The 213,784-nt window shown below is 46.1% G+C and overlaps 3 protein-coding genes across 4 annotated transcripts in view; 1 reads left to right on the forward strand and 2 right to left on the reverse strand.

The window, feature by feature from the left end:
- myo1eb (myosin IEb) overlaps positions 1–30,859 on the reverse strand; it is a 124,975-nt gene extending 94,116 nt beyond the window's left edge. The window contains exons 1-2 of the mRNA XM_063041707.1: positions 30,631–30,859; positions 9,064–9,201 (exon numbers count right to left, since the gene is read on the reverse strand). Coding sequence (XP_062897777.1) covers positions 9,064–9,201; positions 30,631–30,633 — 141 coding nt within the window. The 5' untranslated portion in view covers positions 30,634–30,859. The remainder of the gene's footprint in view (positions 1–9,063; positions 9,202–30,630) is intronic.
- Positions 30,860–52,206: 21,347 nt separating this feature from the next.
- On the reverse strand, positions 52,207–183,701 carry pi4kb (phosphatidylinositol 4-kinase, catalytic, beta). 2 transcript variants are annotated; one of them, XM_063041710.1, is made up of 12 exons: positions 183,608–183,701; positions 149,447–150,346; positions 111,377–111,421; positions 88,783–89,013; positions 80,176–80,409; positions 75,352–75,461; positions 71,850–71,954; positions 70,484–70,607; positions 69,599–69,864; positions 66,999–67,131; positions 60,905–61,025; positions 52,207–56,233 (listed from the first exon to the last, which is right to left on the reverse strand). In XM_063041710.1, exons 2-12 carry the CDS (start codon positions 150,326–150,328, stop codon positions 56,052–56,054), a joined length of 2,433 nt encoding a protein of 810 aa, XP_062897780.1. In that variant the 5' UTR covers positions 150,329–150,346; positions 183,608–183,701; the 3' UTR covers positions 52,207–56,051. The 2 variants fall into 2 exon arrangements, with proteins under 2 accessions (XP_062897780.1, XP_062897781.1); XM_063041711.1 differs by lacking the exon at positions 111,377–111,421.
- Positions 109,325–111,328, forward strand: LOC134342964 (uncharacterized). The gene is made up of 2 exons (XM_063041712.1): positions 109,325–109,357; positions 109,428–111,328. Exon 2 carries the CDS (start codon positions 109,557–109,559, stop codon positions 110,496–110,498), a length of 942 nt encoding a protein of 313 aa, XP_062897782.1. The 5' UTR covers positions 109,325–109,357; positions 109,428–109,556; the 3' UTR covers positions 110,499–111,328.
- Positions 183,702–213,784: the final 30,083 nt, after the last annotated feature.

The following is a 213,784-nucleotide window of genomic DNA, read 5'->3' on the forward strand; positions in this document are numbered from 1 at the left end:
GTCAGACCCTTCCCCACCGGTACCGTACTCCAGTGTTATACATTGTCAGACCCTTCCCCACCGGTACCGTACTCCAGTGTTATACATTGTCAGACCCTTCCCCACCGGTACCGTACCCCAGTGTTATACATTGTCAGACCCTTCCCCACCGGTACCGTACCCCAGTGTTATACATTGTCAGACCCTTCCCCACCGGTACCGTACTCCAGTGTTATACATTGTCAGACCCTTCCCCACCGGTACCGTACCCCAGTGTTATACATTGTCAGACCCTTCCCCACCGGTACCGTACTCCAGTGTTATACATTGTCAGACCCTTCCCCACCGGTACCGTACTCCAGTGTTATACATTGTCAGACCCTTCCCCACCGGTACCGTACCCCAGTGTTATACATTGTCAGACCCTTCCCCACCGGTACCGTACCCCAGTGTTATACATTGTCAGACCCTTCCCCACCGGTACCGTACCCCAGTGTTATACATTGTCAGACCCTTCCCCACCGGTACCGTACCCCAGTGTTATACATTGTCAGACCCTTCCCCACCGGTACCGTACCCCAGTGTTATACATTGTCAGACCCTTCCCCACCGGTACCGTACTCCAGTGTTATACATTGTCAGACCCTTCCCCACCGGTACTCTACCCCAGTGTTATACATTGTCAGACCCTTCCCCACCGGTACCGTACTCCAGTGTTATACATTGTCAGACCCTTCCCCACCGGTACCGTACTCCAGTGTTATACATTGTCAGACCCTTCCCCACCGGTACCGTACTCCAGTGTTATACATTGTCAGACCCTTCCCCACCGGTACCGTACTCCAGTGTTATACAGTGACAGACCCTTCCCCACCGGTACCGTACTCCAGTGTTATACAGTGACAGACCCTTCCCCACCGGTACCGTACCCCAGTGTTATACATTGTCAGACCCTTCCCCACCGGTACTCTACCCCAGTGTTATACATTGTCAGACCCTTCCCCACCGGTACCGTACTCCAGTGTTATACATTGTCAGACCCTTCCCCACCGGTACCGTACTCCAGTGTTATACATTGTCAGACCCTTCCCCACCGGTACCGTACCCCAGTGTTATACATTGTCAGACCCTTCCCCACCGGTACCGTACTCCAGTGTTATACATTGTCAGACCCTTCCCCACCGGTACCGTACCCCGGTGTTATACATTGTCAGACCCTTCCCCACCGGTACCGTACTCCAGTGTTATACATTGTCAGACAATTCCCCACCGGTACCGTACTCCAGTGTTATACATTGTCAGACCCTTCCCCACTGGTACCGTACCCCGGTGTTATACAGTGACAGACCCTTCCCCACCGGTACCGTACTCCAGTGTTATACAGTGACAGACCTGTCCTCACTGATACTGTACCCCGGTGTTATACATTGAGAGAAACATCCCCACCAGTACCGTACTCCAGTGTTATACATTGTCAGACCCTTCCCCACCGGTACCGTACTCCAGTGTTATACATTGTCAGATCCTTCCCCACCGGTACCATACCCCAGTGTTATACATTGTCAGACCCTTCCCCACCGGTACCGTACTCCAGTGTTATACATTGTCAGACCCTTCCCCACCGGTACCATACCCCAGTGTTATACATTGTCAGATCCTTCCCCACCGGTACCATACCCCAGTGTTATACATTGTCAGACCCTTCCCCACCGGTACCGTACTCCAGTGTTATACATTGTCAGACCCTTCCCCACCGGTACCGTACTCCAGTGTTATACATTGTCAGACCCTTCCCCACCGGTACCGTACCCCAGTGTTATACATTGTCAGACCCTTCCCCACCGGTACCGTACCCCAGTGTTATACAGTGACAGGCCTGTCCTCACTGATACTGTACCCCGGTGTTATACATTGAGAGAAACATCCTCACCAGTACCGTACTCCAGTGTTATACATTGTCAGATCCTTCCCCACCGGTACCGTACTCCAGTGTTATACATTGTCAGACCCTTCCCCACCGGTACCATACCCCAGTGTTATACATTGTCAGACCCTTCCCCACCGGTACCGTACTCCAGTGTTATACATTGTCAGACCCTTCCCCACCGGTACCGTACTCCAGTGTTATACATTGTCAGACCCTTCCCCACCGGTACCGTACTCCAGTGTTATACATTGTCAGACCCTTCCCCACCGGTACCGTACCCCAGTGTTATACATTGTCAGACCCTTCCCCACCGGTACCGTACCCCAGTGTTATACAGTGACAGGCCTGTCCTCACTGATACTGTACCCCGGTGTTATACATTGAGAGAAACATCCCCACCAGTACCGTACTCCAGTGTTATACATTGTCAGATCCTTCCCCACCGGTACCGTACTCCAGTGTTATACATTGTCAGACCCTTCCCCACCGGTACCGTACCCCAGTGTTATACATTGTCAGACCCTTCCCCACCGGTACCGTACTCCAGTGTTATACATTGTCAGACCCTTCCCCACCGGTACCGTACTCCAGTGTTATACATTGTCAGACCCTTCCCCACCGGTACCGTACTCCAGTGTTATACATTGTCAGACCCTTCCCCACCGGTACCGTACCCCAGTGTTATACATTGTCAGACCCTTCCCCACCGGTACCGTACCCCAGTGTTATACATTGTCAGACCCTTCCCCACCGGTACCGTACCCCAGTGTTATACATTGTCAGACCCTTCCCCACCGGTACCGTACCCCAGTGTTATACATTGTCAGACCCTTCCCCACCGGTACCGTACTCCAGTGTTATACATTGTCAGACCCTTCCCCACCGGTACCGTACCCCAGTGTTATACATTGTCAGACCCTTCCCCACCGGTACCGTACCCCAGTGTTATACATTGTCAGACCCTTCCCCACCGGTACCGTACTCCAGTGTTATACATTGTCAGACCCTTCCCCACCGGTACCGTACTCCAGTGTTATACATTGTCAGACCCTTCCCCACCGGTACCGTACCCCAGTGTTATACATTGTCAGACCCTTCCCCACCGGTACCGTACCCCAGTGTTATACATTGTCAGACCCTTCCCCACCGGTACCGTACCCCAGTGTTATACATTGTCAGACCCTTCCCCACCGGTACCGTACTCCAGTGTTATACATTGTCAGACCCTTCCCCACCGGTACCGTACCCCAGTGTTATACATTGTCAGACCCTTCCCCACCGGTACCGTACTCCAGTGTTATACATTGTCAGACCCTTCCCCACCGGTACCGTACCCCAGTGTTATACATTGTCAGACCCTTCCCCACCGGTACCGTACTCCAGTGTTATACATTGTCAGACCCTTCCCCACTGGTACCGTACCCCGGTGTTATACAGTGACAGGCCTGTCCTCACTGGTACTGTACCCCAGTGTTATACAGTGACAGGCCTGTCCTCACTGATACTGTACCCCGGTGTTATACATTGAGAGAAACATCCCCACCAGTACCGTACTCCAGTGTTATACATTGTCAGATCCTTCCCCACCGGTACCGTACTCCAGTGTTATACATTGTCAGACCCTTCCCCACCGGTACCGTACCCCAGTGTTATACAGCGACAGACCTGTCCCCACTGGTACTGTACCCCGGTGTTATACATTGAGAGAAACATCCCCACCAGTACCATACTCCAGTGTTATACATTGTCAGACCCTTCCCCACCGGTACCGTACCCCAGTGTTATACATTGTCAGACCCTTCCCCACCGGTACCATACCCCAGTGTTATACATTGTCAGACCCTTCCCCACCGGTACCGTACTCCAGTGTTATACATTGTCAGACCCTTCCCCACCGGTACCGTACCCCAGTGTTATACATTGTCAGACCCTTCCCCACCGGTACCGTACTCCAGTGTTATACATTGTCAGACCCTTCCCCACCGGTACCGTACTCCAGTGTTATACATTGTCAGACCCTTCCCCACCGGTACCGTACCCCAGTGTTATACATTGTCAGACCCTTCCCCACCGGTACCGTACTCCAGTGTTATACATTGTCAGACCCTTCCCCACCGGTACCGTACTCCAGTGTTATACATTGTCAGACCCTTCCCCACCGGTACCGTACCCCAGTGTTATACATTGTCAGACCCTTCCCCACCGGTACCGTACTCCAGTGTTATACATTGTCAGACCCTTCCCCACCGGTACCGTACTCCAGTGTTATACATTGTCAGACCCTTCCCCACCGGTACCGTACCCCGGTGTTATACATTGTCAGACCCTTCCCCACCGGTACCGTACCCCGGTGTTATACATTGTCAGACCCTTCCCCACCGGTACCGTACCCCGGTGTTATACATTGTCAGACCCTTCCCCACCGGTACCGTACTCCGGTGTTATACATTGTCAGACCCTTCCCCACCGGTACCGTACCCCGGTGTTATACATTGTCAGACCCTTCCCCACCGGTACCGTACCCCGGTGTTATACATTGTCAGACCCTTCCCCACCGGTACCGTACCCCGGTGTTATACATTGTCAGACCCTTCCCCACCGGTACCGTACCCCGGTGTTATACATTGTCAGACCCTTCCCCACCGGTACCGTACCCCAGTGTTATACATTGTCAGACCCTTCCCCACCGGTACCGTACTCCAGTGTTATACATTGTCAGACCCTTCCCCACCGGTACCGTACCCCAGTGTTATACATTGTCAGACCCTTCCCCACCGGTACCGTACCCCAGTGTTATACATTGTCAGACCCTTCCCCACCGGTACCGTACCCCAGTGTTATACATTGTCAGACCCTTCCCCACCGGTACCGTACTCCAGTGTTATACATTGTCAGACCCTTCCCCACCGGTACCGTACCCCAGTGTTATACATTGTCAGACCCTTCCCCACCGGTACCGTACTCCAGTGTTATACATTGTCAGACCCTTCCCCACCGGTACCGTACCCCAGTGTTATACATTGTCAGACCCTTCCCCACCGGTACCGTACTCCAGTGTTATACATTGTCAGACCCTTCCCCACCGGTACCGTACCCCAGTGTTATACATTGTCAGACCCTTCCCCACCGGTACCGTACTCCAGTGTTATACATTGTCAGACCCTTCCCCACTGGTACCGTACCCCGGTGTTATACAGTGACAGGCCTGTCCTCACTGGTACTGTACCCCAGTGTTATACAGTGACAGGCCTGTCCTCACTGATACTGTACCCCGGTGTTATACATTGAGAGAAACATCCCCACCAGTACCGTACTCCAGTGTTATACATTGTCAGATCCTTCCCCACCGGTACCGTACTCCAGTGTTATACATTGTCAGACCCTTCCCCACCGGTACCGTACCCCAGTGTTATACATTGTCAGACCCTTCCCCACCGGTACCGTACTCCAGTGTTATACATTGTCAGACCCTTCCCCACTGGTACCGTACCCCGGTGTTATACAGTGACAGGCCTGTCCTCACTGGTACTGTACCCCAGTGTTATACAGTGACAGGCCTGTCCTCACTGATACTGTACCCCGGTGTTATACATTGAGAGAAACATCCCCACCAGTACCGTACTCCAGTGTTATACATTGTCAGATCCTTCCCCACCGGTACCGTACTCCAGTGTTATACATTGTCAGACCCTTCCCCACCGGTACCGTACCCCAGTGTTATACAGCGACAGACCTGTCCCCACTGGTACTGTACCCCGGTGTTATACATTGAGAGAAACATCCCCACCAGTACCATACTCCAGTGTTATACATTGTCAGACCCTTCCCCATTGGTACCATACCCCAGTGTTATACATTGTCAGACCCTTCCCCACCGGTACCATACCCCGGTGTTATACAGTGACAGGCCTGTCCTCATTGGTACCATACCCCAGTGTTATACATTGAGAGAAACATCCCCACCAGTACCATACCCCAGTGTTATACATTGTCAGACCCTTCCCCACTGGTACCATACCCCGGTGTTATACAGTGACAGGCCTGTCCTCACTGGTACCATACCCCAGTGTTATACAGTGACAGACCCTTCCCCACTGGTACTGTACCCCAGTGTTATACAGTGACAGACCCGTCCCCACCAGTACTGTACCCTAGTGTTAATAGTGACAGACCCGTCCCCACCGGTACTGTACCCTGGTGTTATACAGTGACAGACCTGTCCCCACTGGTACTGTACCCCAGTGTTATACAGTGACAGACCCATCCCCACTGGTACTGTGCCCCAGTGTTATACGGTAACAGACCCATCCCCACCGGTACTGTGGGATGAGGGGGTACCAGAGGGAGCCCGTCTAACAAAGTGATGGGTGCTTTTGGGAGCCTATCATCACAACACACATTCAGTAATGCACCATTATGGGGTCGAGGGGCTGAGGCATCAGGTTCAGGTACCCTTCTGTCTTTGAATCAGAAACGGCAAGTATCAGCAGGAGCAGTATCCTGGGGTGACTGCGTCTTTGCCATATGGTGCTGTGCCGGTGGGATCCCCCTGGACACTGAATGGCACCTACTGGATTGCCAGCACCGAGGTTTAACCTTGGCTCCCCATAGAGTGGTGCAGCAGTTTCTGTTTAACAGTGGCACGCAGTGCTGGTTGGGATGGGTCTGTCACGGTGGTGCTGTACGTATACCACCCCAGTGCCCCGGTGAATCAAAATCAGATTCATTATCACCGGCATGTGTCGTGAAAGTTGTTAACTTAGCAGTAGTTCAATGCAGTTCGTGATACAGAAGAGAAAAAAAAAGTATTGAATAGATTTTAACATTTTGCAAAAAACAGAAATAATATATTTTAAAAAAGTGAGGTAGTGTTCGTGGATTCAATGTCCATTTAGGAATCGGATGGCAGAGGGGAAGAAGCTGTTCCTGAATCGCTGAGTGTGTGCCTTCAGGCTTCTGTACTTCCTACCTGATGGTAACAGTGAGAAAAGGGCATGCCCTGGGCGCTGGAGGTCCTTAATAATGGACGCTGCCTTTCTGAGACACTGTTCCTTGAAGATGTCCTGGGTACTTTGTAGGCTAATACCCAAGATGGAGCCAACTAAATTTACAACCCTCTGCAGCTTCTTTCGGTCCTGTGCAGTAGCCCCCTCATACCAGGCAGAGATGCAGCCTGTCAGAATGCTCTCCACGGTACGTAGAAACATAGAAAACCTACAGCACAATACAGGCCTTTGGCCCTCAAAGCTGTGCCGAACATGCCCTTACCTTAGAAATTACCTAGGGTTACCCATAGCCCTCTAATTTTTCTAAGCTCCATGTACCTCTCCAGGAGTCTCTAAAAAAACCCGATCATATCCACTTCCACCACCATCGCTGGCAGCCCATTCCACGCAGTCACCACTCTCTGTGTAAAAAACTTACCCCTGACATTCCCTCTGTACCTACTCCCAAGCACCTTAAAACTGTGCCCTCTCCTGTTAGCCATCTATAGAAGTTGGTTGAGTGTATTTGTTGAAGTGCCAAATCTCTTCAAACTCCTAATCAAGTATAGTCACTCTCTTGCCTTCTCTATAACTGCATCGATATGTTGGGAGACATTTACCCACGCTGATCAGCACAGTAACGGGGCTGTTACAGAGGAAGGAAGCTTTTGGACGGTGACCTCTCCCGGTGTGGTATGGCCGGACTGTCCTGGGAACTGATATCAATGGCCTGAGGTTACCCGCTCGCTAAGAAAGGTGGCACTTGTGCTGCTATTGGTCAAGAACGCTGAGCTTACATTCCTGACAAGTCGGGGGACATCACTCGCCTGGCAGGTTACATCTGAGAGTCGGTGTCCAAGATTAAATGGGGGACTAACACCCTGCCTATGACACTCTGGGGGAGAGCTGGTTGATGACGGTGGGGGGGTGGGGTGATTATTGAGTATACAGTACTGATTATTGTACATCTGTGTTTAACTGTACTTCAGTGTTCATCTGTACTTTAGTGGGGTGTTCACAAGGGTCACACTGGTCTGTGGGTCAAATTGTCACCATGTCATGTCTTTCGAGAGGCGAAATGCCATGGAGGGGTCGGGTTACTTGTTGGTCGAAAGCTGCCAGCCATCGATTTGTCCATTTGAAGTACACCACAGCTCTTTCCCATTGGTTGCCTGGTGCACCAGGGCCCCAGAGTCTGGTTGCAGACACCCCAGGGGTATAAAAAGAGCACATGCAGGAGGCTTGGACACTCCTGCCTTTTGACTGCAGGGGCCCTTTTGCAGACTGTAGTCACGCCCAGTGCTGAAAAACCATTGGAAAGATTGCTTCAGACTCTTTATTCACATAGTATCAGTTTGTAGAGTATTTGGTTTTGTAGTTTGTGTAACTTGGAGGGACTTAGACACCTGATGGAATCTTTTCCTGTTTATAACTAAAGGAATAATATGCTAATTCACAGTCAGTGCCTTCTGTCTCGCTCATCAATCCTGTGAACCTGCATCCACACGACACCCACTGGTACTGTACCCCAGTGTTATACAGTGACAGACCCATCCCCACCGGTACTGTATCCCAGTGTTATACAGTGACAGACCCATCCCCACCGGTACCGAACCACAGGGTTATACAGTGACAGACCCATCCCCACCAGTACTGTACCCTAGTGTTATACAGTGACAGACCCGTCCTCACCAGTACTGTACCCTAGTGTTATACAGTGACAGACCCGTCCCCACCAGTACCGAACCACAGGGTTATACAGTGACAGACCCGTCCCCACCAGTACTGTACCCTAGTGTTAATAGTGACAGACCCGTCCCCACCGGTACTGTACCCTGGTGTTATACAGTGACAGACCTGTCCCCACTGGTACTGTACCCCAGTGTTATACAGTGACAGACCCATCCCCACCGGTACTGTACCCCGGTGTTATACAGTGACAGACCCATCCCCACCGGTTCTGTACCCCGGTGTTATACAGTGACAGACCCGTCCCCACCAGTATTGTACCCCAGTGTTAATAGTGACAGACCCGTCCCCACCGGTACTGTACCCCAGTGTTATACACTGTCAGACCCACCCCTCCGGTACCGTACCCCTGTTATACGGTGACAGACCCGTCCTCACCAATGCTGTATCCTGGTGTTACCTTTGCTGCTGGGTAAAGGATACGAAGATGTAATCGTCCATGTAGCGTTTCTTGAGGTTGGCCACGATGGCGTCATCTGTGACCTTGGAGAGCAGTACCATGTCATCCACCCCAGAGTGCTTGACGTTCTGCGCCTGCCAATGGTATCGCTCCTTGCTGCCCTGTGTGTGCACAAAGATGTCCCATCACCAGCCATTAGCTCGAGGGTCATAACTTCATTCCCTGGCACCTAGGCCGCTGCCCTCCCTAGTCTGCAATGAAGCATGGTAAAAGACCATTCAGCCCTCATTCTTGCCGCTCACCCAGCAGATAAACCACACCATCACTCCATCCACAGACTCCCTATGCACTTCTCCCTGCCTCGGAAAAATCCCACCCACCTCGGATTTTCTCTCTGCTCCCCTTTCCCATTGTTGAAGTTACAGAAGCCTGAAAGCACGTAATACCAGGCTCAAGGACAGCTTCCATCCCAGTGTTATCAGACTCTTCAACGGACCACTTTGTATGATAGGATGGACTGTTGACCTCACAATCTACTTCATTAGAGTTGGCTTGAGTTGTTCTCCAATCTTGGCAATCGTTCCATCCCCTTACGAGCATACATCATCAGCGCCCTGTTCATTTGCGGCGTGTCCTCCGAATGCTTGGCCTTTGTATACGTATCAATCAGCTGATTGGTCGTCAATACGGAAACATAGAGAGGGGGTCTCGTCGCTGATTGGTTGTGTGGTGAACTCTGTGCGTTGTCTGGAATTTTGCCCGCATTGGCTTATAAGTGGGATCGAGGTCTATACGTCTGCTTACAGAATTGTTTGAGGAAAACTACGCTTCTAGGAATTCTCTTGCGTACCGCGTGTTTCCTTGCGCCGTGACTCTCACTGATGCCCAGTCGAATTTGTGCCCCTCTCGATCTCCGTGGGTGGAGACTCGGGGGAGTTGGTCATGTAGCTTTACAGCCAGTTGATGTTCATGGATCCTTGTCGATAGTTTTCTCCCAGCTTGGCCAGTGTAACATTTGCTGTAATCCCCATGTTGGATTTCGTTGACCACGTTGCTCTTGTCCAATAGTTTGGTTCGTTGGTCTGTAGAGTACTCTCCTCAACGTTGCTGTTGGCTTATGTGCGACCGAAATTCCATGTTCTTGGAGTAGTTGGGCCATCATTTCTGAGATAACCCTAAAGGCTGATTTATACTTGTGCGTACGGGCTGCGCCATAGGCCTGATTTATACTTTTGCGTAGCCCTACGCAGTAGCGAGCATGCGTAGCTGTGTCTGTGTCACTCTGCAATTCACCGCCAAAACGCTAGTTGGCGATGGGGTTTCCATGCCACTGTGTTGAGTTTCCTTGTGAGAGACATGGACGGGGAAATGCATTTCAAACATTTTCGGATGTTGGCAGGTAGATTTGACAATTTGGTTCATCGTCTCCAACCATTTATTTCGGCTCAGTGTACAGACATGGCGGAGGAAAGCAACTGGAAATGTGTAGGAGGAAATACGATGCTACCAAGCGGACCAATCACAGTTGTGGCGGTCTGCGTCCCCGCAATGCGTGAGTTACATTTTTGGGGAGGTGCACGTCACCCTATGGTGTAGGGAATGCGGTACCTACGGTGTACATTTGATGCACGAGTATAAATCAGCCTTAACCCTAACCCCACACCACAATTGAGTTTCCGTATTGATGACCAGTCAGCTGATTGATACGTATACAAAGGCCAAGCATTTGGAGGACACAACACAAATGAACAGGGCACTGATGATGTTTCCTTGTATGGTGATGAAACATTTGCAAATGGATTGCCAGGATCAGAGAAAAACTCAACCCAACCGTCAACCACCCGAGCTCCACATTTTCCGAATTATTTCCAACTACTTCATTATGATTTTCTGCTTACTGTTTACCTGCAATATAACTTCTCTGCAGCTGCTACACTTTGTTCCGATTCTGATGATCATTTCACCTTCTTCTAGACACATAAGACCGTAAGACAGGAGCAGTATTACACCATTTAGCTCATTGAGTCTGCTCTGCCATTCTATTGGGCTGATTTATTGTCCCTATTAACTTCATTCTCCTGCCTTCTACCTCTCACCCCTAATGCCCTGGCTAATCAAGAACCTATCAACCTTTGTTTTAAATATACTCAATGACGGCCTCCACAGCTGTCTGTAGCAATGAATTCCACCGATTCACCATCTTCTGGCTAAAGAAATTCCTCCTTCTCTCTGTTTTAAAGGGACAACTTTCTATTCTGAGGGTGTGCCTGCTAGTCCAAGACTCCTCCCCACTACAGGAAACATCCTCTCCACATCGACTCTAAACAGGCCTTTCGATATTCAATAGGTTGCAATGAGATCCCCTCTCAAAGCACCGCGTAATTATTCCAAAGTATGAACAGCAGACTGTTTGACTGTATCTTGCTAAGTTTGACAAGGATAAGCTCATTACAATCAGCCCCCTTCATTGATCTATGAGGCCAATGTGCCAAAAGTTCTCTTTACTCGCTTTTATCTGGCTGTGACGTCACTTTCAAGGAATTATGCATCAGTATTCCCAGATCCCTTTGTTCAGCCGCACTCCTCGGGGCCCTGCCATTCATTCTGGCCGGAGAATCCAAGGAAAGGCATTAGCGGGGGACCAATCAATTCAGGGAGAGGGAGGGAGGAGAGGGGGGGAGAGGGGGAGAATAGGTGGGGAGAGAGGGGGGAGGGGGAGAGAGGGGGAGGGGGGAGAGAGGGGAGAGAGGGAGGGGGGAGAGAGGGCGGAGGGGAGGGGGAGGGGGAGGGGGAGAGAGGGGAGAGAGGGAGGGGGGAGAGAGGGGGGAGAGAGGGCGGAGGGGAGGGGGAGGGGGAGGGAGAGTGGGGAGGGGAAGCAAAAAGGTGGTAACCTCTGGATTACTAGCAGAGCCATGTGCAAATTGGCATAGGGTCAAGAAGATTAGAGAGTTAAGTGCGTGGCTCAAAGATTGGTGCAGGAGAAGTGGGTTTGAATTCATGGGAAATTGGCACCAGAATTGGGAAAGGAGGGAGCTGTTCCAATGGGACAGGCTTCAGCTGAACTGTGATGGGACCTGGATCCTGGTGAAACACATAACTAGGGCTGTGGATAGGGATTTAAACTAAATAGTACAGGGTGAGTTCAAGAGATTGGAGAAGTATGGATAAAGGAAAAGAGAAAAGTATGGATAAAGATAAAGTAAAAGCAAAAGATTAAAAGGAGAAAAGTACGAGTGGGGTGAAGAAAAGTCAAGTGTGTAAGAGACAAAGGTTACAAGATTTTAAAAGCACAATGAGTGTAAGGGCACTATTTGAATGCCCGTAGTATTCAAAACAAGGTCAGTGAACTTGTGGCACAAATCAGTACAAATGGGTATGATTTAGTGGCCATGACAGAGATGTGGTTGCAGGGTGGAGAGGATTGGGAATTAAACATCCAGGGATATCAGGTAATACAGAAGGATAGGCAGGTATATATCCAAAGAACTTTACTGTTAGTTCAAAACAGTCAATTTTAATTGACTTTGGAGTCCTGCAGGCCAGGAGGATGATAGCTTTATCTTGGAGAAAAATGGATATACCTTCGATACATGTATGGGTGGAGGAGATGGCATCTTGTATTGTATTGGCGAGACTGACTTACATGACCAGAGGAAGGGCAGGAGAATTTGAAAATGTGCGGAGACCTTTAGTGGAGTTTCTTGGATGTCAAGGTGCAGTCATTTTGAAATAACTGTGTGTTGTTGAGCGCTTCTACGGGTTTTTTTCTGATGTGTTTTTATTTTATTTCTTTGTTAAATATGTGAAGTGTATGAAATGTTATATTTCTTTTCCTTTGGTGATTGTGAAAAACACGAGGACATGTTTCACTATTCAGTTTAATTATTATTATTGTTTATTTGTATATGTGAAATATATGTAAAATTCAATTAAAATATTGCTTTAAAAAGGGATAGGCAGGAAGGTAAAGGAGGTGAGGTAGCGCTCTTAGTAAAGATGAGATCAGGGTGATAGTGAGAGACGATATAAGATCTAAGGAGCAGAATGTTGACTCCATCTGGGTAGAGATTAGGAATAATAAAGGGAAAAAAATCACTGGTGGGAGTTGTCTACAGCCCACCGATTATTAACATTACAGTGGCACAGGCAATAAACACAGAAATATCTGAGGCATGTAAGAATGGAGCAGCAGTTATCATGGGGGACTTTAACTTGCACATAGATTGGGTAAATCTAGTTGGTTGAGGCCGTCTTGAGAAGGACTTCATAGAATACATCTGTGATGGCTTTCTTGAAAAGCATGTTACTGAACCTACAAGCAAATGTGCTTTTTTAGATCTGGTCCTGTGCAATGAGATGGGTAAAATTAGTGATCTTGTAGTGAGGGATCCTGTTGGAAAGAGTGATCACAGCATGATTGAATTTCTCATACAAATGGAGGGTGCAATAGTTCAATCTAAAAGCAGTGTTTTATGCCTAAACAATGGAGACTACAATGGGATGAGGGCGGATTTGGCTAGTGCAGACTGCGACACAGGCTGTACAGTTGAGGAACAGTGGAAGGCTTTCAAAGGGATTTTTCACGGTGCTCAAAAGTATATTCCAGTAAAAAGCAAGTACAGTAGGGGTGGGGAGGGCCAGCCTTAGATGACTAAGGAAATAAAATTAGGCATCGAACTAAAAGCCGGTGCATACAAAGTCACCAAGAGTAGAAGGAAACTGGAAGATTGGGAAATCTTTAAAAAGTAACAAAGAACCACTGAGTGAAATGAAGATAGATTATGAAAATAAACTAGCACAAAATATAAAAACGGATCGTAAAAATTTTGTAATTATATAAAGTGGAAAAGGGTGGTTAAAGTGAACGTAGGGCCCTTGGAGGACGAGAGGGGGGAATTGATATTGGGTAATGAGGAAGCGGCCGAGGCTTTGAATGACTATTTTGTGTTGGTCTTCACAGTGGAGAACGTGTCTAACATGCCAAAGAGAGATGTTATGGATGCGATGGGAGGTGGAAACCTCAATGCAATAGCTATCATTAAAGAGGTAGTGCTGAGCAACTTGTGGGCCTGAAGATAGACGGGTCCCTGGTCCTGATGGAATGCACTCCAGGGTACTGAAAGAAATGGCAGAGGTTATAGTAGAAGCTTTGGTGATAATTTAACAAAATTCTCTGGATTCTGGGCAGATTCCAGTGGATTGGAAGACAGCGATTGTCACACCGCTGTTCAAAAAAGGATGTAGGCAAAAGGCAGGTAACTATTGGCTGGTTAGTTTAACATCTGTAGTTGGGAAAATGCTTGAAGCTATCATTAAAAAATAGCGAGGCATCTGTAAAGAAATGGATCCATCAGGCAGGCACAGCATGGATTCAGCAAAGGCAGGTCTGTTTGACAAACTTTCCGAAGTTCTCTTGAGGATATAATGAGCGCAGTGGATAGAGGGGAACAGATGGACGTTATTTACTTGGATTTCCAGAAGGTGTTTGATAAGGTGCCACATAAAAGACTTATCCATAAGGTAAGGATGCATGGAGTTGGGGGTGATGTACTTGCATGGATAGGGGATTGGTTAACCAATAGAAAGCAGAGAGTTGGAATCCATGGGTACTACTCTGGTTGGCAATCAGTGGTGAGCGGTGTGCCACAGGGGTCGGTGCTGGGCCCTCAACTGTTCACGATATACGGTAACAACCAGGAAGAGGGAACCAACTGTACTGGATCGAAGTTTGTGGGTGACACGAAATTGAGTGGAAAAGCAAATTGAGTCGAAGATAGATAGAGTCTGCAGAAAGATATAGATAGGTTAAGTGAATAGACAAGGGTCTGCCAGTTGGAGTACAATGTCGGTAAATGCGAGGTCACCCACTGGAAGGAAAAATAGAAGAGCAAATTATTATTCAAATGGTAAAAAAATAATGCAGCATGATGCTGTGCAGAGGGACTTGGGAGTGTTTGTGTATGAATCACAAAAGGTTGGTTTGCAGGTGCAGCAGGTTATCAGGAAGGCAAATGGAATGTTGGCCTTCATTGCTAGAGGGATTGAGTTTAAGAGCAGGGAGGTTATGCTGCAACTGTACAGGGTAATGGTGGGGCTGTATCTGGAGTACTGTGTGCTGTTCTCGTCTCGTTACTTGAAGGAGGATATACTGGCTTTGGAGGTGGTGCAGAGGAGGTTCACCAGGTTGATTCCAAACATGAGGGTGTGAGACTATGAGGGGAGATTGAGTCGCCTGGGACTATACTTGCTGGAATTCAGAAGAATGAGAGGAGATCTTATGGAAACCTATAAAATTATGAAAGGGATAGATAAGATCGAGGCAGGAAAGTTGTTTCCACTGGTAGGTGAGACTAGAACTAGGGGACATAGCCTCAAGATTCGGGGGAGTAGATTTAAGGTGGAGATGAGGAGGAGAGAGTGGTGAATCTGTGGAATTCTCTGCCCAATGAAGCAGTGGAGGATACCTCAGTAAATATATTTAAGACAAGGTTGGATAGATTTTTGCATGGTAGGGGGAATTAAGGGTTATGGGGAAAAGGCAGGTAGGTGGAGATGAGTCCATGGCCAGATCAGCCATGATCTTTCTGAATGGCGGAACGGGCTTGACGGGCCAGATGGCCGACTCCTGCTCCTATTTCTTATGTCCTTATGAAAGTTAAAGGGAGCGTAGGTGACAGTGGTGCAGCGGCGTTGGCATTGGACTCGAGGCCGATGCTCCTGAGTTCAACCAGACCGGGGCCCAACCTGGGCAACAGCAATATATGCGTGGAAGAACGGCCCGGCAATCTAGTGGAGAGAGACTGAAACTGAGGATTCATCACTGGGAAAGCAGTGAAGTCGTCCTTAGACTGATAGGGTTCATCACTGGAAACTCAATGAAAAGAGACTGAGGATTCATCACTGGCAAATCAGTGAAGAGGGACTGAGACTGAGGATTCATCACTGGGAAAGCAGTGAAGTCGTCCTTAGACTGATAGGGTTCATCACTGGAAACTCAATGAAGAGAGACTGAGGATTCATCACTGGCAAATCAGTGAAGAGGGACTGAGACTGATAGGATTCATCACTGAGAAATCAGTGAAGAGGGAGTGAGACTGAGGATTCATCACTGGGAAAGCAGTGAAGTCGTCCTTAGACTGATAGGGTTCATCACTGGAAACTCAATGAAGAGAGACTGAGGATTCATCACTGGGAAATTGGTGAAGAGGGAGTGAGACCGAGAGCTCATCACTGGGAAATCGATGAAGAGGGACTGAGACTGATAGAGTCCATCACTGGAAGCATGTATGGACCCCGTGGGTCAGCACACAAGCGCCATTTCAAACGAGTCACAGCAGTGTCTCTGCTTTCTAGAAGTTTGCGCAGATTCAGCAAGTCACCTGAAACTTTTACAAACTTCTGTCGATGCACATTGGAGAGTACCCGACTGCTTGCAACACTGCCTGGTACGGAAACCCCCACGCCCAAGAACGGAAAATCCTACAAAAAGTAGCGGACACTTCCCAGTCCTTCACAGGCCAAGCCCTGCTCACCACTGAGCCCATCTGCAAGGGGCACAGTCAGAAGAAAGCAGCATCCTTCATCGAGGATACCCACCACCCCGGCCACGCTCCCTTCTCCCTTCTCCCTTCTCGCTGCTGCTGTCAGGAAGGAGGTACAGGAGCCTCAGGTCCCACAATACCAGGTTCAGGAACAGTTATTATCAATCATCAGGTTCCTGAACCACTGTGGATAACTTCACTCATCACTGCAACGAACTCATTCTACGACCTGTAGACTCACTTCCATGGATTCTGCAATCATGGTCTCCTTATCATTTATTTATTATTACTATCTGTTTAATTTTGTACTTACACAGTTTACCTTCTTTTGTAAATTGTCAGCTTATCCTTGTCTGTAGTTTTCCATGGATTCTGTTGTATTTCTTTGCTCTGCTATGAATGCCTGCAGGGCACCACTGCTCAATACAAGAGGACATGGCTTTAAGGTAAGGGGTGGGAAGTTCAAGGGGGATATTAGAGGAAGGTTTTTTACTCAGAGAGTGGTTGGTACGTGGAATGCACTGCCTGAGTCAGTGGTGGAGGCAGATACACTCATGAAGTTTAAGAGACTACTAGACAGGTATATGGAGGAATTTAAGATGGGGGCTTATATGGGAGGCAGGGTTTGAGGGTCGGCACAACAATGTGGGCCGAAGGGCCTGTACTATTCTATGTAAATTGAATCTCACTGTAGTATACTGTGACATATGCACTCAGTCGTCACTGTGGGGAAGTTTGTTTAGAGATGCTCTTCTGCACACCACTGTTGTAACTCATGGTTATTTCAGTTACTGTTGCCTTGCTGTCAGCTCGAACCAGTCTGGCCATTCTCCTCCGACCTCTCTCTCATTAACAAGGCACTTTTGCCCACATAACTACTTCTCACCAGATCTCTGTGAACTCGAGAGACCGTTGTGCATGAAAACCCCCCAGAGATCAGCAGATTCTGAAATACTCAAACCTCCCATGGTTTCTGATCATCTTTGATCACAAACTTGGATCACATTTCCTCTCCATTCTGATGTTTGGTCTGAACAACAAACGGACCTCTTGACCATGTCTGCATGCTTTTCATGCATTGAGTTGCTGCCACATGATCGGTGCTGAGATTTTTGTATAAACGAGGTGTATCTAATAAAGTGGCCACCGACTGTACCTGGAATTCTTCAAATTCGGGTGATTGAAAGTTTTGGCCCCATATCTAGGAAAGGACGTGCTGGTATTGGAGGGTCCAGACGGGGCTTACGACAATGATCCCAGAAACAGGAGAGTTCAGAGTCAAAACCAGGTTTGTTACCACTGACGCCTGTCATGAATTTTGCTTTGTGACAGCAGAATAGTACAATACGTAAAAGTTACTACAAATCACAAAAATAATATATAAAATAAATAATGTAAGATGAGAGGGATCTGGGAATACAGCTACAAAATTCCCTAAAAGTAGCATCACAGGTAGATAGGGTCGTAAAGAGAGCTTTTGGTACATTGGACTTTATTAATCAAAGTATTGAGTATAAGAGCTGGAATGTTATGATGAGGTTGTATAAGGCATTGGTAAGGCCGAATCTGGAGTATTGTGTTCAGTTTTGGTCACCAAATTACAGGAAGGATATAAATAAGGTTGAAAGAGTGCAGAGAAAGTTTACAAGGATGTTTCTGGGACTTGAGAAACTCAGTTACAGAGAAAGGTTGAATAGGTTAGGACTTTATTCCCTGGAGCGTAGAAGAATGAGGGGAGATTTGATAGAAGTATATAAAATTATGATGGGTATAGATAGAGTGAATACAAGCAGGCTTTTTCCACTGAGGCAAGGGGAGAAAAAAACCAGAGGATATGGGTTAAGGGTGAGAGGGGAAAAGTTTAAAGGGAACATTAGGGGGGGCTTCTTCACACAGAGAGTGGTGGGAGTATGGAATGAGCTGCCAGACGAGGTGGTAAATGCGGGTTCTTTTTTAACATTTAAGAATAACTTGGACAGACACATGGATGGGAGGTGTATGGAGGGATATGGTCCGTGTGCAGGTCAGTGGGACTAGGCAGAAAATGGTTCGGCACAGCCAAGAAGGGCCAAAAGGCCTGTTTCTGTGCTGTAGTTTCTATGGTTTCTATGGAGAGCTAAATTGTGAGGTGGAGTTCATGGGTTGATGGACCGTTCAGAAACCTGGTGGCAGGGAGGAAGAAGCATCTCCTAAGATGTTGAGTGTGTGTCTGCAGGCTCCTGTCCCTCCTCCGTGATGGTAGGAATGAGGTGAGAACATGTCCTGGATGGTGAGGGTCCTTAATGATGGATGCCTCTTTCCTGAGTCACTGCCTTTTCAAGTTGTCCTCGCTGCTATGGAGGTTATGACGGAACCAGCTGAGTTTACAACTTTCTGCAGCTTTTTCAGATCCTGTGTATTGATGTCTACGTAACAGACGCTGTGAGGCATTGGTTAACATATCAGGAGCTCCTGATTGATCTAGGCCAGTACTCACTGAAGTAAAAAAAAACGAGGCTCAGATAGAGAGGATGTGGAGAGAATATTTCCTGTAGTGCTTGCGTCTAGAACCAGAGGACACAGCTTCAGAATGGAGGTACGTCCCTTTAGAACAGAGATGAGGAGGGATTTATTTAGCCAGAGGGAGGTGAACCTGTGGAATTCATTGCCACAGACGGCTGTGGAGGCCAGGTTATTGGGTACATTCAAAGCAGAGTCTGATAGTAGACATCCCACCTCTCCCGGAGGTTCCGGGAGTCTCCTGCATTTTAATAGTGGCTCCCTGATGCCCGCAAATTATATACAATATCACGGAAATCAATTTTTTTTGAGAGTGAGCGAGAGAAAGCAAGAGAGAGTGTGAGAGCGACCACGAGAGGGAGCGAGAGCAAGCAAGCGAGCGAGAGAGCGAATGAGACAGAGCGAATGAGACAGAGCGAGCGAGAATGAGCGAGAGTGAGCAAGAAAGAGAGAGAGAGAGAAAGTGAGAGAGAGAGAGCACAAGAGTGAGAGCGCGCCATGGCAGTGTGTTCCAAAAAAATATATAAAACGTACGTCACCCCAGATTACACTAAAGTGTACCCCTGCCTAATAGGGGTCAAAATAATGACAGTGTTGCTCGCTGCACTGTTTGCAACAGTGACTTTTCTATTGTCCATGGTGGGTTAAGACTGTAAAAGACATGTTGAGGTGAGTTTAACAGGTGTCATTCATTCATTAGCATAGTTAACGTTATTTAAACTAGCTGGCTAGCTGCTAAGGAGCTACTCTATTCCAGACATGCCACCTCTCCCGGAAGTCTCCCGCAAATTGATGGCGCTACCTCCCTGAAATGAGTTTTTGCAGGGTGGGATGTCTGTGATAGGTTCTTGATTAGCCAGGGCGTCAGTGGTGATGGGGAAGGCAGGAGAATGGGGTTAAGAGGGACAATAAATCAGACATGATACAGGGGGTGGAACAGTCTCAATGGGCTTGCTGCTGTGGTGGATGGTCTGACCGTGACGTGAATGTGGGTGCACTGGTGATGCAGACAGCCTAGGCTGAACGGCCTACAGTTGTGACGTGGGGAAGATGGAGGCGAGCATAGCCTGACTCGATGGGCCAAATGTCCTGTCTGATGGTCTGAAGCTTCTATCGCTGGTGCAGAATCAAGGGAGGGGTTGAAGGGAGGGAAAGTGGAGGAACAGCAATAATGAGCTATCAGGTCCCAGAATACCGAATGGCCTCTCAGCAGACCTTGCAGTCATTTGTAGAATCTCTTGTGTCTGTTACTCATCGGTCATCGGTGGGAAGGAGGCCAGCTCAATCACTGTCTGTGGGAAGAGGTTCTACAAATGACTGCAAGGTCTGCTGAGAGGATCATCGGGTGTCTCTCCCACCCATCCCAGATATCTATCAGGAGTGCTGCATCCGTAATGATCCCTCCCATCTATCCAGCAATCTCTTTGACCCCCTACCATCAGGCAGGAGGTACTGTAGAACCAGAACAGGAACAGTTAGGATGGGAAACAGGTCCTTCCCCCAGGCCATGAGACACTGAACTCCCCGTCACCACCCAGCTCCCATCATGTATGAAGTGCCAGTAGTGTTATCTGTTCACTGTTTACTTTGTGACTTGCGTCGTAAATGCACCTTATTATTTGTGGTAGCATTACTTTATGTGTTATGTGCACCTTGGTCCAGAGGAACGTTGTTTCATTTGCTGGTGTACGTGTGTATGGTTGAATGACAATACACTTGAACTTGAGAGATTTGAAATCTTGAGCAACAGACACAAAACGCCGGAGGAGCTCGGCAGGTCAGGCATCTGTGGAGGAGGAAAGGCAGCTGACGCTTTGGGCCGAGACCTTTCATCGTTTGTGGCCAGGCCTGTTCTGACTGGAGTTTAGAAGACCGAGGGGTGGGGGTTCCTTCCCCAGCATTTTGTCTGTGTTGCTCAGGATTTCCAGCATCCACAGAACCTTGTGTTCACCTGCTCTTGCCTGTTTGCAGACTGTCTGCGTGCACGAAGTTTCAGGCTCTGTCTGAGCCCACAGCCCCCCACAGCGGAATACCCGCCACTCGGCGTGTCGTAACCACCAGGCCTGAGCAGTTGGACAGCCGCCAAGGAGGACGTGCCTGCAGTTCTCCCATCTGTGGGCAGGCACACGGTGGCTGTGAGGAAGGGCAGGTACGTTCTTGTGTGTGTAGGAGTCTCCCAATGTGCAGGTCGGGGCACGCGCAACCCCGCAAGGTAAACAGGAGGTGGTGAAGGCACGTAATGGGGCAGACAACTGTGAGAGAGTGGGGGGGGTGAGAGAGAGAGGGGGAGGGGAGGGGGTAGAGAGAGAGGGGGAGGGAGAGAGAGGGGGAGGGAGAGAGAGGGGGAGGGAGAGAGAGGGGGAGAGAGAGGGGGGAGAGAGAGGGGGAGAGAGAGGGGGAGAGAGAGGGGGAGAGAGGGGGAGAGGGGGGGGGAGAGAGGGGGGAGAGAGAGGGGGAGAGAGAGGGGGGAGAGAGAGGGGGAGGGAGAGAGAGGGGAGGGAGAGAGAGGGGGAGGGAGAGAGAGGGGAGGGAGAGAGAGGGGGGTGAGAGAGGGGGAGGGAGAGAAAGGGGGAGGGAGAGAAAGGGGGAGGGGGAGAGAAAGGGGGAGGGGGAGAGAAAGGGGGAGGGGGAGAAAGGGGTAGGGGGAGAGAGGGGGGAGAGAGAGAGGGGGGAGAGAGGGGAAGGGGAGAGAGGGGAAGGGGAGAGAGGGGAAGGGGAGAGGGGGAAGGGGAGAGAGGGGAAGGGGAGAGAGGGGAAGGGGAGAGAGGGGAAGGGGAGAGAGAGGGGGAAGGAGAGGGGGAAGGAGAGGGGGGAGAGAGGGGGGAGAGAGGGGGGAGAGAGGGGGAGAGGAGAGAGGGGGAGGGAGAGAGAGGGGGAGAGAGAGGGGGGAGAGAGAGAGGGGAGGGGGGAGAGAGGGGAGGGGGAGAGAGGGGAGGGGGAGAGGGGAGGGGGGAGAGGGGGAGAGCAGGGGAGAGAGGGGGAGGGGGGGGAAGGGAGGGAGTGGAAGTGAGAGAGGGAAAGTGAGAGAGGGAAAGTGAGAGAGGGAAAGTGAGAGAGGGAAAGTGAGGGAGAGAAAGTGAGAGAGGGAAAGTGAGAGAGGGAAAGTCAGGGAGAGAAAGGGGAGAGAGAGGGAGAAAAGGTGTGGGTTGAGAAAGGGGGAGCGAGCGAGGGGTGGGAGAGTGGAGGGGGGAAGGGGGGGAGAGAGAGGGGGGAGGGAGGGAGTGTGAGAGGGAGATTGATTTCCATGTCAGCCAGTGCATTTGCCCGTATCCCAATAATCCTTTCCTATCCCAGTGAAACTTATGTTATTCTTGTACCCACTCAACCACTTCTCAGTCCAACGTACCAACCAGCCTCTGAGTGAAAAAGTTCCTCCTCAGGTTCCTATTAAATTTCCCGCCCTCTCACGTTAAACCTTTGCCCTCTGGTTCTTCGTTCCCAACGCTGGGGAAGACTGTACACGTTTACCCTATTGCTGCCCCTCACACTCTATTAGATCACCCCTCAGTCAAATGTACAGCAAGGAAGATGTCCCAGCCTGCCCAGGTCCCCTCCTTCCCCTTGTAGTGCCTGAATGCACTGTCGTAGTGAAATGATCCGGATAGATGGCATGCAGAACAAAGTTTCGAAAACTCCGTTCCTCAGCTGTTGTTCATCGGCCTTGTGGCAGTCATGGACAAGGAGTCTCGGGGGGCGGCGGTGGGGAATATCTGTCACTCAATCTGCACCTCACCCTTCATTTTTATTGCCCTCACTCACCTAATTCTGTCTGGCTTTCACTCCTGGTCCTCCCTCAAGAGGTTCCTTCCCCCTATCATCCCTCCCTTATCCACTGATCACCGTCTTCTCTCACCACGTTCCTGCGTCTCCAGCCTCTCGTGTCTCCATTTAACACTTTCCACCCCTCCCCTACCTCGCTCCTCTCTCACCTGGCAAATGTGGTCTTCAGGAGCAACTTCGGCTCAATTCATAAGTTACTTATTCACCTAGTGGCCACTTTAACCAGTACCTAATACAGGTGCCACTGACTGTATGTTAGGTTTAAGCGGAGTGGCCATTGTGTGAGTGGGCCAGTGCTGGAGCGGGAAGTTGAGGCTTTGGCTCATCGAGGTGAGGCGTCGACTGTAGGTAGATTTCTTTTTTTTTCCTTTATTCTTCCTTATTACACATTTAGAGGGGTGGGGTTGCCAGGCAGGATAGTGGGATGTGGGAAGGCAGGGAGACTCCCAGTGTCCCTCATAATTACACCTGCAAGAAATGTATCCATCTACAGCTTCTAACAGACAGTAGCAGGAGTTAGAGCTGGAAATGGATGAACTCCAGATCGTTTGGGAGTCTGAGGGATTGATGGACAGGACATGCAGGGAGATAGTTATACCCAAGGTGCAGGACACAGGTAACTGGGTGACCATCAGGAGCAGGAAAGGAGATAGGCAGCCAGTGCAGAGTACTCCATGGCCGTCCCGCTCAACAACAGGTATATCACTTTGAACGGGGGTCCCCAGCCTTTCTCGCTCTGCAGACCGGCTGATGGGGGGGGGGTGGGCAGGGGGGTTCAAGTAGGGTTAAACTCACCCCAACATGTCTTTTACAATTAGGGTTGCCAACTTTCTCACTCCCAAATAAGGGACAAAAGTAGCAGTCAAATCCCGGGATACTTCACCCCAGGAAAGACTACCATGACCGTGAAGCCTTGCGCGGGCACCTGTGTGGGCATGCGTGACGTGCGCATGTGATGTGGGCAAGCGCGTACGTGCCGATTTTTCTTTCCCCCACAAATACGTTTTGCCTTCATCTTCCCAACTATACTGTACATACATTATTTCTACTTTATATAGGCTGTGTATTTATCATATCATTCCTGCTTTTACTGTACGTTAGTGTTATTTATTTTCCATTTTATGTGTTATTTGGTATGATTTGTTAGGTTATTTTTTGGGTCTGGGAACGCTCAAAAATTTTTCCCATATAAATTAATGGTAATTGCTTCTTCACTTTACGCCATTTCAGCACGAAAGGTTTCATAGGAATGCTCTACCTTAGCGGGGGAAATACGGGACAAACCAATTTAGCCCAATATACGGGATGTCCTGACAAATACGGGACAGTTGGCAACCCTGTGTTCAAGTTCAACGGTGCATGGCAGGGAATGAGGAAAGGTGCAGCTGACTCATATCGTTTCCTCGCGGCCCGGTAGCACATGCTCTGTGGCCCCGTACCGGTCCGCGGCCCGGTGGTTGGGGAACGGTGACTTTGAATACTGTTGGGGAAATGACCCAGCAGAGGAAACCCACTGTGGACCTGTGACCCAGGATGGGTGACGAGGTCCTGCAAAGTGAGTTCAGGGAGCTACGGGCTAAGATAAAGGACAGGACATCCAGGATAGTGATCTCAGAATTGCTACCTGGGCCACACGCCAGTGAGGCCAGAAAGAGAAAGATCATACAGTTTAATACGTGGCGAAGGAGATGGTGCAGGACGGAGGGCTTCACATTTCTGGATCATTTGGCTCTCTTCTGGGGAAGGTGGGACCCGCACAACAGAGACAGTTTGCACCTGAACTGGAAGAGGACTAATGTCCTAGCAGGAAAGTTTGCTAGTGTTGCACATTGGGGTTTAAACTAGATTGGACCAGAGTGACAGACACTGGAGTAATTGTAAAGAAAAGTGTTCACGTACAAAGTCAGGAATCAAAAGGTCAAGAGTGGTGGGACAAATGCTTTAAACTGCGTACATTTCAATCCAAGGTGTATCGTAGGAAAGGCGGATGAGCCTAGTGCATGGATTAGCAGGTGGAACTGAGAGACATTGGGGCTCTGGTTAAGAAAAGGAAGGAGGGTACATAGCGGGTACGAATGAAGTACTTGAGGAATATTAGAAATGCAAGAGAGCACTTAAGGAGGAAATTAAGAGGGCTATGAGAAGGCTGACAAAGCAAAGGAGAGTCCTGTGGGCTTCTACAGATATATTAAGAGAAAAAAAAAGATAGCATGGGACAAAGTTGGACCTCTGGAAGATCAGAATGGTAATCTTAGCCAAAAGAGACAGGGGAGAAAGGGGAGAATGTTAATGGATTTTTTGTATCTGTATTTACCTGGGAGCAGGACACAGAGTGAAGCAAAACAGTTGAGAGATCATGGACCCTGTACAGATTACAGAGGAGGAGTTGTTTGCAAAATAGAGTGGATAAAACTCCAGAACCTGACAAGGTGTTCACTTGGACCTGGTGGGAGGCTAATTCAGAAACTGCAGGGGCGTTAGCAGAGATACTTAAAACATCTTTAGCTACGGGTCAGGTGCCAGAGGACTGGAGAATAGCTAATCTTGCTCCATTTGCTTAAGACAGGCTCTGCGAATAAGCCAGGAAATTACAAACTGTGAGCCTGACATCAATAGTGGGAAAGTTATTGGAAAGTATTTTAAAGGATCGGATATATGAGTATCTGGAATAGGGATCAATTAGGGACAGTCATCATGGCTTTGTGCATGGTGGGTCATGTCTGAACAATCTTCTAAAGGCTTTCAAGGAAGTCAGAAGGAAAGTTGACGAAGGCAAGGCAGAGGGTGTTGACTACATGGACTTTATCAAGATCTTTGATAAGGTCCCACATGGTCAAAAAGGTTCAGTCGCTCGGCATTCAGGAAGAGGTTTAGACATTGGATTAGACATTGGCTTTGCAGGAGAAGTGGTAGTAGAGGATTGCTTCCTTTTGACTGAGGCCTGTGACTAGTGGAGTGCCACAAGGATTGGTGCTGGGTCAGTTGTTGCTTATCATCTATATCAATGATCCGGATGAATATGTGGTAAACTGGATCAGCAAATTTGCAGATGAAACCAGGATTGGGGGAGTAGCGGAGAGCGAGGAAGACATCAAAGCTTGCTGTGGGATCTGGACCAGCGGGAAAAATGGGCTGAAAAATGGCGGATGAAATTTAATGCAGACAATGTGAGGTGTTGCACTCTGGAAAGGCCAGCCAGGGTAGGACTTACACAGTGACCAGCAGGGCTTTGAGGAGTGGGGTAAAGCAAAGGGATCTGGGAACGCAGATTCATAATTCCTTGAGAGTGGTGTCACAGGTAGATAAGGTTGTAAAGAAAGCTGTGGTATGCTGGCCTTTATAAATCAATTCTTTGAGAGCAGGAATTGGGATGTTATATTAAGATGCTGGTGAGTCCTTATTTGGAGTACTGTGTGCAGTTTTGGTCACCTACCTACAGGATAAGATTGAAAAAGTGCAGAGAAAATTTACAAGGGTGCTGCTGGAACTTGAGGACCTGAGTTATAAGGAGAGGTTTGATAGCGGTATACAAAAATTTGAGGGGTATAGATGGGGTAAATGCAATCAAGTTTTTTTTTCCACTGAGGTTGGGTGATACACCAAGGATGGGTAAAGGGTGAAAGGTGAAAGGGTAAAGGGGAACAAGAGGGGCAATGAGTTTGGAATGGTGAGGGTGTGGAATGAGCTACATCACAAGTGATGGACATGGGTTCAAAGTGAACATTTAAGAGAAATTTGGATAGGTATATAGATGAGAGAGGGTCAGAGGGCCACAGTCCAGGTGCAGGTCGAGGGGACTAAGCAGATTAATGGTTTTGCATGGACTAGATGGGCCAAAGGGTCTGTTTTGGGGTGCTGTAATGTTCTATGACTCTATGAGATGAGCAGTTTTCGAGATACTCCAACCAACCCATCTGGCACCAACAATTATCCGACTGTTAAAGTCACTTCAGTCACATGACTTCCCCATTCTGATGTTTGGTCTGAACAACTGAACCTCTCGAGCATGTGGGCATGTTGTTATGCATTGAGTTGCTGCCACATGATTGGCTGATTAGATGTTAGCATTAATGAGCAGGTGTGCAGCTGTACCTCATAAAGTGGTCACTGAGTGTGGACTTCCTTTGGTCAACTGGTTAATTATTATCACATATACTGTGGAACAGTGACAATCTTTGCTTTGCATGCCACCCATGCAGATCACTTCATTACAACAGTCCACTGAGGCAGTGCAAGGGGAAGAGCAGTAACAGAATGTTACACTTACAGAGAAAGTGCAGTGCAGGCAGAAAATAAGGTACAAGGGTTGCAATGAGGTCGATTGTAAGGTCAAGTACCCATCTCACGTACTGTTCCAATTCGTCTTGCATACCATTCATACAGATCTGAATACGCAGTGCAGTGAGCTAGAACAAGGTAAAACAATAACAATGCCGAATAAAGGCTACCGAGAAAGTACAGTGCGGGTAAACAATGAATTGAAAATTCATAACGAGGTGGACTGTGAGGCCAAGAGTCCATTTTATCACGTGAGAGGTTCATTCAAGAGTCTGAGAACTGTGGGATGGGAATTGTCCTTCAGCCTGGTGGTATGTGCTTTCAGGCCTTTGTATTTTATACCCAATGGGAAGGAGGAGATAAGAGAATATCCTAGGTAGATGGGGACTTTGATATGCTGGCTACTTTACTGGTAGCCTCTCCGCCATCAAGGACATCTTCAAAAGGTGATGCCTTTTGCTCTACGGTTCTGAGGCTCAACGACAGGTAGCCAGAACTGCCCAGTGCATCACTGGCCCCAGCAGCCCCACCATCAAGGACAGACACACTCCACAGAAAGGTGCCAGGAAAAGGTCAGTAACCCACCCGCCCTGTTCATGGACTGTTCGTCCCACTCCCACCAGGGATGGGGGCTACGTAACATTCACACCAGGACCAGCAGACTCAAAAATATTTACTTCCCCCAAGCTGTACGACTGAGCAACACCTCCACCCACTAACCCACCCTTCCACACCCCCCACCACCACTACTTGATCATTTCCTGTCAGTCACCTTGTGTACAGACACTCCTGTGCCTAATGTCACGTTATGTACAATCAATGTATACAAATTATAATAACGTGTTTATATTTATTATGTTCTTTATCTGATAGTGAATTGTTTTGTGCTGCATCGGATCTGGAGTAACAATTATTTTGTTCTCCCTGTGTACTGATTAAACAATCTTAAATCTTTAATCTCAAGAAGGCAGCATCCATCACTGAGGACCCTCACTAACTGGTTCGTGCCCTCGTCTCACTACCATCAGGGAGGAGGTACAGACGCCTGAAGACACTCACTCTAACTTTTAGGGACAGCTGCTTTCCCTCCGCCATCAGATTTCCGAATGGCCCATGAACTCTACCTCCGTTGCACTATTTAGTCATTTATTTTACACATGCACGAGAAACGTCGTGCATATGTCAGTGAAGTGTTGGTGCGTGGCCAAGTGGTTAAGGCTTTCGCCTAATGATTTGAAGGTCGCTAGTTCAAGCCTTGGCTGAGGCAGTGTGTTGTGTCCTTGAGCAAGGCACTTAATCACACATTGCTCTGCGACGACACTGGTGCCAAGCTGTATGGGTCCTAATGTCCTTCCCTTGGACAACATCGGTAGCGTGGAGAGGGGAGACTTGCAGCATGGGCAACTGCTGGTCTTCCATACAAGCTTGCCCAGGCCTGCGCCCTGGAGACCTTCCAAGGTGCAAATCCATGGTCTCATGAGACTAATGGATGCCTATTATTATGTCAGTGAAAATAAACCCGATTCTGACTCTGACCACATTGGTTTCTCCATCTGCTCCAGTTTCCTCCTACGTCCCAGCCACTTGTGGAGTCTGTTACAGACTTGTCCAGCCCATCTTGGGCACAACCCTGCATGCTACCAAGGGCATCTTCCAGGGCCATTGCCTCACGAGGTCGACATTCATCACCCAAGGGCTGTCACCACCCGGGACCTGCCCTCGTCTCATTACCACCGTTGGGGAGTTGGGTACAGGAGCATGAAGACACACACTTCACTGCACTATATTCCATCTGCCACTCCTTTGCCCATTCTCCCAATCTGTCCAAGTCCTTCTGCCTCCTCATTGCAATCTTCCCCTCCACCTATCCACCTGGGGCGTTACAGGAAACGTACTGCTATGGATAGAGGGATGGCTGACAGGCAGGAGGCAGCGAGTGGGAACAAAGGGGGCCTTTTCTGGTTGGCTACCAGTGACTAGTGGTGTACCTCAGGGTCGGTATTGGGACCACTACTTCGCATATTGTTTGTCAATGATTTGGATAATGGAAGTGATGGCTTTGTGGCAAAGTTTGTGGATGATACGAAGATAGGTGGAGGAGTAGGTAGTGCTGAGGAAGCAATGTGATTTCAGCAGGACATAGACAGATTGGAAGTATGGGCAGAAAAGTGGCAGATGGGATACAGTGTTGGGAAATGTATGATAACGCATTTTGGTAAAAGGAACAATAGTGCGGACTATTATCTAAATGGGGAGAAGGTTCGAACATCAGAGGGGCAGAGGGACTTAGGAGTCCTCGTGTTAGACTCCCGGAGGGTTAATTTACAGGTTGAGTCTGTGGTAAAGAAGGCAAATGCAATGCTTGCATTTATTTCAAGTGTAATAGGATATAAAAGGAGATAATGCTGGGACTGGATTAGACACTAGTCAGGCTGCACTACGAGCACTGTCAACAGTTTTGGGCCCCATATTTCAGAAAAGATGTGTTGTCATGGGAGAGAGTCCAGAAGAGCACAAGGATGATTCCAGGAATGAAGGGGTTAACGTGAGGAGCGTTGGGCAGCTTTGGGCCTGTACTCACTGGAATTTAGAAGAGTGTGGGGGCGGGGGATCTAATTGAAACCTATGGAATATTGCAAGAAGTAGATAGGGTGGATGTGGAGAGAATGTTTCCTGTGGCAGAGGTATCCAGAACTAGTGACCTTTTAGAACAGAGTTAAGGGGGAAATATTTTGAGCCAGAAAGTGCTAAATCTGTGGAATGCTCTGGTAATGTGGCAGGGGCCAACTCTATGGGTATATTTAGGGCAGAAGTTAATCGTTTCCTGATTGGTCAGGGCACTAAAGGATATGGTGAGAAGGAAGATGTGGGTTTGAGTGGGATTGGGGACCAGCCATGATGGAATAGCAGAGCAGACTCGATGGGCTGAATGGCTTCATTCTTCTCCTATGTCTTATGGCCTCTTGGCCTGACAATTCTCCTCGCTATGATCTTTTAGTGATTACCTGCACTTATTTTTTCTCAGCATGATTCTGCATTGTTACTGGTTTACCTGGTCCTGCCTCAGTGCATCGGATCTGTACGAACAGTGAACTTTTTCACCGTACTTTGGCATAAGTGACAATAATAAAGACAATTCCAGCTTTCATTCTCTCCTTCGTTCTCACACACACAGGCAATCTGCAAAGCCGGCGGCACAATCGATCAACCAAACCCTCTTCCCTGGAGACACAAGCAGAAGCAACGAAAAAATAGTGAACTCCCGGCTAACTCAGTAACCTCGCCTGCGCGGAAGAATTGACCATGAACTAACAGTCACACTTTAAAAAAAATAAAACACACGCACATACACTTCGCCAGAGAAGTCGTCTCCCAAAGCAATAACTTTCCGACCGAAGTTGTAAAGAAACTTTTGTTTAAAAGATTTCTCTCTCGGCCGCTCCCAAAACCCTGCAGCAAAGATCGGAAGTTTAGAATCGGTTCGCAACTTACCATCTTGTAGCAACTCGGGAAACTGAGTCGACCTTCACCTTCCTGGGTTTCGCCCAATGGCCCTTTGGCAAGAGAAAGGTCCTAAAGCACCGCCGGTGTCTTCTCCCCGCCTCGGGCCATGGATCACCTGTTCGATCGCCGGTCAGAAGCAGAGAAACCCTTCGCAGTGGGAGCGGGGCGGGATCCTCGCTCTGCCGCGCTCTCGGCTGCGATGCCTCAGGAACTGGTTGCGGCGGACTCAGGTACGGGCAGGTAGGCGCACGGCGAACTCAGTCAAGAATTCTGGGTATGTCGAGGTGTGTCCGACGGGGCGGGAGCTGCCGCACCATCTGCGGGGACAGCGGCTCCACTCCGCTCCGGGCGCCCGAATCATCCCCGCAGTTCGGACCCATTACTGCCGTATCAGCCAGAGTGGATACGGAGGGGGTACGGAGGGGGTACGGAGGGGGTGAGGGGGGGAGGGGGTACGGAGGGGGTGAGGGGGGGAGGGGGTACGGAGGGGGTGAGGGGGGGAGGGGGTACGGAGGGGGGAGGGGGTACGGAGGGGGGGAGGGGGGGAGGGGGTACGGAGGGGGGGAGGGGGTACGGAGGGGGGAGGGGGGAGTGGGGGACGGGGGAGGGGGGAGTGGGGGACGGGGGAGTGGGGAGGGGGGAGTGGGAGACAGGGGAGGGGGAGTGGGGGACAGGGGAGGGGGAGTGGGGGACAGGGGAGGGGGGAGTAGGGAGGGGGAGTGGGGGACAGGGGAGGGGGGAGTGGGGGACAGGGGAGGGGGGAGTAGGGAGGTGGGAGGGGGGAGGGGGGAGTGGGGGACAGGGGGGGAGTAGGGAGGGGGGAGTGGGGAGTGGGGAGGGGGAGGGGGAGGGGGGAGTGGGGAGTGAGGGACAGGGGAGGGGGGAATGGGGACGGGGAGGGGGGAGTGGGGAAGGGGGAGTGGGGAAGGAGGAGTGGGGGACAGGGGAGGGAGGAGTGGGGGACAGGGGAGGGGGGAGTGGGGGACGGGGGAGTGGGGGACGGGGGAGGGGGGAGGGGGGACGGGGGAGTGGGGGACAGGGGAGGGGGGACAGGGGAGGGGGGAGTGGGCGACAGGGGAGGGGGGAAGTACGGAGGGGGGAGTGGGGGACAGGGGACGGGGAGGGGGGAGTGGGGGAGGGGGGAGTGGGGGAGAGGGGAGGGGGGAGTGGGGGACAGGGGAGGGGGAGGGGGGAGTGGGGGACAGGGGAGGGGGAGGGGGGACAGGGGAGGGGGGAGTAGGGAGGGGGGAGTGGGGGACAGGGGAGGGGGGAGTAGGGAGGTGGGAGTGGGGAGTGGGGAGGGGGGAGGGGGGAGTGGGGGACAGGGGGGGAGTAGGGAGGGGGGAGTGGGGAGGGGGGAGTGGGGAGGGGGGAGGGGGGAGTGGGGAGTGAGGGACAGGGGAGGGGGAATGGGGACAGGGGAGGGGGAATGGGGACAGGGGAGGGGGGAGTGGGGAAGGGGGAGTGGGGAAGGAGGAGTGGGGGACAGGGGAGGGGGAGTGGGGAAGGAGGAGTGGGGGACAGGGGAGGGGGGAGGGGGGAGTGGGGGAGGGGGAGTGGGGGACGGGGGAGTGGGGGACAGGGGAGGGGGGAGTGGGCGACAGGGGAGGGGGGAAGTACGGAGGGGGGAGTGGGGGACAGGGGACGGGGGAGGGGGGAGTGGGGGACAGGGGAGAGGGAGAGTAGGCGGAGAGGGGGAGGGGTGGGAGAGGGGGAGGGGGTGGGGGAGGGGGAGGGGGAGGGAGAGGGGGAGGGGGAGGGGGTGGGAGAGGGGGAGGGGGAGGGGTGGGGGACGGGGGGAGGGGGAGGGGGTGGGGGACGGGGAGAGGGGGAGGGGGAGAGGGGGATGGGGAGAGATGGGGAGGGGAGTGAGGAGAGACTGGGTAGGGAAGGGGGAGTGGGGGGAGAGAGGAAGGGGAGGGGGCGGGGGATGGAAGAGAGAGGAGGGGGAGAGAGAGATTAGGGGAGAGGATGGGGAGGGGGAGAGTGAGGGGGAAGGGAAGAGTAGAGTGGGAGAGTGTGAGGGGGAGAGGGGAGCGTGGGGAGAGGGGGAGTGAGGGGAGAATGTAGGGTAGGGGGAGTGTGGAGATGGGGAGAAGGGAGGTGGAGGGGAGAGAGGGAGGGGAGGGGTGGAGGTGGGGATGGAGGGGGAGAGGAGGAAGGGGAGAAGGAGAGTGGGAGAGAGAGGGGGTGAGAGGAGGAAAAGACAGGGATGGAGGGGGTGGGGAGAAGGGGGTTGGGGAGGGGAGAGTGAGGGGTGGGAGGGGTGACAGTGGGGGGGCGAGGGGATGGAGAGGGTGATTGGAGGAAAAGAGGGGGAGGGGAAGATGGCAAGGCAGTGAGTTGGAGCAGTGGAGGGTGGGGCGAGGGGGGAGAGGGGAAGGGTGGGGGGGAGAGGGGAAGGGTGGGGGGAGAGGGGAAAGGTGGGGGGAGGGGAGAAACCCGAGTGCAGAGAAGGTTTACAAGGATGTTGCCGGGATTTGAGAAACTCAGTTACAGAGAAAGGTTGAATAGATTAGGACTTTATTCCCTGGAGCGTAGAAGAATGAGGGGAGATTTGATAGAGGTATATAAAATTATGATAGGTATAGATAGAGTGAATGCCAGCAGGCTTTTTCCGCTGAGGCAAGGGGAGAAAAAAAACCCAGAGGACATGGGTTAAGGGTGAGGGGGGAAAAGTTTAAAGGGAACATTAGGGGGGGCTTCTTCACACAGAGAGTGGTGGGAGTATGGAATGAGCTGCCAGACGAGGTGGTAAATGCAGGTTCTTTTTTAACATTTAAGAATAACTTGGACAGATACATGGATGGGAGGTGTATGGAGGGATATGGTCCGTGTGCAGGTCAGTGGGACTAGGCAGAAAATGGTTCGGCACAGCCAAGAAGGGCCAAAGGGCCTGTTTCTGTGCTGTAGTTTCTATGGGTGAGTTGGAGCAGGAGAGGGGAGGGGCATAGGGTGAGGGGCGGGGGAGGGGAGGCGTGGGGGAAGAGAAGGAAGAGAAGGAAGGGGGAGGGGGAAGGAGAGGGGAGGGGGAGGGAGATGGATGTGGAGGAGGAATTGGAAATCAGGAGAAGGAAGTTGGAAGGGATGAGTGATGAGGGCTGGAGGGAGTGAGGGGGAGTGAACAAGATATGGGATTGGAAGGGAGTGAGTGATGAGGGGAAGAGATGAAGATTGGAGGGCATGAGGGTCAAGGTGGGAATGAGTGACAAGGGGGTGTGAGTGTTGAGGGATGAGTGGGGAGTGAGGGACGAGGGTCTAGGATATGAGAGTATAGGACATGTAAGGGTCTGAGTGATCAGGGTTGGACGGACTGAGGGATGAGTGGTGGATGGAGTGAAGGACAGGGGAGGAAGTGAGGAATGAGGGGAATGAGAATGGAGGAATTGAGGAACACCAGCTCCTTCCCAGACTCTCCATTTACTGCCCCTGACTCTCCATGTCCCTGTCCCTAAACCCTAAACTAACCTGCAGAACCCCTGAAGCCATCGCTACATCTCTGGTCTCAGTGAGGAAGTAACCATGCTTGTTTTACAACCCCTTCTGCTCTGAGGAGTTGGGGACCGTTGATACGACCAAGGGTGCTGGACATCTGGGACATGCTGCAGTAACAGAGGCTGTTGCACTACAGATGCTTTAGAGATTCTCGTGAATGTACAGAGAATGGAGGGATATGGCTGATTTATTATCCCTTTCAAGCCTTCTCCTTTGACGTCCTTACTAATCAAGACCCTACAAGCCTCCGCTCTAAATGACCTGGCCTCCACAGCCGTCTGTGGCAACAAATTCTACAGGTGCACTACCCTCTGGCTGAAGAAATCCCTCATCTCCAAAGGGATGTCCCTCTGTTCTCAGGCCGTGCCCTCTGGTCCAAGAATCCCCCACTACTGGAAACATCCTCTCCACATCCACTCTGTCCAGAGCTTTCAAGATGGAAAGGATTAGTTTAGTTAATAATAACAATAAACTTACTTTATCATCTGTATGAAAAGTGCTCTAAAATTAGGCGTGTTTAATTATTTGGTGGTCTATAAATACTTTACACCCACAGCACCATTTTCTCTTCTTGCCTGTTTCAATATCTAGTTCACTTCCATTGTGTGCCCTCGCATTCAACTGCAGGACGACTCCAGATGTAGAACCAGGCATTGCACCTGTACGCCTTGGGATCAGTTTTATAGGTGATGGTTTGAAGATCTGACTTCTCATCTCCTTTGATTCACACCTTGGTGCCAACATTCTCCATAGCTTCCTGCTGCCTCATAGTCATAGTAGGAAAACAGATTATTATCTGAATGGTGGCCAATTAGGAAAAGGGGAGGTGCAACGAGACCTGGGTGTCATTATCCACCAGTCATTGAAAGTGGGCATGCAGGTACAGCAGACGGTGAAAAAGGCGAATGGTATGCTGGCATTTATAGCAAGAGGATTCGAGTACAGGAGCAGGGAGGTACTACTGCAGTTGTACAAGGCCTTGGTGAGACCACACCTGGAGTATTGTGTGCAGTTTTGGTCCCCTAATCTGAGGAAAGACATCCTTGCCATAGAGGGAGTACAAAGAAGGTTCACCAGATTGATTCCTGGGATGGCAGGACTTTCATATGAAGAAAGACTGGATGAACTGGGCTTGTACTCGTTGGAATTTAGAAGATTGAGGGGGGATCTGATTGAAATGTATAAAATCCTAAAGGGATTGGACAGGCTAAATGCAGGAAGATTGTTCCCGATGTTGGGGAAGTCCAGAACAAGGGGTCACAGTTTGAGGATAAAGGGGAAGCCTTTTAGGACCGAGATTAGGAAAAACTTCTTCACACAGAGAGTGGTGAATCTGTGGAATTCTCTGCCACAGGAAACAGTTGAGGCCAGTTCATTGGCTATATTTAAGAGGGAGTTAGATATGGCCCTTGTGGCTACGGGGATCAGGGGGTATGGAGGAAGGCTGGTGCAGGGTTCTGAGTTGGATGATCAGCCATGATCATAATAAATGGCGGTGCAGGCTCGAAGGGCCGAATGGCCTACTCCTGCACCTATTTTCTATGTTTCTATGTTTCTATAGTCATACTTTATTGATCCTGGGGGAAATTGTCTTTTGTTACAGTTGCACCATAAATAATTAAATCGTAATAAAACCATAAATAGTTAAATAGTAATATGTAAATTATGCCAGGAAATAAGTCCAGGACCAGCCTATTGGCTCGGGGTGTCTGACCCTCCAAGGGAGGAGTTGTAAAGTTTGATGGCCACAGGCAGGAATGACTTCCTATGACGCTCTGTGTTGCATCTCGGTGGAATGAGTCTCTGGCTGAATGTACTCCTGTGCCCACCCAGTACATTACGTAGTGGATGGGAGATATTGTCCAAGATGGCATGCAACTTGGACAGCATCCTCTTTTCAGACACCACCATCAGAGAGTCCAGTTCCATCCCCACAACATCACTGGCCTTACGAATGAGTTTGTTGATTCTGTTGGTGTCTGCTACCCTCAGCCTGCTGCCCCAGCACACAACAGCAAACATGATAGCACTGGCCACCACACTCCTTATGTTGCCAGACCTTAAGCCCAACAGGAGCAAGATAGATTGGCTGGTTGTGCGGTGTTGCAACTCAACGTTAGGAAGAGCAAGGAATTGATTCTGGAATTCAGGAAGGGGAAGTTGAGGGAACACATGCCTGTCTTCATCGAGGGGTCAGAGGTGAGTAGGGTGAGCAGTTTCAAGTACCGGGTGTCAATATCCCTGAAGACCGTCCAGGGTCCTACACATTGATGCAGTTACGATAAAGGCGTGGCAGCAGCTATGCCTGATTAGGAACTTGAGGGGATCTGGTATGTCACTGAATTTCTATAGATGTACCACGGAGGGCATTCTGAATGGTGTGGAAGGGGCCACTGCACAGGATCAGAAGCAGCAGCAGAGGATTGTAGGCTCGGCCATCTTCATCATGGACACTAGCTCGGACATCTTCACAAGGTGATGCCTCAGGAAGGCAGCATCCATCATTAAGGACCAAGACCACCATCAGGGAGGAGATACAGGAGCCTGAAGACTCACACTCAATGTCTCAGGAGCAGCTTCTTTCCCTCCCCCATCAGATTTCTGAACAGTCCATGAACACGACCTCACTGTTTTCCCCTCATTTTGTGATAGTTCTTTATTTTTTATATTTCATATTGTAACACCTGGTAATTTTTTTTGTATTACATTGTACTGCTGCTACAAAACAACTAGTTTCACAACATATGCCAGTGATAATAACCCTGATTCTGATATTCCAGATAACGACTACCCTCTGTAAAAAAAAAATCCAACCGTCAGGTCTCCTTTAAATTTCTTCCCTCTCCCCTTACACACATCCTGTCTGATTTCAGACTCTCCACCCTTGGAAAAAGACTGACTCTCTACGCCCCTCATTTGATAAACCTCTTTATGTTCCTTCCTCAGCTTCTCATGTTCCAGTGAAAATAAGCCCATTTTATCCAACCTCTCCTATGACTACAATTGTGAATCTCTTCTACACTCTCTCACTTGCTACCACATCCTTCCTGGCCGTAACTGCAGTCGGACCAATGTTTCGAACATCTACAACTCATGTTCCAATTTAATAAATGAACAGTCAACATTTGGGGCTGAGACCCTTCTTCAGGGCTGGAAAGGAAAGGGGAAGATGCCAGAACGGGGAGGTGGAGAGAGGAGGACGAGGACAAGTTGGAAGGTGATAGGTGAAGCCAGGTGGGTGGGGAAAGGGGGATGAAGTGAGAAGCTGGAGGTGATAGGTGGTAAAGGTAAAGGGCTAGAGAAGGAGGAATTGGACAGGAGTATGGACCCTGGGAGAAAGGGAAGGAGGAGAGGCATGACTTTCTGTATCCTGTCCACTTGTGTTGCCACTGTCGGAGCCTGTGATTTGCAGTTTGGAGATTGTTTGGGTGTCCCAGTGCTCTGCAGTCTCCGGGAGGTACAGGCAGTGCAAATGAACCTTGTGGTGAGAAGACTGCGGTTGCAGCGGGGGAGGGCGTGAGGCAATGTTCGACTTCATTTTGCCGATTAAAGTGACAAGGGAGATTGAAACAACAAGGCAAATGAGGAAGGTGAAAAGTGACTTTTGATCACTGGTGGGATTGCTCTGTTGATGGAGAGGGGAGACTGCCTTTTGATCGCTGGTGGGATTTCTCTGTTACCGGAGAGGGGAAAGGCAGTTGCTGTGACCAGATATTGTTATCCATGTTTTCTGCGTTTTGGATATGGACTTGTACGATGGGCTTTTTTCAGTTTTATAGAATTATATATTCTGTGTTTTTCGCTGATCTTTCTCCTTTTTTTTTGTTTGTGTGTGTGTGTGGGGGGGGGAATTGGGGGGGGCAATGTGCCTGTTTCATTTTTTGTTTGTTTTTGTGCAGGGAGGGGGGATTTGGAGGTTGATGACCGTTCTCTTCTTTCTCAGTTTCGTGGCTATCTTGAGAAGAAGAATTTCAGAGTTGAATACTTTGCTAATGAATGAACCTTCGAACCTTGCGCCGCAAAGTCTCTCTGTCCACCAATGCTCCCTTCTCCACTCCGCCTGACCATCTGGAATCTGACCTCTCAAAGTGCATTACTTCACACCTTGTCGGGATTAAATTCCATCAGTCTCCGCTCCACCCGATTTTTCCAGCTGAACTCTGACCCGCTGTATCTTTAAACAACCTTCCTCATTATCTACAACAATCAGTTTTTGCGTCACTTGCCAAATTTACATTCTCAGAGTCATAAGCACATACATGTTCATACAGAAACAGCCCTTTAACCCAGCTAGTCCACACCGAACTGTTTCTCTGGCTGTCCTGTCGCACTTGCACCTGGGCTATATACCTCCGTACTCCTCCTATCTACATACTTATCCAGAGTAACACACTCAAAATGCTGGAGGAACTCAGCAGGACAGACAGACAGCATCTATGGAAATGAATAAACAGTCGATACTTCAGGACTGGAAAGGAAGGGGGAGGATGCCAGAATAAAAGGTGGGGGGAGGGGAGGGGAGGGTGATAAGTGATACTTAGAAGGTGATAAGTGAAGCCAGGCGGGAGGGAAAGGGACTGGAGAGGAAAGAATCTGATGGGATACGAGACAGGAGAAAGGGAAGGAGGAAGGAGGTGATAGGCAGGTGAGAAGTGGTAAGAGGCCAGAGTGAGGAACAGAAGAAGAAGCAAGGGGGCGGGTAAAACTTTTTAATCAGAAGGAGAGATCGATGTTCATGCTATCAGGTTGGAAGCTACCCAGACGCAATGTAAGGTGTTGTTCCTCCACCATGAAGGTTGCCTCATTGTGGAACAAGATGAGGCCATGGACTGGCATGTTGGAATGGGAATGAGAACTGGAATTAAAATCCCCTCAGTAATGTGCGTATCTACAGTTATTTTAGAAGCTGCAGATTAAACCTGCATCCACCTCTTCTGCTGGCAGCTCTTTCCAACTTGCATGACTCTCTGAGTGAAGAAGATCCCCTTCAGGTTCCCCTTTCACCCTAAACGTGGAGTTCAAGTCTCATCCAACTTCAGTGGAAAATGACTGCTCACATTTACCCTCTCTATACCCCTTCGCATACCTCTGTCAAACCTCCCCTCATTCCTCTGCGCTCCAGGGGATCGAATCCCGGCAACATCCTTGTAAATTTGCTCTGCACCCTTTCAATCTTATTGATATCTTTCCTGCATGTAGGTGACCAGAACTGCACACAATACTGCAAATGCAGTTGGACCAACATCAGGGTTAGGGTTAGTAACTGTGGGCATGCCACGTAGGCACTGGAAGCCAAGGGATTCCCAAAAGGTTCACTTGCAGGTTGAGTCGGTGGTAAGGAAGTTAAGTGCAATGTTAGCATTCATTTTGAGAGGAGTTGACTATAAGAGCAAAGATGTAATGCTGAGGCAGGCCACACTTGGAGCTTTGTGGGCAGTTTTGGGGCCTTATCTAATAAGAGATGTGCTGGCATTGGAGAGGTTCCAGAGGAGCTTCATGAGAATTATTCCAGGAATGAAAGGGTTAATGAATGGGGAGTGCTTGATGGCTCTGGGTCTGGAGTTTAGGTGAGTGGGGGCGGGGGGGGGATCTCATTGAAACCCATCAAATATTAAAAAGCTTAGAAAGAATGGATGCGGTGAAGGAGGAATCTAGGACCAGAGACCACGGCCTCAAAATAGAGGGATGTCCATTCAGAAAAGAGATGAGAAGGAATTTCTTTAGCCAGAGGATAGTGAACCTGTATAATTCACTGCCACGGATGACTGTGGAGACCAAGTCATTGGGTATATTTAAAGCGGAGGTTGATAGTCAGGACATCAAAGGTTACGAGGAGAAGGCAGGAGAACGGGGTTGGGAGGGATAATGAATCAGCCACAGTGGGATGGCAGAGTAGACTCAATGGGCCTTGGCTTAATTCTGCTCCTACGTCTTAAGGGATAAGGTGAAATATTTCAGGAGAATATGGAGTTGCTCACTTACTAACAGGTACACATTTACTCAGAGTGTGGAACAAGCTGCCAGCAGAAGTGGAGGATGTGGGTTTGACATTTAAGAGAAGGCTGGATGAGTACACGGATGGGAGGGGTACGGAGGAGGGAGTGGTCCAGGTGTGGGTTGTTGGGACAGCTCGGCGGTAGTGCTCTCCCACTCTCACACCTCCTACCTCCTCAACGTTCCCCGGTGAGTTGACTGCTGTTCCAGTTGATCCATATGGTGCGAGAGGGGATGTGGCCAGACACCCTTACTGCAGACAGTCATTAGAGACATATTTGTCCATCAATATTCTACACACATACACTTCAGCAGTACCTCATGGGGGCATCACTCCTCAGCCTCGGTTCTATCTACCGGAGGCACTGCCTCGCAAAGCAACATCCATTGTCAGGGTTCCCTGCACACAGCTGCCTGAGGTCCCACTCCACCAGGTTCAGGAACAGTACTTTCCCTTTAACCATCTGGGTTCTAGACCAACTGCAAAACTCTAATCATTACCTCAGTCAGTGACACAGAGACCACTTTGCACTTAAATGCAATGCTTTTTTTTTAAAAAAAAATTCTATTTGTATTTTCTTGTAACAATTGTGTATATTTTAGGTTTTTTCCCCCAGTGAATGTTGTATATCTGAAACTATGTGCCCATGATATTGCTGCAGACAAGTTTCTCATTACACCTGTGTGTATGTCGACTTGTGCATCTGACAATAAACTCACCATTGGCATTCATCAAACTGAGGGTTTGTTAAACAACTTGCATCATTTAATGCCTTTTGCTCCTTTATTACCTCCAGACCTGACAACTCCAATGTACTGCTGTCCCGAACCTCTCATTAGCATCTTTATCAACCTCACGCTGTTCCGGACTCTGGTGTCTAAGTTGTCAGTGGACACTCCATGTGACCACAAACCACCATAGTTCACAAACCTTATGGTGTCTCCTGGCTAACACGTGCCTGAAATGTGAAATTCTCCATCGTTCTTTTCAAAATTTCCAATCCCCACTTTTCCTCATCTCTATAACCTCCTCTGACCCACTTCCTCTTTTCCATGACCTCCTCTGACCCCTTTTCCCATCTCCATGACCTGCTCTGCCCCCTTTGCCCCATCTCCAGGACCTTTTCTGCCCCCTTCACCATCTCCAGGACCTCCTTCCCCATCCCCAGGACCTCCCTCTTCCCCTTCCCCCCATAACATTTCTCTAGCCTCTGTTACCTTTGCAACCATGCCCCAGTTCTGATGGCTCTCCTGCCTCGACTCCCTGCCATCTCTGAACCCCTTTCGGCCTCGACACCCCTCCGGTCCAACACTCCTTATATGTAACCCCTTTCTGGCTCCTATACCCCTTCCCAACTCTGTAACCTTTTCGGTCCACTACTCTGTGACCCCTTCCGGTCGCTGCACCCCTCACCGTCACTCTGACTCCTCCCTCCCCTGCACATCTGCCTGTTTCTATGGCCCTCTTGGCCCCTGCACCACCCCTGTCTCTGTGGCCCCTTACAGCACCTGCACCCCAACTTGTCTCTTGGCCCTGCACCCCGTCTCTGTGACCCCCTCTGGCTCTACAGTCCTTAGCATCTCTGTAATCTGAGACCTACAACTGTCCTGTTTCTGTGGCCCTTTCCGGCCCCCTGTACCCCTCCCCATCTCTATAAGCCATTCAGCACTTGCCACCCCCCACCCCTCCTTCTGTTCCCACCTCCAGCATCCTGATCTCCGACTCTTGGTGGTGCCTGTGACAATCTGTGACAGCTTTTAGGTTGAATGAAAGACACTCAGCCCATTGTACCTGTGTGTGCTCTCGGGAGGAGCCACCCATCACCTGCTCTTATCCTGCTGCCAATTTTCTAGGAATTCACCCAACTCTCATGTAAGTTTATTAACCAGTCTGCATCTGACATCCAATCAGGCATCACGTTCTGAGTCAAAATAAACTAGTAGGTGAAAAAGCTGCCCATCTCCGCTACGATTTTGTACGGATGTACCGTGGAGAGCATTCTGACTGGTTACATCTCGTCTGCTATGGAGGAGCCAACGCACAGGATCGGGTGAAAAGCTGGAGAGGGTTGTAGACACAACCAGGCTCTATCATAAGCATCTTGACTGTCTGCATCACTGCCTGGTATGGGAACGGTACCTCCCTCAATCGCAGGACTCCGCAGAGAGTGGTGCGGACAGCCCAGCGCATCTGTAGTTGTGAACTTCACATGATTCAGGACATTTACAAGGACAGGTGTGTAAAAAGGGCCCGTAGGATCATTGGGGACCCAAGCCATCCCAACGTCAATCTATTCCAGCTGCTACCATCCGGGAAGTGGTACCACAGCATAAAAGCCAGGACCAACAGGCTCCGGGACAGCTTCTTCCACCAGGCCATCAGACTGATTTGAGTGTACTCTATATTACATTGACTGTTCTATATTATAAATTACTATGATTGCACATTTAGATGGAGACGTAACATAAAGATTTTTACTCCTCATATATATGAAGGATGCAAGAAATAAGGACAATTCAAATTCAAACCCTCCCCACCATCGAGGACACCTTCAAGAGATGGTGGCTCAAGAAGGCAGCATCTGTCTCCAAGGACCCTCACCATCTGGGGCATGCCATCTTCTTGTTGGTACAGTCAGGGAGGAGGTACAGGAGCTTGAAGACCCACACTCAACAATTTAAGAACAGCTTCTTCTCCGCCATCAGATTGCTGAGCGGTACATGGACGGTCTTCGTTATTCTGCTTTATTTCTTCTTGCAGATTAAACTTCTGTCTTGCACTGTACTGCTGCTGCAAAACAAATTCTATAACATATACCAGTGAAGATAAACCTGGTTTTGATTATCTTGTCAGCACCCTCTCTATGTCATGCATGTCCTGTCCAAAATAGATTTCAACACGACCTTTCACTGTGCGGACATGTGTTATTATAAAAGTGTGAAGGGGCGGTTTGACAGTCAGCTTCTATTCAGTGGGTTGATAGGTCTGTTGCGGCTCTAGGACGATGCCCTAACCATTGAGACTGAAACAAAAACAACAGGAATTCTGCAGATGCTGGAAATTCAAGCAACATACATCAAAGTTGCTGGTGAACGCAGCAGGCCAGGCAGCATCTATAGGAAGAGGTGCAGTCGATGTTTCAGGCCGAGACCCTTCGTCAGGACTAACTGAAGGAAGAGTGAGTAAGGGATTTGAAAGCTGGAGGGGGAGGGGGAGATCCAAAATGATAGGAGAAGACAGGAGGGGGAGGGATAGAGCCGAGAGCTGGACAGGTGATTGGCAAAAGGGATACGAGAGGATCATGGGACAGGAGGTCCGGGAAGAAAGACAAGGGGGGGGGTGACCCAGAGGATGGGCAAGAGGTATATTCAGAGGGACAGAGGGAGAAAAAGGAGAGTGAGAGAAAGAATGTGTGCATAAAAATGAGTAACAGATGGGGTACGGGGGGGAGGTGGGGCCTAGCGGAAGTTAGAGAAGTCGATGTTCATGCCATCAGGTTGGAGGCTACCCAGACGGAATATAAGGTGTTGTTCCTCCAACCTGAGTGTGGCTTCATCTTTACAGTAGAGGAGGCCGTGGATAGACATGTCAGAATGGGAATGGGATGTGGAATTAAAATGTGTGGCCACTGGGAGATCCTGCTTTCTCTGGCGGACAGAGCGTAGATGTTCAGCAAAGCGGTCTCCCAGTCTGCGTCGGGTCTCACCAATATATAAAAGGCCACATCGGGAGCACCGGACACAGTACATCACCCCAGTCGGACTCACAGGTGAAGTGATGCCTCACCTGGAAGGACTGTTTGGGGCCCTGAATGGTGCTAAGGGAGGAAGTGTAAGGGCATGTGTAGCACTTGTTCCGCTTACACGGATAACATTGAGACTGAACTTTGCTCTCATACAGAATTGATAGGCTGGTGGATTCTCCACAAGAGGGCAGCAGATACGCAGAGTTCAGAGATGCGAGATTTCTGCAAATGCTGGAAATGTTAACGAGCCAGTGCGGGGTACCCCTGTGGTCATCCCCCTCAACATTACTTTGGATATTGTCGGGGGGTCCTAACAGAGGTAAATCACAGTGGTCGGGTCTCTGGCACTGTCTGCCTCTGTGACTCAGAGAAGGGGGGGGGAAGAGGCACGCTGTGGTGATAAGGGATTAGTTAAGGGATTAACTAACTGTGGTTAGTTAAGGAAACGAACAGGAGGTTCTGTGGGCGAGAACGAGATCCCTGGATGGTGTGTTGCTTTCCGGGTGCTAGGATCCGGGATATCTCGGATGGAGTCCTCATCATTCTTAAGTGGGAGAGTGAACAGCCAGAAGCCGTACTCCAAGTAGGTACCAATGACATGGGTAGGACGAGTGACGAGGTTCTGCATAGGAAGTTCAGTGAGTTAGGCGCTAAGTTAAACGGCAGGACCTCCACGGTTGTGATTTCAGGATTGCTACCCGTGCCACCTGCTAGTGTGGCCAGGACTAGGAAGATTGCACGGTTTAATACATAGCTAAGGAGTTGGTGCAGGAGGGAGGGCATTCAATTTTTGGATCGTTGCACTCTCTTCCAGGGAAGATTGGACCTGTACAGAACGGACAGTTTGCATCTGAACTGGGGGGGGGGGGGGGGGAGAATTAATATCATAGTGAGAAGGTTTCTGGACTAGTTCCTGAGGATTGCAGGGTGGCTAATGTAACCCCACTTTTTAAAAAAGGAGGGAGAGAAAAACCGGGGAATTATAGACCGGTTAGCCTAACGTCGGTAGTGGGGAAACTGCTGGAGTCAGTTATCAAGGATGTGATAACAGCACATTTGGTAAGCGGTGAAATCATCGGACAAAGTCAGCATGGATTTGTGATAGGAAAATCATGTCTGACGAATCTCATAGAATTTTTTGAGGATGTAACTAGTAGAGTGGATAGGGGAGAACCAGTGGATGTGGTATATTTGGATTTTCAAAAGACTTTTGACAAGGTCCCACACAGGAGATTAGTGTGCAAACTTAAAACACACGGTATTGGGGGTAAGATATTGATGTGGATAGAGAATTGGTTAGCAGACAGGAAGCAAAGAGTGGGAATAAACGGGACCTTTTCAGAATGGCAGGCGGTGACTAGTGGGGTACCGCAAGGCTCAGTGCTGGGACCCCAGTTGTTTACAATATATATTAATGACTTGGATGAGGGAATTAAATGCAGCATCTCCAAGTTTGTGGATGACACGAAGCTGGGTGGCAGTGTTAGCTGTGAGGAGGATGCTAAGAGGATGCAGAGTGACTTGGATAGGTTGGGTGAGTGGGCAAATTCATGGCAGATGCAATTTAATGTGGATAAATGTGAAGTTATCCACTTTGGTGGCAAAAATAGGAAAACAGATTATTATCTGAATGGTGGCCGATTAGGAAAAGGGGAGGTGCAACGAGACCTGGGTGTCATTATACACCAGTCATTGAAAGTGGGCATGCAGGTACAGCAGGCGGTGAAAAAGGCGAATGGTATGCTGGCATTTATAGCGAGAGGATTCGAGTACAGGAGCAGGGAGGTACTACTGCAGTTGTACAAGGCCTTGGTGAGACCACACCTGGAGTATCGTGTGCAGTTTTGGTCCCCTAATCTGAGGAAAGACATCCTTGCCATAGAGGGAGTACAAAGAGGGTTCACCAGATTGATTCCTGGGATGGCAGGACTTTCATATGAAGAAAGACTGGATTAACTGGGCTTGTATTTGTTGGAATTTAAAAGATTGAGGGGGGATCTGACTGAAACGTATAAAATCCTAAAGGGATTGGACAGGCTAGATGCAGGAAGATTGTTCCCGATGTTGGGGAAGTCCAGAACAAGGGGTCACAGTTTGAGGATAAAGGGGAAGCCTTTTAGGACCAAGATTAGGAAAAACTTCTTCACACAGAGAGTGGTGAATCTGTGGAATTCTCTGCCACAGGAAACAGTTGAGGCCGGTTCATTGGCTATATTTAAGAGGGAGTTAGATATGGCCCTTGTGGCTACAGGGATCAGGGGGTATGGAGGGAAGGCTGGTGCAGGGTTCTGAGTTGGATGATCAGCCATGATCATAATAAATGGCGGTGCAGGCTCGAAGGGCCGAATGGCCTACTCCTGTACCTATTTTCTATGTTTCTATGTTTGTTAATGCTGCACGATGGGGTTTAAACTAGAGTTACAGGGGGATGGGAACCAGAGTGCCAAAACAGTTAGTGTGGAGGCAGATGTTGATAAAACCTCAGACAAGGTTAGGAATCAAAATTTTGAGCATGGTGCGACTGGTGTCCTGAGCTGCATAAGTTTAAATGCAAGCAGTATCGTGGGAAAGGCATATAATGGTGCTGAAGATGAGGTAGCTGGTTTTCAAATAGAGGCAATGTGAAGTGAAGAGAGGCTGTGATAGGGCAAAATTGCAGTCAACAGGATGAGTTGCAATGTAAAAGGCAAACAAAATTGAAAAGGGTGAATACCGGACTGTTGTATCCGACTACGCGCTGTATACAGAATAGATGAACTTACAGCACAGCTACAGACTGGCAGGTATGATATTGTAGACAGCTCCGAGTCATGGCTAAGTTATATCTGGGAGCTTAATGTTCAAGAACACACATTGTATCGAAAGGATGGGCAGGAAGGCAGAGGGGGGCAGCTTTGCTCCGTTGGTAAAAAATGAAACCAAATCATTAGAATGAGGTGACATAGGGGTTGGAAGGTGTTGAATCACAGGGATAGAGCTATGGAACCGCAAGGGTAAAAAGACCCTGATAGGAGTTGTTTATAGACCCACAAACAGTTGTAAGGATATGGCCTGAAAACTACAACGGGAGATAGAAAATGCATGCCAAAAAGGCAATGTTTCAATGGTCATGGGGGACTTCAATATGCAGGTAGATTGGGAAAAAACAGGTTGGTGCAGGATTCCAGGAGGGGGAATTTCTAGGGTGGCTACGAGATGGCTTTTTAGAGCAGCTTGTCATCGTGCCCACTAGGGGATCCGCTATCCTGGACTGGGTGTTGTGCAATGAACCAGGATTGATTAGAGAGCTTAGGGTAAAAGAACCCTTAAGGGATTTTCAAAACTTGCAGAGAGATTTAGGACAGTTAGAAGAGTGGGCTGAAAGATGGCAGATGGAGTTTAATGCTGAAAAATGAGAGGTGCTACAATTTTGTAGAACTAATCAAAATAGGACATACATGGTAATTGGTAGGGCATTAAAGAATGCTTTAGAACAGAGGGATCTAGGAATAATGGTACATAGTTCCCTGAAGATGGAATCTCATGTGGATAAGGTGGTGAAGAAAGCTTTTGGTTTGCTGGCCTTTATTAATCAGAGTATTGAGTATAGGAGTTGGGATGTAATGTTGAATTTGTATAAGGCATTGGTAAGGCCAAATTTGGAGTATTGTGTACAGTTCTGGTCACCGAGTTATAGGAAAGATGTCAATAAAATTGAGAGAGTACAGAGGAGGTTTACTAAAATGTTGCCTGGGCTTCATCTCCTAAGTTACAGAGAAAGGTTGAACAAGTTAGGTCTTTATTCTTTGGACCATAGAAGGTTGAGAGGGGACTTGATAGAGGTGTTTAAAATTATGAGGGGGATTGATAGAGTTGACGTGGTTAGATTTTTTCCATTGAGAGTGGGGAAGATTCAGACAAGAGGAGATGGGTTGAGAATTAGAGGACAAAAGTTTAGGGGTAACATGAGGGGGAACTTCTTTACTCAGAGAGTGGTAGCTGTGTGGAATGAGCTTCCAGCAGAAGTGGTTGAGACAGGTTCTATGTTGTCATTTAAAGTTAAGTTGGATAGATATATGGACAGGAAAGCAATGGAGGGTTATGGATCAAGTGCAGGTTGGTGGGACTAGGTGAGAGTAGGAGTTCGGCACGGACTAGAAGGGCCGAGATGGCCTGTTATATGGTTATATGGAAAGTGATCATTATGTGTTGGGACCGATTCTTTTTACATTATATGTCAATCATTTGGATGATGGCATTCATAGCTTAGTTGCAAAGTTTCCAGACAATACGAAGATAGGTGGAGGGGCAGGTAGTTTTGAACAAGTACAGAGACTACAGGAGTACTTCAACAGATTTGGAGAATTAGCAAAGATTCATGAAGAAGAAATGAAAGGGTTGACTATTTTCTAAATGGAGAGAAAATACAAAAAAACTGAGGTGGAAAGGGACTTGGGAGTCCTTGTGCAGGATTCCCTAAAAATTAATTTGCGGGTTGAGTCAGTGGTGAAAAAGGCAAATGTAGTGTTAGCATTCATTTCTAAATGACTAGAATACAAAAGCAAGGATGTAATGTTGAAAGCAACACACTTCAAAGTTGCTGGTGAACGCAGCAGGCCAGGCAGCATCTCTAGGAAGAGGTACAGTCAACATTTCGGGCTGAGACCCTTCATCAGGACTAACTGAAAGAAGAGCTAGTAGGAGATATGAAAGTGGGAGGTGGAGAGGGGAGAAACTTTATAAGCACTGGTGAGGTCCCGCTAGGAGTATTGTGAACAGTTTTGGGTCCCTTATCTTAGAAAGGATGTGCTGAAACTGGAGAGGATTCAAAGGAGATTAACGAAAATGACTCCAGGATTGAATGACTTGTCATATTAAGAGTGTTTGTATTCACTAGAATTCAGTGGTGAAGTTGTGCAATTCTTCACCACAGGTGACTATGAAGGCCAAGTCTTTATGAGGTCACCCCTCGTTTAAGGCAGAGGTTGATAGATTCTTGATGGTCAGGGCATGAAGGGATATGGGGAGAAAGTAGGAGATTGGGGCTGAGAGGAAAATTAAATCAGCCATGATGAAATGGTGGAGGAGACTCAATGAGCCAAATGGCCCAATTCTGCTCCTACATCTTAAAAACTCAGCAGATCAGGTAGCATCTATAGAGAGGAATAAACAGTCGACATTTTAGGCTGAGACCCTTCATCAGGACTGGAACAGAGATTAAGGGAGCTAGGGCTTTACTCTTTGGAGAGGAGGAGGATGAGAGGAGACATGATAGAGGTGCACAAGATATTAAGAGGAATAGATAGAGTGGATAGCCAGCGCCTCTCCCCCAGGGCACCACTGCTCAATACGAGAGGACATAGCTTTAAGGTAAGGGGTGGGAGGTTCAAGGAAGAAGAAGGTTAGAGGAAGGTTTTTCACTCAGAGAGTGGTTGGTGCGTGGAATGCACTGCCTGAGTCAGTGGTGGAGGCAGATACACTAGTGAAATTTAAGAGGCTACTAGACAGGTATATGGAGGAATTTAAGGTGGAGGGTTATATGGGAGGCAGGGTTTGAGGGTCAGCACAACATTGTGGGTCGAAGGGCCTGTAATGTGCTGTACTGTTCTATGTTCTAAAATGCTGGAGGAACTCAGCAGGTCAGGCACCGTCTGTGAAGAGAAAACAGGCACTCAATGTTTCTGTGCAAGTCCCTTTATCAGGACTAAAAGGAGAGATTGCTGGTATAGAAAGGTGGGGGGTGTGGGGTAGAAAGGGCTGATGGGTCATGGGTGGATTCAGGTAATAGGGGTAAATGCAGGTGAGGGAGAGTGGGGTGGACAGTTTTTTCACACTTCAGAGCCTCCCAGCACAAACCTCCAAGAGTTTCTCCAGCATTTTGTGTGTGTTGCTCTGGATTTCACGCATCTGCAGAATCTCTTGTGTTTACATTCCTCCAAAGCCATGGGCACTTAGTACTGTAACACCTTCTTTCATGTCTTTTAGCACGTTCCAATGCACTTCACTGAATTTAAGTGTGTCACTGTAGGGAGACCAGTTGTATGTTTGTGTACTGCAAGCTCTCACACGCAGCAAAGACCAACAGCTCTTCCGGTGAGTGAAAATCAACAGCAGCTTGTCCTGGTCCAATGACGTGGATGTCATGGCCAAGAAACCTCACCGAACTCTCTACTTCCTCAGGGGCAAGAAATTTCGCGTGATCCTGCCAATTCTTATCATTGCACCATAGAAAGCATTCTGTCTGGATTGCATCACAGCTTGGTACAGCAACTGCTTTGCCCGTGGCCACAAGGAACTGCAGAGAGCTGTGGATACAACTCAGCACATCACAGGAACCAGCCCCCTCCCTACAGACTCTGTCTCTTCTTCTCACTGCCTCGGTAAAGCAGCCAACAAAATCAAAGACCCTAACCACCACAGATATTCTCTCTTCTCCCCTCTCCCATTGGGCAGGAGATACAAAGGCCTGAAAGCAAGTTCTACTAAGTTCAAACTTCTGTCTCACTGTGAGAAGACTATTAAATGGTTCCCTAATACTTAAAGATGGACTCTTGCCCTCACAATCTACCTCATTATGATCTTGCACTTTATCGTTTACCTGCACTGCACTTTTTTTGGAAGCTTTTATACTTTCTTCTGCATTGTTACTGTTCTACCTCAATGCACTGTGTAATTTGGTCTGTATGAACAGTACAGAAGACAAGTTTTTCACTGTACACGTGACAATAATAAACCAATTCTGGTGCTTTTGCTGCCGAACCACAGACAAGAGGATATGCGAAGAGCAGAGAAGGGGAGCCATGAAACATGCACTGCACCCAGAGTGATCCAGTGTGGCAAGTATACACGGTACTGGTGAGGCCACACCTAGAGTACAGTCTGCATTCTCATCTCCTTACTCGAGGAGAGGCATACTAACTTTGGAGGTGGTGCAGAGGAGGTTCACCAGTTTGATTCCAGATATAGGTTGGGGGGGTGGGGAAGCCGATGAGAAGAGATTGAGTGACCTGGGACAACACTCTCTGGAATTCAGAATGAGAAGTGATCTTATAGAAACATGTACAATTATGAAAGGTGTAATTGATAGATGAGATAGGCGTGTCCAGGTGTCAGATAGCACCTCTGGTGAAGGGGCTTAACACGTCCATTCTGGGGCATCTCACTCTTCCTTGGTCCCCACCGGACACCCAGTCCTCACCTGTGGCTCCAAGTAGCTGTTTGCATACGACGGTGGCCAAACCCAGGTACACCGCTTCGACAGGTGGTTAAACCAGGTGAGAGTAGCCGGCAGTCCTCACACACCTGTCTGATAGGGACGTGTCTGTCCTAGCATGTGAAGTCGGCTCCGGCGGACTGGGTGGATGAGACCCACAGTGAGATCCAATGATGGGGAAGGTGGTTCTGAACGCTCCATGGAGAGCGAAGAGTCATGGTCATCCACGGCAGCCAATGAAAACCCCAGCTGTGATGACTATTCGTACCACTGGAACTGGACTTCTGAGGTCGAAGGATTGGAACTGCCCCAGTGCAACGGCCTTTCCACTCTCCCACACAGGTTTCACCGTCACTGTCAGATACAGCAGACAACCAATCAGATAAGATAGAGGCAGAGAACTTGAGGTGGGCGAGACTAGAACTAGGGGACAAAACCTTGAGATTTGGGGTAATAGATTTAGGATGGAGATGAGGAGAGACTGCTTTTCCCAGAGAGCAGTGAATCTCTGGAATTCTCTGCCCAGGGAAGCAGTAGAGACTACTTCATTAAATATATTTAAGACACATTTAGATGGCAGGGGAATTAAGGATTATAAGGAAAGGGCAGGTAGATGGAACTCTGTCCACGGCCAGATCACGACATTATTGAATAGTGGAGCAGGCTCGACAGGCTAGGTGGCTGACTCCTGATCCTGTTTCCCTGACTGTGGGAGGGAAAGAGAACCTTCCAATTTTCACAGGTAATACAGATTCTGCAGATGATGGAAATTTGCATTAACACACACAAAACATTGGAGGAACTCTAAGGGTCAGAACGTAAGACATAGGAGCAGAATTAGGCCATTCGGCCCATCAAATTCCTCTGCCATCCCATCACGGCTGATTTATTACCCTCTTAACCCCATTCTCTTGCCTTCTCCCCGTAACTTTTGACGCCCTTACTAATCAAGAACTCCACTTTAAATATACCCAATGAATTTGTCTCCATAGCTGTCTGTGGCAATGAACTCCACAGATAAAACAGCATCTATGAAAGAAAGCCAACAGTCGATATTTTGGCCTGAGACCCTTCGTTAAGACTCACAACCGCTTCTGTGATACGGAATTAAAAGTCCAACTCGATTCGATTTCACTGGAGGTGTTTTAATGAGTCACAAGACAACATATACAAAACATGATGGGGCCAAAATAAAGAGTTGGGAGGGGCAGTGTGTGTGTGGAATGGGTAAACAAAGAAAACGGCGGACAGAGAAAACTGTTATTACGACAGCAGCGAAACCTGTACAGCAATAAAATCTGTGCAGCTGTGGAGAAGGAGCACTGGACACAGCAAAAATGCTGCTTTAAATCCCATCTTCACATTGTCTGCTCATCTTGAGAGAATTTAGTATCAGATTTACAACAGAAAACTAAATTTCAAATCGTGCATTGCTTATATATATATATATGTATATGTATATATAAAAGAGCAATTTAAATACAGTTTTATAATATGTACAACACTCCCTCTCATGTCTCCTTCACTTAAGTAAACAGACAAATCTACAAGCCAATCTTTAATGGCTGGCTCTTTACTCTCATCTGTGTAACTGGGTGGTGGTAGTGGTAGTGGTGGCAGAGAGCACTTTTCCTGACCACAGACTCACCTCCCCTCCCTCCGCACTGTCCCATCACACACTCCTGGGGTCAGACACAGAGTGAAGCTCCCTCCACACCATCCCATCACTCTCATGGAACAGAGAACTCTCCCTATACTGTCCCAAAGACACCCAGAACAAATTACATCACTCCTGTTTGAAATACACCTAGAAAATAGTCCTTCCTTGCGTAAGTGGGAGGGAGAATGTGCAAATCAAAGGGACAGTATATCCATTCTCTGCTGATGTTAATTTATGGGAAGAAGTTGATCCGGGACCAGGGGAGAACTTGCTACCGGCAGTTTGCACCTTACATGTAATTCCTCAACACCATTCACAAATATGGCAAACAAACAGCCTGACCAGCGAGATCCAATCCATTCTAAAGACAAAATTCCCACGCCCTAACTCTGCAATCGGAGCAGATGGAAGGGTTAACTTGCATCTTGGTTGTGACTTTACCCACTTTGGCAGATTACACTCGAGCCCAATTCTCAACGCATAGAGGCAAGGGGGTTACATCACAACACTATCTGCTTCCCTTTACCAGGTTGAGTGGTGGTGGGGAATGAAGCCTCACAAAACTACAATGTCCTGAAAAGATTGTGTGCATGCTTGTCAACAGTTGACATATGGACACGCTTTAGACAGCGTGTGTACGATCTGCCATGCATGTAAATATGTACTGTGGATCGGTGTCAACTTGTGTCTCCAAGCCTTGTCTCGTCACAGTGTGAGTATGTGCCAGTCACCGTGTACATGGACTGCACGTCTCGATGCATGTGTCCACTGTCATGTATGTACAGAGCTTGGTGAACATGTACAAGAGCCATGTATGATTCGTGACTGATGTTAAACAGATTGTGAGTGTTTATCAAACACTGGCTGTGCCTGTGTTTACCCCTCTTGATGCTGGGACATGACAGGCAGGACCTATGGCAAGCTACTGAAGAGTGATGTGCGGAGGCGAGTGATGAGGGTTTTACAGACGATTGGCAGAGGCGAGTGATGAGAGTTTGGGTATTTCTATCAGCGGTAAACAGGATCGGCCATTAACAGACGATCAACAGAATGTCAACAAAAGCAGAGAGTGGTTTGATTTCACGGAGCTCGTTTTAACTGGGCCATATTTGGGGCCAGGCTGAACAAAAATAGTCATGGAACCCCTCACTTTTCTGCAGGAAGCAACTGCTCCTCCAGTTACTGTTTGTCCAAGGAGGGAGGTGACTGACTGGGAGAGGAGGAAGAATGGGAGAGAAAGGACCTATGATTTACCTCATTATTCCAATGAAGAGAACAAAAAATAACAAACACGGCACACTGCCCTGAGGCTGGTAGCATTCCCCTGCAGCAGAAGAAGAGAGATGGGTAAATCTTGTCTCCCTATTATCTGCCCTCCCCAAAAGAAAGGGTGTATTGCATTGTGTGGACAGGGAGGGGGAACGTGAGAACAGAAATAAATTATATGATTCACTCTAACCCATCCCAATTTAGTGAGACACTAAGTCCATTGTGACTTAACCTTCATGAGAACCTCAAACCCTTCTTGGAAGATTTCCACCTCTTGACGGACTCAGAATTGATCCACTCCTATCCCGCCTCATAAGGGTCTCTACCTCAGAGATCCTCATCCTCATCACAGCAAGCAAGGAAACTGCTCTGCCATGGGAGGGAAGATGGGATGTGGAAAGGTTCTAACTGGAGGACAGTGTCAGTAACTGAACTGTAGTTGGGGTGGTAGGAAGAAAAGTGGGGTGGAAACTCAGAAACAGCTGATCAAGACCATCAGCCGGTTAATTTCTCTGCCCTTTACCCTTGAAATGTCAAGCCTAACCAAAACCTAATCTACAGACAGACAAGGCCATCAAAGGTGAACCAACTCCCAGGATGACAGTCAGCAGAGGACATACCTAACATCATGTTTTCTCACTGAACCAAGTCGAGGGCATGGGTTTTATAGCAGAAGGCCGTCAACACCGCTCCAGTTCCACCACGGACACGGGTAAATAGAACAGAACCAGTTACTGTGCGTGAACACCAAAATCACAGCTGCAGAGGGAGCAAACCTCGTTGAATGAAGGCGTAAAAACTGAAAGGGAAATACACTCCCAAGCCAGTACCTCTGAATGGACTTGTATCTCTCCATCAAAGAAGAAAGACCTGCATTTCAATACTAATCTTTCATGATGCCCGAAAGTGCTTCACAGCCAACCGAATAGTCACAGTTGTTATAACAGTACAAAATGGACAAACATAACAAGGAAATTCCTACACACCTGACTTTGCAAATGTCCGGTTTACCAATGAGGAAGGAAAAACTAAGTTAAAAAAAATCACTGACTCACGCAAATACAGATATAAACAAAAAAAAACACTTGGGGAGAAGGGGATAAAGTCTAAGCTGTGTCACGATGTTTGCTTTGAGGTGTGGAAAGGAGACTGTGCTTGGTTAGAATCAGCACGAGGTGAGGAAAGGAGGTGGTGAGGGTTTTGTTGTCTGAAAAGTTGGTCTGTGGTGACACACATCTCCATGCTGGAGGGTCAATGAGTTAATTTGTTTCTCATCAGGAGTGGTGCTTTCTTGGAGTAGTGGCGGGTGACCATGCGTGGTAAAGGACCCTTTTGGGGATCTGAATCAAGGTTTCCCACTGTCCCAAAACACTGCAGCCAAATCAAATATCCGTTTTGAAATGCTAGAAAAGGTGCAGCCAATTTGTGCAGAGCAAGGTCCCAAACTTTGGTAATGACCTGGACAGATTAGACCATGTTTAGCTATATATTATATATATATTATCCAGAATATAGATATAATATATAAATAAACATGGTTGAGGAATGAACATTCTGCAGAAACACCAGGATAGGATGTTGGCCGCCAAGAACTCTCCTCGCCCTCTTCTGGAAGTTGCAGCAGGATTTTCTGCTCTCCCTTCCTTGTTCGGGTCAGCCCTAGATTTGATACAAAAGGCTTTCTTCAAAACGTAGGAGGCTTCCCAACACAAAGGTGGGTGGCAGGGAAGGGGTATTGGGTGCTCGGAATGGATCCTTTCATCGAGGAGGTGAGGTTGAGCAAAATTAGGACACAATCCAATTCTCTCCGGCACTGGGAATTAGGAGGTGGGAATGAAGTCCAGGCTAAGGTATTTGACACTCCTGAATCCCACAGAGAAACAGCATCTAAATGTCCTTGGATACTGATGCTTCCCTTGACAACCTGTGTTGGGGTTTGGAGTCCTCAGGTGTGGAAGCAGCAAACTTGCTCTCGATCGAGAGATTGCAGTCTCTCTCTCCATCCCCATCCCTCCTCCTTGCCCTGGAGGTGAGTGGGTGGGGGCTAAAGGGATCACATGATTCCATTGGTGAGGTACTGGAAGCCATCATAGAGTTTCGTGGTCAGCGATCGCATGCTGCCATCTACCATCTGCTCAATCAGTCCCTGAAGCTGCTCCTCAGTCAAGTTCATGTGGAAACGCTCCTTGAGATGCCGAATTGTTCCCGAACCGTGGAAACATGGGAGCTGGGAGCCTGCAGGAGTGAAATAAAAGCATACCATTATAAGGACTGGGAAGGTAAAGACCCTCACAGAGACACCCTTTCTTTTATGCTGCTGATCGGATGTGGTTTCAAAGAGTTGTGACCTACAGAGTGAGTGCTGGGACTGGGTTTTGACAACATGCACGAGCAAGACAGGCCAAATGGCCTCCTTTTGTGTACCTTTACAGTTCCTGACACAGGTAGGCGGAGTGATAAAGGAGACATGTGGCACACTTGGGGCATCACGCTACAGATGCAGGTGAGACTGCAGATGGATTACTGACTGCAGCCTGTTCAATACAACCATACAACAAAGGAGCAGTTTAGGCCACTTCGTCCAATAAATCTGCTCTGCCATTCCATCATGGCTGATTTATTTTTCTCTCAACCTCATTCTCCAGTCTTCTCCCTGCAACTTTTTTTTTGGCGTATGCCTGTATGTGTGCGAGTCTGTGCGTGTGTGTCTGTGCATGCCCGTGTGTGCGTCCGTGATGATGTCTTTTTCATGGCTTTTACAAGGCGCAGAGCGAGAGAGAAACTGTGTGGAGCATGTCCTCACACAGACATTTTCACAGTATTTTCCCTTTGTTTCACGAGGTCGAGTTGCCGTCTCGACACTCAACCCGGCACGGATGGAAAGCGTACTTGGGGGCGGACCTGACCAGTTTCAAACCCGGGAACCTCCGCTCCTGGGTCCGGCGCCGATGTCGTTACACCACCTGCCAGCCCCCTCTCTGCAACTTTTAACGTCCTAACTAATCAAGAACCTATCAAACAACACACATCAAAGTTGCTGGTGAATGCAGCAGGCCAGGCAGCATCTGTAGGAAGAGGTGCAGTCGACGTTTCAGGCCGAGACCCTTCGTCAGGACTAACCGAAGGAAGAGTGAGTAAGGGATTTGAAAGTTGGAGGGGGAGGGGGAGATCCAAAAAACTCTCTTTAACTATACTCAATGATTTAGCCTCCACAGCCAGATCTGGCAAAGAATTCCACAGATTCACCATCTTCAGGCTAAAGAAATTCCTCTTCATCCCTGATGAAATGTTACCGCTCGTGGGTGTGTTCCTATGAGTGTGGGTCATTAGACATTCGCAGAATTAGACCATCTGGCCCAACAAGACTCTCCACCATTCAATGATGACTGATTTATTTTCCCTCTCAACCCCATTCTCCTGTTTTTTCCCTGTATCTTCTGACATCCTCAGTAATCAAGAACCTATCAATATCTTTTTTTAAATCAGGGTCGCCATGTTAGCGTAGTAGATTGCATGACGCTGTTACAGCTCAGGTATCAGAGTTTAGATTTCAATTCTGGTGTCTGTAAGGAATTTGTATGTTCTCGCCATAACTGCGTGGGTTTCCTCCAGGTGCTCCAGTTTCCGCCCACAGTCCAAAGATGTGCTGATTAGTAGGTTAATTAGTTATTGTAAACTGTCCTGCTAGGGCTAATATAGATGGGTTGCTGGGCAGCATGGCTTATAACCATATAACAACAATTACAGCACGGAAACAGGCCATCTCGGCCCTTCTAGTCCGTGCCGAACTCTTACTCTCACCTAGTCCCACCGATCTGCACTCAGCCCATAACCCTCCATTCCTTTCCTGTCTATATAGCTATCAAATAGCTATATGTGCAGGATATATCAAATCCTTATAGCTTATTGAACTGGAAGGGCCTGTATCTCTAAATAAAATAAAAATATTTGGACGCCCTACTGTTAGTCACACGTCATCAAACTGGAGAGGGTGAAGGAAAGATTCAGAAGGATATTTCCAGGACTGGAGGGCTTGAGTTAGGGCCCAGGACTAGATAGCCCAGGACTGTTTTCCCTGGAGCGAAAGAGACCTGATAGAGGTTTATAAGATCATGGGGGAGCTTTGCTAAAGTAAAAAGGAGAGTGGAGTGAAAAGCTAAGAGGGGATTTCATTTAAAGTAAGAGAAGAACAATTTAAATGATATCTGAGGGGTAACCTCTTCACACAGACAGTGAGTATGTGGAACAAGCTGCTAGAGAAAGTAGTGTAGGCAAATACAATGACAATGTTTGGACAGATATATGAAGAGTTGAGGGACATGGGCCAAATGCAGGAAAATATGTATAGGTACTGATTTATTATTGTTTCATGTAGCAGGACAGAGTGAAATGTTTACTTGCGTTCTGTTCAGATTCAGATTCATTTATTTATTACATGTACATTGAAACCCACAGTGAAATGTGTCGTTTGTGTGAACAACCAACACAACCTCATACACTTCACCTTGAGATGAGGTAGAACAAGGTAAAACCATAACAATACAAAAGAAAGTGGAACAGCTACAGAGAAAAGGATTTGATGCTATTGTCAGTGTTTTTTTCTGAGGCGGGGATTGGGGATTTGATGCTATTGTCACTTTTTTTCTGAGGAGGAGGGATTTGGGGATTTGATGCTATCGTCACTGTTTTTTTCTGAGGAAGGGATTGGGGATTTAATGTTATTGTTACTGTTTTTTCTCTGCGAGGGAGGGTTTTTCCCCCAAGGTTTGCAAGATTTGTTTCTCTCATTTTTTTCGTGCTGGGAGTGGGGGGAGTTGATGTCTTTCCTTCCAACATCCAAGGTTGGCTAGCTGGAGAAGACGAATATCAGAGTTGTATTGTAACTACATATTTCAACAATAAAATGAACCCTTGAAGGTACATTTCTAGTAAACAATAAAGTGCAAGAATAAACCAACGTCTTAGGACTACAGCATCAGTTCTCAATTGCTATGAAGGCCAGGGTTAAATCAGGGATTGCTGGGCCAGGAGGGTCTATTCCATGCTGTATCTCAATAAACCCAGCTTGACCACTTCCTCTGACAGCTCATTCCAGGTCCTCACTAAAGAAGCTACCTCTCAGGCCTCTTTTAAATCTCTCCCCTTGAACCTTGGGTCTGTGCTCTTCAGTTTTGGACCCCCTAACCCAGCTACCTATAGCTATTCATCTTACACCCCTTATGATATTATAATCTTCTATGAACTGAAGTCACCCCTCATTCTCACACTCGTAGGAGTAAAGATCCAGCAAAGGGCCTGTTTCTGTTCTGTATGACCCTTTGCCACAGACAGCTGCCCCCAGCACAACCTTAGGTCTGGAAACACAAGAGATTCTGCAGATGCTGGAAATCCAGTGTAACACACACAAAATGTGGAGGAACTCAGCAGGTCAGGCAGCATCTGTTCGAGTGGAATAAACAGCTGCCGTTTTGGGCCAAGATCCTTCATCAGAACCAGAAAAGGAGGAGGGAGAAGTGAGAATACGAAGGTGGGGGAGGGGAAGGAGAACTAATTAGAAGGTGGTAGGTGAAGACAGGTGAGTCGGAAAGGTAAGGGGCTGGAGAAGAAGGAATCTGAGAGGAGAGTGGACCATAGGAGAAAGGAAGAGGTTATAGGCACATGAGGAGAAGAGGTATGAGGCCAAACTGGGGAACAGAAGAAGAGGAAAATTCTTTTTAGCCGGAAGGAGTAGCCATCACATTGGAGGCTACCCAGACGGAATATGAGGTGTTTCTCCCCCACCCTGAGAATGGCATCAATGTGGAAAAAGAGGAGGCCATGGACTGACATGTTGGAATGGCAACAGGGATAGGAATTAAAATACTTGACCACTGGGAAATTCTGCTTTTGACAAATGGAGTGGAGGTGCTTGACAAAGTATCTTAGGTCTGTGTTGGTTGTTGAAGCAAATGGCACATTTCTCTGTGTGTTTCAATGCACATGTGACAAATAAAGCTCATCTTTAATCTTTCAAAGATTGGATGATCTACATCAGGGGTCCCCAACCTTTTTGGCACTGCGCACCGGATTAATATTGACAATATTCTTGCGGACCGGCCGACTGGGGGGGTGGGGGGTGTTCAAGTAGGGTTAAACTCACCTCAACATGTATTTTACAGTTAGGGTTGCCAACTTTCTCACTCCCAAATAAGGGACAAAAGTAGCAGTCAAATCCTGACGAAGGGACCCGGCCCGAAACGTCGACTGTACCTATAGATGCTGCCTGGCCTGCTGCGTTCAGCGGCATTTTTTGTTAACGGGTGTGTGTTAACGGGACACTTGTGTTTACCCTGAGAAAGACTACCATGACCATGAAGCCTTGCGCAGGGCACCTGTGTGCGTACATGTGTGACGTGCGCATGCGCATATGTGCCAATTTTTTTACCCACTAATCGGTTTTGGCTTAATCTTCCCGACTACACTGTACATACATTATTTCTACTTTATATAGGCTGTGTATTTATCATATCATTAATGTTTTTACTATATGTTAGAGTTATTTTAGGTTTTATGTGTTATTTGGTATGATTTGGTAGGTTATTTTTTGGGTCTGGGAATGCTCAAAAATTTTTCCCATATAAATTAATGGTAATTGCTTCTTCACTTTACGCCATTTCGGCATGAAAGGTTTCATAGGAATGCTCTACCCTAGCGGGGGAAATACGGGACAAGGGCAGTCCCGACAAATATGGGACAGTTGGCAACCCTATGTTCAAGTTCAACAGTGCGTGACAGGGAATGAAGAAAGGTGCAGCTGACTCATATCGTTTCCTCACGGCCCGGTAGCACATACTTTGGTTGGGGACTGCTGATCTACATGGAGAATAAAATGGCTCTAACCAACAATATGCACGTTGTCCCACTCACCTTGTTGCATAATCTCCACGATTTGAGCCACTTTGTCCATGTGCTTCCTTGCTGCGATCAATCCCTGCAACATCAGCATCTTGTAGTAGTTGAACATGTCCCCATCTGGGCCCCCCATGACCTGCAGACAGAAACCACCCCCTCAGTTAGTCAAACACTGTCTGTCTCTCTGTATCTTGTTTTACGGTGGTTGGCATCCAGCTTAATGGTTCATTACCACCACCCTCTGCTCCGGAATGTGCACTAGACATACATTCTAAATCCCTTCACCCAATCGCGCGCGCGCACGCGCGCACACACACACACACACACACACATACACACACACACATACACACATATATATATATACAAACCTACACTTCACCCTCCCATCTTTGACCATCCTAGTATCCTATTCCTGTTTATTCGTCATATTCTATAAAAAACCCCTGTACCCCTTAAAAACGCTAAAAATACCCGGACTTGTGCTCTCTCACCTATGCCCAGCAACCCTTTTAATGTGAATTCCTGCATCCCCAACTCCCTTAATTTATTTCTCATCATCTCTCTCTGTATCCCATACTTCCTGCAACACAAAACTACATGTTCTACTGACTCCTCTTCCCGACATTCCTCACACAATCCTGTCTGGTGTCTCCCTATCATTTTCAATGTTTTGTTTAATGCACAATGCCCCAGCCTTAACCTAGTCCACACAATTTCCTCTCTTCTGTTTCCATTACCTACCCTAGTAACTGCAACACTCTTTTGTATTTGATATAAATGCCTCCCTTTCCCCTCCCTGTCCCATCTTTCTTGTCACATTCAGTTGACTTTTTCCCAGATTACACACTTAACCTCTGCTTTACTGATACCAATGTGCATTTCCACATTTTCTTTCTTTAACGCCCTCTTTGCCAACTCATCCACCCTCTCATTCCCCTTCACCCCTACATGTGCTGGAACCCATAGAAATTTTACCTGACCTCCCTGATTTGCAATTCTTGTAACTAACTGAAGGACTTCATAAAGTACATCTTGCCGACTGTTTGTGTGAAAAGACCTTAAACTTGCTAGAACTGAGGATGAATCTGAACATATCAATGCTTTGGATGGTCTGGCTTTCTGCACCCATTGCAACGCAACCAACACTGCCAGCATCTCCACTGTAAACACCCCTAACTTATTAGATGTTCTTCTGCTGATTCCAATTTCTTTTGCTGGTATTACCACCCCAAACCCTGTCACTCCTGTTTCAGGTTCCTTCGCACCATCCATATAAATGTGAGTATAATCACTATACTTTTCCATCACATGACAGTTAAATGCATTTGCCAAATCTGTTTTATATCTTTCTTTCCTTTTTACCTCTAACAAATGCCAGTCTATGTCAGGCCATACAAGCTTCCATGGAGCTTCAACCGGATAAACTACTGAAGGACTTATCCTCAGATCAAACACTCCACATTCTTTCGCGATATCATTCCCTACCCGACTAAAGGTATCCCTCTGAAACCTCCCATTTTCCCAGCACTCCTGCAACACTCCTTTAGTAGGGTGAGAATCATTGTGCCCCTGCAAGTTAGCCCAGTAGTTTGCCATCAGTTGCATCCTTCTTAGTTCCAAAGGCATTATTCCCATTTCTACCTGTAGGGCTGACACTGGTGACGTTTTAAAAGCCCCACTGCACACTCTCAAGGCCTGAGCCTGAATCACATCCAGTTTCCTTATAAGAGACCTAGCTGCTGATCCATATGCTATATTTCCATAGTCCAACACAGATCTCACTAAAACCACATACATTCTCTTCAAAGCTGAACAACTTGCTCCCCATTCCCTACCAGTCAAACATCTCATCACATTTATTACTTTTTTACATTTCTCCTCAACTTTCCTGATATGGTCTGCACATGTTAATCGTGAATCAAATATAACTTCCAGAAATTTAAATGATGCAACCCTTTCTAATTCAACCCCATACATCCTTAACTTCTTCCCTACCTCAACCCTTTTCCTGGTAAAAAAATACAGTTTGAGTTTTATCTACTGAAAATCTACATCCCCAATCATAACCCCACTCCACCACATCACCAATTGCTTCTTGTAGTTTCCTGATTATATAGTCCATGTTCCTGCCTCTTTTCCACAAGGCCCCATCATCCGCAAACAGTGACCTACCGATATCCACTGGTACCTTTGTGAAGACATCATTGATCATAATGATGAAAAGTAACGGGCTAATCACACTACCTTGAGGTGTGCCATTTTCCACTATGTACTGTTTTGATAATTCTGATCCAATCCGAACTTGAATTTTTCTACCAAACAAAAAATCTTTAATCCAATTAAAACCTCTCCCACCAACCCCCATCTTGTGCAGTTTAATTAATAATCCTTCCTTCCACATCATATCATAGGCTTTTTCAATATCAAAGAACACTGCCACTACTGACTCTCTATTTGCCTGGGCCTTCCTTATTTCAGTCTCTAACATAATCAGAGTCCATGGAATTCCTTCCCTTTCTAAAACCACTCTGATAACTTGCCAGCGTTCCCCTTTTCTCAAGCTCATATGATAACCTTTCTGTTATCATCCTTTCCATTATCTTACATATACTTGATGTTAATGCAATTGGTCTGTAGCTAGTGGGTTTTGACAGATCCTTGCCAGGCTTCCTTATTAGAATTACTACTGCTTCTTTCCATGCACTTGGTAATCTTCCCTCCTCCCACACTCTGTTATAAAAATGCAGCAACTTCAAGAGCGCTCCTTCTCCTAGATTTTTTAGCATCACAGAGCATATCAGATCTTTCCCTGGGGAGGTTGGTCTCGATCTCTTTATTGCTCTCACCATTTCTGCTAATGTAAATGGATCATCAATTATATCATCTGTTCCTTCCCTCCTGCTTAACACACCTGGGTGCTCATTATTCTTTCCCTTCTTCTTCTCCCTTCTTCAGACAAATTTTCTGAACTGTGTATCAGTACAAATGACTTGGCCATGATCTCAGCCTTATCCCTACTGGAGACTGCAGTTTCCTCCTCAGATATCATTACTGGATATTCCCATTCCCTTCTATCTCCTCCCATCCTCTTAATCATTCCCCATATCTCTCCCACAGGTGTTGTTCTTCCTACCTTGTCGCGAAAACTCCTCCAACTTGCCCTTTTAGCTTGACGTATAGTTCTTCTCACCACTGCCTGTGCTTTCTTATATTGAACCAAATGCTGCATATTATGGGTTCTTTTAACTAGCCTGAATGCTCTATTTCTGTTTTTTACAGCCTGACAACATTCCTCTGTCCACCATGGTACCAGTTTTCTATTCATCCTATTTTTACTCCTAGGTATAGATCCTTCTGCTGCCATGATAATTGCTGAAGTCACCTGACTGTTTAATTCATCTACGTTTCCAGAAATATCAATCTTTATCAACCCTTCTTCACTCAATTTCTGGAACTTACCCCAATCTGCTTTTTCAAACACCCACTTTGGGGTTCCGCCACCTGGTCTTACTTCAACTCTTTCATCCACTGAACACAAAACTGGGTAGTGATCACTGCCTACTGTTGAAGCAGTCCAAACTCCCCAGTTACTAATGCCAGCCAAGGTATTAGACACTAACGTAATATCTAACACTGACTCAGTTCCTGTTGTTATATCTATCCTTGTGCCGCTACCATCATTCATACACACCAAATCCCTTTCTTCCATCAAATCTTCAATTACTTTTCCATTTGGATCTGTAATCTGATCCCCCCCATATTGTGCTATGAGCATTGAAATCTGCACACCACACTACTTTATGTCTGTTTTAGTCAAACATTAACCACTGCCATCAATATAGCACATCAATTGGAAAGACCATTAGACATAGGAGCAGAATCAGGCCATTTGGCCCATCGAGTCTGCTCTGCCATTTGACTGTGGTTGACTAATTTTCACTCACAACCCATTCTCCTGGTTTCTTCCTGTAACCTTTGACCTCATGACTAACCAAGAACCTATCCACCTCTGCTTTAAATATACCCAATGTCTTGGCCGCCACAGTCATCTGTGGCAATGAGTTCCACAGATTCACCACCCTCTAGATAGAGAAATTCTTCATCTCTGTTTGTAAGAATTGATAAGCTGAATGGGCTACTTTGCTCCTATGTCTAAGTCTTATGGATATCCTTCTATTCTGAGGTTGTGCCCTCTGGTGTTCCACGACTGAGAACATCCTCTGCATGCCCACTCTATTAGGCCATTCAATATTAGGTAGGTTTCACTGAGACACCTCTAAACTTCAGCGGGTACAGGCCCAGAGCCATCAAACATTCCTCACAATCTAGCTCTTTCATACCTGGGATCTTTCTCGTGAACCTCATCCAGACCCTCACCAGTGCCAGCATATTCCTCCTCATATATAGGACCCAAAACTGCTCACTATACTCCATGTGCAGCCTGACCAACGCCTAATAAAGCCTCAGCATTATACCTTTGCTTTTGTATTCCAGCCCTGTTGAAATGAATGCTAACATTGCATTTGCCTTCCCTACCACTGAGTAAACATGCAAGAGGCAGTCTTTTGAAATTAGAAAAGGTGGGTGGGGGGGCAGAATGATGCATCACCTCCAAATCTGCACTGCAAGGTTCCGGTGGGCACAGGCACGCACACACACGCATGACTTGAAAAGATGTATAGGGTTGGCAGAAAGACCAAACTTGCAGGGAACAAAAACCTAGCAGACTAACGGGATCAAATTTTCATTCTGCCAGCACAGAAGGAGATAGGCTGAATGACATCTGACTGTGTTCAGTATTATTTCCAGTAGCTGGCGATCCGCAATTTAACAGAGTTTGCAATTCCCAGTTCAGATGGGAGGCGCGGCGATGATTAATTGTTCGAATCCTCCACTCACTAACTATTCCTCCACTCTCCCAACCACCACTACTTTATCATTTCCTGTCAGTCCTCTTATGTACAGACACTCCTGTACCTAGAGACACTTATGTTCATACAATCAATCTACATATATAAATATTTTATGTATTTAGATTTATTGTGCTTTTTAAAATTTATTGTGCTCTTTATCTCATGTGTTTTTTTGTGTATTGTATTCGGAGTAACAATTTTTTTTCCCCCCTTTACACTTGTGTACTGGAAATGACATTAAACAATCTTGAATCTTAAAATGTGATCACACTGATTTAATGCACATTTATTCTCAACTAACCCGCACTCCCTGTATTTTTCCTGCAAATATTATCCTGCTCTAATCAACAGGTGTTGCTGTAGTTTCTGCATTATTTTAATTTGTTGCTTACAACTGGCTCTGCCTGATGTAACATTGTCTGCTTAACAACAAAGTAAGACACACAAAATCCTGGAGGAACTCAGCAAGACAGGCAACACCTATGGAGGTGAATAACAAATGGGAGTTTCAGGTTGAGACCTTTCATAAGCACTGAAAAGGTAGGTAGGCGGGGTAATGAAGTGAGAAGCTGGGAGATGACAAGTGGAAAAGGTAAAGGACAGAGAGTGATCCATGGAAGATAGGGAAGGAGGATGGGTAGGCTGAAGGAGCAACACCTCATATTCCGTCTGGGTAGCCTCCAACATTATGGCATGAACATCAATTTTGCTAATGTTCAGTCATTTCTCCCCCCTCCTCTCTTTTTTCATTCCCCATTCTGGCTCTCTCTTCTCTCACCTCCCCATCATTTCCATTTGGTGCTCCCCCCACCCTTTCATCTATGGCCCTTTTCTATCCGATTTCTTCTTCAGCCTTTTACCTCTTCTGCCCATCACGTCCCAGCTCCTTGCTACAACCCCTCTCCCCACTCTCACCTGGTCTCACCTATTACCTGTCAGCTTGCACTCCCTATTCTGGCTTCTGCCCGTTCCTTTCCAGTCCTGATAAAGGGTCTCAGCTCAAAACGTTGTCTGTTTATTCCTCTCCATGGATACTGCCTGACTTGCTGAGTTCCTCCAGCATTTTGTGTGTGTTGCTCTGGATTTCCAGCACCTGCAGAATCCCTTGTGTTCAGGGTTTTCTGCTGAACAACACACTGCTTCAGTCCTGGATGACAATAGGACAGGAGTGACACACAGGCAGGCTGACTTACATCAACAAACTCGTTGGTGAGTTTGAATGCAGACGTCTCGAAGCCCAGATTTCGGGGCGAGCTGGAGAGGATGAAGCCGAAGTCGATATGAATAATGTGCCCCTCTGAATCCAGCAGAATGTTGCCATTATGTCTGTGAAAAATGACAAGTCAAAAGTACATTTATTATGATATAGATGAAGTTCAGACCACATTTTATGAGTAATTAATGCAGAAAACTAGATACCTGCAAACTTTTTCTTGCAACTGTGTGTTATCACATATATTAAAGTAACATAATTATTCCCATATGCCATAAGATTAATTTTAATTTATATTCAGAAATACTGCACAGTAACAGGCCCTTCTGGACCACAAGCCCTCACTGCCCAATTGCCCCCATCAAACCAGGAGGGGAGGGGAGGGGAGGGAACATCGACTCTGACCATGAGAGGCCTGCGTTGGGTATTTTCATGCCTTACAAGGCGCAGATTGGAAGTCTGTGTGGGGCGCCACTCCTCATACAGACACTAGAGCAAGTGCCTTGCTCAAGGACACAAACGCGCTGCCACAGCTGAGGCTCGAACTAGCGACCTTCAGATCACTAGACGAACGCCTTAACCACTTGGCCATGTGCCCATCAAACCAATTAGTCTACTAACACGTTGGAATGTGGGAGGAAACTAGAACACTCGGAGGAATCCCAAGAAGTGGAAGGGAGAAAGTACAAACTTCTTACAGACAGTGGTGGGAATTTAACCCGGGTCAGTGGCACTGTAAAGCACTACACGAGCCACGATTGTCTAGCAAGCATTTACAATAATAAATACAATAGTCTTATGAAAACCAAACAAAGACAACAAACAACTAATATGCAAAAGATGACAAACTATGCAAACAAAAATAATACTTCAAATGAGTTGTAAGGAGTCCTTGAGAGTGAGTCTGTAGGTTGTGGAATTAGTTCAGAGTTGTGGTGAATGAAGTTATCCACGCAGGTTTGAGAGCCCAATGGTAGCACTGTTCCTGAACTTGGTGATGTGGTGTCTGTGGCTTATCGACCTCCTACCCAATGGAAACAGTGAGAAGAGGGCATGGTCTGGATGGTGGGGGTCTTTGATGATGGAAGCTGCTTTCTTGTGGCAGCGCTCTCTGTAACTATGCTCACAAGTGAGGGAGGGTTTTACTGATGATGGACTGGGCTGTATCCACAACTTTCTGTTTTTTCTGTTTCTGGCCATTGGTGTTTCTATACTATGCTGTGATGCAACCAGTCAATATACTCTCCACTGGGCATCCATACATGTTTGTCAAAGACTGATGTGTTTGATTACACAACAGCTAACGGAATTTTGTACACTGAACGGATTGAGAAGTATTTTGAAGCAAATGGAACAGCCAATGAAAAACAAGTACCAATTTTCCTGAATGCATTGGATGACACTGTTTGGTGAAATGCCAAATCTATGCTAACTCCTAAGAAAACAGAGGTGCTGCTGTGCCTTATTTATGTTGCCAGCCCAAGGACAGATCCTCTGAAATGTTAATACCAAAGGGTCAGAGCAGAGACAGGCTGTTCACAATCAGAGGGCATCCCAAAGTCCTCCAACTGTAGCAGCCAACACACACAGAGCAAGCTGTCACAGACAACAATGACTGGATAAATAGATGGAGACCATGTTGGGAGACGCTGGTGGTAATATAGTCATTGCAAATATCAGGATTTGATCCTGATTTTTAAAATTAATTTGTATTAAATCCTTGTGGACATGGGCAGACAGAATTTGATTGATTTGCAAAAATTAAGCTAGTTTATATACATTGATTGATTGTGTGTCCATAAAATAATGCCAGGTTGTACATAAGGCAACTGACAGGAAATAATAAAGTAGTTGTGGAGTTGTTGAGTGGAGGTGTTGATCAGCCTTCCTGCTTGGGGAAAGTCTTTGAGTCTGGTGGTCTCGGTGCAGATGCTATGTGGCCTCCTGCCTGATGGGAGTGGGACAAACACTCCATGAGCAAGGTGGATGGGATCCTTCATGATGTTACTGGCCCTTTTCTGACACTTTTTATGTATATATGGCCCTGATGGTGGGGGAGGCTAGTGCCAGTGACGTGTTGGGCAGTTCTGACAATCGTTGTAGAGGCTTCCTGTCCGCTCTAGTGTAGACTTCGTACCCAGTAGAGCGCAGCCTGTCAAGATGCTCTCTACTGCGCATATGCAGAACGACTTGAGTATGGATGTGAAAAGTCCAGCTCTCTTCAGCCTCCTCAGAAAGTAGAGGCATTGAGGAGCTTTCATGACTGTGTAGGATGTGTTCTGGGACCTGAAAGGCTGTGTGAGATGTGCACTCCCACTAGTTTGAAACGCTTGCAGCTTCCACTGCTGTGCTGCCGATGTAAAGAAGGGCATGAATGGTGCGAGTTCTTCTGAAGTCAATAATCTCTTCTGTCTTGTTGACAGTAAGGAAGAGGTTATTTGCCTGGCACCATAAAAATAGGCCATTCAGCCCAACCAGCCTGTGCCAACCATGGTGCCCATCCAGCGAATCCCAATTTCCCGTCTGCTTTTGGCCCGTGAACGGATGTTCAAAAAGATAAGCATCACAGAGGGTCCTCACCTGTCCTTGACCTGGAGAAGGTAGCAGACCAAACAGTAGCCGGCGCAGCTCTGGACGAAGTTGCGTTGGGCAGACAGGAATTCCTCAGTGGTGTAGTTCCCATGTTCCTGCAGGAAGTAGTCCAGGAGGGAGAGCTGGGACTGCTTCTTGATCTGGTGGAGCGACACCGCGTTCACCACTGGCTCGATCATCCCACTGTCCGCAGAGATCACCAGAATCTTGTAGGGCTTGATCCAGAGTGGCACTCGCTCCAACTCCCAGATAGCCTGCAGGAAGACAGATGGGGAACGGGGATTAACTTAAACTCAGATGGATAAGTGCAATGTGCACAGGGCTAGGACGGAAGAGAAGGCATTGTAATGTAGTGTTTAGTGTAACGCTATTACTGTGCCATTGACCCAATGCCATCCGTAAGGCAGGATTTCACAGTCGCCTCCCATTTCAATTTGACTTTTTATTCCCATCCCAACATGTTTATCTGTGGCCTCCTCTACTGCCATGATGAAGCCAAATTCAGGCTGTAGGAGCAACACCTCATATTCCGTCAGAGAAGCCTCCAACCTGATGGCATGAATATTGATTTCTCCAACTTCTGCTAATTTCTTTGCCCTCCCTCCTTCTCTCTTTTTCAATTCTTCATTCCCCTCTCAATCGTTCTCTTCTCCTTATCTGCCTATCACCTCCTTCAGGTTTCCTTCCTCCTCCCCTTTCTCTCATGGTCAACTCTCCTCTCCTATCCCACTTATCCCCTCACAGCTTCTCATTTCATCTTCCCTCCCGCACACACCCACCTCCCTGCAGCCTGACTTGCTGAGTTTCTCCAGCATTTTTTTGTGCGTTACACTGGATTTTCAGCACCTGCAGAATCTCGTGTTTGTGACATACCTGCAGTTGCTTTAGGACCTGGTAAGCTAGGAGCTCCTGGCGAAGGTCATCACCGCACTTGACTATGACTGAGAGCAGCCGCCAGTTCGGGAAGTGGCCGTAGGGAGAATTCTCTCGGATTCGCCTGCACGTGGGAAAAGGGGGAATTGAAAGCGATGTTAGAAACCAGGCCAGAACACGGGTTTATAGGCAATGCCTGGCTACGTGACCCAAAACCGATGGCATCCAATCACATGCACTGAAGTTGGTGACAGAAGTGTTACAAGTACTGGGACTCGAGTAAGATTCATGAAAATGATCCCCAGAATGAAAGAGTATGAAGAGCACTTGATGGCTGTGGGCCTGTAGTCACTAGAGTTTAGAAAAAAGGAGAGAGGATCTCATTGAAACCTATCAAGTATTGAATGGCCTAGATAGAATGGAGTGGAGAGGAGAGGATGTTCCCACTAGGGGGAAGAGTCTAAGACCAGAGGGCCCAGCCTCAGTGTACAAGGACGTCCCTTCAGAACAGAGGTGAGGAATTTCTTTAGCCCAGGGGTTCCCAGCCAGGAATCCACAGACCCCTTGCTTAACGGTATTGGTCTATGGCATTAAAAAGGAGGGAACCCCTGCTTTAGCCAGAGGGTAGTGAATCATTGCCACAGATGACTGTGGAGGCTAAGTCACTAGGCATATTTAAAGCCGAGGTTGATAGGTTATTAATCAGTAAGGGCGTCAAAGGTTACGGGGAGAAGGCAGGAGAATGGGGTCGAGCGGGATAATAAATCAGTCATGATGGAATAGCGGAGCGGACTTGGGGCGTTAGAGTTCAGAGTTCAATTCCAACATCATCTGCAAGGAATCTGTATGTCCTCTTTGTGGAACTTGTGGGTTTCCTCCGGGTGCTCCGGTTTCCTCACACAGTCCAAAGGTGCTCTGGTTAGTAGGTTAACTAGTCATTGTAAATTGTTCTGTGATTAGACTAGGATTATATTGGGGGTTTCTGGGCGGTGCAGCACGGCTCAAAGAGCTGGAAGGGCCTGTTGTGCGCTGTATCTCAATCAATCAATAAATAAATAGATAGAGTATGTACTCCAGAGACGGCCTGAAGAGCTGGTTAATGGGGGTGGGGGGGGCAGGGGAGCTGTGGAGGCAAGTGAGTAGACTTGGTTAAAGGGAAATGAGATTACACTGGGATTTGAAGGGCTGAATGACCTCCTTATATGTCCCAAAGATACTTATGTAACATGAATGTCCCCGTGACACTGGCAACAACTGAAATGATCTTTGGGCCTCTCTGCAAAAGCAAAGCTTTGTGGTCCCCAAGATAAACGTTAAAAAAAATGCACGTGACAGCTGTGGTGGGCTTCACACCCTCCGTTCTTACCCGACTTTCTCCTGCCACGGTTCCTTCAGGGCCACAGCAGAGGGGTCCTCGGGGTCCCGTTTAAACGTAGTGGGTGCGTGGGCCAGCTGCTCTGAGAGACGTCGCCTGCAGTATGAAAAGCCGTCTCGTTACTTCTGTTTTTTTTTACATACAGTGGATTCCGGTTAATTGAGCCAGTATTTAATCAGGGCAACAGCTTATTTGGGCAACTATTAAAAAACAAAAACTAATTGAGAAAATAGCTAGAATTTCCTTCGTTTATTTGGGATACTATGCCCCTTAATTTGGACAAGAGACTGTTGTCAACTAGCTTCAGTCCCATGCACTTCATGCGGGAAGGCAATGAAGTCAGTCCATTATCTGCACCAGGTGTCCGCACTGATTTTGCTCATTTACAGTCAATCAAGAAAACACAGTAGCATAAATTGGATGAATTCCTCCATCGGTAAGTATTAGGAACTAATACACAGTTTTATGGTACTGTAGTAGTAGTGATAGTGTTCTAACTTATTCTGTATTTCACTTAAATACATTGTTACTCAGTTAAATGGTCATTTATGTCTTTTTATTCTTTTTAACTATTTCCATGAAACTTCAGCTAATTGGGGCAACTGCTTAATTGGATCAAAAGGTACTGGTCCCAATGAATGGGAACCCACTGTATTTCTTACATCCTTCACAGACACAAGGAGCAAAAATCTTTACGTTATGTCTCTGTCTAAATGTGCAATGTGCAATTTATAATAATTTGTAATAAATAGCATGTACAAAACAGGACAGTCAATAACAGAATTACAACTGCATCAGCATGAATTAATCAGTCTGATGGCCTGGTGGGAGAAGCTGTCCTGCAGCCTGTTGGTCCTGGCTTTTAAGCTGCAGTACCATTTTAGCAGCTGGAACAGTTTGTGGTTGGGGTGACTCGGGTCCCCAATGATCCTTTTCTCACACCTGTCTTTGTAATTGTCCTGAATCATGGGAAGTTCACAACTACAGATGTGCTGGGCTGTCTGCACCACTCTCTGCAGAGTCCTGCGATTGAGGGAAGTACAGTTCCCGTACCAGGCAGTGATACAGCCAGTCAGGATGCTCTCAATTGTGCCCCTGTGCAAAGTTCTTAGAATTTGGAGGCCCATACCAAACTTCCTCAACCGTCTGAGGTGAAAGAGGCATTATTGTTCCTTTTTCTCCTCAGTGATGTGTATGCCGAGGAACTTAAAGCTGTTCACCCCCTCAACCTCAGATCCATTGATGTCAATGGAGGTTAGCCTGTCTCCATTCCTCCTGTAGTCCACAACCAGCTCCTTTGTTTTTGCGACATTGAGGGAAAGGTTGTTTTCTTGACACCACTGTGTCAGGGTGATGACTTCTTCTCTGTAGGCTGCTTTGTTATTATTTCAGATAAGGCCAATCAATGCAGTGTCATCTGCAAATGTAATTTGCAGATTGGAGCTGTGGGTGGCAACATAGTCATGGGTATACAGAGAGTAAAGGAGGCGGCTTAGGACACAGCCCTGAGGGGCTCCTGTGTCGAGGGTCAGAGGTCAAATTCTATTCAAAACTTCCACATTCACGACCTTTACATTCAGTAGTGTTAACTTATTTTTTTAAGTCATAAACCATTGCCACTCGTGGCCCCCAAGAGTAATCCACCATTTCAATGGTGAGGGCTTCGCTCCCTCTGTTCCTACCTGTGTTCTCCTGCACATATTGAGTTCCAGACTCTGTGGGCCCTTCTCACTGAGATTCTGTTTTGTCTGCACCGAGCCTCGGAACATCCCTCAGCACGTCACCCTGCATTCTCAGCACATCTTACTGTGCTGGAAGAACAGCCGGACAAGCCAAAGGGCGTCCTTCACTAAGTAGATGATCTTCCAACAGCACTTGATGTCTGTCTCCATATGTATCCCCAGGAACAGGCCGTAGATCACAGAGTCCTCTGTTAGGCAGCTGCTGGGGATGAACTGGGACAGGGAGGGACCCTTGCTTCCAACTCCACAACTTTACAAATCCACACTCTGTAAAGAGGTGGGTGACATCCTCTCCATCACACACCCATCCTGAGGGCAGGCATGCAGTGGGGATGATGTGTCATCTGTACAAGAAGGATCTGACATGGGAGGACCCCTCTTGCGACCCGGCAAGTGAGGTCTTGGTGTCTGTAACTGAGTTCTGGCGATGAGGTAATCTGCCAGATTATATAGTCAGAGAGTCACAGAGCCCTATAGCAGAGAAACAGGCCCTTTGCCCCATTTGGTCTGTGCAGAATCATTATTCTGCCTAGTCCCATCGACCTGCAACTGGACCATAACTCTCCCATCCATGTACCTATCCAAATTTAAGTTAAATGTTGAAATCAAACCACTTGTGCTGGCAGCTTGTTCCACACTCTCACCACTGTCTGAGTGAAGAAGTTCCTCTTCATATTTCCCTTAAACATTTCACCTTTCACCCTTAATCCATGACGTCTGATTGTAGTTTCACCCAACCTCAGTGAAAAAAGCCTTTTTGCGTTTACCCTATCTATACCCCTCATAATTCTGTATACCTCTATCAAATCTCTCCTCAGTCTACTACGCTCTACGGAATAAAGTCCTAACCTATTCAACCTTTTCCCAATAACTTAGGCCCTCAAATCCTGGCAACATTCTTGTAAATTTTTTCTGCACTCTTTTCAACCATATTTACATCTTTCCTGTAGGTAGGTGAACAAAACTGGACACGATACTCCAGGTTAGGCCTCACCAACATCTTATACAATTTCAACATAGCATCCCAATTCAATACATTGATTTATGAAGGCCAATGTACCAAAAGCTTTCATTACAACCCTACCTACGTACCTGTGACACCACTTACAAGAAATTCTGGATCCGTATTCCCAGATCTGTCTGTTGTACCGCACTCCTCAGTGCCCTACCACTCATCGTGTAAGATCTACCCTGGTTGGTCCTCCCACAGTGCAACACCTCACAGTGTCACTATTATCTGGATAGGTTGCTCAAGGAACCACCCCACCATTCCTGGCACATGCTGAACTGAAACACCAAACACCCCAGTCAAATGGCGGCACACTTTAAGTGCCAGCAATTAGGGCTCACTTCCCACTGCCCTCTATAAGGAGTTTATGCGATCTCTTCATGACTGCATGGGTTTCCTCTCACCTTCCAAAGACATACGGAATGAGGAGAGGCCATGTTCTGGATGCTTCTGTTGCCAACATAACATGTCCTCTCCTCATTACTACCATTAGGGAAGAGGTACAGGAGCCTGAAGAATCACACAATGTTTTAGAGGTAACTTCTTGCCCTCCACCATCAGATTTTTGAATGGCTCATAACCCATAAATACTACCTCACTATTTTGATCTTTTTTTATACTACTTATTTTTTATGTAGATCTCATTATAACTTATAGTAATTTTTAATGTATTGCATTGTACTGCTACTACAAAACAACATATTTCATGATGTATGTCAATGATAAGCCTGATTCCACTTACCTGATATCACCGGCAGCTATAAACACTGGCTCCTTGCTCTCCTGACTCGTGATGCTATCCACAGAAAACTGGGAGATGTTATCGCTGCTGTTGGTGTGCACTTCAGGTAGCTGTGGGCAGGGAGCAGGATTAATAGCGATCAGAACTTAGCCTCATTTAATTTGACAGCTGCAGACACAATCAAGGACTCTCTACCGACATGTTTCATGGAACAGAGCTCATTGAAACCTCAGCGTGGACGTGAAGAGAATGTTACCAATGGAAGAGCCTCCGGTTCCCCAGCACTGCCTCAGAACAAAGGGATGCTCCCTCAGAACTGAGGTGAGCAGACGCTTCTTCAGCCAAGGGAGGTAAACCTGTGGAATTCATCGTGGGCAGGGTGGAGAGGGGTGTGGGTGCTGTAGATCTCATGTCATTGGCTGTACTTACAGCAGAGGTTGGTCGGTTCTTGATTAACCATTACAGGAAGAAGGCAGGAAATGAATTTGAGAAAATAAAAACATAACCAGCCATGGTAAATCAGACCCAATGAGCTGATGGAGATGATTATTGACTTCAGGAGGAGGAAGCTAGAGGTCCATGAGTCAGTCCTCATCGGGAGATCAGAGGTGGAGAGGGTCAGCAACTTTTAAGTTCCTCGGTATTATTATTTTGGAGGATCTATCTTGGGTCTAGCATAAATGCTCTTTCTGCTAGGTCAGCACGAACAGATGAAGCCTCTACTTTGTTAAAAGATTGTGAAGATTCAGTGTGTCATTTAAAACTCTGAATAAGTTCTATAGGTGGAGAGTATATTGACATACTGACTGGTGGCATCACAGCCTGGTATGGAAACACCAATACCTTTGAACGGAAAAGCCTACAAAAAGTAGTGGATACGGCCAACTCCATCACAGGTAAAGCCCTCCCCACCATTGACCTCAACAATACAGAGCGCGGTTGCAGGATAGCAGCATCCATCACCCAGGGCATCCTCTCAACTCACTGCTGCCATCAGGAAGAAGGTACAGGAGCCTCATGACTCACATCACCAGGTTCAGGAACAGTTATTACCCCTCAACCATCAGGTTCTTGAAACAAAGGGGATAACATCACTAAATTTCACTTGTCCCATCACTGAACTGTTCCCACTTTCAAGGGTTCTTCATCTCATGTTCTCGATATTTCTTGTTTATTTATTATCATGCTTTTCTTTTTCTATTTGCAGAGTTTGTTTTTTTGCAGACTGGTTGCTGTCTGTCCTATTGGATGTGGTCTTTCATTGGTTCTATTATGTTCCTTGTAAAACTGTGATTGCCTGCAAGAAGATGAATCTCAAGGTTGTTTATGGTGACGTATACAGTATTGTGCAAAAGTCTTTGGCCCATATATTTCACTAGGGTGCCTAAGACCAGTACATAATAATGTAGTAATTTTATGTACTGCTGCCGCAAAAAAAGTCATTGCATGTGAGTGATGGTAAACCTATCCTGATATGGGTCTCTACTGTGGACTGAGAGTGGGAAGAGGGCAGATAGGGAAATCATGGTTGGGAAAAGGGAAAGGGAGAGAATATTGAGTGGGAAACACCAGAGAGACATTCTGTAATGATCAATAAACCAAATGTTCGGAATCAAATGACCAGACCTTTTGTCTCATGGCTGGGTGTGTCTGCACCCACGCTGTCCTCCACCCCAGCCCTCCTTCCTTGCCACTCGTCCCACACCACTCCTACACTGCTCTACTCTCACCATTCCCAACATCCTTCTCCACCCGTCCCACACCACTCCTACACCGCTCCACTCTCACCCGTCCCACACCACTCCCACACCGCTCCACTCTCACCCGTCCCACACCACTCCCACACCGCTCTACTCTCACCCGTCCCACACCACTCCCACACCGCTCTACTCTCACCCGTCCCACACCACTCCTACACCGCTCCACTCTCACCCGTCCCACACCACTCCCACACCGCTCCACTCTCACCCGTCCCACACCACTCCCACACCGCTCCACTCTCACCCGTCCCACACCACTCCCACCGCTCTACTCTCACCCGTCCCACACCGCTCCACTCTCACCCGTCCCACACCACTCCTACACCACTCCACTCTCACCCGTCCCACACCACTCCCACACCGCTCCACTCTCACCTGTCCCACACCACTCCTACACTGCTCCACTCTCACCCGTCCCACACCACTCCTACACTGCTCCACTCTCACCCGTCCCACACCACTCCTACACTGCTCCACTCTCACCCGTCCCACACCACTCCCACACCACTCCACTCTCACCCGTCCCACACCACTCCCATCCGTCCCACACCACTCCCACACCACTCCACTCTCATCCGTCCCACACCACTCCTACACCGCTCCACTCTCACCCGTCCCACACCCGTCCCACACCACTCCACTCTCACCCGTCCCACACCACTCCCACCCGTCCCACACCACTCCACTCTCACCCGTCCCAACATCCTTTGCTCTCTCCAGATTTACAAACTCACTCTCTGCTCCACATTGACAAACTCAGTATTGAGCAAGAGTCTTAGTCACTATAGCTATAAATATACTGCCAGTTATGACACTGGTCTTTAGAGCAGCAGTGAAGGTCCTCCATCTCTGGTGGTGTTCAGGGTTTCCTCATCATGTCAGTAACTTCCTCTGGATTTCCACCACTGCCAGTCATGCAAGTCTCAGGTGTAGACCATTGCACCGAGGTGTACCAGGATTTTTCATTGCAGTTTCTGTAATTTTGCTTTACCAGTCAGGGTTGTTAGCCTTGAGCTGAACTCCCAAACCTGGAGGGTCTGACCCCTTTGCATGTGACCCTATCAAGAGCCAAAGCATAAAGCCCCGACTCCAGCCGACATAGCTCTCGGGGTCACTGAGGGATGTAAGCCTCCAAACCACGACAAGGTTGTGGCCTTCTTGGATCAGCTATATGTGTGCCTAAGACTTTTGCACAGTACTGTAAATACTTAAATAATAAGTTTACTTTGAACCTTGAACTGGCCAAATCCTACCCCTAAATCTTGTTGTATTCTTTGAGGTGATGGAAGTTCTATGCCAAGTCCTGTCTGAGAGATGCTGTGTTTTATCTCTTCAGGGAAAAGGTCAATTCTTCTTTGTGGTTTCTCCTGAGTCATCCCACTTTAAGAACGTCAGTGCACAATCTCTATCCTGCAATCCCAGCCTTGTACAGTCAAAGGTTTTGTCTTTAGGATGAATTAAGAAATCTAGCTGTCTCTCAAGGGAAGGAAGCCCAAGCCATTATTGGCTGTGCTGAGGTCGACCAATATTACCAATGCCAATGTGTCTGTTGCACCTTATTGTCTCCTGCACGGCACTTCCTACGGAACCGTAACACTCTGTTGTGGATTCTGTTCTTCCTTTCACTACCTCGATGTAGCTATATATGGTATGATCAGTTTGGATGACACACAAACAAAAGCTTTAGACTGTACCTCGGTACATGAGCCAATAATTAACCAATTCCACTTCTGGTCACTTTCATAATGCTGGTTATGGAAGTTTCATGTAGAGACACAGCATTACAGCAAGCTCTTTCAGCTCAATGATCCTGCGCACCCATGTCATCAATCAACCTATTTCAAGTTTACATACTGCCAAGCAAAATAACATTCCCCCAGACCAAGGTGCACAAAACAGTACGTATAACTCATACACACAACTCGTAAAGTAATATTAACACAAATAAATTAACAAATAATAAAATATATTCTAGAAGATTGACATTTAGCTTAAGGTGTATTTATGACGCAAATCAAAAGTAAACAGTATAATGTTAAAGGCACTTAATAAGTGATGAGACCTGGGCGGTGACAAGGGGTTCAGTAGTCTCTCAGCCTGGGGAAAGAAGCTGTTTCCCATCCTAACAGTCCTTGTCCTAATGCCACAGTACCTCCTGCCTGATGGTAGGTGGTCAAAGAAATTGTTGGACAGATGGGAGGGATCACTAACAATGCTAAGGACCTTGAGTATGCAATGCTCCTGCTAAGTATCTCAAATGGATGGAAGAGACTCTGATAATCTTCTCAGCAGTCCTTGGAATCCTTTGTAGGGTCTTGCAGTAAGATGCCTTGCAACTTCACTACCAGGCTGTGATGCAGCCAGTCAGGCCACCTTTGATGGTGCTCCTCTGAAAACTGGAGTTGAGAAGAGAGAAAGTGCAGGATGGGAGGGTTCTTCAATTATGTTGGCAGCTTAACTGAAGCAGTGAGTTGAGTAAACAGAGTCCACGGAGGGGGATTGGTTTATTACTGTCACACATACCCAGGTACAGTGCATATAGCTTGTCTTCCATACTGCTCATGCAAATCAAATCATTACACTGAGGTAGGAAGAGGTTAAACGATAGCAGAATGCAGAATGAAGTGCAGCAGGTACAGAGGAAGTGCAGTGCAGAGCAAGCTCACAATGAGGTGGATTGCGAGGTCAAGAATCATCTTGTCATACTACAGCAACCATTCAACAGTGGGAGAGAACCTGCCCTTGAGTCTGATGACACGTACTTTCAGGCTTTTGAATCTTCTGTCCAGTCTGGGGGTGGGGGGGGAAGAAGAGACAATGTCCAGGGTGGGTGGGGTTTTTGATTAAAGACTAAAGATTAGCTGTGTCACATGTACATCGAAACATACATTGAAATGTGTTGCTCACAGACTGAATAAGTGCTGGGGGCAGCCTGTAAGTATTCCCATGCTCCCGGCACATAACATACTAACCTGTACATCTTTGCCACAAGGTGGGGCCTGATCACAAGGTATCCTGTCAGAACACCTAACTCGCTCCCACCCCCACCCCACAGACCACTCACCTCCACCTGCAGCTCACCGATGTCGTCCACGGACCAGGCCTCATCGTCGTTGTCGTAGTTGGTCACGGTGGTGAAGGTGGGGGCTCGCTGCTCGTGGCCAGAGCCGGAGCCACAGCCGGGCAGGTTCTCCACCGAGCGCGTGCTGCGGATCCGGTTCTCCGGGATGCGGGTAGGGACGGGCGAAGCCTCCAGGTTATCACACTCCAGCACCTCTACGTAGATCAGGTAGGGCGCCTGAGGGGGCAATGTGGGGTGGGGGGAAAGCAAAGGGACAGACACATTAGGCAAGTCAGTTCATTATTGTCACAAGTTCACAGAAATACTTTTGTTTTGCTTGCCGACTATGTTGTGCCGATCTTTAAACCAACTCCAACATCTCTTGACCGTCCCCCTAACAGTCTCCCCCATCTCCGTCCTCTCCATCTCACAGAACATAGAACAGTACAGCATAGGACAATGTTCTGCAGACCTTTTGACCTTCTCTAAGATTAATATAACCCCTCCCTCTTATATAGCCCTTTTTCTATCATCCATGTGCTTAACAGTCTTGTAGATGTTCCTGCCTCTACCACCACCCTGGAAGGGTGTTCCATGTACCCACCACTCTGTGTAAAACCTACTGCTCACATCCCTCCCATGCTTTCCTCCAATCACCTTAAAATTTTACCCCTAGTAGTCGTGAATTCCATCCCGGGAAAACGTCTCTAGCAGTCCACTCAATCTATGCCTCTTATAATTTTGTACACCTCTATCAGGCAATATCCTGGTAACGCTCCTCTGCATCCCCTCTCTAAAGCTTCCACAACCTTCCTGGAATGAGACGACCAGAACCAAACACAATATTCCACTCTGTAAATCAATCTGTTGGGGAAACTCAGCGGGTTGAAGAATGTCTGTGAATTTGGGGAGAGGGATTGTCAATGTTTCGGGTTAAGACACTGTGTAACCTCTGCCTCCTCCTGTGTTGGGGTGAATCAGGTGGTTACGAATTCACTGACGTTCATCACACGTGTCTCCTACCCCCAACCCTCCAAGGTGATGCGTCTTGGGTGCAGCAGCCAACACGTCACCCCTGGACAATGGCAGCACAAAGGATGAATTCTCCAGGAAGGCAGTGCAAGAAGATGTTCGTGGAGCCCACCTAGGAGTGGAGAGTGTTCCGGGGAGACATGGTGACCTTGGGGGGGGCAGTATCTCCAAGTCTGCCTCTCTGAACCGGAGCTGGCAGGATTGTTCACTTCCCGGGCGTGGAAGCACAGGAAGGAGCCAGCACTTCGCAGTGCCTCGCACTTGGTGATGGGTCACAAAACAGGGACACGGCAGAAGATACTGCACAAATCAGGTGGACATAACAAAGCAGGGAGATGCAGAGAAGGTGTGGGTTGGCATGGACTTTGCACTATGAATGTAGCTAATGGTGAAATTTAGAAGAAATGGTGATTTACTTATTTTATTTCTTTACTTAGAGATGTAGCACGGTAACAGGCCCTTCTGGTGCAATGAGTCTGCACCGTCCAATTACACCCGTATGACCAATTAACCCAACCGTCCATCAGACTGTGGGAGGAAACTGGAGCACCCGGAGGAAACCCATGCAGAATGTACAGACAGTGGTAGGAATTGAGCCCGGGTTGCTGTAATAGCATTGTGCTAACCACTACGCTATGTACTAAAATCCTTTTGTTTTCACGAAGTTGTTGCCAGGACTAGAGAGCCTGAGTTACAGGATGTAGGAGAATGAGGGGCAACCTTCCAGATGTGTTTAAAATGGTGAGAGATGCAAATAGGGTGGATCATACAGTCTTTTCCCCAGGGTAGGGGATTCCAAAATGGGGTGGGGGTTGGTATAGATTTTGGGTGTGGGGGAAAACTAAAAGGGACTCGAAGGGTAACAGCTATGAAGAAGTGGTGAGTTTGAGCAAGCTGCCAGAGGAAGTGACTGAGACAGGTAATACAGTATAACCCAAGAAGCACTTGGATAGGTACATGGAGGGATGAACACAGGTAACGGGACTGGCATGAGACCGTGTTGCTCTATGACTCCGAGTTCAAAAATCCATCAGGAATCTAGTGCATTTGGCGCTGCTGGGACAAGTTAAGTATCATATTAGGGATAAACATAATATCCCCTAAAGGTTAACTTCCAGGTGGAGTCGGTAGTAAGGAAGGGAAATGCAATGTTAGCATTCAATTTGAGAGGACTAGCATATAAGAGCAAGGCTATAACGCTGAGGCTTTATAAGCCATTGGAGTATTGTAAACAATAGGAATTCTGCAGATGCTGGAAATTCAAGCAACATACATCAAAGTTGCTGGTGAACGCAGCAGGCCAAGCAGCATCTATAGGAAGAGGCGCAGTCGACGTTTCAGGCCGAGACCCTTCGTCAGGACTAACTGAAGGAAGAGTAAGTAAGGGATTTGAAAGCTGGAGAGGGTCCAGAGGAGTTTCACAAGAATCATCCCCAGAGCGAAAGGATTAACCTATGAGGAGTGTTCAATGGTTCTGGACCTCTTCTTGCTGGAGCTTAGGGATCCCCTGCAGTTATCATTCCACGTAAAAAAAAACTTACCTCTGATGTCTCCCCTGTACTTTCCTCTAAACCACCTTAAAATGATGTCCTCTCATATTAGCCATTGCTGCCCTGGGAAAAAGGTGGGGGATGTCCACTCCATCTGTGCCTCTTATCACCTCTATCAAGTCACCAATCATCCTCCTTTGCTTCAAAGAAAGTAAAGCCTTAGCTCGCCCAACCTTTCTTCATAAGACTCTCAAAAGCAGAGATCAACCACCACCTGAATTGTGCTAGTGGAGCCGATGCAAGATTAAGGAAAAATGTAGACTGTGACCTACAGGTTGAACAAAACGTTTGGTCTGTTGAGCAGCTGTTCTTCCAACATTATTGTATGAAGCTGAATCATGAACCACCTGCAGCAGGCACCTGAGAGACTTGGAACAACGCCACCAAAGATCCTTATCAAAGATTTGAGGATCATCTGGAAAGTCAGACACACTAACACTAGCGTACTGGAGGAGGCCAACATGAACAGCATCTCCAACACAAACTCCGATGGATAGGTCATGTCAGCCGGGTGCCTAACTCATGTCTCCCCAGACAGATCCTTTACTTCCAGTTGAAGGAAGATCTGCGAACCCCTAGTAGGCAAAGGAAATGTTTCAAAGATAACATCACAATCAACCTAAAGAAATTCATCATTACAAATAAAAGCTGGGAAGACACTGCACAGAAGACAGGCACACAGAGGAAATCCATTCAAGAGGAAGCCGTACATGAGAGCGGACTCTGTTGTGCCACAAAGACAAGTGGTAGCTGCAAAAGAAGAATGAGCAACCAAAAGACCCAACTGCTAACCACAGTCATCATTGCAGCAAAATATGTAGATCCCAGGTTGGCCTCGACAGCCACCTGAGGACCCACCAGTAGACAACCTCTTAGGAGAACACATTACTTGACTCATGTCATATATAAGTCCACCCTGTTGAGCAGGTCCTCAAAGATAACCTGGCCATTCTAGAGATCAGTCTCAACCTTCATTGTTAGATCAAAATCCTGCACGTCCACAACAGACTACCAAGACGTCCAGAAGGTGATTCCTCATTTTTCCATCCAGCAGCAATGTTGTGTGTTGTAAAAGGAGGTTGGACAAACCTGGTTTGTTTTCTCTGGAACAGTGAGGAGGAGGCTATGCAGCACCCACGTCAGGGCCACCAGACTCAAAAAGAATTACTTTCCCCATGCAGTAACGCAAATCAATACCTCCACCCATTAACCCACCCCTCCACAATGCCACCACCACTACCTTGTCACTTCCTATCAGTCATTTTATGTACAGACAGTCCTGTGCCTAGTGTCACTTTATGGACATACAGTCAATCTATGTATATAAACTATCTTATATGGTAATAGTTTTTTTTTATTATGTACTTTATCTTATTGTGTTTTTTTGTGCTGCATTAAATCTGGAGTGACAATTATTTCATCTTCCCCCTTCCTTCACAGTCCTGAAGAAGGGTCTCAGACCGAAATATTGACTATTTACTCTTTTCCATAGATGCTGCCAAACCTGCTGAGTTCCTCCAGTATTGTGTGTGTGTTGCTTTGAACTTCCAGCATCTGCAGACTCTCTCGTGTTTGTGAATTATTTCATTCGCCTTTACACTTGTGTACTGGAAATGACATTAAATATTCTTGAATCTTGAACAGTGGAGACTGAGGGGAGATCTGATTGAGGTTTATATGATTACAAGAGGCAAGATAGATAGCATCGTTTTCCCAGGGTTAAAATGTCTAATACAAGCTGCCCATTTTAATTCCACTTCCCATTGCCATTCCGATATGCCACTCCATGGCCTCTTCGACTGTCGTGATGAGGCCACACCCAGGTTGGAGGAACAACACCTTATATTCTGTCTAGGTAGCCTCCAATCTGATGGCATGAACATTGATTTCTTGAACTCCCAGTAATGTCCCCCCTTCTTCTTCATGTCCCATCCCCTTTTCCCTTTCTCACCTTATCTCCTTGCCTGCCCGTCACCTCCCTCTCATGATCGTTCCTCTTTTTCTTTCTTCCATGGCCTTCCGTCCTCTCCTATCAGACTCCCCCTTCTCCAGCCCTTCATCTCTTTCACCAACTTCCCAGCTCTTTACTTCATCCCTCCCCCAGATTTTACCCATCATCTTGTGTTTCTCTCTCCCCTCCCCTACCTTTCAAATCTACTCCTCATCTTTTTTTCTCCAGAACTGCCAAAGGGTCTCGGCCTGAAACATCGATTGTACTCTTCTCCACAGATGCTGCCTGGCCTGCTGAGTTCCTCCAGCATTTTTTGGATTTCCAGCGTCTGTAGATTTTCTCTTGTTTGTAATACGCGAGGGAATGTATTTAAGGTGATAGGGGCAAGTTTGTGGTTTTTCCCCCCACACAGAGAGTGGCAGGTGCCTGGAATGCGCTGCTTGGAATGGTGATGGAGGCAAACACAATACTTCAAGAGGCACATACAGGAAGTGGAAGGACATGGACAGTGCGTACCTTAGGGATTAGTTTAGTGAGGCATTTAATTGTTAGTTTAATTAGTTCGGCACAGCACCGTGCTGGACATTGTGCCAAAAGACCGGTTCCTGTCCTGTCCTCTAAGTATAACACGATACATTAAGGGGTAGAACAGTAATGTAGCAGTCAGCATTACACTATTAACGCTACTGCCTTTAAGGGGTTTGTACGTTCTCCCCATGACTGTGTAGGTTTCGTCCGGGTGCTCCAGTTTCCTCCAACATCCCAAAAATGTACAGGTTAGAGTCAGTGAGTTGTGGGCATGCTGAGTTGGTGCCAGAAACATCGATGACACTTGTGGGCTGCCTCAACCACAATCCTTGTGGATTTGATTTGATGCAAAAGCAACAAATTTCACTGCATGTTTCAACATATATATGGCAAATGAATTTAATCTCTCTCTCTCTTTGTCATTCTGTTTCTCTCTCTCTATGACCACATTGTGAACAGCAATGTGGTACACGAGAATGAAAAGAAGACTCTTGTGATTCTATATGGGAACAGAGTATTTAGACACAGTCCAAGCCATTCAGACCAAATACTGGCCTGTTGCCACACTGCTGGTTTGACATAACTGCTGGGTCATGTTGCAGCACAGAGTTTTGCAATCTGTGCATTTTATACCCAAGTAGCTGCAGTAATATGGATTCCACTGCACCAGTTCCACTCTGCACCCCTAGCAGTGGGCACCCCATGAGTAATTTAACACCTTGTGGTGCAGTGGGACATCCCAAGAAGCAAAGGCTGCCCCAGTCAAGCAGTTCAGCTGCTGCAAGGGGTAAGGAGGGGGGGGTGGTGGGGGAATCAACATCATAAACAAGAATCACATCATTCAAGGCAGACTGTGAAAATGAATAGAGAGAAGTAGAAAGCCTTGCGAAATGGACTGCCCAAAGTGCAATAAAAGTAGAGCTGGTTCAGGGCCTGGAATTCTGCAAAGGGTGTCTACTACAGCTGGGGATCAGTGGCTCCCATGTCTGTTTTGTGCTGTTCTGCTGAACAATGTGGGTATGCTATGTTAAAGCCGGAATGTGTGGCGATGCCCACAGGCTGCCCCAGCACAATCCTCATACTGTGTTGGTTGTTGACACAAATGGTGTATTTCACTGTATGTTTCAATATACATCTGACAATACACTAAGTGGCTATTTTATTCGGCACCTCCAGTACCTAATAAAGTGGCTACTGAGTGTATGTTTGTGGTCATCGACTACTGTAGTCCATCTGCTTCAAGGTTTGATGTGTTGTGCATTCAGAGATGCCTTCTGATAGGAAGGCATTATAAATCAATAAATAAATAATAAATCAATCTGGCCATTCCTCTCTGACCTCTCTCATTAACAAGGCGTTTTCACCCAAAGACCTGCTTTTTTTTTGCATGATTCTCTGTAAACACGAGAAACTGTTGTGCGTGAAAATCCCCAGGAGATCAGCATTTTCTGAGATACTCAAACCACCCTGCCTGGCACCAATAATCATTCCACGGCCAAAGTCACGTAGATCACATTTCTTTCTCATTTTGCTGTTTGGTCTGAAAAACAACTGAATGTCTTGATATGCCTGCATGCTTTTATGCATCGAGCTGCTGCCACATGATTAGATGACTAGATATTTGCATTAACGAGCAGGTATACAGGCGTACCTAATGAAGTGGCTACTGTGTGCAGCTAATCTTTTAAAAAGAATCTGTTCAAACATATCAAACAATTCTTTACATAGTGCACTGAGGTAAAACAACAATGCCAAGTAAGGTATAATAGCTGCAAAGAAAATGCAATGCAAGTAGACAATGAAGCTGTTCCAAACTTTTAAATCTCCTTTCTAATTGTGTTTATCTTGGGGGAGGTGGAGAGAAGAAAAGTTGTTGCAAATTAAGTTTCACAACACGTGGCAGACTGCAACAAAACCAGCGGCTTCGCTTCCTGTCCGCCCGCACTGCACTGCAAAGGGTGAAGATGTCCTGGCCATGGCAACTAAACAAACGAAAAATATCTAATGCCAAAACCAACGGCTTGTGAAAATATCCAATGCCAAGACCGTAGGCTTAGGAAAATAATCCCTTAATACAAAAGAACAATCCTGTTTTTCCTAGTCAGTGATTGATGGAGTATTTGACCCACTCCATCAGGAGATGAAAGGCAGGTCAGTTTTGGAATTACACCTGACGTGGGATATTGGAATTGGTTTATGATTCCCAAGATCCTCTTTGTTCCTCCGCACTGCTAAGAATCCTGCCATTAACTCTGTATTCTGCTTTCAAATTCAACCTTTCACGGGCATTCTGCTATGCCGTGAGAATCATAAGAGTGAGACACAAGAGACTGCAGGCGCTGAAATCTGGAGCAACATATGAAGTGCTGGAGGAACTCAGTGGGCCAGGCAGCATCTGTCAAATTGACGCTCTGGGTTGAGACCCTTTATGTGCAACAGTAGAATACCTCAACACTTCGGAAGGAAAAACAATTAGTATTTCTTAGCCAAGATGAAACACTGACTATTTCCCTCCACAGATCTTTGTACGTGCTGGAGATTTAAAGAATGAGGGGGGATGTTATGGAAATCTACTGAATATTGAATTGAATTAAAATGACTTTATTTCTTACATCCTTCACATATGTGAGGAGTAAAAATCTTTACATTACGTCTCTGTCTGAATGTGTAAATTATAGTAATTTGTAATAAATAGTACATACAGTAAGAACTACAACAGAACAGTCAGTATAGCTTAGAAATACAATTGTATCAGCGTGAATTAATCAGACTGGTGGCCTGGTGGAAGAAGCTGTCCTGGAGCCCGTTGGTCCTGGCTTTTATGCTGCAGTAACATTTCCCAGATGGTAGCAGCTGGAACAGTTTGTGGTTGGGGTGACTCGGGTCCCCAGTGATCCTTCGGGCCTGTTTTACGCACCTGTCGCTGTAAATGTCCGGAATAGTGGGAAGTTCACATCCACAGATGCGTAGGGTTGTCCGCACAACTCTCTGCAGAGCCCTGCGATTGAGGGAAGTACAGCTCCCATACCGGGCAATGATACAGCCAGCCAAGATGCTCTCAATTGTGCCCCTGTAGGAAGTCCTTTAGGATTCAGGGACTCATACCGAACTTCTTCAACCATCTGAGGTGAAAGAGGTGTTGTTGTGCATTTCTCACCACACAGCCGGTATGTACTAAAGGCCTAGATAGAGTAGACATAGAGAGGATAGGGGGACAGTCTCAGAATAGAAGGACATCCCTTTAGAACAGATGAGGAGGAATTTCTTTAGCCAGATGGTGAATCTCTGGAATTCCACGCCATCACTGGCTGTAGAGGCCAAGTCATTGGGTATATTTAAAGTGGAGGTTGATAGGTTCTTGATTAGTCGGGGTGTCAAAGGTTACGGGAAGAAGGCAGGAGAATGGGGTTAACAGGGACAATAAATCAGCCATGATGGAATGGTGGAGCAGAGTCAATGGGCTGAATAGGCTAATTCTGCTCCTATGTTGTACGTTTGTATGTATGTAGTAAGTGAGAGTGAATCTGATGAGGGGTGGCTATTACTAACCTTGTCCTTGGAGTTGAGGACGACGGCCTGGTTGTGAGGAACTCGCACCACGTGGTGATCAAAGCCAGACGTCGGGAGCCAGACCCGGGCCGGAAGCTTGTGATTCAGCAGTGACAGCTCGGAGATGAGCCTCTGCGTCTTCTGTTCCTTGGTGTGCAGGGTGACCAGCCGTTTGCCGATCCCCATGAGTGACTTGATAAACTCCCTCTCGGGTGCCAGCCTGGCAGGTTGCTGCAGGAGACAATGGGCGGAAGGTCAAGGTCAAGGTCAAGGTACAATGGATACAGCACACTGCTCTCACACACCTTCTCTATCTCAGAACCCCACAAAAGTATGGGGTTATCCCCAGCTTACAAGAGCTTGAATTACATGCACCCGTACAGCGCAGGAGCAGAATCACACCATTCAGCCCAACATGGCTCATTCATTGTCTCTCTCAACCCTGTTCTACCTTATTTCCATAACTTTTGATGCCCTAATCAAGAACTTATTAACCTGTGCTTTAAAAATATACCCATTGACTTAGCCTCCACAGACGGTAATGAATTCCGCAGAGTCACCATCCTCTGGCTGAAGTCGCTCTTCCTCATCTCTGTAACTGGATCTTGGACTTCTTGACGGAAAGGCCACAGCCAGCCCGTGTTGGCAGAAACACCTCCAGCTCCATCATGTTGAGCACTATCGCTCCCCAGGGCTATGTGCTCAGCCACTGCTGTTCGAGCTGAATCGTGAAGTTTGCTGATGTGGCTGGCCTCATCAACAATGACTACGACTAGGCGGTGTACGGAGAGCAGGTAAAGCAGCTGGTAGAATGGTGCAAGCACACCACCTTGAGTCCCGATATGGACCAGACCAAAGGGATAACTGAAGACTTCAGGATGGTGCAGGCTGGCCACTCCTCACTGCAATATAATGGATGATCTCACCGGGTCCCTCAACACCACCTCTTTGGTCAAGAAAGCACAGCTATGTCTCCACTTCCTATGGAGATTGAGTCGAACAAGCACCCCCGCCCCTACCCCACAAGTCTAACCAATTTTTATAGGAGCTTCTGTTCTGACCAACTGCATCATCAGCGTCTAGTATGGGAATTGCAAAGCACCTGACAGCAACTCGCAAAGGATTGCGAGGACTTCTGAGAGGATCATCAGGGTCTCTCTTTCACCTATCTGAGATATTTACCAGCAGCACTTGCATTCACAGGGCCCTTAGCATTGTCAATGATCCCTCCCATCGATCCAACTATCTCTAAGACCCCACTAGGAGGTACCGCAGCATCTAGACAAGAATTGTTAGAATGGGAAACAGCTTCTGCCCCCCCGGCTGTGAGACGACAGAACTCCCTGCCACCACTGAGATCTCATCACACACGAATTACAGTTAGCGTTATACTGTTTACTTTTTAACTTCTGTCATAAATGCATCTTATTATTTGTTAATTTACTTGTTGTGTGAGTTATATGTACTGTGTTGTGTACCTTGGTCTGGAGGAATGTCCCCACATTTGGCAATATACATGTGTACAGTTGAATGACAACTGATCCCACTCCTAAATAAGATCATAAGATATAGGAGCAGAAGTAGGCCATTCGGCCCATTGAGTCTGCTCCACTATTCAATCATGGGCTGATCCAATTCTTCCAGTCATCTCCACTTCCCTGCCCTCTCCCCATACCCTTGATGCCCTGGCTAATCAAGAACCTTTCTATCTCTGCCTTAAATGCACCCAATGACTTTCTTCTATTCTGAGACTGTGCCCTCTGGTCCTAGACTCCCCCACTCTCCTCAACAATACACCATGTCCATTCTATCTAGGTCTTTCAACATTTGATACGTTTCAATGAGATACCTCCTCATTCTTCTAAGCTCAAATAAGTACAGGCCCAGAGCCATTCAAATACTCCTCATATGCTAACCATTTCATTCCCGGGATTATTTTCGTAAACATTCCCTGGACCCTCTCTAATGCCTCTCTGAACTTGCCTGCACAGCCCCTTTTCCCAATATGCTCTTTCCAAACTACCGCAATCTTACTCCACAGAGATAAAATCTGAGCCTAGACAGTAGGAATACCAATTAAACAGGGTCTTGATACTAGGGCAATCTGTTATTCACAGTGAAAGTTTTAAATCAGTGACCTGCTCCTGTTCATCATTGCTATAATCCATTTATTAATCCCTCTGCCTGGTGACACTTTCCAGGGCTGGTGGTTACAACCAAGTTAATTCTAAACAAGTGCTGGTTACTCAAACTACTTTCTGAATTTCAGGGTTAAATGGTCATTCTTAAACTGAGAGAAGCCAGTTCTATGAACAACAATTTACATTTATTTAGCACCTTCAGCATTCACTGTGCCTCAGTATATGTTACAATCATAAACTCATTAACCACAATGTATTGGTTCATTATTGTGATCACGAAGAACCCTCACCACACAAGACATGCCCTCTTCTCATTGCTACCATCAGGGAGCAGGTACAGGAGCCTGAAGACACACACTCAACATTTCAGGAACAGCTTCTTCCCCTCCATCATCATATTTCTGAACAGACAATGAACCCACAAACACTACTTCACTATTTTTGCTCTCTTTTTGCAGGATTATTTTACATAAGGACTGGAGGCCCAGAGTAGGCCTGTGTATTTTATTTTATTTAGTGGTACAGCACAGAACAGGCCCTTCTGTCCCTTCAAGCTACAATGCCTAGCAACCCCACAACCCCAATTAACTCTAACCTACGGATTTAGACAGATTAATGGAATGGACAAGAAAGCGGCAAATGAAATACAATGTTGGTAGTAGAAATAAATGTGCAGACTATTTTCTAAATGGGGAGAAAATCCAAAAAATCTGAGCTGCAAAGGGACTTGGGATTCCTTGTGCAGAACACCCAAAAGGTTAACTTGCAGGTTTGAGTTGGTGGTGAGGAAGGCTGTCGCATTCATTTCAAGAGGTTAAGTTATTCTAGGGATATGATGCTGAGGCTTTATAAGACACTGGTGAGGCCTCACTTGAATATTGTGAACAGTTTTGAGCTTCTCATTTAGAAAAAGATGTGCTGGTTTCTCATTTAAGAGGTTCACAAGGATGATGATTCCAGGAATGAAGGGGTTATCGTACGAGGACCGTTTGATGGCTCTGGGTCTGTATCCACTGGAATTTAGAAAGATTGCGGGGGGGGGGGCGGAGGATCTCATTGAAACCTTTCGAATGTTGAATGGCCTAGACCAGGGGTCGGCAACATAGATCACGTATTAATTGTTTATTATTTATTGTAGTGCCTGCACTGTTTTGTGCACTTTATGCAGTCCTGGATAGGTCTGTAGTCTAGTGTAGTTTTTCTGTTTTTATTATGTAGTTCAGTGCAGTTTTTGTATTGTTTCATGTAGCACCATGGTCCTGGAAAACGTTGTCTCATTTTAACTATGTTCTGTACCAGCAGTTATGGTTGAAATGACAATAAAAAGTGACTTGACTTAATGAGCGGACGGTGGGCCAAATAAATGCCATAAAAAACTTGAAGTATGGGAATTATCCATTTAAATACATCTAGTTATGTTTTGCCTCAAATTAATGAATAACGCATGCTAGAAAATCATTTGGGTTTAACCAAGGATGCCAATTAGTAATTAAAGAACTCAATTAAGGCATCTTTTGAATCTATTAAAAGGACACAAAGAATCTTTAAACATAAAACGTATGAACATGATGCATTGAATGGTGGTAAATTGAGTATAATAAAAAAGAAAATTTTAATGCCAGCAGTCGATAAATCAATGTGAAACTTGATGCTGTTAGTTGCTTGAAAGCTTCTCAATATTGGGTGTCAGACTTGTTGATGCCAAGAGCAAGACATTATCCAGATGGGCATCAGTCAATCTTGTTCTCAAATGGTTCTTGGTGTGCTACATTTTTGAAAATAATTGCTCACACAGGTAAGTGCTGCCAAACAACGATGCCATCACATGCAAATATCTGGATATTTAACATGAATTTCTTGTTAAGACACAGTGACGCTCTTTCTGTTTACAAGTTTGAACGATCCCATCTGAAAACCTGCACATACACAGAGAGTATCTAATACATATTAATAAGGTAGTCTGCCTTCCCATCATTCGTATACACTGGTGTTTGGTTTGGAACAAAACGGAACCTGAGGCCAGTGTAACAAGACGCCATGCACGTCCATCAGTGTGGTCGCGTGAAACACTCAGAATAAGGAAAAATTGCTCGCGGGCCGGATAAGCATAGTATCTCAGTATTTGCTCGCGGGCCAGTCAAAGTACCTTCGTGGGCCGGATCTGGCCCGCAGGCCATAGGTTACCTACCCCTGGCCTAGACAGAGTAGATGTGGAAAGGATCTTTCCCATGGTGGGAGAGTCTAGGACAAGAGGGCACAGCTTCAAGATAGAGAGGCAGCCATTTAAAACAGAGATGCCAAGAAAATTTTGTTCGCCGGGGTGGTGAATTTGTGGAATTTGTTACCACAGGCATCTGTGGAAGCCAGGTCGTTGAGTGTATTTAAGACCATAAGACATAGGAGCAGAATTAGGCCATTCAGCCCCTCAAGCCCACTCTGCCATTTCATCATGGCTGATCCCGGATCCCAGTCAACCCCACACATCTGCCCTCTCACCATATCCCTTGATGCTCTGACCAATCAAGAATCTATTCACATCCGTTATAAATATACCCATGGACTTAGCCACCACCAGTCTGTGGCAGAGCATTCCACAGATTCAACGCTCCTTGGCTAAAAAAAATCCTCCTTACTTCTGTTCTAAAAGGTCACCCCTTAATTTTGAGGCTGTGCCATCTAGTTGTGGATACCCCCACTAGAGGGAACATGCTCTGCACATCCACCTTACCTAGTCCTTTCAACATTCAAGCAACACACATCAAAGTTGCTGGTGAACGCAGCAGGCCAGGCAGCACCTCTAGGAAGAGGTACAGTCGATACTTTGGGCCGAGACCCTTCGTCAGGACTAACTGAAGGAAGAGCTAGTATCTCTTACCAGCTCTTCCTTCAGTTAGTCCTGACGAAGGGTCTTAGCCCGAAACGTCGACTGTACCTCTTCCTAGAGATGCTGCCTGGCCTGCTGCATTCACCAGCAACTTTGATGTGTGTTGCTTGAATTTCCAGCATCTGCAGAATTCCTCGTGTTTGCCTTTCAACATTTGGTAGGTTTCAATGAGATCCCCCCCCATTTTTCTAAATTCCAGTGAGTACAGGCCTAAAGCTGCCAACGCTCCTCATATGTTAACCTCTTCATTCCCCGAATCATCCTCATGAACCTCCTCTGGACTCTCTCCAATGACAATACTGTACATCCTTTCAGAGATAAGGGACCCAAAACTGTTGACAATACTCCAACTGCAGCCTGACTAGTGTCTAATAAATCTTTAGCATTATCTTGTTGTTTTTATATTCTATTCCTCTTGAAATAAATGCCAACATTGCATTTGCCTTCTTTACCACAGACTCAACCTGTAAATTAACTTTCTGGGAGTCTTGCACAAGGACTCCCAAGTCGCTCTCCAATTCTGATGTTTGAACTTCTCCTGATTTAGATAATAGTCCGCACTATTGTTCCTTTTACCTAAATGCATTATCGTACATTTCTCAACACTGTATTCCATCTGCCACTTTTTTGCCCATTCTTCTAACTTGTCTAAGTCCTGACGCAATCATATTGCTTCCTCAGCTCTACCTACCCCCACATCTATCTTCGTATCATTCGCAAACTTTGCCACAAAGCCATCAATTCCACTATCTAAATCTTTGACAAACAAGCTGACCCTGAGGAACAGCACTTTGTAATAGCAATGGCACTCACTCCTGCTCCCTGACACTCATGGACCTCTGGCACACTGCTAGTGCCTTCCACAGTAAAGACTTCGAGTAAACAACAGGAATTCTGCAGATGCTGGAAATTCAAGCAACACACATCAAAGTTGCTGGTGAACGCAGCAGGCCAAGCAGCATCTGTAGGAAGAGGTGCAGTCGACGTTTCAGGCCGAGACCCTTCGTCAGGACTAACTGAAGGAAGAGTGAGTAAGGGATTTGAAAGCTGGAGGGGGAGGGGGAGATGCAAAATGATAGGAGAAGCCAGGAGGGGGAGGGATAGAGCCGAGAGCTGGACAGGTGATAGGCAAAAGGGGATACGAGAGGATCATGGGACAGGAGGTCCGGGAAGAAAGACGGGGGGGGGTGACCCAGAGGATGGGCAAGAGGTATATTCAGAGGGACAGAGGGAGAAAAAGGAGAGTGAGAGAAAGAATGTGTGCATAAAATGAGTAACAGATGGGGTACGAGGGGGAGGTGGGGCCTAGCGGAAGTTAGAGAAGTCAATGTTCATGCCATCAGGTTGGAGGCTACCCAGACGGAATATAAGGTGTTGTTCCTCCAACCTGAGTGTGGCTTCATCTTTACAGTAGAGGAGGCCGTGGATAGACATGTCAGAATGGGAATGGGATGTGGAATTAAAATGTGTGGCCACTGGGAGATCCTGATTTCTCTGGCGGACAGAGCGTAGATGTTCAGCAAAGCGGTCTCCCAGTCTGCGTCGGGTCTCACCAATATATAAAAGGCCACATCGGGAGCACCGGACGCAGTATATCATCCCAGTCGACTCACAGGTGAAGTGATGCCTCACCTGGAAGGACTGTTTGGGGCCCTGAACGGTGGTAAGGGAGGAAGTGTAAGGGCATGTGTAGCACTTGTTCCGCTTACACGGATAAGTGCCAGAAGGGAGATCAGTGGGGAGGGATGGGGGGGACAAATGGACAAGGGAGTTGTGTAGGGAGCGATCGCTGCGGAATGCAGAGAGAAGGGGGGAGGGAAAGATGTGCTTAGTGGTGGGATCCCGTTGGAGGTGGCGGAAGTTACGGAGAATAATATGTTGGACCCGGAGGCTGGTGGGGTGGTAGGTGAGGACCAGGGGAACCCTATTCCTAGTGGGGTGATGGGAGGATGGAGTGAGAGCAGATGTATGTGAAATGGGGGAGATGCGTTTAAGAGCAGAGTTGATAGTGGAGGAAGGGAAGCCCCTTTCTTTAAAAAAGGAAGACATCTCCCTCATCCTAGAATGAAAAGCCTCATCCTGAGAGCAGATGCGGCAGAGACAGAGGAATTGCGAGAAGGGGATGGCGTTTTTGCAAGAGACAGGGTGAGAAGAGGAACAGTCCAGATAGCTGTGAGAGTCAGTAGGCTTATAGTAGACATCAGTGGATAAGCTGTCTCCAGAGACAGAGACAGAAAGATCTAGAAAGGGGAGGGAGGTGTCGGAAATGGACCAGGTAAACTTGAGGGCAGGGTGAAAGTTGGAGGCAAAGTTAATAAAGTCAACGAGTTCTGCATGCGTGCAGGAAGCAGCGCCAATGCAGTCGTCGATGTAGCGAAGGAAAAGTGGGGGACAGATACCAGAATAGGCACGGAACATAGATTGTTCCACAAACCCAACAAAAAGGCAGGCATAGCTAGGACCCATATGGGTGCCCATAGCTACACCTTTAGTTTGGAGGAAATGGGAGGAGCAAAAGGAGAAATTATTAAGAGTAAGGACTAATTCCGCTAGACGGAGCAGAGTGGTGGTAGAGGGGAACTGATTAGGTCTGGAATCCAAAAAGAAGCGTAGAGCTTTGAGACCTTCCTGATGGGGGATGGAAGTATATAAGGACTGGACATCCATGGTGAAAATAAAGCGGTGGGGGCCAGGGAACTTAAAATCATCAAAAAGTTTAAGTTCTCTGCCATTTCTTTGTTCTCCTATTACTACCTCACCAGCATCATTTTCTAGCGGTCGAATATCAACTCTCACCTCCCTTCTACTCTTTATATAACTGAAAAAACTTATAGTATCCTGCTTTATATTATCAGCTAGTTTGCTTTCATATTCCATGTTTTCCCTTCTTTTAGCTTTTTTAGTTAGCCCTGGTTGGATTTTAAAAGCTTGCCAACCAGCCAACTTCCCACTCACTTTTGCTAGCTCATATGCCCTTTCCTTGACTTTTATGCAGTCCTTAACATCCCTTGTCAGCCACAGTTGCCTAGCCTTGCCATTTGAGAACAACTTCTGTGGGACATACCTATCATGCGCATTGTGAACTATTCCTAGAAACTTCAGCCACCTCTGTTCTGCCACCATCCCTGCAAGTATTCCTCTCCAATCCACCTGGGCAAGCTCCTCTCTCATGCCTCTGTAATTCCCTTTATTCCACTGCGATATTGATACATGTGACTTGTGCTTCTCACTCTCAAATTGCAGTATGAATTCAGTCATATTATGATCATTGCTTCCTAAGAATTCCTTTTATGTTCAGATGACTAATAAAATCGGGGTAATTATGCAACACCTAATCTAAGGTAGCCTTTCCCCTAGATGACTCGAGGACAAGCTACTCTAAAAAGTCATCTCATAGGCATTCAACAAGTTCCCTCTCCTGCGTTTTGACACCAACCTGATTTCCCAATCCCCTTGCATATTGAAGTCACCATTACAATTGTGACATAACCCTTACTACATGCCCTTTCCAGCTCCCATAATTGAAGGCAGAGATTGATGGGTTCCTGAGAGGGCACGGCATCAAAGGTTGCGGAGAGAAGACCAGGCAGTGGGACTGAGAAGGGAAGAAAGGATCAGCTATGATTGAATGGTGGAAAAGAATTGATGGGTCAAATACCCTAAATCTGCTATGTCTTATAGTATAACCACGGGACATTTAACAATGACCAATTAACCTACCCAAAATGTCTTTGGACAGCGGAAGGAAACTGGAGCACCTGGGGAAAAGCAATGCATTCCACAGAGACTCCTTATAGAATGACGCCGGAATTGAACTCCAAACTCCGGAACGCCCTGAGCTGTTGTGGTAGTGTAACCGTTACACTACCGTGTGAGTGGATGGATGGATGGAAAGGATGGGAAACGGGCTTGCTTTGTTTTTGCTGTGTTGTTTTGATTTGTTGTCGTTGTTCTGTGCTGCTCTGCCAAGCATTGGGATTAATAAATACATCTAACAGAAAGTGCAGAGCAGATAAATGATAAAGTGCACAATAATAACAAAGTAGATTGTTGAGGCCTGGAGTCAGCAGATCCTGAGTGCCCGGGATGGGATGTGACAGGAGTCCTGCTGTCTTGTCTGTCTCCTGGTGATCTGATTCGAGTTATCAGGCGTGTTGAGGCGATATACACCTCTGGGGGTTGGGGGAGCGACAAACATAGAACAATACAGTGCTTCGGCCAGACTGCGTTACAGAGAGAGAGAGAGAGAGAGAGAGAGAGAGAGTGGTCGGTGTGTGGAACACACTGCCAGGGCTAGTGGTAGAGGCAGATACATTAGGGACATTTAATAGACTCTTATGCACATGGCAGAATGAAAAATGGAGGGCTATGTGGGAGGGAAGAGTTAGATTGATCTTAAAGTAGGTTAAAAGGTCAGCACAAGATTATGAGCCAAACAACCTGTACTGTTCTATAGTGGTGCTAGAAAGTTTGTGAACCCTTTGGAATTTTCTCTATTTCTGTATTTAGTTTTGAGAAAAATGTTCCAATATTACATGTATTTGTTGGAAAAAGTATGTGGACCTCTAGGATTATCAGTTCATTTCAAGGGGAAATTAGAGTCAGGCGTTTCAATCAATGGGATGACAATCAGGTGAGAGTGTGGGAGGCCCTGCCCTATTTAAAGAAGATAAACCTGAGTCTTCACTATCAAAGTCTAATCTTCACCATGGAGTTTTTTTTTGGAGTGTGCCATGTCTTAATCAAAGGAGATTTCGGAGGCCCTCAGAAAAAAAAGTTGTTGATGCTCACCAGGCTGGAAAAGGATACAAAAGCATTTCTAAAGAGTTTGGGTTCCACCAATCTACAGACAGGGAGATGGTGTACAAATAGAGGAAATTCAACACCACTATTACTCTCCCCAGGTATGGTCGACCAACAAAATCACTCCAAGTAATATTCCAGGAGGTCACAAAGAAACCCCAGGATAACATCTAAGGAGCTACAGGCTGCTTGCATTGGCTAATGTTAACAATGGTGTGCATGGCAAGATTGCAAGGAGAACATTGCTGCCTGTCTAAGGTTTGCTAAACACCATTTGGATAAGCCAAAGGCTATTGGAAGAATGTTCTGTGGATGGATGAGCCTAAAATAAAACTTTTTTGGCTTAAATGAGAAATGTTATGTTTGGTAAAAACAAACACTGTATTCCAGCACAAGAACCTCATTCCGGCTGTGAAACATGGTGGTGGCAGTGTCATGGCTTGGGCCTGCTTTGCTGTCTTGGTTCCAGGACAGCTTGTCATCATTAATGGACCTATGAATTCTGAATTGTACCAGCAAATTCTACAGGAAAATGACAGGGTATCTGTCCATGAACTGAAGCTCAAGAGAAAGTGGGTCATGCAGCAAGACGACGACCCTAAACACAGGTCAGTCTACTAAAGGAACGTTAAAGCAGAAGAAAATTCATGTTTTGGAATGGCCAAGTCAAAGTCCTGACTGCAATCCTATAGAAATGTTGTGGAAGGCCCTAAAGCAAGCAGTTCATGCAAGGAAGCCCACCAATGTCCCAGAGTTGAAGCAGTTTTGTAGGGAGGAATGGCTTAAAATTCCTCCAAGCCGATGTGCAGGACTGATCAACAGTTACCGGAAATGTTTGGTTGAAGTTATTGCTGTATAAAGGGGTCACATCAGTTACTGAAAGCAAAGGTTCACATACTGGGTCATTTTTCTCAATTATTAAATGAACAAGTAAAATGTTTTTTGTGTTATTTGTTTAATTGGGTTCTCTTCACTTAGCTTTAGGACCTATATACAGATCTGATCACATTTTAGGTCATATTTATGCAGAAATAGAGACAATTTACACAAACTTTCTCTAGCACCACTGTATGTTCTAGACTGTTCCTAAAGCAGGACAACCAAGACTGTGGCAATAGGCCCAAACAGCTGCCGCTTGTGGTTTCAAGGCTTCAGGCAAGGACTGAAGTGAAACTTGATGGCTCCACTCTTAGCCACAACAGTGTTAAAGCATCTGATCTCTGACAACAGCCCACTTGGCTTCAGGCTCTGAGCCAACTCACGGCAACCATGACCATGAGAGAGGCTCACTCCTGCTAAGCACTACCAAGGCTGGGCTGTTAATAGACATCCTAGCCCACAAGAACATCCTGGGAACACTTGGACCATGTGTGCTGGCCAGTCTGCTAACCAGCACACATTTGGAAGCAATTATAAAGACATTTAAATAATAAACTGAAATAGATAACCCCTCATGGTCTTGAACTGCTGTATCTGACCAACAGATTTTAAACAACAGGGGTCTTTTTTTAAAAATTCAGATCCATCCCTCATTTGTAATTGAGAGTAAACCACATGAAGTACGGATACCCATGGACTAAAGCAAGAACGTTAATGACTGTGGACCCCTCTTACCCCTTCTCCCCACTCCGGTGCCATTCCTCCTTCCTATCCACCCATGGCCCATTTTCTTCTCCTATCAGATTCCTCCTCCTTCAGTCCTTTATCTCTTCAACCTATCCCATCTTACATCACCCCTCCACAACCCACTTTCTCCCTCACCTGTCTTTACCTATCACCTTCCAACTTGCACTGCTTTCCCTTCCCGCCTTCTTATTCCCGTTTATCCCCCCTTCCCTTTCACTCTTGATGAAGAGACTCGGCCCTAAACGTTGACTCTTTATTCCCCTCCACAGATGAGGCCTGACCTGCTGAGTTCCTCCAGTATTTTGTGTGTTTTTCAAAAAACTCACACTCGTTTCTTCATCACACTTTATTTACTTGTGCACAAGGATAACAACCCGGACCATCACCAAACTTCTGAAGCTTGGACAAAGAAATGCCATTTTTGTACAGAAATTAACTCGATGGTTACCGTTATTGACAACCTGGTAACCATTGTAGATGTTCAAATTCCTCATCTGTATGTCATCAATCACAATAATACAGTCATTAATAGCCAATAAGATCTCCATGTTAAAGGCCAATAATACTTCAGAATTAGTAAACTTACTGACCCATAGAAAGTGTCACTTGAGAATCCTTGTTTACATTCTTATCTTGTCTCAGTATGCAAATGGATCTGGAATCCCACTGTACAAAGGGAAGCTATGCTCTTCAACAACCTTTCTTCTCTGGGTTGACTACGCACTGATTGACTACCCTTGCCTGCACACCGTTAACCCTTTTCTTGCTGCAACTTCCACAACTGAGTTGGGGTTGATGACCTATTGAGGCCCTCTGCTGGTTGGGGTCGACCATGAATGTTGCATCCCAGACATATAGGACATACACAATCAAGCCAGGCCAGTTCAATATGGAGAGCAAGCTGTTGCTTATGTAACAGGCTCTGCCTCTCCACGCTGCTGTTAAATCCAAAGGAATGGCAGAGACCAGTTTGGCACCAGAGGTGTTGCAGGAGTTGCCAGACAGCGTTGAACTCAATGAAGGACAGCCTTAAGGACTCCAGCTCCAGCGTTTTCCTCAGGGTTTACTCCTGAAGTCTTCCCTATGAGTGGGTATACTCAAAAGGTGGAGAATTGCGATCGGAGTTTTCCTTCTCCTAGATGAACTGCCAACTACAGCTGACAAGCCTCATCTACCCAAAGCGACTGGTTTTCAGGTGCCAGTAACCTGCTTTTGTCTCTTCTCCTGTCAGTAGAAAACCGTTCCACCGGACTTAGTAGCTAAGCTACACATGAAGGTCAGGACTTGGACTTGGTTGTCAAACACTATTTGCCATTGGGAGCATTTAATAGGTGGTAGCCACTACCACCCAGCCTGGTTGTGACAGCCTTAAGAACCAATTTATTAATTCCATGTTACAGTCAGTGCACCATAAAATGACTGTAAATGAATGATTACACCCAGGCAAAATGGACAAGATGGTTTCCAGTAATGCTAGAGTCCAGACATGTCATTGGAATATTCATAAACACAAGAGATTCTGCAGATGCTGGAATTCCAGAGCAACATGCATAACATGCTGGAGGAACTAAGCCACTCAGGCAGCATCTATGAAAATGAATAAACAGTCGACGTTTTAGGCCTCATTAACTTGATGAAGGGTCTCGGCTCGAAACATCGACTGTTTACTCATTTCCACTGGAATGTTCATCTAGGAATATGCACTTGTACACTGGAACAACAGAATGTCCACTTCTAGAAGGTGTAAATTAGAAGTAAGATCTGAAGAATCTACACTTGGGGGTAGCAGTAACCATTACAAAAACAAAAGAACCATGAGAGGTATGGCACAAGATCACACGATCACGATCTCGTAACTCAACTCCAGTCAGCTGCCTGAATTACTATGTACTCACCAGCTGAAAATATGAATCTAATAGAAAAAAAGGACCAAGCATTCAAAACATTCTAAAGGATAACAGCCATGAGGAAAGGATTCCTCCCAATCTGTCCCGAACATACAACTACCAATATCCAAACTTCTCTTAAGTGCTCTATTTGCTTTATTCTTAGGACAGGTCCAATGCCATATTTAACTTTGCTGATGACAACAACTGACACCAACTGATAATGAATTAGCATACAGGAGGGATCGGATACAGCAGCTTTTCCAGGTCCAACCAAGGGTGTGATTGTTCATCCTTCACATCTTTTCCACAATTGCAAGGCTCTGCTGGTTATCGAGAACATCGAGTACAGCAGGTCTACCTCGGTAGCAAGTGGCTGAACAGTGGTCGAGCTGGACTTGTTGCGCACCGTGTTGCAGCCTGCCACTCAGAGAAGAAGGCATTAGTGACAGTGTGTGGATAACATCCACTGACTCTCCTTTGTTTATCCTACCTGTTATTTCCTCAAATAAGTCAAACAGATTTGTCAAGCAAGATTTCTCCGTAAGGAAACCATGCTGACTTTGGCCTACTTTATCATGCGCCTCTAAGTACCTCGAAACCTCGTCCTTAATAATGAACTCCAACATCTTCCCAACCACTGGTGAGGCTAATAACTACCTTTCTTCTGCCTCCCTCCCATCTTTGAAGAGTGGAGTGACATTTGCAATTTTCCAATCCTCTGGAAGCATTCCAGAATCTAGTGATTTCTGAAAGATCATTACTAATGCCTCTACAATTTCTTTGGCTACCTCTTTCAGAATCCTGGGGTGTAATCCATCTGGTCCAGGTGACTTATCCACCTTCAGATCTTTCAGCTTCCCAAGCACCTTCTCCTTAGTAATTGCAATTACACTCACTTCTACCCCCGACACTCTCAAATTTCTGGCATAATGCTAGTGTGTTCCACAGTAAAGACTGACACAAAATACTTAATCAGTTCGCCCGCCATTTCCTTGTTCCCCAGTACTACCTTTCCAGCATTGTTTTCCATCATTCAGATATCCACTCTTGCCTCTCTTTTACTCTCTATATATCTGAAAAAACTTTTGGTATCCTTTTTGATATTATGGGCTAGTTTACCTTCATATTTCATCTTTTCTCTTCTTTTTGTTACCTTTGATTAGTGTTTAATCCTCTGACTTCTCTCTAATTTTTGCTCTATTATATGCTCTCCCTCTTGCCTTTATGCTATCTTTGACTTCCCTTTTCAGTCATAGTTACCTCATTCTTCCTTTAGAATACTACTTCATCTTTGTATGTACCTATCCTGCACCATCTGAATTGCCCCCAGAAACTCCAGCCATTGCTGTTCTGTCATCATCCCTGCTAGTGCCCCCTTCCAACCAACTTTTGCCAGCTCCCTTCTCATGCATCTATAGCTCCCTTTACTCCACTGATTCATCTGACTTTAATTTCTCCCCCTGAAACTGCATGGTGAATTCTATCATATCATGATCACTCCCTCCCAAGGGTTCCTTTACCTTAAGCTCCATAGTCAAATCTGGTTCATTACACAACCCCCAATCCAGAATTGCCTTTCCACTAGTGGGCTCCATCACTAACTGTTCTAAAAAACCATCTTGAGGGCATTCTACGAATTCTCTCTCTTGGGATCCAGCACCAACCTGATTTTCTCAATCTACCTGCTTACTGAAATCCCCCACGACTATCAGAACATTGCCCTTATTACAGGCCTTTTCTATTTTCCAATGAAATTTACACCCCATATCCTGGTTACTATTTGGTGGCCTGTATGCAACTCCCATTAGGGTTTTTGTACCCTTAACTCTACCCACAGGGATTCTACACCTTCTGATCCTATGTCACCTCTTTCTTAAGACTTGAACTCAGTTTTTACCAAGAGCCACCCCATCCCCTCTACCTACCTGCCTTTCCTTTGATACAAGGTGTACTTAACAACTATATTCTTCTTTCAACCACGACTCAGTGATGCCCATGTCATACTTGCCAAATCATAAATGCGCAACAAGACCATCCACCTTATTCCGTATTCAAATATATGTGCATTCAAATACAACACCTTTGGTCCTGATTTATCACCCTTTTAGATTTTTGCCCCCAATTTACATTTCAACTCATCCCATTTTGCCCAATCATCTGCCTGTCCTTCCTCAGTTTCACGACATGCTGCATTGACTTGTATACCAAATGCCCCACCCTCAACACTATCATTTCAGTTGCCATACCCCTGTCAAATTAGTTTAAACCCTCCCCAACAGCTATAGCAGACCTGTTCATATGTTTCTCCCCCCACCCCCGCCCTTGGGTTCAGGTGTAACCTCTCCTTTTATACAGGTCATACCTTCCCCAGAAGAGATACCAATGATGGAGAAATCTGAAATTGCACCTTGCATCACTTCACCTTTACTATCATCCTATCCTGCCCTGAGTGGCACATGGTACTGGGAGTAATCCAGATATTACTACCTTGGAGGCCCTGCTCTTTAGCCTCTTCCCTAAATCTCTATACTCAGTGCGCAAGATATATTCCCTCTTTCCACTTATATTATTGGCGCCAATGTACACCATGACCTCGCTGCTCACCCTCCCTCTTGAGAATCTTCTGCAGCCACTTTGAGACATGAGACATCCTGGACTCTAGCAACTGAGATGTAACACACCGTCCTGGCTTCCCTGGCACAGCTGTTGGATCTGCTGTCTGTCCCCTCACTATTGAGCCTCCTGTCACCATCACTCTGCGGGACCTTACCCTTCCCTGCTGAACTTCAGAGCTGGCCTGGCTGCTGCTGCTGCTGTGTCCCGATAGGTCATCCTCCCAACAGTATCCAAAGTGGTATACTTGTTGCTGAGGGGTATGGCACTATATTGACTGCTTACTCCCCTTACTTCTCCTGGTGGTCACACATCTACTGGGTGTGACCACCTCAGTAAAAGCCTCATAAATGAGGACTTTCCGCCTCCCAGATAGTCCCAAGTACATCCAGCTCCATTTCCTTGACCTGGGTGCACTTCCTACAGATGTAATAATTAGGGAAACTGTTAGGTACCCTGAAATCCCACACCTCACAGCAGAAACATTCCACTGCCTGAACTATCATACTACCTACACTTATCTTACCTCTAACTTCTCAAACTCTGTTCTTGTAGAAATGTGACTCCAGGATCACATCCGTGCCCCATCAATCTGCAGGCCATGACACTCAGGAACTTAGTTATTAAAAAAAAAAGTAATATGGCCTTTGTCTTCTGCTATATGTGCTGTGTTCTGTGTTTGACTGTTGATTCTGGGTTTCACACCTTGATCCCAGAGAAACAGTTTCATTTGTGTACTCATGTGTATGATTGGATGACAATTAAACTTGAACATGAACGTCTGGCTGAATGGTGCCACAACAACAAATTCTCACTCAACATCTTCCTTTGCTTAATCAGCTTCCTCTGAATTGCGTCTTGATTTGCCTCAACTACACTTCGGCCCGAAAAGTCACGAGTTTATTCTCCTCCATAGAAGCTGCCTGACTTACTCAGTTCCTCAAGCATTTTGTATATGTTGCTCTAGATTCCCAGCATCTGCAGAATCTCTTGTGGTTACACCGTGTGAGATTGTAACATACAAAACAGCTCATTCAAACTGCTTCAATATGATCACGATGGCACAAGGACGGTAGAATCTAAAGCAAGTGATGAGGAGGCATCACAGTCAGTGAGTCACTATCTCACAGAACAGTGACTTGACTCCAATCACAACCTCTGGCACTGTGCAAGTACGTGTGTGTATTTTGCGTGTTCTCCGCATAATGGCATGAGATTCCACCCTCTACCCACCTTTCCAGATCAATTGGCTACTGCACCCTCTATTGTGAACCCTCGGGAGCAGGGGGCAGAAGTTGATAGCGATATGAGGAGAATAAAATGGGTCAAGGTAGTAGGATTGGGGTGAAAATTGGCACCAGGATGACACCATCCTGATGGGCCTGCTTCTGTGCTGTATCTGTGACTCGAAGGTCATGGCTAATCTTGAACCTCAGCTTCAATTTCCTGCTTATATCCCTTGATTTCCTTAAAATCCAACAACTTATCAGGGAATAGGTTCAGGAGCATGAAGACCCACACTCAACGATTTAGGAACAGCTTCTTCCCCTCTGCCATCAGATTTCTGTACGGTCCATGAATCTACGAACGATTTTGCTCTCTTTTGGTACTGCTTATATATTTTTAAACTATTTCCCATTGTAACTTCGAGTATTTTTTTAAGTACTGCGCGATACTGCTGCTGCAAAACAATGAATTTCATGACCTACAGGTGTGTCAGTGATATTAAACAGAACAGATTTTGCAGATGCTGAAAATCTTGAGCAACACAGAAAGAATGCTGGAGGAACTCAGCAGGTCAGGCAGCATCCACGGAGGAGAATAAACAGTCGACGCTTCAGGCCGAGACCCTTCATCAGGACTCTCCAGCTGCCTGGGCCTGGAACTGCGGAATTCTCTCTCTCTCTCCCTCACATATATATATATTTTTTCTTCTTTTTCTCTCTCTCCCTCACTCTCCCCTTTAGCCCATGTTTAGCTAAGTTTGTGATCATCTACACTGATGAGGGTCCTGAACTGATGAAGGGTCCCGGCATGAAATATCAACTGTTTATCCCCCGCCACAGATGCTGCCTGACTTGCTGAGTTCCTCCAGCATTTTGTACATAAGGCTCAGTGATAATAAGCCTAATTCTGGACCTCCTTGCAAAAGAGATCAACATACCACCTGCTTTCCCAATTGCCTCTTGTACCTACCAGTAGGTGGCTGCTCATTCCCAAGGTAAAGCAATCTTTTTCCCAAACTCCTCATTGAATTGGAGCACTGTTCTCATTTCCAATTTACCTTCTACAGTCAGGTGAAAACAGGAAGATAGTCTTGGTGCCCATGCTATCAGATATTTCATAGTCTCAACAGCCTCATCCCCATGCGTTGCTACATTGACCTAATGATGGAATCCGAAGGTGGTATCTTCTGCGTTCATGCTCTTCTAGCCCTGTAGTGCCAGGACAATAATACAACTGCATGGTGAACAGTACAATCAATTGCCCACAGAGAATCACGTCACACATGGACTCCACTGGTTGCCAGCGACCCGATTCTTCCGTAAATTTTCCAAGATAGTCCTGCTTCAATGCATTCACTAATGACAGGACACAGTACATATTCCATTTGTTTAGTTATATATACACACACATACATATACATACACACACATATATACACACACACACACACAAATAACAAGCCCACCCACCTTGACCCTTATGACCAATTTAACTACTCACCCATATGAATTTGGGAAGTGGGAGTAAAATGGAGATCCCAGACGAAATCCACACGGTCAAGGGGAAAATGTACAGAAAGCAGCTGGAATTGACCCAGGGTGTCATTAGCCCTGTAATAGTTTATGCTAACTACCCACCCCTTTCCTTTACCATTAGCCCATATAAAGGGGTGACTTAAAGTCAATTAACCTACCAGCACTTCTTCAGTATACATAGTAAAACCCACACAGTCACAAAGAAAACATGCAAGCACCCGTGATGGCTTCCAATCCCGGCTCCCAAAGCACGCGCGATGGCTACTAAATCCAGCTCCCAAAGCACCCACGATGGCCACCGAACTCAGCGCTTGGTGCTGAGAGGCAACAATACTAACCGCTGTTCCTCAGTGCAGAGCCCAACAGCAAATCTTACTTTGGCCCCTTGTCCAGCAGTCCTGTTCCTCTCCTCTCTCCTCACAGTTGTTCAAATTACCGCCCTCGAGTAGTTACCCCATTCTATGTAACATTGGGATTTCCAGCGTCCTACCCACACAACCAACTGGTCTTCCCAATACAGTTGGCATATACTAATCTGCATTTGCATCCAGCAGGGGAGCATAGTGGTTAACGTAACGCTATAATGGCACTAAAAAGCCAGGTTCAATTCCCACCACTGTCTGTAAGGAGTCTGTATGTTTTCCCCATAACTGTGGGGGTTTTCTCTGGGTGCTCCGGTTTCTTCCCACATTCCAAAGACGTATGGATTGGGGGCTATCGTGTCAGTGCCAGAATGTGTAGCGACACTTGCAGGCTTCTCCCAGCAGATCCTTAGAATGCGCTGGTTGTAGGTGTCAGCAACACACTTCTCAATATGTCTTGATGTAAACGTGACAAATAAACTAACTTTTCTATAAGCATACATCCAGGACACTTCCCAATTTACTCCAGCCTTTGGGAGTTCCAACCGGCCACCACTCCACCTCCCACTCCAGATTAAAGGGTTCCAGTAATTCCTCACAAAGGCTTGGAAACCAGGACCTTCTTTTTCAGGATGTAGTTCACGATCAAACCTTTTTCAGGATGTAGTTCACGATCAAACCATGCTGGCTATTGTCTAATCACTGAACAACAGCAGCCAAGGTTAGGGAGGAAGCAAGAGGATGGCAAGGAATGAAAAAAAAATCTATGTTCCAGACCACAGCACTCTGTCCTTTCCCCACAACTAGTATGGGGGAAGGAAGGGTGGGGAGATGGAGAGGACAGAACAGCTGAAAAGATAGAAAAATCAAATACAGCAATAGGGGTGAGATGGTAATAAACATAATCCCATTAATCAACAGAGAGGCAGAATGAAGGAACCAACAGTTCTCGCAGAAACAGTATTTTCTCAGGCCAGTGTTTCTTTCATTTTGATGGGCATCAGCTTTAATCTCAGTCAGCAATCAATTGTTTTTTTTTTGCTGATTATTTTTTGTTTCTAAGATAAACATTGCGCTAGAGGGGGCCATGGGCCAGTAAGCTGTTGGTCACGATCCTTGACCCAGTCAGGGGAAGAGGCAGGGGTGGATACGGAGGGGCAGATTTCACATACAAAGGGTGGCAGGTATACGAATGAGCTGCCAAAGGAAGAGGTAAAAGTGGGTACAGGGAGAAGGTTTCATACACAGACAGTGGCGGGTATATGAGCTGCCAATACAAGGTGTCGAGGTGGGAAAAGGGGACAAGGTTTCATACATGATAGTGGTGGGTATACGAACTGCCAGTACAAGGTATTAAAGGTGGGTACAGAGGAGGTTTCATACACAGACTGTGGCGGATATATGGAATGAGCTGCCAGTGCAAGGTGCAGAGGTGGGTACAGGGGAGAAAGTTTCATACACAGACAGTGGTGGGTATACAAGATGCCAGTGCAAGGTGCAGAGGTGGGTACAGGGGAGAAAGTTTCATACACAGACAGGGTGGGTATACAAGATGCCAGTGCAAGGTGCAGAGGTGGGTACAGGGGAGAAAGTTTCATACACAGACAGTGGTGGGTATACAAGATGCCAGTGCAAGGTGCAGAGGTGGGTACAGGGGAGAAAGTTTCATACACAGACAGTGGTGGGTATACAAGATGCCAGTGCAAGGTGCAGAGGTGGGTACAGGGGAGAAAGTTTCATACACAGACAGTGGTGGGTATACAAGATGCCAGTGCAAGGTGCAGAGGTGGGTACAGGGGAGAAAGTTTCATACACAGACAGTGGTGGGTATACAAGATGCCAGTGCAAGGTGCAGAGGTGGGTACAGGGGAGAAAGTTTCATACACAGACAGTGGTGGGTATACAAGATGCCAGTGCAAGGTGCAGAGGTGGGTACAGGGGAGAAAGTTTCATACACAGACAGTGGTGGGTATACAAGATGCCAGTGCAAGGTGCAGAGGTGGGTACAGGGGAGAAAGTTTCATACACAGACAGTGGTGGGTATACAAGATGCCAGTGCAAGGTGCAGAGGTGGGTACAGGGGAGAAAGTTTCATACACAGACAGTGGTGGGTATACAAGATGCCAGTGCAAGGTGCAGAGGTGGGTACAGGGGAGAAAGTTTCATACACAGACAGTGGTGGGTATACAAGATGCCAGTGCAAGGTGCAGAGGTGGGTACAGGGGAGAAAGTTTCATACACAGACAGTGGTGGGTATACAAGATGCCAGTGCAAGGTGCAGAGGTGGGTACAGGGGAGAAAGTTTCATACACAGACAGTGGTGGGTATACAAGATGCCAGTGCAAGGTGCAGAGGTGGGTACAGGGGAGAAAGTTTCATACACAGACAGTGGTGGGTATACAAGATGCCAGTGCAAGGTGCAGAGGTGGGTACAGGGGAGAAAGTTTCATACACAGACAGTGGTGGGTATACAAGATGCCAGTGCAAGGTGCAGAGGTGGGTACAGGGGAGAAAGTTTCATACACAGACAGTGGTGGGTATACAAGATGCCAGTGCAAGGTGCAGAGGTGGGTACAGGGGAGAAAGTTTCATACACAGACAGTGGTGGGTATACAAGATGCCAGTGCAAGGTGTAGAGGTGGGTACAGGGAAGGTTTCATATGCAGACAGTGGCGGGTATACAAGCTGCCAGTCCAAGAGGTGGGAAAAGGGGAGGTTTCAGACACAGACAATGGCGGGTATATGAAACAAGCTGCCAGAAGAAAGGGTAGAGGTGGGTACTGAGGAGAAGGTTTCACACACAGAGGATGGCAAGTACATGGAACGAGTTGCCAAAGGAAGAGGTAGAGCGAGGTAGAGCCCATCTAGTCCATGCTGAACTATTACTCTGTCATGTCAAGGCGGCTTGACATTTTCCCATGCATCCATTTTGGTCTGGCTCTGCCCTTGGGGGTTTTGATGGGAGACCGGGGATGGAGCATTAAGGCTGCAGCCAATCTGTCCAGCACACCTTTAGTGGGATGGCCTCAAAGGAGTGTTGCCCTGATGGGAGCCAGTGCCCCCTTGCCACTGGATAATCAACATGAGGGTATTCCCTCATGCCTACAGGGTGGTATAGAAGGAAACTTTAGGGGGTGCTATGCTAGCCTACAGGCCAAATCATTGGGTATATTTAAAGTGGAGGTTGATAGGCATGTAATTAGCAAGGGGAGAAGGCAGGAGGATGGGGATTTTGAAACTCTGCTCAGCCAATCAACATGTTTAATTGGACGGCTTCAAGGGAGTTTTACCTTGGCGGGAACCTACACTACAGTCTCTGCAGATAACTGGGTCTACAGGGGTCAAGGAGGAAATTTGGGGCGGGGGGGGGTGGTATGCCAGCCTATGTATTTTGAACTGCTCAGCCAATCAAAATGTTTTTCAGGTCTATTGCCCTGAGTAGCACTCGGAGGAAATACTGTTTAGAAGGAAGCAGCCAGCAACCCAGCCACCACAACAAGAACTGGACACTTACAGTGCGGTCATCTCTACCAATACTCTCATTACTGGACGAAAGCGCCTGGGAAACAGGGGGAAGGAAAGGTTGTGTTATTATTTCTTTCAATCTTTGCACAAGAAACTCTCTCGCGTAGCGGTTAACATGACACTATTACAGCTCGGGGGGGGGGCGTCGGATTTCGGAGATCAATTCCAGCGTCCTCCATAACAAAGTTTGTACTTTCTTCCCGTGTGCATGTGGGCTTCCTCCGGTTTCCTCCCACAATTCAAAGACGTACCAGTGAGTTGGTTAAACTAGTCATTGCAAATTGTCCTGTGATTGGGCTAGGAATATATAAGTGGGCTGTTGGACAAAACAGGCCATTGGGCGGTAACGATTTGTATCTCTAAGTGAAGTAAATAAGTAAGCAAACATTGTATGCTCCACTAATCTTTACAATCACCAGCACCCGAGACTGGCAAATAATTCATGTTTGTTTTATCAATATTCTTAAAATTACTTTAAAATGTCATATGAAATTAATTTTGCTAATCACTGGCGTTATAAGAAACCTTACTGACTGACCTGCTGAGTTTCTCCAGCATTTTGTGTGTAACAAACGTGGATTGATACATCATCTAGAGTTCTCCCTCCACAGATGCTGTCTGAACTGCTGAGTATTGCCAAACTGTTGTGTTTTTATCTCAGCGTTGTAGCGGCTGCAGTATTGAAATCCAAGCAAAACACCAAGTGCGGTAGGCACTCAGCAGGTCAGATGGCATCTGGAAATGGACAGTCAGCGTTTCAAGGTGCAAAACACCAACTGCCCATTTCCCTCCACGGATGCTGCCTGTCCTGCTGATTTCCTCCAGCTGTTTGTTTCCTTTGCTCCAGATTCCAGTATCAGCAGTCTCTTGCATGTACACTGAAATGAGTCATTTACTTAGAGACGGAGCATGTAACAGGCCCTTCCAGCCCAACAAGCCCACGCTGCCCAATTAACTAACCAATCCATACTTCCTCGGGAGGTGGGAAGGGAATCGGAACACTTGGAGAAAACCCAAGCTTCACTGTTCAGCCATTGAGTGTGTCACTAAACAGCTTCATAACAATTGGAGAACTTTGAGGAAAGAAATGACATTTCTTCTTCTATAGCGTGACAAGGCATTTCAGCACAAGCTTTAGCCAGTTAGTGGGATGGATCCCATTAATAGCTTTTGGGCAGGGATTTAGGCTCCCAACGCAAGCCCCAGGTGCAGATTCTCCCTAAGCTCATTTAAGTGGAGTTGTCCGCTTGCTTATCAAGGTGCTTGGACAATAGCAGGTGCATGGACAAGAAATATTTAGTCTTGCCCATGTTCAACATTCATAACCTGTCCTGGTAACCAAGCCCTGACAGCTGAGTCAAAGGCAGGATGGGCTCTGGACTGTGGTACTAACACAGATCCTGTTTGTCACTGGGCCTGGTGATTGCCTGTCTTAATTGCACAGTGCCCTCCTGATACCACTTCCAACATCACACTCTGCCAATGTCCAATGGTTCTCCAGGCCACTTGTTTGGCTCCCATTACTGACAGAAACACCGCTGATTAAATTAGCTTCACTTGTCACATGTACGTCAAAACATGAAGTCAAATGCATCGATTGCATCAATGACCAACACAGTCTAAGGCTGTGCTGGGGGCAGGCCACTAGTGCCAACACGTTTCCAGCACCAACAAAGCATGCCCATAACTTCCTAACCTTAACCCATCCATCTTTGGAATATGGGAGGAAACCAGAGCATCTGGAGGAAACCATCACAGGAAACTCCTTATAGAGAGCAGCAGAAACTAATCACAAATCACTAGCACTGCAAAGCACTAAGCTAACCGGCAGGTTTGGAATTCCCTTCCTTAATTATTTCAACAGGAAAGGACACTTGGCCCACTGAGTCCATGTTGGCACCAAGCAGAGCAATCCTATCAGCCCTATATGGTGCAGCACAGTGGCACAGTGCTTACTGTGATGCTTTACTGTACCAATGACTGGGGTTCAACTCCTACGGCTGACTGGAAGCAGCTTGTACGTTCTCTCTGTGACTGCGTGGGTTTCCTTCAGATGCTCCAGTTTCCTCCCGCGTAGAAACACAGAAAACCTACAGGCCCTTCAGCCCACAATGCTGTGCTGAACGTGTACTTACTTTAGAAATTACCTAGGGTTACCCATAGCCCTCTATTTTTCTAAGCTCCATGTACCTACCCAGGAGTCTCTTAAAAGACCCTATCGTATCTGCCTCCACCACCATCGCTGGCAGCTCATTCCACGCACTCACCTCTCTGCGTAAAAAACTTAACCACAGAGTCAACCTGCGCAGCAGCTTTGAGTGTCCTGTGGATTTGGACCCAAGATCCCTCTGATCCTCCACACTACCAAGAGTCTTACCATTAACACTTATATTCCACATTGGAGACAGTCCACAGGACGTTCACAAGAATGATCCCAGGAACGAAAGGGTTCTCGTACGAGGAGCATTTTATGGCTCGGGGCCTGACTCACTGGAGTTTAGAATAGCAACCGGGGAAGTGGATGTGGAGAGGGTGTTTCCTATAGTGGAGTGTCAAGGCCCAGAGAGCACTGCCTCAAAATAAAAGTCGTCCCTTTAGAACAGAGATGAGGGGGAGTTTATTTACCCAGACAGCGGTGAATCTCTGGAATTCACTGCCATAGATGATTGTGGAGGCCAAGTCACTGGATATATTTAAAGCAGAGGTTCTTGATTAGTGAGGGTGTCAGAGGTTACAGGGAGAAGGCAGGAGAATGGGGTTGAAAGGGATAATGAATCAGACAGGATTGTATGGCGGAGCAGACTCGATGGGTCGAATGGTCAAATTCTGTTCCCATGTGTTACTGTACTTCACTGTTACCACAGCTTAAAAGAGGACCCTTAACAAGAATGTTATAAATCTAAATCTGATACCAGGTCACACACAAGAAGATAAGCAGACTTATCAGTTGCAAAGGGAGGCTGGAAGCTGAATGGGAAAGATGGATACAAAGAAAACATCTCCAAATCTTGGGTGTCCAGGCAGCTGCAGCAAGGGTGGACAACGGAAATTAGGCATGATCGCAGGGCTCACATACCTTGGGGGGGGGGCAGAAGTAGAAAGGGATGAAAAGGATGGAGGTATATGAAGGAAATAAAGCAGAAATTCACCGTTCCTTCTTCCAATGTAAACATGCCTGGGTTAATTTAGTCTCAAGTCAGTGACTGCTGGCTGCGTTTAAAGAAATGTCCTTGCAAAGGAAGACTGCTGCAACCGAACTTCCTTCTCATTTCCTCTGCTGCTCTCTTACATAATACCACAAATTCAGCAGGAAAATCAGTAACACGAGTTACTCAGTCGGGCTAGGTATCATTCAGTTCAGGGCAGGGTGGAAGGGGGTAGAGGAAGAGGGGTGAGAGAAGGTGGGGTGGAGGGGAAGAGAGGCAGAGGAAGAAGGAACCAGCAGTGTATGGGGTGGGCGAGGGGTGTACCAGAGATAAAAGGTCGTGAACATGGGCAAGAGAAGGAGGCAGCAGGTGAGAGAATGACGGGGGAGGTGTGATTGAGTGGGAGCAGGTGAGGGAATGGGAGGGGAGTGAGAGAGGGCAAGAGAATGGGGGAAGGAACAGCAGGTTAGAGAAGGGGACAATGGGTGGAGGGAGAGAACAGACGGTGGGGAGGGGGAAGAAGGGCCCAGAGGTGAGGATGGGATGAATCAAAGTGAAGGAGGAGTGAGTGTGGCCAAAAGAAGAGTGGAGTGGGTGAGAGAATGAAGGGAGAAGGAAGGAAAGGGGAGAGAGCATCTGAATGTGGGGGGAATGGGGAGGAGCAATGCGATGAATCTTAAGTACGAGAGGTGGAGAGAGCACATGAGGAGAAAAGTGTTGGGGGAGAGTGCATGACGTAAAAAGGGAGGGAAAGAACATGTGCAATTTTATGGTGGTGATGGAGCTGGAGAAAGGGGCCAAACAGACATCTGTTTCTTCCATTCAAATGGACAGAATGCACTTAGCTACAGTTCCCAGTAAAGGCATCAGTGTGCCAGCCACACTCGGCTACTTTTTAAAAAAGAACATTTGTGCTCTTTGCGTTTTCATCTGCTTCAACAGGTATCTTTCTACCGATTGCCAACTGAAAGTATCAGTCAAGTTTACAAGTTGCCTGGCGAGATTTGAGATCACAGTCTCAGCCCTGGCAGGTAAAATCTACCAACAATCCTGTCCGCTATATGCTTATGCGTACAGGTAATTAATAATTCTAAATCTAAGATCTGCTGATGCAGAACCAATGAGCTCAGGCTCTGCTGTGCACACACCGGGTTGAGGGGGAAAAGGGATTTGTTGCAATCAGGGCTATGAGAGGCCAAAGCTCATTCAGTGCCTCAGCAATAGAAAAGAGGATGAGGGAAAGATAAGTCAAAAGCTGATTGTGCTGCACCCTGTCCAATCCACATTCCTGATATGCAATATTGCTTGCACTTAAGTGTTCTGCTTCCTCATTATTCCCTGAGTAAAGCTCCTACCAACTTTCATGTGGCATTTACTGGCCATGACATCATACTCATAAGATTGACATGACAACGATAAGGAAATCAGGAGACAATAGAATGTGGCTGTAATCATAACTGACATGTGTTTGCCAATCAAATGAATCAAAGCCTCAGATATGCTAAAGCACATTCTCACTAACTGACTAAATTATGCTGAGGGACTGCTCTAAATTAATCCACCTACCAACTCTAACACTCCAACATTTGTGGCTAGAAGGGAAAAAACAACTTTTCTATGATTCTTTACATTATGGGTAAAAGCCCTCCCCACCATTGAGCAAAATATACATGGAACGCTGTTGCAGGAGAGCATCATCCATCATTAAGAAACCCCACAATCCAGGCCATGCTTTCCTCTTGTTGCTGCCATCCTCAGGACCCACACCACCAGGTTCAGAAACAGTTATTACCCCTCAACCATCAGGATCTGTAACCAAAGGAGTTAACTTCACTCTCCCCAAAACTAAGCTGCTTCCACAAACTATGGACTCGCTTTCAAGGACTCTTCATCTCATGTTCTCAATACATATTGCTTGCTTGCTTGCTTATTTATTTATTAATTATTATTGTTTTTTCTTTCTTATTGTATTTGCAGTTTGTTGGGGTTTTTTTGGCACGCTGGTTAATTGTTGCTCCTGTTGGGTGCAGTCTTTCATTGATTCTATTGTGTTTGTTTGGATTTACTGTAAATGAATCTCAGGGTTGTATATGTCGACATACATGTAGTTTGATATAAATTTACTTTGAACTTTGATGTAGTAGTTTTTGAAGTTAATCACTATAATGCTGACAACTCGTCAGACTATTAGCCACTAACAGCTTCAGGTTCCTAGGTGTCAACACCTCAGAGGATCTATTCTGAGCCCAACACACCTATACAACTATGAAGAAGGCAGACCAACAGCTCTACATCATGAGGCGTTTGAGGTGGTGTTGACCTGGATGCTGTTCTCTAGCCTCCAAAGTCACACACTGAAAGCATTGACCTTCAGTCTCCCAACCTGAAACAGCAGTATAAAGCAGTCAATTCCCCATTTTGGTTACCTTCTCAGCCTTCTCTTCTCCTCACTGGCCCAGCCCTTACCTGTGGTGCCCCTCCTCTTTTCATTTCTCCAATGGGCCACCTTCCTCTGCTATCAAATTCCTTTCTCTTCAGCCTTTTTCCTCCACCATCCCCTCCCAGCTTCTCACTTCATCCCTCCTCCCCCACCCACACCTGGTCTCACCTATTACCTCCCAGCTTGTACTCCTCCCCCTTCCCCAACCTTCTCGTTCCTGGGGCACCACGGAGCTGTAGCAGTTCGGGGCCGCTATTACAGTTCCCGGTGTCGGAGTTTGAACTTCCATTCTAACATCATCTGCAAGGAGTCTCTGTGGAATGTGCTCCAGTTTTCTCCCACTCTCTAAAGACATACTGGTCAGAAGCTTAATTGGTCACTGTAGATTGTCCCATGATTAGGCTAGGGTGGGTTGTGGGCGGCAGGGCTCAAAGGGCCGTAATGGTCTGCTCGTGCTGCATCTCGAAATAAAATAAATGAATTCTAGCTTCTGCTCCCTTCCCTTTGAATCCCGATGAAGGGTCTTGGACTGAAATATTGACTGTTTTTCCTCTCTATAGATGTTGCCTGACCTGCTGAGTTCCTCCAGCATTTTGTGTGTGCTGCTCTGGATTCCCAGCATCTGCAGAATTTGGTGCTGATGAATTAAGCCGGGGACACCTTTTCTTTCCAATTGCAGACTGCCTGCACAGGATTTGCAATAAGGATTTACTGTGACCATGCATCAAAAGAGTGAGACAAAAGTTCTGCATTTGCCTAAGTGTCAGAGAGCAAACCAAACAACTGCTCAGTAGAGTTATAAGATACAATTACTGAGAACAAGTGCCTGTTCAATTCATTGCCTGTCAGTTTAGCCGAGTTTATGGTTATAGCATAATCCACTAAACCAGATTCTTAATAAGATTACTGCATGCACAAGCCTTCTGTGTGGGCGGTATAGTAGCATAGCGGTTAGTGTAATGCACTGTAGGACAGGGGGTCAATTCCTGCCGCTGTCTATAAGGAGTTTGTACGTGCACATCGTACAAGAACACATCGGGTTTTCTCTGGGTGCTCCAGTTTCCCACTACATTCCAAAAGACAAGCTGGTTAGAGTTAGCAAGTTGTGGGCATGTTACGTTGGCACCCAAAGTATGACGACACTTGTGGGCGACCCTTAACACATTCTCGGACTGTGTTAGTCACTGACACAAATGGCGTATTTCACTGTATGTTTCGCTGTACCTGTGACAAATAAAGCTAATAATTTTATCTTTAGAAAGACACAGCATTCACCCTACCTATGTCCCTCGTGTCCAGCATTAATAAGGCATTTCCCTCAACTCAATAGCCACCGACTTCCTCTAGAATGGCAGCACGATAGCACAGCAGTTGATATAACACTTTACACACCGTGATCACTGATTGGAGCTTAATCCCTGCCGTTTTCTATAAGGAGCTTATACGTTCTTCCTGTGACTGCGTGAGTTTCCTCCAAGTGCTCCGGTTTCCTCCCAACGTTCCAAAGATGTGCAGGTTAGGGTTAGTAAGTTGTGGGCATGCTATTTTGGCACCAGAAACATGGCAACACTTGTGGTCTGCCCCATCACATACTCGGTTGGTCATTGACACAAAGACCACATTTCACTGTAGATTTGACAAATTAAAGCTAATCTTCCTTTCTTTTCTAAAGTTACATCTATAAAGAACTTTACTAGGTACAGGAGTGGAACCCAGTCTGGTCATCTGCTGCTGTAGCCCATCCACTTCAAGGTTCAATGCGTTGTGCATTCAGAGACGCTCTTCTGCACATCACTGTTGTAACACGCGGTTATTTTAGTTACTGGTGCCTTCCTGTCAGTTTGAACCAGTCTGACCATTCTCTTCTGAACCAATCTTGCAATCGCTAAATGATGGACTCTTGACCTTTCATCGTGGCCCTCACACCCTATTGTCCACATGCACTGCACTTTCTCTTTAACTGTAGCAGTACTCTCAGTAGCCACTTTATTAAGTACAGGAGGCATCCAATAAAGCAGCCACTGAGTATATGTTCATGGTCACCTGCTGCTGTAGCCTATCCCCTTCAAGGTTCAACACGTTGTGCATTCAGAGATGTTCTTTTGTGATGTGTGGTTATCTGAGATTCTGTCGTCTGCCTGTCGCGTGAACCAATCTGGCCATTCTCTTCTGACCTCTCTCATTAACAAAACGTTTTCACCCAGAATACTGTCGCTCACTAGTTGTTTTTTGTTTTTCGCACAATTCTCTATAAACTCTAGAAACTATTGTATATAAAAATCCCAGGAGATTAGCAGTTTCTGAGATACTCAAACCACCCCATCTGGCACCAAACATTTCAAGGTCAAATGACTTAGAACACACATTTCTTTCCCATTCTGATCAACAACTCCTGATCATTACTGCATGCTTCTATGCACTGAGTTGCTGCCACATGATTGGCTGATTAGATATCTGCATAAAAGAGGATATATACAGGTGTACCTAATAAAGTGGCAACTGAGTGTTGACCTTATGTCTGACACAAAGCACTACACTCGGATAGAGTGTGACAAACTGCAGTCTGCACAGGGCATGTTCTCTGACAAATGGAAAGAGAAATGCTGGATGAGGTCAGCCAGTCCGACAGGAAATAAGCACACAAGAAGGCTGCATGCATTTTGGCTCAGGGACGCTGCCTTCGCAAGCTGGGAAGAGTGGAGGGGTCTCACAATCAAAAGAAAGTCTACACATATTGGAAACCCAGAGCAACACACACAAAACACTGGAGAAACTCAGCAAGTCCTAGGTCTTTGTCTGCTCCTATGTCCTATGGTCTTTAGTCAGGCAGTGTCTACGGAGGGAATAAACAAGAAGTATAAAAACAGGGGTTTCAATTGGACATCACCTCCAAGCTGGGTATAGTGGGGTGAGGAAGGGAAATAAGAGATCTCTGGGTAGAGAAAAGCAGGAAAGTGAGATTAAGGGTGAAGACTAAGTGAAAGAGAAACTTACCTGTATGAAGGCTCACAAAGGGGACTTTGCCTCTAATGACAGATTAATGACGTAGATTCATTTTGCAAGAGAGTGGGATGGGCAGCGGAAGGTTAGCAGAATGTAGGGGAAAAGGAAAGCAGAGGCAAATTCAGCTGAATTCTGAAACCCTAATACATTCACTGTCACCCTACTGCAAACAGATATAAACTAGACACTACTTCCTCCTTCCACCAGGGGCTGTGAGGGATAATAAATCAGCCATGATGAAATGATGTCATTGACTCGATGGGATGATTGGCCTAATTCTGTTCCTATGTCTTAGTGTCAAACCACCTTCTAACAGCATCATTGACAGAAATAGACCCTTTTGCCCACGGAACATACCAGCATCAATCACACATTTACACATGCACTAATCCCATCTCTTTAATTCTTAGCCTCACACACTAAAGGCAATTTCCATTGGTCAATTACATGTTGTTGAGACATGGGAGGACACCAGAACTCCTGCTAGAAACCCATGTGCTCACAGGGCAACCGCATGACATAGAAGCTGAATTAGGCCATTCAGCCCATTGAGTGGTCTGCTATTTGATCATGGCTGATTTATTATCCCTCTCAACCCCATTCTCTTGCCTTCTCCCTGTAACCTTTGACACCCTCCTGAATTAAGAACCTATCAAGTTCCACTTCAAATATACCCAATAACTTGGCCTCTATGGCCAGGGACAACATGCAAACTCCACACAGACAGAACCTAAGATCACGGTTGAACCCAGTTCTACAGCAATGCAAGAAAGCAGCTTCACCACCACACCTCAGAAAATCCATCAAAATCACATGCAGGTTTTCAACAATCCTTGCCAGCACTGCATTTCTCACCAGCAACAGCAATGCCAGCTGCACACCAACAAGACTCAATACCCTCATCATAAGTGTAACTGCCTTACACCAGATACGGTTTAATTCCTGGGATGTCCTTTGGAATAGGTACAGCTGGATGGGATCTCATTTAAAACAATTGTGGTATTGTTTGCTGGAGAGATAAGTGACTGATTCTCAGGCTGCAGGAACCAGATTTGGGGACCCAGAATCCCAATCCAAGAGGTCAACCATTTAGGATTAATAAAATAAAGATCTCAATAATCTTTGGCATTGAAGAGGTGAGAGAAGGTAGTGGTCTCAGTCAGCTCTATCACGAGTTACGTTCTCCTCGGCATCAAGGACATCTACAAGAGATGACATCTCAGGAAGATAACATGCAGGGAAGCCACCATCTGGGCCGTGCTGCCTCCTCATTGCCGCTATCAGGCCGGAGGTACAAGAGCCTGAAAACCTACACTTCAATGTTCCACAACAACTTATTTCCAGGTTCTTGAACCAACTGACATAACCCTTAACACTACCTTGGATGAGAATTTTCCCCCTCTGTTGCACTGACATTGTTATGTCTATTTTGTCCTGTAAGCTATCGTATAACCTATGTTAATTGAATTTTAGGTTAAATTATGTTTGCAATGCAATCTGCTGCTGCAGCAGGAAGCTAATTTAAGATCTAATTACTGACCACAGGAGGAAGAAGCTGGAGGTCCACCAGCAAGTCCTCACGGAGGGAGCAGAGGTAAAGAGGATAGGTAACTTTAAATTCCTTGGTGGTAACGTATCAGAAGATCTGTCCTGGGACACAGATGGCACACCATCACAAAGAAAGCATGACAGTGCCTCTACTTTTGTAGAAGTTTGTGTAGATTCGCATGTCACCAATAGCTTCCATAAATGCACAATGGAGAGTGTCCCAGCTGGTTGCATTATAGCCTGGTATGGAATTACTGATGCCCAGGAGCGGGAAGTCTACAGAAGATGGTGGCTACAGCCCAGTCCGTCACAGGTGTTCCAGTTTCCTCCCACACTGCATTTGTACAGATTGGAAGGTTAATTGGTCACATGGGTACACACTGGGCAGTGCAGGTTGGAAGGGTCCGTTACTGAGCTGTATCTCTAAATAAAAATAAACTACCTCAAATTACATCTCTTTTCTCTCTCTCTCTCAACTTGCATAGTGTTGCTATGTTTACTCTGTGCTCTAAGTTACAGTGGTGCTAGAAAGTTCGTGAACCCTGTAGAATTTTTCTTTATTTCTGCATAAATATGATGTAAAATATGATCAGATTTTCAATTAAGATAAAGAGAACCCAATTAAATAAATAACACAAAAACCATTATACTTAAAACGATCCAGGATATAGGATCTTTCCTATAGTGGGCGAGTCATGGGCAAGAGGACACAGCTTCATAATAGAAGAATGTCCACTTAGAACATAGATGAGAAGGAATTTCTTTAGCCAGAGGGTGGTGAATCTGTGGAATTCATTGCCACAAATGGCTGTGGAGGCCAAATCATTGAGTATACTTAAAACTGATTGATTCTTGAGCATAAAGGTGTCAAAGGTTACGGAGAGATGGAAGGAGAACGGGGCTGAGAGGGATAATAAATCAGGCATGATGGAATGGCAGAGGAGACCCAATGGGCCAATTGGCCTAATTCTCTCCTATGTCTTATGGTCATAAACCTATTTTACAAATCATCAACCAGTGGTCTGCTGGAAGGGTAGACCTCCAGTAACATGTCTAGGAGGTACCGTTATTACAGTGCCAGCAACTTGGGTACAATTCCCGCCAATGTTTGCATGGATTTCCTCCAGGTGCTCTGGTTTCCTCCCACATCCCAAAGATGTACGGGTTAGTAGGCTAAGTAGTCATTGTGGAATGCTCTGTGATTAAGCTACGGTTGGTGGGTTGCTGGGTGGCGCGGCTCGTCGGACTGGAAAGGCCTGTTCTGCACTGTATCTCTAAAGAAAATAAGTAATAAAACAGCCAAAAATGAAAGGAAAGCATTTAAAATTGCAGTCCATCACAATCTCAGGATGCATAACACCAGATGGGCAGGTTAACTGGTCATTGTAAATTATCCCATGATTAGGATAGGATTGAATAAATGAGTTGCTGGCGGAGCAGCTTGAAATGTCGTAAGGGCCTCTTTCACACTGTGTCTCTAAATAAATAATAATTTTCAAGAAGAGCTCCCTGTTGCATTCTGAGAAATACTGCAGCAGTGTTCAAGTTCAAGTTTAATTGTCATTCAACCCTACGTGAATACCATGAACAGAGCCAAATGAAACTGCATTCCTCTAGAGATACAGACAGAGAGAGATAGAGATAGAGAGAGATAGAGAGAGAGATAGAGAGAGATAGAGAGAGAGATAGAGAGAGAGATAGAGAGAGAGATAGAGAGATAGAGATAGAGAGATGGAGAGAGAGATGGAGAGAGAGATGGAGAGAGAGAGCACAAAAAGGGGGAGATAGAGGGAAAACAAGGTAGGAAGGAGAGAAAAGGAGAAATACCAGAGTGAGATGGACGCAAAATATGCAGAGGATATTTGGAGAAACAATGAAGGTGGAGGGACAGGAAGTTAGACAGTGAGGCAAGGACACAGGTTAGAGCAACAGCCAGCAGGTCCAAGTGACAGAAAGACACAACTGGATGCATATGGATGTAGGTACAAAATGATGTGTAGCAAGACCAACACCCACCCCCTCACCCAAGTAATTCCAATGTCCCACTGAATTGTATTTTATTTAATACAGAACAGTAATAGGCCCTTTCAGCTCAACGAGAACACACCACCCAATTACACCCATGTGCCAATTACCTATGAACCCCAATGTACCTGGAATGTGGGAGAAAACCTGAGCAGCCTGAGGAAACCCACATGGTCACAGGAAGAATGTACAAACTACTTACGGACAGCTTTGGGAAGTGAATCCGGCCACTGGTGCTACGCTACGCCACTGTGCCGCCCAAAATCACGCTACGAAACTATTGAGTTCAGTGGTATATCCCGTCTCAGTAAATATTAAAAGGCTTGCGTATGGCAACACTCAACAACAGGTTTCTGGGTAAAATTAAGCATCAGTATTTTTGTTTGACATTCAATATTTGATCTAGTAATGGAGAAGACCATCAATAATTGATCATTTACCACAGGAGAGCTGATGCAACAGAATGCGGCTGTCAGGATGATCAGTTTCAATAGAGAGCTGCAATGAATGCAACGGTCTGAGGGAGAAACATCCTTTCCACATCCACTCTATCTAGGCCTTTCAATATTTGATAAGTTTCAATGAGATCCTCCTTCCTTTTTCTAAACTCCAGTGAGTACAGGCCCAGCGCCTTCAAGTGCTCCTCATACGTTAACTCTTTCATTCCAGGAATCATTCTCAAGAACCTTCCTTAAGTCCCAGTACTTGTAATGCTTCTGTCGCTAACTCAGTGCATGTGATTGGATGCCGTCAGTGTTGGGTCACGTAGCCAGGCATTGTTTATAAATCCGTATGCTGGACTGGGTTCTAACATCACTTCCATTTCCACCTTTTCCCACATGCAGGCGAATCTACGGCCACTTCCCGAACTAGCCGCTACTCTCAGTCATAGTCAAGTGCCGGGACAATCTTCACCAGAAGCTCCTGACTTATCAGGTTCTAAAGGAACTACAGGTACATCACAAACACAAGAGATTCTGCAGATGCTGGAAATCCAATGTAACACACACAAAATGCTGGAGGAACTCAGCAAGTCACGAGGCATCGATGGAGGGGAATAAACAGTCAATGTTTCATCAGGGCTGGAAAGGAAAGGCACAGAAGCCAAAACAAGAAGGTGTGGGGAGGGGTGATAGGTGAAACCAGGGGAGGGGGAAGGTGGTGGGGGAGTGTGGGCTGAAGTGAAAAGCTGGGAATAATAGGTGGAAATGGGAAAGGCTGCAGAAGGAATCTGACAGGAGAGGAGAGTGGACCATGGGAGAAAGGGGAGGCGGCGGAAATCTGCATTGCACTGTCTCTGTAGCTGTTATGCTTTATTCTACATTGCTATTTTGACCTTGTTCTATCTCAATACCCTGTGTTATGATTTAATCTGCATCAAAGTTCAAATTGAATTTATTACCAAAGTATGTACTTGTTAACTTTTCTACTTTGAGATTCGGTTTCTTACAGGCATTTACAAGAAAAAATTATACAATAGAATTCACAAAAAAAGTACATAAACACAGAAACAAAAACAAAGAGTATGCAAGACAAGCTTTTCACTATCATTTTGTATGCGACAATAATTAATCAATACCAAGCGACAATAAACTCCTTTTTGGCTACGACTGGTCTAATCACTTCATCTATCACAACGACAGCTCAAAACATCACCTCTGACTCCAAATCAAGCTAGATGTTTAGGCAATAGCAGAAGTCACAAAGTTGAACAAAAACACTGCCAAGGTAATGATGCTGCCTTGGAACTAACTACAGGATCTTAGCTTAAAAAGCAAGCTTTAAGTGGCTGGGAGACAGGCAGGCTGTACAGGCCCCTGGATCGACTGTGACTGGCTTCGTGACTGTGAACTCACTTCCCTGAATTTCAGCTCTGAATGTTATTTGCTTACTTTTACTGTTTGCACGATTTGTTTTTTTCTCTGCAGATTGGCTGTTTGATGGTCTTTTTTTAAAGTGGGTTCTGTTGAGTTTCTTTGTTTTGTGGCTGCCTGTGAGGAGAAGAATCTTAAGGTTGTATATAGCGTACATACTTTGATAATAAATGTACTTTGAACTCTGAGATTCAATCCTTTCTTCTCAGCAATGCTCCTGAAAAAAAAAACTGTGCAGTTTCAAAAAGTCCCACAAGCTGTTAAATGGGAAGAAATTAATTTGATAATCATGTTCAAATTATATGGAGTTCCTGGCTTCAATAGAGAAACTATTTATTCCTCTCTAACTTAATTTATCAAGGTTAAGGGAAATTATATATGGAGAAAAATTGTCTTACTGATTTTGTTGTATGACCACAAAATATGAGAGCAGAATTAGGCCATTTGGCCCATTGAGTGCTCCACCATTTCATCACGGCTGATCCATTTTTCCTCTCAGCACCAATCTCCTACCTCGGTCCCACCCCCTGGTATCCCTTCATTCTCTGACCAATCAAGGATCTATCAACCCCAGTCTTAAATATACATAAATATTTAGCTTCCACAGTTTCCTGTGGTAAAGAATTCCACAGATTCACCACTCTGGCTAAAGAAATTCCTTCTCATCATTCTAAAAAAATGCCCCTCTATTCGAAGGCTGTGTCCTCTGGTCCTCAACCCTCCCATCATAGGAAACATCCTCTCCATCAAGGCTGTTCACCATTCGATAGGTTTCAATTAGGTCACCCCTCACTCTTCTGAATTCTACTTAATATTGGCCCAGAGCCATCAAACACTCCTCATATGACAAGTCGTTTAATCCTGCAATGGAACGAGCTGCCAGAGGAGATGGTTAATGACATTTAAAAGGTATTTGGGCAAGTACATGGATAGGAAAGATTTAGAGGTATAAAGCTGGGCATATGAGATGAGAACCTTGACTGGCATGGACTAGTTGGGCCAAAGGGTTTGTTTTCAGGCTGTAAAACTGTGCTTGAAGTGTCTCAGTCCAAAACATTGACAGTGATTCCCCTTCATTGATGCTGGCTGACCTGCTGAGTTCCTCCAGCATTTTTGTGTGTGTTGCTCCGGATTTCCAGCATCCCCAGAACCTCTTGAATCTATGTGTCTGACAACCAACTCAAGTTACCTTCCTCCTTTTGCCTCCTGTGTTACAACTCCTGACCTGAATTATTAACATCATAAGGTATAGGAACAGAATTAGTTCATCTAGACCATTGAGTCTGCTCTGCTATCCCATCATGGCTGATTATCACCCTTAATACCATTCTCCTGCCCTCTCCTTGTAAACTTTGATGCTCTTACTAATCAAAAATCTATCAGGATCAGATTGAATATACTGCGTATGTCAGGAAATTTGTTGCTTTGCAGCAGCAGTACATTGAAATTCATAATAATAATAAACTAAAATTACAACAAGTATATACAAAAAAGAAAATTAAACTAAATAAGTAGGGCAAAGAGAGAGGGGAAAAATGTTCATGGGTTTATCGTTCACTCAGAAATCTGATGGTGGAGGGGAAGAAGCTGTTCCTGAAATGTTGAGTGTGCACCTTCAGGTTCCTGAAGCTCCTGCTTCATGGTAGCAATGAAAAGAAACAAGGAGGGGGCATGTCTTGGGTGATGGGTGTCCGTAATGATGGACACTGGCTTTTTGAGGCATTGCCTTTTGAAGGGGTCCTCAATGCTGCGAAGCAATCTCTGCTTTAAATAACTTGGCTTCCACAACTGGTTGTGGCAATAAATTCCACAGATTCACCATCCTCTGACTAAAGAAATTCCTTCTTATCTCTATTCTAAAGGGATTTCCTTCTATTCTGAGGCTGTGCCTTCTGGTCCTAGACCCCCCACTACTGGAAACATTCTCTCCGCGTCCATCGACATATCTAGACCTTTCAAAATTGATCTCACTCCTTTCTCACTTCCCACCCAACAGGCACTGTCCACAGTGTCGGCCAGTTAGTGAACATAAGGGCAATGTTATCCAAGTTATCTCAGGTCTCACTTGATGTCCATGCCCTCCTGGTTCAAGACCAAGACAGCGAACAAGTAAAACCTGAGACGCAGCAAGCAAGATCAAGGTGTGGTTTCACAAACAGCACAAAGCATTCCACTGATATTTGAAGAGCATTCATCAAACAATGCCAACACGACAGTCACTTTAGACCAGACTATTTAGTCATCATTTTTGACAGTTGGATCCAACTGTTAAATTCTCAGATTAGGCTGTTTCTTTGCAGTTTAACAATTAACCATCTATTAAACTTGTATTTTATGCAAGTTTAATATATCTCTAGTGGCTATACAAAGTATAATTCTGGAAAGCTCTGGAAGCTTCTTTCTTCTGCATTAAGTGAGTAAGTGTTTTATTATTGGTTAACTTGGTACTGCAGTATTCGAATGAGTATTTTCTAATTGGTTTGCGTTACACACCGGGGTGCTCTCTTCAGTTAACTGATGAGGTAACCGTAGATTTTGGCTGGGAGCAGATGTCATCAGATGGTGCCCAATCTTCCAGAGTGTTTTGACCCTTAACCACTACGCTCTCCAGTTGGCAGGTCAGCAAGTATACTTATCTATAGATTTGAATTAAATTGTCCTTATCTCTGGGTTTAAAATAGCTAAACACAAAGCAGTGCTATCTTTAATCTTAGTTTTCTCTATCCCTGCCTGTTCAGTTTTCTGTTGTTGTATTAACTTGAAATAAAACGATTGTGAAGTTTCTTTCCTGACTTCTGAAAGAACCTTGGATTAAAACCATCAGGATCTAACATGACATTCTTCTTTCTTCTTCTTAAGCCCATCGCCCCTCCTGGGAGATAGGCCACTGATAGCAGCTCATCAGAGTCCTCTGTCCTGGACCAAAGGCGGCTGACTGGGCCTGTGACTTCCATCACATGACTTCATACTTCTTCTAGATGAAGGTCCTTCCTCTTCCAGGATGAGGTCTTTGGAGCTTCTGTTGGCATTTCTGTAGCTCTAGATTATTACAGGATGGGGTTGATAGCCCAATGCCCAACCCTCCTCCTTTCGCAGCCCGGCTTGTGACTGTCCATGCGGGGTTATTTTTAGTGTAAGTTGAAGGATAAAGCTTGGTCAGGTATCTTTTTACTCTGCTCTGAAAGTTGGACTTCCTCCTGACACACTCAGGGTTTAATACGCCATCTAAAAGGCAGCCCCTGTCCCTGTTCTGCCAGCCTGGATTATTAGCATTGGACGAGAACTTCAGAGCGACACGGTTGGCAGTAAAAATTGCCAAGAGGATCACTGGGGCCCCATCCCCCTATTTGTGACAGTTACCAGGAGCACTGGATACAAAGGACCTGAAGTACTGTTGAGGATCCCTACCACCCCATCCCACAACCTCTTTGACCCACTTTTAAGGAAGGACATACAGAAGTATGAGGACTAGGACTGCCAGACAAGATAACGGCTTCTTCCCCCTGGCTTTGAACCTAATGAATACCCTACCACCACCAAGGAATCGTTACCAGGACAGCGAGCTGCTCACTGTATAGTGTACTGCTTACACTAAATGCATTTTGAATTACATCTTATTAACTTATTTGTGGTAATATTTTGATTTACGTGCTGTGTGAGTGCATCATGGTCCAGAGGAACATAGTTTCACCTGGTTGTATAGATGTACTTGAACGTGAGTGCAACTGTATTAGAGCACCAGGTCCAGGTTCAATTCTCACTGTTGACTGGAAGGAGTCTGTATGCTCTCCAGATGTTCTGGTTTCCCTCTCACATTCCAAAGATGTATGGATTAGCAGGTTAATTGGTCAGGAGGATATAATTGGATGGTGTAGAAGGATCTGCTACATGAATGAGTATCCCCAGAAATCGGAACAGGTGATTTGACAGCATGTGCATGCTGAGGATTTTCATCTAATTGTCTATTTAATTAATTTAGTGTACCAGAAATTAAAAGGCTGATGTCAATACTGCAAAGCTTGAAGGATGTCCAAAATGCACTAATGTCCTCAGGAAGGAAGTCTATTGCCCAAGTCTGTAACAACAGACCATAGCAGGAAGATCAGAAGAAACAGGAGATGCAAACTACATGCCCCCTGAAGCTGCTCTACCAGTCAACAGCATCATGATCCATCTCAGTTTAAACCTGCCTGCTTTTCTGCCCTTTTCCAATAATTCCTTTGGACCACATCCCAACGAAGTCCTAATGAAGATACTCAGCCTGAAACTCCCCTCCATAGATGCTGCCTGATCTGCTGAGTTCCTTCAGCAATTTCTGTGTGTTACGCTAGATCAGGGGTAGGCAACCTTAAGCACAAATGATTTTCTTGTATGCGTCATTCATTAATTTGAGGCAAAACATAACTAGATGTATTTAAATGGATAATCCCCTAACGAAGGGTCTCGGCCTGAAACGTCGACTGTACCTCTTCCTAGAGATGCTACCTGGCCTGCTGCGTTCACCAGCAACTTTGATGTGTGTTGCTTGAATTTCCAGCATCTGCAGAATTCATCTTGCTTGTGTTTTTAAATTCCCATATTTCAAGTTTTTTATGGCATTTATCTGGCTCACCGTCCACTCATTAATACGCGATGCGGCCCACAGAGGCAAAAAGGTTGCCGACCCCTGCTGATTTCCAGCATCTACAGAATCTCGTGTCCTGATCCTGATTGGACTCAGTGCCTCTACTTCTACAGCAGATAGCAGATAGTTCCAAAGATTTACAAGCCTCAAAAGAAATTTCTTCTCTCCATCTCAAACAGGAGTCAGTGCAGACTCTGCACATAGCTCCAGAATTCCTCTTGGCACCTACCCCGTCAAATATGTTTGGTTTAATGAGATCACCTCTCTTCTAAGTTCCAAACTACTTGGGCTGCGTCTTCAAATCCTTCACTCCAGGGATCAACCAAGTGAACCTTCTCTAATCTGACTCCAATAGAAGCATTCCCCTCTTTCAATGAGGGATAAAAATTAGATTGTCTCACCAATGCCATTTGTTCTCCTTTACACTTGTGTACTGGAAATTATATTAAACAATCTTGAATCCTGAAGAAAGACTTATCTAACTGGACTTTCAAAATCACCTGCAACAAAGCCCATTTCGTTTAGGGTCATAGAACGCACAATACAGAAGTAGGCCCTTCAACCCATCTAGTTCACGCCAAACCATTAATCTGCCTAATCTCATCAACCTGCACCTAGACCATAGCCCTTCATACCCCTCCCATCCATGTACCTATCCTAACTTCTCTTAAATGTTAAAATCGATCCTGCATCCACCATTTACACTGGTAGCTTGTTCCACACTTACACCACCCTCTGAGTAAATAAGCTCCTCTTCATATTTCCCTTAAACATTTCACTTTTCACCCTTAACCCAAGATCTCTAATTGTAGTCTCACCCAACCTTAGTGCAAAAGACCTGCTTGCATTTACCCTATCTATACCCCTCATAATTTTGTATACCTTTATTTGTATATCACCTCGATCTTCCAGGGAACAATTTACCTCCTGGATTACTGGCTACACATCCATACTAGCTTGTATGGGGAATTCCAAGACCTTTCTTAGCACTCTGCTCCTTGAGCAAATGAAACAACATTATACCTTTCAATTCATCTTACCCAAGAGAAGAACCTCACGTTTCCCAACACTGTATTCAAATAAAGCAAATTATTGCCCAATAACTTAACTTCCCTTTTACATCTTGCACTCCAACTCTTCTTTGCATCAGAAGCAAAACTGCAAACAGTTGAGGCTTCAGCACTGAAGAGTGGGAAAATTTACACAGATATTGCCGGGACTTGAGGACCTGAATTACAGGGAAAGGACTTTATTCCCTGGAGCACAGGAGAATGAGGGGAGATTTGATGGAGGTACACAATATTAATAAGGGTACTGATAGGGTAAATGCTTGCAGGTTTTTTATCCTGAAGCTGGGTGAGATCAGAACTAGGTTTAGGGTGAAATATACAAGGGGAACATCTTCATGCAGAGGGTGGTGAGAATGCAGAAGGAGCTGCCAGCGGAAGTGGGGGATGTGGGTTCGATTTCAACATTTAAGAGAAGTTTGGATAGGTGGGGTATGGAGGGTTATGGTCCAGGTGTGGTGTCCAGTCACTTCTCTCGGCAGCAACAGGCTGGAGAAACTCAGCAGGTTGGGCAGCATCTGTGGAAATGAACAGTCAATGTTTCGGGCCAAGACCCTTCATCAGGACTCAGGACTTCCCCCAGCGTGTTGTGCGGGTTGCTTTCACCCCAGCATCTCCAGGAAATTTTATGTTTACGATTTCACTCGGCAGCCCACAAGTAACATCTGAAATGATCCATCATTCCTTCCTACTTTCATTTTATTTACTTAGAGATACAGTGCACAGCAGGGTCTTCGGGCCCACTGAGCCGCACTGCCCAGCAACACACCGATTTAACCCAAGCCCAATCACAGGGCAATTTACGACGGCCATTTAACCTACCGACCCGTACATCTTTCGACTGTGGGAGGAAACCGGAGTGCCAGGTGGAAGCCCACACAGTTCACAGGGAGGATGTGCAAACTTCTTACAGACAGTGCCAGGATTGAACTCCAGAGCCGTAACAGTGTTATGCTAACCACTACACTATGTGGCACCCAATGGGTAAGGTTTTCCATAGGATAACCCTGAACTTCTCTCCAAAAGAGCACTGGAATATGGATAATAAGCAAGAATAATCTGCTCCCACTCCTAGAGCCAACAGGTGAACACTGAAGTCCAAGAATTAGTTTCTATATTCCTTAAACAGAAGAGATCCTACAGATGCTGGCAACCGAGAGCAACACACAGACAAAATCATGGAGCAATTCAACAGGTCAGACAGCATCTATGAAAATGAATATATGGTCGACATTTTGGGTTGAGACCCTTCTTCAGGACTGAAAAGTAAGGGGAAGATGCCAGGATGAAAAAGTGGGAGGAGGGGAAGGAGGACAAAGTGAAAACCAGGTGGATGGAAAAGGTAAAGGACTGGAGAAGGAGAGGAGACGGACCATGGGAAAAAGGGAAGAAAGGGGGCCACCAGGGAGTTATTTCTTTACGGCATGGAAGGAAATTCAGCCCACTCAATCAATGTTATCTCATTCCCTCGCTGACCATCACCTAATCCTTCCAACAACCCCAGATTCTATCCATCACCAACACACCAGTGATAAGCGCCGATTCTCTCTATCCATCCCATAGGATGATGATGGTTCCTTTCAGTCAGTTAGTGTAGTGGTACCCCACTCCTCAGAAAGGAACAGTGTGTGCGTGAGTGGATTTTAGGTGAGTAGGGGGTTGCACAAGTCCAGACCCATCCTCTCGACATCCCCTCCCAGATCCAGCGGCATGGTGGGGTCCAAGACAGCTGGGGTAAGTTCTGTTGCAGTGAATGGCCAGACCAAGCTTCGATGCAAGGGATGCCCTTTCCACGCTTCACGGCACGTGTTTGCTAGATGACCGTTGACTCTACCAGCGGGTTCATCCGCCCTTTGACAGGTCTTGTTTTTCATCCAGCAGGGTGTCTAGCCACCCTCCTCACCAGGCAAACCTGGTGGGGGAGCCGGTTTAGTCGCTGACCACCCGAACATGCAACAGGTACCAGTAGCACTCCGATGAGTGACCTGACAGGCGTCAATTAATCTACCGACTAGCATGTCCTTGGGAGTTGAGAGGAAACTGAAACACGGGTGTGGGGGGGAGGGAGAGTAGAGAAGAGCCCTTGTGATCGCAGAAAAGATGTGTCAACTCCAGGTCAGGATGCAATCGAGGTCACAGGAGCTGAGAGACGTCAGCTCTACCTGCTGTGGCACCCTGAATAATTGAAGGGAACCTGACCAGTCTGAGCAGTTCGATTGCTGCCTCAGTTCTGTATCACCTTCCACGTTGACAAGTCCATGCTATTCCATAAATGGAGTAGTTTTGGCCTTCACACATGGAGAACAATCTGCTTGCCTTGGAATCAGTTCAGTGCAGAATCACAATAGGAATCCAGATGGGTGACAGGTTGCACCACGGTAGCCTAGCGGTTACCGCAACACTACCACACCTCGGGGGCTCGGAGTTCAACTCTGGTGTCCTCTGTAAGAAACTTTGTACATTCTTCCCGTATGTGTATGTTTCCTCCCACAGTCTAAGGACATACCAGTTAGTAGGCTAATTGGTCACTGTAAATAGTTCTGTGATTATGCCAGGGTTAAATCTGTGGGTTGCCAGCTGATGCGGCTCGTTGGGCCAGAAGGTCCTATTCCGCACTGTATCTCTAAATAAATAAACAAACACAAGAGATTCTGCACATGCCAGAAATCCAGAGCAATACGTACAAAACTGTGGAGAAACTCAGCAGCCAGGCAGCATTAATGGGGGGAATAAGCATTTCAGGCTGAGACCCTTCATCAAGACTGGAAAGGAAGGAGTAAGGCAGCACTTCGTCCGCCTAAACCACCCATCCACCTTCCCCCTCACCGGTCTCACCTATCACCTTCCCTTCCTTTCCTCCCATCTTCTTACTATGGCCTCATCCCCCTCATCCCGAAACGACGACTGTTTATTCCTCTCCATATATTTGCGCTGTTAGCATGTCAAGGGAATGAAGACCAGGCAGGAAGATGAGAGTTGAGGATCACCTGTGACATTAGGTACAAGAAGCTGTCTGATTTGGTTTCGTTTCTAGCTCTGATAACATCAGAATCAGGTTTAATATCACTGGCATATGTTATGAAATTTGGTGTTTTGCAGCAACAATACTTAGCAATACATAATCATAAAAAACTATAAATAATAAGAAACATTTTTAAATTATTAAGTAGTGTAAAAAGTGAGGGAAAAATAGTGAGGTAGTGTACTTGGATTCACTGTCCATTCAGACATCTGATGGCAGAGGGGAAGGAGCTGTTGCTGAAATGTTGAGCGCGTGCCTTCAGGCTCCCTGATGGTAGCAATGAGAAGAAGGCCTGTTTTGGGTGACGCCTTTTAAAATGTCCTGGAAACTCTCATCATTCTGTGAGGCAGCACACCATTAAATTGCTTACTTGCATAGACACATCTGTGCGTAACCTCAAAAACATGCATTCAAGGGACAGAGCACAATAAACACAGTCCCACAAACTCTAAGTGTGAGCCAGAAGTTGCTTGGCAACTAAATACCAGAATGAAGACTCACGCTGAAAGAATGCATAACTCAGCAGGGAGAAGTAACAGAGTGTGTAAAGGTAGGACTTGCAGATCAGGTACAATGGGCAAACATTACCCCAAGACCCAGGAACAACAATGAGCAGCCAACGCCCCACTAACGTTAATCAACAGCAATACAGGGTTCAAGTGTTTGAGTGAAATCCAAACAGTCCACTAACATGCTCACAGGTCTAGTGGTTCACATTCAGCATTTTGACTGGAACCATTAGTTTTATTTGTCAGATGTACATCAAATCATAGAGTAAATGTGCTATTTGTGACATGAATGTGCTAGGCGCAGCCCTCAAGTGTCACCATGCTTCTAGTGCCAACAGAGCGTGCCCATAACTTACTAAAGATTAAAGATCAGGTTTATTTGTCACATATACATCAAAACATACCATGAAATGTGCTCTTATCCAACACAATCCAAGAATGTGCTGGGGACAGCCTGCAAGAGTCGCCATGTTTCTAGCAGAAACATAGCATGCCCACAACTCTCTAACCCTAACCCTTTGGAATGGTCTTTGGAATGTGGGAGGAAACGCACATGGCACGGGGAGAAGATATGGTGGCAGAATTGAACCAGTTCACGGGCACCGCAACAGCTTTACGCTAACTGCTACCATGCCACCCACCACTATGCCACCTGTCTCTCTGGTGATACACACGAGAGCACTGGAGGATGATATGTGGAACTCAAGGAAGGCAAGGTTATGGATCAGAGAGGAGAGCAAAGCAAGAGAATGCACAATGAGTGTGGAGCAACAGGGGGGCCTTGGAGTGTGCGTCTAGTAATCCTTTATGGTTGCAAGGCAATATGTACTGTAGGTAAGAGCTGAGACTAAAGAAATGCTCGCCATCAGATTAAAGACCAGCTTTATTTCTCACACTTAAACATGTAGTGAAATGTGTCGGTTGTGTCAATGAACAGCACAGTCTGAGGATGTGCTGAGGGTAGCCCACAAAATGCCGCCACGCTTCTGGCACCAATGTAGCATGTCTTCAATTCTCTAACCCTAAACTGTGTAGCTTTGGAAAGTGGGAGGAAAGCAGAGCACCTGGAGGAAACCCATGTGGTCCAGGGGAGAACGTACAAACTCCTTACTGACAGTGGCAGGAATTGAACCCAGGTCACTGACTGCTGTAAAGTGTCATACTAACTGCTATGCTACCGTGCCACCTTTTACACCAGCAATCCTCCCATGGATGTTGCTTTACCCACTGAGTTCTTTGAGCAGATTTGCTCTTGTCTTCATCCGTCCTCATAACTGTGATGCTCTCATTCGTTTCTCAGAACACGAGGACCAAAACAACACAACCAAAATGCAAGAGGATCTCAGCAGGTCAGGCAACATCTATGGAAGTAAATAGTCAAAGTTTCAGACAAACACTTCTTCAGGACTGAGAAGGAAGGGGAAAGATGCCAGAATAAAAAGGTGGAGGAGCAGAAGGAGACTAGCTGGAAGATGACAGGAGAAGTCAGGTACATAGAAAAGGTCATGGGCTGGAGAGTGGGTCATAGGAGAAAGAGAAGCAGAAGGGGACCCAGGGGAAGTAATAGGCAGGTGAGATGAGGTAAAAGGTCAGAGTGGGGAATAGAGGAATGGAGAGTTTAAATTTGTTTACTGGAAGGAGAAATTGATATTCATGCCATCAAGTTGGAGGTTACCCAGATGGAATATAAAGTGTTGTTCCTCTGCACTGAGGGTAGCCCCATCCTGACACAGGAGGAGGCCATGGACTGACATATCAGAATGGGAATGGCAATCAGAATTAAAATGTTTGGCCACTGGGAATTCCTCCTCGTGGCAAATGGTGTGGAGGACCAATATGCTTCTTTCCTACCGTCTGGAGGCAGGGCACAATAGCTGCTGCCACCTTGCCACCTCCCAAGGCTGTTGGGGAGGTAAGATGCAAAAACTCCAGTCAGCAACAGCAAAGGAACGGCTGGTACAGCTCATAGTCAGGATGGGAAATTGGTTTATTATTGCACATGAACCAATGCGCAGTGAAATACATATCTTTGAATGTTATCGATGCAGATCTATCTCATCGGTGCACTGAGTTTGTACAAGGCAGAAACAATAAGAGAATTTAGAATGAAGTGTTACAGAGAGAGTGCAGTGCAGGTAGACAATAAGGTGCAAGGTCATAGAGGAGTAAACTACGTGGTCACGAGTCCATTCAATAGTTTGATAACATCGGGGACAGAAGCCTCATGGTACATGCTTTCAGGGTTTTGTATCTTCTGCCTGTGGGGAGGGGAAAGGCAGAGAATCGGTGGGTGGGGTTTTTGATTACATTGTTTGTTTTCCTGAGGCAGTGAGAAATCTGTTAACTAGTGGGAGACATAGGATCAGAAATAGGCCATTTGGCCCATTGAGTCTGCCCCGCCATTCCATCATGGTTGTTTAAACTCTCATCTTTGTTGGCAGTACAGGTTGGGGAGATGCCTTCAGAGTATCCTGGATGATTTTCCACAGCAGATTCCAGCGTCTGTAGTGGTACCCATGCCTTCAGTTGCCTAGCCTCAGGCTTTCAGGCTCTCTACTTCCATGGCATCGCTAATGGGCACCTGCTCCATCACTTCCTCTCACATCTCAAAGCAAAGTGCTTGATGTTCATGTTCAAGTTATTGGGACAGTTGGTTAAACACGATTCAAGAAGGTAGGTTTTGAGGAGTACGAGGCAGAGAAATTGAGGGAGGGAAATGTTAGTTCCCATGGCCTAGGTTGAAGACATCAGCAAATTATGGTCAAATAAAGAGGAATGTACTGATCCTCAGTGTGAAGTGAACAGATTGGTGAAGGAAGGAACAGGACTGAGGACAAGATGATTCCATGAAGGGGTTGAAAACTGAAAACAACTTTTTAAATTTACATTGTTCGTACAAGGAGTTAATTTATATGATCAAGGAAGAGATGCAAAGATCGAAGAGTACTTGGTACAAGTGAAGCCCTCCCCAACAGTGAGTGTATTTAAATAGAGCACTGCCACAAGAAAGCAGCATCCATTATCAAGGACTCCCATCTCTCCTTGCTGCTACCATCGGTCAGGAGGTACAGGAACCTTGGGTCCCATACCAGCAGGTTCAGGAACAGTTATTACCATACAACCATCAAACTCCTGAAGCAACACACACAAAATGCTGGAGGAATTCAGCAGGTCAGGCAGCAACCATGGAAATAAATAAAATAAATGAACAGTCGATGTTTCAGGCCGGGACTCTTCTTCAGTATTGGAAAAGAAGGGTGAAGAGACCGGAACCCAGAATAAAAAGATGGTGGGTAGGGAAGGAGGATAGCTAGAAGATGATAGGTGAAACCAGGTTGATAGGAAAGGTGAAGGGCTGGAGAGGAAGGAATCTGATAGGAGAGGACAATGGACTATGTGAGAAAGGGCACCAGAGAGAGGTAACAGGTAAGCGAGAAGAGGTAAGAAACCAGAGTGGGGAATAGAAGAAGGAAGGTGAAGGGAAATAAAATATTACCAGAAAGAGAATTCAACGTCCATGCCATCAGACTGAAGGCTTCCCGGACAGAATATGAGGTGTTGCTCCCGCACCGCAGTGAGTGACACAATGAGGCCACATGAAGGCAGCCATAGACCGACTGCCATTTCAGGATGGCAATAGGGATAGGAATTAAAATGATTGACCACTGGAAAATCTGCTTTTGACAGATGGTGTGGAGGTATTCAACAAAGTGATCGTGGATAACCTAACTTCAATCACTACTTCTCTGAACTGATGTTACATCCTCCAAAATTTTTTTTGAGCACTGGCATGACTTCACAAATGGAAAATTCTACAAGGTGCTGGGAGGATTCCCAGGCAATGGTCAGGTCTCTGCGCACCACAGACAGTCATGAAAGTGTCCTCACATATGTAATGAACAGAAGTTAATGCAAAATAGAACACTGCACAAAGTGAAAAATGAAGATGGTATATTGAAAGAATGGATTTGTCATCGCCAGAATGAACATATGCTGCTAACAGTATGCTAATCCTGAAAGAAGCAAAGATCTATCAGAATGGACTGAAAATTGAAGGTAGTTGTGAATACTCAGCAGGCTGGTTGCAGAAATTTAAGAACTTTTTAAAGCATTGTGATGATAAAGTGTCTGCTGATCACGAAGCAGCAGAGAAATTAATTGATGAGTTTGCATAGATCATCACTGATAGAAATAAAACATTCTGAACAATTACATCATTACATACAGTATGTGTGATGAACAAGTGTAAGACAAAGTCATATATATTCAGAGTCAGAAATTACGGTGATTCCAAGCTATATCATTATATATTCCAAAATCAAAATAAAACAAAATCTGAAACACTTCTGGCCCCAAGCAGTTTGGATAAGGGGTATCCACCCTCCCTCTCTGATTTGAGCCTGATTATGACTCAAGTCCTGAACATCAGCTGTTGACCCTTCAACATTTCTATTATGGTCCAGTGGACTAATTGTTTGGGGCAAACCTCCAGCACGCATTCAAGAAGACAGCTCTCTTGTCACCTCACAGGAATGACTCAAGGTGGGTATCAAGTGAGACTTTTATGAATGGTGTCTGCATATCAAGAAAGATATTCTCAATACAGTCAGATTGTAGCTACAATTCACTATTATGAGCCATGCATTTAGTTTTGTCCTTATTGTCCACTGCATAACCCTTGTCTCCTTTACACTTCACTGGGCGTGTTACGTTTTATTTTCACTCACAACACGCTGGAGGAACTCAGCAGGTCGGGCAGCATCCGTGGAAACGATGAGTCGATGTTTCCTGGTGAAAAACCAGTAAGGGGAAAGATAAAGGGGTGGGGGAGGGAAGGCAGGGAGGTGATAGGCAGGAAAGGTGAAGAAGGAATAGGGGAAAACATAATGGGTAGTAGGAGGAGCCGGAACCATGAGGGAGGTGGTAGGCAGCTGGGGGAGGGGGCAGAGTGACATAGGGATAGAGGAAGGGAGGGGGAGGGAATTACTGGAAGTTGGAGAATTCTATGTTCATACCAAGGGGCTGGAGACTACCTAGACGGTATATGAGGTGTTGCTCCTCCAAGCTGAGTTTAGCCTCATCATGGCAGTAGAGGAGGCCATGTATGGACATATCTGAATGAGAGTGGGAAACAGAGTTGAAGTGGGTGGCTACTGGGAGATCCTGTCTGTTTTGGCAGACGGAGCGGAGGTGCTCGACGAAGCAGTCCCCCAATCTGCATCGGGTTTCACCGATGTAGAGGAGGCCGCACCGGGAGCACCAGATGCAATAGATGACCCCAACAGACTCACAAGTGAAGTGTTGCCTCACTTGGAAGTACTATTTGGGGCCCTGAATGGTAGCAAGAGAGGAGGTGTAGGGACAGGCGTAGCACTTGCGCTTACAGAGATAAGTGCCAGGTGGGAGATCCGTGGGGAGAGACGTGTGGACCAGGGAGTCGCAGAGGGACCGATCCCTGCGGAAGGTGGAGAGGGGTGGAGAGGAAAAGATGTGCTTAGTGGTGGGGTCCTGTTGAAGGTGGCGGAAGTTGCGGAGGATAATGTGTTGGATCCGGAGACTAGTGGGGTGGTAGGTGAGGACAAGGGGAACTCTGTCCCTGTTGTTGTGGCGGGAGGATGGGGTGAGAGCCGAAGTGCGGGAAATGGAGGAGTTGCGGGTGAGGGCAGCTTTGATGACAGCAGAAGGGAAACCACGATCCTTAAAGAAAGAGGACATTTGAGATGTCCTGGAACAGAAAACCTCATCCTTGGAGCAGATGTGGCGGAGACGGAGGAACTGGGAATAGGGAATGGCATTTTTGCATGTGGTGGGGTGGGAAGAGGTATAGTTGAGGTAGTTATGAGAGTCAGTGGGCTTGTAGAAGATGTCAGTGGACAGTCTGTCTCCAGAGATGGAGACCAAGAGATTGAGAAAGGGGAGAGAAGTGTCCGAGATAGACCAAGTGAATTTGAGGGCTGGGTGGAAGTTAGAAGTAAAGTCGATGAAATTGACGAGCTCAGCATGGGTGCAGGAAGCAGCACCAATGTAGTCGTCAATGTACCGAAGGAAAATTGGGGAGCAGTACCAGAATAGGTTTGGAGCACGGACTGTTCCACATAACCAACAAAGAGGCAGGCATAGCTAGGGCCCATGCGAGTTCCCATTGCTACACCCTTGGTCTGATGAAAGTTGGAAGAGCCAAAAGAGAAGTTATTGAGTGTGAGAACCAGTTCCGCCAACCAGAGAAGGGTAGTGGTGGTGGGGAACTGGTGAAGTCTATTATCCAGAAAGTAGCGGAGGGCTTTGAGGCCTTCTTCATGGGGAATGGAGGTATATAGGGATTGGACAGCCATAGTGAAAATGAAGCGGTTGGGACCGGGGAACTGGAAGTAATTGAAGAGGTGGAGGGCATGGGATGTATCCCAGATGTAGGTGGAGAGAGACTGAACTATAGGTGACAAAATGGAGTCCAGGTAGGCAGATACAAGTTCGGTGGGACAGGAGCAGGCAGAAATTATGGGTCTGCCGGGACAGTCAGGCTTGTGGATCTTGGGGAGGAGGTAAAACCGAGCGGTATGGGGTGTGGGAATTATGAGTTTAGTGGCTGAGGATGGAAGGTCCCCGGAGTTGATAAGGGCAGTGATGGTATGGGAGATAATGGTTTGATGTTTTTTGGTGGGGTCCTGTTCCAGGGGTAAGAGGAGGTGTCAGAGAGCTGCCGTTTGGCCTCAGTGAGGTAGAGGTCCATCCGCATATACCGTCTGGGTAGTCTCCAGCCCCTTGGTATGAACATAGAATTCTCCAACTTCCAGTAATTCCCTCCCCCTCCCTTCCCCTATCCCTATGTCACTCTGCCCCCTCCCCCAGCTGCCTACCACCTCCCTCATGGTCCCGCCTTCTTCTACTATCCATTGTATTTTCTCCTATTCTTTCTTCACCTTTCCTGCCTATCACCTCCCTGCCTCCCTTCCCCCACCCCTTTATCTTTCCCCTTACTGGTTTTCACCTGGAACTTACCAGCCTTCTCCTTCCCACCCTCCCCCCACCTTCTTTATAGGGCCTCTGCCCCTTCCCCCTACAGTCCTGATGAAGGGGTCCGGCCCAAAACATCGACTCATCGTTTCCACGGATACTGCCCGACCTGCTGAGTTCCTCCAGCGTGTTGTGAGTGTTGCTTTGACCCCAGCATCTGCAGATTATTTTGTGTTTATGTTTTATTTTGGTGCAAAACTTCCAAATGTTATATGCAGAATCTATGGAGAAATGTACTAAGGCCTCTCAGCCCCCTGGGTCTGTGCTAACCAGCAAACATCCACTTACAGGTCACCCGGTTATGAAAGCCTAATTTTCAAAATCTTAAGACATAGGAGCAGAAACAGGCCTTTCAGCCCCCATCAAGTCTGCTCCACTATTCAATCATGGCTGATTTATTCTCCCTCTCAATCCTATTTTACTAAAAGCAGTGGGTACAGCCCAGTCAATCACGGGTAAAGCCCTTCCTAACATTGAGCACGTGTACAAGTAGCGCTATCGCAAGAAAGCAGCATCCAACATCGAGGACCCCAGCACCCAGGCCATGCTCTCTTCTCACTGCTTCCATCAGGAAGATGGTACAGGAGCCCCGTAATCCACACCACCAGGCTCTTCAGTCAGTTTCACTTACCCCATCTCTGAACTGTTCCCACAACCCACGGACTTGCTTTCAAGGACTCTTCATCTCATGCTCTCGATATTTATTGCTTGCTTGTTTGTTTGTTTGTTTATTTATTTATTTTCTCTTTCTTTTTGTATTTGTATAATTCTTTTTTTTCGTACATTGGTTGTTGTCCATTCTGTTGGGTGCGGTCTTTCATTGGTTCTATTGTACTTTATGGATTTACTCTGATTGCCCGCAATAAAATGAATATCACAGTTGTATATGGTGACATACATGTACTTTGATAATAAACTTCTCCCCATAACCTTTGATGCCATCAAGAACCTAGTTTTTTGAATCTTTGAATCTTGAATCTTAAATATACCCAATGACTTGCCCTTCACAGCCGTCCATGGCAATGAATACCACAGATTCACCACCCTCTGGTGAAAAAAATTCCTCCTCACCTCTGTTCTAAATGGATGTCCTATTCTGAGGCTGTGCCCTCTGATCCTAGACTCCCCCACTATAGGAAACATCTTCTCCACATCTGCTCTGTCCAGGTAATTCTGTAGGTTTCAAGCTCCAGCGATTACAGAGCCATCAAACACTCCTCATACATTAACCCTTTCACTTTTGGGATAAATCTCCTCTGGACTCTCTCCAATGCCAGAACATGCTTTCTTAGATACGGGGCCCCTGTACATAAAAGAGGCATTTAGGGATACTGGAATGGATGGGGTTGAATTTTTTGGATGGTGTTGGGTTACAACCATCTTCAGCTGGGTGGGAATGGGACAGATTGTTTGTCATCTATTTCCCACTGCTTCCACCTGCCATGGATCCATAAATAGTTGAGGGATGAGTCGAGTCGAGCAGAGCTGGGAGCGTCGAGTAGAATTGCTCACTCACTGAGTCAGTGAGGCTGGCTGCCATCTGCCCTTCCCACACCTGCTTGCTCTCCCGTCACACATTATTCCTACTTACTTCCAACTCAGTAACCATCTGAGTTACAAATAGTACTTTGCACAGCACCCTGTCAGAACCTAGGAACTGCCTATGTATTTATCCCATGTAATTCTCCTCTAATTTCCCACACCCTCCCTCCAGATTATGACCAAAGTTCAAACTACATTTATTGTCAAAGTACACATATGTCACAGGAAGATAAAGAAATACAATATAATTTACAAACAAACTATACATAAATAAAGACTGACAAACGACCAATGTGCAAAAGACAAATTTTGCAAATGAAAAATATAAATAATACTGAGAATATGAGTTGTAGAATCCTTGAAAGTGAGTCAAGGTTGTGGGATCAGTTCAGAGTTGAGGTGAGTGAAGTTGTCACCTCATGAGCCTGATGGTTGAGGAGTTATAACTGTTCCTGAACTTGGTGGTGTGGTACCAAAGGCTTCTGTACCCTTCTGCTCGATGATATTAGCAAGAAAGCATGGCCTAGATGCTGGGTGTCCTTGATGACAGATGCTGCTTTCTCGTGGGAGCGCTCCATGTAAATGTGTTCAATGGCGGGGAGGGCTTTGCCTGTGATGAACTGGGCTGTATCCATCACCTTCTGTAGCCATTGCATGATGTATCCAGCTGGATGAACCAGCTAGGTGTTTAAAAATGTCAACCAACCAGCTTCAGGGTGAAAAATCACACCAGACATCTCAAACATTTCACTCCCTGTCCCAGCAACTGTAATTAGAGTGGTTTTAGCTTTCTCTGTCCTGTACACACTGCAACACAATGAAATTCATTACTTGCATCAACAACAAACGCAGTCTGAGGACTGTATTGGGGGCAGCCCACAAGCGTCTCCATTACATAGCATGCCCACAACTTACTCACCCTAACCCATATGTGGAAGGAAACCACAGCACCCAAAGAAAGCTCATGTAGTCAGGGGAGAATGTACAAACTCCTTACTGACAGTGGCAGGCACTGTACCCTGAATGCCAGCACTGTAAAGTGTTATGCTACCGTATAGGATATTAACATCAATAATTCCACATCACTAACTTTGCCTACAGCAACTAGCCAACATTTTCACCGGACAAGCTGCCTCCCGCACCACCTCTCGTTTCCCTGAAGCAGCTGGCTTGGGACAACTTGCTCTCTGAGGGAAACTAAATCATTGCAAACCACAAAGGCTTCTCATGGTGGGCTCCAACAGCAGCTGCAATCGAAAAGGCTGCTCCCATTGCTAAAGCATTCCGCATGTGCTTTGGGGAAATTACCACAGATGAACAACCTCAGCAGGTTTGATCCAGCCTGCTCCATCTTACACGTCAGCTGCAGATCACTTGCTTGCCCTGTGGCTGTGACTCAGCGAGGAATATAGTGGTTTGAAATCTTTTGCACAGATCACTTCAACACAAGAGATTCTGCAGAGGCTAGAAACCTTGAGCAGCACCCACCAACCCTGCCCCTCTCTAGGTCTTTCTGCTCGTATTCTTCCCTTTTCCCCTGAACTTCTTATTTTGCCCCCTTCCTTTCCAGTCCTGAGAATGTCAAATGTTTATTCCACAGACACTGCCCGACTTACTGAGTTCCTCTAACATTTTGTGTGTGCTGCATAGATATCTTGCTGTATCTCAAAGTGCAGTAAGAACTTAGACCCTCATCTACCCAAAAAACTGAAAATTTAAAAATCCCATTACACCACTCTGAGGCTCTGAAGCTTCTACTTAACACCTATGCCTCAGTCAGCATCTTAAGGCATATATTATTTGGAGACAAAATAAAAATGCAGATATTGAAATCTGCAGCAATAAAGTCGAGGAACTCAGTAGGTCAGGTAGCAGCTATGGAGGGAAATGGACAGTCAACATTTCAGATTGAAACATTTCAAATGGGCTGAAAAATAGAGGAAAGGTAAAGAGGTGAAGGGAAGTGGTGGAATGAAGGTGACATGGTAGTGTAGTGATCAGCGAAACTCTATTACATCATCAGCGACCTGGGTAGAATCCTGCTGCTTTCTGTAAGGAGTTTGTACATTTTTTTTCCCTTGACGTGGCAAAGAGCAAATAAGCAGCACCTGGACTTGATGTTTTTAGTCTCGATGGTTGAGGAGTTAATACTGAGCCTATGTGTGGAAGCTGTGGCAAGGGTTAAGAGGATGCGCAGGCAAAGGCTGTTTACAGACAGAGCAGCATGGTAGCATAACGGTTAGTGTAACTCAGTGACCCAGGTTCAATCCCCATCGCTGTCTTTAAGGAGTTTGTACGTTCTCCCCGTGACCACAGCGGTTTTCTCCGGGTGCTCCAGTTTCCTCCCTCAGTACAGAGGCATATGGATTAACAGGGCACATGGTGAAATTGGGCGACGCGGTCTCATTGAGTAGAAGGGCCTGTGACTATGCTGTGTATCTAAATAAAGGGCTGGCAAGTGATAATCTGGGTGAGGAAGTCTGACAGGCAGACGGAAGAATGCAAATAGCAGCGGCTGGGAGGTGAAAGCTGGAGGCAGATGATGGAATCTGATAGAAGAGGAAGGAGGAGCATGGAAACAAATAAGAGAGGTGGGAGGGAAGACAGGAACAAGAGGGGGAGGGGGTGAAGGGGACCCAGTGGAAGGGGTGTGTGGATGATGGGCAGATGGAGTGGGTGCAGGAAGGGACAGAAACAGGGTGATGAGTAGTTGGGGGTGGTGGGCTAAATGCAGGAAGAACTGGGCATATGAGGAGGATAGAGGAGGAGGTGTTTACCTAATTATTTGTTGACGATGCTCGCCCACAGGCTGACATGTTCCCTAAACTTTTAAATTTCCATCAACATAGGGAGAGATCATTAGGCCCATCTTTCCATGACAGCTCATGATCCCATTACCTCATTACATTTCCCTGGAACCTATCCTTCCGTATTCATATCAATATTGCCTACCCCCCAGATCGGGGCAAATTACAGTGGCCTACTAACCTCCCAAACCACTCATCTCTGTGATGTGGGATGTGGGGTGAAAGCAGAGCACAGAGAAACCAGGGGAATCTTATGTGGTCACAGCGCAGATAGTGACTATTGTAGATTTTACACTTAGTGGTTACATTTTCAAAGTACTTCTCTCTGTTTTGGAGCATTAGAACTTAGAACAGTACATCGTAGTACAGACCCTTCAGCCCACAATGTTGTGCCAGCCCTTTAACCTACTCTAACATCAATCTACCCCTTTCCTCCTACATAGCCCACCATTTTTCTTTCATCCATGTGTCTATAAAGTTTTCTGATATGCCCACATAATTTGCCTGTACACCACCCCTGGCAGGATGTTCTACGCATCCACCACTCTCTGTAAGAAAAAACCTCTGACATCCCCCTATACTTTACTCCAATCATTTTAAAATTATGCCCCCTTGTATTAGCCATTTCCATCCTGGGAAAGCCTCAGAGCACTCACTCAATCTATACCTGTTATCTTGTACACCTCTCTCTCAAGTCATCTCTCATCCTTCTTCAGTCCCAAGAGAACAGCCCTAGCTTTCTCAACCTATCCTCATAAGCTACGTTCTTTAATCCAGGCAGCATCCCCCTGCACTCCCTAAAGCTTCCACATCCTTCCTGTAGTGAGGGGTCCAGAACAGAACACAAAATGCCAAGTGTGGATTAATCAGGGTTTTATAGAGCTGAAACATTCAGAACTGCATTTCTGAAAAGCAGTATTTAAGATGAAAGGTTTTTCTCCCCCGCCAATGTAGATAAACCCCACCCAGACCAGCATCTATCCTGGGGTATGAGCCATCACCCATCCTTGTTAAGCCATTCAATGTCGAACACCCAGTTTACCGAGCCCCTCCTGTAGAATACGGTACCCAAAATTGAAGAATGCTTGAGACCACAAACCGGCATTTGAAACCCTTCAAATCTCTTCCACACTAGCTTTTACATATTCCGCCACAATAAACCGCTCATTGCTTCAACCCTGTCGGCTCCAAGACCACAATTTTCCCCCACCCCAGCTCTATCCTTTAGAGCTCAAGGTTCTTGCATCAAGCTTTCAGCTACCACCCCTCAGACAGCTTCATGCAAAACATAGGAGAATTAGGCCATTCAGCCCATCAAGTCTGCAGAAGTAAACATGCAAGCTGTCATTAAGAGAATGACACCAACAGTCCTCCAGAACGTTTCAACTGGGTAAATCACCGAACAAGTGCCGCTGTGAAGATATCGTACTCTACACTAGATCTCAAAAAGACAGCAGAGTGGAGTTCAGCAAGCTTCCACTCACCTACCCTCAACAGAGAGCTCTGCCCACACGCACTCTTATGCCACCCATCCCAACAATATTCAGTTAACTCAGCATGGACTTGTGATTCAACTTGGGCTATTCTTTATTTGCACAGCTCAGCACCACACCAGGCAGTATTGACCAGTTGGACAATTATGGTTCTTCGAATTCCTTGAAAGTGGAGTCATTGAGGATGGTGAGACCAAAACTAGATGTCATGGGTTAAGGATGAAAGGTAAAATATTTTAGGGAAACTTCTTTACTCAGAATATGGTGAGAGTGTGGAACGAGTGTTGGATGTGGATTCAACTGCAACATTTAAGAGAAATTTGGATAAGTATGTGGATGGGAGGAGCTCGGAAGGCTGTGGTCCAGGTGCTGGTCAAAGGGACTAGACAGAATAGTAATTCAAAGTTCAAAGTAAATTTATTATCTAAGTATATAAATGCCACCATATACAACCGTGAGATTCACTTCCTTGCTCATTCAGCATGAAGATGGTCAGAAGGGCCTGTTTCTGTGCTGTAGGGCTATAGACTCTATGACTGAAAACACAAGGGAATACACCTTCCATGTACAATTCTGAATCCAACAGGCAGTGACACATTGCAACTACAGCGTACCAGTGCGGAGAGAGAATGCGAGTTTGAGATTGCCAATAAAACATTGGATGGATGGATGTGTGGGCAAGATTTCTTTAGCAGGTTTCTTTATAGAGTACTCTCCCTTTACACTAGGGAACTGGGGTGGAGACAGCTGCATAGAGCAGTTACCGTGAAACAGATTCTCAAGTTGGTCCATACGCTCCCAACCACCTGTCATTTCTGTGGCCAGAAGAGGACCGTCTACAATGTGTACGTAGATTGCAAGAGATTGTAGCCTCTATCTGAACATCTGATGGGGCTGCTCCTCAAGTTCTGGCTGAACTTCAGCCCCAGATTCCTAATCTACAGTCTCCCAGTGCAGCGGTGGGAAAGGGAGGCGGCATTTGGAAGATCTCCTGGCTTGCTACTGAACCTGGCCAAAGTGACCATTCACAGGTCCAGGAGGAGGGGCAGTCGAAAGCTAACTGCCTGCTTCTTTTCCAGGGTTATGAAGGAGCACATGATGTCTCTTTGGAGCGAAGGAGAATGAGAAGTTTGATAGAGGTGCACAAGAATACAAGGGGCATTGATCAAGTGGCAGAAATGGTTAATATAAGAGGGCATAATTTTAAGATGATTGGAAAAAGCACAGGGGGAAAGTCAGAGGTAGTTTCTCCCCCTCCAAAAGGGAGTGGTGGGCGTGTGGAACGCCTTACCAGTGGTGATGGTAGAGACACATACATTTGGGATATTTAAAAGAGGTAGGCACATGGATCAAAGAAAAATGGAGGGAAGGGTTAGATTGATCTTGGTGTAGGTTTAAAAAGTCACTACAACATCAAAGGTCGAAGGGGTTTTGTACTGTGCTGTGCTGTTCTATGTTATATGGATGGGGAAGAGACACAGGCTGAGGAGAGTTGAGGGGAAGGTAGGTGGCAGAGCTGGAAGTGGGGAGGCAGGGGGAGGGATTTGAACCTAGGCACCAGCATTTTATTGTTGGAGGAGATTAAAACGTTGGCACAATAACGTGGGCTGAGGGTCCATGGGTTCAGTGGGGAATTTCTGGGACCAGTGGGCACTTCAGAGAGGTTGAGTGTGTTTTAGACAGTGATAACCATATTCGAATTTGACATTGTACATACTGTGTTTTATGAAATCCTGTATGTTGCATATTGTATGGCTAAAATACTGTAATCAATTGAGTATTTATATGTATAAAAAAGGCTTCTTTCACAGTTTTGCAAAATCCAAGGACTGCACATCATGAATTATATCTTCCCAACTACACTTAAACTGGCTTTGCGTCAAAATCCTGGCCCAAAGCAGAGCGAGCGGGCAGCCAAGGGAGCGCCCGTGAGCCGACACCACCTCACCTCCTCCTGCTGCCTCTCCACCTTTGGGTTGCTTGCCGTTCTCTTCAGGTTGCTGCCCAGGCTAATACTGGCCGTAGCGTCTGACTTGGATCTCTGGTGGGTCCGCTTGGAGGGCGACTGTGCCATGTCGCCAGCGGGGCTGACCGGCGGCACCTCTTTGCGCCGGTGGGCTGGCTTCAGTTCGTCGGAGAGGATGAGCTTGCGCAGCTTGGTGCCGCGGGAGTGGCGCTGGGCGGAGATGTGCATGTCTGAGGAGTAGGCGCCCAGAAGCCAGGCGCACTGGAGGGAGAAGTTGATGCTCTGGCGGCAGCGGTGCACCACATAGGGCTTGATAGCATCGCCAACGTCCTCGTCCATATGTATGTACATGTTGAGCAGCTGGGGCAAGTAGAAGTCCACCTCCTCATGGCGGAAGCTGAAGAGTCTGTTGCCGATGTATGCCTGCACACCTGGCTCCTTAGAGTTGTAGAGGTACGAGATGGCCATGGAGATGTCGAAGAGCTTGGACTCGAAGAGCCGGAGCAGCCACGACTGCTTGGCTGAGTTGTACCGCTGCCGCCTCCGGGCATTCTTAACTGTGTTGCCCACTGCCGCTGTCCCATCCTCCTCCACTACCCGGACTTTGGCCTGCTCGCCATCGCTGGCGACACCGTTGGGCACACCGCTGCGGCCCTCTGCCTCCTCCACCGTCTCCGTCGAGGCGCCCCGCAGGAGCTTGACTTTCTCCAGCACCTCCTGGCAGGCCCGCTTGGCCACCTCGGAGTCAATAAGGGCCTCCCCCACGCCTTCCTTGATGACGCCCAGGGCTCCGCCGCCTGTCGGAGGTTCGCTCTCGCCCGGGCACTGGTCTGCCTGGTCGGCCTCCCCTTCTGTTTCCTCCATGCCAAACACTTCTCAGGCCTGCAACAGTAAGATCAGGAGACCACCCATCAGCTTTTGCAAGGAAGACTTTCTTTTACAGCACAGAATACCCCAAAGCCCTCCCCGAAAAACAAAACACCTTTTGTAGTTGCAATTACAAACTACTGCAGTTATTTTGACAACAAAACACCCAGCTATAGGAAGAATGTCATTAAGCTGGAGAGTGTACAAAATAAATTAATGCATGAGAATATTCATTTATGTCTGTCCTTTAATCAAAATTCAAAGTAAGTTTATTATAAAAGTCATCCTGAGAGTCATTATCTTGTGGGCAATCACAGTAAATACGAAGACATAGAATAAAAAAACAATTTTTTTTTGTGTGAGTGCTTTACTGCTTTCTGACATGTGCTTGCTCTCTTATACGTGCTGTGTGCTTTGTGGTGTGTATGACTGTTGGTACTGTGGTTTGCACCTTGGTCCTAGGTTTTATGTACTTCTGTTGAATGACAATTAAACTTGAATTTGAATGAAAAACTGCACACAAAGTCGGACAAACAACCAACGTGCAAAAGACAACAAATTGTGCACATAGAAAAAAAGAAAAAATAGTAATAAGTAACTTCATTAGCCTTTTATTGATATATATAATTCTTTATAATTTTGCATGTTGCAAACTGACCAACACACCACAGCAAACTCGTAATACATGTAAATGTTTATGGCGAACAAAGTTGATCCTTGAAAGTTTTCACGAGGATGTTAGTGGGACTGGAGGACTGGATAGGCTGGGGCTTTCCACCCCCTGGAGTGAGGAGCGACCTCGTGGAGGTGCTAAAATCATGAAGGGTCTTGACCCCAAACGGCAACTGCACATTCCCCTCTGTAGATGCTTCCTGACCTGCTGAGTTCCTCCAGCGCTTTGTGCACATTGCTCAAGAATTAGAAGATGAACGTTCATAGACTCGTTCCCACAGTCTATAGGGGTGTCTAAAACTAGGGGGCATGGAATTAAAGTGAGAAAGAAAAGATCTACAGGGAAGTTGAGGGGCAACTCTTTATCCCCAAAACAGAGGGTGGTGGATATGTGTTAAGAGCTGCCAGAGGAAGTGGTAGAGGCGGGTACAGTTACAATGTTTGAAAGGCATTGGAAGGGCTACATGGATAGCAAGGGTTTAGAGTGAAACAAGGAAACAGGATGAGCTCATGTAGGCAACTTGATTGGCATGGACATAGGGCTGAAGAGCCTGTTTCCATCCTGCAGAGCTCAGTGAATCTTTGTACCCTTTCTGTCCGCTCAGGACATCAGGACACTGACAGGGCATGGCTTTAACATCTTTTACCTATGACAGCATTTCTAACTGTGCCAGATTGCACCTTCTGACCATTGGGAGTGTGTGGGTTAACAGTAACCCAGGAATACCAGGGTGAAAGTGGCACAAGATCTCATTAATCACTCTACTTTTTAAGCCCAAGGGGTCCAGCAACAATTGATAACACACACAAAATGTTGATGTAACTCAGCAGGTCAGGCAGCATCTGAGGAGGAGAATAAACATAGAAACATAGAGCACAATACAGGCCCTTCGGCCCACAAAGCTGTGCTGAACATGTCCATACCTTAGAACTACCTAGGCTTTACCCATAGCCCTCTACTTTTCTAAGCTCTATGTAGCCATCCAGGAGTCTCTTAAAAGACCCTATCATTTCCACCTCCGCCGCCGGCAGCCACTCACTCACCACTCTCTGCGTTAAAAAAGTACCCCTGCAAGAAGTATATTGCAAAACTAGAAAAAAAATCAGATGTCCCACTGTGAAGGAATGGATTGAGGAAATGATTAAGATTTCATCATATGAACACATGTTGGGAAGAATTAACAGTGAGGGAAAAGTGCAAGTCAATGCCTCTCATCATTTTATACACCTCTATCAGGTCACGTTATCCTCCATCACTCCAAGGAGAAAAGGCCGAGTTCACTCAACCTATTCTCATACAGCATGCTCCCCAATCCAGGCAACATCATTGTAAATTTCCTCTGCACCCTTTCTATGGTTTCCATGTCCTCCCTATCGTGAGGCGACCAGAATGGAGCAAAGTCGACATTTTAGGCTGAGACGCTTTATCAGGACTTGGCCCAAAGCAATGTCTGACTGTTTATTCCTCTCCATAGATGCTGCCTGACCATTTTGTGTGGGTTGCTCTGGATTTTCAGCATCTGCAGAAACTCGTGTTTATGATCAGCAGCAACTGGTGACACATGTTACTTCAAACAGAGAAAAACCTCAGGGTAACACAGGAAACACAGCTTATAGGAGGCCACACTCACCAAGGCAAAATTAATATCTGACTTTATATCAGATAGAAATGTTGATGCATACTTTAATCACTCCTTCCCTTGCTGGAGATAAAAACACAAGCAAAGAAACAACAAATGGGTTACACTGCTTGCTTGCCTGGAGCTCTGTAACTGTGGAAGCCAGTGTCATGTCTGTGTATTTGGAAAGATAAACATTTCTACAGTCAACATGGTTGCACTTTGACTGAATCTGGAGGATTATGCATCTACTGAGAGTGACATATTCTTCAGATTCAAGATTGTTTAACGTCACGTCTAGGACTCAAGTGTAAAGGAGAATGAAATAATTAACACTGGATCTGATGCAGCACGAAAAAAACTACAATAAGACAAAGAACACAGTAAATATAAATATGTAGACAACTTATCTACGTAGATTGACTGTATGTCCATAAGGTAACACTAGACACAGGAGTGTCTGTACACAAGGTGACTCTGACAGAAAATGATAAAGTAGTGGTGGTTGGGGGTGGGTTAGTGGTTGGAGGTGTTGATCAGCCTTACTGCTTGGAGAAAGTATTTGAGTCTGGTGGTTCTGGTGTGGATGCTACGCAGCCTCCTCCCCGATGGGAGTGGGTCAAACAGTCCATGAACAGGGTGGGTGGGATCCTTCATGATGCTACTGGCTCTTTTCCGGCACCTTTCTGTATACGTGTCCTTCTTGGCAGGTAGGCTGGTGCCAATGATGCGTTGGGCAGTTTTGACAGAGGTAGACGGAGTTTTGTGGACCAGATTTCTGGAAGTAGTTGATTGCATTATTTGTCAAATGCACATCAAAACATGCAGTGAAATGTGCCATTTGCATTAGCAGTCTGAGGATGTGCTGGAGGCAGCCCGCAAGCATTGCTACACATTCTGGCATCAACACAGAATGGCCATACTGTTCAGCAGAACAACCCAAGCAACAATAATCACATCAAAACAAGCCCCTTTCCCACCCCCACTCCACATTTAAAACCCACCCCCTCAGACACAGATAATCCTCCAACCCCAGGACAGGGAGGGGAGGGAGACAGTAGTGAAGTTTATAGGAGGGAAATTCAAAATCTAGCTGAGTGGTGACACAACAACCATTCAATGTCAGCAAAACCAAGGAGATGTTCATCGACTAGAGGAGGTGGAAACCAGAGTCCTCATCAGGAGATCCGAGCAACTTTCAATTCCTCGGTGTTATCATTTCAGAGGATCTATTCTAGGTTCAGCACGTAGGTGTAATTACGAAGAAAGCACAGTTGCACCTCTACACCAACGGTGTTCGATGTACATGTGACAAATCTGAATCTGAGTTTGCACGTGAATCGATGAGTGAAACTCTTTTATTGAGGGACAGTTATGAACTGGATTCTGTCTGCCTGTGCTAGCCTGGAGACTGGGGAATGCAGTGAAATCATTCAGTAGTTCAGTCTTTTACAGAGAACTGGCAGATACAGCCAGTCCGTTGCAAGCAAAGCCCTCTCTACCACTGAGCACATTTACAAGGAGCGCTGTCACAAGAAAGCAGCATCCACTATCAAAGGCCCTCAGCATCCAGGCCATAGTCTCTTCTCACTGCTGCCATTGGGAAGGAGCTACAGGAGCCTCAGGACTCACATTATTTGTTCAGGAACAGTTATGACCATTCGAACATCAAGCTTCTGAACCAGAGGGCATCGCTTCACTCACTGCAACACTGAACTGTTCCCACAACCTACAGGCTCACTTTCGAGGACTCTACAACTCATCTTCTCAATATTCATTACTGTTTCATTGTATTTGCACAATTTGTTGTCTTTTGTACATTGGTTGTTTGCCATCTTGTTGTGTGCGATGTTTCACCGTTCTAAACACAAGAGATTCTGCAGATGCAGGAAATCCATTGCAACACACACATAGTGCTGGCGGAACTCAGCAGGTCAGGCAGCATCTACGGAAATGAATAAACAGTCAACGTTTTGAGCTGAGACCCTTCGTTAGGACTGGAGAGGAAGCGGGAAGACACCAGAATAAAAAGGTGGGCAGAGGGGAAGCAGAACAAGCTGGAAGATGACAGGTAAAGCCAGACGGATGGGAGAGGTAAAGGGCTGGAGAAGAAGAAATCTGACAGGAGAGGAGAATGGACCATGGAAGAAAGGGAAGAAGCAGCACCAGGGACAGGTGATAGACACGCAAGGTGTTTCTTTGCACTCACTGTGAACGCCTACACGAAAATGAAGTACACGGTGACACACATGTACTTTGATAATACATTTACTTTGAACTGACAGAGGGAGACGGAGATACAGATCTTTTGGCCCATGATGTTGTACTGACCTGATGAGTAATGTTAAAGGGGAATTTAGGGCACACAAACATGAGGGGAAGTGCAGGGATGTGGATCCCACATGCAGGCTGATGGGATCAGTCACACTTGGTTCAAAGGTTTACCATAAATTTATTATCAAAGTACATATGTCACCATTTGCAATCCTGAGATTCTTTTTTGCGCAGGTAAGTACAAAGAAACACAATAGAATCAATGAAAGACAACAGAATCAATGAAAGACCAAACCCTACAGGATGGACAAACAACCAATTGCAAAAGACAACAAACTGTGCAAATACAAAAGAACATTAAATAATAATAATAAAGATGAAGAGTCCTTGAAAGTGAGTCCATAGGTTGTGTGAAGTTATCCCCACTGGTTGAGCGTGACATTCCTGAACCTGGTGGTGTGGGTCCTGGGGCTCCTGTACCTCCTTCCTAATGGCAGCAGCGAGAACAGAGCAGGTCCTGGGTAGTGGGGGCCTCTGATGGTGGATGCTCCTTTCCTTTCGTAACTGTGCTCAGTGGTGGGTTGGGCTTTAGCCGCGATGGACTGGGCCATATTCACTAAGGTAGGGTGTTTTCCTACCAGGCCGTGATGCCACCAGACAATATACTAGCCACTGGACATCATTAGAAGTTTGTCGAAGTTGTAGATGTCATGCCAAATCTACTCCTGGTATCATGGTTGGCAGAGTGCCTATTCCTCTTGCGACTCTGATCCCAACAGATTTAATTTGCAAATCATTAAATCCATGACCTGCTCCTGTTCATTATTGCTATAATCCCTCTACTTGGTGACACTGTCCAGGGCTGGTGGTTACAACCAAGTTAATTCTGAACAGATGCCAGTTACTCAAACTGTTCTCTGAATTTCAGGGTTAAATGCTCATTCTTAAACTGAGAGTACCCAGTTGTAGGAACAACAATTTCACCATTGTAATTTAAATCTTTTGCTGTGAATAGCAGACTGACCCAGTATAGTATCAATACTTTGTTTAATTAATATCGCTACCATATCGATTCAGATTTTAACTTGGTGAAGTAACCTTTCAGTGGTCTGGAAAGAACTCTGTGGGAAAATAGGTTCCGCAGGTGTGTTCGGAAGGATGTGCTGGCATTGCAGAGGGTTCAGTGGTTTGCAAGTATAATTCCAAGAATGGTGAGGAGTGTTTGAGGTCTCTGGGCCCCTACTCACTGAAGTTCAGAAGAATGAGTAGGGACCTCATTGAAATCTATTGAACATTGAACGGCCCAGAAAGAGTGGACATGGAGAGGAAGTTTCCTTATAGTGAGGAGGTCTACGACCAGAGAGCACAGCCTCAGAATAGAACATTCCTTTAGAACAGAGATGAGAAGGAATTTATTTTACCAGAGGATGGTGAATCTATGGAATTCATTGCTACAGATGGCAATGTAGGCCAAATCATTGGGTATAGTTAAAGTGAATATTGATAGGTTCTTGGTTAGTCAGGCACCACAGGGTAGGGAGCGAAGACAGGAGAATGGGGTAGAGGGGGATAATAAATCAGCCATGATCAAATGGCCTAATTCTGTTTCTATGTCTTATGGTCCTGATTAGTAAAAGACATCAAAGGTTCAGAAAGGTGGAGAAATGGCTGAGTGGAATAGTAAATGAACAAATGGATGGAATGGCCTAATTCTGCTCCTACACCTTATGGCCTTAAAATGGACTTCTGGCAAATGCATTGCAAGCTTACACGACAGTGTTCTGGTTAAAAGAAAACTTTGATTCACCCTTGCAAACACACCCCATTGCATGAATAACCAGTGCCAGATGTAGACTCATCAGTACCACGTTAGTTGAGTACAGTGAGGTAGCAGAATGCAAACTATAGCGTGGCAGTTACAAAGGAAGTACATGCAGGTCAAGGGCCACTATGAAGCAGGTAGGAGGTTCAGTACTTTGCTCGAGAGAGGTACCCACCAACACTCCAGCAGCATGAAACAGAGACAAACCTGTACACATTGTAATAACACTGCATTAGCGCCAGAGCTAATGACAGACACACTTTGAGCAATACCACACTGCTATCTGTACCCACCACTACACTGCCAGTTATACATATCTGTATTGTGCCTAAGGAGTACACAACAGCATCCATACCAGCCACTAGTATACAGTGACAACACACACAAAATGCCAGAGAAACCCAGCTGGTCAGGTAGAATTTTATTTTATTTTTTAATTTTTATTCAGAGGCACGGCGCGGAAAAGGCCCTTCCAGCCCAGTGAGTGTATTGCCCAGCAACCCACCTATTTAACCCCAGCCTAATCACAGCACAATTCACAATGACCAATTAACCTACTAACCGGTACATCTTTGCACTGTGGGAAGAAACCACAGCACCCGGAGGAAATCCACGTGCACACAGGAAGAAATGCACAAACTTGCTTACAGAGGATGCTGGAATACTTTCTCTACAAATCGTTTTTGGCAATTCTGTTCGGGGGCGGTGGGGGGGTTGTTAATCACGACTGGAATATAGGTGATAAGTGGCTAATACACTCAATTTCATTTCTAAAAGGGTTTATCTAACGAATTTAATATTAAACACACAGCGCATATTTTCCTCGCATGAATATAGTGATAAATCAATTATCAGGGGAGGACAGGGGAGCTTGAAGTAAGTGCTGAATGAACTTCCAGTAGAAGTGGTAGAGGCAGGTTCGATATTATCATTTAAAGTTAAATTGCATAGATATATGGACAGGAAAGGAATGGAGGGTTGTGGGCTGAGTGCAGGTCGGTGGGACTAGGTGCGAGTAGCGTTCGGCACGGACTAGAAGGACCAAGATGGTCTGTTTCTGTGCTGTAATTGTTATATGATTATACATATATGGAATTGAACTCCGACTCCCCAAGCTATCACAGTGCTGCACTAACTGCTATGTTACTGTGGCACCCACAGCATAACTGCAGAGGAATAAACCGTCAACGTTTCTAAAAGAGTTTCTCAGCCCAAATCATCAATTGTTTATCTCCATCCATACATGGCACAGTTGCTTCAACCGCTACACCATCACTTTACAGTGCCAGCAATCCCCGATTGGGGTAATATTCCTGCCGCTGTCTGTAAAGAGTCTGTACGTTTTCCCCGTGACTGCACGAGTTTCCTTCACGTGCTTTAGGCTCATCCCACATTCCAGAGATGTTAGGGAGTTGTGGGCATGTCACGTCGACGCTGGAAGCATGGCAACACTTGCAGGCTGCACCCAGCACCTCCTTGGGCAGTGTTGGACGCATTTCACTGGGACAAATAGAGGTAACCTTATCCATTTTTAGATGTTGTCTGACCTGCTAAGTTCCTCCAGCATCTTGATTGTATTGCTGAAGATTTCCAGCATCTGCAAAATCTTTTGTGTTTAATATTCAATGACACGGGGTGGCGGGTGGAGATATGTCTCTACCAAGGTGTAAGGCGATCCTTCCCTCCGCTAGCCTGTGGGTCATCCTTGGGCAAGATGTAGCACCTGCTTACTCCCCTGATCAGGGTCACGTGAAGCCATGAGAGCAGGGGGTGGATGGTTGTTCAAGCAGATGGCGCATATCACATGTCTTGGTTATGTGACCACTGACGCCAGACAGACAATCTCTGGAGAGTATTGATAATGTCAGGGTCACTCATCTTGTAAAGACACTGCCCAGCCCAGAAGAAAGTAATGGAAAACCACTTCCGTATAAAAATTTGCCAAAAACAATTATGGTCATGGAAAGACCATGATTGCCCACATCATATGACACCACACATAACAAACAAACGATACAACGACACACCACAACCAATGGCTCCCTGGCCATACAGTGACAGCAGTATTATACCTCAATGTCAAACATTTTAATCAGCTCCCACCAATACACCATCTGCCTGTTATGAAGTTTAAAATGACCCTTCCAATCCCGGTCAGGGAGGCTATAACCTCCACTCATCCTGTTGATTAGTCTGCAGAGCTGAAGTGAAAAGGATATAAATTACACTCTAAATCGCAACAACATCAGCCCAGAGTGCCTTTCTGAGAGACTCTTTCATAACACCAGAATTTAATGGTCCATTAATACCAGATAACTGCAGCACTGTGCAATCCAGCGAAGTCGGTTATACCCACTATAATCCAATTACAGCAACGTCAAATAAATTGTGAAACATACTATATGCAAGAGTTACTTATCAAAAAAGATCATTGTGTTGGCAATGTACAATCCATACCCCCATTTCAAAGACTTTTACGTAAGCACAGGATGTAAGAAAATGGAGGGCCACATGGGAGGGAACTTCGCCACGGACGGTCCCAATCCCAGTTGTGCAAGGAGGAGGGCTGGACATAGGGCTAGCAGCCCCATCCAAAGGCCTCATCCCTGGGAGAGGAAGGACCTTCACCTAGAAGACATATAGTGAAAGCAGAAGCCACAGGACTAATCAACCTTTTATTATCCAGAATCACCACCAGACTGACCATCTGGTCCGTCAAACCTGCTTCAACATTTAATAAGATCATGGCTAATCTGACCACGGACTCATCTCCACCTACCTGCCTTTTCCCCATAACCCTTAATTCCCCTACCATGCAAAAATCTATCCAACCTTGTCTTAAATATATTTACTGAGGTAGCCTCCACTGCCTCACTGGGCAGAGAATTCCACAGATTCACCACTCTCTAGGAAAAGCAGTTCCTCCTTACCAACATCCTAAATCTGATAAAGTTTAAGGGAAAGGGGGGTTCTCAAGATTCCTGTAAACAATGGATTCAGTACTGACTATGTCTGTGACTGCAGTGTGTTTGAATCAACACTCACAACACGCTGGATGAACTCAGCAGGTCGGGCAGCATCCGTGGAAAAGATCGGTCGACGTTTCAGGCCAGAACCCTTTGTCAGGACGAAGTGTTGTGGGTGTTGCTTTGACCCCAGCATCTGCAGATTATTATAGTGTGTTTGAATAATGTCTCACAGCTGTCTTCTTTGGAGCAAGATAATTAGGGTTTGCCCAGATCCACGTCAGATGTCTCTGGGCTTTTCACACCTTTTGATTTTGACAAAAGGCAGTGCCTAATGGAAATTGGACAGAACATTCCTTTCCTAATTAAAGCATAAATTTGACCGATGTTCTTATCTTTGTAATTAAGTTGTGGCTCCAGCAAACCAGGTAGGACATTCTTTTCTTTAATTAAGGTGGCTGGAGTGTCTAACAAATTGATTGTACTTTTGTATCAATAGTCCATTGACTTGACCAGAATAGTTATCAAACTGATTGTTCTCTGTAACAATAGTCCATTGACTTGACCGGAATGGTTATCAAACTGATTGTTCTTTTGTATCGGTGGCCTTATAACTTCTGACAATTCTGACATCGGGCAGTGAACTTGCAGAACCGCTGGGGAGATGAGACAGGGTCTCTCCCTGATGTCGGATCCAAGTACACTCGCCGGCTGAGCTCGAAGAAATAAACGGGTGAAAAGATAGTAACGAACTTTTTATGCAGTCGTTATTTGATCTAGCAAAGTTACGTTTACAAACCTATTCCCCCAAATCTTGAGGCTATGTCCCCTAGTTCTAGTTTCACCTACCAGTGGAAACTGCCTCTATCTACCCCTTTCATAATTACGTGTTTCTACAAGATCCCCTCTCATCCTTCTGAATTGTCAGGTGACAATCTCTCCTCATCTCTGGAATCAACCTAGTGAACATTCTCTACACAGCCTCCACAGCCAGTATATCCTTCCTCCAGTAAGCAGACTAGAACTGCTTGCAGTACTCCCGGTACAGTTCCCGGCTCTTAAATTAAATCCCTTTAGCAATGAAGGCGAACATTCCAATTGCCTTGATAGCCAGCTGCACCCCCAAACCAACCTTCTGCGATTCATGCACAAGCACTTTCAAGACGTTCTGCACAGCAGCGTGCTGCAATCTTTTACCATTTAAATAATCTGATCTTCAATCTTTCCTTCCAAAATGGGTGACCTCGCATTTACCAACATTGTACTCCATCTTGCCCACTCATTTAAACCTATCTATATCTCTCTGCAGACTCTCCGTATCCTCTGCACAATTTCCTTTTCCACTCAATGTAGTGTCATCAGCAAACTTAAGATACACTACACTCGGTCCCCCCTTCCAGATTGTTAATGTATATCGTGAACAGTTGCAGACCCAGCACCGACCCCTGCGGCACACTGATCACCAAACAGAGAAACACCCATGTATCCCAACTCTCTGCTTTCTATTAGTTAACCAATTCTCTGTTCATGCTAATACATCACCCCAAACTCTATGCATCCTTATCTGATGGATAAGTCTTTTATGTGGCAGCTTATTGAACGTCTTCTAGAAATCCAAGTAAATAACGTCGATCTCTTCCCCTCTAACCACTGCACTTGTTATCTCTTCAAACAACTCCAGTAAGTTTGTCAAACAGGACCTGCCTTTGCTGAATCCATGCCACCTCTGCCTGATGGATCCATTTCTTTCCAGATGCCCCCCTAGTTCTTCTTTAATGATAGCTTCAAGCATTTTCCCAACTACAGATGTTGTATTAACTGGCCTACAGTTACCTGCCTTTTGCCTACATCCTCTTCTGAACAGTGGCACGACATTTACCTTATTCCAACCTGCCAGGACCTGCCCAGAGTCCAGAGAATTTTGGTAAATTATCACCAAAGCCTCAAAGATAACCTCTGCCATTTTTTTCAGTCCCCTGGGATGCATTCCATCAGAACCAAGGGACATGTCTACCTTTAGGTCCACAAGTTTGCTCAGAACTACCCCTTTAGTGATACTATTGTATGGAGGTCCTCACCTCCCATTGCATCCATATCATCTCTCTTCGGCATGTTAGACGTGTCCTCCACCATGAAAACCGACACAAAATAGTCATTCAAAGCCTTGGTCATTACCTCATTACCCAATATCAATTCCCCCTTCTCGTCCTCCAAAGGACCTGTGTTTACTTTGGCCACCCTTTTCTGCTTTATATAATCATAAAAACTTTTACTATCCGTATTATATTTTGTGCTGGTTTATTTTGATAATCTATCTTCCCCTTCTTTATTGCTCACTTAGTGACTCTTTGGTGTTCTTTAAACTTTTCCCAATCTTCCAGTTTCCCATGACTCTTGGCAACTTTGTACACACGAGCTTTTACTTTGATGTCTTCCTTTATTTCCCACACTTACTATCCTTGCTTTTAACCATCCCACCATATAGCCTGTGTTCCCAGTCTACCCTATCCAACTCCTCCCTCATCCTATTGTAGTCTCACTAGTTTAGGCATAATACACTGGTCTTACATCAAACTATTGCACCCTCCATTTGTATCAGAAACTCAGTTATACTGTGATCACTCTTTCCAATAGGATCCCAACTACAAGATCACTAATTTTACCTGTCTCATTGCAAAGGACCAGATACAAGATAGCATGTTCCCTTGCAGGTTCAGTAACATGCTGTTCAAGAAAGCTATAACATATGCATTCTATTAAGTCCTTTTCAAGACGGCCTCAACCAACTAGATTTACCCAATCTATGTGTAAGTTAAAGTCCCCCATGATAACTGCTGCTCCATTCTTACATGCCTCAGATATTTCTGTGTTTATTGCCTGTGCCACTGTAATGTTAATAATCGGTGGGCTGTAGACAACTCCCACCAGTGATTTTTTTTCCCTTTATTATTCCTAATCTCTACCCAGATGGATTCAACATTCTGCTTCTTAGATCTTATATCGTCTCTCACTACCGTCCTGATCTCATCCTTACTAAGAGTGCTACCCCACCTCCCTTACCTTCCTGCCTATCCTTCTGTATTACCTGATATCCCTGGATGTTTAATTCTGGGTCCTCTCCAGGACAGGACAGAGGACTCTGCAAGCTGCTGTCAGCAGTCTATGCTCCTGTACGGGTGACAAGTGGGAGGAAAGGATAAGATAGACCTCGGAGTAGGTTAAAAGGTCAGCAGAACACCATGGGTTAATGGACTATACTGTTCTGGGTTCCATCATCTAGGGGTGGTGGTACAGGCAGATACATTAGGGACATGGATGACAGAAAAGTGGTCAGCTATATGGGAGGGAAGGGTCAGTTTGAACTTGGAGTAGGCACAACATTGTGGGCCGCAGGGCCTGTACTGTTCTATGTCTATGTTTGTGTTCAGCTGCAGAAAACCTCTCTCGCTGACCGAGTTGCACATGAGCTCGCCATACACTTTTGCTTTTAACACCCAACTCAAGATTGCACTCGGTGCTGAGCGACAGGCTTTGGGACACGACCGCAATTTTAGCACACTGATGAATGGGAGCTTGGTGACCAGCACTCAAACAAGCGGCTGCAAATCACAGGCCCACGAAACGCAGGCTGCTGCGGAAGGCAGTACCAGAACAGTGTTACAAAACCAAGCAAGCTGCTTTTCAAACTGACAGCTGAGTGACAACTGACCACCTTCAGATTTTCTGAAATACAAAAGATTCTGCAGATGCTGGAGCACACACGAAATACATGAGGAACTCAGCAAGTCAGGAATCATCTACAGAAGGGAATAAAGTGTCGATGTTCGGTCAGAGACCCTTCAGCAGGACTGGAAAAAAAAGGGCTGGAAGCCAAAATAAGAAGGCAGCAGGAGGGGAAGGAGGAAAAGACGGTAGGTGACAGGTGAGGGGGAGGGGGGACTGCAGGAAGAAGCTGGGAGGGGTTAGGTGAAAGAGGTAAAGGACTGGAGAAGAAATCTGATAGGAGATGACAGTGGAACCAGAATGGGGAATGGAAAAAAGAGAGAAAGAAGTGGATGGGGCAGCGAAATTACTGGAAGTTAGAGAGATCGATGTGAATGCTATCAGGTTGGAGGCTACTCAGACAGATATAAGGTATTACATTTTCCTACAACATTTGAGAAAGGCCATTTATCCCTTTGTTGATGCTGGCTCTCAGCATTTCCCAGCTACTTCCCTGGAATATATTCTGCCCGCTGACTCATCCCAATTCTCCTGCCATCTACCTGTATGCCAAAAGCCTGTATGTTAAAAGTAAATTTATTATTGAAGCATGTACAGCATATGTCACCATAAAGACTCATTTTCTTGTGGGCATTCACAGTAGGGCAAAGAAATACGAAACAACCAATGATAAACTAGACAAAGACTGACAAACAACCAATGAGCAAAAAGATTAAGATTAAAGTCTGTCACGAGCCTTGTGGCCCATCAGGCCAGTGCTTATGCCGGTTTCCGTGGCGTGAAGCGGCTGAGAGAAGGAGACTCCCCCCCACCCCCCCCCACCGGATAGGACGCCAGTCTATCGCGCGGTTAACCCCCAGCATTTTTGCCAGTACCCATTCTCAGCTGGGTAGACTGCAGCATTGTGTGGTTAAGAGCCTTGCTCAAGGACACAAATGCTGCCTCAGCCGAGGCTTGAACCCACGACCTTCAGATCGCTAGTCCAACGCCCTAACCACTTGGCCACGCACCACACACAATGAGCAAAATGATAGACAGATAGATAATAAAAACTGAGAACATGAATTGTGGAGTCCTTGAAAGTGAGACTGTAGGTTGTGAAATCAGTTCAGTGTTGAGTTCAGAAAACAATCTGTTAGAGGAAGAGGAACACAGCAAATCAATCTATGGAGGTAAAGGAATTGCTGACATTTCAGCTCAAAACCCTACGTTACATCGATCTTGAAATAGGTAAAAGTGAAAGCACAACATCATGGGTCGGAGGACCTGTATTTTGCTATATTGTTCTATCAGAAGCGAGAGGGGAGAGATGAGATGGCCAGTACAAAGAGGAAAAGGAGACTGATGAGATGGGATCCCTTACTGAAGAGGGGAAGGAGTGAAAGATGATGGACATGTCAAGCCAGGTAGCCTAAGGGGACAAAATGAAATGGGAGACAGACAATATTCTATATGGTTGTTGTTTTACCTTGTACTGCCTCAATGTGCTGTTTAATGATTTGATCTGTATGAACTGTATGCAAGAAAACCTTTTCACTGTACATGTGATAATAATAAACCAATAACAATGTCAAAAAACATTATAGAACGAAGTATAAAAGCTACCGAAAAAGCACAGTGCAGGTAAACAATGAAGTGCAAGATGTTAACATGGTAGAATGCGAGGCCAAGATTGTATCTAATCTAATCTTATCATACAACAGGTCTATTCAAGAGTCTGGTAACAGTGGGGTAGAAGATGACCCTGAGCCTGGTGGTCCATATTTTCAGGCTTTTGTACCTTCTTTCCGATGGGAGTGGGGAAGAGAGAGAATGTCAGGGATGGGTGGTGTCTGTGTGCTTTACAGAGGCAGCAGGAAGTGCAGTAGAAGTTCATGGAGGGGAGTCTGGTTGCTGTGATGTGCCGAGCTGTGTCCACGACTCTGCAGGTTCTTACAATCACATGTAGAACATACCAAGCAGTGATGCATCCAAAGTGCATTGATAAAACTGGTAAGAGCCAATGGGGAACTCAACAGGTCAAGTCTCACCTGAGAGGATTTCTTTAGCCTCCTGAGTAGAGGCATCGAGTGAGTTGACTTGACTGTGGTGTGCACCTGGTTGGAGCAGGAAAGGCTATTGATGATGTTCTAAGCTCAAAGTACATTTATTATCAAAGTATGCATACATTATACAACATTGAGATTTCATCTCCTAACCCTGGGAACTTGAAGCTCTCAACCCTCTCGCCCATTGATGCAGACAGGAATATTTACACCAGCCCCTCTTTCTGACCAGCTTACCTGACCCGCATGCCCTACCCTCGTGATGTGGGAGGAAAGCAGAGCACTGAAGGAAAACCAAAGTGGTCACAGGGAGAACATAAAGATGCCACAGGGATAACAGCTTCTTCTCCCAGGCCTTGAGACTACCAAGCTCTCTGCCACCACCCAGGTGGCCACTGGGAGATCACTAGTTTTCTGGCGGACGGAGCGTTGGTGCTCGGTAAAGCGGTCTCCCAATCTACATCGGGTCTCACCGATACACAGGAGGCCACAATCATCATGAACTGATTCTAGCCACTGTAAATTGGCCTCAGTGTGTAGTGAGGGCAGAATGCAGGGTGGGAGTTGAGGAATACATGGAGAGAATAAAAAGTGAGATTGACATTGGATTAGTCTACACAGGTGGCACGGCAGGGCAGTGGTTAGCACAACACTTTACCGCGCCCGCTGCAAGATCCGATTCAGGTCCTGTATGTTCTCCCCGTGACTGAGTGCTCTGGTTTCCTCCCACATTCCAAAGAATTACGGGTTAGAGTAATGAGTTGTAGACTTGCTATCCTGGTGCCAGAAGCATGGCAACACTTGAGGGCTTTCCCAGCACATCCCCAACACATTTCACTGATGTTTCAATGTACAAGTGAAAAATAAAGCTGATCTTTTAAATCTGCAGATGCTGGAAATTCAAGCAACACACACACAAAAAATGCTGGTGCAACGCAGCAGGCCAGGCAGCATCTATAGGAAGAGGTACAGTCGATGTTTCGGGCCAGGACCCTTCAGTGTCCTGACGAAGGATCCCGGCCCAAAACGTCGACTGTACCTCTTCCTGTAGATGCTGCCTGGCCTGCTGCGTTCCACCAGCATTTTTTTGTGTGTGTGTTGCTTGAATTTCCAGCATCTGCAGAATCTCTTAAGGTTTTTAGTTGATGTGGATTTGAAGGGCCTGTATCTCCATAACTTCACTAGTTACAAAACACTTGAGGAGGTATCTGAAGAGGCAGTCAGATTAACTGGTTGAGGGCACTTGCTAGAACTAAATGCAGACATCCGACCTCTCCCGGAAGTTCCGGGAGTCTCCCGCATATTAATAGTGGCTCCCTGATGCCCGCAAATTATATACAATATCACGGAAATCCATTTTTTTGAGAGTGAGCGAGAGAAAGCAAGAGAGAGCGAGAGAGAGAGCGCAAGCGAGAGCGCGCCATGGCAGAGTGTTCCAAAAAAATATAAAACGTACGTCACCCCAGACTACACTAAAGTGTACCCCTGCCTAATAGGGGTCAAAAATAATGACAGTGTTGCTCGCTGCACTGTTTGCAACAGTGACTTTTCTATTGCCCATGGTGGGTTAAGACTGTAAAAGACATGTTGAGGTGAGTTGGTGTCATTCGTTCATTAGCATAGCTAACGTTATTTAAACTAGCTGGCTAGCTGCTAAGGAGCTACTCTATTGCAGACATCTCACCTCTCCCGGAAGTCTCCTGCAAATTGATGGTGCTACCTCCCTGAAATGAGTTTTTGCAGGGTGGGATGTCTGTAAATGCCACCTTCTATTTCAAAATGTTCGCAAAGTCTTTATGGGCAGAGGTGGAGATTACTAAAGGAACAAAGAAGTGCGGGGGTGGGGGGGGGGAGGTGAACTGTTTCACTCTCTTTCCAGGATGAGCAGCCACTCCAGTACTGTCGCTATCCCAGCTTCCATTGTCCATAAAGTTGCTTGAAATTCTAGCATCTGCAGCTTTCCTCGTGATTCCATTGTCCATGCTGGAACTGATGTAAGCAATGTGTTGAGCTGCTATGTGCGGAGCTTATGCAGAGGACAAAGACAGCAACAACGAGGATGTAAATAATTGAGGACTGCAACATTGCAAGCTGAGAATGCTAGAGCTGGCTAAATACAAACCACCACCGGCTGTCTGGTGCTTAGAGAGACGGCCTCCACTACTACCACTGGGCAGGAGGTTCAGGACTGTTAGGTCCCACAGAAACTGTTCAGAAACTCTGAACTCTCATGGGTTCTTTACAACTCCTGTTCTCAGTATTGATTTAATTTGTACAGTTTGCTTTCTTTTGCACACTGGTTGGTTCCTGTCTTAGTTGATGTATAGTTTTTGTAAAATCTATTGTATTTCTTTTTATCCTCTAAATGACTGCAAGAAAATTATTCTCATGGTAATATATACACTCCGATGATAAATTTACTTTAAAATTCAAGAGGAATGGTAAAATGGAGGATAAAAACTTAAAAATTTATTATTTAAGTATGCTTTGAGTTTCATGTTTTTGCAGACATGCACAGAATAAAATCTGCAAGAAAATGAATCTCAAGGTAGTATATAGTAATACTTTAATAATAAATTTACTTTGAACGGAAAAATATTCTACAGGAAGGTAACGATAATACAGTGAAGTGCTGTCCAGTTCAGGAAACTCACTGCTCTTTCTTTCTCTACAAAGGAGATCAATCAACCCCACAGAGGGAAATGAAAGGTAGATGTTCCTTCCCCACAAAAGGAAATATCAACATAACTATATCATTAAAATCTCCTGATGAACCAGTTACCAGCACAATCAGATGCTATGAATGTAGAAGCACTTGTGCCACAATAGGCTTCAAGACACGACATCCACTGCCACAAATTTCTACAAATGCATCGCGAAGACCATTCTAACTACTCGCATCACCATCAGGCATGGAGGAGCCGATGCATAGGATCAGAAAAAGCTGCAGAAAGTTGCAAATTCAGCCAGCTCCATCATGGGCACCAGCCTCCCTAGCACAGAGGACATCTTCAAAAGGTGATGCCTCAAAAAGGATATCCATCATGAAGGACCCTCACTATCTGCAACATGCCCTCTTCTCATTGCTACTGTCAAGGAGGTGGTACAGGAGCCTGAAGACACACTCTCAACAATTCAGAAATATCTTCTTCCCCTCTTCCATCAGATTTCTGAATGTACAAGCCCATGAACACTACCTCACGATTTTCCCTCTTTTTTTGCAGTGTTTATTAAATTTATTTTTATATATCCTTATTGTAATTTAGTTTTTATTATGTATGGCTGCTGCAAAACAACAAATTTCACCGACACATGCCAGTGACAATAAACTTGATTCTGATTCTGACTCAAGGAGCACAACACTACTCAGGATAACTGGATTCCCTCAGTGACTCCACATTCACGACCCAGATCAACAGCTCGCTTCACCGCTGCCTCGGTGTGGCTGGACCCTGCAGGCAGCGCAAGATGCGAGTCTGCATCCTGCAAATGGAGATGCGAGTATGCATCCTGCAAACAGCAAGAAGTAACCTCACATCAAGTCTTCTGCAGCACATTACAAACTTACAACCTTTACTGCAAAGGGGAACACCACCAAAGTCAAAGTAAATTTATTATCAAAGTACATAGATGTCCCCAGAACATTCCTTCAGAATTGTTTTCTTGCAGGCATTTACAGGAAAAATAAAGAAATACAGTGGAATTTAAGAAAAACTATACATAAAGATGACCAAACAACTAATATGTAAAATAAGACAAATTATGCAAATAAAAAAACTACTACTGAGAACATGAGTTATAGAGCTCTTGAAAGTGTAGGTTGTGAAATCAGTTTAGAGCTGTGGTGAGTGAAGTTATCCACACTGGTTCAGAAAGCTGACGGTTGAGGGGTAATAACTGTTCCTGAACCTGGTGGTTGGGACTTGAGGTTCCTGTACATAGCGCTTGATGGTAGCAGTGGAAAAAAGAGCATGGCCTGGATGGCGAGGGTTCTTGGTGATGAATGCTGATTACAGTGGTGTAGAGGGCTTTGCCTGTAATGGACTGGACTGTATCCACCATGTTTCATTGGCTTTTTCGTTCCTGGACATTGGCGTTTCCATACCAGGCTACAATGCAACCAGTTAAGATATCTTCTTCTATAAAAGTTTGTCAATGTTTCGGGCAACATGCCAAATCTTACCACCAGCAAATCCTCCAAACTGTAAACTGCCCTGCCTTGGAAAGTTACCAGAAGTTCAAAGTAAATTGATTACTGGTGGGGTGGCGTTGCTGGTTAAAAAAGAGATTAACGCAATAGAAAGGAAGGACATAAGCCGGGAAGATGTGGAATCGATATGGGTAGATCTGCGTAACACTAAGGGGCAGAAGACGCTGGTGGGAGTTGTGTACAGGCCACCTAACAGTAGTAGTGAGGTCGGAGATGGTATTAAACAGGAAATTAGAAATGTGTGCAATAAAGGAACAGCAGTTATAATGGGTGACTTCAATCTACATGTAGACTGGGTGAACCAAATTGGTAAAGGTGCTGAGGAAGAGGATTTCTTGGAATGTATGCGGGATGGTTTTTTGAACCAACATGTCGAGGAACAGACTAGAGAGCAGGCTATTCTGGACTGGGTTTTGAGCAATGAGGAAGGGTTAATTAGCGATCTTGTCGTGAGAGGCCCCTTGGGTAAGAGTGACCATAATATGGTGGAATTCTTCATTAACATGGAGAGTGACGTAGTTAATTCAGAAACAAAGGTTCTGAAATTAAAGAGGGGTAACTTTGAAGGTATGAGACATGAATTAGCTAAGATAGACTGGCAAATGACACTTCAAGGATTGACGGTGGATATGCAATGGCAGGCATTTAAAGGTTGCATGGATGAACTACAACAATTGTTCATCCCAGTTTGGCAGAAGAATAAATCAAGGAAGGTAGTGCACCCGTGGCTGACAAGAGAAATTAGGGATAGTATCAATTCCAAAGAAGTAGCATACAAATTAGCCAGAGAAAGTGGCTCACCTGAGGACTGGGAGAAATTCAGAGTTCAGCAGAGGAGGACAAAGGGCTTAATTAGGAAGGGGAAAAAAGATTATGAGAGAAAACTGGCAGAGAACATAAAAACGGACTGTAAAAGCTTTTATAGATATGTAAAAAGGAAAAGACTGATAAAGACAAATGTAGGTCCCCTGCAAACAGAAACAGGTGAATTGATTATGGGGAGCAAGGACATGGCAGACCAATTGAATAATTACTTTGGTTCTGTCTTCACTAAGGAGGACGTAAATAATCTTCCAGAAATAGTAAGGGACAGAGGGTCCAGTGAGATGGAGGAACTGAGCGAAATACATGTTAGTAGGGAAGTGGTGTTAGGTAAATTGAAGGGATTGAAGGCAGATAAATCCCCAGGGCCAGATGGTCTGCATCCCAGAGTGCTTAAGGAAGTGGCCCAAGAAATAGTGGATGCATTAGTGATAATTTTTCAAAACTCGTTAGATTCTGGACTAGTTCCTGAGGATTGGAGGGTGGCTAATGTAACCCCACTTTTTAAAAAAGGAGGGAGAGAGAAACCGGGGAATTATAGGCCGGTTAGCCTAACGTCGGTGGTGGGGAAACTGCTGGAGTCAGTTATCAAGGATGTGATAACAGCACATTTGGAAAGCGGTGAAATGATCGGACAAAGTCAGCATGGATTTGTGAAAGGAAAATCATGTCTGACGAATCTCATAGAATTTTTTGAGGATGTAACTAGTAGAGTGGATAGGGGAGAACCAGTGGATGTGGTATATTTGGATTTTCAAAAGGCTTTTGACAAGGTCCCACATAGGAGATTAGTGTGCAAACTTAAAGCACACGGTATTGGGGGTAAGGTATTGGTGTGGGTGGAGAATTGGTTAGCAGACAGGAAGCAAAGAGTGGGAATAAATGGGACCTTTTCAGAATGGCAGGCGGTGACTAGTGGGGTACCGCAAGGCTCAGTGCTGGGACCCCAGTTGTTTACAATATATATTAATGACTTGGATGAGGGAATTAAATGCAGCATCTCCAAGTTTGCGGATGACACGAAGCTGGGTGGCAGTGTTAGCAGTGAGGAGGATGCTAAGAGGATGCAGGGTGACTTGGATAGGTTGGGTGAGTGGGCAAACTCATGGCAGATGCAATTTAATGTGGATAAATGTGAAGTTATCCACTTTGGTGGCAAAAATAGGAAAACAGATTATTATCTGAATGGTGGCCGATTAGGAAAAGGGGAGGTGCAACGAGACCTGGGTGTCATTATACACCAGTCATTGAAAGTGGGCATGCAGGTACAGCAGGCGGTGAAAAAGGCGAACGGTATGCTGGCATTTATAGCGAGAGGATTCGAGTACAGGAGCAGGGAGGTACTACTGCAGTTGTACAAGGCCTTGGTGAGACCACACCTGGAGTATTGTGTGCAGTTTTGGTCCCCTAATCTGAGGAAAGACATCTTTGCCATAGAGGGAGTACAAAGAAGGTTCACCAGATTGATTCCTGGGATGGCAGGTCTTTCATATGAAGAAAGACTGGATGAACTGGGCTTGTACTCGTTGGAATTTAGAAGATTGAGGGGGGATCTGATTGAAACGTATAAGATCCTAAAGGGATTGGACAGGCTAGATGCAGGAAGATTGTTCCCGATGTTGGGGAGGTCTAGAACGAGGGGTCACAGTTTGAGGATAGAGGGGAAGCCTTTTAGGACCGAGGTTAGGAAAAACTTCTTCACACAGAGAGTGGTGAATCTGTGGAATTCTCTGCCACAGCAAACTGTTGAGGCCAGTTCATTAGCTATGTTTAAAAGGAAGTTAGATATGGCCCTTGTGGCTACAGGGGTCAGGGGGTATGGAGGGAAGGCTGGGTTCTGAGTTGGATGATCAGCCATGATCATAATAAATGGCGGTGCAGGCTCGAAGGGCCGAATGGCCTACTCCTGCACCTATTTTCTATGTTTCTATGTTTCTATTATCAAAATACATATGTGGCACCACTGATAATCATTTTCTAGTGAGCATATTTTTCTAGTATTCCAAAAAACATATTAGAATGAAAGACCTCACCCAACAAGACAGACAAACATCCAATATACAATTGTTCAAATACAAAAGAAATAATAAATAAATGAGCAATAAATATCGAAACATAAGATGAAGAGTCCTTGAAAATGAGTTTATAGGTTGGGAAAAGTTCAGTGATGGAGCAAATGAAGTTATCCCTTTTGGTTCAGGAGCCTGATGGTTGAGGGGTAATAATTGTTCCTGAACCTGGTGATGTGAATCCTGAGGCTCCCATACCTTCTTCTCATGGAAGCAGCAAAAAGAGAATATGGCCTGAATGTTGGGGGACCTTGATGATGGATGCTCTTTCCTGCAAGAGTGCTCTGTGTAAATCAGTAGTCCCCAACCTGGGATCCACAGACCCCTTGTTTAATAGTATTGGTCCATGGCATAAAAACAGTTGGGAACCCCTGGTGTAGATCTACTTAATGGTGGTGAGAGTAAAGCCGGTCTTGGTTATCTATTATTGTCCCTCCATTGCTGGTGGGTCAAGACCTGGAATTCCCAGACTACAGCAATTTTGCCACAGAGGCTTTAGCAGTATAAGACAGCAGCACACTCAAGGGACAATCAGAAGTGTGCATTATCCATTGGTCTTGCAAGTAAGATCGACATTCAGCAATTGAGTAAAAGGCCACTGTTATTGGCCAAGCACTGTTGGGGAGTGCACATAAAATCAATTAGGTGGTGGGAAACAATTTCTGCCAAAGGACCTGGACCCACTACAATTTGCCTATCACCCCAATAGGTCTACAGTGGATGCAGTCTCACTGGCTCTCCACTCAGCCTTGTCAATCACAATATCTACATCAGGCTGCTGTTTATTGACTACAACTCAGTACCCAACACTATCACACCCTCAGTTCTAATCAACCAGCTCCAAAACCTGGACCTCCATCCCTCCATCTGTAACTGGATCCTTGATTTCCTCACTGGGAGACCACAGTCTGTGTGGATGGGAAATAACATCTCCCCCTCTCTGACAATCAACACTGACACATCTCAAGGATGCGTGCTTAGCCCACTACTCTCTCTACACACACGACTGGTGGCTAGGCACACTCAAATTTGCCAGTGACACACTTATTGTTGGCAGAATTTCAGATGGTGATGAGGAGACATACAGCAACAAGCTTGCACTCAATATCAGTCAGACCAAGGAACTGATTGTGGATTTCAGGAAGGGGAAGTTGAGGGAACACACACCAGTGCTTATCGAGGGATCAAAAGTGGAAAGTATGAGCAGTTTCAAATCCCTGGGTGTCAACATCTCTGAAGATCTATCCTGGGCCCAACATACTGATGCAATTACACAAAGACACGACAGCAGCATGCCTTTATTAGAAGTTTGAGGAGAATTCGTATGTCACCAAGGATACTCACAAATTTCTACAACTGTACTGTGGAAAGTATTCTAACTGGCTGAATCACTGTCTGACATGGAAGGGTCACTGCACAGGATCTTTAGACAAAACTTCAGGAAGTTGTAAACTCTGCCAGCTCCATCATGGGCACTAGCCTCCCCAACATCAAGGACACCTCCAAATGGCGATGCCTCAAAAGGCAACATCCATCATTAAGGATCCCTATCAGCCAGGACATGCTCTCTTCTCATTGCTACACTCAAGGTGAGGTACAGGAGCCTGCATACACACACTCGATATTTCAGGAACAGCGTCTTCCCCTCCATCAACAGATTTCTGAACCCATGAACACTACCTCAGTATTTCCTTTCTCTCTTTTTGCTCTACTTATATACTTATTGTGATTTATAGTTTTTATTATTATGTATTGCAATAAATAATAACACCTCCAACGGAGACACCTCTTTTTCCCGAGAGGGGAGAGAGGTGGGGAGAGGGGATGGGGAGGGATAGAGGTATGTTAAATTACCGGGTGAACGAGTAGTCTTTGGGGTACAGCAAGTCTGTGTCTTTATTGATGCTTTGCTGCATACTTGAGTGCTCAGTGGGGGGGGGAGCACCAATGCTTTTTTTTGCTGGTGTAGGAGGGGGGGATCGTTGCTTTGCTGCAGCTTATGTGTGGGTGGGCAGAGCTGGGGGGACTTTGTATACATTTCTCTGACATTAAATGTACCTTTGAACTATGAATATACTGCTGACACAAAACAACAAATTTCACAACATATGCCAGTGATATTAAACCTGATTCCGAAATATTCAACTGCAGGATATGTCAGACCAGAGGTTCTTCCTTCCCTCATGAAACTCTATATACTGGAACAAATTCGTATTCAATCACCAGTAATGTGTGGAATTAGTTCACTGTCTGAATGACATTGAATTAGAATCAGAATCAGGTTTGTTGTTTTACAGCAGCAGTACAGTGCAATATCTAATAAAAGCTATAAATTGCAATAAGAAATATATATTAAAAATTAAGTTAGTGCAAAAGGAGAGCAAAAGAAGAAAAAAAAAAGTGAGGTAGTGTACATGGGTTCATTGTCCATTCAGAAATCTGATGGTGGAGGGGAAGAAGCTGTTCCTGAAATGTTGAGTGTGTGTATACAGGCTTCAGTACCACCACCTTGATGGCAGCATTAAGAGGGCATGTCCTGTATGATGGGGGTCCTTAATGATGGATGCTGCCTTTGAGGTTTTGCCATCTGAAGGTGCCCTTGAAGCTGGGGGGGGGGGGGGGGGGCAAGTGTCCACAATGGAGCTAGAAAAGTTTACAACTTTCTGTAGCAATGAGACGGTATGTCCTGGATGATGGGGGGTCTTAATGACAGATGCTGCCTTTTTGAGGCATCGCCTTTTGAAGATGCCTTCGATGCTGGGGAGGCCAGTGCCCATGATGCAGCGCTGATTCAAATCTACACAGCGAGCACAGGGTTTTTCCACAGTTTGGCTTGGCAAGAGTTCATTTCAAATTAACCCCAATAAGAAAGAGGTAGAATAGGGTGATCAGATGAGTTGGGGAGAGATGGAAGGAATTGTCATAGATAACAAGTACTAGTACCATTGGTTGCAGGAACAGAATGAGGTTTAGTATCACTTTTAAAGACATTTTGTTTTTAAATTACTTTGGAAAAATCAAGAGTTGGAGGAAAATTATCCTTAACCTGACACTCCCAGCACTATGCTGCACTGGCAGGGGCCATGGAACTGCATCCCGACAGCACCCATGCTGCCAGATGTAAACCATCCGACAGTTCTTTTCTGCAGATGAGGTAGGTTCATCTTGTGCCAGGCCAATAATTTAGTCCTCAGACAACACAGTGAGCGTGTAGGTTGTGGAATCAGTCCAGAATTGAGGGTTGGAGAGTGAAGTTAATTCACTCTGGCTCAGCAGTCTGGTGGTTGAGGGGTAATGACTGTTCCGGACCCTAGGCCCCTGGACCTGCTTCCCGATTGCATTAGTGAGAAGAGTGCATGGCCAGGGTGGTGGGGGCCCTTGATGATGGATGCTGCTTTCTTGTGGCAGTGCTCCTTGTAGATATTTTCACTGGTGGAGAGGGCTTTGCACGTAATGGACTGGGGTGTATCCACCACTTTCTGAGGGTTTTGTTCCTGGGCATCACTGTTTCCATATCAGGCCAACTGCCAGGCAAGCAATCACTCTTCACTGTGCATCAACAGAAGTTTGTAAAATTTTCAGGTGACGTGCGAATCTGTGCAACTTCTAGAAAGGAGAGGCACTACAGTTCCTTCTTTGTAATGGCACTCTGGTGCTAGTCCCAGGACAGATCCTCCGATATGCTAACTAACGCCAGTGAATTTAAAGCTATCGACCCACTTGACATGAAGCCTCTTGGCAAGTGGCATGAAGTGAGGGGTAAAATGGGCAGGGGACAGAGTCTGAATAAAGTAATGAGGGGGAGTGGAAAACTACAAGAACAACCTTACCAAAATAAACCAGAGTCATGGAAATTTTTAATTATGAAATTTAAGACACAGGAGTAGGGTGTAGGCATAGCCTGGAGGCAGAACCAGGCGTCCTCCATGTTAACAAAGCCCATCTACTCCCTGTGTGTACAACTATATGGCAAGCAGAGCAGATCAACAAAGGACCCTTCACTGTATTCAGAATTTATCAAGACTTTGCTAGGCACAATACACTCGTTATTGGCAGAAACACCCACAGGTTGTATGATGGCCACTGTGCTTCAGACTATCGATTGTCTTAGGACACACTGATCATTCAGTAAAGAAGAAAACAACAACGTCAAGTTGGTGACCGGCTGCCAGTGCTGTCCCCAGGGGGAATAAAAACACCCAGTCAGGAGAGTTAGATTTCTGTAAACCTGGTTTGATTTATGATCGCTGTCACTTAAGGGCATGCTGGACACAAGAGATTCTGCAGATGCTGGAAATCCAGAGTGACACATATAAACACACTCAGGCACCAAGGTAGCATAGACGTTAGTGTGACACTGTTACAGCTCAGAGTATCGGATTTCAGAGTTCAATCCCAGCGTCCTCTGTAAGGAGTTTGTACGTTCTCCCTGTGACCGCGTGGGTTTCCTCCGGGTGCTCCGGTTTCCTCCCACAGTCCAAAGGCGTACTGGTTAGTAGGTTAATTGGTCATTGTAAATTGTCCCCGATTAGGCCAGGGTTACATAGGGGGTTGCTGGGCGGTGTGGCTCGAAGGGCCGGAAGGGCCTGCTCCACACTGCGTCACTAAAACAAAATGCTGGAGGAACTCAGCAGGTCAGGCAGCATCTATAGAGAGGAATAAACAGTCGATGTTCTGGACCAAGACCCTTTATCAGTGCCGATTGCCACATCTTCCTAGTCCCGAACCTAGCACCTCTCTCCAATGACCCAGAGTCACAGAAACAGTGATCATCTTTGTTTTGAATGGTATCCGGAGAGACACAAGTACATCAAGGTCGTACGAAGGGAAATAACAATGAGAATGCAGAACATGGCAACACACACAAAATGCTGGAGGAGCTCAGCAGCATCTATAGAGGAGAGTAAATATCGATTTTTCACGTTCAGATTTATTTAACACATGGACATCAAATGGCCGGGGGCCGTGGTCAAGTGGTCGGAGACTTGGGCCGGCTCCCCCACCAGACTTAGTCTGGTGAGGAGGGTGTGAGGACACCCAGCAAGACTAAAAAAAAAACAAAACCTGACAAAGGGCAGATGAATTCCTTGTGAGCCAACGGCCATCTTCCGTGGAAGAGATTAAAGCCTCACTGCATATCTACGAATCGTATGCTATGCACTTAGTTAGAAGAGACATGATGAACTTGGGCACTGCACCGTGTGCCTGAACCTGCCCAAGGCCTTCGCCTAAGGAAGGGCCGAGCTCGAAGAAGCAGCCGCGGCTGGAGGCCGACACGGCCTCGGGCTCGAGTTCAGCGGGGGCGGCGGCGGGCAGTGCCAAGGCGGCCAGCGAGAACAAGCTGTCGCAAGATGGAAGAAGATGGAGGTGCATAGCCGCCAACCCCGGATTTGGGACGGCACCCGCTGACTGACTGACATCAAATGCTTCATTTGCATTAACAACCAGCACAGCCTAAAGACGTGCTGGGGACAGCCCACAAGTATCTCCACACATTGCTGCACCAACATAGCATGCCCACAATGTTCAGAACAGCAGCAAACAAGCTACTTTCCTCCCTCTCACACATACACACTGACAGTCATCCAACTCCAGCACAAGCTACCAAGCCTCCAGTGCCCCAACTCCCAGCTCTGACCATTGAGTTTCAACTTGTAGTGCCACAATTACAGAGAAAGTGCAGAACAGCTAGGGCTAGGGTCACAAACATATAGACTGAGGGATCAAGAGACTCACAACGGCCAGATGCGAATCTAATTACAAAATACTCTGCAGATGCTGGGGTTAAAGCAACACTCACAGCACACTGGAGGAACTCAGCAGGTTGGGCAGCATCTGTTGAAATGATCAGTCAACGTTTCTACGGATGCTGCCCGACCTGCTGAGTTCCTCCAGCGTGCTGTGAGTGTTGCAAAGCTAACTAACTCCCTTTGCCCGTTTTCAGCCTGAGTGCCCTTATGCCTTCCTATGCAATCATCAGTCCCAGAGCCTTTTATACATTGCACTTCAGAATCAGGTTTATTATCACAACTGCTCTTAGGACAACAGAATGAAAATAGTCAGACTCAAAATACTTCTCCATCTCCACAAAATTAGGAGCATTTCAGCCTCAGGGCCACACTAATCTTATTAAGCATTCAATAGGATAATGAGATAATCCCACTTTGAGGAACACACACAAAGGATGCTGAAGGAACTCAGCATGTCAGGCAGCATCTAATGAGAGGAATAAACAGTTGGCATCTCATGCTGAGAACCTTCATCAGGAGAGGGAGTGTTCTCCAAGTACTGATAAATCCCGCCTCTAAGAATCCTCTTCAATAATCTGCCCACCACTGAATGAAGACTCACTGATCTATAATTCCCAGGGTTATCCATACTCCTTTTCTTGAGCAAAGGAATAACATTTATGGCCAGTGAGGACATAAAGATCATTACCAAAGGCATAGTAATTCCTTCCCTTGCTTCCCGTAATAACTCAGGACAAGAACAGAAATGATAGTCATATACAGTATGAAAAACAGGCTTTTCCGCTCATCTTGTCCATGCCAACCAAAATGCCTAACACAAGTCCTATTTGCCTGTGTTTAGCACATACCTCCTCAAGCCCTTCCTAGCCAGGTACCCGTCCAAAGATATCTTAAATGTCATAAATGTACCTTCCTCTGGCACCTTGTTCCATTTACACACCACCCTCTGGGTGAAAAATCTGCTCCCCTCTGTCTCCTTTAAATCTTTCCCCTCTCACTTTCAAAATATGCCCTCTGGTATTAGACTCCACTGCCCTGGGGAAAAACACTGCAGCTCCACATCATTTCATATACCAGCTCACCCTTCAGTCTCATTCAGTCCAGGGAAAAGTGTCTCGAGATAACCAGCCCCTCCTTGTTACACAAACCCTCAAATCTCTGTAATATCCTCACAACTTGTATTGCAGCCTTTCCAGTTTATTGCTGTGTCGTGCAATCCCTCCTGCTGCTCTTGGCTAGCCTGGGGGCCTTACATGTCATGACTACATGGTCCACAAAACCCCACTTACAAGTTTGCAGTTGATACCACCATGCTGGACTGTACATCAAATACTGATAATTTGGAATAAGGGAAAGAGACGTGGTGTCATGGCAACAACCTCTCCCTCAATATCAACAGAACAAAAGAGTAAGGTCACTGACTTCAGAAAGAGAGACAGTGCACCTGCTCCTAACAGAGCTGAGGTTAACAGGGTTGAGGACTTCACCAACATCACCGACAGCCTGTCTTGGTCCAACCACAAAGTCATCACAGCCAAGAAACCTCACCAACACTTCTACTTCCTCAGGAGGCTCAAGAAATTTGGCACGTCCCTGTCGACTCTTAATCTTTATCGATGGACCAGAGGAAGCATTCTGTCTGGATGCTTAATGGCTTGGTACAGCCCGTGACCGCAAGAAACTGCAGAGAGGTGTGGACACTGCTCAGCACATCACGGAAACCAGCCTCCCCTCCATGAACACTCTCCGTCCTTCTCACTGCCTCGGTAAAGCAGCCAGCATAATCAAAGACTCCACTCATCCCGGACATTCTCCCTCCTTCTTCCCATCGACCTGAAGATACAAAAGCCTGAAAGCATGTACCACCGGGCTCAAGGACAGCTCCTATCCCGCTACTTGAAGACTACTGAATAGTTGGTCGCCTAGGATGATAATTTGATTTTTGACCTTACAATCAACCTCATTATGGCCTTGCAACCTTATTGTCTACCTGCACTGCACTCTCCCGCTAGCCGTTACACTTTATTCAGCATTCTGTTCTTGTCTTACCTTGGAGGTTGTCAATGCTCTGAGTAATGTTGTAATGAAATTATCTAATTAACAGTATGCAAGACAAGTTGTTCACAGTACCTCAACGTATATGACAATAAGAAACCTAATCACATTAAGGGAGAGGGTACTACACTGTGGCAGTTACCACTGTTCAATTGCGTCAAGTTCAAGTTTATGGTCATTCAACAATACACATGCATACAGCTAAACAAAACATTCCAGCTATCCTCCTGCCCTTCACCTTTCTCACCCACCTGTCTTCCTTCACCTACCACCTTCTAGCTACCCCCACCTTTTCATTCTGGCAACTTCCCCCCTCCTTTCCAGTCCTGATGAAGGGTCTCAGCCCAAAACATCAACTGTTCATTCATTTCCACAGATGCTGCCTGACCTGCTGAGTTCCTCCAGCATTTTTCTGTGTTGCTAAACAAAGTATTGTTTCTCTGGGGCCAAGGTGCAAAACACAGTGCACTCACAACACGCTGGAGGAACTCAGCAGGCCGGACAGTATCCGTGGAAACGCTGACTGATCGTTTCCACGGATGCTGCCCGACCTGCTGAGTTCCTCCAGCGTGTTGTGAGTGTTGCTTTGACCCCAGCATCTGCAGAGTATTTGGTGTTTACAAAACACAGTACCTACAGCCACATGCAGTCACAAAATAATATCTGCACAAGTCCCGGAGTGGTATGGCCTGAAGATTGACGGGGTGATATAAAACGCGAGGTGTATGATTATGTGAGAAGATATGTTATTGGCTCGGTTACAATGGCACGAACCAACAACCTGCAATCCTCCTGATCCTAGGGCAATAATTCTAGGGCAGCCTACAGAACTAATCCTTTCTCCAAGCAAACAAAAGTTAATTAACCACACTCTTCCAACTCAGTGTCACTTACAGGATCTTGTAGCATATCGTTTGTTCATTATGTGCCGTGTCCCTGTAGCATATCATCACCACAATACTGTGCAAGACAACATTCACCACTTTTTTTCTTAAGAAAGTTTTCATTCAAGGGATGTGGGCTTTGCAGGGCGAGCCAGCATTTAATTGTCCATACCTAACTGCCCTTTGAGGAGGAGGTTTAGGAGTTTGAGGACTTTTCCAACCCCGGCCACAAAAGGAGGAGGGTTGAGCTTGGCACTAGCAACGCCATGGCGTAGAAACCCAGAGCAGCAGCAATGTCAGCAGACGCTCCAAAGACTTTATCCTGGGAGAGGGAGGATACACCAAGAAGATGGGCAACACCCGGGGACAACGTGAGGGACTGGCCCAGGACACAGGACGCAGGCGAGCTGCTGTCACCAGCCTACGTCACAGTAGTGGTGGTGGGGTGAAGACGATGACCACCAAGGACTCCAGTAAATTTCCACAGGTGTATGGAGGAGAGCATTGTGTGTCACCATCTGGTACAGAGGCTCCAATGTGCAGGATTGAACGAGGCTGCAGAGAGTTGTAGACTCAAGCAGCTCATCACAGGCACAACCGTCCTCACCACTGAGAAAGCTTCACAAGGGGATGCCTCAAGAAGGTGGCATCCATCAAAGAGCCTCTGTTCATTACAGGCAGTAGGCACAGAAGCCTATTGATTTTGAAAACAGTTTCTTCCCCTCTGCCATCTGAACAGTTCATGGACACTACCTCTCCATTCCTCTTTTCCAATATTTATCTTTATCGTAACTTTTAACTTTTTTATGGTTTGCTGCCAAAAAAAAATTCACAATACATCGGTGTTAATAAACCTGATTCTGATGGGAGACTAAAACATTGAGACAACTGCTGGAAGAAGGCCCTGTACTGGACCGATCCTCCCTCTCTCTTTGATGGTAAGTAACAGCCTGTTGGTCATCGAGACCGGAGACATGAGGGAGGGAGGGGTGGCTTGGAGAAGCAACGCTGAAGACTGCTCATTGGAGCAGTGAGTTACTGGTCTCCACTCTCGTTCTTGCAGGAGCCATTTCGCTCTCCCTTGCTGGTGAGAGGCAGCCTGTCTGAAATACCAAAGTACTGGGTTTTGGACTGTAAATTTTGATGGACTCCAGATCAAGGTTGCTTCGGGGGTTTTTGCTATTGCTTGCTTGGGGGGATGGTGTTCGATGCTTCTGCTGGTGCAAGTGGGGGGAGGGGGAGGGTCGATGGTTCGGCTGCTGCTTGTGCGATGGAAGGGAGGAGGGGGGCTTCAGGGTTTGTGGATGTCTGCGAAGAGTATAAATTTCAGGTTGTATGCCTTGTTGAATTGCTGCAACCACTTTTTTCATTAAAAAAAATATACCAGGAGGTTTCTCAAAAGCCTGAAGATGAATTTGTGAATGATATTTGATCCTTACTTTCATAAGACCCTATATAAAAGTTTGAGATATCAATTACACTTCGTCAATCATGACTCAGTGAAGAGTATAAAGAGCATTATTTCCTGGTAGTGCTGACTGGTTTTGAGAATGCACCCATCCCGTTAGAAATATCTGCGTTATCAACTATAAAGGCAAGTTAATTTTAATTGCCCATGTACAGTGATTGGAACCTGGCATCTTCACAGGGCCAGGAATCGCAAATACGTCTTTTCAGCGCTCATAACCTCTTAACCTTCCCATCCAGATTAAAAACATCCTCCACCTCAATCTGACCTATAGGCCCGCAAGTTCAGCTGTCAAAACAGTATGCATTTATTTTAATAAGTGCCTTTTAAAGCCACTTTGGAAAGGGTTCCCACATCAATACTCTTATCTGGATTATGAAACTAAAAGATTTAAGTATTTAAGCTCCGATTACTCGATTTCCAAATCAAATGTGCACTAAATGTTTATTCTCAGAGCAAGTGCCAATGTTCCCCATTGTAAATAAGGTGGTGTTTGAGAAGGTATGAAGCCTGTTTTGTAAATGCCGAGTAAGACCCTAGGTTGGAAGCTGATCCCATTTCCCTCCCTCCATCCATCCATCCATCCCTTTAAAAAACGATGTCAGCAACTTCAGAGCGCTCCCCCACCGCAACCTAACTTGTAGCGTTCCCGTCCATCAAAGTGACGGACAACGCAGCCCCCAATCAATTGTGGTACCCCTGACATCACAAGGGACCACCGACCAATAGGGAGGACGCGGTAAGCAGGGACTTCCGTCAAGGCCGTCAGGTTTGGTTGTCGCTTCCCTCACACATCTACATAAAGATGTTGTTTCCCCACCACCACGGCGTTTCATCGTACTGTAAAAACAAGCAAGCAAAAACAACCAACAGCGCGAAGAAAGCGGTTCGACTGACCTTGGAGTGGGTGTTTTTAATTACCCGCTGCTCTCAGCTCGCCATCGTCTTTACTGCTCGCAGCCGACTGCGGGCACTGCCGCCTCTGCGCCTGCGCCGAAATCGTCTGCACTGCGCAAGAGCAAAAGCCCCACCGCTCGCGCATGCGCTCGGAGCAGCCACCGCCCCCCGACTCCCCGCCCCCGTCCCCTTCTGCTTGAAGACGCGCAAACTTTTCCGAAGTTTCCTCCGTTGGTGTTGTGCGTGCTGCTGGATCTCCACTTCATCGAACCCCCATGAGCGGCTCGCTCCTTCTCTGCCACTCTTCCTGGTGCTTTTCAAGGCGTTTTAATGTTCTCACCAAATAGTTGAGGGAATCTTTGCCTCTTGCTAAACTCTCATGCCCCCTTGTAACCTTGGACATAATGGATGTCCTCATTCTCAAAGCCACACTTCACTTATAAAGGGTCTTTGTTGAGGCCACATATGTAGTATACTGTACTGTAATAATTTATTATGAGGTTGTGTCCTCGGCCCCGTACTCTACTCCCTCCTCTACTGCGCAGAGTCTTGTCATCTTCAGAAGTTTTCTGATGACTCTGCCATAGTTGGATGCATCAGCAAGGGAGATGAGGCTGAGTACAGGGCTACGGTAGGAAACTTTGTCACATGGTGTGAGCAGAATTATCTGCAGCTTAATGTGAAAAAGGTGGTAGACCTAAGGTACCAGCGACCCCTGTTTCCATCCAGGGGGTTAGTGGGGACATGGTGGAGGATTACAAATACCTGGGGATACGAATTGACAATAAGCTGGACTGGTCAAAGAACACTGATGCTGTCTACAAGAAGGGTCAGAGCCGTCTCTATTTCCTGAGGAGACTGAGGTCCTTTAACATCTGCCGGACGATGCTGAGGATGTTCTACGAGTCTGTGGTGGCCAGTGAGATCATATTTGCTGTTGTGTGCTGGGGCAGCAGGCTGAGGGTAGCAGACACCAATAGAATCAACAAACTCATTCATAAGGCCAGGGATGTTGTGGGAATGGAACTGGACTCTCTGACGGTGGTGTCTGAAAAGAGGATGCTGTCCAAGTCGCATGCCATCCTGGACAATGTCTCCCATCCACTACATAATGTACTGGGTGGGCACAGGAGTACATTCAGCCAGAGACTCATTCCACCGAGATGCAGCACAGAGCGTCATAGGAAGTCATTCCTGCCTGTGACCATCAAACTTTACAACTCCTCCCTTGGAGGGTCAGATACCCTGAGCCAATAGGCTGTTCCTGGACTTATTTCATAATTCACTGGCATAATTTACATATTACTTTTTAACTATTTATGGTTCTATTACTATTTATTATTTATGGTGCACCTGTAACGAAAACCAGTTTCCCCCGGGATCAATAAAGTATGACTACTACTACTATGTACACTCAATGACAGTGTGGCCACTAACTCCCTCACAAGTTTACAGATGATAGCACTATGGTGGGCCACATCTCAATTAACAACTTGTCGGAGTACAGAAAAGAGATGGCCTAGTGATGTGGTGTCATGACAACAAATGACCTGGCCATTGACTTCAGAACGGAGTAGGGGCAATGCCAATGCTCCTGTCTACATTAACGATGTCGAGATTGAGAGCTTAAAGTTCCGATAGCCTGTTCCGGTCCAACCATGGAGACGTCATGACCAAGAAAGCTCACCAACGCCTCTAGCCTCTCAGGATGCAAAAGAAATTTGTTTTTTCCCTGCCGACTGCACCATAGAAAGTATTCTGTCTGGATGCTTAATGGTTTGGCATGGCAGCTGCTCTGCCCGTGACTTCAACAAACCATAGAGAGTTGCAGACAGCTTAGCTTCCCCTCCATGGGCTCTGTCTACACTTCTAGCTTCGTCGGTAAAGCAGCAAAGACCCCACACACTCCACTCTTCTCCCCTCTTCCATCAGGCAGAAGATACAAGAGCACATACCACCACTCAAGCACAGCTTCTATCACACTGTTATCAGACTCCTGATAACTCCTGTAGGAGAAGATGATCTCTGTTTCCATCCAGGAGGTCAGTGTGGACATGGTGAAGGATTACAAATACCTGGGGATACGAATTGACAACTGGATGGGTCAAAGAACACTGAGGCTGTCTACAAGAAGGGTCAGAGCCGTCTCTATTTCCTGAGGAGACTGAGGTCCTTTAACATCTGTCGGACGATGCTGAGGATGTTCTATGAGCCTGTGGTGGCCAGTGCTATCATGTTTGCTGTTGTGTGCTGGGGCAGCAGGCTGAGGGTAGCAGACACCAACAGAATCAACAACCTCATTCGTAAGGCCAGTGATGTTGTGGGGATGGAATTGGACTCTCTGACGGTGGTGTCTGAAAAGAGGATGCTATCCAAGTCGCATGCCATCTTGGACAATGTCTCCCATCCACTACATAATGTACTGGTTGGGCACAGGAGTCCATTCAGCCAGAGACTCATTCCACCGAGATGCAACACAGAGCGTCATAGGAAGTCATTCCTGCCTGTGACCATCAAACTTTACAACTCCTCCCTTGGAGGATCAGACACCCTGAGCCAATAGGCTGGTCCTGGACTTATTTCCTGGCATAATTTACATATTACTATTTAATTATTTATGGTTTTATTACTATTTAATTATGGTGCAACTGTAATGAAAACCAATTTCCCTCAGGATCAATAAAGTATGACTATGACTATGACTATAATATGGACTGTAGGCCTCACAATCTACCTCATTATTATCTTGCACTTTATTGTTCACCTGTGCTGTACTTTTTTGGCAGTTTTTACACTTTATTCTGCATTGTTATCATTTTTTCTTAATCTGGCTTAATGATCTGATTTGTATGAACCGTATGCAAGACAAGTTTTTCACTCTATCTTGGTACATGTGACAATAATAATCAATTCAATGATCTCTGGATTTAATGATTCAGAGATGCCTTCTTCTCTTCCACCATCAGATTACTGAATGGTCCATCAACCTTTGGACACTGCTTCACTATTCCTTGCTTTTGCACTATTATTTATTTTTGTAATTTATAGTATTCTAAGTCTTTGCACAGTTCTGTTGCCACAAAACAGATCTTACATCACATAAAAATATGATGGCCGGCCGGTGGCGTAGTGGCATCAGCACCGCACTTCGAGGCCAGTGGTCCCAGGTTCGAATCCGACCGGCTCCTCTCAGGCTCTCTATCCATTCTGGGTTGAGTGTCGAGCTAGTAACTCGGCCTCGTAAAAAACAGTGAAGTGCTAAAAGAAAGGGCAAGAGTGCCACCCGATGCGCCACAAGGCGCGGAAAGGAACAACAAGAAGAACCTGAATCTGATGTTAAGGATTAGAAGGGGTTGCCACGGTAACAAAGCGGTTAGTGTGAATCTATTACAGCTCGGGGGAGGGGGGTCAGAGTTCAATTCTGTCTTCTGTAAACAAGAGGATGTTTTTCCCGTAACTGCATGGGTTTCCTCCCACAGTCCAAAGGCGTACCGATTAGCCGGTTAATTGGTCATTGTAAATTATCCCTTGATTATGTGAGGGTTAAATCGGGGTGGGGGGGTGCTGCGGCTCGAAGGGCCGAAGGGCCTGTTCTGTGCTGTATCTCTAAAAAATATATAAAAGGAACCTTCAAAGTCAAAGTTGAAAGTTGAACGTTTGCAGAAGGGAAACATGGAATGGGTGGGTTGCCTTCTGAGGTTTAGGCTCAAGCTGTATCTCCTGGAGGATGCACATACAATGAGAAGAATCTTCTGACTACCCTTCCTATATCGCCCATGACCTTTTGTACGTCTGTGAGCCGCCTCTTGGCCCCCTTTCCCAGGGAAGACAAGCCCAGTGTATCCAATCCCTGTTCGATCCAGCCCAACATCCTGATGAAGCTCCTCTCTTTCTAGAGAACTTGGACTCTGCAGAGTTAGAGTTGGTGATATCGTTCAATGGCTTTGAGGTGCTCGCTGTAGCTCTCAAAGGACTTTGGAAGACATTCCGAGAAAAGGTTGTAATATTAGCCGGCATCGTATTATTGCTGAATCGGTATCAGGTTTAGCATCACTGGCATACATCGTGAAATTTAACTTTGCGACAGCAGTACCATGCAATACATGAGCAATATAGAAAAATCCCGAATTACAGTAATTATATATGGGTTGAATACCCATTCAGGAATCGGATGGCAGAGGGGAAGAAGCTGTTCCTGAATCACTGAGTGTGTGCCTTCAGGCTTCTGTTCCTCTTTTCGGATGGTAACAATGAGAAGAGGGCACGTCCTGGGTGGTGGGGGCCCTTAATGATGGACACCAACTTCCTTAGGCACTGTTCCTTGAAGATATCTTGGGCACTACAAAGGCTAGTACCCAAGATAGAGCTGCCTAACTTTACAACTTTCTGCAGCTTACTTTCATCCTGTGCAGTGCCCCCCCCCCCGCCATGCCAGACAGTGATGCAGCCAGTCAGTAGAGCTACCAGGACTTGATGTTTCAATCCCTATGGTAAGTCGGCACTCTCGATGTTGGCAGTGGGTTTGGAGTGGTGACAAGGAAGGAGGGTAGGCACGTCATCGGGGTCATCAGCTGGGCACCCTCCTTCTTTGACGTTTCGTTGATAAGCCCACGATGTCTCCAGAGGGCTCAACGGTGCTACCTGGCGTCCCAGATACAACCCCTCAGTTCCATACCATCCTGTCTTCATCTTGCAGCCCAGTTGTTGTCTTTCCTTCTAATCCAAATCCAATTGCTGCTTTCTTCTGCTGTATTTGACAAGGACTTGATTGCTTGTTGGAGGGAGTGACCCCTCACCCCCATCTTCTTCAATAGACTGGTCGTAGATGGAGCAACGAATCCCCTGCATCCCACTTCTACAGGGAAAATCTTGGTCTTCCAGCTGTTCTGGGCAGCTTCAGTTGCCATTTCGGAGTACTTGGTCTTTTTCCTCTCATAAGCTTCTTCGACACCATCTTCCCATGGTACAGGAGGCTTTCCATTGCGTATCTGTAGAAATGTTTGAGTGTACGTGCATGTTGCAAATCAAAGTAAAAATTATTAATACACTGAGATTCAGTTTCTTGCAGGCATTTACAGAAAAATATACAATAGAATTTATGAAAAATTCTACATAAACAAAGACTGACGAACGATGTACAAAGACAATTCAGAATCAAAGGTTTAGTACCACTGACAAATACTGTGAAATACATTGCTTTGTGGATGTGGTGCAGGAGAAACAAACCCATAAATTACAATAAATATCAGAATCAAAATCAGGTTTATTATCACCGGCATGTGACGTGAAATTTGTTAACTTAGCAGCAGCAGTTCAATGCAATACCTAATCTAGCAGAGAGAGAAAATAATAATAATAAATAAAATAAAACATATTAATAATTAATCAAGTAAATCAGTTATGTATATTGAACAGATTATTAAAAAATGTGCAAAAGCAGAAATACTGTGTATTTAAAAAAGTGAGGTCGTGTTCAAACCTTCAAAGTCTATTCAGGAATTAGATAGCAGAGGGGAAGAAGAGAGGAATATAATTTAATTAACTAGTCCATGTGGCCAAGTGATTAAGGCATCGGACTAGCTACCTGAAGGTCGTGAGTTCGAGCCCCAGCCGAGGGAACGTGTTGTGTCCTTGAGCAAGGCACTTAATCACACATTGCTCTGCGACGACACTGGTGCCAAACTGTATGGGTCCTAATGCCCTTCCCTTGGACAACATTGGTGTCGTGGAGAGGGGAGACTTGCAGCATGGGCAACTGCTGGTCTTCCATACAACCTTGCCCAGGCCTGCGCCCTGGAGAGTGAAGACTTTCCAGGCGCAGATCCATGGTCTGGCAAGACTAACGGATGCCTTTACTTTTAGTCCAAAAAGAGAGCAAAAAAGATTTTAGAAAACTCGAAAATAAAAAAAAGTACCGAGAACACGAGTTGTAAAGAGACCTCGAAAGCCAGTCTGCAGCTTGTAGGATCCGTTCAGTGTTGAGGTGAGTGAGGTTATCCCCGCTGGTTCGGGGTCTGGTGGTTGTAGGGTAATAACTGTTCCTGAACCTGGTGGTGTGAGACCGAAGTCTGCCAATGAGAAGAGAGCATGACCTAGACGGTGGACGTCTTCGACCGTGGATGCTGCTTTCCTGCGACAGCGCTCCGTGGAAGTGAGCTCGATGGTGGGGGGGGGTCTTTGCCTGTGATGGACTGGGCTGTGTCCACCTCTTCTCTGGAGACCTGGCTGAGTGGTGCCACAACAACAAACTCTCACCCAGTGTCAGCACGACTAAGGGGCTGATTATTGACTTCAGAAGGAGGAGGAGACTGGAGGTCCATGAGCCAGTCCTCATTGGGAAATCAGAGGAGAAGAGCATCCGCAACTTTAAATTTCACATGTTATCATTTCAGAGGATCTGGCCGCAGCACCAAGAAAGCAAGGCAGCTCCTCTACTTCCTTTGAAATTTGAAAAGACTCAGCATGACATCTAAAACTTTGTGGTGGGGAGGATATTGGCGGGCTGCATCACAGCCTGGCGTGGAAACACCAGTCCTACATGGAGTGGTGGATACGGCCCTGTCCATCACGGGTAAAGCATTCCCCCACCACAGAGCACCGTCACAGGAGACCAGCATCCATCGTCAGGGGCTCTACCACCCGGAACATGCTCTCCTCTCACTGCTGCCATCAGAAAGAAGGTACAGGAGCCTCAGGACTCACACCACACCAGGTTCATGAACAGTTTCTAACCCTCAACCATCAGGCTTTTGGACCAGTGGGGATAACTTCTCTCAATTTCACTGACCTTTAACATCTGCCGGACGATGCTGAGCATATTCTACAAGTCTGTGGTGGCCAGTGCTATCATGTTTGCTGTTGTGTGCTGGGGCAGCAGGCTGAGGGTAGCAGACACTAACAGAATCAACAAACTCATTCGTGAGGCCAGTGATATTGTGGGGATGGAACTGGACTCTCTCACGGTGGTGTCTGAAAAGAGGATGCTGTCTAAGTTGCAGGCCATCTTGGACAATGTCTCCCATCCACTACATAATGTACTGGTTGGGCACAGGAGTACATTCAGCCAGAGACTCATTCCACCGAGATGCAACACAGAGCGTCATAGGAAGTCATTCCTGCCTGTGGCCATCAAACTTTACAACTCCTCCCCTGGAGGGTCAGACACCCTGAGCCAATAGGCTGGTCCTGGACTTATTTCATAATTTACTGGCATAATTTACACATAACTATTTAATTATTTATGGTGCAACTGTAACAAAAACCAATTTCCCCCGGGATCAATAAAGTATGACTATGACTATGACTATAACTGTTCCCAAAACATATGGACTCACTTTCAAGGACTCTTGATCCCATATTCTCAATATTTATTGTCTATTTATTTATTATTTCTCTTTTTCTTTTGTATTTTCACAGTTTGTTGTCATTTGGTTGTTTGTATGTCCTGTTGTGTGCAGTCTTTCACTGATTCTATTATGGCTCTTGGATTTACTGAGATTGCCTGTCAGAAAAAGAATCTCAGGGCGGTATATTTTTTTTCCAGTTATATAAAGAGTAAAAGGGAGGTGGGAGTTGATATTCGACCACTGGAAAATGATGCTGGTGAGGTAGTAATGGGGGATAAAGGAATAGTAGATGATCTTAATGGGTACTTTGCATTCGAGGTCCATGAGTGTCAGGGATCAGGAGTGAGTGCCATTGCTATCACAAAGGAAAAAGTGCTGGCAAACTGAAAGGTCTTAAGGTGAATAAGTCACCTGGACCAGATGGACTACATCCCAGGGTCCTGAGAGAGGTTGCTGAAGAGATAGCGGATGCATTGGTCATGACATTTCAATAATCACTTGATTCTTGTATGGTCTCAGAGGACTGGAAGATTGCAAATATCACTCCACTCTTTAAGAAGGGAGGAAGGCAAAAGAAAGGAAATTATAGGCCAGTTAGCCTAACCTCAGTGGTTGGGGAAGTGTTGGAGTCTATTACTTAAGGATGAGGGTACTTTGGGGTACTTGGAGACGAATAATAAAGTATGTCAAAGTCAGCATGGTTTCTGTAAAGGGAAATCTTGCCTGACAAATCTATTAGAGTTCTTTGAGGAAGCAACAAGTAGGGTGGACAAAGGAGAGGCAGTGGATGTCAGTTACTTGGATTTTCAGAAGGCATTTGATAAGGTGGTGCCACACATGAGGCTGCTTAACAAGATAAAATCCTATTTTACAGAAAAGATACAGGCACGGATAGACAAATGGCTGACAGGCAGGAGGCAGTGAGTGGGAATAAAAGGGGCCTTTTCTGGTTGGCTACCAGTGACTAGTGGTGTTCCTCAGGGGTCGGTATTGGGACCACTACTTTTCCCATTGTTTGTCAATGATTTGGATAATGGAATTGATGACTTTGTGGCAAAGTTTGTGGATGATACGAAGATAGGTGGGGGGTAGGTAGTGCTGATGAAACAATGCGATTGCAGCAGGACTGAGACAGATTGGAAGAATGGGCAGAAAAGTGGCAGATGGATTACAGTGTTGGGAAATGTATGATAATGCATTTTGGTAAAAGGAACAATAGTGCGGACTATTATCTAAATGGGGAGAAGATTCAAACATCAGACATGCAGAGGGACTTAGAAGTCCTCATGCAAGACTCCCAGAAGGTTCATTTACAGGTTGAGTCTGTGGTAAAGAAGGCAAATGCAATGTTGGCATTTATTTCAAGAGGAATAGAATATAAAAACAAAGAGATAATGCTCAGCCTTAATAAGTCACTAGTCAGGCCACACTTGGAAAATTGTCGATAGTTTTGGGTCCCTTATCTCTGAAAGGATGTACAGTATTGTTATTGGGGAGAGTCCAGAGGAGGTTCATAAGGATGATTCTGGGAATGAAGTGGTTAACATATGAGGTGCATTTGGCAGCTTTGGGCCTGTACTCACTGGAATTTAGAAGAATGCGTGGGGATCGAATGTTGAAAGGATTAGATAGGGTGGATGTGGAGAGGATGTTCCCTCTGGTGGGGGTATCCAGAACTCAGGGACACAGCCTCAAGATTGATGGGCGACCCTGTAGACCAGAGATAAGGAGGAATTCTTTAAGCCAGAGAGTAGTGAATCTGTGGAATGCTCTGCCACAGACTGTGGTGGAGGCCAAGTCCATGGGTATATTTATGGCGGAAGTTAATAGTTTCCTGATTGGTCAGGGCATCAAAAGATGTATGGGGTCGAGTGGGATCCAGGATCAGCCATGATGGAATGGTGGAACAGACTCGATGGGCTGAATGGCCTAATTTTGGTCTTTTATGATGACATATGTGTACTTCGATAATAAATTTACTTTGAATGTTTTCATTCCTGGGCACTGGTGTTTCTGTGCCAGGCTGTGAGGATGCTCTCTCCTGTGCATCTATAGAAGTCTCTCCAGGTTTTCCTGACATGCCAAATCGATGCAAGTTTCAAAGAAAGTCGAGGCACTGCTGTACCTTCTTCGTGACGCTGGTCCCAGGACAGATCCTCTGATATCACTGGACAACAAAGATTTTGGTTCCTGAATACTTTTGGGTGTATCTTGTGGATTTGCGCTGCTGATCATGAAAGTCACCACGAGAGTTCCCTATCTCACACCATGTTTTGTAATTCGCCTATATTTGTTATTTCAATTCACAATTCAAGTCAGAATAACTGATGCCAAGATTAAGGAGGGGATTTTTGTTGGTCCACAAATCAAACAGGTCATCAATGACAGGAAATTCGAAGAAATTCAAGTGGGATCGGAGAAAATCACATGGAAGGCATTCAAGGATGTTGTTGAAAATTTTCTTGGCAACTACAGAGGACCAAACTACATGCAGCTGCTTAATAAGATGCTTCAAGCATACAAAACCATGAAGTGCAACATGTTACTAAAGATTCATTTTCTGCATTCCCATTTAGACTTCTTCCCTGCAAATCTTGGCGCTGTCAGTGACGAGCACGGTGAAAGGTTTCACCAGGACACTGCGGTCATGGAGAAACGGTATCAGAGCAACTGGAATCCACCAACGCTGCCTGATTGTAGTTGTACACTTAAGCGAGAAGCCTCTGACACTGAGTACATATGAAAATCATCAACAAAGCATTTAGCTTAGTTGAACTATTGCAAAGTGTCAGCATCGTTATTCAATTAAACGCATTATAGTCAAAAAAAGTTAATTTCTTGTTTCTACAAATTCCTCCATGACACAAGTAGTCTAAAATTATATTTGTGTCTATCACAAACAAAAAAAAAATCTGAGGAATCAGAATCAGGTTTATTATCACTGGCATGTGATGTGAAAATGTAAAGGCATGTGTTATCCATTGATGCAAACAACACATTTCACTGTATGGTTCAATGCACATGTGATCAGTATCTGAATCTGATCTTTGGGACATTCTGTGCTTGCTGTTGAAAGGCAAAACTTGCCACGGATGGTAAATGGAATGCAGGGAAACCAAGAGAGCTCCCTCAAGTGGCTGAGATGGGAAACTGCCTTGGAAATGGCCACAGGCAATGAGTTCAGCGTCCACCTCCTTGTAGTTCAATATCACACTGGCACTCATGACCTGAGATCACTCAACAATGATCCCCGTTTATTAAGTAACACAAATATCTGATCAGCCAATCATGTGGCAGTAACTCAAAGAATAAAAGCATGCAGACATGGTCAAAAGTTCCAGTTGCAGTCCAGACCAAAAATCAGAATGGGGAAGAAATGTGACCTAAGTTACTTTGACCACAGAATGGTTGTTGGTGCCAGACGGAGCGGTTTGAGTATCTCAGAAACTGCTGATCTCCTGGGATTTTCATGCACAACAGTCTCTACAGTTTTACAGAGAATGGTGCAAAAAACAAAAATAAAATCCAGTGAGTGGCAGTTTCTGTGGGTGAAAACGCCTTGTTAATGAAAGAGGGCAGAGGAGAGTGGCCAGACAAGTTCAAGCTGACAGTAAGGGGACAGTAACTCAGATAACTACGCATTACAACAGTGGTGTGCAGAAGAGCATCTCTGAACACACAACAGGTCGAACACCGAAGTGGATGGGCCTACAGTAGCAGAAGGCAACAAACACGCTGGTACAGGAGGTAACTAATAAAGTGGCCACTGAATGTAAAGACTGAATGGTGTTTGGTGAAAATTTTACGAGACAATGGACTTGTGTTCCTATAACATCTTACACATCCATTTCGACCTCATAGAGTGATACCGCACGCATACAGGCCCTTCAGTTCAGCACCTCCATGCTGACCAAGGTGACTATATAAGTTCGTCCCATTTGCCTGTGACTGGCCCATATCCCACTGCTCTAAATCTTCCTACATAGTCTCTCTGTCCTGAAGAGGCTTACAGCAAAACGAAGTCCTTTCCAAGGACGGTCATCGTCACCATCAAGGCAACTTCAGTGGAATGGGAGCGTAGTGGTTAGTGCACTTTACAGTGCCAGTGATCCCTGATGTTCGACACCTGCTGCTCTCTGTAAGGGGATTATACCTTCTTGCCAATGACTGTGTGGACCACATCCTTGGATTGTATTGATCGTTGACACAAACGACACATTTCGCTGAATGTTTTGATGTACATGTGACAAACAAAGCTGATCTTGATCTTCACCTTTAAACACAACAGCTAATTTGCACAGAGAAATCCCCTCTGGACACAATGGCCAAATTACAGACCCTCTATGAGATTGCTTCCAGGATAAATATATAACAGGACAACTCTTTGGTCTGTACCTAAGTTCAACGACCAGCTTTATAAAGACAGATAGTCACCCAGCTCAAGGCCACTTGGCCCATCATGTCTATGTTTTTTTTGCCCATCTACACTAATCCCATTTTATGTCCTACCCTTCTATGCTTTGTGTGGCACGTGGCCAAGTGGTTAGGGCATCGGGCTCACGATCTGAAGGTCGTGGGTTCAAGTCTCAGCCAAGGCAGCGTGTTGTGTCTGTAAGCAAGGCATTTAATCACACACTGCTCCAGTCCACCCAGCTGAAAATGGGTACCGGCAAATGCTGGGGGTTAACCTCGCAATAGACTGGCGTCCTATCCGGGGGGCAGGGGGGGAGTCTCGTACTCTCAGTCGCTTCACGCCACAGAAACCGGCATAAGCACTGACCTGATGGGCCACAAGGCTCTGGACAGACTTTAACTTTAACTTCTATGGTTTGCCTGTTCAGGTGTTGGTCTAAATGCTTCCTAAACATCTGACTTCCAAATATTGGAAGTCCCAAATGGAGTGGATGTGGACAGGATGTTTCCTAGAATGGGGGAGTCTAGGACCAGGGGGCACATCCTCAGGACTGAGGGACATCCATCTAGAACAGAGATGAGGAGGAATTAGCTTAGCCAGTGGGTGGTGAATCTGTGGAAGTTATTGCCACGGACGGCTGTGGAGGCCAAGTTTCAGGAGGAGTTTGATAGGTTCTTGGTTAGTCAGGGTGGCAATGGTTACAGGGGAAGGCAGGAGAATGGGGTTGAGAGGGATAATAGATCAGCAATGACGGAATGACAGAACAGACTTGATGGGCCAAATGGCCTGATTCTGCACCTATATCTTATTTTCCTATGAATTCCACCACTTTGAGTAAAGAAAAATTTGCCCTCTTGTGGTTGATAGCACTACCGTAGGAAAAAGACTCTAACAATCTACCTGATCTCCGAGTCGAATGATTTTAAAAACCTCCATCAGGTCACGGTCTCAGCCCTCTTCACTCCAGGGAAAACAAGCCCAGCCGATCCAATCGCTCCTGGTAACTCGTAACTAGAGAAGAATCAGGATCAAATCGGGTTTAATATCACCGTGCACAATTCTGATTTGATGGAGACAGACGTGAGAGAACGGAAGAACATCTGGAGAAACTTCTGAGATGCCTTTTTTCGCTGCCGCTGTTACTGTGTAATCCTGAATCTCCGGAGGGGAACGCCCCGAATCCTCGGCTTTGCTTGTTGCTCGGCGGCCGGGACGGGGTCGAGGCGCTCGGCAGAGATGGTGCTCGGTGTCGAGGGGCAGGTCGGAGGCTGGAAGTCTTCAGACGGACTCAGAGTCGGCTGGGGTCGGGTGCTTCCAATGCATCGACAGTTGTCGGTGCCTGGAGGTTTATGGCAGAGAGAGTTTCTCCCTTCTGCCACCTGCTATCGGGGACTATCGGGAGTTGATCGGAACTTTGAGACTTTTTATTTACAGTTCCCATGGTCTGCTCTTTATCAAATTATAGTATTGTTTGCACTGCTGTAACTATATGTTATAATTATGTGGTCTTGTCAGAGTTAGTCTTTGGTTTGTCCTGTTTTTTCTGTGATATCACTCTGGAGGAACATTGTGTCATTTCTTAATGCATGCATTTCTAGATGACAATAGACGAGGACTGAGTGTCCTCATAATCTAATCTGAGCTGTGAAATTTGTTGTTTTTGTGGCAACAGTTCAATGCAATACATAATAAAAGGTCTGAATTACAGTAAGTAATGTGTGGGTGGGTGTGTGTGTGTGTGTGTGTGTGTGTGTGTGTGTGTGTGTGCGCGTGCGCTTCTTTAGGGACCCTAGTTAAGATTTCTACTGCTATGCTGTGAGGTATTTTATTTTAGCAGTTTCTGTAAAAGCAGGGTGTCCTGTTAGTAAGACTGTTTCGGTTTTGGCGAAAGATAAGAAGCCATGTTATCCAATGTTGTGTTATCCAATCAGGATTGTGGGATGTGAGAAAAGGTTCTAAAGAGCTGGGCAGGATGAGATTTCTGAAGGTCATTAGTCTGGTTTGTGATCCTTTTGGTGGGAGCTGTGGAGTGTGACACAAGGGAAGAAGCCACAGAATGTCACTGGAAGGAGAATCCCCATTGTAAGAAGTGCTTTGTGCTGAGGAGTGGCTCCAAGGAGGAAGGGCCAATACCCCTGAGAGAGAGCCAGTTTGTTCAAGATGGTCTTCGAGGGAAGTTCAAACCATGGCTTGTGTCTATCACGTAAGCCATGGGTTCCGTGCATGAGTGAAGTGATACACCCCTGACTGCTCCAGAAATGAGCTCCAACGTTTATGTGCACATTGGACTGGTTTAACTGTCATAAGCACTTTAATTTTTGTATTTTTTTCTGTAACTGTAAATTTGGCAAATATATTTCTTTATAATTTTATGCCGGTGTACGATCTGTTAATATTCTGTCGAACAATAACAATCGCTACACAGCAATCGTTACAATCAATGTTCCTTATGTGAAACATCCCAGCTTTCCCGTTTGACTGAACTCCAAATTGTACTGACCATAAACCGTATATTGTTTATGAAAGATAACCTTCTCACTGCTGAGTCGCGTGGCTGACGGCAGAGTTAGCTAACGGCCAGGTCTGTATACGATTCCTGGCGAGGGGGTTACATATATTACATAGCTAGATTAAATAAGCAGTACAAAAAAAAGTACTGAGGTCATGTTCGTGGGTTCAATGTCCATTCCAAATTCGGGTGACAGAGGGGAAGAAGCTGTTTCTGGATCGTTGAGTGTGTGCCTTCAGACTTCTTCCTGACGGTAGCGATGAGAACAGGGCATGACGCCTTTCTGAGACGTCGCTCCTACACACGGGGGAGGCTCGTGCCAAGTTGGAGCTGACTGAGTTCACAACTTTCTGCAGCTTCTTTCGATCCTGTGCAGTAGCAACCCCACCCCCCCCCACCCGCCGCATCACCAGACGGTGATGCAGCCAGTCAGAAAGCTCTCCACAGTACATCTGTAGAAATTTGCAAGCATCTTTGGTGGCATACCAAATTTCCTCAGAGTCCTAATGAAATACAGTCGCTATTGTGGCATTTTTGTAATTGCATCAATATGTTGGGCCCAGGATAGATCCTCAGAGATGTTGACACCTAGGGATTTGAAACTGCTCATCCTTTCCACTTCTGATCCCTCGATGACGATGGTGTGTGTTCCCTCAACTTCCCCTTCCTGAATTCCACAATCAATTCTTTGGTCTGACTGACCAAGGCTGTTGCTGCGACACCACTCGACTGGCTGATCGATCTCACTTCTGTACACCTTCTTGTCGCCATCTGAAATTCTGCCAACAACAGCTGTAATGTCAGCGAATCTATAGATGATATTTGAGCTGTGCCTAGCCGCACAGTCAGGGGTGCAGAGCGAGTAGAGCAGTGGGCTGAGCACACACCCCTGAGATGCACCAGGGTTGACTGTCTGCGAGGAGGAGATACTGTCACCAATCCGCACTGATGGTGGCCTTTCAGTTAGCAAGTTGAGGGTCCAGTTGCAGAAGGAGGTGCAAAGGCCCAGGTTATGGAGCTTTTTGATCAGAACAGCAGTAATGATTGTGTTAAACACTGAACTGTAGTCAATAATCAGCATCCTGATACAAGTATTAGTATTGTCCAGGAAGATCCAAGGCCTCATGAAGAGCCATGAGATCACATCCACTGTAGACCTACTGAGGCGATGGGTAAATTGCAATGGGTCCAGGTCCTTGTTGAGGCAGGAGTTGACTCTAGCCATGACCAACCTGTCAAAGCACTTCATCGCTGTAGATGTGAATCCTGGATGATAGTTGTAGAGGCAGCTCACCCCGCTCTTCTTGGGCACTGGTAGAATTAAAGCAGGTGGGAACTTCTGACTGTAGCAAAGAGAGATTGAAAATGTCTTTGAACACTCCCACCGGCTGGCTGGCACAGGTTTTCAGAGCCTTACCAGGGCCTGTTGCCTTGTGAGGGTTCACCCTCTTGTACGACAGTTTGATGTCAGCCTCCATGATGGAGATCACGGGGTCACTGGGTGCTGCAGGGATCCTCGTAGCTGTGGTTATCTCCTCCTTTCAAAGGGAGCATAAAAGACGTTGAGATCTTCTGGAAGTGAAGCATCACTGCCATTCATGATGTTGGCTTTCACTTTGTGGGAAGTAATGGCCAGCACACCCTGACAGAGTTGACGTGCATCCAATTCCACCTCCAAGGGGCACAAAAAAAGGGCTCGCAGCAGTTAGCATAATATTTTACATCACCTGTGACCTGGGTTCAACTCCTGCTGTCCATAAGGAGTTTGTCCCTCCTCCCTGTGACCATATGGGCTTCCTCCAGGTGCTCTGGTTTCCCCCAACAGTTGGGCTAGTAGGTTAATTGGTCACATGGGTGTAATTGGGTGACATGGGTTCGTTGGGCTGGAGGAGCCTGTCACTGTGCTGAATCTCTAAATAAAATAACAACTGAACTGATAAATATTTTGAGAGGCAAACTCAAATCCCACGACAGGCTGGGAATTTAAATGGCACTATGTCCAGCTTCTCATGATAGCACATGCCCTCTAAACCAGGCAGCATCCTGGTAAACCCCTTCTGCAACCTCTCCAAAGTCTCAACATTCTTCCTATAGTGGGGCTGCCACTCCAGATGCGGCCGAACCAGAGTCCTATAAAGTTGCAACATAACTTCCGGACTTGTTTTTCAATAAACCAGCATGCACAGTGAGTGATTGCTGAAAAGAAAAATTCTATCTGTCACTTTGGAAGAGAATTGGCTGATTTCACCTGGTCTCAGCCCAAAAGTGACATCAGACACAATCAGCAGATGGTGCAGAGCGTCTCTGGCATTTTCTGTTTTTTTTTGTTTGTTTGAGATTTCCAGAATCTGCAAATCTTTCAATTCTCAACAATACGCCTGACTTTGGAATGCCAACAACACCCACACTCAGCATTCCAAATATTTCAATGAAATGAGCTATGATCGAGTGGGGCCAAAAAGGACTCTAGGCCCTCCCCTGGTTTTAATAGCCCACCTGTGCATATGAATGAACTTCCAAGATATATTATCAGATACAAAAATCAATCTGTCTTGAATAAAAACAAGTTTACACATAACCTCCCTGCAGTAATCAGATACCATTGTTTCTTAAGGGCGCCACAGTAGTACAGTGATTAGCTCTCTATGCTGTGTGGGTATGTGGCTGCACAGTAACTGAAACGCTCCCGTGCACATAGCCTTTGTTGCTGTATAGCTAGAATTTTCTTTCACTGTATGTAACATTATTATAATTTTGAAATCTATGTTAACATAACTGTGAGATACCCTGTAATTGTATTAATGAATATAATCCATAAACATTCTAAATAATAAGCATACCACAACCTTTACTCTAACACATTTCAGAGCTTCAACATACTTACATGGTCAGTGTTTCAAGTTACAACATTATTACAAATTGTAACAATAAACACAGAATGGAAGTTGGTAGCCCGTTGGTAATAAACCTCTGACACCACCTAGGTTTACAAAACATGAAAGATTTTCTTTGTAATACTGTATTTTATTATATCCTAAAAATAATAAATATAAACAAAAATGTGGTTTTCAATTTTCATTCTAAATATTCATAGTACGCATATTATGAAAAAAACACTTAAAGTAGTGCAAACACCAGAAAATCTGCAGGCACTGAAAAACCAAGCAACACACCCAAAATGTTGGACAAACTCAGCATGTCAAGCAGCATCTATGGAGAGGAATGAATAGCGGACATTTCGGGCCAAGGTTGGTTATGTTAGCTGGTTTACTGAGGAAGCAAGAAAAGGAAGCTGTTTCCATATGCACTGGGCTTGTCCACGACTGTCTGTAGTTTCTTGCGGTCTCGGACAGAGCAGTTGTCACGCTAAGTTATGATGCACTCAGACAGAATGTTTTCATTGGTGTATCAGTTAAAAATGGTGAAGGTCAAAGGGGACATGCCAAATTTCTTTAGCCTTCTGAGGAAGTAGAAGCACTGGTGAGCTTCCTTCTCTGCTGTGTCTGCAATGGATTAATGGGTGACGATACTGTACATGGAATCAGATGAGGTTTGTTGGGGTGGTTGGAGGGTGGATGATAAGCAAATCATTCAGACCCTGGCAAATTTCTACAGATGTACAGTGGAGAACATTCTAACTGGTGGCATCACCGTCTGGTATGGAGGGGCCACTGCACAGGGTCGGAAAAAGCTGCATAAAATTGCAAACTCAGCCAGTTCCATCATGGGCACTGGCCTCTCCAGCATCAAAGACATCTTCAAAAGGCAATGCCTCAAAAAGGCAACATCCATCATTAAGGATCACCCAGGACAAATGTAATGGGATCCTGAATTATCCCTTATGAACTGTGTTTTTAAAAAGAGAGAGAGAGAGAGAGCTGTACAACATAAACAGCTTGTTATTAAGAGAGAGAGAGAGGCGAAGACTGCTCACAGTTTGTTTGGAATTTCTACAAGGACACTGCCAGCTTCTGAGTTCCTACAGAGATAGAAGGGAGGAGCTACTTGATGGATGGTTGGCATTCACCATACAGAGATAAATACAAGGTCAGCTGGTAGACAGACAGACACATGATTTTGGACACTGAATGAGCTTTGTTGTGCTCACAGAAAAGTGGGTGTTTGGAGGATCAATCAGTGGCTCTCGCAGTGTGGAAAAGGTGTGACCAGTGGGGAGTTATTAGTGTGTCCAGCCCTCACCTGTGTTGATAACTCCACCACAGAAAATGGTCCCCTTGTTGTGGTCACATTCGGTGACTTCTAAAGGATTTCAGAGGACAATGGGAAGAATTGATGGCATCGGCTTACTCGAACAACCACAACACCTCTCTTTCTCCATCACTACTCATATCAATACCATGAACTGAACTGAACATTATCCATCATCATAAGACTGTATCCATTTACCCCTAGGCTTGAAGAAGCTTGGCTTTTTTATTTCCACACTTATTGTCATTGCTAACCTGGTTGATTTATCTGATTTTACATTACTGTATTGTGTAGTTACTAATAAATACCATTAGTTAACAGCAATACCGGACTCCAAAGTGTTTTCCATTTCTGCTGGTTCTTTAACCCGTCACGGGGTACGTGACACATGTCCTCTTCTCATTACTACCATCAAGGAGAAAGTACAGGAACCTGAAGACACTGAATGTTTTAGGAACAGCTTCTTCACCTCCACCGTCATATTTCTGAATGGTCCATGAACACTACCTCACTCTCTTTGCATAATGTATCGAATTTTCACGACATGTCAATGATGTTGAACACGATTCTGATTCTGTGATGGAACCAGCTGGGGAAGCAGGAGAGGAAGAGGAAATTGAGGTGGACAGGTGAGTGTGTATTGTGTGGAGAACACCACAGGTGTGGGTTGTCTGAAAGTGGAAAATTCAAGCCAACTACAATAGAACCCCACCATCAACCCACCTCTTCCCCCCCCCCCGCCCATTTCAGCTTTCCTCGGAGGCCATTCTCTTTGTGATTTCCCGGTCTGCCCATCCCTCCCCACCCAATCTTTCCCACTCCTTGTGCACCTGGCCCTGCAGTTGTCAGACGGGTACCCACAAGACCATAAGACATAGGAGCAGAATTAGGCCATTCAGCCCATTTTTTCCTAACCAACACCTATCCCTACACTTCCTACCTTGCCATCTATACACACCTTCCAGGTGAGGCGGAGATTCATGGCGGTTCATGTTTGTTGCCTTTGGTGCTCAGGATGTGGCCTCAACATCGGTGAGACCAGGCACGGACATAGGCAAACTCTTTCCCTAATGCCTGCACTCCGTCAACCATGTGGATGTCCTAGCTGTCAGCCATTGTAATTCCCCTCCCTATTTACACACCAACCTGTTTGTTACTTGGCCCAGGTAAGGCTGAACGCAACCTGGAGGAACAATCACCTCATTATGGGTCATCTACAATTTCAGGTCACCTGCTCAGAAACACAAGGAATTCTGCAGATGCTGGAAACCTTGAGCTACACACATAGAATGCTGGAGGAACTCAGGAGGTCAGACAGCATCTATGGAGAGGGGGAAAAAAATGCCAAGACCCTTCATCAAGACTGGAAAGGAAGCGGGGAAGAAGCCAGAATAAGAAGGTGGGGAGAGGGGAAGGAGTTACAAGCTGGCCGATGATCAGTTATATCAGGTGAGGGTGAAGGAGAGTAGGTGGGGGAGCGAGGATAAGGTAAGAAGCTGGAAGGGGACAGGTGGAAGAGGTAAAGGGTTGCAGGACAAATCTAATAGAAGAAGGCAGAGGACCATGGAAGAAAGGGAAGGTGGAAGGAGGTAATAGGCAGGTGAGGAGAACGAGTGAGAGGGAGACCGGAATGGGGAATGAAAAAAGAGAGAAGGAGGGAGGGTTAAGAAATCATTGGAGTTTGGAGAAATCAATATTCATACCATCAGGTTGGAGGCTACTCTGACAGAATATGAGGTGTTGCTCCTACAACCCAAGTTTGGCCTCATCATGGCAGTAGAGGCCATGGACCGACATGTCGGAATGGGAATGGAACATCGCCTTGAATTGGGTAGCCACCAGGAGATCCTGCCTTTGTAGTGGACAGACCAAAGATACTTAAACAGTCCGCCAATCTGTGTTGGGTCTCACCCGTGTAGAGAAGGCCACACCAGGAGCATCCATGATTGGAGTTCAGTGAGATACTCTCTCACTGTTACCCCCCCCCCCCACTGCTGTGATCTTTGCTGCTCGACACTTGACTCTTCTACTATGTGAACTGGTGCTCAAAATAATCACAAGTTGAATGGCCTCTCTTCATTAAGATGTCAGTGCATTTGGATGCAGCGCCAACCAAAGGTGTTTTTGTTTTATTTTTGAATGTCTGTTTTATGATTGCAGGACAATGCTGGACACTAAGAACTCCAGATACTGAAGGTCTACCCCATCACTGAGCTGCCCTTTGGTGGAGGAGCTGCGAGAAGACCTGGACTTGGTACAGACTGTGTAATTGCCTGCTACAGGAAGGCATCGAAGTCGGTGTGAAAGTGGTGTATAGTCTAACGGCGAGTAATTGTCTTGGACATTTTTCTTGGGATCGTGAGACCCAGTCGGACATTGGTAATGTAAAATACTGCAAGTCTGAATCTGTAGTTTATTGGTGAGACAGATGGCAGGGGAGCTGCATAGACTTGGTTGTAGCAAGGACTAGGCCTCAGGCTGTGGGTTTGCCTATTTTAGCAGACAAGGAGAGGAGATGTCAAAGTTGTTGTGGTGTAGCATCTATGCTGGGTTGGGGGCTGGTCCCAGCCATAGTGCTGCCCTCCTGTGTTCACCCAATGAGAGACAAGCTGGACTTCGTGTGCGCGTGCATCTGCCGATTGCTGAGAACTGCCTGTTCGTGCCAGTAACGCCATCAATTTACAGGACACACCACTATATATATATATATAGATTTGTGTGACTGTATGTCTACTGCTATCTTATATGTGCCTTGTGCTGTGTATGACTGTTGGTAGTGTGTTTTGCACCTTGGTCCTGGAGTAATGCTGCTTCATTAGGCTGTATTCATGGGTAGACATGCATGGTTAAATGATAATTAAAGTTAAACTTGAAATCCATTTTCCAGTGCAGCTATTTTGTGTTTCTGCTGGTTAATGTTCCACTGACTCTCTTTCTCCTTCTTCCAAAGGTGCTGGTTGGCCTGACTATTTAACAAAGAGTGATATGATCTTAACTACTCATGGACTGTTTGTCCCACTCCCATCAGGGAGGAGGCTACGTAACAACCACACCAGGATCAAAAATCAGTTACTTTCTCCAAGCAGTACAGCTGATCAACACTTCTACCATTACTTTATTATTTCCTGTCAATCACCTTATGTACATACAGGCACTCCTGTGCCCAGAGTCACAATAGAGCCTAGATATACAATTAATCTATGTACATAAGCTATCTTATTTACAATATTTTTTTATTATTATTGTGGTCCCCACCACCCAGGAAATGGCCTCTTCCTTTTGTTAGCGTTGGGAAGGAAGTACAGAAGCCTGAAGGTGCACACTCAGCAATTCAGGAACAGCTTCTTCCCTCTGCTATCCAATTTCTGACTGAACATTGAACCCACAAACACTATTTCATTGCCTTATTTGTCTTTTTTTGCACTACTTATTTTAACTATACTGCTGTTGTAAATCAATTTCATGACAAATGCTGGTAATATTAATCTTGATTCTGATTCTTATCTTACTGTATTTTTTTTTGCCAGATCCAAAGTAACAATTATTTTGTTCTCCTTTACACTTGTGTACTGGAAATAACGTTAAACCATCTTGAATTTTGAATTAAGTCACCCAATCTTGCCCTATCAGCGACATTCCCTCTCCCATATCCTCTGCTACTGAAAACTAATGGTCACAGAACTCACATGTTCATGTTTTCTCTCCATAGATGCCGTCTGACCTGCCGAGCACACCCAACAACCTGTATTTATAACAACTCCATACACCTCTGGGAGGAAACATCTTCCTGCTCTGCAATCCCAAAAGAGCTCAATATACACATCAAACAGGCTGTTTGCTATTAACTCATTTACATTTTAACACCATTATGTTATATAGTTCAGTAAAAAAAATTCTCTCAAAACAGACAAAATGGTTAAGAGACCAGACAGTTGGTCTCACTCGAGCAGGTTTTTGGTTGATGAGAATAATTATTGTCCTTAACACAGGCAAACCTGGAGGACAACAAAGTATCTATCTAAGAAATCAGTGGGAGCCCCCTTCCCCGAGGGTCATGGAAAAATCTTCCAGAATTTTTGATTCCCAAGTTTCCCAACCCCACAAATGTTCTCTGATCACTCCAGCTATGAGGATCTAAGAAGGTAGGTATGAACTCCCAATATTTGGTAGTTCAGCTGTTCTGTACTTTTCACCTCTCCTATGGCTGAACTGACTGAAGGCTCAACTTCAGTGTCATGAATCATGCTGAGATTTTCCTCTGTGCTTAGCGGACTACCACTCTTACTTTCCTCACCCTTGTTTACACACCCTGGCATAGCATCGCACCAACTCACAACTTCTCTTTCTCCAGTTCTCAAACTCAAGGTCTCCACACTCTCACAATTCCAGCCTTTGGAGGAATCCCCATTGTTTCACTGGTGATGGCTGTGTGCAAATCCCAAGTTATTAAAATTCCTTCCCTTAAAAACCCTCCCTCCCTCCCTCTTTCTCTTCCCACTGAAAGAAACTTCTTTCAACATCAGACCCATTTCCCTGTTGTGACTCAGTGCAACATCTTCTGGAATTTTTACTGTATTAAAGGCACTAAGTCAATGCAAATACTTGAAGCAAATTTATATCCTTTGCATATTTAGGTGAATCACACTTTCTAGCAGTTGAGTGCTGGTCATTTCTGTCTATTGTGCATCTGACGTTATAGCTGTTTTCTTATTAATATCACCTGACTGTTGGGCATCTCCCAGGAATTACTGTTAGCAACATATAGGAAAGCAAAGAAGCAGCCACATCAAGCGATCACAGATATTCACTTTGTTCCACCCATCATTCCTCCAACTTTCCCAGCTACTGAAAAAAGCTGAGTTTTCTTATTCCGGGGATGCTGCAAGTGCTCACTTCAGAATCCCACTCCCATGTAGATTGTCTCTGAATCCCTCTCGTTAATCACCAGGCTCCTGACCGTCACATGACCTCATGCCATCTCTATGACCTGATGGTGCACATATGTTGCGCTGGTTGAGCTGAGACGAATTGAGAAGAACGCACTCAACAGCCACATACAAAGATATTGGATTGGTGACAAATGATAAAGGATTTGCATTTCCATTATACCTTTTTCACTACCAGGATACTCCAAATAGCAAAGAAGACAATTTTAAAGCACTTAATGCAACTTGCTGCATCGGCCAGAAAGTCCGATCTGACCACTGGGATTTTCACTCCAGTGAGGAAATTCAGTCAGGGTCTTACATGCCTGACTGCTAGGATGGGATCCCCTATGCTTTACAATAATCATTAGTTGGGAAGATTTCCCAAATTAACTTCACCATGGACAGTCCCAAGCCCAGCTACAAATGGAGGGTTGGACATGGAGCTAGCATCCCCATCCCATAAAAACCCAGAGCTACAGAAACACCAGAAGAAGCTCCAAAGACCTCATCACTGGGAGAGGAAGGATCAATGAAGATGGGCTACACCTTGAGTGATGAGAGGCCTGAAGACTCTGGCAAGCTGCTGTCGGTGACCTATGCTCCATTAGTGGTGATGGGCTTAAGAAGATTACCTCAATTGGACAGATGCAAGAGGGTGGTGTCCTGTGGTAATGGAATCATAGCAAGGGAGAACTAGAATTTAACACCGCTGCCACAAAAGGTCTTGATCACAGAGGCCAGTAGAAACTGTTTCCAGTGTATCATGGGACAAAGATCAAAGACATCTTTCAAGTCAACGAGAAGAAAGATGAGAAGAATTTTAAGACAAGTTACAATCTAGAATGTGCTGCCTAAAATGCCACAGAACCAGACTGAACAGCTTTCAGAAGGAAACGGAATAACCACTCACTGGCAAAACTCAGGCAGAATGAGGACGACGGGATTGAAAATTAAACTCTTTCAGAAACTAGCATAGGCATAATGGGACGGAGAGCTTCCTTTTGGAAAGCAATTTTATAATCAGTATCGGCTCCCACCTTCCAAACTACAGCTTCTATTTCAATTATGCTTTTACAAGCGAAGAATTAGCATTTCTGAAATTATTGCATCAAAGGTCCTAGAACTGGGGAGGTTTAGGGCAATATTGAAATAAATCCAGCTAGTGTTTTAAACAATTCAAAATGCATTTTCTATGTTGAGTAAAAGTCATTGAGTATATTTAAGGCGGAGGTCGTTAGGTGCTTGATTAATTGAAGTGTCAAAGGTTATGGTGAAAAGGCAGAATAGGATAGAGAGGAATAATAGATCAGTCATGACGGAACCACAGCAACTTGATGGGCTGAATGGTCTAATTCTGCTCCAATGTCCTACGGTCTAAATGTTAAATTCCAAACCCTCCGTTTAAAATATATTAACCTGCTACCCACTGACTTGAGGGGAAGAGAGGGAAAAAAAGAAAAAGACAAATAGCATGCCCCATTAATTTTTTTGTACCTTTGTAAACCATTTTAAAAATACACACATAGAAAGCAATATTACACCTACAATGATATTTGGTTATAGTGCTCTGTAGTTGTATCGTGTCTGAATTTGGCAATATCTCTCCAATTTTCTTTAGTTCTTTGGGTTCAGGCACTGATATATAAATAAAATAGTTCGATTTCTATAGATCATTTCACACCTGAAGAGCAAATTTACAAGCCCGGTCATGTTTAAGGCAGCCCATTTACACAGCTCTGAGACTGCAATGTGATGACCAGCTCATCTCTTTTTATGGAGAAGGTGTTTGAACTGGTGAAGGGTCTCCGGTTCCACAGGCATGAGGCTGGGCTGGGATGAGCAGAATTACTTTACCCCCAAGCTGCAGTCTGACTCCTGCTCCCTGAAAGGGCGATGGAATCAGATCAGCAGGGCCTCTCTGGGGGTGAATACTTGAGAAAACAAAAGCAATTGCTGGTCTCTGAAGAGGAAGAGAACAGGGAAGGGAGTGGGAGCAAACACACAGGCCCTTTGAAGAGAAAATACAGGCTCACTGTATTGTTCCATCCCTTGAGCTTTCTCCAGCCTGCTCAGGCAATTGGGAATCACACTGGAGACCAATTTATTGTGTATATGTGTGAGAGTGAGAGAGAGAGGTGGGAAGAAAGGAGACCATTTATTGGACTGCCTTAGGGAGTGTATCCACTAGGATCCATGGTCTACTATCTGGATTGATGCTTGTTCATTGACAACGTTACAACAGAGGACTGAATACAAAGAACGTCAATCCAATATAGTGAACTAACAGCGACAAGGTGGGAAACAGTTTCAACAAAATGTACTTGAACAGTTCAGGAAAAGTGACTTGGAATAAGTCCACAAAACCTGCAGGGAAACAGAATATCTTAAACACAAGAGAAGAGGTTCTGCTCATGCTGGAAATCCTGCATAATGCTGGAGGAATTCAGCAAGTCAGGCAGCAACAAATCGAGAAAATAGCCAGGATTCCCTTCGTTTATTTGGGACATGATGCTGCTTCCTTGGGACAGGAGACTGTTGCTGAACAGTTTCTAACTTGCGTGGTCATTAGACACACCATGCTTGAGCAAAAATAAGTTTTAAAATAGCATCAGTTTTTTTGGCAATCTTTGAACACAGAGCTCGAAAAAGTGACGAAATGGAATTTTAACATCGTAAACAAGCGGGTTGTTGTTATGTCTCCCGCTCGCTGTGAAAATGGGGGGCACCTCCCTCTCCCTTATCAGGGAGAGACAGAACCTGTGGTTTGTCCAGTATGATGAAATGCGAAGCCTTTGGGGTAACTTTGGCCTGTGTCTTTGTTATTGCTTAGCACACACTTGGGCTCGGTGACAGTACCGATGCGCCTTTTTTTGCTGGTGGGGGAGGAGGGATTATTGCTTGCTGCCGCTTATGCGTGGGAGTGGGGAGATGGCGGGGGGGACACTGGGGTTCTCACGTTTAAGTGTCGATCATTCTTTGGGGCACTCCTCTGTTTTCATGGATGTTTGCGGAGAAAAAACATTTCAAGATGTACGTTATACACATTTCTCTGACATTAAATTGGACCTTAGAACCAGTGAAGTGTTTGTGTTCTAAAAGCAGTGATTTTCCTCTCTGATAGTTACTTTACTTTATTGTCGCCAAACAATTGATACTAGAGCGTACAATCATCACAGCGATATTTGATTCTGTGCTTTGCGCTCCCTGGAGTACAAATCGATAGTAAATATAAAAAACTTAAATTATAAATCATAAACAGAAAATAGAAAAGGGAAAGTAAGGTAGTGCAAAAAACCGAGAGGCAGGTCCGGATATTTGGAGGGTATGGCCCAGATCCGGGTCAGGATCCATTCAGCAGTCTTATCACAGTTGGAAAGAAGTTGTTCCTAAATCTGGCCGTACGAGTCTTCAAGCTCCTGAACCTTCTCCCGGAGGGAAGAGGGACGAAAAGTGTGTTGGCTGGGTGGGTCGTGTCCTTGATTATCCTGGCAGCACTGCTCCGACAGTGTGTGGTGTAAAGTGAGTCCAAGGACGGAAGATTGGTTTGTGTGATGTGCTGCGCCGTGTTCACGATCTTCTGCAGCTTCTTTCGGTCTTGGACAGGACAATTTCCATACCAGGTTGTGATGCACCCTAGAAGAATGCTTTCTACGGTGCATCTATAAAAATTAGTGAGGGTTTTAGGGGACAGGCCAAATTTCTTTAGCTTTCTCAGGAAATAAAGGCACTGGTAGGCCTTCTTGGCAGTGGACTCTGCTTGGTTGGACCCAGTCAAGTCACTTGTGATACTGACCCCGAGGAACTTAAAGCTTTTGACCAGTTCCACGTGCGCACCACCGATGTAAATGGGGTCGTGCAGTCCGCTACTCCTTCTGAAGTCAACAACCAATTCCTCCGTCTTGCTGACATTGAGGGATAGGTTATTGTCTTCGCACCATGCCACCAGGTTCTTAATTTCCTCTCTGTACTCAAGCTCATCATTATCTGAGATACGACCTACATCAGCAAACTTATATATTGAGTTCGATGGAAACTTGGCTACACAATCATGGGAGTACAGCAGGGGGCTGAGTACACAGCCTTGTGGGGCACCGGTGCTCAGAATGATTGTAGAGGAGAGCTTGTCCCCTATTTTTACAGCCTGGGTCCTGTCTGTGAGGAAGTTGAAGATCCAGCTGCAGATCTGAGTGCTAAGGCCCAGGTTCCGGAGCTTAGGAATCAGTTTATTTGGAACGATGGTATTAAAGGCAGAGCTGTAGTCAATGAAAAGGAGCCTTACATATGTGTCTTTATTCTCCAGATGTTCTAAGGAGGAATGTAGGGCCAGAGAGATGGCATCCGCCGTTGACCTGTTGCTCCGGTAGGCGAATTGCAAAGCGTCGAGGTTGACCGGTAGGCTGTGGTTGATGTGTGCCATAACCAATCTCTCGAAGCACTTCATAGCAATTGATGTCAGAGCCACAGGTCGATAGTCATTCAGGCATGCCACCTTGCTCTTCTTCGGCACCGGGATTATCGTTGCCTTCTTAAAACACGAGGGGATCTTAGACTGAAGCAAGGAGCAGTTGAAGATATCAGCAAATACTCCAGCTAGCTCGCTTGCACAGGCCCGGAGAACCCACAATCTGGGCCCGTCACCTTCCTTGGATTTATCTTCAGGAAGGCCCTTCTAATGTCCTCCTCAGTGACAATGAATTTCAATGCCACCAGGTCCGGTTCATCAGGAAGAGAAGCACTACCGATATAGATATTCCCAGCCTTTTCTTTGTGCGTAGTGATCTCATTTAGACCCTGCCATAGTCTACCGGCATCCCTCTGGTTAGCCTGGGCTTCCAACTTGGCTCGATATTGCCTCTTGGCACCCCTAATAGCTTTCCAGAGTTCATGCCTGGATTCTGTGTAGCGTTTGGTATCCCCGGACCTAAAAGCTGCAGCTCTAGCCTTCAAAATAGACTAGACCTCATAATTCATCCAAGGTTTCCGGTTTGGGAATACCCAGATCGTCTTGTGAGACACACAGTCCTCTGAGCATTTCCAAATAAAGTCCGTGACAGCTGAGGCATACTCATCGACGTTAGCTGCCGAGTCCTTGAATACTAACCAGTCCACCGATTCAAAGCAGTCACGGAGGACCTCATCTGCTTCCTCTGTCCAACGCGACACTACCTTTGACACCATGACCTCCCGCTTCAGTTTCTGTTTGTAAGCCGGGAGGAGGAGTAAGGCCTGATGGTCCGATTTTCCGAAGTGAGGTCGTGGGACGGAACAGCAGGCATCCTTGACTGCTGTGTAGCAGTGGTCAAGTATATTCAGGCCTCTAGTGGGGCAGGAGACATGTTGGTATAACTTTGGCAGCGCCTTTCTGAGGTTGGCCTGGTTAAAGTCCCCGGCTGTAATGAGCAAAGCCTCCGGATACCTGGTCTCAAGTTCACTGATGCTGGCATACAGTATGTTCAGAGCGCACTCCATGTTCACCTAGGGGGTGAATGTAGACCGCTGTCAGTATGACAGATGTGAATTCCCGTGGCAGATAGTAGGGACGACACCTCACCGACAGGTATTCCAGGTCCGGGCTGCAGGAGCTTGTCAGTGCCACTGTGTTCGAGCATCATGCAGTGTTGATCAGTAGGCAGACACCACCTCCCCTCGTCTTGCCTGAAGACACCGTGCAGTCCATCTGATGGATCGAAAATCTCTCCGGCCAGATGGCACAGTCAGGGGTGGTAGGGGAGAGCCAGGTCTCGGTGAAACAGAATACACAGCAGTTCTGCATCTCCCTGCAGTAGGTGAGTCTCCCTTTAAGATCATCCACCTTGTTCTCTATGGCTTACACATTAACCAGTAGAATGGTGGGCATAGGGACCCTAAAGCCCCGCAACTTCAATCTGACCAGCAGCCCAGCTCTTTTCCCACGCTTCCTCGGTAAATAGTGCATCTTTCCAGGTTTCCATCGATGCAGTGTGTTGTTTGCAGCTCTTTGAGGTTGGTGGACATGTCCCGTGGGGATCAATCGGCGGGTTGCATCGTCGGGTGCTCCGGGTCGGGCCGAGTGACGGGGGAGGCTCCGCTGCCACTTCCAGCTGCAAATAAGTTGGCGACAAATAAGAGTATGAACAGATTTACTCACTGCAGTTTCATGCATTCAGACCTGGAGATGCTACAAACAGCCGGAAGTGAAAAATCACTACTTCAACAAGTTAGAAACGACGAAGAAGTTGAAGGTATCGACAATCATCTTCGATATTACAATAAAAATGAAAATGAAGATTAGCAGGATGCAATCATTCACAGCATTGTATGAAGGCAGTCTACCATCTACACCAGGAGTCTGCGCTGATTTTGTTCATAGGCAGTCAAAAGACTGCGATGCAGATGAATTTTTCCCATTGGTGAGTATTAGGAACTATTACACAGTTTTCATAGCACCTGATGAGGGGACTCAGCCTGAAACATCAACTGTTTATTTCTCTCCATAGATGCTGTCTGGGCTGCTGAATTCTTCCAGCATTTTGTGTGTGTTACAACAGAAAATCCTGTCTCCCCCTGTGATCAGATATGGACAGGAGGCAAGTCCCCACGTCCCTCTGCACTATCCCTAGAAAACTTCTTTCCAGTCCTGAAGAAGGGTCTCAGCCCAAAACATCAACTGTGTGAACATTTTCATGAATTTCACCAGACCTGCTGAGTTCCTCCAGTGTTTTAAGTGTATTGCTCTGGATTTCCAGCATCTGCAGAATTTCTTGTTTAAACAAAAAGCAATGGCAGAGACAG

This window comes from Mobula hypostoma, chromosome 2 (assembly GCF_963921235.1).
Source record: "Mobula hypostoma chromosome 2, sMobHyp1.1, whole genome shotgun sequence".
In the NCBI taxonomy this organism is placed as follows: domain Eukaryota; kingdom Metazoa; phylum Chordata; class Chondrichthyes; order Myliobatiformes; family Myliobatidae; genus Mobula; species Mobula hypostoma.

Excerpts from the sequence above, each read along its gene's own strand:
- LOC134342964 (XM_063041712.1), top strand. The coding sequence starts at position 109,557 with ATGCCAGTGCAAGGTGCAGAGGTGGGTACAGGGGAGAAAGTTTCATAC.
- pi4kb (XM_063041710.1), bottom strand. The coding sequence starts at position 150,328 with ATGGAGGAAACAGAAGGGGAGGCCGACCAGGCAGACCAGTGCCCGGGC. Across the intron at positions 80,410-88,782 it reads TCCTCAACTCCAAGGACAAG|GCGCCCTACCTGATCTACGT; the intron begins GTTAGTAATAGC and ends TTGCCCCCTCAG. Across the intron at positions 67,132-69,598 it reads CTTCTCCAGGTCAAGGACAG|ACATAATGGCAACATTCTGC; the intron begins GTGAGGACCCTC and ends CATTTTTCACAG.